The sequence below is a fragment of the Antechinus flavipes genome, chromosome 4 (assembly GCF_016432865.1).
Source record: "Antechinus flavipes isolate AdamAnt ecotype Samford, QLD, Australia chromosome 4, AdamAnt_v2, whole genome shotgun sequence".
Lineage (NCBI taxonomy): Eukaryota > Metazoa > Chordata > Mammalia > Dasyuromorphia > Dasyuridae > Antechinus > Antechinus flavipes.
Window position 1 is genome coordinate 254,544,878 of NC_067401.1, and position 217,654 is coordinate 254,762,531.

Sequence of the window (217,654 nt, forward strand, 5' to 3'; positions counted from 1 at the left end):
AGAGGTAAGAGGTTAGAAGTCTGAGAATACAACTGTCTCTCAGTCTCCTTGTATCATTATTTTCCTCTCACGTGACATGATTTATTCTGCTGGTCAAAATTGGATCCCCAGCAGCCACTAGCAGGTGGCTGCTGTAACACTCCAGTATATTTTCCATTATTGCCCTTTATATAATTTATCAAACCATTGTGCTTTCTTCTGCCTCCTTATATTTTTCTATATCTGAAATGTACTCACTCCTACCTCTGCCTCTCAGAATCTTTCTCTTTCTCTAAGACCTAGCTTAGGTAGGAAGTACCTTCTTCATGAGGTCTTTCTTGATCTTCTTAATTGTTGCTATTTCTTCTTATTGTTCAGTCCTTCCAATTCTTCATGAACCCATTTTTGAGATTTCTTGGCAAAGAGACTGAAGTAGCTTGCCATTTCCTTCTCCATCTCATTTTATAGATGGGAAATTGAAACCAACAGATTAAGTGACCTGACCAGGGTCACACAGCTAATAAATATCTGAGGTCAGATTTAAACTCATCAAGATCAAACTTTCTGATTTCAATCTCAGTGCTCTAATTGTACCACCTTGCTACCTCAAATTTGCTTCCCAAAATTACCTTGTATTTATCAATATATGTGTTGCACATAACCAGTAAAGTAAGTAACTTGAAGGCAGGGAAGTTTTTATTATTATTGTTATATTGAATCCTATAGATATTCAATAAATATATGTTAAATTAAATTATCTTTGTAAGGGTCCACTTGTTTACAAACATCATGAAAATCAGAGTGGAATAGAGAATCAAAGGATTAGAGTACATTGGATCAGACTCTGTCAACCTATTTTAGCAATACCATTTGTGTGTGAGAGTGGCCGTGGATGTAGGGAAACTAAAGCAACTGAATGGCTGATTAAATTTGTTTTTCAGCCAGATGTAGCTTACATCAGCCTCTAAGGAAAAAAATTAGCAGAAGTGATAAAAGAAAGTATAATCCACATGGTAGAGACTATGTGGAAAGACAGGAATACCAATATATCATTGGTAAATCTCATAATTGATACAATTTTGGAAACCAATATATGTGTTAACAGCCCAAGGAGATCATTGACAGAAAGAAAGTTCCTTACTTACTTACTTTCACTTACCTTAAATCTTAATAACAGCATTTTTTGTGTGGTTTCACAAAACTAGAAGCAAACTGGACACCTTTTGCCTAGACAATAACTAGATTGTGATACATAAATGTTATAGGATGTTACTATGCTATAAGAAAGAGTGAATGTGTTGAATATAGAGAAATATGGAAATATTTATATAAACTGATTTAAAATAAAGTAGACAGAGCAAGGAAAACAATAAACAGTGACTGAAGTGATGTAAATGGAAAGAACAAAAATCATAAAACAGTTGAAACAAAATGTTGTAAAATTATAAGGAATATAATTGGTCCCAAATAAGAGATATGAAAAGACACATACTCCTTGCTTCTTTACAGAATATTGAGGTTCCTTGAAAGTAATTGTCAGATGTGTTGGTGGTCTTGCTGAATTTTTTTCTTTTCTTTCTTAAAAAAATTGTCATAAAGGATGGCTCTGAGAGAAAAAGGGTAAAAAGAAGGGATATGGAAAAATCATAAAATGAAAAGATATTAATAAAAATATATAGGTCTTTTAAGAATAAATTATTTTGAATTGTGGATTGATCTTAGGAGACTAGCAAGATAGCATGTCTGTCTGTCAGGCTAATTAAGTACATTGATGTCAGGGCATTTAAAGCTAAGGTTTCTCTAGGAGCTGACTTTAATCATCTACATTACACTTCTATTTTAAGACCCAGGCCAAGAGCAATGGAAGAATACTACATATAGACATGCAGATCAAGTTCTGCATTTAATTAGTTACAACTCCACAGTATATTTAGTTGATTTCTCAGCACATTACTTATATTATCATCTTAGTCTTGTTGTAAAAATATTATTGAGAATGAGTCATTATGCTCACTCTGATAAGCTTTCAAAAATATCCCAGCTCTCCAAGACCCTCAAAAAGCTGATGTCACATAGGTACATATAGGAAATGTGACACAGTCTAACCAATTGGCTAGGAGCTTCCTTGGGAATTCTCATCTAGCCTGCCTTAGGAATGGATTAGTCACAATCCAATAGCAATTATTTTCTATAAAATTTATGTCTATCATTAAATCGTTCCTTTCATCTAGGTAGAATCATTTTATATAAGACAACTAGAAATAGCATGAGTGGTTAAAAGATGAAAACTGAAATACTGTTCTACTGTCCATTCTGTAAATACAAGATCTCCAAATAAGTATAATCACTTGTACTTCCATGAAAATATCTATGACAAATGAATGTAATGTTTACAACATGTGACAATACATACATACATATTGTATATATTATATATGTATATGTTTATTTGTTTGTTGTTGTTGAGTCATGTCTAAATCTTTGTGACCTCATTTGGGGGTTTTCTTGGCAAAGACACTGGAATGGTTTGTCATTTCTTTCACTAGTAAATTAAGGCAAAAAGAGGTTAAGTGATTTGTGTCACACTTATGTCACAAAGCTAGTGAGTGTCTATGAATTCAGGTCTTCCTGATTCCAGGCCCAACACTCTATCCATTCAAACCATCTAATGCCTCATGTTTGTGTGTGTGTGTGTGTGTAATATACATATATATATATTTACACATGTAAGTATGTATGTATACATACACCTATATTTAGTGTGTATGTGTGTGTGTGTGTATATTTACACACCGATATACCTCTATATAAGTATATAGGTATATACATGCATATGAATGACATACCACATGTAATATTGCCCTATGTATATACACACATGTACATGTATACATATGTATTTGTTTTTGTATATACATAAAAGTATATACCACTTAATGTCTTTAAATGATTATGGATACATGATTTTAAGTAAAATAAAGTTACAAAGGGAGTTTTAGTTCTGTAGCAATGATATTACAAAATGAATTTGGGTTCTTAGGTTGCTAAAAGGGGGTTTCCTGTCTCCTTTCTTTTATCTCCCCACCCATCCTTTATATTGCTACTAGATTTGACTTCTTTATTTGTAATGCACTCATTTTAGTTTATTGATTTCAAAAAATTTCATATATAATATCATATCAATCTATATTTATCTTTCTTTTCTACTATTAGGATAAGATTATAAATATAGGGCAGAAAGGATCTCAGAAGTCATCTAGTCTGATCCCTTTATTTTACTGAAGAAGAAACAGATAGAATTAACAATTTTCTCAATGACTAAATTGTTAATTTCCTGGGAACCTATTGTAGTGCTCTGAATACAGTAAGTGCTCTGTTTAACTGTCCTTACCACTATCCTTGAAACTCTATTCTTCTTTACTGCCATGATCCTATATTTCTTGTCTCCATAGAACTAAGTCTCTATATTTCTTTATACTTTTGACTATACTTCTTCCTTTTTCCATACTCCCAATGAATGAAAATTCCTCTAGGCTCAGTCTTCAGTTGTCACCTCTTAATATTTGTTCACTCATTCTATCTGAATGCTTATCAATCAGGTGGTATAGCAATGTACTGGGCCTGGAGTCAGGAAGATCTGAGTTCACTAGTTTATGTATCTTTGTCTGCTTCAGTTTCCTCAATTGCAAAATTGGAATAATAATAGCAATGTCTTCCTGAATTGTTCTGAAGTTAAAATGAATTGTTTGCAAAGCACATGTCACATAATAGGCACTTAAATCCTTGTTACTTGCTTTCAGCAAGTATTTTATTACGTGCTTATTACATGTGGGGCACAGTGGAAACTGAGGGTAAACTGAGGGAAAAACACTCTTTGTTCTAAAGAAACCTATCTTCTATTAGGTAGACAACATGAAAGCAACTAATAGATATAGAATACATGTATATGCATCTTAATTTGCAATATAAATGGAAGATTATCTCTTTTTTTTTCTTTTCTTTTCTTTTTTTTTTTAATAACTTTTTATTGATAGAATGCATGCCAGGGTAATTTTTTACAGCATTATCCCTTGCATTCACTTCTGTTCCGATTTTTCCCCTCCCTCCCTCCACCCCTTCCCCCAGATGGCAAGAGTCCTTTACATGTTGAATGGGTTGCAGTATATCCTAGATACAATATATGTGTGCAGAACCGAACAGTTTTCTTGTTGCACAGGGAAAATTGAATTCAGAAGGTATAAATAACCCGGGAAGAAAAACAAAAATGCAAGCAGTTTATATTCATTTCCCAGTGTTCTTTCTCTGGATGTAGCTGCTTCTGTCCATCTTTGATCAATTAAGGCTCTCTTTATTGAAGAGATCCACTTCCATCAGAATACATCCTCAAACAGTATCGTTGTTGAGGTATATAATGATCTCCTGGTTCTGCTCATTTCACTCAGCATCAATTCATGTAAGTCTTGCCAGTTCTCTCTGTATTCATCCTGCTGGTCATTCCTTACAGAACAATAATATTCCATAACGTTCATATACCACAATTTACTCAACCATTCTCCAATTGATAGACATATTGGAAGATTATCTCAAAAGAAAGGCACTAGCAATAAAAGAAACCAACAAAGACCTCTTTCAGAAGGGGACCTTTGAACTGAGGTCTTAAAGAAGCCAAGGAAGCCAGTAGACAGAGGTGAGGAGAGAAAACATTCCAGAAGGGAGCAACAACCATGGAAAGTACATGGAGTTTCATTTCTAAAATGTATAGAACAACTAAAATTTATAAGACTATAAGCTATTTCCCAAATGACAGATGATCAAAGGATATGAACAATTTTCAGATGAAGAAATTAAAGCCATTTCTAGTCATATGAAAAAAATGTTCTAGATCACTCTTGACTTGAAAAATGCAAATTAAGACAACTCTGAGGTACCACTTCACACTTCTGAGATTGGCTAAGATGGCAGGAAAAGATAATAATAAGTGTTGGAGGGGATGTGGGAAAACTGGGACACTAATACATTGTTGGTGGAGTTGTGAAATGATCAAACCATTTTGGAGAGCAATTTGGAACTATGTCCAAAGGGCATATTAAAATGTGCATATTCTTGATCCAGCAGTTTTTCTACTGGGCTTATATCCCAAAGAGATCAAAAAAGAAGGAAAAGAACCCATATGTGCAAAAATATTTGTTGGTACTACTCTTTGTAGTGGCAAGAAACTGGAAATTGAGTGGATGCCCATCTGTTAGGGAATGGCTGAATAAATTATAGTGGATGAATATTATGAATGTTATTATTCTATAAGAAATTCTGAGCAGGTGTTTGCTCATATGCTAAAATTGGAATGATAAAGAGAAGATTAGCATGGCCCCTGTGCAAGGACAACACGCAAATTCATAAAGAAATAATGAGCAGGCTGATTTCAGAAAAGCCTAAAAAGACTTAACAAACTGATGCTGAGTGAAGTGAGTAGAACCAAGAAAACACTGTACACAGTAACAACAAAATAATGTGATGGTTGACTGTGATGGATTTTTTTCAACAATGTGGTAATTCTAGCAACAACAAAATTATATGAAGATCAATTTTGATGGACATGGCTCTTTTTCAACAATGAGATGAGATGATTCAGGCCACTTCCAATGATCTTGTGATGAAGAGAGCCATCTATATCCAGAGAGAGGACTGTAGGAACTGAGTGTGGAGCACAACATAGCATTTTTATTCTTTTTGTTGCTGTTTGCTTTCATTTTATTTTCTTTCTAATTTTTTCCTTTTTGATTTGATTTTTCTTGTACAGAAAGATAATTGTACAAATATGTACACATATATTGGATTTAACATATATTTTTACCATGTTTAACTTATGTTGGATTACTTGCCATCTAGGGAAAGGTGTGCAGGAAGGGAGGGAAATTGGAACACAAGGTTTTGCAGGGGTTGTTGTTAAAAATTATTCATGCATATGGTTTGAAAATAAAAAGCTTTAATAATAAAAAAAGTAGGTGATTCAAGGCAATTCCAATAGACTTAGGATGGAAAATGCAACCCATATCCAGAGAGAGAATTATGGAGACTGAATGTGGATCAAAACATAGTATTTTCAATTGTTTTTGTTTGCTTGTGTTTTTTTTTCTTTCTCATAGTTTTTTCCCTTTTGGTCTATTTTTTCTTGTACAACATGACAAATATGGAAATATGGAGTGTTATATTCAAGGGGAAAAGAGGGAAGAAAAACGAAAGGAAAGGGAAGGGGAAGGGAAAAGCATGTATATTGTAAAAACGTGTTTATAAAGTAACTAGTACAGTATTTTACAAATATTATTCATTTGGTCATCACTGGGATCAACACTGGAAGAGAGATACTTTGGTTATTTCCATTTTACAGTTGAGAAAAGTGAGGCAGACCAAGGTTAAATAACCTACTCAGGGTCACATAGCTATAAGTGTCTGAGGCCGTATTTGAACTCAATTCTTCCTGACTCCAGGTCTAGCACTCTATTCACTGTCACAACTCCTGAGGAAGAGTAAGAAAGGCAAACATGTTGAATTGTAGATAAATTGGAGGGGAATAATGAATAGGAAGAATGGAAAAGTAAAAAAGGACTAGTTTGTGGAAGGACTTTAAAAGCTGAACAAAAGTTTTATATTTTAATTGGAAGAAATAGGGAGCTAATAGAATTTATTGAGTAGGAGACTGAATGGTCAAACATAAAGTTAAGAAAAATGACTTAGCTGAATAAAAAATAAAATGAAGTGAAGTGAAAGAAGGTCCACTTCTTCAAGTGAGCCATAGGAGAAGGAGAGGATAGTAGAAGGGTATATTAAATCTAGTGCCTTTAGTTACCATTTTTTGAGGATGAATATATAATCTATATATTACCAAATCCTCTTTTTCAATCATTTTTATCAAGTCCAACTCTTCATGATTCCATTTGGGGTTTTCTTGGCAAGAATAGTAGAGTAGCTTGCCAATTCCTTTTCCAGATCATTTTCCAGATGAGAAACTGAAGTAGATTGGGTTTATGTGACTTCCCCAGGTCACACAGCCAGTAAGTATCTGAGACCACATTTGAACTCAAATCTTCCAGATGCCAGGCCTAGGTTTCTATCTACTACCACTTAGAAGTTCATTTATTAAGTTGGGTTTTCATCTCTATTATATATTTCTATGAATTCTCAAAAGACAGACACTCAAAATCCTTAGAATTTCCATCATCTTATTAAGCTATTAGCAGTTGGAAAAAGGCTATAATAATTTATTTAGCCTTTGGTGAGACCAGAGAATCTGACAAAAAGTACCATCCAAGAAATGATAGGGGAAAAAAGCAAGTCAATTGATGACTAACAGAAGAGCCCAAAGCTTGAAAGGCATTGTGTTATCAAATGAGTAATATGGTCTAAAACAATGGTGGAGGAGTTGGGGTGGAGGAGGAGGAGGAGGATAACTGATTGTGATTACCCAGTTAGCCTGTCATTGAAGAACTGCAGGCCTAGCAACATAGCATGCTGAGGGGGAAGAGGAGGAAGATGACTAAATTAACAACTCTCTCCCTTGATTATTAGCCACCTACTGTTACCTTAGGTCAGAGAAGTGTTGATTTGACAGAAGACTGCCTGGTGTGCTTGGTGAATATGCTGGCATTCCATTCCTGGGTTAAATCTAAAAGGAAAATAACAGGATTAGTTTGACTTTTAGTTTACTCACAAAAAGCATCGTTTTACTACTAACACTTGGCAAAATAGACTGTAAAATGTAATTGTCACTTTTTTTAGGGAACACCCCAATCACAGGCAAGTATATAAAGTATGTAATGTATGTCAAGAGAGTGATCTATAACCAGTGTTAGTTCTGGAATGATAAAGGTGATTCTGATTAGACCCCCTACTTTGCTCAAATCAGTATTAATTATTTCAGTGTGATTTCATAGGGGTAGTGATTGTTAATAATTATTAGTGAATAATTATCTAATAGTATACAGTTAGTCAGTTTAGTCAACTGGTATTAATGTAAGAAAACATGTATTAATATATATTATATATATGTATATATATATCATATGGGAATAATTAGATAAGATAGATTCTTTCTTATAATGAGAGTCAAACTTTAAAACCTATGAACTCATTTTTTTTTCACTTATTTACACAGTATAAAGTTCACTTGCCTACTAACCACTGTCTAAGGAGTGGGATACCTTGAAATGATATGGAAAGTCCTTTATCTTATTTTTGTACCTCTGAACAACACAAACACCCTATTATTAATAATTAGTCATATCTTGCCAATCTTATGACCATTACCTTTCCCATCCTATAACCACTCATATAAATATGTCATTTTTGGCCCTCATAAAGATTCAGAAACAAAGTCTATCACTCAGTGAAACCCTATATTTACTTTGCTTCTCGAGTGTTTGAGTATTACTCCCTATAAAATTAAGTCCTTGGGGACCAGGAAGCACCTCAAATCATGAGGAGGATCTGATGTTCACTTTATTAAAGAGGGCCACAAATCCTTTAATAAAATGTTATTGACTTGAAGCTCTGCCTCAGTAGTTTTTTTTTTTTTTTTTCTAGCAGATTAGACCGTTTTGGACTCCACAGGAAGAACTTTTAGATTCACTTTATTAGTTTTGTGGGCACGGGGAAAGGGAGAAGGATGTTCTATTTTAATTATAATAAATTCATATTATCACTTAAGAAAATACATAAACTGTGCCAATAGAATGATGCTATTATTCAGTCTTTTTTCAATTAAGTTTCATTCTTTGTGAGTCCCTTTTGGGATTTTCTTGGCAAAGATATTGGAGTGGAGTGGTTTGCCATTTCCTTGTCTAGCTCATTTTAGAGATGAACTGAGGCAAAGAGGTTTTAAGTGACTTGTCTAGGATCACAGAGCTACTAAATGTCCAAGGCTGGATTTGAACCCAGGAAGTTGAGTCTTTCTGACCTGAGGCCCAGCACTCCATCACTGCCTCACCTAGCTGCCCGTAGTGCCATCTAGCTGCCAATAAAATATCAATACACAAATAAACAAGCATGATTTTTGTGATCTTGAACAAATCTTCTATGAGCCTCATGTTTTTCCACATCTGTAAAAGTGAAAGAGCTAGAGTCAGTGAACCTAAACTCCCTTCTAGTTCTAATTCTGTGATCCTTCGACTAAATCTATAAGTCATAAGAAAAAGCATTCCTCTATGTACCATGCCCTAATAGGGATCTAAATCAATAGCAGTTTGGTGCTTTTAGGAATCAAAAGGAAAGTTCTCAGATTCCTTACCTTACCTAAAAGAGCTAGTGATATTCTACCAAGTAAAGCCTTTCTCTCTGGTCCCTAGAAAAACTAAATTTCTTTTTTTTAAATTATTATAGCTTTTTATTTATAAGATATATGCAGGGGTAATTTTTCAGCATTGACAATTGCAAAACCTTTTGTTCCAATTTTTCCTTTCCTCCCCCCGTCTCAGATGACAGGTAGACCATGTTAAATATGTTAAAAGTTCTATTAAATACATGTATATATGTCCATGTAAGTTATTTTGCTGTACAAGAAGAATAGGACTTTGAAATAGTATACAATTAACCTGTGAAGGAAATAAAAAAATGCAGGTGGACAAATAAGGAATTGGGAATTCTATGTAGTGGTTCATACTCAAAAACTAAATTTCTTTAGGCCCCTTTCTGGGCATGGAAATCAGAGGAATGCCTTCCTTCTGACACCTTGTAAAATTATAATGATAGAATCATAAATTTTGGGCAGAAAAGGATTTTTTGAGATAATTAAACTCAATTTCTTCATTTTAATAATGAAGCAATTGAAACTGAAAGTGGTTAAGTAACTTGCCCAAATTCATAAAGAAATAAAATATCAAAGCCAGAATCTCAATCCATGTTGTCTGCCTCCAAGTCCAGTCACTTTTTTCACAGATTTTTAGAACTATCTAGGACCCTAAAAATGATATAGTTCAAATCTCTCATTTCATAAATTAAGAAACTGAGGCCCAGAGAGATTAAGCTAGTTATGGCAGAGGCAGAATTAGAACATAACATATATTGGATGCAATGTGCATGAAAACTAAAAAAAGTGGTTTTTAGTCACTGTCTAGAGCAAGGTATGAATTTGTATCATGGCCTATTGGCAAGATCCAATTTATGATGTCTGTGTATATACACAACATATGTTTCATTTTAAAATTTGCTTAAGATCATATGCTATTTTGTCACTAGTATCCACTTGACTAATGAATGTGCTTTATGTGTAAAGTCTGCTTTTAGCTCTTCCTATCCCATAGTCCCCTTGCTACCAACTTGTACTTTTGTCTAAATCCTTTCTCACCTTCATGTAGAGGCTACAAAGCTGACTAATTTGCCAGATAGCTGGGTGAATTTGTTTTTCTTTCTTACAAGTTTTAAGGCATATGTTATTAATTTGCTTTTTTTCTGGCTAATCATTTTATTAATAATGTTAGCATATTATTAATAAAAGGAATCAGTGACCTCCTCAAATGCCAAAGAAAGACCCTGGTTATTAATTTGGAAATTAATGAATTCTAGTCTCCTTTTCCTATTTCAGAAAACTTACAGCAAGTGCTTATCTGAGTAGGGAAAATTTCCCAAGTAATCCCCACAACTCTCTCCTACCAAGCTATGTAAACCTGAGTGTCCATTGTTATTATTGTTTCATCATTTCATTTTTGTCTGATTCTGGGACTCCATTTAGGGTGTTCTTGATACTGGACTGTTTTGCCATTTTCTTCTCCAGCTCATTTTATAGACGTGGAAACTGAGGCAAACAGGGTTAAGTGACTTGCTCAGAATCACACTGCCTAAGTGCCTAAAGTTAGATCTGAACTCAGCCCTTCCTAATTATAGACTCAGCACTCTTTTCACTGTGCCACCTAACTGCCTCTTATGTATGTGTGTTTGTGTATGTGTGTATATATGTGTGTGTGTATATGTACACATACAAATACATACACACACACACACACACACACACACACACATATATATATATATAATTACTTGTTCCCTGGGTAGGATGATCACTTTGCAGGATGCTATTTGCAAAAAAAAAAAAGGAAAAAAAGGTTATTTTATTTATATTAGCACTTTAAAATTCGTCTCCAACCTGAAATTAGATCTTTGTTTGTATTCAACTACAAGTGAGAATCACCATCAAGCTTCACATTGCTTTTCAGGCTGCAGATCAGCAGGAAACACTATGATTTTTAAACAGAAAGATAAGAGTAACACTCTTTTGAGTTTCCTGAAAGATAAGGAGATAGTAGGTGAATGAAAAACTTCTTCCCACAACCCTCACCAGTTGTCCATTGAGAGTCTCAAAGGAGCTGAATATGGTGACAGTTTTATTGATTGTGGCAAGAGAATGTAAAAGAATATTATTATATTTAAGTGTTATAAATATAAATATAATTTAACATAATATAAAGAAAATATGTAATAAATGTGTAATATGAGAAATGTAAAGCAAAATAATTTTATATATAATAAAATTGTTTTTCTAATTCATTATATTTTAAATTATTATAACTTAATCATTTTCCTTTATATTATATCCTCAGGTGGTATCTCTGTCTACAAAAGAGAAAAAGACATAGTCATTAAAAACGGGGATAAATTAATGGGTAAGGATATTTTCCTTCTTTATATGTATTTTTCTAGATGGTTTGAACAAAGATAAGTTTTTCAAATCAGCAAATGACCTAAAACTGAGAAAGACTTAGCTAACATGCTGAATGACAGAATCGGGGCTCAAGAAGATCTCTGGAGGCTAGAACACTGCACTTAATCTACTAAGATGACATTTAATATGTGGAAGGATTACACTTAGGTTGGAAAAAAAATATTTCATAAGTATATGATGGTGGAAGCATAACCAGGCAGTAGTTTATGTGAAAAAAAGATCTAGAGGTCTTAATAAGCTCATTATGTATGCTTTAACAGCAAGATATGTCAGCTCAGAAATCTAATACAATTTTTGGATACAACAAGAAGGGGCAAAAGGATTTAGGCAGTTAATCTCTTGTGGCACTTTACATTAGTCAGACTATTATCAGTTCTAGGAAGGATATTGAAGAACTGGAAAGAGAGTAGTAGCATGTAGGCAACCAGGATAAAGAAGGAACTCGAGTGTATGAGGCTCAGTCAGAGAAACTAGGAATGAGGTTAGCTTGGAGGGAAGGCTTGGAAGATGATAATTGTCTTCAGATATTTAAAGAATTGTCATTGAAATATGCTTCTTTCTTTTAGCCCCAGAGGGCAGAACTAGAAGCAGTGGAAGTCAGAGAGGGGCAGGTTTAAGCCTGACATGAGGAAAAATTTCCTAATCCTTTCCAGATATTCAAAAATGAAATGGCATGTCGTAGGAGGCAGTAGTTTTTCCTTCATTAGTGGTCTTTGAGCAAAGACAGGAAACATGACTTCTTGTTGGGGATGTAGTAAAGGAGATTTGAGTGTGAGTTGAATTAAATGACCCACTAAAGTTCCTTCAAATCTGAGATTATGATTTTGTAAATTTTTCCCTATTATCTGTTGGTCTGTTTTAAAAAAATATAAGAAAAAGGAGTATGAGTCAGAAGTTAGGAAAGCATCTAAACTTAGAAATAGTAATAAATAATAATATTAGTAGCAAACATGTATATAGTGCCTTTTATATGCCAGACACTGTTAAGTAGTTTTATAATTATCTTATTTGATCCTCAAAACAACCCTGATAGGTAAGTGCTATTATTATCTTACATACGAGGAAACTGAGGCAGAAAGTAGTTAAATGACTTGTTCACAGTATCAGCTATTAAGTGTCTGAGGCTGGATTTGAACTTAAATCTTTTTAACTCCTGGCTGGGCAATTTGTCTATCAAGTTGCCCCAAATAAAGCAGAAAGAAAAGTGCAAAATATTTGGAAGCAACGGTTTTGAGTTTCAGTAGCCAAAAAATACATTCATGACTGGCCCCCCAAAAACGTGACCACTGCTCCCTTCTTGCCTTGGCAGTCCCATGGTAGAACTCAGGCTTGGCCAAATTATCTTCATTCATGCAGCAAACATTTACTGAGCAGAGACCATCTGCATGTCACTGTGCATTAATTACCGTACATTAATTACAGTCAGGATGTTAGTAATCTGCAAACACTGATTGGGCTTCGGGCTGGCAAGAACTTCCTGCCACATTTAGGGTCTGTTTATTAACTTCCCTTGACTATTTAACAGAAGTTGTTTCAACTATTTTGTTTAATGCTTCTGTCAGTTTATTCCCCATGTGTCAGTTCTGTATGGTCTAGATGTTAGTTATATAACTTCAGGCAGATTTTATTAAGGTAGTCTGCTTATTGGCACATATATTTGTTGTCTTTTGAAAAATCTAGGGTATTTAGGTTTGGCAAGAAGAATGGAAAAAACCTTAATTTCCCTAATACACATGAGAGGTGTTGGGGAACAGTGGAAAAGCCCTAGATTTGATGGCAGAGGACTGAGGCTGGAATTCCAGCTGGGTTATTTACCAGACCTGAGGCAAGCTACTTCTGTTGCCCTCTGTTTCCTCATTGGTAATATGAGGGAATAGAGACTTCAGTGATTCATTCTTGCTGTAAAACATTTCAAAGATTGTTTTTCTGGCTGGAATATTCTACCTCTTCACCTCTGCCTACTGGGCTCCCTTTAAGACAGCTCAGCTTTCTGAGGACACTTGTGCCTATCCTTACCATTGCTAGCTAATATTTCCTTTATGAGATTGCATTATATCTACTCTTCTGTCTTCTTATTTCTCTTAGTTTCTTTTTCTTCTTCTCCTCCTCCTCCTCCTCCTCCTCCTCCTCCTCCTCCTCCTCTCCTCTCCTCCTCCTCCTCCTCCTCCTCTCCTCCTCCTCCTCTCCTCCTCCTCCTCCTCCTCCTCCTCCTTCTCCTCCTCCTCCTCCTCCTCCTCCTCCTCCTCCTCCTCCTTCTTCTTCTTCTTCTTCTTCTTCTTCTTCTTCTTCTTCTTCTTCTTCTTTTCTTCTCTCTCTCGCCCCTTTCTTCCTTTATGAATCCATCTCTGTCTCTAGATAAATAATGTAGCTATATATACACATACACACATATATATACATCAATATGCATATATATTTATATATCTATAAAATGGGGATAATAAATCAGGGACCATAATTTAAACTCCTTCTGTATTTATTTGTAGTGTATATATGTCTGTGCATACATGCATATACATATACACACATATCTATATAGATATACATCTTTGTATAGAGAGAAATTTAAGCTTATAGCTTAAAACCTCACTGAGATTTTGGGGATACTTTATATATCCTGCCTACATTTAGTTGTTTGCATGTTTTCCATTAGAATGTGAGTTCTTTAGAGGTGGGGATTATATTTTTGCTTTCTGTGTATCCTCAGTGCTTCCATAATACCTTGTACAGAGTAGGCACTTAATAAATGCTTAAACATAGCAAATACTTAATAAATATTGATTGGTTGATTATTGTCCCACTGTTTATATTTATGATCCTACTTTTTGTCCTTTTTTTTATCCCAAACTGGAATGCCTGGGCAATTCAGACTTGTAAGTATGAATTAAAGATATAAAATGATAGACAAGCTTTTATGGACCTCATTAATTTCTAGAAGCATCTGAGGTTAGTTTTATTCATCCTTAAGACATTTCCCACAGTGATCCATTGTAGAAGGAGATTTAAATAATGAAGAGCATTAGTGGTGCTGAAGCATTACATTATTCTAGTACTTCAGAGGGCTTCATCAGAGAGCTTTTACTTGAAAAATGCCACAATCTCGTTTGTCTTACATAAGATTATGAACTATATCTCTAGAATTTTATCCTACAATTAATCCTGAGGTAAACATCCAATCATTTAACATTCAGCCATGTTTCCCGAGTACTTTCTATGCTCATGATATGATGTTAGGTATCATTATCTAAGGATACAAAGCAAAAAAAGACAAGGTCCCTATGTTTGAGAAACCTAAAAAATGGTGATGATATACTCACATCCACAAAACAGATAAGGCATGAAGTAGCATAGTGGATAGCACTGGGACTTGGAGTCAGAAAAAACTCATTTTAAATCCTACCTCAGCCATTTACTACTTCTGTTACTTAGGCAAGTCATGTATCCACTCTAAATCTCAACTTCCTCATTTGTAAAATGGGGACGATAATAGTAGCCACCTCATAGAGTTATGAGGATAAAATAAAAAGAGATGACATATAGAAATTTTTGCAAACCTTTAAACACTATATAAATGTCATCATCATTATCATGATAGGTGCCAAATAAATTGTAGAGACTATAAATGCTGTAGGACTTCAGAGGTGGGAAAAATTACTAAAAGCTGGGATGGTTAGGAAAGACCCAAGGATTTAAGCAAGACTTTTAAGATAGGCAGGATGAATCTACTTTCCTTTTTTTTGGGGGGGGGTGTTGTTGTAAGAACTGTTTATCCAGATTTTAGCAAAACATTTGGTAAAGTTTCCTTTTGCTGACCTTTCTGGCAAGATGGAATGGGGGTACTTCAGAGCTCAGTGTGTCTTTTTTTTTTTTTTTTTTTTTTTTTTGCTGAGGCAATTGGGGTTAAGTGACTTGCCCAGGGTCACATAGCTAGGAAGTGTTAAGTGTCTGGGGCCAGATTTGAAGTCAGATCCTCCTGACTTCAGGGCTAGATGTGTCAAACTATATTGTAAGGCTGTAATTATCAAAACTATTTGCTATTGGTTAAGAAATGTAAAGATAGGTCAGTGAAACAATATAGACACAATTTACAGCAGCAAATAAATAAAATAACCTTGTATTAATTTATATTGTATGTATTTGTATATAACCTTGTATTTATGAGTATTTACAAGAGTAAAGACTTAAATTTTGGGGACAAGAATTCATTATTTGGTAAAAAAAATGTTGGGAAAACTAGAAAGCAATCTGGCAGAAATTTGGCATAGAAAAATATTTTACACATTTATCAAGATAAGATCAAAATGGATACATGACCTAGATATAAAAAGAGATATTACAAGAAAATTTGAAGAACATGGAATATATTACTTATCAGACATATGGATAGAGATTGAGAGCTATGTGAATTATAAAATGGATGGTGTTGATTGCATAAAATTTAAAATATTTTTGTGCAAATAAAACAAATGTAGCCAATATAGGAAGAAAATCAGAAAATCAGGGAAACATTTTTATAGATAAGATTCTCATGAGATAAAGGTCTCATATCTCAAACATATAAGGAACTTTGTCAAATCTGTAAGAATGAGTCATTACCCAACTAATAAATGGTCAAAGTATATAAACAAGCAGTTTTCTGAGGAAGAAATCAAAACAATTTATAATCATATGAAAAAATGCTTTAAATCATTACTTATTAGATAAATGAAAATTATTATGAGATATCATTTTACACCTATAAGACTAGCTAAAATGATAGAAGGGGAAAGTGATAAATGTTGGAGGATTTGTAGAAAATTGGGACACTGATTCACTGTTTGTGAAATTGTGAACTGATTCAACCATCTTGAAGAGCAATATGGATTTATATCCAAAGAATTGTTAAAATGCCTTTACTCTTTGACCCAGCAATTTACTACTAGGTCTGTTTCCAATGATGATTAGGAAAAAAAAGCAAAAGAATCTATGTTGTACAATGTTTATAGCAACTCTCTTTTGGCAAAGAACTGGAAATTGGAGGGATGACCATCAATTGGGGAATGACTGAAAAAGTTGTGTTATGTGATTGTTGTGGAATGTACAAAGTGATGAGTTAGTTCAGTGATCTTAGAAAAACTTGGGAAGGCTTGCACAAAATAATGAACAAAATGAGCAGAATCAAAATAATGTTGTTTTGGATAATAATATTGTTTTAAAAACAACTTTTGAGAGACTATTTTTACTATTATAAATATCTAAATTAATTATAAAGGACATGTGAAGGAAGATACTATTTACATCCAGAGAAAGAACTGATAGATAGAAATATATATAGAATTGTTTTACATATATATATATATATATATATAGGTTATATATATGTATATATGCATATGTATATGTATATATATACATAAACATATTTGTATCTAATGGTAATCATCTCGAGGGTAGAGGGTAGAGGAGAGAAAAAAAGGTTAAGTGCCAATTTTATTATATATTTAGAAAGAAGAGCAAATTGTATATAATATATATTTACAATTTCATTGTAACTGATTGCAGTTACAATCATCTTTCCTCCCTATTTTACTAATATTATTTTATTTAAGTTCAGAATTAAGTACATTTTTAAAAAAATCAATGTATGACAAGAATCAAAGAGTAAGTGAAGTGGGATCTCCAGGAAATTCTTTAGAGAATTCTCCAGGATTCTCCTCTTGGCTCTGGGTTTATATTTCTGAGAGAGGGTGGAGAGAATTTCTTGAGGGTGGGGACCATGCCTTAAATCCCTTCTGTATCTCTTTCCATTCCCCAATATATTTTAAAATTCTAAATACATTTGTAAGTGGATCCTAATAATATTCATTGATTGACTGTTGAATCTGTGGCAGATAATGAAGAATATTCCTTATTTCTATTTCATATGTTTTTGACATAGTGGGAAAGAATAGTCTTGGAGGCAGGAGAGACTTGGTTTTGACCTTTGCCTCTAACATTTAATAGCAGTTGTTTGTCTTTCATTCTTTAAGACCAGTATCAGGAAAGTGTTGTCTTGACTTGCAGACGAATTGGATTTTAAATGAGTCAATCAATACTCTGCAATGTTATCAATTTTAAACTCTCCTCCAGAACCATCTGGGTCCAATGGCAAGACATAGGATGCACTACAAAACTTTGAACTTTTAAGCTAAGATCTTTCCCAGGTCTTAGTTTATCTGAGGCAACACCCATTCCATGACTCAGTCTAAGTAAAAAAAAATGAGGCAAAAAATGGCCTTTTTTACCTCCTCAAATAAAAAAATCTATCTAGGTAGGAAAGACTCTCAGGGTTTCTTGGCAGAACAGAAACAATTTCTATTTATACTCTGAGTTGATAAAACCCAAACAATGACTAATTGAGGTTTGGGGTTGGGGTCCATTATTGGCTAATCAGTGAGAGCCAGACTGATTTGAATTTAAGGCATAGTCAAGGAGCTCCGTTTGAGTCCTAGTGGCTTTTTCAAAGCTTGGTTTAATAGAGTTGTATTTCAAGAAATTTATATTCTTTGTCTTTGTTCATCTGAAACAATGCTCAATCAATATTTAAAGTTGGGTAAGAAATTAAGCAAAAGATGCCCTCGTTTGCCTATTAAAAATATTCATGTCAGTATGACGAGGGGAAAATTACTTAACCTCTTTAAACCCCAGTTTCCCTATCTATAAACTAGTTTTAATAATGCTTACTGAGAGGCAACATAATATAATGGTTAAAGAGAGGGACTCAGAGTCAGAAAGATTGGAATTCAAGTTCTCTCCCTTAAACTGTGTGACTCCAGGCAAGTCACAGCTCTCTGAGACTCTTAAGACTCATGTATGTTTTTCCCAACCATGGCAGGTGTTGATTGACATTGTTAAGAGGAGTTTTCTGACCAGAAACATTCAGTACCAAAGTCACAGATTCAGTTCAAAACCAACCTTACTTCACAAAATTGTTGTGATGATGAAATGAGATAATGTATTTACAATAACTTCTAAACCTTAAATCTGGTATTTATATGGAGGTTGAAGGTTTGTAAATCTAATATTATCCAGTCATAGTTGTGTGACTGGCCAAAACACCTAGTCCCTCTCTGTCTCAGTTTTTTCAAAATCTGTAAAGTGAAGATAATGATAGTACCTACCTTCTAGGATTATTGTATGGATCAAGTAAGATAATAGCAGTAAAGTTCTTTGCAAATGCATTATGTAATTAATAGCTCTTGTTTTAATGCTCCTTGACATAGAGGGGCATTATATTGACTTTAATTTTATATTTCTCTAGAGGCTCAGAAAATAAAGGCTTAAGAATTAATTATACACTCTTCAATGCATGCCTAAAGTCGATGTGATAGGCCAAGCTTTGTCTCATTTTTTAAATGCTCTTTTCAGGAAGGTATGTTTGTGCACTTCTTTTTAAAGTACAGGACCTAATGGAAAGTTCTTATGAATAATAGCTGTGATGTTTTAGTCTGTATAGGAATAGATGCCAACTAATAATTTTTCTTTCTGAACATTATAGTAATTGTTAAGTCAAATGGCTAAAAGCAAAATAATTAGCATCTCCAGGAAATAAAATGATTGGTTACTTCAGGCAGTCCTGGGTTCTTCAGACTGCTTATCCATCTGGCAGCCCTGATCTTGCCATTTGCCAACATGTGCTTCTGCGTGTGATGGGGGGAGTCTAGGGGATAGTGAGAGGGAAACCTGTCTAGTGTTTGGAGTAACACGTTGCCACATGTGCCTGATCAGACTCATAATGTGCACACAAGCTCTCCATTCCTTGGCTCAAGTAGCAAAATGATGACTGCTTATAGTTATGTCACTCTCAGGTTAAAGTCCCTTGACCTCAGCAGTTTATTGATATTTGAGACCACTAGGAAGCAGAAGATCTGCTTTGGGAACAAAATGGAAAATCATTAATTGAGTAAGCAGCTATCTCTTTGGTGAGAATTGCCAGCTATTAAAGCAAAAATCTACAATTTTGGAAAGACAATAGAAAATTTACCAATATTAGTGTGAAAGACCATACATGAGTAACAAAATCTCTGAGCAAGTATTCCCAAATTAAATAGAAGTAGCCTAAGAGTATTTCCACATGATGTTAAAATACCTCAATCAATCAATCAATCAGTTGATCAATATGTATATAAGTACTTTTTTCACTTGTAAAAGAGTTAATGATCCCTATATCTCTTTAACTTTGTTATGACCAGATTTACATAGTATAGTGGGTAGCTTTGCAAATTTTAATGAATTTTATAAATTCTGAGAAGGTTCAGCTATTTTTTTCTTGAACATTTCACTGTGATTTATGTATGGATGTTTTTCATCCTTTGGCTCTCAATTAAATGAAGAATTCCAAGCAGTGAACACTTGGAATACAATAATAGTAAAAATGAATATCAGAGATGATCGAGCCAATCATAAATAACACATTTTAGACATCTGTGTCTTATGCTTTATGCTTTACCACATACTTTATGGTTGCTATTTTTTTTAAAGTTCCTTCAATGAGATAATCAACTATGAAAGACTTGGTTCTTCTCAGTGATTCAAATTTTTTCCTTTTTCTTCTGTTTTTTTTTTTCTCTCAGGCTTTTTCTCTTTTGTTTTGATTTTTCTTTCCTAACATGATTCATAAAGAAATGTATATTTAAAAAATTAATGAATAACCAGAAAAAAATTAAAAGTTCCTTCAAAAGAATAATTTCAAGATTGAGGATTAAACAGATTAGTGCTCATTTGACACGGATAAGGAAGCCCTAGTAATTGTAATTAGAATACAATTAGAATACAGTAATATAGTTGTAATAAGGGATATTTTCTTGTTCTAATATCAGACTTTATTTCTTCTAGGTTGTGGAATAAAGAGGGTCAAAGCAATATAGAGTAGTGTTCTCCAAAATAGGGACTGGAGCTCCATTAGAGATCTATGGCCTCCTCTAAGATCGAATATAGCCAGCTTGTACAGACTTTCTCTCCAGATGATTGTTAAATGTTCAATGTGAGCATTTACATGTTGGAAATCAGCAAATGCTAGAAATCAATGCTTGATTTATTGTACTGTTGATTGTCTAGACTTAAGAAAGCTATTAATAAAATATTAATCACGCAGAATAAACTTAAAAGCATGTCATGCTTATGCATTTGTATGTTTTTGTTTGTTTGTTTGTTTGCTTTTTTCCTGGAGAGCAGTTTGTTAAACCAGCTCCTGGCTGAATACCACGATCCCACTGATAGCCATTTGTGAGTCTTGTCTCCAACACAAAGTCATCTCCCTTTTTTCTCCAGTGCTCTTCTGTCCACACTAACCTCTTCCTCAGGGCATTTATAATCTAATCTTCTGAAACAACTATAGTAGCATCTTTAACAGGTGCCATAGGAATAATACCTTACTCTTCCCTACAACATACACTTCTCCTTTCTACCACGGTGTTGTGAGAAACAACTCTTAGAAGTTCAGCTGGGACAGTGACTGGTGACCAAATTGGTATGGCAGCTTACAGAGGTCTCTCTGTTTCCACCCCCTCAAACCCACCTGGTTTTCAAACTTCCCTTTTTTTTTTTTGTCAAGGGCACTACCATCATTTCAAGTACCCAGATTCAAAGTTTTGAAGTTGCCTTCATATCTTTACTCTCCCTTTCCCTATATCAGTTGTCACAAATTTGGATTGCATTCCACATCTTCACATCTGTCAATTAACCAGTCAATAATCTGTCAATCAATAATTATTTATTAAATACCTACTTTATGCCAGGCACTGTGCTAAGTGCTGCCTCCTTTTCCTTCATGTGACCAGCACCCTCATTCAGGCCCTTATCACTTCTGCCAATATAATGGACTTCCAATTGGTCTCCCTGATTCAAGCTCCTCCACTCTCCAATACATATTTTTCTTAATGAGCGTGTCTGATATTCAAGAAACTTCAATGGCTCCCTATTGACTAGGGATCATTATTTTATCTTTAGCTTATCCTTTTAAAAATGTCTAATGTGTGTAACTTTTATTATATTCATAATTATTAGTACATATATACATTATATATGCATACATATATATGTAAATATAAAGACATTATGAAATACATTTGCAAATTTTTTTTTACTGTTGAGAGGAGTGACCAAAAAACTTAGGGAGTTCTGTGTTATCCAATTTGAGCCAATGTATGCAATAGGAAACCATTGTTCCAATTCAGGTCCCCAAAACTGAAACATTAAAAACAAAACAAAACAAAACAAAATGTAATGGAAAGAATATTTTATCTGGAATGACTGACTGTGGGTCACTTTTTCATCTGTAAAATTAGAGGATTTGATTATATAATTTCTGTCTTTTATTTTTCATCTGTAAAATTAGAGGATTTGATTATATAATCTCTGTCTTTTATTTATCCAGATATTTTATCTTTTTTTCCCCCTGAGGCAATTGGGGTTAAATGACTTACTCAGGGTCACACAGCTAGGAAGTGTTAAGTATCTGAGACCAGATTTGAACTTAGGTCCTCCTGACTTCAGGGCTGATGTTCTATTCACTGCACTTACCTAGCTGCCCTGATTTTTCTTTCTTAATGTACTATAGTCCTGTGACTAGATGGTACAGATAGGTGGTACAATGCCTAGAGTGCTAGACTTGAAGTCAGGAATATTCATTTTCCCAAGTTCAAATCTGGACTCATATACTAGCTGTATGACCCTGAGCAAGTCACACCCCTGTTTGCCTCAATTTCCTTATCTGTAAAATGAGCTGGAGAAGGAAATAGTATTCCATACAAGTATCTTTGCCAAAAAAAAAAACCCAAATGGGTCATTAAAAATTGGAAACAATGAATCAACTAAACAACAATAACATGATTAGATGGCTTCTAAGGTTTCTTCCAATTGAATCTTTTGACTTTGTGGAGAAAAAGGAGGAATCTAATACTTAAGCCATAATAATAATCCACAATCATCATAATATATCACAGTAGATTCTTCATTAAAAAATAAAGCATTATTTGAGTTAAAAGAATAGAAATTGCTTTCAGTCACACATTAACACAATAGAAGGAAGATGCCATTTATTTTTATAAATGTCCTTTCACTTGCTCAAATATCGCAATATAGATTTAGTGTGAAAAATGAAGAAGAAACATAACCTAGGAATAACTGAATCTAGATTTCATTGAAATGTGCCTTTGATAGTCAGGAAATTCAAAGTGCTTTGAAATGTGATAAGACACAAAAGTACCTGTCTGACATGGTCTACACGTTCTTCACCTGCTGTTAGATAGTATGTCACAAACCTTCAGATTTAGAAAAAATTTTGAGATGAACTAGTTCAACTCCCTGCTTCTTCTTCCAGCTGTTCTCTAAATCATAACTTATTTTGGAAATTAAGATAAATAGTAATGCTTAGAGTCATACCAAGAGTGTTCATAAAGCACTTTCCACCTAGTAAGTGCTAGGAGGAATATAGCACTCTAGTTAAGAGAGTTTGACATCCAGGCCTTCGACATTTATTAAGCACTTACTGTGTGCCAGTCACTCAGTAGTAAAAAGAAAAAAAAATTAGACATTATCTGCCTTCGAGGAGCTTACATTATCCTATTGGGAGGCATGGAATAATATATTCAGAAAGAAGTAAATTACATATTCTTAAGTACATATACATATTTCATATGTATAGCTATGTGTGTGTGTGTGTGTATTATATATATATATATATATATATATATAATATATATATATATATATATATATATATATATATATGCAGCTAAGTGGGTACAGTGAATAGAACACCAGGCCTGGTCAGGAAGTCAGGAAGATCTGAGTTCAAATCCAGCTTTAGATACTTAGTGGCTATGTGACCTTGAGCAAGTCATTTAATGGCTTTTATATGATGCTTCTCTTATATGAGAGAGAGACAGACACAAAGAGACAGACCAACAGACCAAGAGAGAAAGAGACGGAGACAGAGACAGACAGACAGAGAGACAGAGACAGAGAGACAGAGATAGAGAGACAGAGACAGAGAGAGACAAAGATAGACAAGAGACAGAGAGACAGAGAGAGAGAGGAGAGAGAGAGAGAGAGAGAGAGAGAGAGAGAGAGAGAGAGAGAGAGAGAGACTGAGACTGGAAAGAAAGAAGAGGGAGACAGAGAGACTAAGACAGAGACAGAGAGAGGAGAGAGACAGAGACTGAGGCTGGAAATAGAAAGACAGAGAGATGGGAAGGAGACACAGAGAGAAGAGGTGAAATGAAGACAGAGAAAGAGGTGACTGAGAGGCGATTGAGAGAAAGAGACAGAGACAGAGAGCATAGTAATTTTTTCTGGGTGACAGAAGAGCATAAGATGACAGCCTCTAATGGTGTTGGGATTGAGGCGGACCTGAGAACTCAGGTGTTCTGAGTTCCCCCCTGGTTTTAACTAATTACTAAACAGCACTTCATCCTTTACCAGCTAATATTCCAAAAGATATATTTTCATAAATCAGACCTAAAGAGAATCAGTTCAGTAGAAGACTGTGGCCTATTAACTCAAGTCTTAAGTTTTAAACCTGTCAATTCCCTTAAAACTCTCCCTGTCAATCAAATGGAGAAGCAACCTTGTTTCTCCCTCCCTGGTTATGTGGGAGCCCTGTATTTTCCCAGGTACAATGTGTGAGTCACACTCCCCTGTTACATACCTCAGGGGATCCTGGGGGGTGTTTTCATTAGCACTCAGAGACTGGTCTCCACTGGCCCTCAGGTTTTCTTGTTTACTTTTGAAGAAGTGAGAAGTATCAGTGTTTACCAGCTCTGGACTGGACTGCCTCATCTCTGGGCCTACAGTTTCCACTATTTTTCATGTTATATTTCAAAATGTAGAAAGCTGCTTTTTAAATATGAAATACATAGGCTTATATGGGATGCATTTTGAATTTTGATTTGAAAGGAAATGAGCAGTTATTCAGAATTTCATAGAACAAGGATAATTAAACCACCAAATGACTATTATCAGTATATAGATCATAGTCTGAAGGTCTCTGGGAATGTTTTTCCCATGAATGTCTTTCAAAATAAAAATAGTTCTGAGAATCTGGCCCCTAACTTAAAAAAATCCTGTCAATTGCTAACCTTTATGTAAAGATTAGGCATTGGTTGAAACAACTGGGAAGCATTTGCTGCCAGCATGTCTGATATCTGGAACATTTGCTTCCTGGAGAGCACTGTGAGATAAAGTGAACTCTTTTATCCCCTGGTTCTGAGTTACAAATGCTTCAGAGTGCCCTACTATAGGACTTATCAAAGATATGATATCAAAAACTAAAGAGATTTCAGTTTGGAGCTTTTATGATAAAATATTAATGAATTTCATTGATGATAATTGAGAAGATGTAAGCTTATTAGAACATGTCAAAATTCAAAATGTATGTATAGATTTGAAATGGACAAAATATATCTGTAAATACTTAATTCAGAATTGGCAAAAAATGGCAATTGGTATAAAAGTAAAATTCATATCATGATGAGCTACGGAAAATTCTGATATGAAAAAAATTTGCTTATGAATATTCTCACCCTAAAGTTTTTTTTCATAAACTTCTCAAAGATATATATATATATATATATATATATATATATATATATATATATATATATATATATATATTTGGTTAAAGTATGTGGTGATTGTTATGTGTGTCTGGGTGTGTTTTATGTACAGTGATAGCTGAAGGGTCTATGAGAATTATTAAACTATACAATTTTTTTTTTAAAGAATGCCACTGTGACCTAGAATTTTAACTAGGCTGCAATTGGACTAAGACAAGAATAGATATAGTTACTGCAGAGTGCATGAGGATCCACCAAAGAAAGGCAAAATTCCATTCCCTACCCAGAGTCTATGATGTGGACACTTCTTTCTTTTAAAAGGACAAAAATATTTTTAGCAACACTTTTTTGTTGTGGAAAAGAACTGAGAAGCCCATCAATTGGGAAATGCTGAACAAATTATGGCACTGTGCAGCTAGGTAGCATAATAGATAGGCTTGTGGTCAGGAAGGCCTGAGTTCAAATGTGACCTCAGACATTGGTTGTGTGACTTAGCCCTGTTTGTCTCAGGTTCCTCATCTGTAAAATGAACTGGAGAAGGAAATGGTAAGCCACTCCAGGATCTTTGCAAAGGAAACCCCAAATGGGACCATGAAAAATGACTGAAACAACATACAACAAGAAAATAAGATTGAAAGAAAAGACACTTTTGGAGAAACCTTGGAAGACTTCCATGAACTAATACAGAATAAAATGAGCTGAACCAGGAGAGTAATTAATACTATAAACATCACTATTGTAAAAATGAACAATTCTGAAAGGATTAAGAACTCTAAATAATACAATGATCAACCACAATTTCAGAGTACTAATGATATCAAGAATGCTCTATACCTCATGACAGACAGGTGAATATGCAGGATGACACAGACATTTTTGGTTATGTTGGACTTCTTATATATTACAAACATTGTGTATTTTTTTGGGGGGAAAGAGGGTAAATAGGAGGAAGATAATTAGGGGGAAAAGACCAAGTAAAATAGGGGAAGAAAAAAAGAACCAGTGAAAAAAATTGAGAAGGAATAGTCAAGCAGGAAAATTACCTGGAGACGTGTTACAGAAGCCAGAGGGAGGCTTTCCTTCATAATTACACATCTTTAATAACTTTGGTGGTATATGAATTTTTATGATACCTTAAGAAATGTCATAAGATCATAAGATTAGAGCTAGAAAATGACCATCATCATCATTTTAAATCATCTACTCCATTTAATAAGCACAGCAAATTTGTGAGCTGCTTAAGTTGTCCCCAAATGGGCTAAAAAACTGTACTTGAGTGTTAATTGGTTGGTAATACTGGGGCTATAGTGGTTCATGTAGTTTTCCTGGTGTTCTGGGATGTAAAAGCCCCAGCCCATGAGGAGTTAGTGCTTCTGAGGCTTATGAAATCTCTGCTTTTCTGTTGCTTAATGGCCCTGTTGCCTAGCAAATAAAAAAGCAGAAGGGAATTATATCCATCTAAATCAGTTATACTCTTATTGAATTTACTTTCCATTATTAAGTAATTTTTCTTATTAAAGGTTATATGGTCCATGAACATTTCATTGCATTATGTGCCTGAGCCTGAACTACTAGACTGGCTTGAGTTAGGTCTGGCCTAGAATATTATCTCAATTTACAGATAAGGAAAGTGTATTCCAGAAACAATATAGCTTGTCAATAGTAATATAGGTAGTAAACGCCTAAGATGGGATTTGAACTCTTGGGTCCTCTGATACCAAAACCATTTTGTTTGTTTTTTTCCATTGATCCCAAACTTATGTTCGTATATCAAGATACACTTTACAAATCACTTCTCATTTATTTCTCAAAACCTTCCAATATAGGTAGTACTATTATTGGTAATAGGATAATACTATTATTATATCCATTTTAGATTTGAAGAAATTGAGGTTCAGAGAAGTTAGGCAAATGGGTTAAAATAACACACAATAATTTGCAAACCTCAAGACTGGGGTCTCTTGGTGGACCAATCATATATTTGGCTAGGGTGAGAACGTCGGAGTATATTAAATTTGGGAAATTTTGACTTATTTTCATTGACTCCATGCTTCTCTCTGATCCTTAAACCTATCTTTTTAATAAAGTATTTATAACTTTTATTTTTACTTTTAATTTATGGAATTTAAAAAAAGGCATTTCCATAACATGGAAACATAGTATAACAACATAGTATATAACATAACATAACATAGTATAATAAAAAAGATAATTATACATAAAACTGCAAGTATATTATGTACAACTTCCAGTTTCTTTTAAATATATAATACAGTTGGTATGTAAATTTCTTTTTTCTTCTTCTTCCCAAAAGGTACCATTAGATACAAATATGTCTGTATATATTTTACATACATATATGTGTGTGTGTATTTGTATACCCATATGTAAAATCATTTGATATATATTTATTTTTATCAGGTCTTTCTATCAGTCCAAAAAAAGGATGGAAATCACTATGCTAACAGATGGAGTAGATTGTCTATAGAGAATTTCAGAAAGGTTTGAAGAAAAGTAATAAACAAAAATAATTAAAATTAAAAGGAAAATAATTAACTAGAAAAATACTTTGCAGCAAATTTCTCTGTTTAGACCTGATATCCACAATACCCAAGGTATTAATTTCAATTTATAAGAACAAAAGCCATCTCTCAAATAATGAATGGTAGATATGAAAAGGCAACTTTCAAAGAAAAAAATCCAAGCCACCAATGATCATATTTTTTTAAAAAACTGCTCAAAGTCCCTAATAATTATTGAAGTGGAAATTAAGGCAATCTATCCACCTTCTCAACTGTTAGATTGAGTTAAAAATGATTTTTAAAAAAGGAAAACTCTTCATTCCCTTTGAACCAACTGGAGCACTCTGAGACTTATCAAAGGGATCAAAGAAACAAAAAGGATCCATATATACAAAATTTTTTTTATTAAACCTTTTTATTTTCAAAATATGTATGGATAATTTCCAACAATCACCCTAGCAAAACCTTGTGTTCCAGATTTCCTCCCCTTTCCCCCCTTCTTTAGATGGCAAGCAATCCAATATATGTTAAACATGTGCAGTTCTCCTATACATATTTCCACAATTATGCTGCACAAGAAAAATGAGATCAAAAAGGGGAAAAGTGAGAAATAAAACAAAATCCAAGCGAACAACAACAAAAAGAGTGAAAATACTATCTTGTGATCCATACTCAGTTCCCACAGTCCTCTCAATGGGTGTAGATGGCTCTCTTCATGACTTAACAAGTGGAATTGGTTTGGATAACCTCATTGCTGAAAAGAGCCACGTCCATCAGAATTGACCATTATATATTCTTGTTATTGCCATGTACAATAGTCTCCTGGTTCTGCTCATTAGCATAAGTTCATGTAAGTCTCCCCAAGCCTCTCTGAAATCATTCTGCTGATTGTTTCTTATAGAACAATAATATTCATAACATTTATATGCCATAATTTATTCAGCCATTTTCCAATTGAAGGGCATCCATGTAGTTTCCAATTTCTTGCTACTACAAAAGAGGCTGCCAGAGTTTTGCACACATGGGTCCCTTTCCTTCCTTTGTGATCTCTTTGGGATATAAGCCCAGTAGAAACAATGCTGGATCAAAGGGTATGCACAGTTTGATAACTTTTTGAGCATAGTTCCAAATTGCTCTCCAGAATGGCTGGATGTATTCACAGTTACACCAACAATGTATCAGTATCCCAGTTTTCCCACATCCCCTCCAACATTCTCCATTATCTTTTCCTGTCATCTTAGCCAATGTGACAGGTGTGTAGTGGTATCTCAGAGTTGTCTTAATTTTCATTTCTCTAATCAATAATGGTTTGAAGTATCTTTTCATATGACTAGAAATAGTTTCAATTTCTTCATCTGAAAATTGTCTGTTCATATCCTTTGATCATTTGTCAATTGGAGAATGGCTTGATTTCTTATAAATTAGAGTCAATTCTCTATATATTTTGGAGATGAGGCCTTTATCAGAAACTTTGATTGTAAAAAATGTTTTCCCAGTTTATTGCTTCCCTTCTAATCTTATCTGCATTAATTTTGTTTTCAGAAAACTTTTTAACTTAATATAATCAAATTATCTGTTTTGTATTCAATGATGTACTCTAGTTCTCTGGGCACAAATTCCTTCCTTCTCCACATATCTGAGAGATAATCTATCCTATGTTCTTCTGATTTGCTTATGATATTACTCTTTATGTCTAAACCATGAACCCATTTGACCAATTAGGCATTGACCCACACCTAACACCTTTTTTTTTTTTTTAGATTGATAAAAGAGGTTTATTATTGAATAAGCAAAGTTAAAGTATAGGCGAAGGTAGAGATAAGGAGGGCACTGGACAGAGGGTCCTCACATGGTAGCCATGTTTGGAATCTCTGCAAAGAGGGGTTCCCAGCGTGGCCTTTTTATAATAGGAGACTTAGCTCGAGGGGCTTTCAGGTGTAGCCCCCAAAGTTGGCTCATATCCGGGTGGGGCTGGGAACAGCACACCTAACACCTTAAGGTGTTAGGTGTGGGTCAGTGCCTAATTTCTGCCATACTATATTTCCAATTGTCCCAGCAGTTGGTCAAATAGTGAGTTCTTATCCCAAAAGCTGGGGTCTTTGGATTTATACAAAAATTTTTATAGCAATTCTCTTTATGGTGACAAAGAATAGAAATCAAGGGAATGTCAACCAACTGGAGAATGGCAGAACAAATCATGGCATATAAATATAATAATATATTATTGCCCTATAAGAAAAAGTATAGTATTTGGGAAACCCATGATGACATAATACTGATACAGAGTGAAATGACCAGAGCTTCAACACATTATATATAAAAATAACTTTAAAAGAATTAACTTGGATCCATGTAATTAACAGCCATATCTTCAAAGTACCAAGTATGAAGCAAACTATCTACCACTTAACACAGGGTGACAGACCCAGGATGCAAAAAGAGATATACATTTTTGGCCATGGTTCACTTTGGGAATTTGTGTTGCTTGATTTTATATATATATATGTTACAAAGGCTTGATGTTAGTGTTGTTTTTAATTGTATAAGGAGGGATGTGAGATGAGTAAGGATAGGGCTACCAAAAAAAGAGAAAGAGAAAGAAAAAATGGATCATTGAAGCATTTGAAAGACATAAGAAAAAATACTATTAAAATGCCAGAAGAAATCACAACCAGGAACAGCCTTGAAAATTACATGTTGAATTTATTATAAATTTAAAAAGAAAACCAAGTTACATAATATATGCTCCATTTAAGTATACTTTTCTTCTTCTGTTTTACTATGTATATTAGAAATGCTCATTTTATTTGGTTTTAATTATAAAGTTCAGAATTTTTTAAAAATATAAAAACTACAAAGAATTGTGATTTTTATTTTAGTATGGATAATCCTATAAATAATATACATTGCACTGCTTCTATGACTTGGTACCCAGGCTTTGACATTTATTTCACCCCTCAAAATGTTTTATCTTGCAAACAGCCAGATGCTAAATTTTTTCAATCTTAGTCAAGCTGGTTCTCAGATGATAGACCATTCTTGACTTATAAACAATACTTTTCCAGTTTGGTTGGAACTGCTAAAGCTTAAAATTCACTAACTAGGAGGTCCTAGGAAGCTCAAGGTCATCTCTATATCAGGATGAGAAATTAGAGAGGGACCTTAACATGACCACATGTATCTCTGCACATACACATGGATTATCTACAAACATATGTTATAATGTTTTTTTTAAATGTTATAAAACATGCATTTTCTTAAATTAAAATTTTTCTTTAGTTTGTTTTAATAACTTAACCTCCAAATTGTGGCGCAGTTACTTTATATTATAAATGATTAATAGTTTTTAACAATCTTCGCTCTTGGCTGATGGGGATTAATGAATGCAGAGGTTTCTAAATGTTTATACATATGCATATGGAAAGGGTCAGCATTTACTTCTATAGGGTGTGCTGAGCTGGCTGTAAGCAAACACAGAATGGTTGCTTGATTCTAGCTGAGAGCTGTCCCCCAGAAACATATGCTGAGGAACACATGGATTTTTAAAAAAATTTTGTCTCAGTTAATTTAGATATTTTTTAATGCTTTGCATATGTACAGATTCCCATTCATCCTGGAAACTGCTTGAAAGATACTTCTTATAAAGCACTTAATACATGCTTTTCATTCTCATGCTGCAGGATTTTAAAGGAAATCTGCATTAAAATATAATGGATTTTCTGCAGTGTTGGATCTTGCTTCCAGGCTTTAATATGCAGGCAAGATGCCCAATATGTCATATTTTCTTTTACATTTTTTCCTCAAGAGGTGGCAGCTTGGAAAATCATAATTATTTGCCTCTCTCAAGCTGTGTCTTTAAGCTTTCCTTGCCAGCTCTCATGGTTGGATTTTAAAATCTGAATTATTAAACTGATGCTCTGAGTTGTGTGCCTTCTTACTCTGAGTCCAGATAGCACACAGTCTTAAAATTACACAGAAATTATTTTTATGCTAGATCCCTGACTATGAAATGTAAATAACTAACACTTTGTTGCATGTAAAGCAAAAATGATAAGAATAGAAAAATGGAAGTTGTGAATATAGAAAACACATATATACACAGGATCATAGACTTAAATCTGGAAGGGATTTAAGAAGGGACCTTTCTTTCCATGATGACCTAATGTCTCTACTAATTATGTGAAATGATTTGTTATTAAAATATATCTCTGGTTCTAAGTATCTCTAGATTCATATGAACTAAATTTCCTATCATGGAGACTTCTCTTTTTTATTTTATTTAAAATATTTTAATTTATAGACATATTTCCATAACATAGTACAATAAAAAATTATTCCACATGAAACTGTAAATCTATAATACACAATTTGCTATTTCTCTAAAATATACAACAAAACAATCATGTAAATTTCTTCTTTTTATTCACTCCCTCTTTCCCCAACCTTAGAGATAGCTACCATTAGACACTATGTATGTGTGTGTCTATATGTGTGTGTGTGTATGTAAGGTTGTTCTATATATATACTTCTACTTATTAGTTCTTTCTCTGGATATAGATAGCCTCTTCCTTCATATATTCTTTATAGTTAATTTAGATATTTATAATAGTAAAAATAACTTATTTGGTCAAAGTCTGTATACAGATTTTGTATTATTAATACTATATACAGAGTTCTCTGATTCTGCTCATTTTGCTCTTCATTATTTCATGTTTTTCTAAAATCATCAAGCTCATCATTTCTTATGGTATAGTAGTATTCCATCGTATTCATGTAATACAACTTTATCAGCTATTTTCCAATTGATGGGCATCCCTGAAGTTTCCAGTTCTTTGCCACCACAAAGAGAGCTGCTGTAAACATTTTTAGAATATATAGGTTCTTTTACTTTTTTCCTTAATCACCTTTGGAAATAGATCAAGTAGTGATATTGCTGGGCCAAAGGGTATATAGGTAGCTTAATAACTCTTTGGGCACAATTCCAGATTGTTCTCCAAATTGGTTAGATCAGTTCACCCACAATTAATTAGCATCCCAATTTTTCCATAGCCCCTCCAACATGTGTCATTTTCCCCTTGTACCATTTTAGTCAATCTGATAGGTGTAAAATGATATCTCAAGGTTGTTTTATTTTGCATTTCTCCAATAAATAATGATTCAGAGCATTTTTATATGACTATAAGTTGTTTTGATTTCTTCATGATTAATCATTGTAATCATTCTTTTTGATTTGCGCCCCCAACTCTGGGTTTCTTCTGAGAATATCTGAAGCTGACTTGTTTTTTGGCTCTTCTCTAGTGATCTCTGTAAATAAGTATGGCTACAAAAGCATTTTGAAGCAAGAATGGTGATGTGTCATAGACTAGGCTATTTGGCTCTTCTCTCCTAAAGTTTTAGTTCATGTCCCCACAATGACAATTCTGGGAAGAGCAGGGCTGCACACTAATTGAAAAATGCTGATATGAGTTTGTTAGTATATAAATTATAACTGCTTTCATTATATTGTGTTTGTGTCATGTGTTTTTCATGAATACCAGAATACATGACTGAGGGTCCAAGGAAAGCTGCTTTTTCTTGCCATTGAGTAAAAAATGAAAACAATTATGCTAATGCATTTTTAATATATTTCTATATCATGTCGCGTATATCTATGCAATCTTAGTTTCAGGGACTCCCTCCTGACACAAAGGATGTTGACTGAAAGAAGAAAGAAATGATAATGATTCACCACCAGTCTTCATGGAATTAAGTGTTTAGTTCTGTAGTACTAACTAGCCCCAGGAATTATTCCATATGAAGTTTGAAGATGAAAGAGCAAGATGCAAAAGAAAGCTTAAAAAGAACTCTCTTTGGGGACAGCTAGATGGTATAATGGTTAGAGCATCAGCCCTGGAGGCAGGAGGACCTGAGTTCAATATGACCTCAGACACTTAACAGTAATTAGCATTTAATATTTATTAGCTGGGTCATTTAACCCCAATTGCCTTGCAAAAACAATAAAAATAAAAGTTTTTTCCTATCTGTGTATGTATGTGTTTTAATGATCCTCAAGAGGCAAATGAAAGTTGAAATCAAACTATATGAGGGGTAATACAGCTGGCAAAATGACGATTTCCTTCCTCCCCTTTTATCCTCTTTCCATTCCTCATTTGAAAGGAAAAACTCTGGATTGAGCCAGTGAATAAGTACTTGAATGCATAGTGGATCTGATGAGAAAGACGATAATAGAGAGATGTTAGAAGTAAGTAGCATGGTAGGGATGGGGAAGCTATGGAAGGAAGCACTCATATAGAAAACCAACACTTAATGACCCTAGCTAGAGCACTGCCCAGGCAGTGCTCTCTTGTACAGATGGAAGATCATACAGGTTTATGTGACAACAGTTACTCACTATAGGGAATCAATTATCTGTTGGTTCAGATTCAAGGTCTCCCTGTTTCCATTAATGTGTACATAAAATTGTTTATTATTTGAGTCCTGTGAGTCCATATGCTTTTATGGGGAGCTGATGACTATCCTTAGGGAAAATTTCCAGATGATATGAGTTGTAAAAATAAGGTCGAACGTTGGCTGTCAAAGTGTAATCTATGAACTTTCAAGGGTTCTGTGAGCTCAAAACTATTTCATGAAAAATATTAAGATTTTAATTTCAAATGTAGTAAATACACAAGCAAGAGCTCTTTAAATGAGGTTGCTTGATAATTTTTAAGAACATAATTTTTTAAGGCCAAAAAAACATGAGAATTGTTATGCTGGACAATGAAAAATTTTCAAAATTTATCCCAGTCTTTTGTGTCAACTATGAGCCTCTGACGAAGAGATTACATAGACAGATGTAGTATGATATAGAAACATATAAGAAAGGCATTAGCAGAATTGATTTCATTTAATGCACAATGGCAAGAAGCAGGATTCTTTCCTGGAACTCCAGGTCATCTTACATACTAATATTCATATTTTGGTAAATATAGAATTTTCTTTCTTTTTTCTTTCTAGAGACACTTTCTTAGGAAAGAGGTCACTGGGTTAAAGGGTATGAACAATTAGATGACTTTTCTTACATATTCCAAATTGTTCCCAAATGATTAGACTAGTTCATTTAATATGTATTAATATATCTGTCTTGCCATAATCACTTAAATAATTAGATTTTTTTTCTTTTATCATTGCCAGTTTTTTTGGTAAACAGTGAAGCCTTATATTTAAAAAACATATTTTATTCATTAGTTATTAAGAACATTTTTCAATGTGGCTATGGATAGTTTGAAATTCTTTCAATGTTTACAGTTTTTGGGGAATGGCTCTAAAGTGTGTGTGTGTGTGTGTGTGTGTGTGTGTGTGTGTGTGTATGCGTGTATGCGTGTGCTTATGTGCGCACAGATGTGTTAAGAATGTATGTGTGTATATACTAGAAATCAGATTTTTCAAATTAAATATTCTGGATGCAAGGATTTTCTTCCTTCTTTTATTATACTATCTGTAGTAATTTAATTTACTTAAAAGCTTTAAAATTACATTTACTCAGACCTATCTATTTAGCTCTATGATTTGCTTTATCCCTTGTTTGGTTAAGTTAATTTTTCCACTAGTCATAAGCTTGAAAGATATCTCCTTCAGTCTTCTAATTTTTAATGATACAGCCTTTTATACTTAAATCACATATCTTCTTGGAGTTAGTTTTGCGATATAGTATAAAATGTTTACCTTAATCTAAATTATGACAAACTTCTTTTCAATTTTCCCAACAGTAACTGTTTTCTTCATAAAGAGATTTGAAAAATTCTGCATTTGGTGAGTACCAAACAATATGACAGATTCCAAAAGAAAACAACCCTAATATACAGGAAAGGATTGATTATAGATATAGCTTTCATTTCAAAATGAGTAGTTGGTGTTAAATCATATCACTGACTGGTTAGAACAAAGGTCAAGCAAATAGCAAAATAGAAAAGATAAAGATGAAAAACTGCTACCACATATAGTTACAATAGGTATTTAAATAAGTTGTCAACTTTAGGAAAAGAGAAATAAATAAAAGTAGACATTAAATCTATTATTGTTTCCTAGAGAAATTTAACAGAAGCAGAATAGTAGTTACAAGAAGATGAAAATAAGTGTTGAAAAATTAAGCTTATAGAGAACTTTTCATGAGTTCTTACTGAATGAGGTAAGCAAGTAGGTGGTGAAGTAGATAGAGCACAGGGCTTAGATTCAGGAAGACTCATCTTCATGAGTTCAAACTCAGCTTCATATTCTCTTCTGAGGCTGGGCAAGTCACTTAACTCTGTTTGCTTCAGCTCCTCATCTTTCTAATGAACTGGAGAAGGAAATGGTACACTATTCCAATATCTTTGCCAAGAAAATCCCAAATGAGGTCCCAAAGAACTGGATACACCTGAATAACAACAAAACAAGACAAACCAAACCATTCTAAGAATGTTATGATATGAAATTAGGATAACAAATAGATGTTAGTTTAAACAGATCTGACAGGGTTTTTTTCCTGTTCTTAAGTGAAGAACTGGATTGATAATGGCACTTGAAAGATGAATTCAAGCAGAGGAGCAACACTTAATTTAGAGAAGAGAAAGATGTACTTATCTGACTGTATTTATGGGATAATTCTTAATATGGAAATTCCTTTCACTATTAGAGACTTGTACCTTGCCTCTTACTTAGAGAGTTAGAAACTTAGACTCCTGAATGCATTGAAAATTAAGTAACTTATTCATGGTCATAGAACCAAGCTGTATGAAAGGACTTGAACTCAGATTTTCATGATGCTAACTTGGCTCTGTAGCCATTCATTATATCATGCTACCTCTAACCTTACAGATCCACAAGAAGTCCATGCTGAAGACTAGTCTATTTTGAGAAGGGAAGATTTCTAAAAAGTACAAAAGATCATAAAAGGACTAAAAAAGTATACAACTGAAATATAGCAGCAAATATGTTCCTACTTTCTCATCTCTATAAAATCTTTTTGATCATTTGATCAAAACATTGAAGTTGTCTTTGAATGAAAACATGGAAAAAAAATAGATTATTGTATACCATAGCAGACCACATCCTTAAAGTCACACATGGACTGGGAGAGGTATACATAGAATACAATAGTGAGATATTTGTTTATTGATTTTTTTAAAAAGTCTTTGATTCAGTAGAACAAAATACGACCTTGAAAATTTTCCTTTTTTAAGCTTTTTTACATATATATTAAATTTGTATCCAATTCATGACAGACATAACTTTGGAGATAACTTTGTTCGACACTTCACTAATGTAATGATAGATAAAGGTATAAAATAGGGAGATGAGTTCACTGAAGCATTAGTTCTCAAATTTTTTAGTCTTAGGACCTTTTTATGTTCTTAAAAAAATTAAAGACTTCTTCCTTTCTGCAAAGTGCTTTTGTTTAAGTGGGTTACAATCTATTTATAGTTGCTCTATTATAAATAAAAACATCTTAGTGGAATTATGAAAATAGTTTTGACCTGAGGGACCCCCTGACCATATTTGGAAAAATTGTGCTTACGGTGTTTTTCTGTGTCATAGAAGATGCTTTATATAAAGTTTAAACAAAAATAAGGCTCCCTATTGATGGCATAGGGACTCCAATATTGTGGAGTTCCATGATTCAGTTGCCCACATGAGTTGTAATATTTCACAGTTCTTTGGCAAGTCACATAATCTTTATATCTGCCTTAGTTGCCTCAACTATAAAATGAAGATAATAATATTTCTTCCTTCCCAGAGTTGTTGTAAAGACCAAATGAAATAACATTTGTAAAATGCTTACTTAGCCCAGTGGATGGAACATAATAGACAATTAATATTTCTTTTTTTTTTGTTCCTTCAAATCAATTCTGAGGAAGAATATTGACCTTAAAGAAATGGGCTTTGAGGAAGGAATCAATTTACAATCAATAAAAACAGATATTAAAAATGTGATCTGTCTAATCTACTTTTGCTCACTTCTATGCCCAGTTCATTGTCCATAAATGACACCTGTCACTTATAAATGTGGGTATATGGACATATGTGTGTGTCTAGTCTGATTTCATCAGTGTAAAGGACTCTTGGTATTTAAGCTATATCCATATGTATGGACTGGAATCTGATCTATAGTACATAATCTTAGTGACATTGAGAGGTTGAGTAGCCCTTGGTCATATTACTAAGTGTATGTCAAAAGTAGGACTTGAACTTGTATCTAACTGATTTTACGACCAACACTCTCTGGCCATTCTGGTGTGTGTGTGTGTGTGTGTGTGTGTGTGTGTGTGTTGTGTGGATTTGTATATATTTTATGACTAGCATTCTCTAGCCATTCTGCTCTGTGTGTGTGTGTGTGTGTGTTGTGTCGATCTGTATTGTATAAGATGGTATTTTATATGATTCTGTCATATGTAAATATTTTTATTCACTTGAATATGAACTTTAAAAATCCATTTTGCTTTTCAGATATGAACAAAAAAGAACATGGACTTATTAAGAAGCAAGAACTAAAGGTAATAACTATACAATGTAAGTAGTATTTTGCTAATCTTGAAATAATAGAAGAACCAAAAAAAGAGACTGGTGGATCCCTTTGTAGAATCTATAAAAAGATGAATAAGAATCACACAGGATGAGAAAGCATGGAAGGGGTTGATTTTGTCCATGGAGGGATTAGCCATATTCAGATTGTCAAAAGGGCTATGACAAAGTAAAGGGATGTTATTGATTTGGAAAGAAGTAATTGACTATGAATGTGGAGCTGGGTCATGTTGGCTGCCAATTCTAGACACAGAAATGGACAAAGACTTCTCATAAACATGAAGGAAGGAAGAAAAGAAGAAGCTTTGGTTATGACAATGGTTTAATTATCATCTCTGTGGAAGTGATTTCTAGATCTACATATCTAGTCCTGAGTTCTGTCACAACATGATGAACAGCCTATTGGACATTTCAAATAAGATTCCTGTACTATCTTCAAGTCAACATGTCCAAAATAGAATTAATTATCTTTCACTAAAAATGCACTCTTCTTCCAAACTTCTCTCTTACTATCTGGCAACATCACTCTTCTAGACATTTAAATTTCTAACTTTGGTATCACTACTGACTCCTCAAACTATGAGTTACCAGATCTTATTGTTTTTGCCTCTCCAACCATTCCCATCTTTTCACGCATTCAGCCACTACCCTAGTTCAGCCCCCCATTATCTTTTCTGTGGAGTTTGCAGTAATCTCTTACTTGATCTCTCTACCCTGAAATCTAATCCATTCCAATCTATGCTGCAAAAGTTTCAAAGTGATTTTCTTAATATACAATCTGACCATGTTACTCCTCTACTCAAGAAACTCCAATAGGTTTAAAAGTAAATCTCCTTTTGCTTCTAGGATTAAATATAATATCTTGTGCTTTGCATTTTATGTCTTTTACAACCTTATTCTGACTCTCTTTTCTGTTACACATTTCTTCTTTTTTCATATTATGTGGTCCAGTCAAATTTACTTTAATGTTTCTCTTATATAGAATTACATTTCTATCTTCATATCTTTGTCCTATCTCTCCTATGCTTGGAAGACATTTACTTTCTCACTTTTCTTAGAATCTCTTAATTTTCTTTTAGGTTTAGATCAAATAGCATCTTACACATGGAGATCTTACTAATTCTCTTTCCTCACCCTCACTATTAATGTTTTTCCCTCTTCAAATTATGTTGTTCAGTTGTTTTAGTCACATCCAACTCTTCATGACCCCATATAATTTTTTCTCAGTAGAGATATTGAAGTGGTTTGCTATATCCTTCTGCAGTTCATTTTACAGATGGAGAAAAGGAGTCAAATAGGATGGGGTGACTTGTTTAAATTAACACAGTTAGCATATGAGGCCACATTTGAACTCAGGTCTTCCTGATTCTAGACCATGCATTCTATCCACAGCACATTCTAGATGTACAATCTGTTCTATATATAGCTATATACACATACAGTGTTTCCCTTGAAAGAATCTAAATTCCTTGAAGATAGTTTTCTTTTGCCTTTTTATCCACAACATCTAATAGATTACTCATAGTAGACACTCAATAAATGCTTGTCAATTAATTGATTGATTGATACCCACTCACTCACCCTCTAAGCCTTTGTAAATATTATAATTTACCGTGGGTAAAAAAAAATTCCTTAGCAGCCAACCCTTTTCAAATATAGTTAGGCTAGTCCTCAGAAACTACTCATACAGGCCATATTCAAGGTTCATACTCATAAGCTTTCCAGTTTTGAAAAATCTGTTAGAACCTGTCCTAAACTGATATATCCTTATGTATCTGCTGTACAAACGTGGCTTTGGAGACATTCCATCTGTAGGATCATCAGTGTGTCATTTAATCTTTGTATACCTGAGTTTCTTCAACTGTAAAAGGGGGATAAAAACAGCATCTTGGATTGTTGTTGAAGATTAAATCAGATAATATTTGTAAAGTATTTAGCACAGTACTATTTAAAGCTTCCTTCCTTCTTTAGTCCAGGAAATTATATATATATGTACATATACATATACAAAATCTTAAAATTCTTAATAATAGATACAGCAATCCAAGGTAAGAAATGCTAGTAATGTCTAATATAAAATTATAATTATAATTGAATTACTACAGAGATATGACTAGAATACATAATTATTAATCTAAAGAGTTTTTTATGAATTTATATATAAAACATAATCCAAAATATAACAAAATATTGAATATTCTATGGCTTATATTTGTCAATAAACTCCCACTTATCCTTGTATCCAATTTGTTCCTCTTTCCTTGTTATTTTCATCCTACATGAGAAACAGCCTCCTAAAACTTCAAGGTTATCATCTTAATGCCTAGGACATGAAATCATAGAAAAATATTGTTGACCTATAGCTTCAGGGATTTCCAGATAACCAGGGACAGTGGTTTTCACCTCCTGTAATGCTCCATGTTTATGGCTTCCAGTTCTAAAGTAATGAAGACAGACAGACTTGGAAATAGTGTTTCCACTGGAAACCTTTATTTCCAGTGGAAGTAGAAGAGTATATATGAAACCACAAATCTCTATTATGTAGAGCTTTTTTCTTTTTAAGTACATAAAAAAATTCAACATGTTTAATGATTCCTTCTGATTTCCAGTTCTTTTCTGGGCATTAAAAAAGGTTTCAATAACCTTTTTATTTCCTTTTTATTTACTTAATTTTAACCTTTCCTCTTCTCCTCATTATCTAAATCACTTCAGTTTTAAAGAAAAAAGAAAAACAAAACCTTTATAATGAATATTTATAATCAAGGAAAGCAAATTCCCATATTGATCAGTCTGAAAAATGTATGTCTTCTGTTATAACCTGAGCCCATTACTTCTCTCTTAGGATGGGGTAACACACTTTTCTGGAATCATGGTTGGTCATTATGTTGATAGAATTCTAGAATGAATGTCTTTACACTGTTATTACTGTATAAATTGTTCTCTTGGTTCTTCTCTTTTTAATCTGTCAGTTCATACAAGATTTTTCAAGTTTCTCTAAAGTTGTCTCTTTAATCATTCCTTTACAATACAATTATACTCCACTGGGGACAACTAGGTGGAACAGTGGATAGATCATCCTAACCTGGAGTCAAGAAGATCTAAATTCAAGTTTGACTTCAGACATTTACTAGTTGTGTGACCCTGGGAAAGTCACTTAACCCCAAATTTCCTCATCTATAAAATGATCTAGAAAAGAAAATAGCAAACCATTCCATTCTCTTTGCCAAGAAAACTCCAAATGGGGTCACAAACAACTGAACAGCACTATTTTTAACTATACCTTCACTCTGATCCATTTTCTGGTTGTGAATTGGAATATTTAGAATTTTAACCTTATGAGTTCAGAGGATTCTTTTGAGGTGATGGCAGTAACTCTGCAATGTCCTAACAATATGACTCGATCTTAGAGACCCTACTCCATTTGTCCAGAGGACATCTACCTCTCCCTTTGCTCTAGTTGGGAGCATGGATCACTGTAGGGCATTGGGCAGAAAAAAATGGTGCCATATATATGCCAAGGAAATTGTCTTTGAATATTCCTATAGTCCCGAAAGTAAAGGAAACAGTTGGCTGTGGGGGAAAAGAAAGGTGGGGAGAAATAAATAAGAATTTATTTTGCGCTTACTATATACCAGGTACTGTGCTAAATGCTTTTACAAATATTATTTCATTTATTCTTCACAGCAATATGATAAAGTAGATGTTATTAGTATCCCCATTTTACAGTCAAGGAAATTAAGGCAGATAGATAAGTGTTCAGGGTCACAGAGGGTCATAGACAGATTTGAATTCAGGTTTTCCTGATTCCAGGCCAACTGCTTTATCTACTGCATCATCTATATGCTAACACTTCTATTCAACTATAAAATGGCACTAAATAATGGGAAAGGGACTATTATATCTTGAATCAATCCAATTTATATATGGTATTGACCAGAGTAAATGGAAAGAATGGGCATTATAAGACAAATCAAGTCAGTAAGCATTTATTAAGAGCTTATGATTTGCCAGGAATTTTATTAAGTAAGGAGGATACAGAGAAGGGCAAAAATAATGAAGGAAATAACATGTAAACAACTATGTATATACAAAACATGTACATAGTAAATTATTAGAGACAATCTCAGAAATATTATAACTAATAATAATTTATAACAATATAATAATGAAAACTAATTAGCTATAATGATAAATACAATGAATAATTAACTATAATAGCATAATTCTGGACGAGAAAGGAAAGTTGAGCCCAGATTTATTGACCATGTGAAATCTGGATTATTCTCTTTAAGTACTTTTTTTGGTCCTACAAGTCAAACTTGGAGATTTCTTCAGTGTTTCACTCTTACTCACTGCCTTATATACCCATATACCTTGGAGCCATCTCAAACTCTCAAGAGTAATTATTAGATTTTCAATGTGAACAATTATACATCAGAAATCAGCAAACATTACAAATCATGGATTGATTTATTGTTTTATTGATTGTCTACACTTAAGAAAATGATGAGAAAATGTAAATAATTCATCTGAAATTTTAAATGAGTATGTATACATCCTCCTACTAACACACCACTGCCCATATCCAATCAGTTGTAAAATCTTCTGGAGTTAAACTTCTTTATCATCTCTGAGACTATGCCCACCCTAATCCAGATTTTCCTTTAGCTCTACTCTGGATTATTTTAAAACTTCCTAAATGATCTTGCTAAATTCAATTTCTTCTATTTCCAGTCCACTACACAGTTTTCAAATTGGTATTCTTGAAGCATAAACTTGGACATGTCATTCATTCTGTACTTGAGACTTAGTAGATTGCCCCCCACCCTACCCCTTTTATTTCAGTCAAGCTTCTCCCTATCATGATTAGCTTTTGGATCGTCTATCCATCAATCAACAACTATTTGTTAAGGGCTTATTGTATTCTAGGCACTGTGTTAAGTGCTTGGAATTGAGCATAAAAGATGAAAAAATCCCTACCTACAAGAAGCTTACATTCTAATGGGAGAAACAGCAAGCATCTATAAAAACACATGTAGCATGAAATTAATGATTATAAATGTTTTCAAAGTAGTTAAATATGAGGTAGTTTAGGAGGAACAGTATTAGTAATTTGGGGGGTGGGTAGGGATCAGGAAAGTTTTGATGCAGAAGAATTCCCTTGAGCTTCATCTATTATGATTTTTTTGCCGAACTGCCTCTCATAATCCTCCTGCTTTATGGTCTGCTCCACTTTGGTTCCTATATTTCATCCCCTTGCTTCTTCACAGTATGAATCCCCAATCCACCTTCTTGATATACTGCCACTTGTTCCTGGCCCAACTCTGCTTTCTGTCCCACCTGCCCTTTATGAAAACACTCAGTATTGGATGACTCTCCCTTTTCAACTGACTATGTTCCAGGTGACCTCCATTGAAATGAAAATCTTCAAACCAGTCCCATCTGCTCTTAGTTTTGCCCCTTATCCACCTGACACCTGCTGATTAATGTAAAAAGAATATTATTGCCCCATCTGCTGGCTGAGTTTTACTTTGATTGATAGCCCCTCCCTGGCTAGGCTTTAGTGATCCCTGTCTAGAGAAGGTAAATTGTCATAAAAACTATACATGCCTTTTCATTAAGGATTTTATTCATCATTACAATCAAATGGAGATAATAAAATATTTGTAAAGCATTTAACAAGTGCTTGACATATAGTAGGTACTTAACAAATCCTTCCTCCCCTCCCCTCCTTCCTTCCTTCCTTCCTTTTTTCCTTCCTTCCTTCCTTCCTTTTTTCCTTTTTTCCTTCTTTCCTTCCTTCCTTCTATTCTCCCTCCCTCCCTTCCTTCCTTCCTCTCTCCTTCCCTCCCTTCTTCCCTCCCTCCCTTCCTTCCTTCCTTCCTCCCTCCTTCCTCCTTCCTCCCCTCCCTTCCTTCCTTCCTTCCTTCCTTCCTTCCTTCCTTCCTTCCTTCCTTCCTTCCTTCCTTTCTTCCTTCCTTCTTTCCTTCCTTCTTCCTTCCTTCCTTCTTTCCTTCCTTTCTTCTTTCCTTCCTTCTTTCCTTCCTTTCTTTCTTCCTTCCTTCCTTCCTTCCTCCCTTCCTCTCTCCTTCCCTCCCTTCCTCTCTCCCTCCCTTCCTTCCTTCCTTCCTCTCTCCTTCCCTCCCTTCCTCCCTCCTTCCCTCCCTTCCTCCCTCCTTTCCTTCCTTCCTTTCTTCTTTCCTTCTTTCCTTTCTTCTTCCCCTTCTTCTACACTAAAACATGAAACAACTGATGGAACAAAAAGATGACATTAGTACAATTTAGAGATTACACATCTAAAAACTGTACAAAACATTTTCTACAAACATTCCTTCATTTTTACCTCAGGATTCTGGTGGTTCTGTTTAGGGAAAAAGTTAGACCTGCCTCAGTAGGAAGCTAAATTCATATGGACATTATTAAAGGCCTAAAAGATTTGAAAATTTCAAATAAAAAGCATTTGTCAAAATTAGGTTATGTTGAAAGACAGAACTGTGAGTATTGAGTTTATAAATAACGTAAATTGCTTCTATTCAGTTATTTTCCATTTATGACATTAAGTCTGTTGGGAAAAAATGACTGAGTAATCATTTCAACCAAGACAAAATTACAAAATGATGTAGCTACCAGCTTATACAATAAATAATAGCTTTGAGCTAAAAGGAATCTTAGAGATAATTTTGTCAAATTCTTTTATTTTACAAGTGAAGAAAATGAAGTTTACAGAGGTTAAGTACTTATCACTTAACCTCTGTAAATTTGAACCAAAATTCCATGAGACCAAATTTTTCACCATATCACATTGTACATGATGTAGGAGTAAGAATGAATGAATGTATAAATGAATGAATGAATGAAAGAATGAAAAGGTGTTTATTAAGTACATAGTATACGCCAAACTCTGTGATTAAATTACTTATGCCAAAGAAAGAAATTACTTATATTCTTTCCCCCCTCAATATATTTTATTAAATATTTTTCAATTACATGTAAAAATTTAGAATTTATTTGAAATTTTTGAGTTCCAAATTCCCTCTCTCTTACCTCTTTCCTTTCCTTGAGAAGACAAGTGATTTGATATGAATTATACTTATAAAGTCATGCAAAATATATTTATTAGCTATGATAAAAAAATTAGCTAATGCAAAAAAACAGATCACAAAGGAGAAATATAAATAAAGTTTAAAAAGTACATTTCAATCTGTATTCAGAGTTCACCAGCTCTCTCTCTCTGGAGACAGATAGCATTTTTCATCATGGATCTTTTTTAATTGTCTTAGATCTGTGATCAGAGTAATCAAGTCTTTCACAGTTAATCATCCTTAACATTGTTGTTATAATTGTGTATAATGTTCTCCTGGAAGTGTTCATTTCACTTTACATCAATCTTTCCAGCTTTTCCTAAAACCATCTCACTCATTATTTCTTATAAAACAATAATGTTCCATCACAATCATATACCACTTGTTCAGCCATTATACTATTGATGGGCATTTCCTTGATTTCCAATTCTTTGCCACTACAAAAAGAACGGCTCTAAATATTTTTGTACAAATAGGTCTTTTCCCCTTTTCTTTAATCAAGTACCTTATATTCTAATGGAGAGGTGATGGGAAATAATACATGAGTAAGGGTATGATGAAATCATTTTTAAAAGTAGATTTGCTAAATTTTCCATGTGAGTTTTAACACACCTCAGAAATCAGTAAATGTTACAAAGCTATATTTTGTTTTGTTAATTATGTAGATTTAAGAAAATAATAACAATGAAGAATAACTGAAAAGTGTACCTTGCTTTTCTTGCTTAAGATTAGGCACCTTTTCCCATAGCAGTGGCAGTATTTTCTAAATTTTATTAAGGTCCTAAAACTAGAAAGCTTCTGGAAGGTTGGGGAAAGGAGAGAAGAAAGGGCTGGTAGTGAGGTGACTCATGAGAAAATAGCCAAAGAATAAAGTGAAACATAGTTGAAGCCAGCTTAGATAGAGCGGTTCAAATAAGCCACTTACCAACCAGTACATCTGCATTCTGGAGTGGAAGCTACAGAATTCAGAAAATCAGTCACTTAGGGCTTCATCTTGGTCCCATGAGTAGGTTAGCTTCTGAGACGATGGATGGGGAAATTAAAGGGAGGAGACTCTTAAACATTAGAGTCAGAAAGAAGGAAAGCAAATGATTCTGTATACTTTTATAGTCTCCCCATCTTTATTGATATGGTGTATTTGGGTTATCCTGATTTTTTTTCTCTTGGCTTAGCTTTTTCCCTTGGCTACCAAAAAACAGCATGCTTGACTTGAAGTACAAATCCTTACTCCTGTACTCTCCACTGCCATGTTGATTCTTGTGACTAGTTGGGTTGTAATCCCTTGACAAGTTGACTCCTACTTGCCTCTTTTAAGCATGGCTAACTCTTTCCCTCTGCCTAGGGATGATTGTGGGATTCAAATTGTCCTCTTCCTCCTTATCATCATCATCATCATCATTATCCTGATGATTTCAGAACTATACTGGGATGTGCTGGTGAGTTTTTACAATCTAGTCACAAAAACTATATACAACACATTTTTTGGTTTAATATGCATTATGAACATTTCTTAAGATTAGACAATCAATGTACACTATTTAAAAGTCTGATTCTTCTTGTGGAGTAAATAACTATATGGACATGTATACATATATTGTATTTAACATGTACTTTAACATATTTAACATGTATTGGTCTACCTGCCATCTGGGGGAGAGGGTGGGGAGGAGGGGAAAAATTGGAACAAAAGGTTTTGCAATTGTCAATGCTGAAAAATTACCCATGCATATATCTTGTAAATAAAATGCTATAATTAAAAAAAAATAGACATTCAACAAGATAATAAAACAAGTCCTGATTGGTAGAAATTACCAACTTCTGAGATGTAAATGTTCACATTGAACATTGGATAAAGAGCCCTTCAGATCTGGTCCAAGCTGTCTCCATTCAGCTTTTAACTCTTTCCCCACTACTCTGGCATCCAACTAACTACTGCCTTTTCTTTTTCTGCTGTTTTACTTAGCCAATTCCAGCTGACTAGATGCAAGACTTTTGCCACAAAGAAAAAAAAAACTACATGGCTTATTTCCTAGGTGATGGAAACGAAAGCATTGCATCAGTTTTTAATTTTGTGGAAGGCTATTCAGAGTATGCTATTGAATTAGTGGGTAAAATGTTGTATCTGGAGTCAGATTTGAGTTTAAATCTATTTTCAAACACATTCTATCTATGTGACCCTGGACAAGTCACTCAACTCTATTTTTCTCATTTTCCTTATCTGTAAAAAGAGTAGTAGCAGGAAATGGCAAACCACTCTAGTATCTTCACCAATAAAATCTTATGGACAATATTGGGGTGCTTTATGGTCACAAAGAGTAAGACATAACTGAACAACAATTCAGATAGTTTCCAAGTGGTTCTTATTATATTTGATCCCTAACTTGTTGGATTTCTCTGGTGGTTTAGGGAATGGTCCAGTGTAGTTGTTTATTTTGCTATTACTATAGATGCTTAGGAAACTATGGTAGCTTTTAAAAGCGAACACTTCATCTTAGAATTTGTGAAAAAGAGAAAAGGCAAGCATAGTATGACATGTGGCCTGATTTGGGGAAATCAGCCTTCAAAGAGTATGTAGGATGATAGAACATAAACAAGAGAAGTTAGCCCTGAAGGGATAGGAATCTTGCAAGACTGAAATTTGAAAACAGAAAGAAAAATGATTTATAGGAAGAGGAAAAGGTGGGGGAGGGGAGGAAGAATTGTCACAAGGTATTCACTGATCAGTTTAGATTTTTAAAAGACATACCAAAGACAATAAACCATGGAGGGTTACTACAAAAAGTATGGTTTTTTCCTCTAAGTTTAGTGCCAGATTTACCAAAATGTCAGATAACTTGAGAATAACAAAGAAAATTAAAATGAATAAAAAGAGGGGGTTTTACTTTTTCTTATTATTAACTTAATTAATAAACAAAAACATTCCAGTATATAAAGTGCAAAAAGGAGGATTATATATAAATCCATGAACTTTTGTTACATACATGTAAGGTATGTGCTGCTGATGTGATTTGTATATCTACACAGGGTGTCTAAATAGACAGAAAGGCAGCTTGAGAGAAATCATGGATGGATATTTCTGAAATCTTGCCTACCTCTCTCTAAAATAGACTATAATTCTTATCTTAAGGAAAGTAGGATAATGAGCTATGAAGTGGAATTCTCTGTTCTCTTCTGAAAGGGGGCAGGCAAAGGTACCAAATCACAACTATATCTATTTGCCCGATAAATATTGCTGACCTAGGGTCATGATTTTTAGTTTACAAAACAACAAAGCTTCTAATTTCTCTGATCATTAGCTCTTAAAAAGGAGGGTGTAACCTGAATTTACACCTACAGGCTTTACTCTTTCCCAACAAATGCGAATTACACTAAAGACCATCAGAGATAGTGAATAGAAAGTAAGCCCATTTATCCAAGAAGATAGTAAACAAATCAAAGTTCTGAAGATTAGAATGTGTTAGAAAATATATAAAAATGAATGAGAATATGTAATGAAATATATAAGAATGAAGATGGATGAAGATTCTCACTGAGCTCCTTAGATGGAATGAGATTCTCACTTAACTAGGAGGACCGACCTGATCTCACCCAAGGGAAAATTCCCTAAAGTCTTTAGGGAAGCAAGCTGGAAAGTAAGGACATGTTGAGCAATTGGCTTCCCCTACCTGATTGCTGCTGCTTCCAAAGTTTTCTCTTTCTCCCTCCCCTCCCCCTTTCCCACTTTTCCCCTTTCCCTTTCTACTTTTCTCCTCTCCTTCTCATTGGATTAGATTTTGAAGAAAATAAAGAAGTACACATGTCCTCACCCACCAATCAGTTATGTTCAGCAAGTGACATGAATCACAGGAATGACCCTCCCCTAACCAACTTAGTTGGGAGTCAGGTTACATTTCATTTTTTTTTTTTTTGAGTATATCAAATTTAACAAAGAGTAACAACACTATCTTTTTGGTGTTTTCTGAACTTCTTTCTGCTCTCTGCTGCATGTTTTAAAATGTTTTACTGATGATCTTTTCTTTTTTTTTTTTTTAATCAATATCTCTATCACTCCATATTCAATCTCTACTCTCTCCCCAATAAAAGGTAAGAAAATAATTTTAAAGACTTTTTTTGTAGCTGTTAGGAAAAAGATAAAATAAGGGATGAAATTATTATTTTCCTCTATTTTTCCAAGGAAGACAAGAATTCCTATCTTGGATTGAGTGAAAAAAGGGACCATTGATTGCTTTACATACATTTTCTCAGTGTCCTTGCTATATTCTACCCTTTCTTAGGCCACCTCTGGGATTCCTATGCTCTATTTTGGGTATCATAGCTTAGGAAAGACATTGATGAGAACATAATGACAGATAACTGAAGGAAAAGACAGAGCTATTCAGAGTTTATATTGGTTCTGCTTTCTCTACCTGAAACAATAAACTTTAGGCTAGAAAGGACAGAATAAAAACAGGTAAAAAGGTTTAATACTCAAGATAACCAGGGAGCTAGTAAAGGAGCATCTTTCTGTCTTTGACAAGCTGAATTCACTAGTACCAGATGTAATTTATCCTTTAGTACTGAAAGAACCAGTAGATAAAATTGTTGAGACAATGTCCATGATGTTTGAAAGTTCATAGAGGGAGAGAGATACTATAAGGATACAAAAGGACAAATATCCTAATTTTTTTTTTAAAAGAGCATACTTTGAAATCTGTAGGTGACTTTGGTTAGTAAACATCTAGATGTCTCAATAACAAGCCATGGATGGCTAAATTTATTTCTTTTTCTTACTAAATTAATAGATAATACTATTGATATGCTTTAACTTAGATTTTGTGTAACTATAGGAAGACATGGATTAGATGTAGGTACAATTAGGTGGAATGACCAAAGGTGGAATTGGAATGACCAACATATAGTTATTAGTTATTAGTGTTTCAATATCAGATTTAATGAAGGTTTCTAATACAGTGGTCCAAGGTCCAAGAGAGTGCTTATCAGATTTGCAGGCAACACAAAACTACTGTTTTTGTACATTATGTACTTTACTATAATGTACTTTATACATTAGATGATAGATTAAGGACACAAAAAGATCTTAACAGCTTAAAATAATGAGCCAAATATAATGAGATGGTATTTTATAAAGAGAAACGAAAACTTACATTTGAGTTAAAACAAAAAAGCAACTTCATGAAAGCAATATGGAAGGAGAGAATATGATTAAATAGTAGTTTATCTGGAAAAAGCTGCAAATTATAGTGAATTGCAAGCTTACTATGAACTAATAGGGTGACATCCCAATCAAAAAAAAAGCTAATGGCATCTTAATCTATTAAGGTGGATATTATGAACAAGATTAGAAAGGTAATAGTCCTGTGGTATCCTGTCCTACTCAGACCAGTTTGTGAGTAATGTGTATAGTTTTAAGTGCTACATTTTAAGAAAGATCTTGACAAATTGGAGAAGAAGTTAGCCAGGATGGTGAAGGATCTCAAGATCATTAGTGGAGGCTGAGAGCTACCTTTAAATATTTTAAGGGCTATTCAAAATTAGACTTCTTAGGTTTGGTGCCAGAGAGCAGAGAAATAGGAACAATATGTATGGGTGTGGGGAGAGGGGACATTACAAGAGGCAAATTTAGGTGTGCTGTAAATAAAAATCATAGAAATTAAAAACCTCCCTAATAGAGTATCCAAAAGTGGAATGGGATGCCTCAGGAGGTAGTGGGTATCTCCTCATTGGATATCTTCAGGGAAAGGCCAGATGACTTATCAGGTATATCATAGTATTGATTCTTCTTAAGGTATAAGTTGGGCTTAGATAGTCTTTGAAATTTCTTCCAACTCTGAAATTCTTTGATTTTTGAAGCAATGTGATGGGCTTAAATAGTCTATTAGCTATTCTCAATGATGGCATGCATGCATTGAAGGATCCAAAATATATCATCCAGGATTTGATCAGAAAAAGGGTTGAGATGGAAAAAGTGAGAAAAAGGGCTAGTTAATGGGAAATCTAAAGGCAGATGCTCTACTATCCATTGACCGTTAAAAGAACCCAATTCAGACATCTTAACCTTAATCTTTATTTGAAAATAAAATAATTTTATACCTCTAATTATTAGGGAGGTTTTTTTATTTGTATGGTTTTTACTTAAATTATTCTAAATTTGCTTCCTTGTAATGGCCCACCTCTCCACACATATACACATTGTTCCTATTACTCTGTTCTCTGGGACCAAACCTAACAAGTCTAATTTTTAATAGCCTTTAAAATATTCAAAGGTAGCTCTCAGCCTCCACTAATGATCTTGAGGTCCTTCACCATCCTGGCTAACCTCTTCTTGATTCTCTAATTTATTAAGTTCTTTCTTAAAATGTAGTACTCAAAACTGTACATGCATGGTATGAAATAAGGGGGGAAATTCATAGACTAGAGGATGATCTTATAGCATAAAATAGAGCCGTGTCCTCTATGGAAGATTTATGAAAGGACATAGACAAAGATCACACAGGATGAGAGAATGAGTAAATGGGTTGGTATCTGTACCGATAGAAGAAGTGATCACCCTTATTTAGTAAAATCATAGTTTTAATGAAGTATTAAAGAAGTCATTTATGTTAAAGATTATAACAGACACCCATTTCTCTATAATGTAAAGCCCTTTGGTTTAAGCAAAAAATATCAACACAATCAATCAGATTGTTATAGATTGTTCTAGGACGACATGCACAGATTATTAAAAAAAAATTACTGCACCAAACTCTCACCTATGCTATGGCTACACCCTAGCAAACCCACTGAGCAGACAGGCTAAACCAGGTTGAGAGTAACCAAGGTAATGAATGATGCCTTTTATATAAACACTATACAATTCTCTATCACTTTTTATCCATAGATTTTGAAATTAATTATAGTTTAAACTTAACAATTTCTATTTCTAATTGTGTTTTTGTACATTGTATAGCTGCAAGGTGCCAGGATTTGGTGAGTGCTGATTGCCAGGGTCCCAAAACCTTTGATAGAGATGATGAAGAAGAGAAGAAAGAGATCAGAAAAGGTTATAATGGAGCTGTTGTTCATCTTTTTGAATAATAGCTCATGTAAAACATTCTTCTCATAAATACATACAACCAGAGTGTATTGGGGCTTAAATGAAATAATGGATGTAAAGTTTTTCAAAAATCTTAAAGCTATATCAAGCTATTATCATCATCATCATCACTACTACCCATCACCATCATCATTATCATCAGCAGTAGCTTACAGGTACAGATCTCCAGTCTGGTGATGACTAAAATTCTTGAGCCTTTTGCTGGACTTCTACTGAGCTCAAACAACCTATTACAGTGATGTGCAGGTAAATCTTTTACAATCTGGCTGGGGGTAGGGGAGGTAAAGGGAATGTATGCACAAACACTTTTAAGTTTAATTTGCATTATTAACACTTTCTTAAGTCTAGACAATCAATAAAACAATAAATCAAGCCCTGATTTGTAGCAGTGGCCATTTCTGAAGTTAAATGCTCACACTGAAATAATAATTGGCTTTACTAAGCCAGCATATGACACAGAAAAATACAAATACAGACACACAGGAGAAGCCAGGTAGCCAAGTTCCACAGAGATGCATTTCTTGCTGTCCTCCAAGGAAGTCTTGTCTTGTTGTCCCTCCTTCTGAAACACACCTAGCCCAGATTCCAGTATTCTTGCTTTTATATAGAGTTAGAATGAATTTACAGATTACTGCAAATAATAAATCCTGATAATGGATTCAAATACACATTATTCATAGTTATAATTATGTAAAATATGGTAATTGGTTCCAGCCCAATGATAATTTGCATTTTGAATTTGAATAATGTGACCACTTGATAGGAGTCATTATTTTCACCAAGGACCTAGCTGTATTTGAATATGAATGAAATTAATATGTATGAAATGAATGAATATAAAAGCATTTATTAAGCACTTATCATGTACCACTTTTTGGAATTACACATAAAAATACCAGAGAGAACAAAGTCCCTTGCTGTTTAAAAGCTTTCCTTATAACGGGAGAGAGAGTACATATAGGGAAGTGGTAGCCAGGAAGGGTTATTTTGGTTTAGAAAGTCACAAGGAGTGGACTGAGTGGAGGCAATCAGGAGTTGCTTGCCATATCTTTTCCAGGAGCAATGATTGATTTGTTGATAGTTTCAGAGATGGAGGAGAGGGAAAGGCAGCACAGAACATGCTTATAAGATGTCAAGGTCTCAAGACCTTGTTTGGGGAGTAATGTTCCATGACTCCCTGGCCTATCGATAGAGTGGTACATGTGAAACATTTACCAGTCACTTGGGAATTCAGTTGGGACAGAGGTAAGTTTTTTAGGGCCCAGATTCTTAAACTCTGGTTTGTAACCTCATATGGAGTCTTGTAACTATGTGGGGGTTGTGAAATTATGATTTATTATCTGTAAATGTTGGGTTTGTATACCTATTTTATATATCTATAGATCTGGGGTCATGTAAAAAAAATTATCAGACAAAAATGGATTTTCCTTTTGGAGACCAATAGCAATAAGGAAATGACATTCCTACCCTAGAAATCAGTTTTGGTATCTTTTTAATTATGTGCTATGACTTTTTGACTTTCTAAGAGATCTCAGAAATCATCTAACAAGGCTTCTTAGCTTGGGGGTTTTGAATTTTTTCAAAAGTATTCATAATATTAGAAAATATTGTAATAATTATATTTTAATACAATTAATTTCCATTGTAACTCTATGGATTTTATTTTATACTTACAATATTATGCTAAGGAATCAGTAAGCTTCTGTAGACTGTCAAAGGAATCCATGACATCAAAAAGTTAAAAACACTTTCCATTCTCCTCATTCTGTAGATGAGGAAAAGGAGATCCTATAGAGGTAAAGGCCACAAAGATGTAAGTGGCCAAGCCAAAGCTTATTCCCAATCCATTATACTTCATTAAAGGATAGGGAGTGGTAAATGTAGTGGGGGAAAACATGTGTATGTTTTCTCTAATAAATATAGTTTTAATGCATAGAAAGAGATTGAACTAGGAGTTTTTAGGCTGTATTCAAGACTAAGCATGGGTCTACTTATGCCACAAAAAGAATCAACTCTGTTCTTAGATGTCTTGTTACTATAACCTAATCATATGTCTTGTTCTTCATCTATCAAATGGGGGAAAAACTTTTCTCTTCATATTGAAAGTTTGGTGAATGAATGAGATCCTACCAAATTCTTAAATATTATGCAAGAAAGGCACTGTGTTATTAAAATGAATTGATCTGGTATGTTTAAATGACCCGCATAAATCATTTCCTTTCTCAGGGTTTTTAGGTATTAGACTAGATTTTTTAGATACTCCAAATGCAGTACTTCTTTCCATGACTTCCCATCTTACACTCCTAAATCTGTATCTTTGATGTTCAAATCAAAATAGCCAGTCTACTTCTGCTTGTAGACCAGCAAATTATTGCTTCTAAGTCCTTCCCCTAAAATTCCATCTGTGGAAACTTTGCCCAAAGATCTGGCCTTGTGAGAATTTGCCCTCCCTGCTTGGCAGGATTAGACTGATTGGTTATACAAGTTCAAACATCAAAACAATTACAAATCTAAGAATGGAGAGTCTTCTACTTGGAATCAGAGGATCTGGATTTCAGTCCCAGTTCTGATACTTAGTAACCCTATGATCTTTTGCAAGTCAATTAATTTTTCTTGTTCTCAGTTTCCTTGTTTTCAAAATGAAGGTATTGGATCAGGTGATTTTTGAGGTTCCTTCCAAATCTGAATATATAATCTTCAGCATTATTTGGATTTTATAGAGCATTTTGGATTAGATTAAAAAAATAAAACAACTAAAAATATATGCAATTCCTTTGTTCCGTCTGGTGTCTATTTCCCAACACTTTGATAATTTTCATTTCTCTGTTTAACATATTCTTATTTCTAGTCTGCATCACCCTATGCTACCCAATAGAATATAATAGAATAGTTTCAATCCATCAATTAAATATTTTGAGGGATTAATTTTGCTTAGAGACTTGTCTATACACTCTATAAAATTTATTACCCCAAAATTTAACTGATGAATTACTATCACATTATCATACTCTTCAGGAACCATAAGTAGAATGCTGAATAGAGACTAAATGCTATGTTCCTCCACTGGCACCTCTGTCTCCTTCTTAGAACCCCCTGGGCTCCTGATTGATGTATCTGCTCCAAATTCACTATCACACTGTTCTTCTCTGGCCAGCTTCATGCTATGCCCCTGTATACACACTGTTACCTTGCTCTTCTGGTGACTGTAATCAGATCAAGTACTTTCCTTTTCTAGGAAGGGCATTAGTCAATGGCCCTATGGTTCCACTCTCTATTTTAGTGATTTCTCTGACCAAAACACTTCCCTCTGATCACCCCACTCTGTCTGTTGTGTACTATTATTATACTGTTGTCCTTGAAGGCAGGACCTATCTTGCTTTTTGTATGTGTATGTCCAGTGCTGGCACGTTAGAACCAGCCATTCATTCTCTCATATCAACATACCATACATTGCAAGAAAAAACACTTTTGTATAATACTTTAAGATCAGAATTCATATCTAATGTTATTTAGCTTTCTCAAAAGACTGATGACTCATGCTTAACTGATGCATTTTTATGATTGCATATTTTTGTGTCTAATACATGAATATCCTGTATTTCTTTGCTTTATAGTTAGAGTACTTTTTCCCTAAGTAATTTTTCTTTTCTCACAAATTTTATGGCTTCCCACTCTTTCCTGTCATTTAAAATTTGATTCCTATTCTTCTCCTTTGTGTTCATCAACTCCATCCAAGTGAATGTTATTAGCAAATTTAGGGTAAAGCTTTTCTGAAATTCAAGTCATTAGGAAAATTAAGAAGTGCTGGACTTATGACCAATTCCTTGAGAACAGTACTCAATATGTCCTTTTCTCTAGGGAAGTGACCAACTGTCTAAACCAGCTGTCCAGTCACCAAGTGGTAGCATAATCTAAATAAATCAAGGAAGGGGGTAGACAGCTATTTTTTTCTATTATGGTCAGTGCATTCCTGCCTAGACACCAACATACTGTCTAGGGCAGTTCTTCAGGTTTCCTTCTAGTACTATGATTCTGTAGCATGTATGGAAGGAAAGCTATATTTCTCTTTCCAATCACAAATGTCATGTTACATATAAGTGGATTTTTAAAATTCAATCAAAAGACTTATTAAAGATTAATGAACAGTTCTGTGACTAAGGAATCCCTAGGTAAGGAGGTTCACTAGTCTTAGAGATTTGTCAGAGTACTAAGGGATTAAGTGGTTTGCTTGGAGTCACACAGCCAACATATGTCAGAAGCAAAGATTCCAAGTCAGGTCTTTTTGGCTTTGAAGTCAATTCCTTATCCACTACTTCCTTTCAAAAGCTTTCTAAAATCTAAAATAATTAACTTAAATATAGAAGAATATCATTTTTAAGCTGAGGATAAATATTTCAGACTAAAGTTATCTGTGAATTAGATGCAATGTGTTAGCAACTAAGTCTCCAATACAATTTTATTATTTCCAGATATGATCTTCAAATTCATTTATATATAAATATTCTGTATTTCCTCTGTGAGGTACATGTGCCAATTCCCATCATTTGATAATATAGTTGTCAAATAATACATTGTCAGTGTAAATAGATTATGAATCAGAAGATTTTTTAAAATGTTTAACACCCCACCTCCCCCATCTAATTGAAATAACTTGTAGGCTCAAAAGTAAATCTGCCTGTTTTCAATCCAGATATTCCCATGTATGAGTGTGATTAACACAGACTTGTTAAATCTCTCCCAGGGCCATTTGTGAGCACCCTCTAGTTTAGAACAACACACTCTGGGCCTGGTTTTGTCTAAGGTCTTCAGCCTAAGCTAGAGTCACTGCAATCTTTAAACCTGCTGCATAGGAGAAGGTTCTCACAGATGTTTCCGTTTTGGCGACACCTACAGTTCACTGAAAAAGATCTGTGCAAAATTTCAATTCTATATTCCTGTGTAAGATTTGTTTGAAGAGCAAAAAGAGAAAATCTATTTGCTTAAAGATGATTTTGACTTCTGCAAATGACTTCTGTGACATATCTCAAAACAGTTCTGATTCTTAGACTGAATTTTCATTAAAATCCATTGATTTTAATAGAATAGCTTTGTACACTTTTTTTTCATTTATTTTTAAAACAAGAAGGTGTATGGTATTAGCTTATAGATAAATTGAAGCATTAGTGAATTGGGCACATTTAGACATAACATGTTCAAAATGATAGTATCAGCTTAGAGTTCTCATTCTCAATTTCAATTTAAAAAGAAAAAAAAATCCCAATCCAAAAGAATGAAGATAAAAATGCTACTTCCTGACAGGTAAGGCATTTAAAATTCAGAAAAAAGACATACTTTTTTGGGATATGACAAGTGTGAAGGTTTCTTTTGCTAGACTATATAGGTATGTATAGAAAATGTGTGTGTGTGTGTGTGTGTGTGTGTGTGTGTATGTGTGATACACGTGTTTAATTTGCTCATTGGAGAGGGAAAAGTTGGGAGGAACAGATTAAAAAAAAGAAAAAAATTGGTACTCATGGAAATATGCTTTGTTACTTTTATGCTCTCCTCAGTGTCAGCTACTTGGTTTCTGACAAGATGAAACAATAATGATTTCTACAGCCAAAACCCTAACAAGAGGACATGGGAATTGCATTTGGGAGACTGAAAGCCCTGTAGTTCGAAGTACACAGATGATAGTATGCGCGATGGACCTATTCTCCACTGATTAGTTAACAAGCTTTTTCACTTAGTACCAATGGTACCATCAAAAGATATTATCATCAAAGCAAAGCTCACAATAATTATTCAGGATTCATGATAAATAAAAAATGTTCTGGAGCACTTTTTCAATTCATTCTGTCAACTAACATTAATGTCATTATAAGAGTGATAGAAAGAAAGGCAATAAGGCAAAATGAATAGAGAGCTAACCTTAGACTCATGAAGCCCAAGTCCAGCTGCCTTTTGACACATATTAATTGCATGACCACCGCTAATCTTTAATATCATAAACTCTCAGCAAACCAAATATATACTAAAATTATAAAAGTTATAAAAGCACTAAGCTTGATATCAGGAAGGTTTATCTTCATGAGTTCAAATATGACTTCAGACACTAGCTGGGCAAGTCATTTCACACTGTTTGCCTCAGTTTCCTCATTTGAAAAATGAGCTGGACAAGGAAATGAAAAACTATTCTATTATCTTTGCCAAGAAAACCCCAAATGGGATCATAAAGATTCAAACATGACTGAAAAATGATTGGACAACAACAACCATTCTTCATCATTTTTCAAACTAGGAATTCTCCCTATGAACTTCTAAGTATTCCTATGAGTTGAAAAGAAAAGAAAGAAATCAAGACAAAAAATGACTAAAAACATGTAAAACATATATATAGATATAGATATAAAAATAACTGACTATTAGAACAAGCTATTTGATCTTCTTTTGCTATTAATTTTTAGGATTAGCCTTTGAATGTTACACTTCAAGCATATTTATAATGCTTTCAAAATTGACTCATAATGAATATTTCTTAACTTACATAATTAAAATTAATAGTATTAACTTTTTAATAAAGCCAAATGTTAAAAGTTAAAATTTATCCTTTCATTTGCTGCTTGGGCTTCTCACCTGGACTATTGCAAAAGCTTCTTACCTGAAGCTTACCCTACATCTTATGTCTCAACTCTCCAATTTATCTTTCCATACCCACAAAGTAAAGATCTAACTGTTTCAATCCTCTGCTCAAAACCTGTCAGAGAATCACTAGGTAGAAACTCCTTACCACTGTCCACATTCTACTTCAATTCACTTTTCTAGTCTTTCTCCATTATTGTCCTGCCCTCTTTTCTTTATTCATTTGTTTAGACTATCCACCTCTAAGAGACTCTGACAGTTGCAAAGCTTATCTTCCTTGAAGGCCCAACCCTGGGACAACAACATTTACAACATCTAGCCAGAAATGACATCTCCTCCCACCAAATTTTTCAGGTCTCTGTATTGGACTTGCCCTATGTCCATATTACACTTTAACATGTATTATAGTTATTTATGAACTTAGTTTATCCTTAGATAGTAACGTCTTAGTACAGAAATGCATCATTTTTCATTTCTTTATGACTATATAGTTACTCAATAAATATCTGTTGAATTGAAATTAATTCTTTTGAGGATAGGGTGCAAGTTTTTGTCTTTCTAACATAACGAGCACAGTGCCTGTCACACAGTAAGCACTTAATATATGTTTGATGATGACTGCTTGCAAAGGAATACATTTTCTTCACAAAATCTTTTCTAAGGGAGTACATCATATTAAGTCCTGTAATTTTAAAAATATAATATAAAGTATTGAATAAGAAAAAAGTACACAGGAGCTATGAACTCTCCTGGGACTGCACCAAGTAGAACCCATTATCATGGAGGCCTAAGGTGGCAGTAACAGCTGTGAGTCATTATATTCTCCTCAGTCCTTCACACCTCTGAGTCTCACCTCATTGTGTAAGTGGTGGGTAAGTCACACACTTAATGAGGTCTCATGGAGAAGAGGGGCCAACACCAGGTCACATCTAAAAGAGGAAGCTAAGTTATATTCTTCAATTTTTAAAACTTTTTCTTATTCTGACTTGGATATCTAATTATCACATATAGGACTTTAAAAATGTTTGTTGAATTAAAGAGAAAATAATGATACTGGAGAATTGTAAGCAAGGCTAGCGAATTCACAAAGACTTTTCTATTATTTATCTCAATAGCATTTAAATTTTGTGTGTAAAGATCATTGATCATACTCTCATAGAGACAATGACAGACTTGTGATTTATGGTAATATAATGAACTCCCAAGTGAGGAAATTCCCTCTCCAAGTAATAGTTAGCACTGTCTCTATAATTTATGTAGTCTTAAAGACTTGTCAAGAAAAGTGATATGTTAAGTGACTTGCTCAGGGTCACACAGCTAGTCCCTATCAGAAGTGGGACTAGAACTGAGTTTTGTGGGTCCTAGGGTGGCCTTCTATTCACTATGACACACTGATTCTCTCATGATTTTAAAAATGACAGCAATAAAACTTTGTACAATCTTTGGATTTGTCATCCTAACTGAAATATATAGTGCAGAGGTTGGAAGTATTGGTATACTCTGCTTTCCCATTATAGAAGTGCTCCTGGAAAGTGGAACTATAAACTGAAATTCGTCATTTTGAATATTTTAACTACATTAGAATAAGTCTCTACTGAAAAGAATTCCAAGAAAGTATTTTTTTTTAAAGTTCAACATCCTTTTGAAAAACAAACAATCATACCCAAATTACTGTGTATTTGTAAGTCTGGAATTCTGTATTTTCATAAAATGAGGTATTTTTGAAAATGACTACTAATATATTTTCTTCTTGGCACAATTTGCAATTGTGGTTTCTCTTCTCACAATATAAATTAAGAGAGTCTAATTTTGATGCAAATCCTATTATATATGAAAAGAGTTAGTATGACTGTGGTCAGGTCATTAACTTGTTTCATGCTCAATTTCCTTCTCTGCAAAATGGTTTGATTGGGCTAGAGATCTCCACATTCTCTACGAATTCTAAAATTCGGAATTGTCCTGCACTTAAATTTGATATGATACTTTGAGGAAAGGGTGAGAAAGATACAACTTGTATTATTTTTTATTTTTTCCTTGTTTAGCAAACAATATAATGTCATTCTAGGGCTTTTGTTTCTTTTATTTCTTCCTTTTCCATTACAATAATATCTATATTTCAGATTTTCCCTATGAGTGCTTAGTCTCTGTTACTGAAACATTCAATATAGGGGCATCTGTGTTTGGAAGAGAGAGGAACAAATTGGAAGAGGGAGGAGCAAATTCAGACTAATAATGTAGTCACATAGAAGATGCTAATGGCCTTGGAGTCTGACCTAATAAGTCTCTTAGAGTTTGTAGGTAAACTATGCTACAATCGATCATATTTACTGTATCATAGAATAGTTCCAATCTTTATACTAAGCAAACCATCAAGCCAGGAGATAAGCAGTTCACATTTCCAGAAGCTGTTCCTGCTGTTTTTCCTAGCTCTTTTCCATCCCATCTCTAATCATTAAAAATGTAAAGAGCTGGCTGCTCTACAGTCTGTTGAAAAAACAAACAAACAAACAAACTATGATCCTCTGGGAGAGGTTTAGTCAAGCTTAGTTCAAAGGAAAGGCTAAAGAAGATAAGTAACATGAACACAATGTTAAAAATTTGGGCCAACATTTTAAATTGATTGTGATATTAAATTTTTCTCAGTTACAAATTGCTACTACTGCTTAAAATGTTAGCCGGTTCAACAGAATAAATAATGTCCATAATTGCGTATACATTATGTACAAACTGACAATCTAACATCTGTCTATATTTATTATTCTTAATTCCTCTTTAGTTTCCTTAAACCCATGTGGGTTTAAATATGGCTAAAATGTAATTCTAAGAGAAAGGAACAGGAATGGGTTGCCTGGCCAAGGACATATTTATTCCAGACTGAGTTTTTCCACTCAGAAATGGTTTGACTCACTCAATTGAATAGAAAAAATATTATACATCGAATTAAACATTTTTGTTCAGTCATGTTTAACCTACTGTGCCCCCCATTTGGGATTTTCTTGGCAAAGATACTGGAGTGGTTTCCAGCCTTTTCCTTCTAGAGCTCATTTAACAGATGAGGAAACTGAGGCAAACAGGGTTAAGTGCTTTGCCCAGGACTCACAACCAGTAAGTAGCTAGGCCAAATTTGAACTCAAAAAGACAAGTCTTCCTGACTCCAGGCTTGATACTCTAGCCACTTCACCACCCTGCTGCCCCTTTGAATTCAAATAGTCCATCTACAACTTATAAGAGAAAGTGTACCTCATGGTACTTAAAATTCACAGTTAAAAAATCTTGGTGTAGGGCTTTCTCTGTAGTACCCTTTTCAAGGGACAACTCCTTGGGATTTATCTATTAAGTTATAGCTAAGTATTTAGCAGTTAATCTCACTAGGTATTGTGAGGATCAAGTAATATAATATTTGTAAATACTTAGCTCAGTTCCTCACACAGAACAGGTTTAATAAATGCCCTTGTTTCCCCAAGTCACCCCACCCAAGCCTCGATTTCTAATTTTAATCGGGGGAAGAAATTCCAACAATGACTAAAATCTTTCCTATTGTGCCATGTGGGAAAAAAAATCTTACTTAACAGAATTTTCTCTCCTAAGCAGCATCCACTGAGTGGACAAAACTGGGCTTAGATGCTAAATGGTTCTAGAATGTGGAAGCTCAGGCTTGATTTTTCACAATTAAATAGAAAAGGAAGGGGCAGCCAGAGAAGCAAAATTATAGCAGACAACATAGTTTAAATAATGTACAACTATGCGCTGACATTACAAGACTGATGATTCCTAGATTTCTTCTCTTCATTTCTAGATCACTTCTCGTCTTGTTCCGGCTTTTTCTTGACAGATGATCACTACTATCCAATGATATTAAAGAAGCCACACTTACATAGCTCTGAGAATGGAAGGTACAAATCAGATTAAATGGCACCCTTCCTTCCTTCAAGGAATCCTAATATGCAATTATTACTCTTATTCATATGTTTGACTGGGCCCCGTGAAAGGGGTGTGTGTCAAAAAAAGTCCCTTTTCATTTGCTTTTCCAGTCCCATTTTTGGAGTCCTGGATGCCTAGCTGAATGCAGTTGCTTTAGTCGAAAAACCTGGAGACTGGGACTGTTGGGTGGCCCCCAGACACTACCAGCTTTTTGCAAAAATCCACAAAACGTGTAGATTCGCTTAATCTTTCCTCCTCCCCTCTTCACATGGAAATGGGTTAGTGTGGTCACCATGTGTCTATTTAAGAGCGATTAACACTTGCTTGCCAAAAATCCCAGCTTGGGCCATTTGGAAGCTGCACGCGTTCGCACCCCTCCTTGTTTACCCGAACTGGCCTTCACGCTCAGCCTTTTTGTTTACCCCGCTGGCCCGAGGTCTGGGATGGCGTGGGGAGGGGGGCATTTCTAAATATGCATCAGGCCATCTTGACTATATAAAGAAGACCAGGGCTGTGGGATGTGGGAGAAGGAGCTCCTGCTTTAGTGACCGGGTGTGTACATGGAGAGCTTGGAGAGTTCGGGGTCCCGACCCGACTGGGCCAGCTGCTGCCGCTTGCTTCCTGAAACCCCAGCTTCTCAGACCCTGAAGTCAGGGAACAACAATTCAGGGTATTCAATCTCTCAACTACTCATCCTCCCCTACGTTTGACTGCAAGATCCTACTTTCTCCTACTCCCTTCTCTCTCTCTCTCTCTCTCTCTCTCTCTCTCTCTCTCTCTCTCTCTCTCTCTCTCTCTCTCTCTCTCTCTCTCTCTCTCTCTCTCTCTCTCTCTCTTTCTCCCTTTTCTCTCACCCTTCCTTTCTCTCTCTTCTTTCCTCTCTTTCTCCTTTCTCTCTCTCAGCTCCCTCCCTACGCCACTCCACCCCGCATTCTCTCCAAACCTCCCTCCCGCTTTCTCAGGAAAGCCTAAAATCCTTTGCTTCACGATCACGACAACCGCCCTGCCTCTGACTCACATCTCACTCTGATGTCCTTGCTCTTTTCCCTCATCCCCCCATCCCCGCGGGACGTGTAGGTCGCCGGCTTTTTGGAGACCTTGGCTTAGCACCCCTAGAGAGGAAGCAGAGAAAATGCAGCTCAACTCAAAGCTTACCGTAAGTGGCCCTCGTCCTACAGATGAACAAGAGCCAGAGAGAAATGCAGACACCCAGGATATATATATATGTGTGTGTGTGTGTGTGTGTGTGTGTGTGTGTGTGTGTGTGTGTGTGTGTTGGGGGTTGACATGTGAAGAGTTGGAGGTAGAGAAACGCCAGACTTAAAAAAGAGAGAGTACTTGTCATATAGGCAGGAAGACCGACTGATGCTGGGGAAGTCAATTTCTTGGTTACTCGGATGCCTTTAGACGTCTTAGCTACAGAATTGTAGATAAGTTTAACTTAATTTAGCAAGCAATGATTGAGGGTCTATTATGTGCCTGACACTGGGCACGTGCGCTGGGGTACAAAAATTTAGCAGTCCTACGCCTTCAATGAGATAACATTGTCCTGTGATATTCATCAATACACGGATACAATCAATAAAGCTTTGGATAGGCTGGGGGGAGGGGGGGCGGGTAGGGGATAGGGAAAGAGGAAGGTGCCAAGTGCAGTGAGGAGCGGGGCCCTAAAAGTGGTTGGTCTGGATCGTCTAGGGATTTTGAGTCTGTGGGTGAAAAAAGAAAACATTTCGGGTATGGGGGAGGGCAGAGGCAAAGGCACGGAGGCGGGAGATGGAACTGCAAATTAGCGAGTCGAGACAAGACGTAAAATGCGTGAGGGGGAGGAGGAATGCTGCGATTTGCGTCATTGGAAGGAATTCGAACATTGACGAAATTACAGATCATTGACATAGGAGGGTCAGGACCCAGATGACTATTAAAGTCACGATCCTGTGTGTCCCATTAGCCTTTATCCTGAATATTAGGCATCCCTGAGATTCCTTCTGGTAGAACCTCTGCCAGTGCAACCCGATGGTTGTCGTCCTTGGAATAGATTCAGATTTGGTTCTAGAAAGGAATCCGCAGCAGCTTCCAGAGCTCGGTAGGCGGGGCTGGATATACTGTGGGGATGATCCATTCTACCGGCTTCTCCTTGAAGTGAGTAATTTGGTTCCTTCTCATTTAAATCTTAGGTATGTGATGTGCATGGGACGACAGAAACCTTTGGAAAACTTTCCCAATATAAACATCCAGTCAGGTGAGTGACACGTCTTACCCCTACCCTCTAATTACTTTTTCACCGACCCAAGGAGTGTGGTAGGAAGGAATCGCACGATGTTAGCTGGCTGACTGGGTGTCAGATGGTCCAAGACCTTCTTCCTTGGAAAAACTGAACCTTCTTTAAAGCTATTCTATGTTTCTGTTTGCAGGATCATTTTTTTTTTTTTTTACCTCTACCAAAATATAGGAATATAATAGTTCCTTCTCCCCATCTAAAAATTGTTATACCTACTACGTCATAAATTCTTGGGAATTTTTTTTTTTTTTTATAAAGGAAAGCATTAGGGAGAATTTCCGATGCAGAGAAGTACGACAGTGTCACCTTGCATCTTGCAGATGTTTTAGAAGCCTGCAGGATGTAAATGAAGTTGGCGTCATTCAAGTAGCACCTTTTAAAATTTATTATTGTTGGAGATGAAAAAAAGGAATAAGACTATATGAAAGGAAAATTTCAAAGCTAGTAATTTATTTAGAACAATGAGATGATATTCTTAGGAATTAGAAACTGAGATCTAAGGAAGACCCTAGAGATTATGGACATTTGTCATTTTATAGTCAGAGAGATTGTGTGGTTCAGGGAAGAGCCCTGTAATGGAAACATTTTCCCAATTCTGTGATTTCAGGTTAGTAACTACTGCCAGAGAAATGTAAGAATTTTCTTTCTAACCTTTATATATTTCACTGGAGTATTATATGGAACTCTGAGATAATATGTATAGTAAGCATGGTTTTCCCCCTCATGCACACAGAGTAACATATGTAACACTGGGGGCAGTAAAACTTAAAGTTTTAACAGTTTACTGGAAATTTATACATATGTGTATATAATGCATGATTTTTAAAAAATCAGATTACATGTATATGTGTCCTCATTTAAGATTTCATTGATGGAAGGTTCTCTAGATGAGGAAGTTCCTTCTAGCAAAGTCAGTCCTCTGCAATTGTTTTGCCACTGACTATTTTACAAAGTTTCTTTCTTAGGCGTACTGAGAGATTTAGTGTCTTGTTCAGGGTCCCAACAGCCTTTAGGTTAGATAATTAGAAGAAGCTAGATAATCAGAGTCCAGAAAGTAATTAACCTTTCATTGTCCTTTAATTGAGATGCAATGATGCTTTCACTGTGTGAGATGCTGTGTATGATGAATCTTCTCTCTTAGTAAAAAAATTGCTTTATAGTTGATGATTCAGCTTGTTCAACTGGATCCTCTAATGTTAGCTTACAATTTGTGGTTATTTCCACTTCTGGCAATGCTATTCCCCTATGTGCTTCCAGTTTGCTAAAAATTAGGGGGAAAACCAAGGTTATACACACAACTAACGGCCAGCCCTTCACTCTTATATTTTCTGGCCTAAAAATGCCTTCAGTTTTTCCTTTGAATGAAGTGAATGGGCCTTATAGCCTATTTGAATCTGAGGCTTTTTTCTTTCTTTCTTTTATGTGTGGATGTGTGTTTGAAATGATTAACACTGAACATCAATACAATCAATTAAACTTGGTTATTTATATTTAAATTGCTTAATCTTAATGCATAAAGCAGCATGACCATAATTTAGTCACTCTAAATCCCCAACAGTTCTTCTATCCATTTTAATCACTTTTTCTCTGAAATATTTGTGAATATTGTATACTCTACTTTCCTCATTCTGTGTTTTTCATTTTACACTATCTCCTATAAAATCTTCCAGATTTCTTTGTAAACCTCATATATATTTCCCTTAATTGTATTATAGTATTGCATTGCATTGATGTACTACAACTTATTTAACTGTTCCCTTATTTTTGGATTTTTTTGACAATTATATATGCTTTTGTGGAAATCTTTGTATAAATAGGTTACTTTTTAGTTTTGTTTTTGATAGCCTTTTCCATGATGAAATTATTGGATTAAAGGATATTATTGTTTTTTGACTTTTATTGTGTACTAAAAAAGATTGTTTTTCAAAATGATCCTATAAATTGCAAACTTATGGAATCATTTTGAAAAACAATCTTGGATATATTGTATCTGTTTGTATACAACTTGCCAGCCTAGAATTTCATTGCTTTTGTGTGTGTGTGTGTGTGTGTGTGTGTGTGTGTGTTTGTCCATTTGGTGATATAAAATACTCTTTGAGGCCTTTTTTACTTTTAGATTCAGAGCAATGTTCTCGAACACTAAGGTTGTTGAAATTCTGATATCTGGATATATGTATATAACCAAATATTGGGATTGAGGAGTGCCCTTTTATTTTTACTATGACTTTGATTTGAAAGATGATGATGAATATGGTGTTGCAGTCTTAATCTAGGGGTATAAGATTCAAATTACAATACCATTAAAATAACCTCATTAACTTCTTATTTTGGTTAGAGCAAAACCCTTAAGTGACAGCTCACCATGTTGTTATTTGTGCTTAATTCAGTTCTAACTGAAATATGAAGAATTTTGAAGTTCAAAACAGTATTACTTTAAGGATATGATTCTTTATCCACAGCTTTGTGCTTGGGGTTTGAGTTTGTAGAAGTATTTCTAGAGAAGGTTTCAAGCAGGGTTTGAATCCTTTAAGCTCCATACTTTAGTGATATGGTTGCTGCTAAGCTAATTGTATAAGGAAGGGGGAATAAAGGCAAATATGCAGAGTTTGATATAGGGGTAGTCAAGAGAATTTCATGACAATCTGAATGTTATGCAAACTTTTTCTTCAACTTGGTTATCTGCTTTCAATGTTTTTTTTTTTTCCTGCATCAAAATGGTCATGTTGTTATAATCACAAAAAGGGTTCCAGAAGAACAGAATAAATACCAAAAATATTCTATTGAGGAAAAAAATGCAGGATGAAGATTGTTTTTAGTAGAATGCTCCACCTTTAAATATTCAGGTTTTTTTTTTTTTTTTTGCCAGTCATTCTAATACAGGGGTAATTTTTCACAGTGTTGAATTCTGCTTTATATAATCAATCTATCTTTTAAAACTCTTACCTTTATCTAAAATATTCCCAGTACAATACATTGGTGTTACCTTGGCAAAGAAGAAAAATGTATTAAATATGTAAAATATATAATAAGATAAAAATTAAATAAATTTAGAGATTATAATTAGCTTTCACACAATCTATTTCACCCACAAAATTAAGTTGTTGAGAAAATTTATTATAAACAACAAACCCAATCTAAACCATGAGCAATAGTGATTACTTTAAGGGATGGAAAGTGGTCCTACCTCTATATCTAATTATGAATGCTTTTTAAAAACTGATTTTTTTTTGTTTTTTAGTCTGTCTCTATATTAAAGTTTCCATGATCATATTTGATAATTATGGACATTGCATACAAGGCAATATTTATTAATTTCAAGGCAAGTTTAGGTGTATATTGTCTTTGCAAAATTTGTAATATTGCAACCCTTGCTGTCATCAGAACTCAAAATCTTATTGTCAGGTTAAATTGTTTTTTAAAATGTGTAGAAATTAGGAAATAAAAATGTTTCTGGTAAGTATGAAAATATTCATTGTGGCTGAAGTGACATAAATTCTCAACCATTGATTCAAGTAAAAACTATGATCTTATACTTTTGTGAAAGGAAGGCACTATTGGCCAATTTCTTAACTAGATGAACCTTTTTAACTTAGAACTTTGACATAGGATGGGGTAGCAAAAAAAAAAATCAGCTATTAAGGCACTGTTGAAATTTTGTTATATGAAAGCTTAGGATACTGATATTAACTTTATGGAACCATGCAAAGGGCATCTATCAACTGTTGGATCAATGGAAGTTTGGGGCATCAGTAGGAGAATTTCATGAGTATAAGAATTCTGAAAACAAATGTACATGAAGAATAAAGCATGCTATGTTGTCTGCTTGTTTCAGACTATTTTGGCCCAAATCAAAATGTTATGATTTCTTATATCAAGAAGCAGAATCTCTTCTGAAAAATTTTCCAATTCAAGCTACAATTTCATTTTATGAAGAATCTGATAGTGAAGAGGAGGAGGAGGAGGAGCTGAATCAGGATTCAGGAAATGAATTGGATTGATTCTTTTTAAAGGAACTCAAAATGTATAGCATTAAAATATCAATGTACAAATGTATCATAGTGGTTTAAAATATAATTTATTTGTGTGTAAGTTATTAATAAAATGTTATAATATTTTGCAATTGATAGGGTAGTTTGGCCTTTGTCATGCTTCCCTACTCCCACTTATAATGTTAGCACCTTACCAGAAACAATAACATTTCTCTTCATTGCATTTTTATCAATTTGGATTTTTAAAAGTTAAGTTGTGACAATTTGAAGTTTTACATTGAAAGGTTTGAGAAAGGAAGTATAACATAGTACATAGAAAGCCAGCTTTGAAGTAAAAATAGAAAGAAGTTCATGTTTTCCCAGGAAGGTACACTGGATAAAACTCAGACTTTGAAGTCAGACTTGTGTTCAAATTCTGCTTCTGATACTTACTACTGTTGTGACTATAGACATCACTCCCTTGCCTCAGTTTTTTCATCTGTTAAATACTGGCTTCTAAGGTCCCTTCAAGTTGCAGATCTATGATCCTACTATTATTTATTACATGCTAGCTCTATGATCATGAGCATGTCACTGAACTTCTTTCTGCCCCTGGAAACTAAGACTATAAATGACACAAGAATCCCTGATCTATTTTACTGAAAGGAGTAAGTTACACTGGGAATTCTTTGTGTGGATGAAATCATAGGTCTAGATTCCCCCATTCAATTTTTTATATTCCATAATTCTAGAAAAAAATCCCATTATCCAAATCATTGTTTATATACCCAGAGCTTAGAATATTTTGCACATAGTAGACCCCGAATAAATGTTTCTTGAATAAATGAGTGAATCAATGAATAAATATTTCAGTTTTAAATTTGGATCTTACATCATCTTGTATTATCTTTTAACCTTTATAGAATTTTCTAGATATCAGCTGACATATAATTATGTATTCCATTGCTCCTTTAAAAGTTTCATGATTTAATCAGTATGTGTACTCTGCTCAGCTTGTGCTAACTGAATACATGATTCAGTAATTAATTTTGATTCTTAAATTAATTAGACTATGAAGAAAAATCCCATGTGCTGTCAAACATATTTGCTATTAAGAAAACCATCTTTTCAATTAATGGTATAACTGAGACTTAGGATTCAGTATGAATTTTTAAAAAACAATTGACAAAAAATGATGCAAATTTTACTTCATATTATCATCTGCCTTTCTTTCAAATAACTAAACTGTAATAGTCCAGATATTTTAAAATTAAGCTTCCTTAGTGCAGTGACATAAGAAAACTGTAATTGTTACATTTTCTTATTTCAATATCTAAAGAGTTGAAATGTGTTCTTTCTCTCTCCCTCTCTTTCTCTTCCCTCTCTATATTAATAAATCCAAAATAATTACATTACTATATAGCATATATATAATATATTAAATGGCTAGTCTTAATTATATTTATATACTTCCATATATACATATATGTGTATATATATATATTTATACACACCCAACTCAACCCACACCCACCCATCCCCCAACTCAGAGAGAAAAAGGCAGGGATTGATAAGAGTTCATTATATTTACAGACATTGAAATGAAAAATAATGTAATTGTGAATTTGATACACTTAATTCTAATTTTAAAAAATGTTCACTTGCAGACTGGCACATTGGGTGCTTCAGTTGAACAGAAATGCTACTGTTCTATCTCAGCATAATAACAAGTGAAAAACTGTTCTTGAGATTATGGTGAGCATTCAAAAAAGCATACATGACAGAATTCTATTGAATAAATTCAGTTCCTCACTCAGCAGCTGATTTATGCCATGCACACAGGGAAACAAAGTTGAAAAATTACATGCACGTGTGCATACACAAACACACACACCTATACACACTTTTTTTTTTTTGCCTTTTCTAGGATAATAACTGGCAAGCATTGTATATACCAGAACTTTAACTTCCTACTCCTCCTGATCTTGGTTCCAACTGAAGTGTTGAAGAATAAAGAGAGGCAAAGACAAATATTAAATTCAAGCCATTCTCTAAAGTCCAGAACTTGACAAAGAGTAGAAAGGGAGTCTCAGGGAACCATGAGGCATTAGACACCATTGAGTTCCTTGAGATAAGAAACTGTCTTTTGCCTCTTTTTATATCCCCAGTGCTTAGCACAGTACTTGGCACATAGCACTTAATAAATGTTTATTGACTGATTGACTGACTATTCTAAGGTTTGGAGATGCTTTTCTTCTGCCTTCCCCACTCCCACTTCCACGTTTCTATATTCTTTTCTTAGGGTTGAAGTCTAAATGATGCCTAGAAAAGCAAGCTAGAAAAAGATCACCAATCTGGGCTCTGGGCTGTTAGAAATGGGTATTCTTAGTTATGTTTGTGTTCCATATCTTTAAATTAATCTGTGATATTATAGCTAAATGGGGTTATCAGATCGATGCACTGTTTCTTTCTGGTTGGAAAAAATCCAGAAATTCTTTGGAGTAAGACTATAAAGCTGATTTGGGAGTTAGAAAAGACAAGACTTTAAAATATAAATTCCAGACCCATGATTTTTTCCATGTAGGGAATTCCCAATGTGAGGACACTTTTCCCATAATCCCACCTGTTCCACCAATGGTATATATTGGCAACTATCAGTTGCCCACACAAGGGTGGGTGTCAGATACCAGATAAGAATCTAGATTTTCCAGGTCATGAGACTAGCCTCACTAAGCTCCCTTGTAGTTCCTAGAAATTCAAGTGTCTCATACCTCAAATGAGGGGATTTTTAAAATAATAGATGAAAAAAAGAATATAGGATTAGAGAAATTGAATTTAAGTTTTGGCTTTACCGTTTATGACCTATGTGACCTTCAACAATTCAGTTATTCTTTTTGGGAATCAACTGTAAAATGAGAAAGTTGAACTAGATGGTCTCAGTGATCCCTTCCAACTTTAAAATTCTGTGATCTTGTTTGTAAATGATTGTAAACTTTTAGAAGGTAAGATCCGTGCTGTGTTTTCCTCTGTGAAATGGTATTCCTATAATAATGATAATAACATCTACCTCCCAGGGTTGTTGTGAGGATCAAATGATATAACAATTGTAAAGCCTGGCACATAATAAGTGTAAATATTACTATTATATTTATTTGTAAAATAGTTCTAATAATAGCACCTGCCTCCCAAAATTGTTGGGGAGATCAGATTAGATGACTGTAAATCAGCACAATGGTTGGCACATAATAAGCTCTACATAAATACTAATTTTTATTATTTTTATTATTCTCATCTGCAAAGTGAGTATAATAATAGCACCAAGCTCCAATGAAATAATTATAAAGAGCTTAGCACTGTGTCTGGCACATAGTAGTCGCTGTATAAAAGTGATGCTGATGCTGGTGATGATGATGATGACGATAATTACAAGGACCACCGAAGAGCAAGGACTTCGCAATATTGCTAAAGCAGGAAATAACAGTGGCATTTATTCATTTCATTTTCTGCTTGGGCCTTAATAAATGCTTGTTGATTGATTGGTTGTTTGATAGGGACGAGAATGGATGCTCTTCCGGAAGATGGCTAGTGCTTAGAGCGAAAGGCAAATTTAGTAAGGCAGGGCTGCATCTGGAGGTGAATCAGCACCAGGAATTGGGACAGCTTCCACTGTACTCTTTGGCTTGTTTTTTGCACTAAGTCGCTGTCTCTAGATTCCGGTGCTGAGGTTGGATTGTATTCAGGAGACGTCAACCGGAAGTTTATTTTAAGAGCATGCGCAGTTCGCACCCTGGCTCCACCCTTGCTTAGCAGCTGTCCCAGTTTCCACTCCTTTCTCCCTCCCTCAAGCCCTCCCTTCTGCTCATGCGTCTCAGCCCCGCCTGCGGAGGCTGCGGCGGTGGCGACGTGCTGCGTCATGGTGTGCTCCTCACCTGGAGACGCTCTGACGACCCCGGAAGTGGGCCGGGGGCTTGGCCGCTGCCCGGCCGCTGAGCCGGAGCAGTGACCCAGAAGCAGGGCAAGACCCAGCCGATTGCAGTTTCCCGGGCGAAGCCCGCACCGGGATTCTCAGGATGCTGAACGTTCCTTCCCCGGCTTTCCCCGCCCCCGGCTCGCAGCAGCGTGCTGCCTCTGGGGGGCGCAATAAGGTAAGCCCGAGGAAGGCCCGGCCCTGCCTAGCCCCTAGACCCCGAGATGCTCCTGCGGCCCCTTCTGGGCGCGGCCTGCTGCTGCGCTTCTTTCTCCCGGCTCCTTTTTCTCCGTCACTGGGGCCCCTGCCTGCCCTTGATCGCTCTCTTGCCCCTTCTCCCATTTTTTCCTTTCCGGCCAGCCAGGGTCAACTGACCTTTATGAAGTGGCCACTCTGGGACCGACATTGGGTTACAGACCTACACCGAGGGTTCCTGGAGAGCAAGGGACTGCCTTTTTCCCTTTCTTGATGCCCCATCTATTAGCACAGTCCCCGGCACTTAGGAGGTGCTTAAAAATGTTAATTGCTTACTTGCTTGATAAATCCTTTGCAGGCCCCATTATCAAAATCCCCTTGAGCATAGGGAGATTCTGGGGGGAGTAGGGAGAGGTAGAAAGGACACACATGTAGCGCAGAAGGTGTGAACAGGTGAGGAAGAGGGTTCAGAGAACATTTTCAGGTTAAATGGGCAGCACCTGAGTTGGGAGACAGGTCTTGGAGGAAGAGAAGGGGCACTGACGAGGAGATTGAGGAGGAAGGTAGAATCGCAGTACACTGACTGTTTTCCACTAGTCCCCAGTTCTTCAGATCACAGATCAGGCTTAGTGCTGTATTCTAAAGCTGTTAATAAGAGCCAACATTTATGTAGTGCTTACTGTGTTCCAGGCATCATGTGCTAAACTCATTACAAATATAACTGTGTTTTATATAGTATGTGTGTGTGTGTGTGTGTGTATACATATATATAGTTATATATAGTGTTACATGTAGTTTTACATATATAGTATATAGTGATGTAGTGTGCATATATATGTATACACACACACTTACACTTATAGATATAGGGTTATATATAGTGCTACACTTACTGTGTACTAAGCATTTAACAAATATATCATTTGGCCTTCACAACAGTCATTGGATGTAGTGCTGTTATCATCTGAAGCATCTGAAGCAGGATTTGGACTAGGTCTTACTGACTCCAGGCCAGCACCCTCTCCACTGTGTTGCCCATCATCATCATCATTTTTGTTAAACACATTTATCAAATAACAGCTAAGGGCCAGATTGTGAGGATAAGAGGGAAAAAAAATTAAACCTCTGCCATTATGTTCAGTTACAGGAAAACTGTTGACAGATAAATGGATAAAAATACAAGTTTATTCCAAATATATAATAATAGTTTATTAGTACTTTAAAATATGCAAGGAGCTCTTCATATGCCATCATATTTAATCCATACACAAGGTAATTTGGAGAGGACACTGGCAAAGAATGGGATTAGGATCACAGGAGGAGAATTGAAGGATCTTAGAAGCCCAAAAAACCAAACTACCTCATTCAAAAGAAGAAACTGAGGTCCATCCAAACAAAAAGGATTTATTAAGTATCTGCTATATTTTAGACACTGTGCTAAGTGTTGGAGATACAAAGAAAGGCAAAAGAGACCGTGCTCTCAAGAAGTTTATTGTCCTATAGAAGAGACAACATAAAAAGAGAATGTACAAACAAGCTACATAAATTAAAGCCAAAGCACTAATATTAAGGAGGATCAGGAAGGGTTTCCAGTAGAAGTGATTTTTAGCTGGCACTTAAAGGAAACCAGGAAAACTAGCTGGAAAACTAAATGGAAATAGGAGGGAAAATATTCCAAATTTGAGGAATAGCCAGTAAAAAGGCACTGAATCAGGAGTTGGACTCCCTTTTGTCAGCTACCATCAGGAGACCAGTGTGACTGTATTGCAGCATATAATAATAATCATAATGATAATGATAACATTTATATATAGTGCTTACTACATTCAGAGAAAGACTTCATGGTATGATGGTGCAAGAAAGAGGTTCAGTACCTACTACAGGCACTGTGATAAGTGATTTACAAGTATTATGTCAGTTGATCTTTACCTTGGGAGGTAGCTGCTATTGTTAAACCATTTTACATTTGAAGAAACAGATAAATAGGCTAAATGAATTGCTCAAGGTCATACAACTAATGTCTGAGGTCAGATTTGAATTCAGGTCTTTTTAATATGTGCAGGCTAGTGCTCTATTCATTGTGCCACTTGGTTGCCTACATATGGAAAGAGAAGACTAGAAAGGTAGGAGGGGATCAGGTCTGAAGAGGTTTGAATGCCAGAGGATTGTATTTGGATCCTGCTGGTGATAAGGAGCCATTGGGATTTGTTGAATAGAGAGATGACATGGTCAAATGTACACTTTAGGAAGATAAATTTGACTGCTGAGTGATGGATGGACTGGAATGGACTGAGACCAGCAGACGTGATATTCCAGTAGTCCAGATGTGAGGCCACAAATGTCTGTTTCAGGGGGCAATATGCCAGAGATGTTGTACGGGGAAAACCAACAGACTTGGCAAAAAAAGAGAAGGTGAGAGAGATTGAGGATAACTTAAATTTCCAGTCTGAATGTCTGGGAGGATGATGGTACCTTTGACAATGATAGGGAAATTCAAAAAGAGGGAAAGATAATGAATTCTGTTTTGGACTTAATTGAATGTAAGATATCTATGGGACATCCAGTTTGAGAAGTCTAGCCTTTGCAGGTGTGAGTCTGGAGGTTAGGAGAAGGGTTAAGGCTGCATAAATCTCTTAGAATTATCAGCACACAGATGATAATTGAAACTGTGGAAACTCAAATTGAAATAGTATAGAGGTAGAAGAAAAGAAGAACTAGAACAGAGCCCTTTAGCACACTCACAGTTAGGAGGCAGGATCTGGAAGAAGAGCCAGCAAAGAAACTGAGGACTCAGACAACAGGAAGAGAACCAAGATAAGAGTCCAGTCACGGAAGCCTAGAAAGGATAGTATAAAAGAGAAGAGGACAATTGATAGCGTTAAATTTTGAAGAGAGATGAAGAATTAGTATTGAAAAGATTCCATTAGATTTGGTGATTAAGAAATCATTAGTAACTTTATCGAGAAGTGGTTTTGATTGAATGATGAAATAGGAAAAATTGTAGAGTTAAGAGAGTGAGTGAAAGGAGATGGAGATATCAATTTTAGGTGAATTTCTTATAGAAGTTAGCCATAAAAGAGTAGAAGAGACTTGGGACAATAGCTGCTGGGGATGGACAGATCAAGTGAGGGTTTTTGGTGGATTGGGGAGACATACACATTTTGAAAATTGATTTGTCCAGGGTCCAAGGAAGTGGTTTCACTAGAGCTATATCAGTCTTATTGGGTAGCTTGTAAGTCAAATCAGTAAGCATTTATTGAGTTATTGAGTACCTACTAAGTGTAAGGCACTGTGTTTAACATAATGTTAACAAACCAAAGTGGGGATAAAAAGTAAGACAAAAAACTAATCCTTGCTCTCAAGAAAAATACAGTCTAATAGGGGAGGTAACATGCAAACAACTGTGTATCACTTTAAGTGTTAGTATATGATCATATCTGTCTAGCTGACACTATCACATGTTATTTGCAACACTGAAATAATAGCCAAGTTCACTCTTTACTTTGGATTAATTTTGAATAATTTAACAACTTCATTGTTTCCCTATTAATTGGATAAAAAGATAGGGAAGGATGGTTGGAAGCTTGGCTTAATGAGGAAGATCTGATTTTATCCCAGAATAGAAGAGTTTGTTTTCTGGCTCATTACTTTCTCTACTTAATCAGATGGTGATCAAATTATATTATGAAGGAGATTGATATAGTTAAGTGTTTCACAAACTTTCTGCAGGGAATTTTTCACGTTAGCCATATTTTCTCCTCTAAAATATTAAATATGAGATTGTTCAGATATATATAATATGTATGACAGTTTTCCAAGATGAAAACAGGTTTAATTTGTGTGTGTGTGTGTGTGTGTGTGTGTGTGTGTGTGTGTGCGCGCGTGTGCGCTCAAACTCTCTTTTATCCTAGGGAGCTATTCTATTTCTCCAGCATCTATGAATTCTGTTGATATATGTCAAATACAGATGTTTTGTGTGGCCAGTTGCAAATGATAGATGGAGAGGGGTTATTCCATTGGGAGATAAACCAAAGTATTTATTATTATTATTCAGAAAACTTCTAAATGAAAAAGTATATACATTATTACAAAGGAACTAAATTATATTGAAATATGGTTATCAAAGTACTTTAAAAAAATGTTCTTAGAGCCAAAGTTCAGGACTCCTGTAGAAGATTTTAAAAATGTATTATTTCTATTAAAAAACCTATCAAAACTTTGAACCATGCTAATTTTATTTTATTTTATTTTTTATTATTTCATCCTACATTTTCTTTCTTTACTGGTTGGTTTATGTTTGCAATTTTTGTAAAATTCAGAGTTTTATGTAGACAGTTATTTACAAAACCATTTTATGTTTATTTCACTTTTCTCAAATATTTTCCTGTTAGATACTAATTTGTTGAAAACTGTTTATATGACTATATTTATCAGTCTCATCTGACTGCCCATTATTTTGTTTTTCGATATAATATTCTAGAGAATAAGTTGGACAGCTCTTTAGATTGCATTCTAAAATTTGACATATACCAAGTATCTGAATTCTCATATTTGATTTTTATCATGTTTCCTGGAAGTTAATAAGAGAACAGAAAAGTGGACATAAAGCAGGTAGGGGAAAAGGGAAGTCTTGGGGTTGAGTCATCCACAAATAGGAGAATTTTTAGTTGACTTGAGAGAAGAAATTCTTCTTCTTTTTGAGGTACCTTTAAAGCAAGGTAGAAGTCTTATGGATTGGATTCGACTGACCAAAAGTGGAAAGGATCTCACAGGATTGAAAGGAAGATTAATAGAAGTAACTGAAGAGGAACTTAAAAAACACAACAAAAAAGATGATTGTTGGGTATGCATAAGAGGTAAGTAGTTTTTATTTGCTTATGGACTTAGTTGTCAATTTTATTGTATTTTCTGAAAGACTCTAATGCTAATTAGCAATGGAATTCATAAACAAACTTTTAAACTAAGTTCCTTATGCTTACATAACAGTAGAATTCTATAATAAGAATTATATTGTGCAATCCTCTTTTTGATAGTCCTTGGAATTTCTTTAATAATTTAATACATACACAAACATCTAGAGTGCAGTAAACTTCCCAAATGGAAAACTGTCTTTTATTTCCTTGGAAAATAAATAGAGCACTTTCTAAGCATTTAGTGTTTTAAGTAGAACAGGAAAATTATGTATCAATCCCCTGTTCATCTGGAACAACTAGAAACTCCAGTCTTTAGGTCAAAATCCCACAAACAAGGCCTCTGACCACTTGAAATGGATATGACAAAATCCCTGCATTTAAACTGAAGTTCTTTACTCCTTATGGTCTTATTTTTATTCAACATGGACTTCTTAAAGTTAGTTATTTGTTTTTTCAACCTGAAACATGGAACCAGCAGTGGGGGTGGTATGGGAAGACTGTTAGGGATAGGCTGAAAACCAGATGTTCTAGGAGGAAATTGAAAAGCTTTAAAAAAGTACAAAGCAGAATTACTTTGTAGGACTGCATTGAATGTTTATGATGATCATCTTGTTTTATTAAGAAAAAGTTATATTTTGTTCAGTATCCTCAGTTTAAGATCAGGGAAATGTGTGAAACATTTCTGAAAATTTTTATTCAGAATTGGTTAGGACAAAAAAGTGTTGATGCCTGAAGGGATTTTTAAATAATAACTTAATCTCACAATAGCCTTGAGGGTAGGTGCTATTACTGTCTCCATTTTTTTGATGGAGAAACTGAATAAAAAAATTTAAGTGATGTACCCAGCATCATATAGCTAGAATTTCTGGTTAAATTTGAACGGGGGTCTTCCTGACTCTAGGTCTAGCTCTCTATCCATTGTGTTATCTAGATGCCAGCTTAACCTTTCTAAGCCTCAGTTTTCTCATTTGTAAAATGAAAGGGTAGGATTAAGTGACCTCTTTGGTCCCTTCTACTGATCCAAGGTAAATAACTTTTAATTAAATTGTAAGATTTTCTTTGATCTTTCTTTTATGACAATGTATTTTCTCCCTTATTGTAGCATTTTTCAAGCAGCAAGGTAAATATCCTTTGTTTGCTCTATTAAGAGAAAATGCTTATCATTTTGGTATACTCCACTTTAAGCCAAAATAAAATATATAAATGAGAGCAATTTTTATTTTCAAAATAACAAAACTATATAAAAGTGTCATTAAAGAGATTGTTTGGCAAATGGCTGGTGTACATTTCCTGCTTCATTAGATTTGCAGTTCAGGGTAATATGTAGATTTGATAGTGTCCTCATTCTCTCCTAATTCCTAATCTCGATCTCTTTCCCTATAGCTCTGGGAACAGTGATCATTTCAGTACTGCCTTTTCTGGAAAGAGTTTATCAATCCTTTGCCATTTTGTCTTGCTTCCTAGTTCAAAACACTTCTCAAGTCCATGTGTTGTCTTCTCCAGTAGAATGTTAATTCCTTAAAGTCAAGGATCATCTTTATCTTTGTATTTGTATTTATATTCTCTTTTTTGCTAAATTCTCTTAGAATATATCATCGAGGATAGGGGTTGTATGTTTTCCTTTCTTATCCTCTCTGTTTAGCATAGTACATAATAGGTTCTTGGGAGTTATGCAGGTATCACCTTTATTAGATTATAAGACTTAGGTGAAAGACTATATATTTTTTTTATTTTGTTTTTTTTTTTTGGTATCACAATATCTTGCATAAGGAACTCATTAATTTTGGGGGAAGAATTATATTGAGATTGAATCTGAGTACTTTAAAAAATAATAGAACAAATAGTGATCTGATTTGCATTTTATATATGAGATAAATAGATTACTTTTTATATCATATTCAGGTATGCAAGGTTGAAAAAAGAGTGTTGAGATTGTGTCCCCAAATGACTGCTTCTGAATGGTGCTTCATATTCACTAGGGTATAATGAGAACTTTGGTCTTTTGTAGTCTTGTTTCTGTGTCTTAAGTTATATTGGAGGAAAGGCTAAGGGGACAACTGCTATAACTGTAATTGAATTGAACTGCTTTTATTCTCTTGTTTAGGGCCCTATGCATTCCAATAAAACTGGCAGAAGACTAAGAGTAATTTTCTTTGGAACATTACAAAATATTGTTCTTTAGTTAGTAGAAGAATGTAATGAGTGAATCTAATGACTAATTAATTAGTCAAAGGAGAAATTGTTCTCTGCACAGTCTATATAAAAATTTGATGAGTAATAGTTCCAGAAAAGTTAAGAAACCACGGTAGATATGTAAAATTTATGCTATTATTAAAGATGGAAAAATATGTAGGAATATGAGTTTTGTGTATTTTAAAAATTCAATTAATTTTTTTTTTAAGTATAAATCACTTTTAAAAGTAAAACTTTGGTGTGACATATTGGGAGATTGTAGGAATGGGAGATGATGATTTGTTTAAATTTCTATTTAACTAGTAGTTAACTGTTGTTCCTCATTAAACTCTTACTGTAGAACTCCATGATTTACTCTTGTGAATCGCCATTGGTTATGAAAGCCTAGTGAAATCTAGATTTGACAACGCCTAACTTCTTTAAAAAAAATTCCCCTCCATAAAAGGGCAAATAGTTCTTTCCCATTTTGGCTTAGACAATATAGACTTTACTATAGTGTGATATGATAATTAAGCATCAGTATTTCTTTTTTAATGGGGCAATATTAGTAGTGTTTTATTGAGACAGGAAATATGAACAAAGATTGTATGTAAAAGAACTTTGATTTTAGGGTAAAATACCTTAAATTGTCTCAGAAGCAGTAAATATTTATTTATTTGTTTGTTTGTTTAATATTTTCCCCCACTTACATTTAAATGGCTTTTTACATTTCTTTTTTAAAACTTGAATTTCAGATTCTTTTTCTTAACCCCACTCCATCCCCTACTTAAAAAAAGCACATATGAAGCTATGCAAAACATTTCCATAAAAATCATGTTGTGAAAGAAAATGTCTATCTCCCACCCTAATTTAAAAAAAAAAAAAAAAACACTCGGGAAAATTAAGGGTGGTGGGGTGAGAGAAGAGGGAGGGAGAATATGAATATGTTTCAATCTATATTCAGACACAATCAGTTTCTTCTCTGGATATGGATAAGATTTTTCATCCTAAGACATTCAGAGTAGTCATGGATCATTGTATTGCTGAGATAATAAAGTCATTTGCAACTGGTCATCCCAGAACATTGCTGTTATTTTATATACAGTACATTTTATTTTGCTTAAGTTCATGGAGAACTATGTAGGGTTTTGTTTTTTTTTTTTAATTTTTTCTGAGAGCATCCTGCCTATCACTTCTCATGAACAGTAATATACCATGACAATCACATACCACACTTTATTGAGGTCAATTGATGAGCATCTTCTCAATTTTCGCTTTTATGCCCTGAGAGCTGCTACAAATATTTTTGTACACATAGGTGCTTTTTCCTTTTTAAAAAAAAATCTCTTGGTGTTCATGTCTAGTAATAGTATTCTTAGGTTTAAGGATGTGCATAATATCTTTTGATCATTTACCAATTGGACCATGGCTTTTATTTTTTATAAATTTGGCTGAGTTCCTTAGAAATAATAGGTCTTGATTAAAAATGGTTTCAAAAAAGGTTAACTTTCTTTATAGGTAGGTTGTGCTATATAAAATCCAGTAAGAGAGAGTCCCACAGATGGTATTAATGAGTTTTCGTCAGAACTGAAGTGAAAATTCACTCATTGGTTAATGCAGGTTGTTACACTTTAAAGATTAAGCTTCTATTATTATTATTATTTTTTTACATTTTTTATTATAGATTTTTATATACAAAACATTTGCATGGGTAATTTTTCAACACTGACCCTTGCAAAAACTTCTGTTTCAACTTTTCTCCTCCTTCTCTCCACCCCCTCCCCTAGGTAATTCCATATATGTTAAATATGTTAAAGTATATGTTAAATATAATATATATATACATATTTATACAGTTATCTTGTTGCACAAGAAAAATTGGATTTAAAAAGAAGGTAAAAATAACCTGAGAAGAAAAAACAAAAATGCAAGCAAACAATAACAGAAAGAGGGGAAATGCTCATTTCCCAGTGCTCTTTCTCTGGGTATATAGCTAGTTCTGTTCATTACTGATCAATTGGAACTGATTTGGATCCTCTCATTGTTGAGGATAGCCACTTCCATCAGAATTGATCCTCATATAGTGTTGTTGTTGAAGGATTTAATGATCTCCTGCTTCTGCTCATTTCACTTAGCATCAGTTCATGTAAGTCTCTCCAGGCCTCTCTGTATTCATCCTGCTGGTCATTTCTTTCTTTTTTTTTTTTATAATTTTTTATTGATAGAATGCATGCCAGGGTAATTTTTACAGCATTATCCCTTGCATTCATTTCTGTTCCGATTTTTCCCCTCCCTCCCTCCACTCCTTCCCCGAGATGGCAAGAGTCCTTTACATGTTGAATGGGTTGCAGTATATCCTAGATACAATATATGTGTGCAGAACCAAACAGTTTTCTTGTTGCACAGGGAGAATTGAATTCAGAAGGTATAAATAACCTGGGAGGAAAAACATAAATGCGAGCAGTTTATATTCATTTCCATTGTTCTTTCTCTGGGTGTAGCTGCTTCTGTCCATCTTTGATCAATTAAGGCTCTCTTTATCAAAGAGGTCCACTTCCATCAGAATACATCCTCAAACAGTATCATTGTTGAGGTATATAATGATCTCCTGGTTCTGCTCATTTCACTCAGCATCAGTTCATGTAAGTCTCGCCAGTCCTCTCTGTATTCATCCTGCTGGTCGTTCCTTACAGAACAATAATATTTCATAACGTTCATATACCACAATTTACTCAACCATTCTCCAATTGATGGACATCCTTTCATTTTCCAGCTTCTAGCCACTACAAACAGGGCTGCCACAAACATTTTGGCACATACAGGTCCTTTTCCTTTCTTTAGTATCTCTTTGGGGTATAAGCCCAGTAGAAACACTGCTGGATCAAAGGGTATGCACAGCTTGATAACTTTTTGCTGCTGGTCATTTCTTACAGAACAATAATATTCCATAACATTCATATACCACAATTTACCCAACCATTCTCCAATTGATGGGCATCCATTGAATTTACAGTTTCTAGCCACTACATAAAGGGTTACTACAAACATTTTTTGCACATATGGGCTAAGCTTCTATTATTATAGATGATTATACATATTTTAGTAACAGAACACAATTCTCCACTTTTTAAAAACAGTTGATTTTTTATTGATAGATTTTTGTCTATATTTTTCCCTATATCCCTTTGCCTTCCCTCCTTTTCTAGAGAAACATTCCTTATAACAAAGAATTTTTTTTAAATAAGAAGGGGGAAAAAATGGCCATTGGAAAAGATTGCCTATTCTACTAAGGGAAGTCTTTGGGATGAACATCTCCTAACTCACTGTAGGATTTGAGACCCCTTAATTACCTTCAACTAGGTATGGCTGCTATGTGTGTTACAGCTTCTGGAGCCACAGATAAGAGATAAGTGGATCAAGTAGACACCAAATAGTTTCAATTTTTTCATCTGAAAATTGTCTGTTCATATCCTTTGACCATTTGTCAATTGGAGAATGGCTTGAACTTATTATAAATTTGAGTCAATTCTCTATATATTTTGGAAATGAGGCCTTAGTCAGATTCTTTGGTTGTAAAAATATTTTTCCAGTTTATTGCTTCCCCTCTAATCCTGTCTGCATTAGTTCTGTTTGTACAAAAACTTTTTAACTTAATATCATCAACATTATCTATTTTGTAATCACTAATGATCTCTAGTTCTTCTTTGGTCACAAATTCCTTCCTCCTCCACAGGGCTGAGAGGTAAACTATTCTATTTCCTTCTAATTTGTTTATAATATCATTCTTTATGTCTAGATCATGAACCCATTTCGACATTGTTTTGGTATACGATGTTAGGTATAGGTCTATGCCTACTTTGTGTCATACTAGTTTCCAGTTTTCCCAGCAGTTTTTGTTAAATAGTGAATTCTTATCCCAAAAGAAGAATAAATTTCTTATAAAAAGAATTGAACTTAATAAAGCTATGTCTGTCTTTACCTGAAATCCATTTACCTGAAATCCATTTGAAATGTTTTCTTGATGACTTTGCCAGAATTTGAAAGGTCCCTGGTAAACTGTTAGATTAAACTGTCCAAGACTAAAGCAGTCAAGATTACTTTCTGTGGATATCTAGTTAAAGAGGAAGCCACATTATGATGAGAAAAATAGCATATACTTTGCAAGATATTTCATTGTAGAAATAGTTATTTTAAGTATGTGTGGTTAAGTATTATTGAGGATAAGTGCAGGTTTAAGGGATGGAGAAAGGAAAATGATCTCTTTTATTTTGATCTAAAGTAAGGATCAAGATAAACCAGAAGGTCTGGTTATTAAATAATGTTAGCTTGCTTAGAGATCCAAGCAAACCCTCAAGCTTTTTATTAATTATCTATATTGCTAGCACTAGTACTAGAGGCTGAAAATACAAAAATCATATAGTTTTAGCCTTCAATTGAAATTTTCCAAGGCTCATCCTTTAGATTGTAATTTTGCATTTATAGATTATAAATCACTGTGCCCAGGTGTTTTTCTCTTGGATTTAGGAGAATCAGTCCGTTAGGGAAGCAGGATACCTGATTCAAATTTCCTATAGGGAATGTGTTAGTAGAATTATTGTTCTTCTGGAATTTAAAACTGTGATGTTATCTAATACTTTAGAGAACTTTAAGTTCTCTCTTATGTTTAAGGCTGTCATTGGTTCTGCTCATCTGAGAAATAATTTGTAATAGCAAGATAATTCATTAAACATTTATTAACCACCTACTATATTTCTTGAGATTTTTAATATCAAGAGAGGAAGAGATTATATGAGAAAAGTAGAGAGCTAAAGGTAGAGTCAACTGAATTTGATGTCTTATTGAAGAAGTAAGGGAGAAGAAAGTCAGTAGAATTTTAAAGTAATGTCTGTTCTTAAAGAAACTGGAAATAATTAAGTTTGGGATGGGAAAAAGATTTATGGAACTCTGAATACAGTACAGAGCACTGACTGTATGAAGGACTTGGTGTACATATAGTAAATTGAGGAAGTCATTGCCGTCCAGAAACTTACATTCTATTTGGAAAAGATCACAATTAAGTCAATCCAGTTACAATGCAGCTGTTAAGGCTTGATGGTCCTCAGGGGCTAGGGCCAGGACAAATGTCATTGTACTTTGTTGTACTATGTTGTTATCTCTTGATCACTGACAATGTTCTATTTTCTTGTTCCTAAACTCTGAAATTCTTTTTTCTCTTATCATAATATTATAATCTTTCATTTCGTCCTGTTTTTCCCTCTGTCCCCCAGCTTTTCCTCAGTCATCTCCCATGCATTGGTTGCACTTTTCTCTTTTCCTTATGTCAGCCCATTGGGGAGCAGACTCAGCTCTACCCTATTCCCCTCACTTGACTTTTTTGCCTCCTTGATCAGTCATAACTCGTCAGACCCTGAGCCTGCATTACTTCTGCCATCAGCCTCCTTCACTTCTGCCCCCATAAAGAAAAATCACAAAACTTCTAATTGGGTCCATTATTAATTGTTATCTAAATTCAACTGAACCCTAAATGCACCAAATGCAAAATTCCATCTTCTCATAGTTAATTCAGTTCTCCATTCTTCAGAGTAGCTTCTGTGAACCTTTTGTCTCTACTTAGGCCTCCTGTGGCACCCCTTTCTCTCACCTTCTTAGGCAAGACCTCATGCCATGTCTCACTGAAGGAATTGAGGCCATCTGCTGGGTATTTACTTTCCTCCTTTCTTCTTTAAATCATATCATTCAGACACCTTCCCTACTATCTCCTTCTTTATTCTGTCTCGGATAAATTGGTGGCCCTTTTCTGTAGCAAAGCCAGTCCCTTCTCTGGATGCAATTTGCTTCTCTAAATTTGTTCTCTCTCTCTCTCTCTCTTTCTCTCTCTCTCTCTCTCATTGCTGTTTTACTAATTCATCTAGACTGAAGTGAAACAAAGCATTATAGTTCTCCATAATAGGGGAATTCATTTATGAGCTTCCATTCTGGATCAATTTAGCTCAGTTGAGGAGGGGAAGGTCAATTTTGTCAGTCATGTGCAAAGAATAATTATTTTCTTTTAAGTGATAAATTTGAATTTAGATGTAAGTTTGAGTCAGCCTTGGGTCCAAGTCATTGGCAGAGACATTCAGAGGAAAATTACATCAAACAATTGTTGGTATAATCAGCCAATATGAATATCAGTGGATAAGGTTTCTGGGCAGGTGTTTGAGTATTCAGTAGAGAATTGGACAAAGGGGCAAACAGGGAAATTAAATTTACAATCAGGAAAAAGCTTCTACTGAGGCAAAGAAGCTGATCTTTCTGTTCAGAATTGTCCAACTAACCAGCACCACATGCCTGTTAACAGCTTTTAGCTGTCAGTGCTCTTTACCTCAAAAGTGCACTTTGATGGATTCCTCTTCACCTTGTTGAAATATTTGAGAGTTTGAAAATATTCTGTTAGCTGCTGGTGTTCAAAAAAGCTTTTTGAAACTTCTTATGTTCATTCAGTATTCATTAGACGCTTACTCTTTGTGGTTTTCCTGTTTCCTTCATGTTCATAGGATCATAGATTTAGAGCTGGAAAGAGATTGTAAAGATCATCTTGTCCAATAAACTAATCCTACAGATAAAGAAATTGAAGCCCCCCTAAAGGGCTAATTGGCTTGCCTGAGATCATCTGAAAGCAGCAAAGCCAAGATTGGAACTAGGGTCTTGAGTTCATCTGAAGCTTTTTTCATTACTGCACAAATAGGTCAATTTGAGAGCAAGGAATAAAAAATAATATTCCAAATGCTGTATTGGTACTCACAACTTGTGAAATAGGCTTTTGTTTGTAAGGGGTACTAACAAAAATTACACAAGAGGAAGAATGGTTTTGTTGTGATATTGCTGCTTCCCGTTCCTCTTTTAAAATAATTTTTAAAAGAAAAAATCAAATAAGTGAGTTTGTAACAATAACTTATAACAATGAAGATTAGTTAAAAATTGGTCAGTAAAAGTTACAGTTCAACATCACTAAGAGTCAAGTAAGACCTTTAGCTAAAAGCTGTTATCAGGCATGTTGGTGCTGGTAAAGTGCGGAGATGAAACTTTTTTTTAGGATGGGGTATTGCAAACTGTTCCCCTTTGGATTTATATCTCAGGCATTATACAATCATCCATCTGTGGAGAAGAGGAACCTGTGATTAATTCTCTTTTTAGAGGGTGGTATAATACCTTCTCTTACCATATGTTAAACTAGGTGAGAGCAATGATAACTCACTTTTTAAGAGGGGGTTCCAAAGGTCTTAATTCATTTTAGAACTTTAATAGCTTAAAGCTGAACTAAGACTTATGAGACACTCTTTAAGATTTACAAAGTGCTTTACTCACTGAAATCCTGAGCCAAGTAGTACATGATAGCTAGGTGGCATATGTAGACAGAATGATGATTTTGAAGTCAGGAAGACCCAAGTTTAGATCCTGACTTTTATACTTTTTAGTGTGTGACCTCTGGCAAGTCACTTACCTATGTCATTGTACAGGAGGAAATAATAGCACCTGTTGTTTCACAGAGTTGTTAAGGATCAAATAATGTGATATGTATAAAGTTCTTTGAAAACCTCAGAAGTATTTGTATGTTTACTATTATATTATTATAATATATTATACTATTATATTACTATTATTTATACTATATATGTAATATCATTTTAGAGAAGAGGAAACAGACAGACTCATTTTCACATAGTAAGTCTTAGTATTGAAGTTCAAACCTGTGTCTTCTGATTCAGTCTAGAAATTTCTACTGTATCTTTTCCTTATTTACAAAATTTACACAAGCAGAATGATAATGGATTTTATAAATAGCCTCAATAGTTGTTTGTAGAATACTTGGAATGTAGTAAACACTAAAATGAATATATGAGATTGAATTAAAATTAAGCATGTCTTCCATAGATCTCTACTAGACAGTGTTTTATTACTTTACTTACTGTTAATTTATACTTTAAAATACTAGTAAAGCTGCATTTATTTTTAAAACATTTTGTAATTCAGACATTATGATAATTTAATTTGATTCCCTTATTCCCTCTTTCCTAGTTAATTCAGAGTTAGTGTATTTTATTTGAGTTTAGAGATTAAAATTCTTTAAAATATTATGTAATTCTTTTGCTGAACACAAGATGGCAAAATGGTCACATTACTTGCAATGTGGACAGTGTGAATTAACTATAATATATCATTTAAAAAACTTTAAGCCATTTTGCTCTTATCTTTATCTCAGATAAAAGACACATATAATCCTTTGAAATGTATCTCACATAGACATATGGTTCTGTTTTAATGGTGCTGATCAATTCATTAGGATTATTTAATTTTTGATAAAATTTACTTAGCCTTGGGTTGAGCATTCCAATAAGGGAAGACAACACCCAAAAGGTAGTTGAAAAGGAATGAGGGAATCAAAGTAGGTGCAATAGGGGAAGATAGAAAAGTAATTTAGGGGGTCAGAAGCCTAGCCATGTTAAAGCATGACTGACCTATGTACTCTCATGTTTCTCTTACTACTAGTCATTTCAGTTGCATTTTCTGACAGTGAGGTGGCACAGTGGATTGAAAACTGAGCCTGGAATCAGGAAGAACTGAGTTCAGATCCAGCCTTAGACACTTATTAGTTCTGTGACCCTAGATAAGTTCTTAACCTCTGTTCATCTCAATTTCCTTAATTGTAAAATGGGAATAATGATAGCATGTTCCTCCCAAAGTTGTGGTAATGAGATTACATTTGTAAAGCACCTAGCACAGTGCTTGGTATGTAGTATATACCCTTTAAATGTTTATTTCTTTCCATTCTCCTTTCTCATTTTATATAACATCATGTTTCTTAATGGGACAATTGGAATGATTGTTTATATTTAGTCTCTTAACAGGGTAGCACTGAACAAGTAAATAATAATAAGCAGCAAAGCTATGCACATACTATGTACCAACTTCTACTTTAAAATCTGGGGATATGAGAAAATAAAACAATCCTTCCCTTCATGGAGTTTACTTTCTAATAAGGGAAATAGCATATACAGTAATAAGGAAATTCATAATTATAAAACAAATACAGGGCAATAATTGGGGAAAGAATTAGCAGCTGGGATGGGAATTGGGAAAGACTTAGATGGAAAGTAGTATTTGAGTTGAACTTTTGAGGGATACTAAGAATTGGATCTGAGAAGAAAGTATACTTTAGATCTGGAGAGCAACTTAACATGTTCAAAGACGTAAGAATCAGAGGTGGAATAGCATGTTTGAGGAATGGAGATCAGTTTGGCTGGACCAATTCAAGAACATGAAAGACAGTAATATATAATATGCCTAGAGAAATAACTTGTGAAGAGTTAGGAGCAATAAAGAAAACTAAAACAGGAAGAACAATTGGACTAAACCCAGTACTCTGAGTCAAACCCACTTTATCCTGAATCTCTGAGCTGCAGTGTTGGAGCTCCAGTGTGTGTGAAATTGCACTAATTGAATAAAGTACCTAAAATGCTATCTTCTAAACTAGAGAAGGAAAACCAAGAAGGTAAAGAATCATCCAGACTGTGGCAGTTACATAGGTGGGCCATTGACTTTCTCTTTCAAGGCATTAGTCTTTGATAGACACTGCCATTTGACAAGGAGGCAGCCTTATCATTGAGCAGGAAATATAACATAGGCTAGATTGCATTTCAAGCAACTCTGTTCGTGTGTGTGTGTGTGTGTGTGTGTGTGTGTGTGTATACTTAAGTTTTTCCTTGAAACAAAACCCCATATTTTTCAATATTGCTATATACATATTTTTTTGATGGAATGGTAGGCCCTACCTATGATACATGCTAGATATATTACCACAGATACCAAAACCTCATAGTAATTGCTGATGAATCCCTAAGACCGCAAGTTACAGATAAGTAGCTCATCCTCATTGGTAGAATAGTCCAAACTAGGAATATCCTACATATTGGAGTCACAGATTTGGATTAACAGAAACAAAATTTTATTGGTGATATGACTATGAATCATGGAACAATCAAAGGATCAAAATTGTGACTAACCCAAAAGACTGTGGGAAGATTCATTACATATTTTGAGGGACAAATCATGTATAAATTGTATAAAAAAAGGATTAGTATTCAATATATGTCAAAATTATGAAACTCTGTACATTGTGTAAAGGTATTAATGTTTATCTGCTTTTGTCAAGTCCAGAATAACAAAACAGTTTTTTAAAAATGTAGTCCAAGAGAAATATTACTAAAAAAGGAATAGGATTAGACTTTTGAAAGTAAGAGCTAACAGATGAATAGCTATTGTATTTATTGGAATAGTCTTTTTGTAAACTAATTTTTTTTTCTTGATTTTTGACATGGGCTTTTAGGTTCCTATGAAATTGAGTATAGTATTTTATTAACAATTTTATTTATTTTTCTCTTTGTTGTGAATTCACTTTAAAAAATTTTAAAGAAACATTAAATTAGCTAATATATTAGGCTTGGTTTTGTTTTCATTTAAGATGCATCGCCTCATGAGCTTGCTTGGGATTATTAATTTGCTTCTCTACTTTTAAAAATTGGCTGCTTAGTTTATTAATAATCTGTTTTGTTCTCTGTTAATATTAATTCTATGTAACAGAAATCTGCCTTTAAAGACTGCTGTAGTTTCAATTATGAATTTTTCATGTTTTCTCATTGTTGTTTGTCTTCAGTATAATTTTTATTGCTTTAAGCTCATCTTCAGGCTGATCTTATTAAGGATATAATATCTGATCTCTAGATAGTTTTCTTTAGTTCATCTTTATTGAGTTTCTTTAAAAACAAACAAATTTTATTCTATGATGAATGCACATAGGACTTCTGCTGTTTTAGTGTTATGCTAATGACCTGTCATTGTAAATGTTCCACAGATGTCCCAAATAAGTATAGTCTGTAAGGTGTCCATTCACTATTCTCCACAATCCTATCACATCCTTTTTTTCACCATTTTTTCATGTCTGCAATTTCCTTTTTGTTTATCTTCATGATATATTTGTGAAGTTAGAGTCAGGGTTTTTAAATTAAATTAAATTATTTTGAATTCCAGGTAGTGTTCCTAAGATAGATATACACACATACACTCATACACACACACACACACACATATTTACATATAATTAATATCATTTCCATATCTAGTAACTTTAAAAATATTGTTGGTTATCATTTTGTATATTTTGAAGGTATCTTTTTTTTTTTTAAAACTATGTGGAAATCATGACCACATATTTTACTTTGGAAACATCTTCCATTTTAAGTTGAGTTAATCTTTAGCTCTATTGCCCCATATATGGCTTATTGGTGTACTTCTGTTTTCTAATCCATTTTACAGCTCTTTTCTTTTTTATGGAGGATTTTAATCTATTTATATTTAAAAACTTTAATGTCAATTTTTGCTTTCTCTCCATCATACCCTATTATTAACAGGGTACAATATAACTTGTTTGATGTTTCTTTCATGGAGAAGACATAATTCGTGACTTAGATGACAATTTTAAAGGATTGCTATGCTTGAAAAATTCATTTACCTTTAACCAAACTGCTGATAATTCTTCTCAACTTTGGTAGGCAAAAGACGTGTGGACTAGCACCAAGCTTGTATTTGTTTTTTGAAGTCTTTCCAATTTGTTACCATTTGCTAAGAATATATATGTTTCATCATAGCTTTTGATTAGTTATGATCACCTCCATTCTGCCATGAGGCATTGGAGTTGGAGTTTTATTAAGGAACTAGTTTAGAAATGATTAATTAATTGAACAAAGTAGAGAGTCATATCAAACATAATATATATTTTTAAAAGTGTCCATAATGCCTACCTTCAAGCGTTCCCTTATAATTAAGTAAAACAGTTTTAACAAAATTAACCATATAACAATCATCACATTTGACAGTGTATACACTGCGGTACATCAACATGGGTTAGGTTTAGTTAGGAGACTCAGAGTTCTCCCGTCTCATCCTAAAGAGGAGAGAGATGCCTTTTTTTTTTTTTTTAAACTTTGTCTTAGAGCCAAGTTTCTTTGTTATGATTACATGGCAGTGAGTTAGTTTATTTCTCTTTAAAGAGAAAGAAATAGTTTGAATATAGATAATCAAATTCAGTGAAATTTTCCTGGAAAGGAAGAGGTAGTGGTATGAGGTAAATCTCTTGCTTAATGCTGCCGATGTGCTGAAGGATTCCTCTATGAGAACTAGGGTTCGTGTTTGTTTTGGTCAATAACTCGTTTTTCCCATTGCACTGTTAGTATGCCTTGTAATATCAATGAAATCAATAATTTAATTATATTTGTTAATGAATAAAAATTAAGCATATATTTTGTGCCTAAGGCATCTTGTTAGTCTCAGAATACAAGTACAAAGAATCAAAAATCATTTCTCACAAGGAGCTTGCTTCTGATGGGGAAGAAAAAGAATGCATAAATACTTGTATACAACATAAAAAGAATTGATATAAAGACCTGAGACAGGAAAACCAATTAGGAAGATAGTGCAGTAATCTAGGCAAGAGATTTTGAGGACTTGAAGTAAAGTGTGTGAGTAGAAAAAAGTGGTTGGATTTAAGAATGATGAAAAAACTGAAGTTTCGCTGCTGATTGAATATATACAGTAAAGGAGAGTAAGAAATCAAAGATAATGTCAAGATTACATAGGGAAAGAGAAATTTGGGAGAAGATAGGATTTGGAGAGAAAGCTAATGAGATAAGTTTTGGCCATATTGAGTTAATATCCAATTTGAAATATCCAGTAGAAATTGGTGATATGATACTACATTTCAGAGGAGACATTAGGACTGGATCTATAGGTAAGAGTCATCAGTAACTTCACAGCTTCCACAATTTAAGCTGTCAAGTTAGTGAAAGTATAGAGAGAGACAGAACCTTGTAGATGGCAGTGCTGTCATACACTTAAGGGAAAGAGTTTAGTTCTTGTTACTAGCCTTAGCAAGATGGCAAAAGGTGAAGAGTGAGTAGTAATATATTATATTGCTCTTTGTTCCTTTCTCTTTCAAATGTCTTTCAAATATTGGAATTAATACACTTATTAGAAAACTAGAAGTAGATATTTTTCATCAAATACCCTATTAAAGTTATTAAGATGATAAATTCTGTATTTTCAAAATACTTTATTTTATTAGCTTTTAAAATAGTTTATTTATGATATTTCTTTTTGTTAATGCAGGACTTGTTTATAATGTTAGTCCATATATGGAATATCACCCAGGTGGAGAGGATGAACTGATGAGAGCAGCAGGCTCAGATGGCACAGACCTTTTTGATCAGGTAAGATACTAAAAGTAATGGAATATTGTGATTGAAGAAGACTCTTAAATTTAGAGTCAGTGAGGCTGGATACCTAGTAGAAAATTTAAAAGTATTTTTGAGAGAATTAGAATTCTGTCTGAATACCTCAAAAAATAATTAAAATACTTTTTCGCAAAGTATTTTGACTAGTTCACATAGAGAGCAAAGAATAACCCTGGGAGAGATATATGCATTGAAAAATAAATCAGTCTATTTTAAGGTTTTGAGGTCAGTTAATATCAGTATGATGAAATGGCTTTTTGAAACTTAATGATTCCCTATCATCCTTTTTACTATTAAATCCTGTGGTCCAGTTCTTGGAAGAAAATACATTTTTTATGGAAAATTGCTTTTCTTATATTTTGTGGTAGTAGTGATTAATCTTTGTTATAGTGCTTTTTTGATAGCTGAAAAGAGATAGCTGAGTTAATTTTTAAAGTCTTTGCAGATTTTTCTTTTTTTTTTGGTTTTAGTTTATCTGCTTTTTCTCCATTTCTTTTGCTATTATAATTAGGATTTATATTTTAATTGTTTCTTTGGAGCCAGTCAACCAAATATATCCTAGCTTTATGGAATTAATCTAATTACTGTTTTGGTAGTGGTTGATCTTTAGTGACATCTTGCTGACTTTGACCCTTTTTTAGAAAAACATTTAAATTTAAAGAGAAATCTTTATAATTACTTGTGGGTATAGAATTTTCTGGTTTTACCCTTTTTTGTTTTTTAGTATGTTATATATTTGGATAACTAAGACTATTTTTCATTTAGAAATTTCATTACAGCTAAAGGATGTTGTTTATTGACTGACTGGCAAGACCCCTTTTGATCTCCGACAAATTCTGGGTCTGGGAATTATTAATATCCTTCTTGGACTGAAGAGAAACCACAGCTGCACATTAATCTTGATACCATTCTCTTGAGAAAAACTCTTATGGGCTTATTAGGAATGTTTCCAGGTGACATTTGACTTGTTGATAGCTAGGGAGGCAACCAAGTAAGAGGTTTGGGGAAACATTGCTGAGAACTTGAAGGATTTGTATGGATAGCTTACTTTGTTTCTGTGTTCATCTTTGAACCTCTTACTATACACATTTAAGACATGGCTCCTGAAGTCAGAAGGACCTGAGTTCAAATTTGGCCTCAGACATTTAATACTTCCTAGTTGTATGACCCTAGGTAAGTCACTTAACCCCAATTCCCTCAGCAAAAAAAAAAAAAATGAAAAGAAAAAAAAAAGAAGACATATTGCTCATACTTTCTACAGACAGAATGCTGTAGAATAATCCAGAAATGCTAACGCACAACAAAATAGTCTTATACCCTAATACTGTAAGATGTTTGTATCTTTGAACCCTACTATATTGAGGAAGCTCAATCTAGTTGTTTTGCAGGAACAACTGCTACTATAATAATGTAATCACTACGATTCAAATCACGTCTTCATTTGCCAGACTACTGCTTCTACTTGACTAAAAGGCTATTAAAATTTAAATTATTCATCAATTTCATTCATTATCAGAGTAAATACTTTTCTATGTTTTTATATTTGTGTGAAGCACTTTGCTTCTTTAAAGCACTTCAGAACTTTAGGGTAATTCTATAAGTAACTCTTTGGATTTAACAGTTTAATAGTACTCAGTTTATACAATTAGTAACCATCTTTAAGAGAACTAGAGGCCAGTCCTTAGGATGAAAACAAACAAAGATAAAAGCAAAATTCATCATAGAGATCACCTTAATTGCTGATTATATGGTCCAGAACAGACAATTTTGAGAGTATGGTAAACTAATTGTTGTAATATTGGGTCATTTATTTAAGTGTTACTTAAAGTAACTACTTTGTGTTATCTATGTCATAGATCTCAAGGGGTCTACAAATCTGCTTGTTAGTTTTTTAATTCTTCTAATTTTAACACTACCTTAGTAGTATTCTTAGCTCTTAAACCTCTAATTTTTCATCTTTATGAACTCTTAATTTTATCTTATCAAAGATTATGCCCAGTTTTATCATCATGAAGGTTAAAGTAGATAATTGCATGTCACACATACATGTACTCATTAGAATTTTCTTGGAGGATAGTCCTTTAGAAAACTAGAGAAAAGGTATTTTGTTGTTTTATAGATCTTCATTTCATCTTGAAAGGAAGCCTTTAATTGATTAATCAATTCTATTAAAAAGCTTTACTTTAATCTAGGAAATAATTTTCTTACATTTTCTGTTTTGTTGATGAAATCTATATCCACATCAAATTTGTTTTCCATTTTGGAATGTAAGGATTCATTTATGGAAAATTGTAAAGTGGTTGGACTTGATCTTTAAAAAAAAAAATCCAACTATAATTCAGAAGGCTAAATTGATAAATATAGATATAGATTGATATATAAATTGGCTGTTATAAAATTATAAGTATGCATAAAAATATCATTTCAAAGACAGTGCTATTCTAGAAAAATATTATTCTCAAATAAAAATCTTTTTTCTTTTTCCTCATCTTTCCCTCCCCTTCATTCATTCTCTTTAATAGAATTAGTGTTTAAATTATTTGGTGGAAATTCTTAGTTGCTTGGCTATATTAGACAGTACTCTCACTCAAAATGCATTCTTACGTTTTATTTGTATTGATTCTCTCCCTCTTCAGGTACATCGTTGGGTCAATTATGAATCTATGCTGAAGGAATGTCTTGTTGGCAGAATGGCTGTCAAGCCTGTTGTTATTGCTAAAGGTATGTAGTGTTAAACATATTTTGAAGTTTTGGAATTGAAGTGCCCCACAGAAAAATCTTTATTTTACTTTCACTTTTGCTACCAAAGTAACAGATAGGGTGAAACTTAAGGTGAAAAAATACTTGAATGTTTCTCTTAAGCTCTTTCTATTTTTATATTTTGACCACTTCTAGATGGAAAGCTCATTGTTGAGATTTTTGATGTTAGTCTAGATAGAAAGAAGACTTATTTTACTTTTGTAGTAGTTACATTATTTTTAGTGTTTGCTTGTCATATTCACATCCAACAAATGCCTTCTGTTTGCAGAGCATTGTGCTAGCTGCAGGTAGAGATGGAGTTTAAATGAGACAAAAATTCTAAAATTCACCATTCTATTAGCAAAACAATATTGTGTTGTTATAATTGCCTTTATGTTTCTTAAAGGAGAAATAATTTATTTTTCTTAATATTATTTCCTAATATAATATTATGAGGTGATGATGTCTTTCTTAAGTATCCATTTGGAAGTTATATCAAAAAATTTCCTTCTTTCTTTCCTATTTGGTACAGAGACAGAAAACTCTTGAACATTTCCTCTCCAGCAATTCCATATTTCACAAAACCATTTGATTCTCTTTCTTACCATGTGTCAGGGATGGACAAGGGTAGGAAAAACTGATATGAAAATGGTGGCATGGCTCCCCTACCTTCCTTAAACCTTAATTCCATTTAGTTGAATGCATAGAGAAAGGAATGTTTATTTCTATAGTACTTTTTTCTTTTTGAAATAAGACTAGATAAAATAATTTTTAATGAATTATAAAGAGCCCTTGACCTCGTTTCTTTTATGGAATGGAGGTAGGAGGCTCATTTGTTTTTCTTATATATTATTCCTCTTAATGGCTTCATTAAATTCTTTACTTGAATACAAGTCTTGATTCTAAGTATTTGTATAAAATATGTTCTATAGGAAATTTGTCTTGATGAATAAAACAAGAAAAGCTTGTTTCTGTTCATTGACTGCCCCAATTTCCAACTCTTAAAGAGGAGGCATGTCAGACTAAACAGCCATTCTTGTTTAAGATCTTCACCCTGGTTAGCACTCATTCTTGGAATAATCACTTGGGCTTTCATTTCCTAGAATCCAGTGCTGCTTCTAGAACTTGGCTCAAGCACTGCCTTCTTTAGGGGGTCTTTGAAGGGCTGTCCATTCTAAAGTTACTTTGTTACCTAGTTTGTATATATTTATTTATGTACATGAGGGTAGGAAATGTCTTTTGCTTCTTTTTTGTACCTGCAGCATTTAGGAAAGTGCCTAATACATAGTAGATGCTTAATTAATTTTGATTGATTGATTAGTCTCCTTTATTAGAATATAAACTCTTTGGAGGAAAGGACTATTTTCACTTTTTATTTGTATCCCCATTGTTTAGCATTATGGCATGATGATTAACTGAAACCTCTAGAATGCACCAGGTATATAAGTAATCCAGAAAAATTTTAGAAAACTAATGGAAGATTCATTACCAGGAATACTTTTCTTTGAAAAAAATGTTTTGTCATTTGGATATTCAGCAACTTTTGCTAGTCACATAAATACATAAATATGCAGTTAAAAACAAGAAATCATGATTTTTTTTCTCCAAAAGCAAATTGCATTAAAATGGCTTTTTAGTTCATATGACCTTTTTAGATAGAAACAGAATGCTTTACATGAGAAATATGCTCTACAGATATATTGGCTATATTCTATATTGAAAGTAGATTTCTCTTAGTTGCTGTTAAATAACCATGAATGATCATGATGCTTTTCCTGAAATAATTTTTATTAACTTTTTGTGTCTGAACTTGTAAGAGCTTTTGTTTTGTTAATGTTAAATATATATATATTTATATATCTACATATACATATGTAGATATAGATGTATTTGTGTGTGTGTGTGTATAAACTAGTTGTTTAGTTGTTCTACAATAAATTATCTCTGCCTTTCTGTGCTGAGTTCCTTAGTTAAGATCATGGGAACCTTAAATTCATAAATGACCAAGACATGTTTGTTACTCTCCTACTCATCAGGATTTTTTTTTTTTTTTTGATCCTCCTGATTTCACTGCTCCCTTTAGTTTCCCATGATTGAACATCTTGCTGCCCTTTTTAATTTTCTTCTTCCTTGTCTCAAATATACATTTAGTTTTGAAGAACTGTTGGCTCTTGCTAAATAAGATTTCTTGTAATTGTCATTTTTTTTTTTTATCCTAGTGTATCCTAGTATAAACACCCTCCTCCCAATGATGATCTAGTAAAATCTTTCTTGAGTTAAGTCTCATACTCTTAAGTTACATGGAAGGTACCAATCTTTTTTTGTTATACTCATCCAGTAGTTTCTTTTCTAATGAAATCACATATCCAGTTCCCATTCCTAACTTACCTATATAGCAGTTGCCCCCTCTCTCAAATAGAAGATAGGGAAGTCTTTGGTTTTTGTAGTGCCCAATGGTGAATTGGTGGAATTTGGTTGAGAATTGTACTAGATGTACAGTGACAGACAGGTTGTAATCTGCCTCAATGAGGAAACATTGACAATGTGAAGGTTGCAAATCCATTAATTGATGAAGAATCCTTGAACAAATCCCTCACTTTCCCTGGCTTTCCATTTCTCATCTGTAAAATGACTGAGTTGGTTAAGATTATCAGTGTCTTCCATCCATAAATTATAAGCCTATGACCTCACCGTCAATGGAGTCTATAGAGCACAGTGCCTCATATCCTATACTAAGTAAAGGCCCAGCTCTTTTGCCTGACATTCAAGCTCTTTTACACTTTGAACTCTTATTGCTTTTCATCCTGACCTCATGTTATTCCTTCTGTTTACTTCCTATTCCAGCAAATCTGGGTCATATGCCCTTCATTCTTTGGCTCATTACCTGTTCTTTCTTTCTAGAAATCCTTTTGCTGTAGCAGTCTTCCCTCCTTTTATTATTTTCTGTCCCTCTTAGTAATGTCCTTTTCATTTTTTTTAATACCCAATATAGCATTTTACTTGTTTCTTATGTACTTATATTATTAAATACACTTGTTATTTGTATGTGTGCCAACCACTTCTTCCCTTCCCTTCCCCCTCCCCAACTAGATTGTAAAGAGCAGGGAACATGGCTTATTTAAACTTTCTATTTCACTAAGCATTTTGCACAGTACTTTGTGCAAAAGAGTTATTTAATAAATATTTATTGAATTAAGATAATGCATTTGATCAGTCTGTTCTTTTGAACTTGAATCAATAATAATAGTTCACATTTATATAATGCTTGAAACTAATTATGATTTATAGTCAGTGGCATGATTTATATTCAGTATTAGCAGTGTCAAATCACTAATTTATACTTTGCTAACTTAAAAGATGATAATTATGGATAGACTCACAGTAAAGTTTTATCTGTAATTAGGGTTATATTTTACCTAGAATTAGAACTATTGTCAATAGGTGACACAGTGGAAAGAGTGCTGATCTTGGAATAAGGAGGAACTGATTTGGAATCCTGCCTCATATCTTTAAATAGCTGAATCTGAGCAAGGCAAACTCCTTCTACCTTAGTTTTCCCATCTTTAAAATGTGGATAGTAGCATCTACACAACTGGGCTCTTTTGACGATCAAATGAGATAGCAGATGTAAAGAGCTTTGTAAGCCTTAAATGCCATGTAAATATTATCTATTATTCTTATAGTTGCTATTTTAGCTGGAAGTGCTTTAAGACCCCTTGATTTTATTAGTTAAAAAAAATAGACCTATATAATTGTCATTACATGATATATAGAAGCAGTTCTCAATTATGGAATATTATAATGGGGCACAATTTGCTTTTATAAAATTTTATTTAATAGCTCTTCATTTAGGATTATGTTTCTAACATTTATCAATATAATTTTATTATTAATCTTGAGTTGAAGTTAAGGAGTGTCTTGAATTCAGAGAATGAATCAAACTAGCCCTTCATTAATACCTTTGAACTACTTTAGATTGATCAAGTTGATCATCCTGTTAACATTTCATTTTTTTGGTTTGTTTTATTTGATGAATTTTTTTTTTTACATTATACACCTTTATAGATTACTCTTACTTCATGAGAAATCTCTTTTAACAAAGTAAAAAATTGAGAACTAAAAATATGATAACTTCATCTGGAAGTATAGGAAATATTCCATATCAGTAGTAAACCTACCTCTCTTTAAAAAAAAAAAAAAAACAACTAAAAACCACCAAACTAAGAGAAATATATTTTATCTTCTTTCTAGCCACCTAATGAAATTTTTTTTCTTCTAATAAATATAATCAAGCAAAAGCAATTTCCCATGTATATATTCATATATATGTGTGTATATGAATATGTCCTGTTCTGCATTTGAAATTCATTCTCTCTCTGCTGTAGGAAATATGTTTCACCAGTTCTCTCTCTATATATATGAAGAGAGTTTTAGTATTGATCATACTTCTTACAGCTTTAAAAGTTCAGGGATGGTTTTTTCTTTTTTACTGTGTTAATATTTTTAAATTGTTCCCCTGGTTCTGCTCATTTCATTCTTCATCAATTTATAAAGGTCCTCAAAATTAATTCAGTTTTTATACTTATGTTATAATAGAAATTCTTCTAGTTTTGCTTATTTCATTCTGTATCAGTTCATATAAATCCTATGATCTTTTCAAAATGATGTATTTCTCATTTCTTATAACATAGTAGGATTTTATCACATTCAAACTCTATAGCTTATTCAGCTCTTCCCTAATTATTCCAGTTAATTATTAGTTAGAATGAATTTCTTTTGCTACCTGACAATTTAATTCTTATAAATTTGCTTTGATTCAGATTTGGTTTTAAAGCATTTTTGGTTTAAAGCAATTTGTTCGACACGTTCTCTTAATTTCCGATTTTTTTCCTTGTCATAAAGAGAACTTTTATAAATATTTTTAGAATTTTTTTCCTATTTTTATATATGCTGTCAAAGTAAGCACATCTTTTCCTATTTTTTTGATCTCTTTGGTATGGCTATACATTCTTTAATAACTTTTTACATATAGTGATGAATTTCATTTTAGAATAGTTGTACACATTCACAGGTCCACTAGCAGTAATTGTTTTCTCATAACCTCCCCAGATTATATTATTGTCCTTTTTTGTCTTCTTTGCTACTGATGGGTATGAGGTGGAATTTCAGAATTGTTTTAATTTGCCCTACCTCATTAGCAATTTGGAGCATTTTCTAATATGGATATATTAGATTTTAATGGACAGTTGGATATTGGAGAAACAGAATGTGTGGTGTCTTAGACAATGTGCTGAATTTGAAGTCAGTGTATATAGATACAAAATTTAGCTTTGCTCCTTAGTATCATTGTGACTTTGGACTAGTCCCTTGAAGTTTCCCACATGTAAATGAGAGGATTAGACTAGATGACCTTTCTACTCCTTTTTAAAAAATCTTTGATCCTCTAACCCTACTTTGAAAGAACAACTGAGTTCTTTGATCTTTGTTTAATGCTAATTATTAGATACAGTGAATTTCTTTTGTGAGCTGACTTACTTGATTCTTATAAATTTGTTTTGATTCAGATTTGCTTTTAAAGCACGTCAATTCCTTTTCTGTTCTCCAATTTATTATTATTATTATTATTTTTTTTTTTTTTTTTGCTGAGGCAATGGGGTTAAATGACTTGCCTTAGTCACTTAAGGTCACACACAATACTACCAAGGATGTGTTAAGTGTCTGAATTCAAATTTAAACTCAGGTCCTGCTGACTTCAGGGCTGGTGGTTTATCCACTGCGCTGCCACCTAACTGCCCCTTGTTCTCCTGTATTTTGATATTTGCTCACTTTCTGCATGATATGGGTTCCATTAAAAATGTATTTTTCTTTTGCATTTTCTTGTAGAGAATCATGAGAAGAAACTTTTAAATGGTAAGTCTTCACAAAGAAGATTATGCAAGATGTTATTTCTGTGGATTCTTTTTGAACCAAGTTTGTCTTGATATTTTAGTCATTTAAAAAAAATACCATTTGTATGCATTTTTCAAAAATAGGAATAGAATTTTAGGGTTGACCGGACAAATGATAAAAACTGTGATCCGTATAAAAAAGCCCTTTTATAATAAATACCACCAGCAGCTCGTTCTTATTTGAATTAATACCATTAACTCACTTTTATTTCACTTACTTTTTCCTCACTTATGCTGAACTATATAATATTTTAATAGTATGTTTTATAATGATGTGTTGTTTTTTTTTTTAAATTTGAAGATAAGCTTCCTTTCTCAGAGCAGAATAGAAGCTAAGTAATATCACCTTCTCTTTCTTATCCTTCAACTTTGAACCATCTTCCCTGTACTAGGCCTATCTTTTCTATATTCACTTTGTTTATTTTTCTTGCTCAGACCTTATTGCCTTTGACAAAACTAGAGGTTTTAGGATCCATTAAAATAGAAACAGCCCTAAGATACATTGAAGGTTGTTGAAATTCTGACATAGTGGACCTTTTTTTTTTTTTTTTTTGGCTTGTCATTTTAGAAATAATTGGTTTTAATTTTTGTGGTTCCCACACAAATAAATACTTAAAGGTTGTATTAATGGGGTTACTCCCTTCACCAATTCAGATCATACAGGCCTTCTATACTTTTGAGAAATTGTCTTCATAAGTTTCTATACCAGAAGAAAAAAAATCATCATTTTGCCAGTATCTGGTGTTCAGCCTTTCCAGATTGAGCTAGCCTGAACTGAAGTCACATAAAATGTTCTTCTCTGGCCTGTGCTGAAAATTTGATAGAAAATGCCAGAGATTATGTATCATTGACCTAACTTTCAGAAACTCAAGAGTTATTGTGCTACATTATGTACATTTAAATTATACATTCTTTACTAGGATGTATCTTCATCTAGGATCTTCAGCTTTGAAAATTTATCCTGTATAATTTCACATATTTTAATTTTGCTTTTATAGAATAATAATAACATATTGGTGAAATGTCCATTTCTTTAAAAAGTTTCTTTTTACAGGCATACTTTTTAAAAGCCAAGTACCAGATTTACCTGCCAAAGAAATTTCTCCAAGGTATGTATTGCTATTTTACTTTGAGTGAAATAAATATGAGTTTATTTAGTACAAAATACATATGATGAGTTGAAAATTTTTTCATATTTTCAATATAAAAATTTTACAATTTATCAAATATAGTAATACATTAAAGTGTATCTTACCTACTCTTATTTCATACAGTAAATATATACAGTAATTCTTCATTTATTTTGTGTTGTGGGAGAATGGAGGTATTCCTTAATACTTGATCAATTAAAATTTTCCTTTTAAGTGATGAAACTTTCTTTTTATTCTTTGATGGAAATCTTTCTAAGGTGTGTTGCATATTTCTGTCTTTTATAATTATTAAATAGTATGTTAAGCAAATTTTAGTTTTTTCCACAATTTTGAATCCACTCTCTGTGTAATTTGTCTTTCACTGTTCTCAAGTCTATGCATTTATTATTCAGAACTTAGCTTCCTTTTAGTGATGTTTTCATTTTCATTGTATAGTTGTGTTTATTTTGCTTTTTGGGTTTTTATTTTACTCTGCGTCAGTTCTTACAAACCTTCCCACATTTTTTTCAATTCCTCATATTTTTTCTTACTATGCAGCTATTTTTCAGTCATTTCCAAATCAGCAGATACCTATGGTTTTTTTTTTTTTTAGCTCTTTATTACTATATATACTGCGTGTTGCTATGAATATTTTGTTACATGTTGGCCTTTTTTTTTTTTTTTTTTTTAATATTTTTTGATCTCCATAGGGATTATATGACCAGAGTTTATATCACTAAATTTTTATGATCCAATGCTGTCTCAGTGATTATATTGTTTAGTTTTCTAAGTGCTCACAAAACATTTTATTTATAAAATATTACAGATTTTATTCAGGAATTGAAAGAAAGCTTTATGTTTTTTTTTTTTTAAAAACATGTCTTCCCTCCTTGAAAATTGGGATGTCATTTCCCTCTTCTAGGCTATTTAACACCTTTGCTTTTCTATGATTCTTTAAAAACTACATCTATAAGTTCTTTTAACTTCCCAGAATATAATTTTTCTAAGCCTAATTACTGAAAGTTATTGAAAGTTCTTAGATGTTCTCTTAATATTTTCTAATAAACCCTTAGTTTTAATTTCTTCTTAACTTGTGTCCCATTTTGACAAAGAAATGCTAGAGAAAACAGAAAGAAAATAGGAGTTTGAAAAGGTCTATTTTGTCTCCCTAATTATTTGTCATTTCATTCATCCAAAGTGGTCTGCTTTCTTGATCTTCCTTTTATCCTAGATTAGCAATAAAGCATGTTTTTGTGCCCTTAGCATTAAGCACAAACCCAAGATTTTTTAGATTTTAACAGCCTAGATATATTACAGATCTGTATCACTCTTTTACATTCATTCTCTGTTTTATTATCCCTGGTTCAGTTTCTTGTATGATCATTTGATTAGTTTTTTACTCAACCACTTTGTATTTAATGCTTTCTTTTCTTCCTTATCATATTAATTTATTTTTTGGTCATCAGAGCTGATTTCCCTTGTAAAAAAGGATAAGCTATTAAAGCCTACTATCCTTACTTTTCAGCTCTTTAAATTCAACTTTGCCAAAGTCTAGGACACATGCCAAAATATACATCATGTTCTCCTCTTAATCTGTTAAGAACTCTGAGGTATCTGGCACAAAATCATCACATAATATATAATTAACACATTTTTTTCTTGAATGCATATTGAAGTTTTGAAGGTGGTGCCATCATTTCCTCCCAAACTTCTCTATATTTCTGTTTCTAATCTGTTTTAAAGCTATTGTCTACTCTAGGAAGGCTATATAATGAGTCTTTTCAGCTAATAACTTTAATTTAGATGCAATTTTAAAACATTTGGCTCAAGTGTAGGACTGGAAAATCTTAGAGGACTCCATACCTCCATTGTGGCATAAAGAGCATTTGCTTTGTAGAAAGGTTTTCTTGATAGGAAAATGTCTTTTTGCTTATTACTAGTCATGTGGTATTTTGGACAAATTGAGAATGATGGAAAACCGGGCTATCAGATAAGTGATTTTTCTTTTTTAGTACTCTTGAATTTTTGATTAAATGATAGTATTAAAGATAATAAATGGTTTCATCATTAATTTAAATACCCTTCCAGGTTTTATTTTGCTTTGAAGCTTGAGGGTTTTCTTTGTTTCTGGTCTCCCTTCTCTCCCCCCTCCATCCTCCCCAATAGTAGAACTAGTTTTATGTTGAAAATGTGGGAAATGATTTTTATCTTTTATGAGTTGAAGTGTTTCCTTACAACTTTGGGAGCATGGACAGATTTTTATCTTCATGGGAAGTGTGACAGGTATCTAAAAGCAAGCACTGCAGTAATAGTGGTAAGAGCTCTAGATTTAAATCTGGAGTGACTTGAGTTCAAATCCTACCTATGATAAGTATTTCCTGAGGGATTATGGACAAATTACATAGCTCCTCTGAAACTATTAATAATAATATCTATATTACCAGATCAAATATACATAACATACTTTGCAAATCTTAAAGATACTTTATAAATGTCAACCAATATTGGGAAAGGAGTCAAACTGAAACATTTCTGATATTGTTAAGGATTCTTTGTTAATTTTTCCATTTATGACAGATAAGTTTCTCTTAGATCCAAGAATAATCAAAAAATTAATACTTCATTTGTCTATTGAGTGTTATGAACCAATGACTATAGCTAAACACTTGGGAAATAGATTCCCAGGCTCTCTAGGCAAGAATACATTTGTGAAATTGGATTACAAAGTAACAGAAATATTCAGGGTAACATATGTACTGGAATTTTAAAATCCAAATTAGTATTATTCTTCAGTGTAATCACTTTAGATTACATTGTTGCTGCCATTACTCTAGACTTTTTGAACTCTTTTAGAATTGTCTACTGAGTCAATTTATAAATCACAGAAAAAATATCAGTCTGATCATATCTTGTTTGTGCTTTTATCAAAAATGGTATTACTTAATCTGATTACCTACTCTTCTGCTTATATTTGGCACTGAATGTCTTTTGGCTATATGTTTTCAGAGAATGATGATATTGAAGATGCTAATTCCTTTTTTTTTGTAGTATTTTAAAGTTTACAAAGAACTTAAAAAATTTTTTAATGAAGATATTCAAAAGATTATACCTGTTTTTCAGACAATTCCAGAAGAGTTCTTCTAAAAAATGTTTATTCCTTCCCAAAGTCTGGCAACAAATCATTTAAACCTTGAAGAAAAACTATAATTCATATATAAAAATACTGCCAGAAATATTGAAGATTTAACGTAGTTGTTTCCTAGCTTGACCACTAGTGAATAATGCACAGTATCTATTCTGATCCTTCTTTACCTTCTTCTGTTTCCTCTCTTTCTCTCGACCTCTGTCTCTCTGTCTTTGTCTCACGCACACACATTCTATATACATTATATATAATACATGCAGGTACATGCTAACATGCCCCTCCCCCTCTCTTGCTCTATATTATAGCAATTCCCTTTCTTTCTTTCTTTTTTTTTTTTTTTTTTTGGTCTGTATTACTTAGAGTACCATAAACATACAGGTGTTAAGTAGAATAGGGGTCCATTTCAAATGGTAAGTAGTTGTAAAGATCAGAAAAATAAATTTCACTATTTTAACATTCATTGATGTTTAAGTCAGTCATTTTCTCTGGGACTCAGGCATTCATTTGTTACGGGTTGATTATGAGTTGATAATCCCTTATCAGATTTTTTGTTTATGGGTATTTGTTAATTATCACTTTTGGGATGGAATAGATCTTAATGAGTCCCACTTTTTATGAGAGTGTCAAAAATTTCTAATAGAGCTTAATTCAGATTGCTCAGACAGAAGTATATTATTCAAATTTCTAACATTTGTTCATTGTGAAAAGATGTGGTTATCCAGTTAAGTCTAAGATCTTATTTAAAAAAATATAATTTAAATATATCATGTAATAAAGTGAAGAGACAGTTTTTGTGTGGAATATAAGGTTTAAAAGATGTATGTTTTCCTGAAAACTAAAAATATGAAAACATTTAATGATTTTAATTTATACTTGTGGACAGGATTGTTTAAATCACGAGAGCTAAACATTTTTTTCTTCACAATTTTTTACAGCTATGATTGGTTCCAAACAGAATCCTTAGTCACCATTGTCATATATACCAAACAGAAGGTAAATGTTTCTTTGAAATCAGAGAAAAATCTAAAAAACTAGAGTAGGAAATGTTTTGTATTTTTCCTCTGTTTAGATTTTATTTGTACATAAAAAAAAATCCCATAAAATCTAAAAACTATTAGCATAGTTTGCAGGACAAATGAGAATGTCTGTTAATTAAAGCTATCTTTAGCTATCTTTGAAGTAGCATACTTCCAAATCATAAATTGGGCTTATGAGAAGTGAAAACCAGGATATCAGAGGATTACTATTTCCTTACTCCTCAACAATCCTGCTTCCATTGAAGGCTTGGATAACTTTGTAGACTATAGATTGAGCATCGGTACATTTCCATGTCCTCTATTCTCCAGCCATCAAACTTCTGGGGAGCTGTATATCTTAAAACATATATACTGGTAGCTGAAGTAATAAAGATCTGGTGCTCCTATATCACAGAAGTGAGTCAACCATTCTGGTCATTCATGACTATATAGTATGACATGCTGTCTTATAACAAAATTGATCCTTTTACAGAAAGAATTCTGTCTTGTCTTACCTAAGACCTGCCTGCCATCATCTACAATTCTGCCCTTTACTAGTAGCTATGCAGTGTGGGTGGCAGGGACCTATATATTTGCTTCTATCACCTCTTCTTAATAGCCTTTAGGTCTATTAATTGTGTGTGTGTGTAAATATGTGTATATATTATAATCTATACATATATATTAGATAAAAAATCTTTGATTTTGTTAATTGGGAATTTTATTAATTGATAGAGATTGTAACTCATTTTTACTTAGTTGGTATTCTTAGTTGCCTAAGGCTCTGAAAATTTAATTGATTTACCTAAAAACATGGGGTTGAGTCTTGAATAATATCTTTTTTGTCTCCCAAATCCAGCATTGTCCACAATGCCATATTGTCTTTCTAGATTAATTGGACACTAGTTACAATATAAATTTTCTAGGGTAAGGTGGGAAGAAAACAAAGGAGTAGAGTATGGTTCAAATGATACATATTAAATTTACTTCTATACAGTGCATAAAAACTGGTATATAAAAACTAGGAAATTCTAAAGACATTTTGTTTTTAGAGCTTTTAAAACTGTATAAGCCTAGATTAAATGATATATGATTATTTTGTGTTTATGGGAAATAAAATGTGCATAATACTTTTGCTGGTTTTTAATAAATCAATAGTCATCAGTTTAATGAAAAGATAACAGTACCCGCCAAAGTGAGCACTGTATTTCTTAATGGTATTTTGTAAATAGTTTATGTTTATGTTCTTTTGACTAAGCAAAACCCTTTGCAGATTAAATTGTCTCTTGTTTTTCTTATTTTTTGCTTTTTGTAATTAATGGTCCTAAAATACCAATAAAAGAAAAATTTCATTAAATTCGTCAAGGAAATTCTAAACTCTGGCTTCAGTATTCTTGAAACTTGGTTTTTGGGAGGGCTTTTATGTTTTTTTCTGTGTTTGCTTAATTAGGTATTTAATTTATTTCTGTATAGTTAACTAGGCCTACCCTTGATTTTCAAATTTAGATGCCTTATTGATCCTCCCTCCACATGGGGTGAAACTACATGGATCTTGTTGTGCAACAAATTCAGGTTGAGAATCTTGTTGCAGTCACTGGGGAAATGATTGCCTCACTAAAACATATTTACATACTTATAGCACATAAAAAATTTAATAACTTTTCTTGTTGAAATGTTAAGGATTTTATTAGATCTTCCCAACCAAGTCTTCCATTGATCATTAGATTTGACTTTACTTCTGTGACCTCTTTGGAACAGAAACTATTGACCCTTTGTACATCGTCTAGCTCACACTCCATATTTAATGAGTTTTCACTATTTCATATTTGGATCAAGTTCTAAAAATACTTTTGAATTCTCTAGGGAATGTATTTTTTTTTTCTTGTTCTCTGCTTTTAGTGGTGGATTTGTTTATTTCTTCTGGTAATGTAGCTAACATTATACTTTGGGTTTGAACAACTAAGAAAATCAAGGGAAATAACCTCCATTATTTTAGATTTTGTAAAAAGTTTATATACAAAAAACCAAGTGTTAATTTTAGGGTAAAAATAGCAGTCTATTAAAAAATACTGTCAAGAAGCCTTAAACAACAAAACATTAAATGTAAACAATCACTTTCAAATTAGTCTATTCAATTTTTCCTTCCCCATCCCTACCTCTTGGCTGAAATCTGGTTTCATTATTCAGTGCTTCTGCAAAACAGTAGGCAGCAATTACCTTAACTTTATTGACCTATTTTAAAAATATAGACAATGCCAAAGTAATAAGAGGAAGGAAAAAAATTACATATGCAGGCTACATTACTTCTGCTTTGCCCCCACTTTATACCAGTTTCTCACCTCAATTCAGATTTTGCTAGCTCCTTCAACAGTTTATTACAATCTGTTTCTGCAGCAGTCAGAGGCAAAAAAATCCTCTGCCCTTCCCTTACTTTTATTGCCTCTCCTCACTGCCATTCTTTGTTTCATCTCTCTCTCTCTCTTTTTTTAATCCTTGTTCATCATACTTAGGGAAGAGAAGAGCATTTCTTCTTCCTCTTGTCTCTGGAAAATTATAACTTGCATTACAATTTTCTTAGTAAATGCTCAGTGTTAACAGGTGAAAAGTTCAGGTTTAGAAGAATAGAATGCAATTTGGAAAAGACTGATCTAGCAAATAATGTTTGTGATAGATCAGACTGCATCCTGGTGAACTTGAAGAGATTTTAAGTCCAAAAGTTGATTTCCCTTTATGTTTTCTTTATTTTTGAACTTTTATAAGTTAGTATGCTGTCACTCTTCCTTAGCATTTAATCTAAATAGTTTGAATAAATTGTTTACATTAAGTCAATAATCTTAAATTCTTGAGTTCTAGCAAATTTTGAATTTCATTAGTTGCGGGTTCTTCCACTAACTCAGATCACAAATTATTCCTTATCAGATTTTCACAAGATACTGCCCTTTCCTGCTATCACCTCCCCTCTCCCAATCCCCTTTCTCACTTGACTTGTGGTCAATCTCTTTGAATTTGGCAAGGTTGATCCTTGTCCTCTACTTGAAGCCTTTCCAGCTTGTTAACAACTGTCAGAGCTTGAGCTCTGAGCCTTCTCATTGAGAACTTAAAGATGCCTTCAGATGATGTGGACATGGGAATTTTATAGATAGACTTTAATGGATGATTGTTCTATCAAATGAATTTTATTTAAGAAAAAAAATTACTAGAATTAGAACTGAGTTGGAAGGACTTTAGAGATAATCTAGTTCTAACTTTTCTTAATTTGCAGATAGGGGAACTGACACCTAGAGAGATCCAGTATCTAACCTGGTTTGTCAGTGCCAGGACTAGAATACAGGGTTCTTGCCTTTCAGTACTTTTTGTTTTTGTCCTGTACTTATTGGAGAAGTTCATGCATTGAAGATTTTTTAAAGTTCAAATTGTATCATCTTTTAACATTTTTTTTTCTGTCTAAGGATATGGATTCAGAGTCTGTAATAGTTGACTGTCAAGATGGTTGCTTTAGAGCAGAAATTGTTATCAAGGATTATTCTTATCTTCTGCATACTGGTAAGTGTATTTTTTTTGTATGAAACAGTATTGTTATTTCAATTCTTGCACAATTTTGTAAAAATATGTCTTGCAAGTATGGTTATCCCCATTTCATAAATGGGGAAACCGAAGTTCAGTAAAATGAGCTCCAGGATTCTACAGCTAGTATATAGCAGAATTTGGGTCCAAATTAGGCCCTAGATTCAAATCTTAAGGCCTGGTTTGTTTGTTTGTTTTTCTTACCACAATATACTGACTTTGCTGTTTGTTTTAAATATTACAATTAAGTTGATTTTAAAATTAAATTTATAAATAGAAATTTAGCATGGTAGTAGTGTTAAAATAATTCTTATAAGGAAATGAAATGGAATTTGATTATGAAGTCATAAAAATCAACTATAGTAAAAATTAATTATGACTTCTGGTTGTTTATCATTCTAGATATTTCTAAAATTTTAGTATCTTAATTTTTTCTCTTTTCTACTTTCCCCTTATACCTGTAGGGCTTATAAAGTTAGAATTTTAGCTTTCTATATTGAAGAAATTAAGTATAATCCAGATCAGTAATATTTATTGGTTCAACATTAATAAAGTCAGTTGTTTTTTTTTTTTAATCTTAAAATCCTCAGAAAATTGGTGTCTGTCATGTGTTCCAACTGAACTCACTTCCTCCAAATCCTGACATTTCATTGTTCTATCTCTTCTGCTCCATTACAAAATATGAGTGAGACAGAAATAAGCTAATCTACTAAATGGGATTTTTCCTTTATCCCACAGTTTTCTTATCTGAGAACTGTTTTGCTTCTGGCTTTAATTTATCACCATTTTCTCAAATGAAAATGAAAGTATAGTTATTTGTGAGAGTAACAAGTAGCATACAATTAAATTAGAAGCCAACAATAGGACACACACACACACACACACACACACACACACACACACACACACACACCCCTTGTAGAAAAATGCCCTTATTATTTCAGTTTCTTAGAGAAGTCTTAGAAATGGTACATTTAGCATCTATTCATAGTTACAGAATATTGCATTTTACTTTTGCAGAACATGGCCGAAGCTCTAAGATGTCTCTGCTGACTTAGCATCATGCTGACTACACCTTACTCTGTTAAAGAAGTGTCTTCAGCCTGGCACTTGGTCTGAGTTAATCTTTTTTTTTTTTTTTTAAGTACCCATAGGGTTAAAAGGAACAGTTCAGGCAGCCTTGAACTTAAACTTCTCATCCAGAAAATGCATCTGATCTAGTTTTCTTTTTTTCTCTCTGTTTTTCTATGTTAATGTAAAGCCAGATGGGCTGTGTCTTTCAGAAGAAAGTTTGCTTATCTCTTGTGCCCAGTTGTAGTATCAGAATATGTTAGTCATTAGCATTGAACTTGTTTTCATTATGGAATTATTTTTTTCCTATATCTTTTATGCATGAGATATGTTCTAGCTAATTTATAGAGCTGAAAATTCACTTACCATAACTACAAAAAAGGGCATAAAAATTGTTGTTATTAAATCAGAAGTTCTAAAATTCTGAAAAAATAAAGTCTCACTTCTTCATGCTAGTGAAGTAGGCTTGATTTTAGATTATTGAAAAGAAATTGAAATTATTCAATACATATATTTGGACAGCAAATTTATACATGCTTAAAAGCATTTAGTCCTCTGTTTTTGGTCCTGACTCATTCTTCATTTATTCCATGGTCTACAATTACCCTGGACAATGGTGAGGAAGCAGCTTTGGATTATAATTCACTTGTAGAAAATTCAGAGTTTGCTCTTTAATTTGTGGAAAATGGTAAATGAAAATATTATCTTTTTTGACATACTAAAAAAATATTGGTTTTGCTTTTCATTTTGATTGAACAGAATTCTTATTTTTTTGCCTCTCCGAGTCATTTGTCACTTAAGATAATTGGAGCATATTATATTACTAAAATGTAAAATGAAAATCACCTCTTTTAGTACTTATAAATTCAGTGTCTTAAAAGAAAGTTTGGTTTATGGAAGTGAAAACTAAATTAGATATTTCTGTTGTAGAGTTGAGCCATGAAATTCAAGAGGACATTACTGGTAAGTTTATAAAATAAAATGTTTTCCCTAATTATATTCAATAATTTTATCACTTAAATTTTTTATATATAAGTACTAAAATATATTATTATTCTAAACTGTTTAAATCATCAGATCTTGAGACATTCAGATTTGAGTTACATTATTCTCTTCCTCATCTACTTCTGTTTTTGTTTCTCTAGTTTTTCCCTCTTTTTTTCCTTTTCTTCTTCTTTCTTATATCAATCTTTCTTTTTTGTTTCATGTCTTCCCTCCCTCCCCATCCTTTTACTTTTCTTTATCCTTTTCTTTTCACTTCCTTCTTTCTATTATTTTTTTCCTTATCTTTCTTGGGGTTGCTATCATTTTTACTAGAGCAAATACATGTTTAAGTTTGTACATTTACATATTTAATGCTAATAATGATTAATTTAAACCATGTTAAATCAAGAATATTCAGATTTATATACATGTCTGTATATCCATACCTGGTGTGGACTTTTTAGTTTTAGGTTATAAGATAACAAATTGACATCATATTATAGGTATGAAACCTATAATAATTCTGTAACTATGGAAAATACTTTGTTGTAATGAATAGAATATATATGCCCCAAAATGCTTGACATTTAAAAAAAATATTTTCAAGGAAATTTTAGCTACCTTTCAGACTCATTTAATCCACTTATAATTACCAACAAAACCACTTCTTTCTTTTTCTTCACATAATTAGATTCTGTATCTGCCTACCCCGTTTATCTTCAATTTTTCCATATGTACCCATGTAAACACAAGCGATATTAAAAAGGAGATAATTAAATTTATTGTAGAACCATCAAATGCTCACTGCTACATTATGTTTAGGCCTGATTGTTTAGCTTTGTTAATTATTTGACATTTTATTTTATACTGTTTATTTTTGTACTGATTGTTTAGGGAATGGATTGGGTATAAAAAGGAAAATGAACTAGGCCTTGAGAATCAAACCACATCTCAGTTTTCTGAGAAGTCACAAAGTTATGGATAATAATGAACCCCTGAGATCATTAGAGATAAGGATAAAACTGCAGATTGTAACCTTATATCCACAGTCCCTTCCACCTCTAGATCTTTGATCCATTGATCAACTAAAACTTACCTACTTTCAGCAAAAGAGTCTTTTTTCTTTTGAAGCCAGAAAAATGGAGATGTTTCTTCTGAGCATCAAAAAATTGAGGATGTTCCTGGGACAGAATTTGTTTTGGACATGCTTGAAACTTAGACAGAATTGTTAGGGCCTCAAAGTAAAGATTGACCCTGCTAGAATGCAGATCTGGAAATCTAGCTGATAAATTTGATCCCTTTCAAACAATTTGGGGTACGGTCTTTTAGAAGCAATGAGCCAGAAGCAATTTTGTTAAAAACATAATTAGTTTACATTTGTTCTTATTTTTACCATGAACTATGTCATGTTTGTGACATGAATAAATTTGGAATTTACTGGTTTATTTTTTTTAAAGAGCTGACTTTTGCTAGGCTAATATAAAGTATAATTCCAGTTTTGAATACTAATGGAATTTATTTTTAGTGCGTGTTGCAGAAAAAACGGGTAAAGTAGAAATTGTTCTGAAGAAAAAAGATAATGTTTCTTGGAAGTATCTTGGACATCCTCTGGAGAATCATAATTCATTTACTACACACAGAGAAACAGGTATAATGTTGTATTTTGAATTCTGTCCTGATACAACTTATATTTATGTCAGTAACAAAATTTATAAAAAACATAGCACTGCTGGGTTAGTGCTGGAATTGCTGAAGTTTTGTATGAATATTCAGAATATCCTTGTATCTATATTTAGTGAGTCAAGAAGGGGAAAACTGTCTTATTAAACTTTGTTTCTTATAATGGTTTTGTCTATTTCTGAGCTTCCAATAGTAAGCAGGTGAAAACAATTGGTCTTGTCTCTATAGTACCTAGCTACTACTTTATACTATCTGTACAGAAACAAAATTTTTATTTATTGCATATAGGCAACATTCCATTTTTTGCTTTCATGTTTTACACAGATTTTTTTTTTTCTATTTCTGGAATTTCTCTCCTCCACCTCCATTTCCTGGAATCTCTAATTTGGTTTTCAAGGTTTAGCTCAAATGATATCTCCTCCATGTGTTCATTTTTTGTTTTCCTTCAATTAGTAGCATTCCTCCCCAAATTATTTCATATTTATTTTCTTATCTGTGTACATGCTTCACCAAGTAGATTGAAAGCTACTTGAAGGTAGTTGAAATTGTTTTCATCTTTGTCTCTATACCTATAGCACTTAGCAATTAGTAGTTAGTTAATTATGCTTATTGAACAAATTTGAATTAAATTGAAAGGGAGCAATCTGCTATACATGACCTAAACTCTTGTTTTGCACATAATTTGATAGGAATGAATCTTTTGGTTCATCTGACTTAGTAGACTTTTGTTACTTACTGAATTTTGTAAAAATAGTTTAATCCAGGCTTTGCTAATAAAAGTTTTTAGTTAACAGAATGTTCTTGTCAAAAAAAAGCATGCAAAAAATGTGAATTTAATTGGAAAATGAGATTACTCATTGTTACTAGCAACTTGTTCAACTATGGTTAAATTGTGTAGCAAATAATTAAAGATTTATTGTGTTTTTATAAAAGAGCTAAATAACAATTTTAAAAGCAGTGTTTTATTTTTTCCTCCCAAATTAAAGGGGAAAAGGTCAGACAGTAATGTTGATTAAGTATTTGTTAAGTATGTTTGGTATAATATGCCCAGTAGGAGCTTATTCTAGTGCCAGGTAAACCACATATGCATAAATTGATTAATATTTATATCTTAATATGATTCAAATGGAATACATAAATACTTTTGGTTGAGCACTAAATGAACGTATAGTTAAATTATTCACTGGAGACTTCTTGCTAAGTGAATTTTTAGTGATGATTTAAAAAGTTGAGGGATGAGGTTCAGCAGAGAGAGAAATAAGGACATTCTAACTAGAAAGAGTAATAAAAATAAAGGTATGAAGAAAAGAGCAGATGAGTTAGGAATAAAGAGTCATAGTAGTTTGAGATTTGGGAAAGTTCAGGGAAGAATAATAAAAGATTTAGACAGTTTTTCTTTTAGCAGAAGCGAAAGGAAAAGAGACATGAAGAAATATAATAGTTTTTTTTTTTTAAGGTTAGTCTTAAGTCATCTTACACTATATTCTATGATAAATTCCCACATTCCTTTCCCTTCTTTAAGATCTCTTTGGGATATAAGCTCAATAGTAACACTGCTGGATCAAAGGGTATGCACAGTTTGATAACTTTTTGGACACAGTTCCAAATTACTTTCCAGAGTGGTTGGATGCATTCACAATTCCACCAACAATGTATCAGTGTCCCAGTTTTCCCACATCCCCTCCAACATTCAGCATTATCTTTTCCTGTCATCTTAGCCAATCTGAGAGGTGTGTAGTGGTATCTCAGAGTTGTCTTAATTTGCATTTCTCTGATTAATAATGATTTGGAGCATCTTTTCATATGGCTTGAAATAGTTTCAATTTCTTCATCTGAAAATTATCTATTCATATCCTTTGACCATTTATCAATTGGAGAACAAATGTTTCTTAAAAGAAAAATTACATGGGGCAGCTAGATGGCACAGTAGATAGATTACCAGCCCAGGAGTCAGGTGGACCTGATTTCAAATCCAGCCTCAGATACTTAACATGTATAATTGTGTGATCTTGGGAAAGTCACTTAACCCCAGTTGCCTTGCAAATCCCCCGCCCCCCCCAAAAAAAAGAAAAGAAAAATTGCAAACTCTTAAAAAGAATAATAAAATAAAAGATTGATGCAAATCATCAATAAGAAAAGGAATCTGAGATTTTAATACCCAGCATATTGACAAGATGACAAGAGATGAGAGTTGTATGGGAGGGAGTATGGAAAAAAAACACATTAGTGCATTATTGATGGAACTACAAATTACTACAACCATTTTTGAAGATAGTTTAGAATTATTGAAATAAAAGTGACTAAAATATCTATACTTTTTGATCTACTTATTATTTTTCTAGATATAGACTGTTGAAGTTATTCATAAACCAAAAAGCTCCATATACACCAAAAATACTTATAACATTGATTTTTGTGATACCAAATAAACAAACATAGATATCCATCAGTTGGGGAGTGATTAAACAAATTATGGTACATGCATGTAATCATAGATATTCTATTTTAAGAAATAATGAGCATGTTGAATATAGATAGGTATAAAAAAAAACCTTACAAATGCAAAATAACGTATCAGAGCCAGTAACAGTTTATACAGTGACTAGAACAATGATAATTAAAAGAATATCAATCACAAAGTAATAAAAAGTGAGTTATAAAATTATAAATAACAAGTTTGGACCCAATGAAAATAATTTTAAATAAGGAACTTTAAGACATTTAAGAATCCCCTCTCCCACCGCCACCCTCACCCAACTGTTCAACCTCTGTTGAATAAAATACCTAATAGTTATAATAATGATGCTAGTAATGGTAACTAATTTATTGTTTTTAGGCTTATAAAAATCCTTTACTTCTGTTATCTTATTTGATCCTCAAAACAACCTTCACAGGTGTCAATCACTCTTAAATAAACTTACTAAGATCCTGTCCTTAAACTCTTACTCCCTATGATGACTTTTTTCTGGAGTCCTAAGTTAGTTGTATGACTTTCATTTGAACTAATTACTTTATTTTTAGGTTAACAAGGAGGGGTATCCCAAAACTGAATATGTTCATTTGTTATAGTTATTATTTACTTTTTTTTTTATAAATGCAGTCATTCATGCATATTTTACTGGCCTTGACTGAACTTTCTTTTGATAACATCTGAAGAATTTTTTCCTCCAGAAAGTCTGCTAGAGATTTATAATATTTTTGTGGCACTTCTTTTAATTAGGGCCTTCCTGTGACTAAGAATCTTCATTTCTTCCATTGTCATATCCTCTGTGCTTTACTCAGTTAAAAAACTCATTTAAAAATTTTTTGTGTTATCAGCCTACTGACTGCTTCTTACTCCTATTTTTTTAATTTAAGTGTTCCGAGACTTAAATGCACTCCTGAGCAGACTTGTTTGTTTTTTAATACAATTACTTCTTAAGGCATGTGCAGAAATTGTTTCTCTCAAGATAATCTTACATGAATGACAGTAATTTGGCTTCCTCTGTCATAAAGCTTATAGGGAGGGAATAGAATCTGAAATGGCCAAACTAAAAACCTACTGTAATTTTTTCCCTTTTCTCTCCCTCCCCATACTTTCTCCCTCTCTCCCTGGCCCTCCTTTTCTTCCTTTCCCTCCTCCCTTCTCTTTCCTTGTCCCTCTCCCCTACCTTCCTACTTTTCCTCCCTTTTTGTCTCTCCCTCTTTCCTTTTCTCCCTTTCCTTTCCTCTACCTCTTACCTTGTCTTCCCCTCTCCCTCGCCTCTTTTTGTCTCTCTGCATCTCTCTCTGTCTCTCCCTCTTCCCCACCCCGTTCCCCCTTTCTTCTTTTCCCTCCCTCTTTCCATCTCTCTCTCTCTTCTACAATTCTCTCTCTCTCTCTCTCTCTCTCTCTCTCTCTCTCTCTCTCTCTCCCCCCCTCTCTTTCCCCCTCCTCCTTTCCCTCCCTCCCTCTCTCCCCTTTTTTCCTCCCTCTCTCCCCTTTGTAGCACGTATAAGTAAAAACATAATTACCAATGCACTATTCACAATTGCTCATAGACTTTGCAATAGACTTGCATACCCAATCTGGCCTGAACAACCTTGACTACAAACAGATGAACAGATCTACTGGTTTTAGTTTCATTGCACTTGTTTGTGATTATTTCATTTTTGCCCTTCTTATTCATTATAATTTTTGCCTATAATAGTATAATAATGTTTGAGATCTAAAGTATTTCTTTTGTGTTACAAAGATAAAGAAAACAATATTGTCCATCACTGGGTCTCATAAAGTTTTTGTTTTCATCCAGCACATAGATATGTACCTTTCATCTTCTGCAGAAGGAACTGTAAGGTCTTTTAGCAATCTGCTTTCTTCCATTTTTATCTCCGTGAGGAGAGCCAGGATAAGGCACACAAGCTGATAGATGGTGTAAGATGCAGTGTTCCAATTAACTCTTTTTATTTACTTATTTACTTATTGCTGAGGCATTTGGGGCTTAGTGATTTGCCCAGGATCACATAGTTAGGAAGTATTAAGTGTCTGAGGTTCAGATTTGAACTCAGGTCCTCTTGAATTCAGGACTGGTGCTCTATCCACTGCACCACCTATCTGCTCCACCAATTAACTCTTAATTGCATCTAAGAAGTCAAATGGGACAAAAAAAAAAAAAAAAAGCTTGAACAAAAAAGTCAGATTCCAGAAGCCTGTCAGTACTTAGCAGCTCCTAAGCACCTGCTGCTATGTATACAATGACTGCAGTGGACATTGGTAAATCTCTTTAATAATTGGAAAAATCTGATCTTAACAGTTTTGTGGCAACTTTGTATTCTCTATATTTGACAGTTACCTATTGAGTCTTTTTTGTTGTTTTGTCATTTCATTCTTGTCCAACTCTATAATCCTATTTTGGTATTTTCTTGGCAAACATACCAGAGTGACTTGCTAATTCTAGCACTGCATAAATTTAAATGTCCCTCTTAAAGGATTGGTATTGTTGCTCATTTGTAAAGTCAATCAATATTAAGTGCTTACTTTCCTTGCAAAACACTGTGCTTAGTACTGGGGATTTAAGCTTGCACTCTGAATGGTCAAGATAATAAGCAAACCAATAGTATCAAACAAGCTATATGTAGGGAAAATATAAAATAATTAAAAGAGAAAAGATGTTACAATTAGGAAGGGTTGGGAAAGGCTTCTTATAGAAGATGGCATTTTAATTAGAACTTGAAGGATACCAAGGAAACTAGTAAGAGGAGATGAAAAGGGAAAGCATTCTAGACATGGAGTTTAGCCAGAGAAAATGCCCAGAGCTGAGAGATGAAGAGTCTTGTTGAGGAAGTGGGACAATGTCATTGTATTGAAGATTATATAAATATATTGAGGAGTAATGTGTAAGAAGACTGGAAAGATAGTGGAATGGGGCAGGAACCTGATTTATGAAGGGCTTTGGTAGACAAGAGTTATTTTTGTTTTTGGTCCTAAAGGGAATAGGGAGCCATTGGATTTTATCGAAGGGAGGAAGGGGTTGTGACCTGTTGGTTTGCTTGTTTCTGTGGTGGAAAGTTGGACTGAATCCAAAATTTCATTTTGGAGCCAGTAACTGATAAAATGTCTCATTTTATATACAACATATAAATTAAACACATTTTGGAAGCTATTTTAAAATAGAAAAGGAAGATATATATGGTGTTTTTTTAATGTTTTCATTTCTGTCATCTTAGTTTATATAATAAAGACCATAAGAAGGCAAGGCAAGATAGTGAAGAGATAGTGTTTGAAAATGTAGTAGAATCAGTGCCCATTTTGTAGACAAATATGAATTTATGGACCTAATAACTTTTAGAAGCTGTTTGCCAGACTACATTAATGGGAACCTTTGGTTTTCTTCTTTTCATTATCTTGGTTTTTAAGATTTGCCTGGATAAGTTTCTGGAGACAGATGAAAGGAAAGATACAAAAACAAAATGTGAGTCTGGATCTCTCTCACTATTTAACTATTTTCAAGTTCTTAGGAAAAGCAATGTTTTTCTCTGGTTAATTAACATTTGTCAAATATATGGAGAGTACTCTAGTCTAATACCCTCTCCTTTTACAAATAAGGCCTAATGTCATCCATTTGGTAAGGGTCTGAATTGGGAATTGATCTGTGATTTTCTACCCCCAAATTCAGCATGCTTCCTTCTACTCCATGCTGTTGTTGTTGTTGCCTTTTATTATATCTTAGAGATAATATTCTGAGATGAGCTGCTTTTCCCTGCTGCCCTTTTCATTCCCACTGACCCCTTCCTTTGTAAAAAATAATAATAATAAATAAAATTTAAATAAAACCATATACACTGACTATATCTTGACAATATTGTCTCATGCATATAAATATACATATATATGTATGTTATATAGATATGACTGTTGGGCTTAATTACCCTCTACTTCTGATGAAGGAAGGTACATTTTGTTATCTATTTTTCTGAACCATCCATAGTTTTTCCTTTCTCCTAAACTTTGTCTTCCATTTATTAATCGTTTAATTTTCATTGTTATAGTTATTCCCTGATGTTCTTTGTACATTAGGTTATATAGACCTTTCCAATTTTGTTTCTCATGTCTGATATTTATTACTGCATAAAAATATTTTTTGATAATTTTTTCAACAGCTCCCCAATTGAGAGCCCCTAGTTTATTTCTAGTTCTTTCATACTACTAATAGTATTATTATTAATATTTTCATGTGTTATGTACTTTTGTTTCTGTTTTGATCTCCTTGAGTCATATACCTAGTAGTGGGATGAATTCCAAGGCCATAGTTTGAAAAGACCAATTTACAGTTCTACCAAAAGAGTATTTGTTTTCTTGATGCCCATCCATTATGGACCATATCTATCTTTTGTCATTTTTGTGTCTTTGCAGTGTGAAGTGAAACCTCAGAATTGTTTTAATTTGTATTTTTCTTTATTATTAGGGACATGTTTTCTTATAGTCATTTGTAGTTTGTACTTCTTCATGTCTTGTATTTCTTATTTGTGAACTTGTAATATCTTTTCACTTTTGTGCTTCTATCTTCAGTGCACCAATATCTGGCAAATAAGCAATTTATAAATGTTTGCTGATTAATTGAAAACTTGTTTGTTTATATTCTTAAATTTCTTATCTATTGGAAATGGTTCTCTATATTACATATTTGTATTAGTTTATTTTATATTTTGGATACCAGACTTTGAGCTGTGATACTTGTTGCAATGTCTTTTCTACATTCAACAGTTTATCTTCTTATTCTCTATCTTCATTGTTATGTACAAAATTTAAATTATCTGTTTTGTCTTTTATAATTTTCTTTGTCCCTAGTGTGAGTAAGGTTTCTCCTTCAAACTATCATTTTGAAAGGTACTTCTATTTGTTTATGATGTCATCTTTTTTTATTAAAGTTGCTAATCCATTTTGAGCATATTTTGATATATTATGTAAAATATTAGCTTTTTAAGAAACTTGATTTCTGCCAAATTTATTTCCACTTTCTCCAGAAGTTTTTTGTCAAAAAGAGAGTTATTTCAGTAATCTATCACTGAATTTATTAGAGACTGAACTACTGTTTTCTATTTCTTTCTTCCTTAGATGCTTCCATTAATACGTTTCTGTTTGTTAGCTTTATAATAAATTGTTCTGATGACTACTGTTTTATGATATTATTTTGGGTTTAGTAATGCTACAGTTGCATTTATCTCTCTGTTTCATGTTTCCTTTGAGGTTCTATACCTTTTGTTCTAAATTAATCTAGTATGCCATGTCAATTTGCAGTAGCTAAAGTTGTCTTGAGAATTTTTGATTATGGTTTTATAATTATTGAGAATGATTAAGATGGTTAAAAATGTTTATAGTAATAGTTATGTACTAGTTCTTAAAAAAATTTTTAGTCAAAAGATTGAATAAGGCACCTTTGATCTATTCTATAGTTTTGTCATCAGAAGTACTTTTTCCTTGATTTAAAAATTTATAAATTTGATTATAGGACAGATAAATGTAGATTATAGATACTAATATAATGCCATGTATCAGAAAGTGCAAGCTCTATAATTTCTTTATCATTGTAATACCACAATAATATTAATTACAAATTTTATATTGACTATTAAAGTCCCAGTTAAATAGAATCTTTAAAGCTGGAATTAAATTTTCTGTTTCTTTAGATTCATGTCAATTCTGCTTTCACAAAATCTCATATATCTTTCTTTGTTTCACTACTCACATGACTCCCACCTTCCCTAATTTTAAGGCCTTCATTGCCTTTCATTTAGACCATTGTAACATCAAGACAATTATTGGCCCCTCCTGTTTTCTTTTCATGTATGACTGCCAAATAAATCTTCCCAAAGTTTGGCTTGCCATGTCATTTCCCTATTTAGAAGTCTCTACTATTGTCTCTAGCATAAAACACAAAGTCCTTCATCACAATACGACTTCAATATATTTTTCTAATTTTACTTCCCAGTACTGTCCTTCAGACCTTCTTATTACCAAATCGGACCTAGCCTAGCTGTTCTGTGAACTCAGTATATTCATCTCTTGTCTCCATGACTTCATGTACCCTCTCCCTAGAATGCAAATCATTGTTATTTCCGCCCTTAAAATCCTCATTTTCCTTTAGGATTCAACTGAAATGTTATCTTCTTTGGAACTTTCCCTGTTCTTAATGTCCTCTTAATAGATTGTATTCCCCAATAGATTGTAGGCTTCTTGAGGAACTTTTGTTTGTTTGTTTGTTTGTATCTTCAGGTTCTAACCCAGGGTCTTGCACATAGGAGTTGCTTAATAAATGTTGGTTATATTCTATGCAGAAATTTGGGGAAGTCTCCTCAGTTTCTGTGATTTTGTCAGTGTAGAAAACTGGTATTTCTCTACATTCTTAGTATTCTTTGAATGTTTTTTCCATGTTGATTGTATTGGGTTCTATTCCATAAGAGCTGATTACATAAGAATAGTAAAACCTTATTGATTTTGACTAATTGGGGGAAAGGTAGACAGAATTTGTGAAAAATCTATATTTTAAAGTGTTTTAAAAGAAAGGTTTTTTTATACCTATTCATTGACTTTTTACTGCTGGATTTATAAGGATGGTCCCATATGATATTTTCTTGACCATTGTACTTTTCTACTAATAGCATTCCTTCAACAAACATTTTTTAAGTGCTTGTTAACATACCAGGCACTATATTAGACACTGGGGATATACAAAGACAAAAATAAAGTCTCTGCCTTCAAGGAACTTAATTCTATTGAGAGGAAATGCCATGAGCACAAATAAGTAAACATTAATTATATAAGAAATAATTTCTGATGAGGAGAGTACTAGCAATTAGAAGGATAAGGATAAGGTCTTATGTAGGAAATGGTGTTAAGAGATGAACTCACATAAGAAAGTGGTCATTTTAAGAGGCATCATTGAGGAATGAATACATCTGTGACATGAGGAGGGATAGTCTGTACAGAGAACATGGATGAGGAGATGGAGTATTATATACATGGAGTAGCCATTAGACCAGCTTGGCTGAAATGTAGAGGACTTAGAAATGAGTAATATTGAGTTTGCTTACAATGAGAGGTTGGAACCAGATTGGAAGAAGTTGTAAATGCCAAGGAGAGGAGTTTATATCTTATCCTAGAAACTGGTAGGAGCAACTGGAGCTTCTTGAGCAGAGGAATGGTGTGATTAGGCCTGTGCTTTAGAAATATTACTTTTGCAGTTGTGTGGAGAATAAAATGGAGAGAGGAGAGTATGAATCATAAAGGTCAGTTAGTATCTCACTGTTTTCTACTACTGCAATAATCCAGGTGATGACCTGAAATGGTGTGATGATCAGATGGGTGTAGATATATGTTGTTTCTGTGGAGTGAACTTCTCTTTGTTGTCATGAAACTATTTAATGAAATGAGGAAGGTATGCCTAATAGATATTAAATTTCTAGACTGAAGTGTAGGCATTCTTTAAATCTATAATGGGAACATACTTCTTTCTACTATTTTCCCCACTTAGACCAGTCCCTTCAAATAATCTTCCCAACCTTTCCTACTAGCTTTCTACATAGATAGAAATAGAAACTACTGGTTCTCTGTTGATTTAGGTACAGATCCTTCACCCTCTGAATTTACTGCCTGATATCCTTTAGTTGGCTGGCTTGTCCTTACCAGGGAATACCACCAGTGGCTAAAAGTAGAGATTTAGGATAGATCACTCTAAGGGTTTTTCAGGTCCCATATATATATGTATGAATCTAAAATATTCCCACCAAGACTTTACTTTAAATAGGCATCATAAACTTCTAGCAAAGATCCAACAATATATTTTTAAACTCATACATATTTTTCCAAATTCATATATAAGTGGTAGATCATTAAGCTGATTTATTAGTAAATACAGGATTAACCAACAACACTCTTGAGTGTTACTCTGGTTTCTAAGTCATATTAAAAGACTTAGAAGAAGATATCAAATATATTAGGTAGATGTTCTGGAGGTTTGTTTTGTTTTGTTTTGTTTTTTGAACGATAAAGATAAGAACTAGAATGAGAAAACAAGGATGAGTTGTGATCCTCACCATTGTAATTGGCATTAATTTTTTATTATGTAATTGCATGCTTTTAAAGTACTTGAAAACAGTTTGTTCTCAAGTGTTTTAAACATCTCTGAAGCGGAGCCGAGGGCAGCAGAGAGCACGGAGCCGCGAGCCCAGACAGCAGCGCATGCCCCGAACTCTCTGCCACCCCCTGCCCGCAGCAGCAACAGAGCCAGACAGCCCAGCACTGTGGTCCACTGGAATGCCTACATCGACAACCTCATGGTGGACGGAACCTATCAGGATGCAACCATAGACTCACTCTTTCTTCTGCTCCACCTGGGAAAACCTTCATCAATATTATGTTGTGAGAGGTAGGCATATTGGTTGGAAAGAACCAGTCAAGTTTCTTCATAAATGGACTGAAACTGCAAAAACACAGTAATGTTGATTACTGAGGTATTCGCTGCTACAAGGTTGGGAGTTTACCATGGATCTTCATGCCTAGAGTACTATCTACCTTCAGTCTCACTGTTACTCTGACTGTCAAGAAATCAATCCCATTGTGGGGAAAGGAAGGTGTTCAAGGTGAAGGTTGATCAATAAATGTTATGAAATGGCTTCCCACCTTTGATATTCCCAGAATTCTCTCCCTCCTCTTTTGATCCTTTCTTCCCCAATATCCTCTTCCCTACTTCTGTTCTTACCCTGTACACTCATTGTTTTGGATCCTTTCCCCAAATCCCTTACATCTTCTTTCTTGCCAAAAAACCATACTTGGGGTACCCTTGATTTGCTTTATTTCCCTAAAACACAAGATTCCCCTGGTGTGTTGATGGGAAAATTTGGGGGAGTAGAATAGTAAGTTTTATTGTCAAATAATTTTTAAAAAACAACTTTTCCTACAGCATAGTTTTAGAATAGGAAATTGGGGAAAATTTTTGTAAACTTTCTGAATTTTTTTTTTTTTGGTATTAAATAACTCACACTCTGTCTCAGCTGTTAGAGATTCTAAATGTATATAACTATCTTATCTAGTTGTTCCTGTTTATATTTTTGATACATTAGTGAATCTGTTTTTGTTTTTGAGAAAAATCCTTTTCAACTCTGCAAATTACAACCCATTCATAATATATCTTTTCATCTCATATCATTCTTGATCATACCTTACATAAATTCTTCACAGTGGGCCCAATAAGCATTCTAAGGATTTTCCTTTAGCCCTCTTGATAGTTTGTGGATCTCAATGAAGCACAGGAGTTGTACATATCATTTCACACATGTATGGTATTTATTTTTCATATTGCTTAGTTTTTTGTGTCCTGGCCATATTATTTTAGGCTCCGTACATATTTAGTTTCAATGGTTGCTTGGACTTGATTGGTTGGACTAAGATGTTTTGGGAGAGACTTCCAAGAAGACATAAAAAAAAGATATTAGGTAAAGGAAGAAGTTTATAAATAGGTCAAAAGTTAGCTGTGGTGAAGATTGAGTACCTAAGAATAGTGGTTAGAAAAGGTTATCTTAGAGCAAGTTGATAAGAGAGATGGGTAGTAATATATTTTTAATGAATATAGATGTAATGATTCCCTTAGCTTACATTTATCATTGAAAATATTAAGGAATCAGCGGAGAGTTACAAAGAATAGTTATTAATATTTGTTGTTTGAGATAATAAAATTACATTTGAAAGAACTCTGGGGCCACTCTTTTGTTTTATTGGATGTTTCTTGAAGGTGTACTTCCCTAATTAGGACACAGAACAACAAGAACTTTTTCTTTAGGAATGAAAAAAAGATATTAATTTAGACAAATGGAAGGATTTAGAAAATTATATAGAAAGGAAATGTGCGGAATCCCTGACTCCTGAAATGGCTAGACAATTGCAGTGGAATTATACCTATGAGTGTATTTTTCTTTTTCCTGAATTTATTTTTATCAGCTTAGTATTCATATAAGTAAATTTTCTACATCAAAAGTCAATGAGTATCATTATTGCACTGTTCGGAATTATAGGGGGATGGCTTAGATTTTTTTTTTTCATTATTTATTGAAATTTTGCTTCTTTAGTGACATTAACATTCACAAGTTTTAATCAGTAATATCAATTAGTTGGCTCTTATGTAAGAAAACCCCAAATGTTTCCCAAATAATGTTTCCTTTATATGAGTGATTTCTTAAAATAAATAAGAAAGAAATTAAGGAAGTAAATAGAATTCTAGAAAAGTTAGAAGAATTGAATGGAGACAAAAAGGAATATACTTTTTTTTCAGTAATACATGGAACCTATACAAAAATTGACCATGTATTAGGACATAAAAAGCCTTAAAATCAAGAACAGAAGGGCAGAAATAGTAAATGCAATTTTTTCAGATAATGAAACAATAAAAATTACATGCAATAAAAAGCCAGGGGAAAGTAGACCAAAAATTAATTGGAAACTAAATAATCTAATCCTAAAGAATGAATGGGTGAAACAGCAAATCATAGATAGGCACAATTAATAATTTCATCCAAAAGAATGACAAAATGAGACCACATACCAAATCTATGGGATGTAGCTAAAGCAGTTCTTAGGGGAAGTTTTATATCTCTTTAGATGCTTCCTTGCCTAAAATAGCGAAAGAGAAGATCAATAAATTGGGCTTGCAATTAAAAAACCTAGAAAAAGAACAAATTAAAAACCCCAGTTACATACCAAATTTGAAATTCTGAAAATAAAAAGGGAGATTAATAAAATTGAAAGTAAGAAAACTATTGAATTAATAAACAAGAGTAAGGGTTGGTTTTATTTAAAAACCCAACAAAATAGATAATTCTTTAATTAATTAGATTTGTAAAAGGAAAAAAGAAAAACAAATTGTTCATATCAAAAATGAAAAGGGAGAACTTTCTATCAATGAAAAAGAAATTAGAGCAATAATTAGGAATTATTTTGCCCAACTATGTCAACAAATTTGATAATCTAAGAGAAATGGAGGAATACTTACAAAAATATAGATTTCCCAGATTAGCAGAAGAGGAAATATATAACTTAAATAGTCCTTTTATAGAAAAAGAAATAGAACAAGCTATTAATCAACTGCTGAATTTATCTGCACTTTCAGAGTTCTTTTAAGTGGATCCAGACTTGGATCAGGATCTTTGTTTTTAAAGATGGGCACAAATGGATATTTACAACCATAATTAGTTCAGAGTTTTACCTTGGGATTTATAAATATCACTACACATTAGAATTATGTTTATACCATCTGTGCTAAATTATTGCACATATAGTAGGTGCTTAATACCTGTTGAATTGATCATGTAATTATAGATACATTGGCATTAGGTGGGAAGTCTGTTTTAAAACAAAACTATTTAAAGTTAGTAAAAATATTTAGCATTTCTACAGGCCTTACTATGTGTCCAGTACTGTACTAAGAACTTTACAATTATTATCTCATTTGACTCTCACAACAACCCTAAGAGATAGGTGCTGTTTTTGTCCCTTTTTTACAATTGAGGAAACTGAGACAAACAGATTTAAGTGACTTGCCCAGACCAAATATGAACTCATGTCTTTTTGATTCTAGACTCAGTGCTTTATCCATTGTGACTCCTAACTGGTGGATAGATTTGGATAGGGAAAGATTTGATTGAATTTCCTGGCTTAAGTTTAGTTCTTTGGATTTTAAGTAAATTTCAGTGATCTAATGCTATTTTAACTCATAAATAAAGAGATGTCAAGTGGCAAAGTATGGATATTTTAACTTAGGGCTAGAATATCACTTTAATATCTTTTTAAATATCCTGCAATTTTAAATATTAAAGGCAGAACTAGAATATAATATACTATAGTTTGAATTTGTTCTTTTGACATCCTTTTAATTAGTTTTATGTGAGATGCTCTATTGGAATAGAGAAGTATTATTAATCTGATATAACTGTTTTTGCCAAATAGATGGCTTATGAATGAAAATAGTTATGTTCTTTTAATTTTCATAATGAACTCTGCATTTCATATCTTTCAGCCTCTATTTTTCATATGTTTACTTAGTTGGAGGTAATAGTTATCTTTTTCCCTCCAGTGATTCAAGCATGTGATTTGAAATCTTAGGATAGAAACTTTTTTCACTAATGTAGGTTGTCATTTTCTCTGAAATTTAAGAATTGTCTAAAGTAGTGATGTTAAACTCAAATAGAAAGAAGTCCTTGCCTGTGATATGCTGACTTGGAAAACATCAAATTAACAGTATTTGTGTACTATATTTTTATTTATTTTATTAAACATTTCCTAGTTTCTGTTTGAGCCCCAGTTCAGAGTTTTGTGACCTGCAGCCCCCCGTTTGATACCTCAGCTCATACCTAAAGGCATCCCTATGAAAATTACTGATAAATGGTCATTCTATTTCTTACTGGAGAAGGAATCAAATAATACCCCTTAAAAAAAAAGGCATTCTGTTTCTGAAACAGTTCTAATTGTTAAAAACAAATTTGCCCTGATATCAAATAAATTGGCCTTTTTATGACATCCATTTCATTGCACCTAGTTTTGTCCTCTGAGGTCAAACTGAACAAATCTACCCCTTCATCTCTATGATAACCTTTCAAATACTTTAACATAGATGTCATTCCCCCCTACTCCAACACTCTCCACCTTCATCCCACCCCAATCAAGTCATCTTTTTCCTGGGCTAAAAATGCCCTGTGTTTTCCATCTGTCCTCGTATGTCATGAAATCCTTTGGCATTCTCTAGCTTAACAATGTCCTCTTAAACCCTGATTTCCAGAATTAAAAATAATATTCCAGAGAGACCTGATAAATACAGAAGACAGTGAGATTAATACTTCGCTATTTCTAAAAGCTATATGCTATCCTCCCCTTGCAGGACAAGATTGCTTTAACTTTTTAGCTGTCTTATGCTGACTCTGAGCTTACAGTCCACTAAAACCTCAGACCCTTTTTGAGCAACTGCTGTATATATATCTCTCCATCTTATATTTATGGAATTGATTTTTTTTTAATATCCAAGACTAACACTTTATATTTATCTCCAATTAAAGTATATCTTAGTAGATACTCTTAGTAGGGATTCAGCTCAATGTTCTAGCCTTTCTCAATCTTTTAGGAACCTGCCTCTGATATCCTGTATTCCCAACTGTTATTCCCAGGTTTTTCAGTTGCAGATTTGATGAGTATATACTTTCTATGCTTTTATCAGTCATTGATTAACATGTTAAATATCACAGAATCAAATAGAGACCATTAACAAATATTCTTTGGCCATCCAATCTGTTCTGAATCTATCTGTTTATATTATATAACCCATATCTCTCTATTTTATCCAACCCATATCTCTCTATTTTATCCACAAGAATAATATGGGATACTTATTCAAAACCTTTGGTTAAATCTATCTACAGTATTCCCTTTATCTGTTAGTCTTATCAAAAAAGGAAAGATTGTTAGTCTGATACAACTTAGTCCTGATAAAGCTATGCCAGTTCTTTGAAATCACTGTTTTCCTTTCTAGATATGCACCAGCCATCTTTTTAATGATCCTTTCAAGAATTTCCCCAGAAATCAAAGCAAAACTGACTTTCCTTTACTTTGTAGACTTTCTACTCTTCCCTGTTGTACAAATTGAAGCATTTGCCTTTCTCCAATCTCATGGTACCATTCTTGTTTTCCATAGCCTTTCAAATATCACTCATAGTGGTTGTGTTCTCATCTCTGTTATATCTTTTAGTAGCAAAGGATATAATTCATCTTGGCCAGGTAACATGAATTCATCAATAGCAGTGAAGTGCTATTTTACTATCAACTTTCTTACCTGAAGCATTTGTTCCCTTTTAGTCGTTTTTGTTCTGTCCTTTCCAGAGTGAAGGTCCTTTCTCTGTAGAAGAAACAGAAACAAAAGAAAGCAGTTCTACCATCTTCCTGCTGTCTGTTACCATTATTGCATCCACTTCAAGCAAAGGGTCTGGCCCTTCTTTGATTTTTCTTTTTCTCTCATTGCTATTTTAAGCTTCTCTTCTTGTCTTTAGTTTTTCTTGTCAATTTCATTTAAATAATCTGAATTTTAGTATTTCTCACACTAGTTTTATAGAACCTTGTCATCCATATTGATCTTCTTTCATTTTCTTTCTTTTTTTTTTTTTTTTTTTTTACTGCTGAAGCAATTGGGGTTAAGTGAGTTTCCCATGGGGTTTAAGTCACACAGCCAGGATGTGTTAAGTGCCTGAGACCCGATTTGAATTCAGGTCCTTTTGACTTCAAGGCTGGTGCTCTGTCTACTACATCAAATAGCTGCCCTTTCATATTTATTTTTAAAAACTAATTTAGTTAATTAATTCTCTATAAATTCACATCAGTCTCTTCAGACAGTTGCATTTTGACTTCTTATTGAATCTTTTTTCTTTCTGTCTCCAGAATTTCATTCTTGAGTACCTCATATCATTCCTGGGCTGACTTGCCCTGAAGCATGGGATACTCTCTTTATTCTTGCAAGTCCATGGCAGTCCACCTATATTGCCTCTGAACCCATTGAAATCTAGAGTGTATGTCATATTTATACTTAATTTTACTCTTCTGTCATTAATTTTAAGGATGAGTGGCCTCTTTATCCTAGGGTTTCCATCATTTACACCCTAGCAACTGATTCTTTGTTAGCAAGAATTGTGTCATAGAGAAAGAGAGAGAGAGAGAGACATAGAGAGATAGAAAGAGAGAGAAGGGGGGGGGACGACAAAGAAGTGAGGGAGAGGAAGAGGAAGAGGAGAGAAAGTTCCAGCAAATGTCTAGCAAAAGTTCTTTATCACAACTATATAATGCCTCTATGCCAAGTATGTGATTTGTTTAGATTGTCATCTAAATATTTCTTCTTTCTGTTCAAGTGATTAAAGGCAAATTATACTCCAGTGACTAAAACAAAAAAATCATTTCCAGCTTTCCAACTCCCTTTGACTGTCACCCAAATACTCTTCACCATGTTTCCCTCACGTGGTTCTTGGATTTTTCTCTTGTAAGTTAGCCATCCTACCCTCTTTTACTTGTTTTGTTTCTTCAGAATAAGGCATTATCCATCCAAATCCATGTTCCAATTGGGCTCTCAGTCCAACAAGTTTTATTGATAGCTGTGAAGTCAAATTTGCCTTTGTTTGTGAACTGTTTCTGATCAAGGACTAGGAGAGGCCATTGAAGTTCTTGCTAAAATTTTTTTCTCCTGCTGAGACAATTGGGTTAAACGACTTGCTCAGGGTCACACAGGTAGGAAGTGTTAAGTGTCTGTGAGGCCAGATTTGAACTAAGATCCCTTCTGACTTCAGGGTTGGTGCTCTATCCACTTTACCACCTAGCTGCCTCTGTGTGTGTGTGTGTGTGTGTGTGAATGAATCAATTCTCTCCTCAAATAATTACAATTCAAATGGCCGTATGCCACATCTTAGTTCTACTACTTTATTGCTTTTATGACAGTGGGAAAGCCCCTTAAAACAACTTGGACTTCAATTCCTGGAACTAGAATTATGTTTCACTGGAAGTAGAAGGTAATTGCTTCAATTTGAGGAGTAACTGTTTCAGAATGATATTTTTGAGTCATTAACATTTTATCTTCTGACATTATACAACATATCTTCCATGCCTGCTCTATTATTTATACTGTTGATAATGAAGTTTCTGTCAAGAAATGTCATAGGAATACTTATTCAACTTTGATTGAAGTTAATCTCTCTATTTAAGTACTTTGGGTATAAATTAATGTTAAGCCATTAAGTGTCATTTGGCATATCTTAGCGGTAATTTGTTAAATGGTACTCCTGAGGATGGAGAATGTAATTCAGATATCCTACTTTTAGCAAAAACTAACACAGAGGCCATTTAGAACTTATGAGTTTAGGTTTTGCATGTTTTCTCCTTGTCCTTTCTGCTGACCTATAGTCATGTTTTGTGAGCATTTAGCCAAACATTTTGTTACTTCAAATTGTCTCATTATTATTAGCTTTCTGATATTGATCCTCTTCACACTTAACTAAGCCAGTATACCATTGGAACCTTTTGATTTGGTATAGGAGCTACCAGAACTTGCTTTCTGCTGGTTTGATAACCAGGAACTAAGAGACAGCTACATTCCAGAGGAAGACATCAGAATGGTTGGAATTTGTCTTATGGGAGAAATGTTAAAATGACTAAAAAGTGCTTCAGATTTCTATCCCCAAAATAATTTGTTTTTCAAAACCTTGAATTTCTTTTTAAAACATACTTTATTACTTGTAATTGTTTAAAGCAAGGTTGGAGTAAAGAATGTCAAAAGAAAGCAGGTTCTGTGACCAGAAAGAGTCAATAATAGCTTAGGGCAAAATTTTACTAGTTCAGGAGAAAATCATAGTTTTTTAAAAAACAGATCCCAGCCATATATTTAGAGCCAAGAAGGGAGTTGTCATCTAGACCTACACCCTTATTTCACAAGTAAGGGATCTAAGGCCAGAGAAATACTAATAAAGTCAAATGGGTGAGACAGGTGACTAGGCTGGAATTTTAACATATCTTTGTAACAAAATTCCACTGAATCAGTCATAAATTAGAGGAATTCTTAGAATAGTCATATTTCATGGATAATTTTTAAATTTTGCATATATTTTGTGAATTTTTTTTTTTTAATTTGGAATTAGGTTGTTCAGGTTTGACTTAGATTTGTAAGATCAAATATGCTGAAATATTCTTATGAGTGTCTGAATCTTTTGATAATGGTATTCCCTCCAGTGCTGCAGGTTTCAACCTATCCATGCCTCCCCATCCTGTGCAACTTTTGTCCATGACCTCCTGTAAGTTGATCCAGGGGATCTGTTGAGGGCTTTCTTTGCTCTTGACAGAGAATACTAGTGTATGTAACAGGATTTTTATTTTTTTCAGTTTATATTTAATTTCATATCCCCCAAGAAACAGATATTCATGAGTTTTAGAAAGATTTTATATAAGTTATTTAGGATTTTCGAATGCATATAGTATATTCATGGTTATTTCAATTGTATGTATTAATTATAGTTCTACTAAAAAACGTTTAAAAGAGTACTGCTTGTATTATAAAACCAAACTTAGTTTTTGTTAGAATTGTGTTATTTACTGATCCATTTTTAGTTTATTTTCTAAAATTCAAAAAATACTTGGAAATAGACTTTAGTAAACAACAATCAAAGGGGAAAATGTTGAGAAAAATATTTACTATACAGAATTTAAAAAATATTTTGATAAATGAAAAACTCAAATTAGCCAATGTAGTTATTGACTTCTTGGTTCATGGAAACAAGTGAAGTTGTATTTGCTTTTTATCTTTTTTTTTTTTTATGGGTGGAGGGAAAGATGAAGATAGGATATAGATTGGAAATTTCATTGATGATGGAACTACCTTTTTTATAAAATTCAACAACTTTTTTATAAGTTAGTCTTAGAGAGTAATAACTTGTTAAATATATTCAAGAATAAGAAAAGCTGAATCATTTTTCTAGGGCTGTACTATAGAAAGTGCCAGCTGATCTCCAAAGTGGATGTTACTCATGATACCAAACTTTACTGCTTAATGCTGCCACCAGGTACTCATCTTCAGGTGCCTATTGGGCACCATGTTTACCTCAAGCAAACTGTTACAGGTAAGTTGTATGGAAACTGAGGGATAATTTTAAAAATCATTTCATATCGTAAAATTACATACTTTTAAGAGTTTAATTTTATGGAATGAGTTCAGTGTGTTTTGTCTTGTGTTTTTTGAGACAGCACATTTTCCTGACTTGCTAAATTTAGATTGTGATTGCTAGATGCTAAATATTAAAAATAGATGAAGGCTTTACTAAATATATGCTTCAGCATTCTTTTATATACATATTAGAAATGTTATAGCTTTAATAATAGAATTAAAGAAATTGCCATCTTGTGTTCTAGACAATGTAATTAGTTAGTAAAAATTTATTAAGTGCCTCTGGTGTGCCAAGCACTAGGCTATGTTCTGGGGACATAAAGAAAAACCAAAGATAGTCTCTCACAAAGTTCTTGTGATTCTGAATCTTCCTTGATTTTAGTATTAAAGGTGAAATATATTCCAGCTTCTCTTAAATAGCCATTTGTAGTTTTGACATTTACCAAATTTTAAAAAATCCTTTCTGAGTCATTTGTTTCCTGCCAGCATGTGTTGCTTGTATATTAACTAATAACTTTTAAAGATCTTTGTGATCCATCTCAGATTTTGTTTTTTGGCAAGGAAGAAGCCTGATTTTTATTAGTCTGCATCTTCTTTACTCTTCTTGCCCCTTAATTTTATGTATCTGGGCCTTCATTTTATCATTTTAGCCCGTTTTCTCATCTTTAAATTAGGATACTATGTACTTGTTGTGCTTACCTTACATGGTGCAAGGGGAAAAAAATGTTTTAAAGCACCATATCAATGAGTTGGTATGGTTGGCATTAGATTTAGTTGACTTTTGGACAACACTGTGTTTGAATGCATATCCAAAGCGTTGTTTTCCTAATTGTAAACTACATGTGGCAAGGACTTTGTCCTTAAAAAAATTTTTTTTTGTTTTCAGCATTTATTTTTGTAAGATTTTGAGTTGTAATTTTTTCTTCCTTCCTTCTTTCTATATCCCCTCCCCAAGACAACAGTCTGATAGCTCATATATATAAAATCATGTTATTTCCACATTAGTCATGTCATAAAAGAATAAGAACAAAAGGAAAAAATCATAAGAAAGAAAAAAAAACCCAAAAAAGTGAAAATAGTATGCTTTAATATGCAGTCAGACTCCACAATTCTTTCCCTGATTATGTTTAACATTTCCATCATGAATCTTTTTGAATTGTCTTGAATCATTGTATTGCTGAGAAGAGCTAAGTCTATGATAGTTGATCATTGCCCAATGTTGCTGTTGGTATATACAGTTTTTCTGGTGGTTCTTACTTCACTTAGAATCAGTTCATCTAAGTCTTTCCATGTTTTTATGCTCATCATTTCTAATGGCATAATAATATTTCATTACATATATATACCACAACTTATTCAGCCATTCCCCAGTTGATGAACATCCCCTCAATTTCCAATACTTTGCCACCATGAAAAAGAGCTGCTATAAATATTTTTATAATTGTGATTCCTTTTCAGGGACCTTATTTATCTTCTGGAATTCAGTGTATTTGTTAATTACCAACTGTATGCATAGCTCTGGACTAGAAAAGATTATGTTTATGTAAGATTTTGTCCTGGTGCTTATATCTTCACTATGGCCTAGTATAGTAGTCTGTACATAGGAGGAACTTATTAAGTATGACTGTATTGAATAATGAAAATTAGAGAAATAATACCATGCTTTGCTCAATAGATTTTTTAGTTTTTCTCTAAATAGTTTTTAATGTTGAGAATACTGCTTAAAAAAATGTCATTTTCTTTGTAGTATCTTTACTAAAATATAACTTATAGAGAGATGGCATTTTGTTGAACCAGAAAAACTTGAGAAGCCCTTTGAAGACTTTTGACAACTTAGATACTATATACATGTTAACTTTTACTCTTTTAGACTGATTAGACCAAATATTATAAAAAAAATTATACATTTATTTTTTCCTTATTTTGTTCTTATGGATGACATGGTTAAGATAATTTTGTAATTTTCATTGTTACAACTGGATCATGAAAGTTGATTCTATTCTGGATGGTATGATTATGTAACAATTTTGGTACAGGCTGCTGCTCCAGTGGCCCCATTCCTCAGAGGCAGATTTTGGCCTATCCGTGCTATAGTATACTATATTAGGAAAGAAATTGACCAAACTTATTTACATAAATCTTTTGCTACTATTCAATTATGACATCTTATCCTAAAAAAATCAAATATATAATAAGTAATTTCTAGCAGTGACCCATTTGAAAATAATAATAATAAAGCAGCATGTTTATATCAAACATTTAAATATACTATATAGTTGTGTCATCATATTTTTTACACTTGCATATCTTTGGTTTTGGCTTCTTCCAGGTACAGAAATAGTGAAACCGTATACACCTATATTAGAGACCTTACATTCAAATTTAAAGGAATCACTTCATCCTAATAACAAATATATCTATATTATGGTTAAAATCTATCACACTGGACTTTTCACGCCACATTTTGATTGTCTTCAAATTGGTAAGCATTTGTGCATTTTATTTTCTTACTGCTTTTGGGGGGGCTTTAATTCATTCTTCAACAATTATAAAGAAGTTTGTATCTTTCAGCTTTGATTCTATTCTGTCCAATCCCTCTTCTCTCAGTCCTTGTTCTTTTATCTCTCTTTAAGCTTTTTTATTTATGATTAATGTGACACTCCCTTTTCCTAAGTACATACCTAAAACTTGATTCCAAATTGCCATTGCTGTGGAAGGAGTGAAAATATTTCATTCATATTGCTCAGTTTGAGCAATTTTAAATCATATGACTTGCTTTTTCCTAGGTACTCATTCTGGGGGTCATTTTCTTATTAAAGTAATACTTTATGATTTGCAGAAAGGACGTTTGAACTCAGTCATCCAGACTCCTTAGATTGCAGAATGGCCCCTCCAGATTATAGATTCATATATGATAGTTTTGTTTTCATTTTTGGAATTTAGCTTTAGGAAAAATAAAAGGAAATGAAGTAGTAACCTGTTAGATTTTTCTTGTTAGTGATATTAAAATATTTGCTGAAAGAAAGATTGAAACCATTAACCTGATTAGCCTGCGGTTTTATGATATTTCTGTATTCTTTCCTCCTATGAATCAGCAAGCTTTTAATGAGTATCTAGTAATGTATCTTGCACTTGGCCTGCAGCATAGTAAATTATAGCACTGTAAAGTTTATAATCATATTGAACTGCCATTCAGTGCTATATTATTGCTAGTTACTTGTTGCCAGTTTTTTACAATTTGAAAACCATGGGTTTTACAAAATGAATAATATGGGAGAGGATATTTAGTAAAATTACAGTCTTGTGCACTTCCTCATTAGTAACATAACTATATTATACAAATTTTGATAGTATATAGTTGGCAGTCAGGAATCCTGTTATGTTATGAAAAACCTTTATTATCTTTGACTTTGTAGTATTTTCTTTCATTTTCTCATAATTTTTTTTTTAGGAGATTGTGTTTCTTTGAGTAATCCTGAGGGCACCTTTAAAAAATCTCAGCTCCAAGATTTAGAAGAACTCTTCTTAGTGGCAGCTGGAACAGGCTTCACACCAATGATTAAAATATTGAATTATGCTTTGACAAATATAACCAATCTCAGGTATGTAAATTTTATATGTAAATTTTAAAAAATACAAGATTAACAATTTGATTTAATACACTTTCTGAAGCTCAATTATACCACTTCTCTCTGATTTTAATATTGGAATAAAATTTCCAAAATGTTTTTATTATCCTGCCAATCATTTCTCATTCTTCCTTTGGCTTCAACTTGATCATTAAGCAAGTTGGTACTTTCATTTCACTTTACTTTGTTCCATGTGATCACCTTGAAGCATAACAGATTTTCATCATCACTTCTCTTTTATTAAACATAGTTTTACTTCATTTAAATACTCAATTGAAAGAGTTTGAGTTGATGTATAATATAACATTTACTTTTAGGAAAGTGAAGCTGATGTTCTTCAATAAGACAGAAAGAGATATCCTTTGGAGGAACCAATTGGAGCAGCTAGCAGACGAGGAGAGAAGGTACTAAAGCAATGCCCATATATTACCTGAAAAAATAGGTAGTGAATTCTGAATTCAGCTATATTGAATAGGAGCTCTGAGTCTGAAACAAACATTAAAAAAAACCTATAAACTCATATATTTTTCTGGAAAAAAAACAATCTGTTGATTTTATCAAGGTGATATTGACTTATTGTTATTAAAGTATTGTTGTTGCCAATTATTGGTAACATTATCTCCTCTGACCTCATTTTCAGCATTAATAATATTGTATGTTAAATTAGCTGCATTTATAAAGTTATAAATAAGAAGAAAAATTATTACCATGTGATACTTGTTTTTATCATATTATAGATTTTGCACAGACAGTATTGTTATAGTTATCTGTGATTTCATAAAAGAATAAAATAAGACTTTTGAGAAAGTTTGTGGGAGATTTGGGTAGGCTGCTTTTTTTTTTCTCTCTTCATTTTACTTTTTTCTTCTTAGAGAAAGTGTGTTGGGAAAAGTTAACTTGCAGTTGATTTTGAGGGGAGATAGTTGCTTTGTCAGATGGGAAGTAGAATGGTATTCCCAATGAAATGGTTAGTGTAAAAGAAGTCCAGTGGCAGGAGTAGAATCAGATGGCAAAATTTAGAGTTTTATTTTTAAGAAAGTTACCAAAATAACCTCCTTACCTTTTGACCCAGTGATTCCACTAGCATGTACAAATAAGAAAGGTCTTATGTACACCAAAATATATATAATAGCAGTTTCCATAGTAGGGAAAAAGCTTGAAAAAAGTTAGATTTTCAGTGATTGAGGAATGGCTAAATAAATTGTGGTACGTGAATATGATGGTATGTTATAGTGCAAAGTTAAATTGAATTAGGAAAGCAATAAACACAATATACAAAAATGGAAATGGGGAAAAAAAAGCCAGTAACAATGGATGAAACCAAACACCATCTAACCAAGCTTTACCTTAAAGAAGAAATGAACTACTCTTCCAATCTTCCCTCCAGAAGCAGAGAACTGTGGATGTGTAACATTATCAGACTCAATATATTGATTAGTTTTGATTAAACTTTTTAAAAAGCATAATTCTGAATTACTTTCTTGTTCTATTAACAATGTATACCTGTCTTCATAGTCCTTCTAATTGTTTCTGTAAAAAATTATTTCTGCTAACTTGCTTTTTGTTAGGTGTTACACTAAGTAATAGTATATTACATTTGGTAGCTATTCTTTGTTAATGAGTTGTTTCGTCTGATCTCAGGCTCCAGGACTTAGAGCAGTTAAGGGGCCAAAAGCTTATAAAATGTCCATTCTCCTTTAATCTTTGCTTTTAGTCACCTTCTTTCTCTAGTTGTAATCAGTACATGCTATCCAGTTTTACTCTGTTTCTTTACATGAAGAGAAAAAGCCATTTTACATGCTTGCCCTCCTACACCATATGGTTTGACTGGCTCAAGCCAGAAGAAAAAGAAATTAAACCATCTTGTGTTTATATACTTCCTAATGTGCCTCCTGTGGTTTTCCTTCAACCGACTCACTTTTCCCTTAGTTCCTTGTACTTGGAAAACTAGAATTGATTACTTACATCTGTATACTTTTGGTTTCTTGCCTAACCTCTAAAAGCCTTCAGCTTATTTTCAAACCTACTTTCCCCCTAGAATGTACATTTTCAAACACATTTAAATGGAACATAGCTAGATTTGTAAAGCAGTAGTACTTCTATGAAAATCTTTTCGTGGGTTTTCTCTGTAAATTGAAATTCTATTAAGAACCTGTTATGTGCAGAATAATGTATTTGGCGTTGGGGAAAAGACTGCTTAAATAAAGTGGAAGACTTCATCAAGCTAATAATCTAGTGTGGAGGGTAAGACATAAACACAAATTACATTTATAACATAGTATTGCATGGTTAGGATATTAAAGAAGTAGAAAACAAAATGCTATATGAATTCCAAAGTGGTGTAAGATATCCTTAACAAAATATGAGGAATGGTGAGGAATAAGAAAGGCTTTATGGAGAAGGAACCACTTAAGTTCAATTTTAAAAGTTGAGTAAAGGCATTAGAAGATGGAGATAATGAGAGGTGGGAAAAGTACAGAATTTATTTGAAAGATAGAGTAGGTTAGACAAGAGTTTTTTGGAGGGAGAATAACATGCAATGAGAAAGCTAGGTGGTGTCAGATCATAAAAGGTCTTAAAGGCCAGACAAAGGTGTTTGACCATTAACTCTGGGAATAGACTCAAGGGAGATTTTTTGCTAGTTGAGTGATGCCCTTGCATCTCATAGTTGGACTGGAAGTGAGGCATTCTTGTCTAAGCTGTGTCTTGGCAAGAATCTCGTCTACAATATCCAGCCTTTACTTGAAGTGCTCAAATGAAAGGAAACTCAGTTTCTCTCAGAGTGACCTGTTTGACTTTGAAATAACTATATCTGTTAGGAAATGTTTTTAGTATGTGGAAGTATAAAGTAATATTTATTAGCTGCTTCTAGTTTTTTTTGGGGGGGCTAAATTAAAATAGAACAACAAAATAATTCTGATCTTTCTTCTACATAATATTATAGACACTTGGGGACAGATCTCAATGATAATTTCTTCTCTTCTCATCGATATCCCTTTTCCAGATAAACATCATTAATCCTGATGAGTTTTGAGGCAGGGCAGAGAGTTGTGGGAATCCCCTTCTGGTTGGTGCAGGTTCTTTGAAAATGAATTTATGCACCCGAAAAGTTAAACTGGCAAAATGAAGTTTATTGGCACTTGGCATTGGTAAGTTAGCCTTTGCTAGGAAGACTGACTTCCAAGTGGCAAGGTCCCAGCAGAGAGATAAAGATCTGCAGAGAAGTCCCAACAGAGAGGTAAAGAGGATATAGTGCTGTAAGGGAAAAGTGAGAGAGATAAAGAGAGGTTAATGCTGAAAAGAGAATGTCTTTCAGCTGGCAAAGAGTCCCTCACAGGCAGCTATTCCTAGGGAGGTCCTTTGGCCTGGCATGATTCCTGCTTTTAAGTCCTCTGCAAGGAATTGAGCTGAAGGAAACTTGTTATATGGGTAGCTCTTGGTGGGGTCTGGGAGCAGTTTGAGTTGGAATCAGAATAGAGAGTCTTCGATTTGAATGCGTGCCCATGGACTAATCTCCAACTCAATAGGGTGGGATAGAAATCTCGATCTCCAACTTGAGCTAAGTAAGAGTGGTCCTGGACTCAACTAGTCTCACCCAGATAACAGAATGAAAGCACTTTATCTTGATTCTCTAGGACAGATCTCTCAGGGGAGAGCTTCTCTGAGGGAGTTTCTCAAGCTTTCCCCCCAAGTCAGAGAAAGAGAGAGTGAGAGTTTCGGGGCTCCCCATATCAGTTCCATTGACATTTTTTAAAAAGATATGAAGTTCATCACTATCGTCTTTTATGTGCTGTTCAGTTTCTCAGTATCTCTACCTTTACTAAGATGTGACCGATATCTCTACTAAGAACCGAACATGTGTTCAATACGTGGACAGATTAGAGCCAGGGATAGGCTTGCTACATCTCTTCCTTTTAAGTTATGTGATTGCATTGGCTGTTGTAGTGACCATGTCACACAGTTCACTTATGGAACTTGCAGGCTACTGAAACTTCCAAGGTTTTTTTTTGTTTGTTTGTTTTGTTTTGTTTTTAGATATAGTTATGAGGTTGTATTCCCTCTCATAGAATAGTAGATTATTAGATCACTAAGGTATCTTAGAAATCATATAGTCCATCTCCTCTAATTTCCCCTTTTATAGAACCAGTGAAGTGGGAAAACTTGTTTGTCTCTTTACTATATGTATAACAACATCTTTTATGTGTATGAACTGCATAGTCACTTCAGCAAATTTCCCTAAACTTTTTGTTTGAAATTCTATGACTTTATATGTTATGGTTATATACATTATATACATATCATGAGGTAAAACATTTAATCTCTTTGGGCTCCAGTTTCTTTTGCAAAAGACCCTTCCAGGTCAAAATCTGTCTTTAAAACCTGTGATTTCATTGAAGCTTAAAATTCCTAGTGGGGAAATTCTATCTACTGAAGCAGATCATCAACTTTAGAAGCTTAGAGAATTGTCTGGAATACTGAGAGATTAAGTGATTTATCCATAATCACATAGATAAAATGTGTCAGAGAAAGGTTTGAATGCAGGCTTTCTGAACTACAAGGCCTTCTGTCAAAAATCCAGACATCTTGGAGAGTAAAATAGATTGGAATTGAGTAGAGAACAGTAAAAAAGTAGTCTTGGACCTCATTCCATTATTGATTTCCAGAAGTTTTGCCTTGAATTATTTGCTAAATTTTCCTTAGCAACTATGTGATGTATTTATATCTCAAAGTTGTCTTTTTTTCCCCAGACAAAGCTGATAGATTACATTTTAATGTACTGTGTTACTTTTGAAGGCTTATTTTTAGGGTATGTACATCCTGATAATTATATAGTATTTGTTGACATTTTTTATATTACTTTACATCTTGTGAATTAACAATATTTTTATATAAATGGGAGTCACCTATGTTTAAAATCTAGTTCTGTCATTATCTGTGGACTAGTCATAACATCTTCCTGAGCCTCAGTTTTTTCAATTGCATAACAAGAATGAAGTATTTAATAAATAAATAAATAAATTTAATAAATAAATACTTTATTCTTGTTATGCAATTGAAAAAACTGAGGCCCAGGAAGATGTTGTTGTAAAAAAGTATTTTGTGACTCTTCAAGTGTTATAGAAATGGAAGGTTCATTATTATTACTCTAATCATTTTAGGCAGTACATTACCTCTTTCAGAAGTCTTCAGGAAAGGACTTTGCTCAGTAGTCCGTGGTAGTTTGTTCCAGAGTTAAAAATCTCTTATTAAGTATCTAATTTTTACACTTGCCACCATTAAAATCTTTTCCTCCTTTCCTCTGTGAAGTTGGAAAGTTTCTTGTTAGCACCCTTCTATTGAATAAACCTTTTTATCATATAACACAGTGGCCTATTGTTTTTTCTGCTATCTGTATAGCAGTTGTGGCCTGGGACTCAAAAACTGACATTAAAATTTTAGATATTATGTGAGTAAATCTACTGGTTATCAAGTGTAAGAAAAACATTTCTTTAGGGTATTTGATTATCTTTTATTTGTTGGGTGCTCTTGAGAATATGCCAGTCATTGGCTAAATGCTTTTATTAGTACCCTGAAATTAGAATGTTACAGAAAGAAATATAATAAATAAATATAATAGATAAGTACCTTTGGATACTTATCACCAATGCAAAGAATACTGACGATTATGCATTTTCTCTTGTAGTTTTGTAGCTTATTCAGGTTTCATAGCCACATGGAAAATAGAACAGAGTATTCACAGACATTATTTTGTAAATATATCAAAAGTCTTTTAATTGTTCTTCTTATCTTATGTCTCTTCCCTTTCCAATTCATTTTGTACTCTGTTGTCTAATTGATACTCTTGAAACATGAGTGTAACTATGGAAATTTTTCTGCTCAGTAAATTCCAGTGGCTTCATATTACTTCCCCATTCAAATTCAAACTTCTCAGGTATTTAAGCCCTTAACCTAGTTCTTGCCAACCATTCTAGCCTTATTATATGTTATTCCTCTTTACCTACTCTTTGGTCTGTCCAAGTTAGCCTTCTTGCTTTTCTTTATACATTACATCCATTTCCCTTCTCCATTCCTTTGTCTAGGTTTAGCCTAGTAATACAACTTGGTAATAGAATGGTGTTACAGTTTTTTTTGATTGTACCTAGTACCTGGAATATACTCCCATATTACTACTGTCTCTTAAAAGGGAGCAGTTAGAATCCCTAGTTTCCTTTAGAGTTCAGGTTAAACACTGTAAGGTCTCTCCTGATCTCCTTATATGCTTGTGCTTTCCCACCTTCCCAAAAATCATAAAGTTATCCCTTACACATCACAGGGGTTAGGGGCTCAGCACCTCTACAATCTGAAAAATCCAAGTAAAATTTTGTGACCTCTCTTGATATCAGAGAAGAAGGCTAAATTTTTTCTGTTTTTTTTTTTAATGGGATATTGATATTGTATAATACACAAATATTTTATACATTTCCGAGTTTCTAAACTTTTTCTGTATTGTTTGCTGGCATTCACAAAAGTCCCCCAAAATTTCTATTTGATTTCTTATCTTGACCCATGATTTATTGACACCCCATTGGGGAAACTCAAAATGTGGAAGAGATAACTATGTATGTGATATAGATTTAGTTATATTTACATGTATCCATATCCTTATATGTTGATGGATGTACATGTGTTTTATACACATGTATTTTATGTATGTGCACTTTACATATGTGTATGTATAATGCACACACACACACACACATATATATATGTATATAAAAATTTGTGTGTGTTGCTGCCTATAACATATAAACTCTTTGGGAGGAGAAGCTATTTGTTTTGTCTTTGAAACCCACTATGCCTAGCTCAATTCCTGGCACTTGATAAATGTGTGGGTTTAATACTTATCTTTTGCTTCATGTAACAAACCATATATCTTTCTACTTCATGGACGGTTTTTAAGATGTATTTGTTTTTCGAGGCAACTAGGATGTGTAGTAACTAGAGCACCAGCCCTGAAATCAGGAGAACCCGAGTTCAAATCTGATCTTAGACACTTAATACTTCCTAGTTGTGTGATCTTGGACAAGTCACTTAACCCCAGTTGCCTCAGCCAAAAAAAAAAAAAAAAAAGTATTGTTTTTGCTCTTCCAGTTGACTATCTTTAATTGATTGTGCATCCTGGTCTTTGTGAATGAGTTCCTATAGCAAAAAAGATAAGGTGAATTACTTTTGTTAAAATTTCTAAAAGTTAATTATGAAGTATCAATTTGAAATTGGATAATCTTTCTGGAAGCATTCTTTTCAGGAACATGTGTTTACTATTCACTAAAGTTTGACCATTCTTCTAGGCATTGGAACATTATGAAAGAAAACTAGTTGAAAACTAATGACATTTGGTAAAATGAACAAGGGCATATTAATATGGTAATACAATCATGGTGTCAATACCCTTGTTTTGCAACAATGAAAACCATTGACTTTGTTTTTTCTTGTGCTTTAGAATCAAGAAGTCACTTGGTGCTGTTCTTCAGCAATCATTTTGAATGTTCATTGAGACATTTAGAAGCAGATTTGATTCATTACTGTTGAAATAAATATTGTGGATAAAACATTGGTTTTTGTTTCTGAAATGGATCAAAAGAAGGAAGGCATAACTAGATGTATTAAATTCATTATATTGTTGACTAGCAATTCAAGTGACAGGTCACTATGCTTCTGAGAAAATTAGCTTTCTTTTAGTCGAGTATTTGGTACCTTTATTGTGAATGTCTCCATTTATTGTTTCCATTTTAAGTGTCACTCTTTATGTTAACATTTGTAGTTTGTATTTGCTATAGTTGGTAAAATATTATTAATAGAAATATGAGTTCTGAATTCCTAGTTTTTGAATCAGTTTTCTGCTGTATTTGGAGAAAAAGATAAAATATTTCTACTTAGTGTTCATAAAATCAAAAGCTTGGATTTAGAATTTTGAGTTCAGCAACTTAAAATATTCCTTGGAAAACACCTTAAATTTCCTACTCTTCAGAAAAATTAAAAGAAATCTGAGAAAAGAAAAATGATACCCTAGAAGTCAATTAAAGAAAGCACTGATTGACTAATTGTAAGACTTTGAACTCAGAAGCCTGGGGTTTGAGCCCTGACTTTTTCACTCATTAGTTTTGTGGCCTTTAACAAGTTTTTCCACCTCTCTAAGTCCTAAGTATAGTACAACATAGTTGTGCATACTTATCTTGTGAGACAATATGTGGTGAGAATTACATAAATGTAAGGGCTATTATTTCATATGTTTTATTTAATGTTGTATATACCTATCTTCATTCAACCTTTATCCTGTAAACAGGGGTCCTCAAACTATGGCCCGCGGCCAGATGCAGCAGCTGAGGACGTTTATTCCCCTCACCCAAGGTTATGAAGTTTCTTTATTTAAAGGCCCACAAAACAAAGTTTCTGTTTTTACTATAGTCCGGCCCTCCAACAGTCTGAGGGACAGTGAACTGGCCCCCTTTTTAAAAAGTTTGGGGACTCCTGTTATAGAATAATTGTTTTGTTTCAACTGCAACACCTGGTTCAGTGCCTCTCTAATTCTGTCATTTAGAACTCATAATAAATATTTGTTTTTTAAAATTGTGTCCTTTTTGTAGATTTGAAGTTGAATTTATTCTCTCAGAGCCCACCTGTGAATGGACAGGCAAACAGGGAAGAATTTCATTACCTCTTCTTTCGGAATTTGTAAAAAGAAGCTTGGAAGACTCTAGAGTCCTTATCTGCATTTGTGGGCCAGCATCATTCACTGAACAAGGAACAAGGTAAATGTTAATACTAAAAAATATTGCTAACCATAAAAAAAAAAAAAACAGATAATCTTGGTATACTACAGCTGCAGTTAAGAGGTAGTTACATTGCTTAATGCTATGTTGTCAACTCAGATAGAAATATGGGGGATAGGGTAGAGTGAGGTAATGAGAGTACTAAATCAGTATAAGGTTCCCTGTGGATGTATATTTACTTCAAAACCACATATTAATATTTAATTCTATTGTCTTTTTATTTATCTTGTGAAATGTTTCCCATTTACACTTTAAGCTTGATTGGTCTACATTTGGGGTGTTGGGGCGCCATGTGCTTGATACTTCTGGCAAGGAGAATAAGAGGGCTAGGCCCAGAGTCAGGAAGACCTGCTTTGGAATTCTTTTCTGGCAAGACACTTAACCTTTTTGAGTCACAAATTATTCATATGTAAAAAGAGGATAATAATAAAACATTAGCCTCACAAAATTGGGAGAATTAAATGAGATAACATAAAAGAATCTTGTGCACCTTTATAAGTTATAGTTGGGAGTATAAAACATATGTTATTCTGTTTGAAAAGAAGAGATGGACAACTCCAAATTATTCAAGCTGCTGAAAGAAAGGAATGGTAGGTAAATTCACAAACTCCATTTAATTTCAGTCTCTTACTATTTAACTGAAATGTCAACAAGGAACATAATGACTTGTGCTTTAGTTCTTTCCTCTTCTCTTCACTGTCAAGTGGTGCAAGTACCAATAAACAGTAAAATGGTTGAAAGCTAGACATGAGGAGGGAAAGGAGCAAGAGCATGAATTTTCCCCCCACACACAGAATAATCAATATGTGAGTAATCAGGAGTTGATAGTAGCAGACAGCATAAAAGAGCATTTGAAAATGCCTCTTGTCTGAAGCAGCTAGATGGTGCAGTAGATAGATAGAGCACCAACCCTGAACTCAAATCTGTCCTCAGACACTTTAATACATACTAGCTGTGTGACCCTGGGCAAATGACTTAACTTCAGCTGCCCCCACCCCCCCAAAAAAAAAAAAAAAAAAAAAAAGAACAAAGTAGGAGAGGGAAGAAACTTTTTAAAAAATGCCTCTTGTCTGATTGCATTTTATAATATTTGAAAATATTCAGAGAAACAGATCCATCATTTGAAATTTATGAAAATTATGAAACTATGAAATTAGTTTAAAAGAGAAATGTTCCAAAACTAAGTATAACTTTGTTTGGGGTGTGTGTGTGTGTGTGTGTGTGTGTGTGTGTGTGTGTGTATGGGTATGTGTAGATATATATATATGTATATGTGTATATATATATATTATATGTATATATAATATATATATTTTATATATATATAGTGTGTGTGTGTTGTGTGTATGTGTGTATATATATATAGTGTGTGTGTGTGTGTTGTGTGTATATATAAGTTTGCATGGTAATTTGTTACCATATGCCACACAGGTTTTTTTTCTTATGTGACCAAAATAAAATTTTTTGAGTAGTATTTCATAATTGTAAGTAAATCTCTGCATATAGAGATTTGCAGAAAAGTTTTCATTTCACATTTGGTTTGACTAAGTTTTGGATATTGAAGTGATGTTATTGAGAATAGGTAAAGTTATTCCTTCAAATGGTTGTTTATATTCTATGCTTTTTCTAATCCAAGTAGTGAAGAGCATGATTGATGAGGCTCTTAAAATAAAGCTATTGTGGAGAATGCATTTTAGCAGGCATTATGTTTTTTGCATTACTAACAATATGGTACACTTCTTAAACTATAGGGCCTGGACTCTTTTGCATAGATTTCTAAGGGTCTCTGATCTTAGAGAAAAATCATTCCATTTTCATTTGCACAAACTTCTACCTGGCATTTGGTATTTCCTCTAATTATGAATCAAAAACAAATATTGTGAGAAGTCCATAGTCTTCATGAGACTGTCATATGGGCCCGTGACAAAAAATTGTGAAAAATCTCCTAGCATGATAATTAGGCTTAGGTTCAACATTAGGAAAGACTCACATTCAACCCTCCTTCTGACACTTACTAGACCTTTGAGTCACTTAACCTCTGTATACCTCAGGAAACCTAGAGCATTACCTTTTATGTCATGTGGATTTTAATCTGCGCTAATGGAAGGAGAAGTAAATCATATGGTTGTTTATACACACGTGTGTATATTACATATGTTTAGAACTGACTATACTATATACAATATATAGGAATATGCAAACATGCATTTATAGTATAATTAATTTAAAACATTACATAACATTACATACATTATCATATGTAACTTCTCTTATATTTTAGAATGATTGTCTAGAAGGAGATTTGTATTTTTGATCTTAGTTTGTTTAGGTTTATATTAAAATGAATTGGCATTTCCTTAGCTGAACAATGAGGACTTAAGTTGTCTACAAGTGCAATGGATGGGAGTAAGAAATCAGGCCAAGGTTTTAAATTTGTTGCAGATAATTAATTCTCACAGTTACAGGAGTTATTTGTCTGTATTTAAATTACATTTATTTGGTTATTTAATTCTCTCTGTGCTACATCATACATATAAACATATATACATATAAAAGTAAAAGGACAAAGGAATAAATTGTGGAAGAAATAACCAAGAAAGGAGGAGAGGCAACTTATTATCTCTCATTACTATGACTTGTGAGAAGAAAAGTATATAAATCTAGAGGAGGAATTAGGATGAAGGAAGATCTTGTGAATCTCATTTGTAATCATATTTGTAAAGATAATAGTTATAAAATACTTAGCACAGTGCCTGGCACATAATAGGCAATTAATGCTTCGTTTTCTTCCTTTATTTTCACTGGAACCAAGCAAAGGAGCATGCGTACATGCACACGCACATGCGCACACACATACACGTTTAGAAATATAATCCAACAGGAAATCAGGTAGGGCTAAGGAGAGAAGGCTGTAAGAGAGCAGTTAATATCCAGGAGGGAATAGTCACAAATAAACTTTATAGAAGAAACATTACTTTTGTAGATGATACTTAGACAACCCTAGAGATTCAACTAAAAGAATTACTTGATATAGTTAATAACTTCAAATAGTAAATCCACAAAAAATTATCATTTTGTATATTGCCAATATAACCCAGTAGGAGGAACTAGGAAAAAGAATTCCATTCAAATTGACTGTATACTTTTTTAGACCCAACTCCATCTGTGCTATAGCAGCTGCTAAGGTATTGATATAAAAATTCCATTTATGAATTCCTTTTTAAGGAGGAAAAAATAACTAAAAAAGGTGTCCAAGTTCTAATATACTTTGACCTGATAGACAAGAAAGCACCCAACTTCCTTGTCTTGAAGCCTATGGAATTTTCATGGAGACATTTCAACTGCAAGTTTACCAATGAGGGCATTCAACACCTGGAGGAACCTTTATCCATTTGTTGAGATTGTACCTTCATGCATGTGCTGTGCATGCAGAAATCACTCAGGATAAACCAATTCCCAAAGGTCTTGAGGGTGAGTGGTTTGCATAACTTGGTTGGGGTGAAACCAACAGATTAAAGTGTGACTCCCCTTTGTAAAAAGACTGAGGCTGGTGTTGGACCAGCAATCGAATTCCATTGTAGCTGTGGATTTGGTAGTGAATATAGTTAGCCTCCCTAATAAAAGAGATTTGTTCCATATTGAATAAAATTTAGGGGGAAAAACAATCACTAAACTATATAAGATATCTGGGTGTAGCTACTGTGGTATACACAGGAATTACATAAATATAACTATGAAGCACTTTTTAAAAAATAAAATAAGCATTTAAAGAATTGATTAAGAGATTAATTTCTTATAATAAAGATGATGACAATACTGAAATTTATTTATAGATTCATTGCCATTGCAATCAAATTTCCAAAGAATTAATTTATGCAACTAGATAAAATAAAACAAAATTCTTCTAGATGAACAGAAGGTCAAGATAAAAGGAGATAAAAAGTAGGAAGGAAAGGGCCTTGAAGACTAGATTTTTTTTTAATGTAATGGAATATTTTTATTGTCCAGAAGAAAAAAGTGAGGGAAAGCCTCTTGGCTGAGGTTAAGCAAATAGGAGTTTGGGAAACCAATCACAAGCATGACATGGGAAAAAAAAATGTATTATAGTCATGGAAGACTTACCTAGACATCAGCTAAAGATGATCCTCCAAAATGTGGGATATTTAGTCTTGTCTTGGGTCTCACCAAGAATAAGGAATTGTTTGATAAAGTAAAATCTTTTCATTTTCTTTTGACCTATTTGGAATATTGCTAGGTCAAAGGTTATGTATGTTCAGTTTAGTAACTAATTGGATATAATTCCAAATTGCTTTCCAGAATGGTTGGAGCAATTCCAAATTAAATTAACAGTGAATTTTTATGACTGTAGGTGCTCCAAAATTTGTCACTGCTTTAATTTGCACTCTTACTGTTACTGAGATGGAGCATTTTTTTTGTGTGTGTAACTGTTAATACTTTTACTTTCTTCTTTTGAAAATTGCCAGCTCATATCCTATGACATTTATCTATTGGGTAGTAATACTTGTTTTCATATAGTTCTACAAATTTTGTAAATATCTTAAGATACCAGACCTTTCTCAAAGAAGTTTGCAATAAACACTTGTTTCCCTTTTAATTACAAATGCTTTAATACTATCTGAACAAAAAGTTCAAATTCATATCATCAGAATTGTCTTTTACATAGGATCATAGGAAAGAGACCTAGAAGGGACCTGAAAGACCATCTAGCAAAAGCCCCTCATTTACAGAAAAATAAATTTCTTTTAAGGAGATTCTATGACTTGACCAAGGTCATATGGTACACTTTAGAGGCAGAATTTAAATCTGTATCCCTAACTCCAGAGTCAATATTCTTTTCCATCATTAAGTCCTGATGGAAGAGTGGGGAGTAGTTAGTTGCAGTTAAAAAAAACTTTTTTTTTTCCTCTGTATTTGCTATGGGGATAGGGATAAGCCAGGTGGTGCAATGCATAGATCATCAGGCCTGAAGTTTCTGACCTCAGATATTAATTAGCTCTGTGACCTGGGCAAATCACTCCCCGTGTTTGCCTCAGTTTCCTTATTTGTAACATGACCTAGATAAAGAAATAGCAAATTACTCTAGTATCATTGCCAAGAAAGCCCCAAATGGGGTTACAAAGAGTTGGACACCACTGAAATGAATGAACAATAATAAGTGACGGATATTTTTAAGAGTAATCATCTGAAATGTATTGAGACATCCTTTTTTTCTATTTGTCTTTACCATGTTACACATGTTGAATATCTGTTTTATAGAATGGATATCATTTCTGAAATCTGTTATTTTCTCTTAAAGCAATTTAAAGATAGTTTTAAAAATGATTTTGTCCAGAATCAGTGCTTAGCCAGACTAAATCTATTAATGGCATGATGTTTTAGTGTTATTGGCAAACTATTAACTTTGCTTTTTCCTTTCTCCTTCCTGATGACCCTAAAAAAAACATACATTTTGATTTTCTCTTTCAGGTTATTGAAGGATCTTAACTTTTCTCAAGAAGAGGTCTATAGTTTTACTGCATATTGAAGAACTCCTGCAGGATCTTGCCAAATTTATGTAGCTGTTTCTGAGTGCTTGGATTTTTTTTTTTTTTAAAGAAAACCTTTTTTTATACACATGATAAGATGGTGACTACAAGGCCAGTCTTAGGGCTTCTTCAGTGATATGCAATCATTTTTGCAGTAACATCATTGGTCAGGCTTTATCTTGGCATCTCAACTGATTTTACTAGTATTGTTGGCTTTTCATCTGGATAAAGTTCATCATGGAGACAGTATTTATGGCTCTAGATGAAAAATGTTACAGAATCACTTTTAAACGATTCACTGTTCTACTGTAAGCCCCTCTTATAAGTATTTTATGATTCATGATGTGATAAATGGTCACTTTGATCACATTTCTATGCTGTAAAATGTCTTCTTAGCAATACAGTCTAAATTTTACATTGCACTGTTAACTCAGGAAATGATCACTTAGGTTCTTGTTATTAGTTTTAAACCATGGAATGTCATGACTTATTAAATGATACAAACAAGATTTTTTTAATGTATGTGACATTGATACAAAGTAGAATAAAATTATATGTAGATATTTTTAAAATTCTTGTTGGAAATGTGATGAATGTAGCAAGGCTGGACCACCAGCTCTAAAATCCAATGTCCCTCTCTGTATAACTTTAGATCTAGAAGGAAATAGAAATCATCAGATCCAAACTTTATTTTATAGATGAGGAAACACAGATCCAGAGAAAGTAAAAGTAAATAATTTTCCCAAGGTCATAAAGCTAGTTAGTATACGGTGGCTGGGACTTAGAAAACAGGTGTCACAAACTCCAGATGAATGCTGTAGCATTAAGAAGAATTCAGGGAGAGAAAGAACTATTTTGAATTTTGGGTAAACCTTTGTGAAAATGCTTGGTTGTATGATAGGAAAAATAACTCAAGATAAATGATAGTATAAGAAAAGGTGTCACTTTAACCAAAATCAAATGAAAAACTCTATTAAATCAGCACAGAGAATATAAGGGATCAGCCAGGAAAAAAAAGGAAAACATTTGAAAGGTTGTTCATTGGGAGAATAGACAAGACTGAAAGGAGATGGAGGGAGAGAAAAAGAAATGTGGATTAGAAGTGAGTTAAATTCTAATACTTTATTTTGAGACTGTTTGGCTGTCTGGTTTTATAAACAACATTGTGTAACTACTTTGTTCTTTGCTAGTCATTCTTCTCTCTACCTCATAGTGGGGAAATTCCTGAGTGGGTATGTTGATAGTTTATTCTTCCTCTTAACCAGATCTTTATCTGCTTCCATGGGAGGCATGTAGAAAAGTGCTGGCAAGGTAGCTAAAATGAAGTTCACATGGATGCATGGTTTTATTTAATGCTGAGTAAAGAGGTCAAATAGCCAAAGTGATTTGGAATTTTTTCAGGTTAACTTGTTATAATAGCATCATGCTGGATATTGTTTTCATATATCTAAGATAAAATAAAGTCCAAATTTATTTTACAAAATTTTGTAACCAGATAAGTGATCCTGTGGCCTAGGATTATACCTTATCCTCCAAATCCTCATTGATATACCCTAAATTGAGGAGGAATGGAAATGAATGAAATCCTGAATTTTATTACTGTATCTCCCTCTAAACTAACTGTATGATGTGTGACTCAAACTTCCTCAAACATTGTTTTTCCTCATCTATAAAATCAGTTTATTTTAAGGCCTCTTCTAGCTCTAAACTTTTAAGTTCAAATCTTCTAAAGCCCTTAGAAGTATTTTGCAGTTCAGAATGTGCAGAAAGCTTTTCCTCTACCTCTTTGTGCCGCTCTAACTAAAGTGATTTCCCCTATTTAAGCACTTAAATTAACACCAGCAGTAAAATAAAGAGTTTCTTTTTTTTTTGTATTTTCTCTGTATTAGGACTGGAATAATAGAACGTTTTTCCAGTTTTCATCCCACATGTTTTTTTTTTTACTTGTATATTGGATTATGTGGGCTAGCTTTGGAACCTAATCACTTCATTTGTGACTTTTGTGCAACTTGTAACATTGACATCCCATCCAATATATCTTTTGACTTCCATGATACGAATCTCTCTTTGTTCTCCTCCTATCTGCCTCTTCTTAGACTCCTTTGAGGCTTTTCTTCCCAGGCCCTAAGTATGGGTGTCCCTGATGGCTTTATCCTTCTAACTTTTCTCTTTTTATTCCCTCCTTTGCTTGTCTCATATACTACTATAGCTCCAGTCACAGATGACTCATAAGTCCCAATCCCTCCCTTGCTGGACATCATCTGGCTTTCTCACAGATAGTGTAAAATTTCCATGAATTGGGAAGCAGACAGGTCAGTGGATTGTTCAGTGGGCCTGGAATCAGGAGATCTGAGTTCATATCCAGCCTTCAGAAATTTTTGTAGCTAAGGGGACATTGGCAAATCCCTTTGTTTGCCTCATTTTCCTTAATAGTTAAATGGGGATAATAATAATACCTGTCCACCTACCTCCCAACGTTATTACTCCCTCCTCCATCCTAAACCCAGCTACATCTAACATCAATATTTCTGTTGATGGTACCATCCTCTCAGTCACCAAATCTGAGAGCCTTCTTTCATTCACCTTTTCTGTCATCTCCCATATTGTCAGTTATTAAATCCTATTAATTGCACCATATTAATAGCTGTTTTCTAGGTTTCTTATCAGCCTCACACTGCCACTGCTTTAGCTCAGGTTTTCATCATTTTTTGTATACTGTTAAGAGCTCTAAGTGGGTGGGTGCCCAAATATCTTTAATATATAGTTCTCTGAGTATGTCACATCACAAACATGATAAGGATGTAGATTTCATTGATGGAGGGAGTTTTTCCACAGCCTATTTATAACTTAGTTTTAAGGAGCTCAAAGAGATTGAGTTGCCCTTGGCTAGTCAGTGCTCGAGGCAAGATTTGAACCAGAAGATCTTGGTGCCTCTAAGTCCTAGCTTCCCTTCTATGCCATATCTCAGTCATGTCATTCCCCTTCTCAGAAACCTTAAGTGTCTCCCTCTTTCCTTCTCAGTAAAGTACAAATTCTCAAGCCTGGCTTTTAAGGGCCTTGTACTATCTTCAGAGTGCTTTTCTAGCCTTCACTTTTTTTCCTCTTATATAATCTCTCTTCCAGGTAAACTAGATATTCCATGATATAATCCTAGATACTCCTTGACTTTTAAATGCACATTCTCTCATCCCTGCATTCATACTGATTATGCCTCATTCCTAAGACACATTACCTCTTCAATTCTGACTCTTGAAATTATGCTTTTCCAGGTATGGTCCCAGGTGCCAGCTCTTCCATGAAACCATGAAACAAAACTTTCCAGTTAGAAGGAATTTCTCCCTTCTCAGATTTTTTTCATAAAGTTTTCTTCTTCCCCTTTCCCTCATCATTTTCTGACTGTTTATACACTTATTTATATACAGATCACATTCCCTCATTAGATTGTAAACCCCTTGAGGGCAGGACAGTTTTAAAAATTTTCTGTAGCACAGTGCCTAGTATATAGTAGGTGCTTAATAAATGTTGGTTAATATAAATTTGAATTTCAGCATTATTTCCACACATATACACATACCCCTATCCCCTGCACAAACTTTGACACACTTTGTGGAACTTTACAACATTTGAAAAAGTAAAAAGAAATAATATTTCCACAGTGTAATGGAAATGTTTTATATGAAAACAAATAACTCTTGAAGTTCCTTATGTTTACTGAAATATATTTCTTTGGTAATTTTCGTCAGATTTAGTCAGAAAGGAAAATGCCTAATTTTGAGGAGGATTTGTTTCCATAAACTAAAATATTGCAGTGGTCACAGATGAGATCACCAAGAATAATAGAGCTAAAGAAACAACACAGAATATTGTGTGCATAGAGCTGGCCTTTAATTCTGGAAGAGTTGGATTTATGGAAGAAGTTTTTAACCTGGGGAACACATACTCCAAAGGGATCCATTTATAGACTTAAAGGGATTCATAAATTTGGATAAGAAACAAAAATTTTTTTTAAACTTACAATGGAAACTTCATTGGTTTCTTTTGTAATCCTATGTATTTTATGCATGGAAAATCATTTTGAGAATGGGTTTTTAGTTTTCACCCAACTGCCAAAAGAATTCATGACCAAAAAAAGTTAAGAATTTTTTGTTTAAGAGGTTCTTAATTTTAACTTATTTAATAAGGTTCTTGTATTTAATGATTCAGGCTGTGTAGTCATGGACAAGTCATTTATCTTTGAGTGCTCCAGCATCTTTAGGAATCTGATTTTTTAAGTTACCAGTGGAGGGAGATTCTGCTCAGGAATTCCCTCCACTAATGAAGTCCGAAATCTGGGAACAAAAAAAGTGGTGGAGATGGTTATTGAAAGGTCAGTGTGTATTGTATGGATGCTTCCGGATCATTCTGCGTTGGAGAAGGGCTGGAGAGATACCACACAGTAAGGAGATATCCAACCTCTGCAACCTATCAAGTACAATTATAAAATGACAAACATGTCCCTATAGAGGGCCTAAAGAGCAATTTATTTGCCCAGCAAAGCCCTCCAGAGAAATCGAGTAGTTCAATTCTGCTTTGAATCTTCAAAATATTTATTTCACATGATAGTTCTAAATATGACAGCTTACCCAAATGTCATATGGTTATGTTCAATATCCTTGCTTTTCTTTAGAAATCAAAGAATTGTCCCTATTATTAAATTGCTCCTTTGAATTCTAATCTTTATACATCTTTCTGGCAATTGGATGTGAATTTCCCCAACTTACTGAAGCGAATTTTACACAATAGAACTAGTAAGGAGTCTTCCCTGCCTTCTTAATCAAGTTGTTGATCACAGTACTGTGAAATACACAGTATTTCCTGATCCATATTGTTTTAATAGACTGATTGTAAAGCAGTCATAGAGCAAGGAAATGAACCCTTGGGAAGATTCATTTCCCTCTGGAGACCAATGTTCAAATCTCAATTGGGTTGCCAATGCAAATGAGAGTTTTAAAAATTTATTCTTGGTGGTGGATTTCTGCTCCCACTTTCTTCCTGTTCCTCCATCGTTTACCTGTGCTTCAATTATTGTTTGATTTCTTGGCGTTAGAAAACGTTAGAAGAGGCTGCCAGATAACAGAAATTAACTTAAAATGGTTTACCAGTCACAGGTCTGCACTACAAATTCAATTTGAGTTTTTTTTTTTTTTTTAAGACTATTGTTGACTCTACATTGTTTTCTAATAGACTTTTGCCAGTATTGCTTTAAAGTGTTCTGTTTATCTGTCTGAGCAAATAAAACTCAGATAGGCTGGGCTTATTTTCTTTGGATATATGTAATTCTTTAAACCCTTGGCTGTACTTTCCAGTTGACAAATGAAAATATTCTGCCAGCAAACTTTTATGAGAGAGAAGAGAGACTGAAGATTGGGGATGGGAAAGGGGAAGGGAGAGAGAAACAAACAGGTACAGAGAATGAGGTAGTGTTTTTATTACAAAATGCCAGGGTAATTCAAAAAGAAATTTTATGAAGTATTTTAACCACCTGATCTTAAAAATGATTTGTACAGATAAAATAAATTTGTAAATAAAAATTATATAATTCACATAAATACCATAAACATGTAAATTAAAATTACATGATGTAGTATTTTTCATTTTGTAGCTTTTCAAACAAAACAAAGGGCTAAACATTTTTCTTTAAAAATTTTTTTCTTGTAACATTTTTTTAAAAAATGAGTTCTAAATTCTTTCTTTTCTTCCTGTTCCTCACTCACCTACTGAGAAGGCAAGTAATATGATATCCAGGAGACTTGAAAGCATGCAAAATGTATTTCCAATTTAGCCATGCCACACAAAAAATAAATAAAAAGCAATAAGCAAAGTGAGGGGGGGAAAAAGTATGTTTCAATCTGAACTTTGAATTCATTAGTTTTCTCTCTGGAGGTTGATAGCATTTTTCATCAAGGGTCCTTTGGAATTATCTTGGATCATTTTATTGATCAGAGTAATTAAGTCTTTCACAGTTGATCATTACAGTACTGCTAGTATCAAGTACAATGTTCTGGTTGTTCTTATTTCACTTTGCATCGCTTCATAGAAGTCTTTCAGAGTTTTCATCCTGCTCATTATTTCTAATGGCACAATAGTGGTTTGTCCCAATCATATATCACATCATGTTCAGCCATTTTCTTACTAATAAGCATTCCTTCAATTTCCAATTTTTTGCTACCACAAAAAACTGCACACAGTTTTATAGCTCTTTGGTCATAGTTCCAAATTGTTCTTCAGAATGGTTCACAACTCAACCATCAGTTTGTACCTATTTTCCCACATCCCCTCCAGCATTTGTCATCTTGCTTTTCTGTCGTGTGAGCCAATATGATGGTGTGAGGTTATATTGTACTTCAAAATTGCTTTCTAAATATATATTTCATTTAGCATATAATTATTACAAATTATTACAAATATTTAAGCAACTACTTTTTTATATAAACAAATTTATTGTCTCAAACCTTTTGCTGTTAGTCAAGGAAGAGAAAGTCAGATGCCCTGTTTTTATATGTGCTGCTCTCCTCATCAGTTTCAGCAAGGTTAGCCTTTTTTTTTTTTAATGAAAACATTTCCCCTATTTAAAAGTCTTATCAAAGTCAAATTGCCTTAGAGAGTGCCAATGTTAGGAGGGCAGCCATTTGAAAAGGAAACCTGCTGCCCACCTCTCCCCACCTCCAAGTCTCTTCAATACCACTCTGCAGGGTTGTCATGCAGGCCTAATCAAAGAGCACACCATTAATAAGATAAATGTGCTCTAAGTGATGCACAGTGCAAGGTAACACCCCTGGTATGGTGGAATAAACTCCAATCATTCATACTATCCAGCAGAGAAAAATGGCATGATGAATAGCATCTAATGCATGTGAGAATAGAAATGGCAGGTTATAGGTGAAGAGGAAAATAAAAAAGGTAATTGCCGAGATAATTTTCCTGTCTGTGACTTGTAAATTTGAACTATACTATGCAACTTATCTTAAATGGAAAACCAAAAATATTTTTTTTATATAGAATATTTTTGAAAGTAGTTCTTAAAAGTTATTTTTAGCATCATGTTCAGTCATTCAAATAACTTCTCTTTGCTGGTGACTTTTTTCCTCCTTTCCTGTCTCTTCCATCACATTATTGAAAAAGATTGTTAGCTTTTACCATCAGGGAGTACTATTGCATTTGCTATCTGTGATCCAAATAATATTTGTGAAGGAGTTAATTTTCTGAAAATGTTTAAGAAAAAAGCACCATTTCCAAAAAGTGATGGACTTAAGGTATAAATAATAATGGGGGGAAAAATTGATCTACTCTGAATATTTTTAGAAAAAAAAATAGAAAACCCACCCCCCCATAGTGGTAACCCCATTTTGAAAGGTTACTTAAGTTGATGTTTTGGGCAGAAATCCTTTTTTTAAGGCCTAAAGGAAGAATCCCAGCATCTTGAATAGATGCTTTGTGGAAGAACATGGACAAAAACCACAAAGAATAGTTTGCAGTCTGCATCAGTTGAGGGAATATCTACACTCATATTCTAGATCCATTGAAGTAAATTCAACATTTATATGAACAATAACAAATTCTATAATCCCTTAAATCCATTTACGAATTTTTAAAGTACTATTGATATTGCTTGTTTATGTTATAGTAATTTCAAGATGGCACAGTGGATAGAATATTGGGCTGGGAGTCAAGAAGATCTTAATTCAGATTTGACCTCAGATACTTACTAGTGTCTGATCTTTTTTTTTGCCTCAATTTCCTCATGTAAAATGGGAATAATAATAGCACCTACCTTCCAGGGATGTTGTGAAGATGAAATGTGATAATTATAAACCTCCTAGCTCAATGCTACTTAGTGCTATATAAGTACAGTTATTATTAATAGATACCTTCCTCTCTTCATCCATCTATTCAGTGAGTGTTCTAAGGGTAACAAAAATAGTTAAATAAAACCAACTTACCATCAGGTCAATTTAGCTATGTAGTGTACATATATCCTTATAGTGCACTGGAGTTCCAACCTCCCCTAACTCTAGGCATTCTATAGGCATCAAACAGATTCAGAAGGGAACATGTCAGATGTTCCACATTTACAAAAGGACGTTAATTCTCCTATGCCTGTTTTCTAAAACCTGGATCCCTCTTTAATCATCAGTACAGAATATTAGCAGTCATCATAGACTTCCAACACAAATTGCCAGTATTTGCCGCCTCTCAGAAGGTTCCATTGAAAGATCTGATATTAGATATGACCTTTTACAATCTCAGAATATTGAGAGGCATGTTGCAAGTTTGGGAGGGGTAACAATTCATATCAAAAGATGAATTGGCAGTTTTCAAATGAAATTAGAACCATCTATAGTCATATGAAAAAATGCTCTAAATCACTATTAATTAGAGAAATGCAAATAAAAATAATTCTGAAGTACTACCTCACATCCATCAGATTAGCTAATATGATAGAAAAGGAAAATAATAAATGTTGGAGAAGATGTGGGGAACACTAAAGCATTGGTAGAGTTGTGAACTGATACCACCATTCTGGAAATAAATTTGAAACTCTGCCCAAAGGGCTATAAAACTGTGTATATACTTTTACCAGGAATGCCTTACTAGGTCTGTATCCCAAAGAGATCATTAAAATAGAACAGGATCCACATGTACAAAAACGTTTATAGTAATTATTTTTGTGGTGGCAAAGAATTGAACATCGAGATGCTTGCTATCCATTAGTTGGGGAATGGGTGAACCAATTGTGGTGTATGAATGTAATGGAATCCTATTGTTCTATAAGAAATAATGAGCAAGTTGATTTCAGAAAAACTGGGCTTACATAAGCTCATGAACTGATGCTGAGTAAAGTCAGCAGGACCAGGAGAACATTGTACACAGAAACAACAACATCGTGTAGGTGATCGACTATGATGGACTAATGAGCTAAGATAATTCTAAAAGATTTATAATGGAAAATGCTATTTACATCCACAGAAAAAGAACTATGAAATCTGATTGCAGATTGACACATACTCTTCACTTTGGGTGTTTTTCTTTTTCTTGATTTTTTCTTTTTATTCTGACTCTTCTTTCACAACATGACTAATGTGGAAATATGCTTAATATGATTGTATATGTATCAGATTGATTGTCATCTTGGGAAGGGTTAAGGGGAAGAAGAAAAATGGAAATCAAAATCTTATAAAAGTAAATGTCAAAAATTAATAAATTTTTTAAAAGATGTTTTTCTCAGTCTTGCTTAAAAAAAAAAAAGATTCCACTTTTTCATGTCATTTTATGTTTCATGAGTTTTCCTCAATTTCTAAGGACTCTAGGATAATGACTGCCCCAGAGCAATAAAAGCAAGTTGTCACTTCTGCTCCCACTTCTATCCTTTGGGTCTTTTGAGTATTGTAGAGTGATTGGGGAAAATAAGAAGAGAAGATGAGGGAATGGAGAAGACAGTAATTGACTTCATAGGTAACTATAAATTTATCAGATCTCTTCTCACAGAGTATGGGGCCTGTTTGGGGGCTTGGTTGGATTCTTGAAGCAGTTGTCTATAAGTTTCCTAGAACCCAGGGTCCCAGGCATCCAGACATCCAGGTAGGTGGTCATGAATCTTCATGGCAAAAGAAGGAAGTCTGTGATGGCCTGAATTTCTGACATCTTAATTAACCCTCCTAAGCCAATCTTGAAGCTCTAAAGCATGTTACAGGTACAAAAAACAGCTTAACCTCAAGGTTTTTTGTTCAGTACTTCATATATTGAAGTGTCTTACACAGATAATCACCACTAAATCCAAATAGTCATTTTCTATCCAACAAGCAATTAATTACTACTGTATACAAATATTCATTTTCTATCAAATTATGTTTGTTTACATTCACAAAAGAAGGATTCTAATAATAACAGATAAGATTTACAAAATTTTTAGGTTTGTAAAATACTTATAAACTATTTCACCTGATCTTCATAAAAATCTATATAGAGGTACTATAATTGTTTCTACTTTACAGATGAGCAAACTGAGTCTGAGAGATTAACTTGTCAAGGGTTTCATAGCTAGTAAATGTCAGCTTCAAGCTTGGAACTCAAGTTTTCCTGACACCATGTCTAGTACTTTATCCACTAAGTCATTTAGCACAGGACTTGCAATTACAAATATCCTAAATAGCAAATATATTTTTATATACATTAAAGAAAGAGTCATAGCAGCCATAAATCAGACACTATGAAATAGACCTGACCTACTATAATCCTAAATTAATTTCCCTTTTTTTATATTAAATAACCAAGAAATCCTACTCTAAATCCCTTCATATGCTTATATGTAATACATATACTGAGGACTCAGCAGTCATATTTGTGACATTTTAAAAAGTTCAAAAGACAGTTTCTGGGTAATTAATAATTTTATTAACAAGATTAGCATATTACCAATAAAATGGATTAATGACACTCTTGAATGTCAAAGACCAGTCATGGAGGTGGTTTCACAGTTTATGTGCCCTTGGAATGATGGATGTTCCTGAGGGTGGCCGTCAATTCTTATTGGTTAACAATAAGAGAGAATGAGGAGCATAATGACAAGTGGATCTTAATAAGGGGTTAGGGGACTAACTTGTAATTTTTGATTATGTCATTACTTTGAAATTACCCCCAACCTTGGATAATTTAATCAAAGTATTTACCTTCACTCAGACCTAGTAGAGTACATTGGGCTTCCCCACCTGAGTGGTGTCTGAACAAGATTGTTAAAAAAGAAGTTAATTCAAAGTCATTATTAGCAATGCTCTTTAGAGACTGAACCACCTACAGGCTTCTGAAAAAATCCAGGTTCCTAATTCAATAACTGATTCATAATGAGAGAGAAATAATCATTTCTCTCCTATCTAATTGGGTCCAAGAAACTACACACACACACAGAAAGTTGTATTTATTTCAGTAAACTGCCTAAAATCCTTTTTGAAAGTAAGTTCATAAACCCTGAATGAAATAAAGCAAAGGGTGACAGCATATACAGAATACCTATCAAACAGAAGACTCAAGACATGTCAGTGCATAACCAGAGGCCTTAGACTGCAGCAAAATTGATCTTTTTTCCAAATGACCGTATTTGTCCTCTGTGCCACTGACTGCATATCACTGAATTGATACTTTGCAACAATCAGTTTGCCAAAACCAAAAAAAGAAGCCATAACCATATTTAAAATTTTTAAAAAGCTTTTTGTTTTCAAAACATGTACACGGATAATTTGTCAACATTGACCCTTGCATAGCCTTGTGCTTCAGATTTTCCTCTCCTTCCCCCCACCCCCCTCCCCAGATGGCAAGCAATTCAATATATATATATATATAACCATATTTTGTATATATGTAGATGCTGTCTCAATTTAGATACAATAATATAATAGCTGTTTTCACCATGAAAAAGTGTGGATTTTAGTGTGCTTTCTAGTTGGAGGTAATGCACAGATTATGATTGTTATTGTAGGAAAAAGGATGGCAAAAAAACAGATTAGATTGTAATCCCCACCTCCATGATGTAATGATGGTTCCAACCTTAGTTATAGCAAGTAAAATAATCATTAGTAATTCAGGAATCAAACCTCTTCTGCTTTTTGACAATGAAGAATGAAAATCCAACATAATTTAGGAGATATATTCATGATTTCTTGTGCCCCAAAATGTTCACCAAATGGTGACCAACTTTTTGATATCATTACTTTCCCTTACTTGGTAGTCTGGCCCATAGACAGCAGACACAAATCTAATACCAGGGCCTTATGCCAAGTCTTTCCAGATTAGTTAAAATCTGCCCAAGCTTTGAATTCTACTGAGAATCCAAGGGCAACTCTATACTATGATAATGCATTATTGTAGGACTTTTGTGGAACATCTTATTAGTAAAGAGAGAACAAGTGATACGCAGATGAGAAATTAAGGTAAAAGAAATTTCAATATTTAAAGTGATTTTCATCTTAAAAACCCTATCACAAAACAAAAACAATAGAAAGTAAAGGTCTCTTTAAGTGCACTATCCCTAAGTCAGTGCCATGTTAACATTAAGCCACAAAAGGTATAATTAGCAGCCACCAAGAATGATAAAAGGGATGTACATTTTAGAGAAATTTGACCCAGCTAAAGATGCTTAGCAAGTAGTAATAATAATAGCTGACATATAGTATTTATATGTTAATGTTAACTTGGCACTAACACTTAAAAAACCCTTTGCTTTCTAGCAAAACATAGCTAGATCCCATTCTTGTGTGACCATAAGTAAGCAACTGTATTTGTCTGATCACCAGGTCCTCATGTTTTAAATGAAGGGATTGGATTAGATCTCTAATGTCTTTTCCGGTTCTAATTAATAGGTCTCTATTTTGCCCACTATGCTTATAACAAGCAAATGATAATTCTGAAAAAGGGATTTGGAAACTTTCTTCCCAGCATTCAAGAAATTCATGTTCTGAGTAAGAATTTTTTGATTAGCTTTATTGGCCAGAGGGAAATTCAAGAACCAAGAGGAAGTTATTTATTACATTGTTTGCAGACTTATTCTGGACAGACCAGTATGATGCTTCTGTTCTGAAAAAAAAAATGCTCATTTGATGTTAATGGTGATTGTTAGCCAGTTCTGAGGGAATAGGCTCTGGAAATTTTCAGGAAAAAAAATTCAGATAGTTATTGCACTGAGAACTTCCCATTTTCCAAATAGGTTAACATTCATCTGTATTGTGACATGACAATTCTCTGTATTTCATAAAAGAATAGCTATATTTTTATAAAGGGATCTGTGGGACTCTCCTCTCACTTGCCCCAGCCTACTTCCTCACCTGCCTCTGACCCATCCCAACAGACAGCTAGAAAGCCCAAACTCAGTATCTTTGTCCAGAAAACCCCAAATGGGGTCATGAAGAGTAGGATACGAGTGAAACATCTCCAATCTGAATGCTCTAATCCACTTCATCACTTAATTGCATACAGAACCCAATGAATCATTCCCCTACCAGAGATCCTCAAACTACGGCCTGTGGGCCAGCAGCTGAGTGCATTTATCCCCCTCACCCAGAGTTATGAAGTTTATTTAAAGGCTCACAAAACAAAGTTTTTGTTTTCACTATAGTCCGGCCCTCCAACAGTCTGAGGGACAGTGAACTGGCCCCCTATTAAAAAGTTTGAGGACCCCTGCATGCCATGCCAGCCCTTTTTGCCAAATTCTAAACATCTATCACATGCTCCTTTCTGCCTGGATGTTCATTCCCAACCTTCCTCTCCAACTTCACAGAAGGTCACTCAGAGTCATTTTCACCTACCCACTTCCCAACAGTCATGGGTTATGAAAATGGCTGCTCACACTGCTTGTATGAGAGGAAGTTTACCATCTGGTAAACTGGTACATCGCCAGGCTTGTCATTTACCCTGCTATTGTTCTCTGTGGTCCACTGCGCCTTACCATTTGCCTTGTGCTATCTGTATGCAATTAGGTGATGAAGTGGATTTGGAGATGTTTCACTCGTATCCTACTCTCCATGACCCCATTTGGGGTTTTCTGGACAAAGATATTGAATTGGTTTGCTATTTCCTTTTCTAGCCCATTTTGTGGATGAGGAACTGATGCAAACAGGGTTAAGTAGCGACTTGCCCAGAGTCCCACAGCTAGTGTCTGTGGCCAGATTTGAACTTAGGTCTTCCTGATTCAATCCTGGAACTCTATTTACTGCACCACCTAGCTGCCCTTGTCAGGGATATCTGAATTCAAATGCAGCCTTTGTGTGATCTTGTGCAAGTTGCTTAAGCAATATTTGCCTCAGTTTCCTCTGTAAAAATGGAAATGAAAATAGAACTACTGTCCAGAGTTGTTGCAAGGATAAAATGCGATACCACTTATAAAGCCCTTAACACAGTTCCTGGTACATAGTAAGCATTACATAAGTGCCAGCATTCATCATCATCATTATTATTATATATACTGTTCCACCTACTTGCCCTAGCTGGCTCATAGTAAATGCTTTAATAATTGTTTTATTCATTCATTCATATGGGCATTTATTAACTTATGATGCTAAAACAACTGCAAATATCACTGTTTCCTCAAAGGAACTTCTGAATAGGACCAATTCTCTTTGAAAACTAGGCTAAAGGCAGCTTGCAGCAGAGTAGATTGAATGCCCCATCAGGAATCAGAAAGGCTTGAGTTCAAATCCTGTCTGAGATACTTATTATCTATCTGACTCTGAGCAAGGCAATTGAATTAACCTCTTTCAGTTTCCTCATCTATAAAATGAGGGTAATAATGATACTTCTTTTGTGAGGATTAAATGAGATATCATATGTAAAGTATTTTGTAAGCCTCAAAAACTCCATATAAATACTAGCTTTAAAAAAAGATGAAAAAACTGGGGCTAAAAACTATTAGACTTGGTAAATAAAACTGGTTGAACTCATTAGCCAACTGTCAAACAATATAAAAGATTCCTGCAGCGAACAGTGTTTTCAGCCAAAAGTCAAAAGTATTCATTAAAGTAACTTATAAATAATAAAAGCTGAGCCAAAACTGGATCAGATAAATTGGACCAGATCCAATCAACTTCAGATGAAGTCAGATGGTTCTCCCTGATTCACAAAATTCAATATCATTGTTCTGTCGTCTGGATGCTGACCCTCATTGTTCTGTCGTCTGGATGCTGACCCTACTCTCTCTCTCTCTCTCTCTCTCTCTCTCTCTCTCTCTCTCTCTCTCTCTCTCTATATATATATATATATATATATATATATATATACACACACATATATATATATAAACATATATATAAAAAAAATATATATATATAAACATGAGAAGACAGGGTCCCTCTTGGCAAGGGACTTCTAGACAAATTCGTCGATGTTTTCAGTGTGGAAAAATTGGACATCTAAGAGCCCAATGTAGAAATGGAGATAGAGTGAGAAGACAAGGTGGGAGAACAAGACCCCAAACCCCATATCCAAAATGCAACAGAGGCTTCCATTGGGCCTCAGAATGCAGACAGATTCAGGGAAATGGGATGAGGGGCCCAGCCCCAGGGCCCAAGGCAAAAAACACTTGGGGCATGATGGCAGCCAATGGTGCACCCAAAGAGTGTCTAGAAGTCCAGTACCCAGACATGACCAATCAGCCAGAAAGCCATATGATGGGAGAAGGGGATTACACAGTCATATATATATATATATATATATATATATATATATATATATATATATATAATATATATATATATATATATATATATATATATATATACTGTTTAGAACTACAAAGGAACCTTGTCAAACCTCATTTGAAGAATTGTTTTCAATTCTGGCTACTATATTTTAGGTGTCTCTGGGTCTCTGAGTAGTACAGTGAATATAGTGCTTAACCTAGAATCAAAATAAATCTGAATTCAAATTTGAACTTAGATACTTGCTAGCTGTGTGATTCTGTGAAAGTCACTTAACCTGTTTAATCTCAGTTTGTTTGTATGTCAAATGAGGAAAATAATAGCACCAATATTTCCCAGGATTATTGTAAGGATCAACTAAGGTATTTTTAAAGCACTTAGCACAGTACCTAGAACATGGTAGATACTAAAAAAACCCAAAATGCTAGCTATTATTATTATTATTACTCTCTCAATCTCCATTTGTCCCAGAGGTCCCCAGTGAATGCCTGCTTTGTCCCCTTGGGTCTCTGGTTAACCTTGAGTGTTTAGAGTAGTGTTTTAATACTTCTTGAGCCCCTAATAGTGTGCTTCTTTCCATGATTACCAGTAGATCCTCATTAGCAGGATACACTCAATTTGATTTTAGAAATATATTTATTATAGTGGTATGTTTGATTCAAATTATCCTTGAAAAGTCACTAACACATTTTCTTTTCTTTTTTTCTTTTTTTTTCTTTTTTGCTGAGGCAGTTGGGGTTAAGTGACTTGCCCAGGGTCACACAGCTAGGACGTGTTAAATGTCTGAGTTCATATTTGAACTCCCGTCCTCCTGACTTCAGGGCTGGTGCTCTATCCACTCATATTTTCTCACAAATACAAGTTCCAAGGAAAAGCAGAGAGAAAATATGTCAAAGGGTCAGGATGTTAGGAGATTCAAATAATAATGTATGTAAAGCATTTTGCAAACCTTGAAGCACTTGAAGCACTGTGCAAATATCAATTGTTGTTGTCATTGTCCTTCATCTAGGCACCAGACATTCAATCTGGTGATGATTCACTTTTTGAATCTTATATTGCATCCCTACTGAGCTGTAGCAATGTTTATAGAGCCATACAGGTGTATGCTGATAAATATTTAACAACCATGCTCTCCAGAGGAAAGAAATGAAAGCATACTCTTTAAGGTCAATCTTCATTAACATTTTTTAAGATTTGGAACTCAAAAAAAGCAATAGATCAAGAACTAATTCATAATTATTATTGACTTCTGAGATATAAATACTTATAATAAAAATTTAAAAATTGACTCTTGCAAAGCAGTTAAACCGAACTCAAGCACAACTGGGGGAAACTCTTGGAAGACCATTTGTTGGCATTCTTAATATATTCTATTTAGATATGGGAGACTTTTGCTTAGTCTCTTTGTTGGCCCTTAAATCCATTTTCTTTTTCTTGGTCAGTCTGTGCTTGGTTCTCAAAGCAGACACTGCCATTAGTAGATACTACTAGGATCAAGGGGAAGATAGGACATCCAAAATCCTCCTGATTCTAAAGAGCTCACAGAGTCCTACTCCCCTAAAATATTCTTCTCCCTATCTTCCAAGTGATTTCTCCTCAGAGGATTAACTGTAATATTCTCTCTTCTTTATTTCTAAGCACTCAAATCTCTTAGATCCAAACTGGCTCAATATTTTATTGACAACTTACAGGGAGTGATCAGATTTCCTCAGCCAGTGTTTCTTTTATCACCTCTTGTCCCCCAAAAGGAGAGAACAAAGGATGAAAAACTTTTATTAAGTACCTTATGTGTGCCAGGCACTGTGCTAAGCACTGTACAAATAAATTTCATTTAATCCTTACAACAACCCTGGATGGTAGGTATTACTATTATTCCCATTTTATAGTTGAGGAAACTGAGGAAGACAGTAAATGACTTGCCTGGGATCAAACAACTAGTCCCTGAGGCTGGATTTGAACCAGGTCTTCTTTACTTCAGACCCAATGCTCTGTCCCCAAAAACACCTAGTTAATTATTAATCATCAGCTGTTCTAGGGAATAGACTGCTAAGCTCTGCACATAGGACTTCTTCATAGCCCAGGTTTTCTGTCACAGACCATTGAGTCAGAATAATTCAAAGTCAGCTCTTCCTGCAAAAATGGTGAAAGTCAGAATCTGTAATAAAATTAATGTTTCCCCTGGGGCCAATAACCAGAAGTTAAGAGTCTGAACATAGATCTGAGGTCTAAAAATCCTGAATTGTACTGCAAAAATACTCAAAGAGAGCTAATGTAGCTTACAACTCATCATTAAGGGGACAATTAATTAAGCTTGGAGTTTCTTGATAATATGGAAAAGAGGAAAATTTGAAGAAGAGAATTATTGCATCCCTGAAAAATCAATTAAGGTCTTTCAATTTTTAACTTTTCTTTTCTTTTGTAGAAAGTCTCAGAATAAGAGTTACTATGGCCACAAAAAAATGCATAACCTTATCACCTTAAGCATGAATTTCTCCAAACTTCTCCAAATGAGATCATGAAGAATCAGACACGACTCTTTAACAACAACATCAAGTCCTACTTCTGGTCTTAACCACAAGCAATCTCAAGTCCCTTAACTATTGATGAGTTGTTAATCTATATCAAGGTGGGGATATACTGGTAAATGTTTAACAATTAATTCTCTGGGAAAATATCCCCATGACATACATTTTAAGTTTAATCTGCATTTTTAAAAAAATATTTTCTTCATCACTTTTAAGTCTAGACAATGAGCAAAACAATGAAAAAGTTACATTATTTTTTTTGGAAATGCAGTAAACATAAATATTTTGAGTAAATGTATAAATATGTTTACATATTTTGGTGTCCATATGAGCATATACACTATCTGTATATTTATGTATGTATTGTATATGTATGTATCTGTATCAAAAAAATGGAAAGATAGGGAACATTTCTAGGAATATTTCTATGTTGTAAGAAGTGATTAATATACATAGAGAACAATAAAGCAATCCACTCTAAATCATAGAAAAATAGAAATCAGAGAAGGTATATGTAGGAGAATATATACTGGACAATATAGAGTGAAGGCACTCTCTCATTGGGAGTGAGATAGATCAGCTCAATCAAAAGAGAATATTTTAGATCTTAATCAAGGGTCTCTAGAGTAGCTAGCTGGGAAAGGGGAAGCCAGAAATCCAAAGCAACTTGAAGCTTGATGGATTCTGAAGAAGACTGGTGCCCCAAGAATCCCAAAGCAGGACTGGCTTTAGAACTCTTACCTCTCACTTCTCCTCCTCACTTGTTTTCATCTCCTCCACACCAAAATGAAGAACTTTCATCTCCACCAATAGAAGAGGGTCCCATAACAATGGGCGCTGAGACTAGGGGTAACACAGAGAAGTACAGGAAGATTCTATGATCTGATGTCAAGTGAATTAAGTAGAACCAGAAAAGTATACACATATTTATATAGCATAAATGGACTGAACAACCATAAAAAAAACCTACATGAATACTGTGAAATGATCAAAAATCATTTTTATTATTCACAAAGAAATGTGAAATTTTTGTAGAGATGGTAATAATGAATGCCATAGTTTTCAATGTGTTGGTTAGTTTTGTTGAATTTTTCTTTCTATTTTATTCTTGTTTTAAGATATGACTCTCTGGGAGAAGGAGAAAAGATATATATTGAGAAATAAGTGATATAAAAACAAAAGACATCCGTAAGCACTGATTTTTATTTGTTTATTTTAGAAACATCAGAAAAGAAGCCTTTTTCAGTTTGCTTTGTTAGCTGTTTCTACAATTCTCACATGAGATGTTATTCTTAGAATCACCTGTAACTCAATCACTTCTCTTGGAGTGCTATGGTTAGTCAAAATCTAAGAACAGAGAGGAAGATAACTTGGCATTTTCAGGCAGTCACTGAGGCTTTTTAATCATCTTTTTAGCCTGGATTCTTTTGGGCAAATTGCTATGAAATTCTATTTTCCCCAGGATGCACTAGGAACAATCAAAGCCAATGCTAGATTAGATCTGCCTTTTTAACCTCTTCTTAGAATTCCTCTTTTAACATTTCTCTTTTTCTGAACTCCTCTGATTCATCTTGTCTGAATCCATTTTCTGGCACCTAATTTATGATCAGAAACCCATTTTAGCATTCTGGCCTGGCATAGAGTAGGTGCTTTTTAAGCTCTTATTGGTTAATTTTAAGATTTATCATGCTCCTTGGATGAGATAAATCCTTTTAGGGATCTATTTCCTCCAACATCAAAGGGATTAAGAGAGGTTATGGTCAACACCTTTTAATCTCACTTTAGAAACCCCTATAATCAATTTAAAATAGCAGTGACTATATTCTAAAAGACTGTCTGTCTAGGCAAATAGCAACTGGCTATTGAATTGTGTGACAGGCTTTTAACCTTTTTCCAATTTCACATTCAATATATAAATAAAGACTATGATTAGACCTTCAGCTCTGCAAGATAAATGAGAAAAATTTGAAATGCAAATCAGATATTTAATTTAATGGCATGATAAACAGCAATAGAGATATAACTAGGAATATTTTCACTTGGGGCAAATATTTGGACGGTGGGAGTTGGTGACTAGAATATAAAGAACAGTCAGAGCAGGGTTTATTCATACCAGGAGAAAGTGTCCTATTCCAGCCCTTGTCCTTAAGAAGCTGAAAGATGGACCTAATGATGACAGTCTTCCCCTGAGGTCTTGCCTTCTCGTGAATTCTTTAAGAACAATGTTTTATGTAATGGACCTATTAGTCTAAAGAAGCCTTATAGACTCCCATTGTCAGAATAATGTATTTTAATACCTATTTTTTATTAAGTTAAATTTTTTACAAAGGAAGCCAAATATATTTAAGTATAATTATAAAAATATTTTTCCTTAACTTGGTCACACAATCATGTATATGACTTAATTTTCAAAATGTATTTTGTTTTAAATTTATGGAATAAAACAAGCATTTCCATAACATCCTATATGTAAAAAACCATAAAACTCAGATTAAGAGCCCTTTCCTAGAGGATGAAAATAGACTGTCTCTCTCCAGATGCTACTTCAGCTATAATTGATCTGCAACAATAGATCCCAAGCCAAGCCCGACTTGGTCATTATTTGGATCTTGATTGGCCTAGAGTGAATGTAAGTAACAATTGTTTCTGTTTTGGCCAGAAACCCTTAGGGTCTTCCCTTCCCAGGTAGGATTTTTTTTTTTTTTTGGACTAAGTGAAAGAGGCAATTCTTTTCCTCATTTCTTACCTAGCCTTAATCACTGAATGGGCAGTTGCCCACGTCAGTCAAACTGAGACCTGTTAAAGATTTTAGCTTAAAAAAAGGCCAGGCTGCTACTCAGCCCTCCTGCATCCCTCAGCTTCCACTGCTCCCCAGGATATATCGCAGCAACAGCCATAAGAAGCAATGAATGTTCTCAAGCAAGGAGCAGCTGAGGCACATCAGGGCTGATTCCAACTGTAAATTCAAGTGCAAAGTGGTAGCAAATGGAAAAGGATCCAATCTTTCTTGAACCTCATAAAGCTGTGATACTCTGCAAATATTATAAGAAGACTGCTAGACTTCTGTTCCATATTTGAGCCTACAATGCCAAGATCTGTTGTGGATACAACATGTATATACTGCAAGTATTTTTATCTCAATAATTCAGTGATGGAATATACCTTCAGATAATAATGCTTATTTATACCTTTTTGTCAGGCAAAGTAGATGGATATCATGTGTTCTAGGGTATAGTTTGTTAGAAATCTTTGAGAAAACCCTTTTGGATAGAAAAAGGCACTTGAAAAAAATTTGGAACTCATTTATTCAGCACTTAATTTCCACCTTATTTTCTCCTATCTTTACCAGCCATTTGAAGGTTTTCTAGTTGATCTGAAGACCTGCTTTCCAGGACCAAATAAGCCAATAAGTGATTTTAAGAAAAACAACTGATGACTTTCTTAATAGAATTGGTTTGACAGATGCTTGGCTTTTATATACACTTTCATAGATTGTTCTGACTATCATTTTATCCAATACCTCCAAAACTGAAATTAATATGGAAAGTTATTTATCAGAAAGTCTAATGCTAAAAGCGAATGGAATTTATTTGTCACAGTTATCGGATACAATAACATGCATGAAAACCTTAGTAAAGAAGCATGAACTACCAAGGCCTGAGAAAGTTGCTTCCCTAAAATAGAAACTAGAGAAATGTCACAGTGCTGAACTTGCATTTAATATAAATGTAAAGAAGAGGAAAGGTTATGAAGATGATGAGTATTTCTCAAAGAAATCTAAGTTGGAAGAGGAAAAATGGACTGATGATCTAGATTCCCTATAACTTGATGGGTATTACCAAAAATGTTATGTTTGGATATTTAAAGTTAACTCTTGAGTTCTGAATTACAAAAATTGACCACTTCTACTGTAAGATAGAGTTTGTTTAACTTGGTTCAAAAACATGCAATGGAAATTAATTACTTTTTTTTTTACCCCCCCTTACTAAGGCAATTTGGGTGCCCAGGGTCACACAGCTAGGCAGTGTTAAGTGTCTGAGGTCAGATTTGAACTCAGGTCCTCCTGACTTCAGGCCTGGTGCTCTATCCACTGCACCAACTAGCTGCCCTGGAAATTAATTCCTTTAATTAAACTTCATTTTATTAAAAATGTAAGTTCTCTGAGTACAGAAACTGTCTTTATACCTAATAGAGTTTGACACATAGTTAAGTACTTAATAAATGGTAGTTGACTTACTAAGCAATGGTCTCTTGGTTAATGATAAGAATAGTTTTCTTCCCAAGACCATGGAATGTTTCAGCCCTTGACTATAATTCAAAAAAGCTGGATCCAAATATTGCCTTCACTATTTGTGAGCTGCATGATCTTGAGATCACTTTAATTTCTCTAAGCCTCAGTTTCCTTCTTTGTAAAATGAGGATGGATCAGATAACCTATTTCTAAAATCCATTCTAGCTCTAAAATGCAGATTCTATATTTTTCATGTGTTTATATGTATATATAATTCATCCATGTTGTTCCCTCCTATAAAATGTAAGCTTTTTGCGGTCAAGAAGTGTTTCATTTTTGTCTTCGTATTCCCAGTACCAAGTGTGACCCATTTTCGTCATTTCAGTCATGTCTCATCTTCATGACAGCATTTTGGGGTTTTCCTAGCAAAAGCACTAGAGTGTTTGCTATTTCCTTCGCTAGCTTATTTTTATGGATGAAGAAACAAACAAACAGTGGTAAGTGATTTGCAGTTAATAAGTGTCTGAGGTTAGATTTGAACTCTTGAAGATGAGTATTCTTGATTCCAGGACCAGTGCTCCATTCACTTTGCCATTTGCAGCTGCCCACTGATTCTTAAAAAATGCCTTTTGATTGAATGATTTGTCTGTAGAAAATTCACTGTAAAATCATTGCCTTAAAGTTGCTTGGCTTCTTGGCATTCTTCTTGAGAAATACCAGATCCCATTCATAATTCCTAGGGATGACAAGCCTTTGCTTTACTATAATAAAATAATATGGTTCAGTAGTAAATACTGTCAATATTGCTAGGTGAAATTTTCAGTTATAACCCTTGTTATCGTAATAGAAATTGACAGGCAGTTACCTAACCAAGGATATGAAGCACTAGATTGAATCTGACCCTTTCTGAAAGAGCACTGCAGCCCCACTGGTCAAGTCAGTTAATGATTATTTATTGAATAATCATGGAGAGCTGAGGTTATGAAGGGAAAAAGCAGATAAGATCATTTCAGTAACGAAGGATGAAAGAAGTTCATGATTTATTGATTCAAGGAGAATGTTCAGTTCATTTAATAATAAACTCCCCTTAGCTCTGTTATGCTGGATTGGACTAGGAAACAAAAATTATTCTTGTACAATTTCTAGATATATCAACCTCTACCACAGCTCTCAACTAAGGCACTGAGGTTGTTGCTCCTGCCGGGGCCACACAGCATAATATTCTCAAAAAGATATAAGACTATATTCTTTGTGGAAGGGTTTCCTATCAAATAACTAGCTTCAAGGCCTACAATTGTCTTTTCTTTCAATATGGGACCTTAGATAAAGTAAACCTGAGCTTCATGGATTTTTGATGATTAATTCCTTACCTTTTAATCAAGATCACAGGAAGTCTTAACTAGCACAGTGTCTAACGTATCAGTTCAGTTTACTCATTTTCACTTGTGTTCAATGCTCCATGACCTCATTTGGGGTTTCCTGGGCAAAGATGCTGAAGGGGTTTACCATTTCCTTTTTCAACTCATTATGCAAATGAGAAAACTGAGGCAAACACGGTTAAGTGACTTGTCCAGGATTACACAGTTGGTAAGGAGATGAATCTTCCAAACTCCAAATACAACCTCAGATTAATTTTTTCAGAGAAATTCAATTGTTGGGGAAGAGATTCTAGAATAAATGTCTCATACAGTATAGAAATTCTAGGATGCTTCCAGATGGTGGAGAGAGAAAGAGATACTTTAGGATACTAGCCAGTACTAGAACTCCTAGGTACCGCAAGGGCACTTCTACTGAGATTATAATCAAAGGAAGAAATAAATCTGGATTGGAGAGGAGTTTACTGGGATGCATAAGCCCAAAACATTCATTGGTACCTTTCTATTTTAACTAACAATTCTCATTAATTAGGTCCAAAGCTCAATTATTTCTGCTCTACTGTAATAGCAAATATAATGTCAATGCTCTCTAAGCGTTGGTCCCCTGGGAAAACTTCCAATCATCCCACCCTAGTTGTAGCTCTGCATCACATCTCTTCACTATTACATTTTGTACCATTGTCATTTTTTTCTTCTTTTTCTGCTTTCCCCCTTTGCCTCTTCTTTATGTATTATAGATCCACAAAGACTCAATAATCTGTATCTTAGTAGGATAATAGATTAGTGTTGGCTCCCAAACTTAGATAAGAATTGAGCTAGCAGCTATATGCTCTTTTCATCTAAAGAGCTCTTTTTTTTGGTATCAAAAAGTTGTCAAGGAAAGAATGTGTTATTTGGGGAAGAAAGGAAACTGAGTTGAGAAAAATCTAGCCTCATATATTCTAAATCAAAGTATGAGACCCAAGTTACTCTTTAATGAGAAAAGTTTGTAGCCTGTCATTAGAGTCATATAAAACCCACTTGCACAAAAAATCCCAGAAGGCTTGCTTGGGAGAACCATTTTTGACAATGTCATGTTTTTGTTATTACATAACAAAGTCCTGTTATATAGTGGAGACAGGTGGAATCAATATTCTTCTAGGTTTGATCTGTCTTATAATTGCCATGAATAATAATGAGAAGCTTTAATTTCAATGTTTCCATCAGTGGGGATGAATGAGAGGAGAACAAAGCATTAAAGCTCAAAGACTGCTATCTCAGTGGTATTCTCCTGAATCCCTTCTCTCATCATTTATTTATCCCTGTGTGAAGAACAACCACCCCTTTGTATCCCATGTAGAAGACTCTTCGTCTGAGTAGGATTTCCTCCTCAAGTAGCTGAGGAGCCACCTGGTGGTGCTTGTGTTCAGAACATTAAAAACACAATTTTGTTTTACCTGTGATTCAAAGATCATGAGATTTGTTTGTATTGTGAGCATCCCATGTAAGAATGTTTTTCAGAAACAGAAATCCAGAAGCACAAGTTGTTTGTTCCAAAGATGAATCTAATGTTTAAGCAGTGTTATGATGCCTCGTTTCCTCTGGTTACTGACCTGCCATGATGTAACTAGAGGACCTGGTATTTTTTGAATACTCTAAATACTTTAGTGTTTGACAGTTCTGTGATCTCAAAGATGACAAAATGTTTTCTCCAGTCATCTATTCTTCAATCAGCATTTATTAAGCATCTACTTTGTGCAGTAAATACCAGGGATACAAAGACAGAAATGAAAGTCTTTGGTCTCAAGGACATTAGTCTTCTCCATTTCTTCCTCCATAGGTGGGCAGAGGGGAGAGGGGAAGAGCACTCAGCATGTTAGAGAGAATGCCTTATATTATGTTAACATTGCATAGATAGCAATGGAGCACTTGGACTATTCCTTGATTATTAATCAATTAACTATCAAATATTTAATTAAAAAACCTTCAGTGGCAGCCACTGTGGTAAGCACTGGGGAGAAAGAAGAAAGGAAGGAAGGGAAGAAGGAAAGAGTCCCAACCCTGCCCTCAAGGAACTTAGATTCTAACCAGAAAACAATATGTATCTCTATGTATCTTGTCTGTCTGTCTGTCTATCTATCTGTCCTGCACAAAATAAAAACAAATCTGATATAAGATAATTTTTGAGGGGAAGATGTCAGCAAGTGGGAAAATTAGGAAAAGCTCCATGCAAAAGATGATGCTTGAGCTGGGGCTTAAAGCAAATCAGAATTTAGAAAGATCAGGGTTCCCCAATGTATCCTGGGATATTGCTCATCATCTTGACCTTTATCTTCACCTGAACCCCAGTGACTGTGGAGGAGTGTGAGTTAATGACTTTTCACAGCTCTGTTTCACTCAAATCCAATTCACACACAAATCAAGACATCACCCTTTTGCTATCATTGGTTCCCTTCAAGAACAAAGGATGAGGGGGAAGAGCTAAGATGGCAGAGAGGACACACGCTTCTTTCTGAGCTCTCCTGCTCCCCTCAAACTAACTAAGAAATTCAGCCTCTGAAATAGTGCTAGACTCAGAACCCATGAATATCGGGAGTGCAGTAAATTACCAGCAGAAGATAATTTCAAAGATTGCCAGAAAAGGTCCGTTTTGATTGGGTACATGGGCATGGGAGGAGACCAGGCACAGGGAGGCAGAGCATGGAGACCAGCTCACACTGAGCAGACCAGAGTGGGATGCAGTCTCTGTGCTGCAGAGAATCCACAGGGAGGACTCACCACAGTGTCAGCTACTCTGCTCTAGTTGCGAGCCAGTAGTTCAGAAGAGAAGTTATAAAACATCCAACATAAACACAAAAGGTAAAGAGTGAACCCCAAAGAGCCAGAGTCTCACAAGAACTGGCCATACCCACTCACACTGAGAGAGATCAGCGCAATCCCAGGGCAGCCACTACCACTTCCTGGTCGGTAGAGAAAACTCAGAACCTCCTTGCCCCCAAATCAGATCCCAACTTTTTTTTAAAACACAAGTAAAAAGGCAAAACGGGATCTAACTATAGATAGCTTCTATAGTAAAAGAGAACAGATTTCTTATACCTTCCTCCCACTATTTCTGTATTCCCTTCTATTTATTCTACCCCTTCCCTTTTCACTTTTCTCATCCTCACCAACGAGGTGAGAAAAGTTTTTACTTCTCCTTTAGGAATTTAGATGCTACACCACTTGGTGCATGTATATTTATGCATTGATATTGCTTCATTATCTATGCTACTGTTTAGCAAGATATAATTTCCTTCCTTATCTCTTTTAATTAGAGGGAAAGAAGGGAAGGGGATGAATATTGTGTGAATCTTACTCTCATCAGATTTGGCTCAAAGAGAAAATATTAGACATATTTGGTTTAACTGAGAAACTTTTCTCACCTCATTGAAAAGTGGGAGAGGAAAAGTGAAAAGGGAAGGCTTAGATTAAATAGAAGGGGGAAGGCTGCTGAGGCAAGTGGTGCCTATAAATTAAATACTGGGCAGTGGGGTAAAGGGAAAAGGAAAGAGAAAAGTATAATCTGAGGATAATAAGAAATACAGAATTAGTAGTTTTAACTGTAAATGTGAATGGGGTGAACTCCCCCATAAAGCAGAGGCAGATAATAGACTGCATCAAAAGCCAGAATTCTGAAATATGTTATTTATATGAAACGCATTTAAAGCAGAATGATACATAGAATAAAGAGAAAAGGCTGGAGCAGAATCTATTATGCTTCAGGTAAAGTCAAAAAAGCAGGGTTAGCGATCCTGATCTCAAATCAAGCAAAAGCAAAAATTGATCTAATTAAAAGAGATAAGGAAGGAAACTATATCTTGCTAAAGGGTACCATAGATAATGAAACAATATCAATATTAAACATATATGCACAAGTGGTATAGCATCTAAATTCTTAAAGGAGAAATTAAGAGAGCTACAAGAAGAAATATCAAAACTATAATAGTGGGAGATCTCAACCTTGCACTCTCAGAACTAGATAAATCAAATCACAAAATAAATAAGAAAGAAGTTAAAGAGGTAAATAGAACACTAGAAAAGTTAGATATGATAGATATTTGGAGAAAACTGAATGGAGACAAAATGGAGTATATTCTCTTCTCGGTAGTTCATGGAACCTATACAAAAGTTGCCCATATATTAGGACATAAACATTTGAAAATCAAATGCAGAAAGGCAGAAATAGTAAATATATCCTTCTCAGATCACGATGCAATAAAAACTCCATTCAATAAAAAGCCAGGGGAAAATAGGCCAAAAAGTAATTGGAAACTAAATAATCTCATCCTAAAGAATGAATGGGTGAAACAGCAAATCATAGACACAATCAATAATTGCATCCAAGAGAATGACAATAATGAGACAACATAGCAAAATTTGTGGGATGCAGCCAAAGTGGTAATAAGGGGAAATTTCATATCTCTAGAGATTTACTTGCATAAAATAGAGAAAGAGAAGGTCAATGAATTGGGCTTGTAACTAAAAAAGCTAGAAGAGCAAATTTAAAACCCCCAATAAAATACTAAACTTGAAATTCTAAAAATAAAAGGAGAGATTAATAAAATTGAAAGTAAAAACACTATTGAATTAATAAATAAAACTAAAAGTTGGTTTTATGAAAAAACCAACAAAATAGATAAGCCTTTGGTAAATTTGATTAGAAAAAGTAAAGAGGAAAATCAAATTGTTAGTCTTAAAAATGAAAAAGGAGAACTTTCCACCAATAAAGAGGAAATTAGAGCAATAATTAGGAATAACTTTGCTCAACTTTATGTCAATAAATTTGACAATCTAAGTGAAATGGATGAATACCTACAAAAATATAGTTTGCACAGATTAACAGAGGAGGAAGTAAACTGCATAAATAGTCCCATTTTAGAAAAAGAAATAGAACCAGCTATTAGTTAACTCCCTAAGAAAAAATCTCCAGGACCAGATGGATTTATATGTGTTCTACCAAATACTTAACAAACAACTAACTCCAATACTATATAAACTATTAAAAAAAAAAAAGGAATGAAGGAATCCTACCAAATTCTTTTTATGACACAGACATGGTATTGCTATCCTATACCAGGTAGTATGAAAACAGAAAAAGAAAATTATAGGCCAATCCTTCTAATGAATATTGATGCAAAAATCTTAAATAAAATATTAGCAAAGAGATTACAGAAAATCATTCCCAGGATAATACACCAGGACCAAGTAGGATTTATACCAGGAAGGCAGGGCTGGTTCAATATTAGGAAAACTATTAGCATAATTGACTATATCAATAACCAAATTAACAAAAATCATATGATCATCTCAATAGATGCAGAAAAGCATTTGATAAAATCCAACACCCATTCCTATTAAAAACACTAGAGAGTATAGGGATAAATGGACTTTTCCTTAAAATAGTCAGTAGCATCTATTTAAAACCATCAGTAAGCATCATCTGTAATGGGGATAAACTAGAATTAAATCTTCCCAATAAGATCAGGAGTGAAATAAGGTTGCCCACTTCACCATTACTATTTAATATTGTATAAGAAATGCTAGCTTTAGCAATAAGAAATGAAAAAGTGATGAAAAGAATTAGAGTAGGTAATGGGAAATCAAATTATCACTCTTTGCAGATGATATGATGGTATACTTAGAGAACCCCAAAGAATCTACTAAAAAGCTCTTAGAAAAAAATCTACAATTTTAGCAAAGTTGCAGGATACAAAATAAATCCACATAAATCATCAGCATTTTTATACATCACAAACAAAATCCAATAGAAGATATACAAAGAGAAATTCCATTTAAAGTAACTGCTGATAATATAAAATATTTGGAAATCTATCTGCCAAGGAAAAGTCAGGAACTATATATAGAGCAAAACAGCAAAACACTTTCCACACAAATAAAGTCATTTCTAAACAATTGGAAAAATATTAAGTGCTCTTGGATAGGCCAAGTGAATATAATAAAGATGACAATACTACCTAAACTAATGTAATATTTAGTGTTATACCAACCAAACTCCCAAGAAACTATTTTACTGACCTAAAAAAAAAATAACAAAATTCATCTAGAAGAACAAAAGGTCAAGAATTTCAAGGGAACTAATGAAAAAAAAATCAAATGAAGGTGACTTAGCTGTACCAGATCTAAAACTATATTATCAAGCAATAGTCATCAAAAACATTTGATACTGGCTAAGAAAAAGAGTAGTTCATCAGTGGAATAGGTTAGGTTCCCAAGACAAAATAGTCAATGACTATAGCAATCTAGTATTCATCAAACCCAAAGACCCCAGCTTTTGGGATAAGAATTCACTATTTGACAAAAACTGCTGGAAAAATTGGAAACTAGTATGGCAGAAACTAGGTTAGACTCACACTTAATATTGTATAGTAAGATAAGATCAAAATGGGTTCGTGATCTAGACATAAAGATTATAAATAAATTAGAAGAACATAGCATTGTTTACCTCTCAGACCTGTGGAAGAGGAAGGAATTTGTAACCAAAGAATAACTAGAGACCATTATTGATCATAAAATAGAAAGCTTTGATTATATTAAGTTAAAAAGTTTTTGTGCAAACAAAACTAATGCAGACAAGATTAGAAAGGAAGCAATAAACTGGGAAAACATTTTTACAGTCAAAGGTTCTGACAAACGCCTCATTTCCAAAGTATATAGAGAATTGACTCAAATTTATAATAGTTCAAGCCATTCTCCAATTGATAAATGGTCAAAGGATATGAACAGACAATTTTCAGATGAAGAAATTAAAACTATTTTGAGTCATGTGAAAAAGTGTTCCAAGTCATTATTAATCAGAGAAATGCAAATTTAAACAATTCTGAGATACCACTACACACCTGTCAGATTGGCTAGGGTGACAGGAAAAGATAATGAAGAAGGTTGGAGGGGATATGGGAAAACTGGTTCACTGACAGATACATTGTTGGTGGAATTGTGAACAAATCCAACCATTCTGGAGAGAAATTTGGAACTATGCTGAAAAAGTTATCAAACTGTGCATACGCTTTGATCCAGCAGTGCTTCTACTGGGCTTATATTCCAAAGAGATCTTAAAGGAGGGAAAGGGACTCCCATGTGCAAAAATGTTTGTAGCAGCCCTTTTTTGTAGTGGCAAGCAACTGGAAACTGAGTGGATGCCCATCAATTGGAGAATGGCTGGGTAAATTGTGGCATATGAATGTTATGGAATATTATTGTTCTGTAAGAAATGACTAGCAGGACGATTTCAGAGAGGCTTGTAGAGCTTTACATGAATTGATGCTGAGTGAAATGAGAGAACCAGGAGATCCTTATATACAGCAACAAGACTATACGATGATCAATTCTGATGGACTTGGCTCTCTTCAACAATGAGATGATTCAAACCTGTTTCAATTGTTCCATAATGAAGAAAATCAGTTACACCCACAGAGAGGACTGTGGGAAATGAGTGTGGACTACAACATAGCATTTCCACTCTTTCTGTTCTTGTATGCTTACATTTTTGTTTTTCTTCCCAGGTTATTTTTATCTTCTTTCTAAATCCGATTTTTCTTGTGTAGCAAAATAACTGTATAAATATGTATATATATTTGATTTAATATATATTTTAACAGAAGGTTTTGCAAGGGTCAATGTTGAAAAATTACCCATGCATATGTTTTGTAAATAGAAAGCTACAATAAAAATAATAATAAATATTTTTCCTGTCTGTTCTAGCCACCAACAAACAATGAATAGCTTGTAAAAATTGGAGGAAAAAAAGAACAAAGGATGAACAACAATAAATCAAACCGGAGATAGAGAGGTGAGAAGAGCTCACATTTCAAGGAGTGAAGCAATTAGTGCAAAGATACAGAGGCTCAAAATGGAGTATTGTGTGGGAGAAATAGAATGGGAATTTGGCTGAACAGTATAAAATGTGATGGTGGTTGGGGTGGGGTAATATGTAATAAGACTAGAAAGGTAAGATGGGAGCCAGGTTCCAAAAATGTCAAATAGAGGATTTTATATTTGATTCTACAGGTAATAGGGAGTCATTGAGATTTGTTGAATAGGAAAGTGACATGATCAGATGTAACTTTAGGAAGATTACTTTGAGGATTGTGTTGGTAGATGGATTGTAGCAAGGAGATAACTTGAGGCAGGAAAATTATTAAGAGACCATTGTAAAAGTCTAAAGTTTATGAAAATCCAAATTGGATAAAAAGTAAATTATTTTACTCACACACCAAATTGGATGTGTCAACAGAAGATAAATATAAGAGATGTTGTGGAGGCAGAAACCTCAAGATTTAGCATTGGATAAATTTGATGGAGTAATCAATGAAGATATCCCCACACTTCTTCAGGTAGTGGAAGAATTCTGATTGATGTAGAAAGAAATAGTTGAAAGAGAAGCAGATTTGGAGAAAAGAAAAATGAGTTCTCTTCCAAGTATATTGAGTTTGAAATGCTCACAGAACATGTAGTTTGAAATGATTTTAAGAAGTTACTGATTCTAGATTGGAATTCATTATTGCAATAAGATTATTGCAGTGTTGTTGTTCAGTCAGTTTTCTATTATGTCTGATTCTTCATGACCCCTTTGGGGATTTTCTTGGCAAAAATATTGGAGAGTTTGCCCTTTCCTTCACCAGCTCATTTTACAGATGAGAAAACTGAGGCAAGCAGAGGCACACAGTTAGTAAGTATTTGAGGTCAGATTTAAACTCAAGATAATCTTCCTGACTCCAGGTCCAATGCTCTGTGTACTTTGGCACTACCTAGCTGCTCTGACTATTGCCATGGAAGATTTTTTTTAATTAAATTTTTTTTTAACTGGAACATGATTTCATTGGTATAGGAAGCTTCCTGTAATTAACTTCTTCCATCAATGCATATTGGTACCTTGTCTGTAACTTTTAGTTTTGGTGACAGTGAGAGATTTAGACTTGCTCAGGTATCTGGCAGTCTGTGGAAGCAGCAGGTCAGTGGTTGGAGAGCTGAACACAAAGTCAGGAAAACCTGAGTTCAACACTTATGGGTTGAGTGATTCACAGGCAAATCCCTTAAGCTCTGTTTGCCTCAGTTTTCTCATTTGTTAAATGGAGATAACAATAGCATCTACCTCTCAGAATTGTTGTGAGGTGATATATAATAAAGTGCTCTGAAAATGTTAAAGCACTATATAAATGCTTGTCATTATATTATTCAGTATCAGAGATGGGATTTGAATCTAAGTCTTTACCAGAGGAATATCGGTTATAGAGATGAGCCTTTGTTTTAGGAAGAATATTGGGAGTCATAAAAAGAATGAGGCAATTCCTCAAAGCCAGTCTCATATATTTTTAATTTATGGAATAAAATAAGTATTTCTATAACAGTGAAATAAAAAGATAATTGCACATGAAACTGCAAATCTACAATGTACAATTTGATATTCTCTCCAAATGTACAACAAAGTTATTACATAAATTTCTTTTTTTTCTTCCCTTCCCAATCCATCTTAGAGATTGCTACCATTAAACAAAAATAGCTTTACATATGTAAAATTATTCTACATATATTTCTATTTATCGGTTTTTTTCCCTCTGGATACAAATAGCATTTTTTTCATATGTCCTTTACAGCTAATTTGAGTACTTATGATAGACAATATAATTTCTCAGGTTGCTTTTATCTGGTATTAGCTAATGATCCATTTATCGTTTCTGTGTGAGACATATTTCCTATTCATCTAATAGAATTCTTAGTGCTGTGGTCTTTCTGAAAATGTACGGATTGTCTAGGAGAGGTCAACGTCTTTCAAAAAAGATGGAAGACGACACAGTGAAACTTATAAAAGTGGAAAAAACAAGGGCCAAAAAGAAACCAGGAGGCAGATTTTCTTGGCTACCACAAAGATCACTTCTGGAACTAATGACAAATGAGATCAGGTGGGGATAGGGAATGAGTGAAGCATGGTTTTCTTAATTGAAACTGTGGGAAAGATTTCAGCAGGGGAGGGACTTGTTTGCACCTGGTTCACATTACTGCTCTTAGGAATCCTATAAAGGCAGCAGCATCCTTCGGCTATTTCTACATTTTTATTTGAAGGCAACTCAGAAGTAAGATGCCGCCTGCTGAGGCATCCTATCATCCTATCTACCCCCTACATGTGTTCTTACATGGCTGGGCTGGAGACAATACTTTTCACCCATTTGGCCCATCTGGGGTATCAGTTCATCCCTTGGGCTATGTCCTACATGGAAATTTTTTTTCCTGTAGGTGTCAGAACTGAGTAAAGCCAGAATGAAATGGCCTGGGTCAGAGCTTGCTTCTGGGTAGCCCTATAAGCCAGTGGCCCACACATGGGAATAAGACCAACAATGGATTATTTGGGAGTTGTATACAACCACAATGTATCTGAAATGAAATTGGAATCCAGGAAAACGGCGGTCTGCAAAATGGAACAAATAAAAAGTTCTGAGAGATGTAGTTTCAGGGTAATTTAGTCATTTTATTAATAATATTGGCATTATAATAAAAAGATGGTCTTAGAACAAAGATACTTAATGGTGGTAAACTCACATGCCCTTCAAAGACTGGATGTTCCTGAGGGATGCCATTAAACTCTTACTGATCATCAAGAGAATGAATATTATAATGGAAGGTGGGATATATTAAAATTAGGATCTTTGAAATACATGACTTGGATCACCCCAATCTTGAACTTGCCCTAAGTAAATCTCTGCCTATGATTTCCCATACTGGTTGGTTTCTGGATGAGAAAGTAGAAAAGAGGAAATAGCTTGATCCTGATTTAATAATAATTTAATAATTAATTTAAAAATTAATAATTTAATAATTCATTAAATATAAAAGAAAAATAGTTAATTTTTACAAAGGTAAAGAATGGACATGAAATAAATAGCAGGACAACCTCTGGTTATACATGGATATAACCTTTGACTTCTTTTTGCTAGCATTGTGACTTTAGATGAGTTACTTTCCCATGTAGACCTCCTGTTATTATCTATAAAAATGAAATTTGGACTAAAATGACTTAAAAGGTACTTTCTTGCTTTGATCTTTTGTGATGCTCTTAGCCAAAGGTCCAAACTCAGGCCAAGATCTCATGTCCATCCATGCAGAAGTGATCAATGAAGATCCAGGTAATCCAGAACCTAATCCAGGAAAGGCTGAGGCTCAAGAATTGGAAGAAAAATTAGTCTCTAAAGACTAGGGCATCAGTAAAGGATGTGATCAAATAATAACGTAGGGATTATAATAATAGATCACTGTTTTCAGACAAGGTCCCTTTTTACGTTTGGGCTTCCCAGAAAAGCTATTCCTGATAATCGATCAACAATTTATTAAGTATCAAAAACTGTGTTGGGCATTAAGGATAGAAATATGAAGAATGAAAATATATCCTACTTTCAAGGAGCTTACATTCTAAGCCCAGATTTATATTTTGTGAGTAGGTATCAATTTTAAAAAAATACAGCTTTTGCAATTTCTTTTTATTAATTAATTTGGATTTCTTTTTATTAATCAACTAGAAAATACTAGTTCAAAGTAAAGGCATTCATTATTGAAATAAATTACTAAGAAATGTAGCAAAGGAATATTTTTTAACTTAAACTTGCTCCATGCTCTCACAAATATGCATACCCATAATGAAGAGAGAAAAGAGAAACTATGATTAGAAAACATGAATAGAGAATACATATGTACAGATCACATATGACCAAAGAATGTATTTGAAGGGACACTCATGTAACCAATTGTGCAGGATTGCTAATATCTTCTCATGATGTTATCATACTGCTCTCTGTGGGTCTTAAATAGTGGATAGTCTCTAGCAGGCATATATGTTCTTCCCTCAATGATGTTCACTTAATGGCACTTTACACAGCCATTTTTTGAGCTGTTATTGTACTGAACACATGCTTGTTCAACTTCTCTCCATTGCCAGCTCCTGGGTTTTGCTTGGAATCTGCAACTATTACCAAGTATCCTCAGTTCCTCCAATACTTAGTAACATGATGGGCATGATGGTGGGAATCATGAATCCGTCAGTGGGAAGGGGGTATCTATGGCTCTTTTGTTTCCTTAGTGATGGCATAGTTACTGATACATTATGGATGTACCTGAACGCCGCTCTACCTTGAAATTCCATTGTAAATAGTTGATAGGTTCTGGACATTTACATATGGAGGAATGATGTTGAAGAACCTACTCCTCCCAAGTAAGTTCTATCACCTACCTCCACCACCTAGGTCCAGTCAGTGGAGATGATTTCCAAATAAGTTACAGATGACTTCCTGACTTGGGCATAGGGCAGCAACTTCTTGATTTTTATTACTATGAGCACTGAAGAGATAACAGTAATAATAGTAATAACAATAATAGCTAACATTTATATATTTAGCACTTTCAGGTTGACAAAGTGCTTTACAAATATTACATCATTTTATCTTCACGACAATGAAGAGAGAGGTGCTATTATCATTCCCACTTTATAGATGCAACTGACACAAATAGAAAGTTAAATGACTTGCCTAGGATTCTATAGCTAGTAAATGTCTACCTAAGACTGGATTTGAATTCGGCTAATTTTGGCTCTGGGTATAACCTCTGTAATATCTAATTGCCTCTCCATTTGTGAATTTCCCTATTTATTTAATGGGATTCAAAGTCCCTTACTTCTAAAATGATGATTTATTTCTAGCAAAGTTTCTAGTATAGCTAGATATTGACATCCTTATAAGTAGAGTTGAGAAGTCAGTAAGATTGAATCTATAACCTAGTCTGATTACAAGTAGTTGACTCTGGACCTTGCTCTTGCTCCCTATCAATCTCTCATGTGTGTGGTTCTGAGGGAGAGAAAATGGGCATCTCTACTCTGAATTTTCTTTCCTTTCCTTCTGATTACCCAGGAAAGCTTTAGACCTCTATCACTGTCCTTGACCTGCTGTGACTTTGAGATGAGCTGAGTAACAGGGGGTCTAACTCTGTCCCATCTTTCTCACTCTGATTCTCTCACTCTCTTTCCTTGTAGTTGAGAAATCTATGTTCTGTATTCAGGCAGGCCCTTTGGGGCTTAGGGAAGGTATAAATGATGGAAACAGCATAGTGTCCTCAAATGGAATTGAATTTAAGCAGACTTGGTTAATCTCTTTCCTCTCTTACTGCCCTCCTCCCCATTTACTAACTATATGATTGGGCAAGTCACTTATTTCTCTATGTCTCTGTTTCCTCACCTGAAAAAATGAAGGGACTGGACTCAGTGGTTTCTTAGTTTCCCTTCTTCTCTAAGTCTGTGATCCTAAGATTGTAATATAATTTATGTTTAGAATCAATCAACAGAAATAAACTGAATGAAAGATCTGGAAAAGCATATATTAACCACTTGATACAAAGCATAGTGTCAAGCACTAGAAATTCAAATAAAAAAATAAAGACAATCTCTACTTTCAAGGAGTTCATATTCTAAGGGGGAAGATTTCACATATAAAAGATTCCAACTACTAGGCAAAAGATGCAAAGGCATCTTAGGGTTCTCAGGGTGCAGTGGTAATAGATTTTTTAAATGTTATTTTAAAAGTATATCGATCTGTGCTTTTGAACCATTTGATAGTGATAAGAACTAATGTGTTGAGAATTTCAGTAGCTGTATCTTTTGAGATAGGAGTATGATATTTAAAAATTTGAGAGTCAATTTCTGGGCAAGTTAATTTTTATTAATTAGGCTAGCATGTTTATTAATAAAGAGTTCAGTGGTCTTCTCAAATTCAAAGACCTCTCATGATGGGTGAGCTCACAGTTTATATGATCTTGGAAAAATGGGTGTTTTTTAAAATGGCAATCAATTGTGATTGGTTAACAATTGATAAGAAAATGAGTATTATAAGGAGAAGCTAGGTTATAATTCAGTGAGGATCTTAGGGTTACATGACTTGGATTGCTTAAGTCTTAGTCAAAGGGAATACATATGTTATATATACATATATATATATATGCATATATCACCTGTCTGACAAAAGGAAGAATGCTTTTTCTCCCCCTAGACTTGTCTGAGTAAACACAATAAGCAGGAATTCTTCCATTAGTCCAAATTTAGAATTCTTTTAAGTCTGATAATATCTTGGCCTGGATAGTTCTTTTAAGAAAAATTTCTCATATTGGTTGATTTCTGAATGAGGAAGTAGAAAAGTCTTGGTTCTGATTCAATAAATTAGCTATTAATACAAGAAAGAAATAATCATTTTTCTCAGGAGTGAAAGAGAAGGGACTGTAGGAATTGGAAGGTCCATTGTCAGAAAGACTGTTGCTCTTGCTAATAGCTGTGGGAACCAAAATGGAAGCAAGCAGATTTGAGGGTTACTATAACTCCTGAGGTTTTTGGTTTCTGGGTCCTGGCCTATTTCCACTGAAATATGTAGAGAGTTTGAGATAGTTAGCGTTGTGGTACATAGCTATCTTTTGTCTCCCTCAGGATATTTTACTTATCCCTGAGACTGGAGAGAGTTGAGCCATCTGAAGTTTGTAAAGGAGTGTTGGCTGTGGAGATGTGGTCACTCTGAGGGCAGCAAGCAATCAAGATTGCTATACAGCCAGACAGAGTTAGATCATTGGACTTTCCTTTTGGTAGTAGAGTCTGCTCTCTTTGTTCCATGAGATCTTCAGGGAAATTAATTCTTTAATTTTCTCATCTCTAAAATAAGATCAACAATTTTCTCACAATGGTGTTTTATATATATATATATATATATATATATATATATATATATATATATATATATATATTATCATTTTGAGTAAGGGAAGCAAATATTTATTGTAATTTGTCATTACATAATTCTTTTCCTGGTCATTATCTGTGATTTTACTCATAGAGAATTGTCAGATTCTTGAGGGTAGGAACTGTCTTTTGCCTTTTTCTTTCCTCAGCACTTGGCATTGGTGCTTAGTAAATTTATTAATATTGGTTAATATTAATATTGACCAATAGGGAACTGTTAGGTGAAGGAATTTTCTTTCCCAATCCACATATGCCCCTTTTCTGCAATTTATAGTCTTGGGGATTTGCCTAGAGTCAATAAGGGTTAAATCAAGCTAGGTCAATGAGCATTTATTAAGTTCTTTTATGTGTCTGGACATGTGTTAGGTGCTAGGATTACAAATAAAAGCCAAAGACAGTTCCTAGCTTTGAGGACCTCACAGTCTAATGCAGGAGAAACTTGCAAATAATTATCAACAAAAGTGATATTTATATTTACCTCTAACGAATTGGAAATAATAGAGCTCCTAAGGCTTATGAACATTTGGAAAAGCTTTTCTTTTGAATAATATTTTTCCCAATTGCTTGGAAAAACAATTTTAATATTCATTTTAAAAACTGAGTTGGGAAAAGCTTATTTCAAAAAGTGAGATGTTAGCTGAAACTTGAAGGAGCTCAGGGAATCCAGGAAGTGGAGATGATGAGGGAGAATATTCCAGACATTGGGTATAGCCAGTAAAATTGCTTAAAGTGAGGAGATGTGTCACCAATGAGCAAAATCAGTGAGGCTAGTGTTACTGGATTGTTAATTACAAGAAGAGGAGTCAGATGTGAGAAGACTGGAAAGTTAGGAAAAGGCCGGGATGTGAAGGACATTTAAAGCCAAATAGATTCTACATTTGACTTGGGTTAAGGGATTTGGCCAGCATCTCAGTCAATTATGTCTGAGGTGGAACTTCTGGCTTGGGAGGCAGACTTTCTATCCAGTAAGGCTTCTTTATATACATACTGTAGTTTTTAATAATTCCCACATAAGAACACTGAGATCATCAATGGATAAAGCTACATAAGGTTACTCCATTTTATGCTTTTTCTATTGCTTACTGCTGTCATTCAGCTGACTTTCTGGGTTAATATTCCTAGAATAAATGACCACATCCCAAGGGATAAGGAGGACAAAGAATTTAGGCACGAGGTCAGGAAGTGTCCTTATCTGAAACTAAGGCTAACAAGACTCAACACAGTGTGTAACATGTAGCTCCTCTGATGTGACAATTTAGACATGTAACTGAGGCATTTTATTCTATGTAATCAGGAAGCAAAATCACTAGAAGCTAAGGGTGGGAGAATCATCCTAACACCATCAATTTATTTACTGATTTCCTCTTATAATTATCTTTGTCTAATGTCTTATCTTTCCTATTAGATGATCAGAGATTATATACCAAGAGGCAACTGAAGAAACAATGTTTGACTTGGAGTGGTCAGGACAGAAAGTCTGTGAGTGATGGAGAGAGAGAGGAAGAGGAAGAGAAAAAAACAGGAAAAGGAAAAGAAAGGGAAAGGGCAGAACATTCTGCCTTTGGCTCTTACTACCTTACTAACTGTGTGATCAATCCTAGCCAGCTGACTTAATCTAAAACAAGGCTACCCCCAGAACATAGCTGGCAGAATTATTGGGAAGATCAAGGAAGCTCGTGTAAGCCAAATTCATTGAAAACTATAGTACTCCACCAAATCAACTCCTCTTATTATAAGCTACTTCACAGTGGGGGTTTTGGCTTGTTCACTTTTGTGTGCCTTATAATTCCTGGTATTGTGCCTTGCACATAGTAGAAACAAAAATAAATACAGTGGAGTGAACCTATTGATACTCTTCCAGCCCCGCTCCATACATTTCTAGTATCTCCGCCAAATTGTTTTCTCTTCCCCCCATCTTTGTTTTCACTTTACCATCCCACTCTTGGAGATGTCCGTGTATGTGTGAGCACCTTGTATACACTCTGCCCACGCCCCCACTTATACAAGCCATGATTTCCTCCCAATGGAGCAATTTCCAGGTTCTGATGGCCTCGTGATTCAGTCGGAGCCTAGTCATTCTGTTTCCATGGATACAGTTTTCTAAGTCATCCCACTTATGAGGGGCCCGCTGGGTTACTCTGGCAACGGGGGTCACAATCACAGCGTGGAATACAGGAACTGACATGGTCGGGCTGGCGAGTGGTACAGAGAGTCTGACAGCCAGTGTCTGTTCCAAGAGTGATCAGTCCTGCTGCTTTTGCAGAGAATGTGTGTAAAAAGCCCAAAGCAAACAGACCCGTCAGTATCATTAACTGTTCCCTTTCTTAATCCCCTTATATAAACAACCCGCATGGAAGAGCCTGGGACTTCGGGAGGCAGCTCTTTAATCAGCAGCCCAATCTTCATGTATATTCATGGCAGCAGGGTCACACGGGACTGCAGCACGACTTGCTGTGGTTTTAATCATGCTATTCCACGACTTGTGTTTTTGGAGGCAGAGAAGCTGGGTTGTAATCAGGGGAACATTCTGACCAAAGCTGATGGCTAAACTTTCAATGGGAGCCTTTACAACTCCAAAATGAAGTCACATGAACCAGACTCTGATTTCTCGTTTTGTTGATTGTCTAGACTCAGGAAAGTACAATAATGCCAACTAAACTTGAAAGAGAAGAGGTCCACATGCCCTCTCTGTTCCCCCCTTCTCCTTCCCCTTACCCCCAGATCCTAGTGGTTAAAGATTTTCTGGAGAGCCTGGTTGTTAAACACTTGCCAGCTACACCCTTGTAGTGCTCTAGAAGGAAGAACTAGCACCTGAAGTCCTGGGTTCACATCCTGGTTCTTCTACCTTCAAACTGGGTCATTTTAATTAAGTCACTTAGTTCCTCAGAGCCTCAATTTACTTATTTGTAAAATGAAGAGATGGATTAGATTCTTAATGTTAAGGTTTATGGATAGAATTCAAGGAGTCTTTGATTCTGGATGGGAAAAAATACATCTTTATAGGAACATAATTGATTTCCTTTATGATCCTATGTATTTAAAAACATGGTTTTGAGAAGAGGTCCACAGGCTTTGACACACTGCCAAGGGTGTCTGTGTAACAGCAAAGGTTAAAGATTGTAGATCTTTTATTAATTTTTTTTCTTAGTGAGGAATGGGACAAGTATTTATTTCTTACACACAAAAGAAATGATAAAAAAGATGTAAAACATTGCCAGCATGCACTGACAAGGCTTAAGCAAAAAGCAAATTAGAACTAGCTGTAATCTTCCAGGGGGTTGAGTCATGACATAGCAAGGTGAGGTTGTTTATTAGAGTATTGTGTCTAGCTTAGGTCTTTGCAAAAGAGAAAAAGTATGAACAGCCCTTGCCCTGGTAAGCCAAAATATTTCACTTGAAACCCTAGGTATTTCCATTTGTTATCAAGAAAATTGTTTGTTGTCATTCAGCCATGCCTGATGCTTTATGACACTATTTGGGGTTTTCTTGCAAAATATTGGAGTGGGTTTGCCATTGCCTTCTCCAGCAGATTTTATAGTTGTGGAAACTGAGGCAGAGTTAACCCTTGCCTAGGGTCACACAGCTAGTAACTGTCTGAGACTAGATTTGAACTCAGCTCTCCCTGGCTCCAGATATAACACTCTATCCCCCCAAACAACTAGTTACCATGACCTAAACTATCCCCTAATATTTCTTAGTAACTCATCTTCCTTCAAGATAACATCAGTTTGGAACTTGTACCTTTTTATCTCCCTGAAGCCCTTATTTCTCTCTAATAGGAGAGGATGGAGGGAAGACATGGATAACTTCTCCTAGATTCTCTTTATAAGGAGGGTGCCCAAGTAGTCACCCATAATTTCCCACCAATATATAGAATTAAATCATGACCCTCCCCATGCAAGTAGATACCTCTTTCCTCCCCACTTCCCAATTTCTCTTTATACATTGTTTTCCTCCATTAGATTGGAAGCTCCTTGAGTCAGGCAAGTATTTTTTTGCTCTTTTTCGTATCTCCAATAACTAACACCGTGTCTGGCACATAGTAGATGCTTAATAAATGTTTATTGACTGACTGTCAGTAATAGATCAGCAATTCTCACAGGTTATTAGGGGGAAATGTGGGTAGAATGCTAGACTAAAGTCAGGAAGACTAGAGGTTGAATGCAGTAAGCTAAAAAAATTTTTTTCCCTCTATATATATACATATATTTATATGTATACATATAATTATATAATATATTTTATATAATTATGCAATAATATATTTATATTATATATAATTTAGATATAATATTGTTATATAATATGAAATTTATGTATTATACATAATTTATACATATATGTATTCATACATACACATGAATACATACAATGTGCACAGCCACACATAAATTATCTTAACCATCACAAAATGCAATATAAGTGCTAGTTACTATTATTCTCACATCTTGTAGCTAGGCATCTACTGGGACCCTTAAGAGAATTTTACTATGACTGCTGTGTGGTTGCTCTGAAAGGGAAAGGAACAAATCAGTGTGAATAAGAAGTCTTGGTAGGAATAGAATGAAGCAAGATCATATGCACAAATATCCAGGAGAAGAAATGGAAAATTTCATGAATTTCTAGGTATATCCAGCCATATCCCTTGACCTCATACTTCTCTCTTTTTTGCTTCCCTTTTTTAGAAACACTTATGTAATCTGATTTTTTAACTCTGTAATGTGTATGTATATGTGTATATATGATGTTATAATAATCATTCTCTCAAGGATATAATAATCATTCTCTCCATGAGAGGATCTATAGTGGGCATAATTCTCACATTAAAATCTTAGAAAACTGCATAATTGATTGATTAGTTTCACTGAAGTTGAAACTCTCATTAAGTTATTCTTAAATTGCCTTTGAGCTTAATACTATTGTTCACTCATTCCAGTCATATCCAACTCTTCATGACCTCATTTGAGGTTTTCTTGGCAAAGATTCGGGGTTTGCTATTTCCTTCTCCAGCTCATTTTTACTGTTGGGTCATTTTTCAGTGATGTAGGATTCTTTGTGACATCTTTTGGGGTTTTCTCAGCAAATGTATTGAAATGATTTGCCATATGTCTCTCCTGAGGTAACAGGGTTAAGTGACTTACCTAGGGTCACACAGCTAATAAATGTCAGAAGATAGATTTGAACTCAGGAAGATGAGTCTCACTGACTCCAGGCTTGGCACTCTACTCTCTGCACCACTTAGCTGCCTTTTGAGCTTGATATCAGAAATTAATTTTTGGTTGAACGACTATGGAAAAGCATTTAATTTTAATTTTCTTTAAAATTTTTAAATTTTAAAAAGAAATTTCTGTCTAGTCATGGATTAAAGGCTACAAGGGGCCTTAGTGATCATCTATTCTAAGCTCCTGATTTTACAGATGATAGAACTGAGGCTCACAGAATTGACATGAATTGCATTGGATTTCAGAAATAGTTTTGAGAGGAACAAATTCTCTGACTCTAAAGTCAGTGTTTTCCTCACTGCACCACACTTTGTGTCTGAGTGTCTTGTTAAGTGTGTATGTTTGTGTGTGTGTGTGTGTGTGTGTGTGTGTGTGTGTGTGTGTGTGTGTGTATTAGCAGATTCATTAAGTTGATGTCTGGGTTTACTTGATTATTTAATATTTTCTTTTTTGGTCATTAAAAACCCTTATAATTAACCTGAATTTCTCCCTTAATGGCATAATGAATAGAAGAAAAAGCATTATTAAGTACTTACTCTATGCAAAACCCTATGGTAAGCATAGTAGCCTAAAGCTTGGTAGATCCTCTGAAAGGAGAACTTAGTCTTCTTGTTGCTTATGAGTTAATTCCAATATCACATATTCTTACCTTCTAAATTTGGAGTCATCTTTAACTACAAATCATTTTAAATAATGTGAAACTTGTCAAATCGTTCTTAAAACAAGTTTTAAAATTCTAAGGTCTGTCCTTTATTTTTGAATGTTAGATAATGGATGATGGGAATATTTCTTTCTGTAGAGTATGGTTTCATGGTATTTTAAGCCATATTTTAAGCCTCAACATTCTTTGCATAGAGTGTAAATATTGGATTATATTCTCAGAATAAGAAATGCTATCATTTGAGTAGAAAGTAGATAGTATCTCTTCAAATCTCTGAATGTTTTTATGGAAAATGAAAAAGAATTATGTTCAGAAATCTAGATTATTCTCAACAAATGAGAAACAATGGCAGTTGTCATGTGGATTTTTGCAGTATCTTTCTTCTTTAGGATTTGAGGATTTCAGAATCTAGGACTAAAGACAGGCTGCCTTTCCAAAACAACAAAAATTGAACAAAATAAGCTGCCTGTTTGCATGCCTATATTTGAGCAGTCGCTAGAAGTCAGAGTGATCTAATAGATAGTATGATGAAGTAAGATCATGATGACCTGGATTGAAATATTAACTTGGACATTTGCTGTTTGACTCTGGGCAAATTATTTAACCTATTTCAGTTTCTTAATCTGTGAAGCAGGGATAAAAATAAACCATAATGCTTAGCTCACATGCTAATTAGGAGGAGCAAGGAATGAGATAATGTGCAATATAGCATTTTGTAAACCTTAAAAGTACTATATGAATGCCTATTGTTATTGGAATTTGGTACAGTTCTTTAAGGAGCACAAATTCATCCATGGGGCCAGAGACTACAAAGCACTTTAAATAGAATAAATTAAATGTCCTTGGCTATGGTTTTTCCATCTTTATTTAATAGTATTTTATTTTTCCAAATTTCATGGAAAGATAGTTTTCAACATTTGGTTTTATAAGACTTTGAGTTCCAAATTTTTTTCCTTCCTTTCCTTCTTTCCTCCCAACCCGTTCCTCAAGATAGCAAGCAATCTAAGTTATACATGTACAGTCATATTAATCATATTTCCACATTAATCTTATTGTGAAAGAACAATTAGAACATAAGGGAAAAACTGAGAAAGAAAAAAAAATAAAAGCAAAACCCCCAGCAAAAGTAAAAATAGTATACTTCAACCCATTCAGACTCCATATTTTCTTATCTTAGCATTTTCTACCATGCATCTTTTGGAATATTGCTGAGAAGAGGTAAGTCTATCATACTTGATCATTCTCCACTGTTGCTATTATACAATGTTATCCTGGTTCTAAGCATCAATCCATATAAGTATTCTAGATTTTTTTAGAAATCTGACTGCTCATCATTTCTTATAGCACAATAGTATATTTGTATATCGCAATTTGTTTAGCCATTCCCCAGTTAATGGGCAACCTTTCAATTTCCAATTCTTTGCCATCACGAAAAGATCTGTTATAAATATTTTTGTACCTGGGTACTTTTTTCCTTTTTTATGATCTTTTTGGGATACAGACCTAGTAATGGTATTGTTGGATCAAAGGATATGTATAGTTTTATAGCCCTTTGGGCATAGTTTCAAATTGTTCTCCAGAGTTGGTGGATCAATTTATAAGTCCACCAACAATGCATTAGTGTTCCAATTTTCCCATATCTTCTCCAACATTTATCATTTTTCTTTTCGGTCATATTAGCCAAACAACCTGATAGGTGTAAGGTACTGTTTTAATTTGAACTTCTCTAATAATAGTGATTTAGGACATTTTTCATATGACTATAGATTGCTTTAATTTCTTCATCTGAAAGCTGCCTGTTCATACCCTTTGATCCATAGGCTATACTTTTAATATGATGACTTAGTTTTTAAAAAGAAAAGGGGTGACAATAAGAGAGCAATAAAATCTCCCAGTATCACAAGCTATTGTGAGGATAATAATTTTCCTCTATAGAAAATCTATAATCTTTGACTACATTCTGTGATAGAAACAGATAGTGATTATACACAACATTCAAAGCATCATCTGGTTTAGCTCCCTCCCTTCCCCCAATCGTCCCAAATTGGATCAGTTCCAAACTTTGCTTTGAGCATAATATGCAAACTGAGTTTCAGCTTTTCTTTTCTGTGAAGGCCTATGAGATCTAATAGGCTGATATGTTCTTCTTCATAGTAATAATTAAGTGAGTTATTTGTTGAAATTATTGATGGCTTTTGTTATTGCAACACTTTCATTTCTGAATATATCTGTTTTCTTTCCCCTACCCAGGGAAACATCTCTTATAACCCAGAGAAATCAAAGCAATTCAGTGAGTCAAAACACCCACACAGTCTGACAGCATGACCAAGATGTTCTGTAGCCTTCATCTCTGAATAAAAGAGAGGGAAATATTTTTTTGCAATTCTTCTCAAGAATTAATCAAACCTTTTGGCCATTTGTTCTTTACATTTTCATTGTCATTATTGTGTGTATTATTTCTGGTTTTGCCTACTTTACTCTTTATCTGTTAATTTAAATCTTCCCATGCTTCACTTAATTGTCATATTTATCTTTTCTTATAGCTCTATAATATTGTCTTACTTTCACATACCATAATTTGTTTAGTCATTTCCTAATTGATGAATAACCATTTTGTTTTCAGTTTTTTAGTATCACAAAAGTGCTGGTATGAACATTTTTGGTATATGGGACTTTTCTGTTTTTATCCTCTACTATGGTAAACACCCAATGGGACATATGAATCAAAGGGCTTGGGCATTTCAGTAACTTTTTTACAACATAATTCCAAATTGCTTTCCAAAATAAAATTGGACCAATTCATAGCTCCATAAGTTGCTGTACTTATCTTTCCACAGTTTATGGGGAATCGTTTTAAATAAATACCTGTAGATAATATGCTTAAAGTTGATAGGGATCTTGGAAGCCATCTGGTCCAAGTACCTTATTATAGAAATTACAGAATTATAAATCCAGATTTGAAAGGAGCCTCCAAGGTCATCTAAACCAAAGCTTCTTAAATTGTGAGTCATGAAAAATTTGGCAACAGTAAAAGATATCTAATATTCTGCCAAGATTTAATTCTTTATGTGAAAACAAAACAAGCACATCCTTCTCGTTAGTATGCAAATTTTCTTTCATCTTTAATAAATGGTAAAATTATACATATTCCAAAGAATTTTTTGGAAATAAATTTCTTTATGATTTATTATCAGTATATGTTTTGTTTTTTTTACCTTTTTTATATACCTATATACTTGGAATTGCATAAAAGTTTCTTAGGTAAAAAGAGGTCACCAATGGAAAAAATTTAAGAAGCCCTGATCTAGACCAACAGAAACACAAGGAAATTTATCAATTTGTTCAAAGTAACACAGATAACAATCTTCAAAGGTGAGAATTGATAATAGGCTTCTATCTACCAAAGCTGCTATTCTTTCTGCTATATCAAAAGGAAACTTAGATTCAGAGTAATAAAACAATTTCGCCAAGCTCACCCAAGGAATAAGAGCCAATATTTAAACCTAGATCCATTAACTTCAAATCTAGCCACCTTTCATTGTATGAGAACTTATGCCAAGGCTCATTACATTTGCTTTAACACATTAAGAACCTGTCGTTGTAATAATCCATAACCTTGGCATTTCAAAGTTGGAAGGGACTTCAGAGATTTCCTAGTCCAACCACATGCCAAAGAGAACCACATCTAATGACAGGAAAAGATAATGATGAATGTTGGAGGGGATGCGGGAAAACTGGGACACTGATGCATTGTTGGTGGAGTTGTGAACGAATCCAACCATTCTGGAGAGCAATCTGGAATTATGCCCAAAAAGTTATCAAACTGTGCATACCCTTTGATCCTGCAGTGCTTCTACTGGTCTTATTTTCCAAAGAGATACTAAAAAAGGGAAAGGGACCTGTATGTGCCAAAATGTTTGTGGCAGCCCTGTTTGTAGTGGCCAGAAATTGGAAACTGAGTGGATGCCCATCAATTGGAGAATGTCTGAATAAATTGTGGTATATGAATGTTATGGAATATTATTGTTCTGTAAGAAATGACCAGGATGAATACAGAGAGTCTTGGAGAGACTTACATGAACTGATGCTAAGTGAAATGAGCAAGACTAGGAGATCATTATATACTTCAACAACAATACTATACAATGATCAATTCTGATGGACTTGGGTGTCTTCAACAATGAAATGATTCCAATTGTTTAGTAATGAAGAGAGCCATCTACACCTAGAGAGAGGACTATGGGAACTAAGTGTGGTTCATAACATAGCAATCTCACTCTCTCTGTTGTTTGCTTGCATTTTGTTTTGCTTCTCTCTTCTCTTTGTCTGTCTGTCTGTCTCTCTCTCTCTCTCTCTCCTAGTTTGATTTGATTTTTCTTATGTAGCACGATACTTATATAAATATGTATGCATAGATTGGATTTAACATATATTTCTACCATGTTTAACATATATTGGACTACTTGCCATCTAGGGGAGGGGGTGAGGGAAAGGGGAGAAAATTGAAACACAAGGTTTTACAAAGGCTAATGTTGAAGAATTGTCCACTCATATGCTTTGAAAAATAAAAAAGCTTTAATAAAGAAAAAAGGGAGCCCATTTGTTATTATTGTTACATATATGATTAGAATTGAACACAATACTCCAAAAGTGGCCTGAGCAGGGCAAATTATCTTGATACTATTCCTCTATATTCTAGAAAATTAGACCTCTCTCAATATAGTCCAAGATTAAAGTAGCATTTTTATGGTTGCTTTTTTGCACTATAAATTCATTTTGAGTTTGAAGTACACTAAAACTCCCAGATCTCTTAAACACTGATGATTTTGCTTCTTATATTTTGTATTTATGAAGTTGATTTTTTTAACCTAATTCTAAAAAGAAAGGGAGAGCTAACTTATATGCAACATCTTCATTTTTTTTCCATATTTTACTACTGTTCTAATTACTGTTCTCTTAGGTTGGGCAAATCCATTTTCAAGTCTCTATTCTTTAACCTATGATTAAATTGCTGTCGATGAACAAACACATCTCTCATGGGCATTTTCAAGGACTCCTTGCTTATATTTGGTGAGGGGAAGAGGCTGTGTGTGTGCAAAAGTTTTCTTCTAGTTCTCTCCTCGCACCAAGTTTGATCTTTGTTTTTTGAACTGTCAAAAAAGAACAAACAAAAAAAAAAGGCAAAAAACCAATCAACCCAATCCCCTACAATCTGAGAGCGGACTATAGTCTCTTTTTTTATAGGCTGACACAAAGAGGGACTTCTTCCAAGACAGTCCATTCTCTCAAGAGTTTGAGTTAATGTGGAGCAATGCTCATAATATGCCTCTATTAAGAACAGTCTTGTAACTTAACAAGATGTCAAAGGAGACAGATGCATTGTGAGTAACAGAGTGTTTCATTTCTAATATCCTGTGATCTCAAACTGTCATAAGAAATAGTTAAAGAGGTTCTGACAGTCATCTTAGAGAAGGGTTGGATACTTCCCTGGTCTTTCAATAGCCCCTTGTCTACTTGGGAGAACTTTGGAAAGAAAGTGTTAAACCCTTTCCAAGGGGGGTCAAAGCTGATGGTAGCAATTAGGGGGATTCTAAACATATCCCTCTTGGCTGTTGAGAGAAATTAGTTTTCTGTTATATCAACAACCAATTATTAAATCCAGGATCCAGGATTTTCTCCTTATTTCCTCATTTAGTGCCCAGATCATGTAAAAGGTCAGTGTCTATAAAAGACATAACTAATTAATGAGATTGCTCTATCCCTTGGAGAACATGCTCCTTGATAATCTTGGGCTGGATCCTATTCAAACAGGAGACCTTCTGGTTGGAGTGTAAATTGAATCTAGTCTAAGTGAATTCTTATGTCAAGGAAATGAATTAAGCATTGGGACTCACTGTTATAGTTCTGGGTGAGCTACCCCATGAAGGGGAAAGCTAACTAGAGTGATCAGGATGGGGGAGGATTCACCTGTCCAGATTGCTGGAGGTGGCTGAATCTCATGATCAAGCCATGTTTTTTGGTAGTTTAATTGGTATGGCATTGAACAAGTAAACCAATTTAGGTAGAACTAGTATTTTTATTATTTTAGCTGTGTCTACCCATAAGCAAAAGATCAGGCTTTATCTGTGTGAAAAGTGTTTTGTAATTGTGTTCATATACTTCCTGGGTTTGTCTTGGCAAGTAGACACCCAAATGTTTTGTTTTGTCTACATTTATTTTAAATATAATTTCTCTTTACAGAGGAAAATCAAATTGTTAGTCTTAAAAATGAAAAGGGGAACTTTCCACCAATGAAGAGGAAATTAGAGCAATAATTAGGAGTTATTTTGCCCAACTTTATGCCAGTAAATTTGATAACCTAAATGAAATGGAGAAATACCTACAAAAATATAGATTCCCCCAAATTAGCAGAAGAGGAAATAAATTATTTAAATAGCTCCATTTTAGAAAAAAGAAATAGAACAAGTTATTAATCATCTCCCTAAGAAAAAATCCCCAGGAGCAGAAGGATTTACATGTGAGTTCTACCAAACATTTACAAAACAATTAACTCCAATACTATATAAATTCATTGAAAAAATAGGGAATGAAGGACTCCTTACCAAATTCCTTTTATGACACCGACATGGTACTAATACCTAAACCAGGTAGGATGAAAACAGAGCAAGAAAATTATAGACCAATCTCCCTAATGAATATTAATGCAAAAATCTTAAATAAAATATTAGCAAAGAGAATATAGAAACTCATCCCCAGGATAATACACCATGCCCAAGTAGGATTTATATCAGGAATGCAGGGCTGGTTAAATATTAGGAAAACTATTAACATAATTGACTATATCAATAACCAAATTAACAAAAAACATTATCTCAACAGATGCAGAAAAAGCATTTGATAAAATCCAACATCCATTGCTATTAAAAGCACTAGAGAGTATAGGAATAAATGAACTTTTCCTTAAAATAATCAGTAGCATATTTAAAACTATTAGCAAACATCATATGTAATGGTGATAAACCATTTATCCCAATAAGGTCATTCCCAATAAGGTCAGGGGTGAAACAAGGTCACCCACTATCACCATTACTATTCAATATTTTATTAGAAATGCTAGTTTGGGTTATAAGAAAAGAAAAAAATTAAAGGAATTAGAGTAGGTAATGAGGAAACCAAATTATCATTCTTTGCAGATGATATGATGGTGTACTTAGAGAATCCCAGAGAATCAACTAAAAAGCTTTTAGAAATAATCCACAACATTAGCAAAGTTGCAGGATACAAAATAAATCCACATAAATTATCAGCATTTTTATATGTAGTTATTTCACTAACAAAACCCAACAGCAAGAGATACAAAGAGAAATTCCATTAAAAATCAAAAATCAAATGAAGGTGGCCTAGCTGTACTAGATCTAAAACTATATTATACAGCAGCAATCATTAAAACCATTTGGTAATGGCTAAGAAATAAAATAGTTGATCAGTAGAATAGGTTAGGTTCTCAGAACAAAACAGTCAATGACTATAACAATCTAGTATTTGACAAACTCAAGGATCCCAGCTTTTGGGATAAGAATTCACTATTTGATAAAAACCGCTGGGAAAATTGGAAACTAGTATGGCAGAAACTAGGCATGGACCCACACCTAACATCGTATACCAAGATAAGGTCAAAATGGATTCATGACCTAGACATAAAGAATGAGATTATAAATAAATTGGAAGAGCATAGGATAGTTTACCTCTCAGACTTGTGGAGGAGGAAGAAATTTGTGATCAAAGAATTAGAGATCATCATTGATCACAAAATAGATAATTTTGATTATATCAAGTTAAAAAGCTTTTGCACAAACAAAACTAATGAAGACAAGATTAGAAGGAAAGCAATAAGTTGGGAAAACAGTTTTTACATTCAAAGGTTCTAATAAAAACCTAATTTATAAAATATATAGAGAATTGACTCAAATTTATAATAGTTCAAGCCATTCTTCAATTGATAAATGGTCAAAGGATATGAACAGATAATTTTCAGATGATGAAATTAAATCTATTTCTAATTATATTAAAAGGTGCTCTAAATCACTATTGATCAGAAAAATGCAAATTAAAACAACTCTGAGATACCACTACACACCTCTCAGATCAGCTAAGATGACAGGAAATGATAATGACCAATATTGGAGGGGATGTGGGAAAACTGGAACTCTGATGCATTGTTGCTGGAATTGTAAACGGATCCAACCATGCCTATCAATTGGAGAATGGTTGAATCAATTATGGTATATAAATGTTATGAAATATTATTTTTCTGTAAGAAATGACCAACAGGATGATTTCAGAGAGGCTTGGAGAGACTTACATGAACTGATGCTAAGTGAAATGAGAAGAACCAGGAGATCATTATACATAACAACAACAAGACTATATGACAATCAATTCTGATGGATGTGGCTCTCTTTAACATTGAGATGATTCAAACCAGTTCCTTGTTCAGTGATGAAGAGAGCCATCTACACCCAGAGAGAGGACTAGGGGTAACTGAATGTGGACCACAACATAGCGTTTTCACTTTTTCTGTTGTTGTGTGCTTGCATTTTTGTTTTCTTTCTCAGGTTTTCTTTTTTCCTTCTTTATCTGATTTATCTTGTGTAGCAAGATAACTATATATATATATATATATATATATATATATATATATATATATATATATGCATATATTGGATTTAACATGTATTTCAACATATTTAACTTGTATTAGACCGCCTATCACCTGGGGAAGGGGTGGGACAAGAGGGGAAATTTTGGAACAGAAGGCCTTGCAAGAGTCATTGCTGAAAAATTACCCATACATATGTTTTGTAAATAAAAAGCTATAATAAAATACAGTTAAAAATAAGAAATTTAAATTAAAAAACCCCAAAAGAACAACAACAAAATTTCTCTTTCCATCTCTTGCTGTTGGATTTTGTCAGTAATATATAAAAATGTTGATGATTTGTGTAGGTTTATTTTATATCCTACAGTTTTGTTAAAACTATTAATTATTTCAAATAGGTTTTTGGATAATTCTCTAGGATTCTCTAAGAATATTATCATATCATCTGCAAAAACTGATAGCTTCATCTCTTCATTGCTTATTCTAATTCTTTTAATTTCTTTTATTGCTAAAGCTAATATTTCTAGAACAATATTGAATAATAATGGTGATTTTCACCCTTTTTTTTTCACTCTTGAGCTTATTGGGAATGTGTTCAGTCTTTCTCTATTACAAATAAGTTTACTAATGGTTTTAAATAGATGCTGCTTATCATTTTAAGGAAAACTCCCTATATTTTTATGTTCACTATGATTTTTAATAGGACTTGGTACTGTATTTTGTCAAAAGTTTTTTTTTGCATCTATTGAAATTATCATATGATTTCTGTTAGTTTTGTTATTGATATGGTCAATTATGTTAATAGTTGTGCTGATATTGAACCAGCTCTGCATTCCTCATTTAAATCCTACTTGATCACAACGTATTATCCTGTTGATAAGTTACTGTGATCTCTTTGCTAATATTTTATTTTAAAATTTTGCATCAATATTCATTAGGGAGATTAGTCTATAATTTTCTTTCTCTGTTTTGGCTCTTCCTGATTAAGGTATTAGTACCATATTTGTGTTGTAGAAGGAATTTGGCAGAACTCCTTTACCTATTTTTCCAAAAGTTTACATAGTATTAGAATTAATGATTTAGTAGAATTCACTTGTAAATCTGTCTGGCCCTGGAGATTTTTTTTCCTGAGGTAGTTCTTTGATGGTCAAGGACAGTGGTTCTCAAAGTCTGGTCCAGAGTATCCTGGGAATCTCTGAAATCCTTTCAGAGAGTCTACAAATTCATAATTAGTTTTATTTTTAATGTGATCAATATCTATAGCTATAAACCACATAAACAAAAACTCTTTGGAGAGATTCTCAATCATTTTTAATAAGATAAAGATATTGAGAACAAAAGTTTGAGGACCACTGGGAGAAGTTAAAGTCTAGCCTATTCCCATTAAATGTCCAACAAACTTCCATTTGTCAGGGACATTCCCTTTCAAAAATACATATAAGGCTGTCTTGCCTTTGGTTATTGAAAGAAACCCCCAACCATCAGTCTACTGATTATTAGCTAGTCTAATTAATAAATTATTATTTACCCAGAAACTCTGGTTCTCAGGGTTTTTTTTTTTTTTTTTTTTTGGCCACTTTCATTGTCATTTGTCATATATTAGTTAAGGCCAGTATAATGTGAGCACATTGGGAGAAGGGATTTTTTAGTTTTGTATCTTAGTATAATAAAGGGGATTTTATAAATGTTTATTAAATTGAAAACATATTAGGAGAATAACTTGCAATTGTGTAGTGGCTTCTTCTGCCTTCTGATAGGTAATAGGAAAGGATCAAAATGACTTTTATTAATGACCCCTAAGAGTATAAACATAGGGAAATATAGTGGACAGAAAACTGGCCTCAGAATAGGAATAACTTGGGTTCAAATTTCACCGTGAAGTTAAACTGGCTGTGTGACTGTGGGCAAATTATTTAATGTCAGTGCCCCAGACTTTGTCTAAAACTAGAAAGTGCTGATATGCTTTGGCATACGAAACTTTCCATCAGGAACTCCTTATACTAATGAAAACAGGCATTCAAATTAAGAAAATAACAACAAACAATGAAGATAAAGTAAGCCCTGACTAAATGAAATATAGGCAAAAATTTTACTATAAATTCCAACTGCAATAGTGAATATATGAAGTCCAGACAAGTAGCAGGCAGGCTATTTATGCAAATTAGACTTTTCAAAATATTCTAATATAGTATAGCATCACTTGTATCTTGATCATTGCTGGGGCATTTTTTCTTCAACTAGGCAGAGCAGCTGACTTCATCTTTTTAAGCTACATACTGCCTACTTTTGGTTTGGGTTTTTTAATTCTAATCTCTAGACTTACCTGACTTCCTTTTAGAATTTATTAGAACCAAATCAATCTTCAGAAAGAGCGCTATTTTTCTTTGCTTACTCAGATGGGTCTAGTTAGAGATGTCTAGTTAGTACTCTCTGGGATTACTTGTCCAAACTTTTATTTTTATTTTTTTAGCTCTCTGTTTTTGTATTTAAATTAAAAAAAGACTGAGCACACTGTCACTCATTGGGGATCTGACAAACATCTTCAAACCCATCTGACTTCTCAGTGACATCACATAAGTGATTCATCTCTGTTGGTCTCAGTCCCTTTGGTGTAATACATCTACTTGTATAATACATAATACAGAACCATTGATATAATACATGTAATTGAGAAAAAAGAGTTTTTCCCCCTTTTCCTGTAGCAAATCCATAATTGGAATACTTTCATAAAATCATTCCATGAGCCCACAAGATCAGCATGGCATAGGATTCATACCAAGTGAATGACAAGGGAGCAAAGAAAGTGCATCCATATCAGAGACACCGAAGACCAGATTTCTTTTGTCTCAGCTGTGATAATGCAGATGAATATGATCAAAAGGAGGGCTAGAGAGACTCTTGGGGACAATTTAGGGGTCATAACTCTGTACCATGTGTTCTACCATACACATTGAATCCCTAAGACTTCTGAAAGAGAGGCTTATAGAGAATAGATTGCCAACATATGTTATCTATAAATTGGTTTGAAATGGTTCGCATTTTTTTTAATAATAGGGAAAAATTTCTTAGGAAAGCTGCTTTGAAAATCAAAGAACTTTTTTTGTTGTTGTTTAAAAAAACAATAGGAGGATTCTGGGAAGATATTGGAGTAGATCTATACGTTCCAACTCTCCAGATTTTCTCCACAAATGGAAAAAATTTGTACCTCCGGGTGAACATAAGCTGATGAAAAACAAAGAAGGCTTGGAATAGTACAGGGGTCCTTCTGAGACAATCCAAGAAGGCCGGAAGAAAGATACCAGGACAGGATTTAGCCAGTGGAAAACCCCTTCAGGCTAGCTCTGCAGAAACAGCCAATGGGGAACCTTAAGGCTAGTTGGGTTTGGTTGGTGCCTTAGCTGGAAGTACAGAAACTGTCATCTCCCAGATAGGACAGAGAGGGAAATAGGAGTTCTGAATTAGGGAAGACAGAGTGAAGCTCGATTTATTAGAAATGCCAAGCCCAACAGTACTGCAGAGACCTGGCCCTGGGTGAGAAGGAATCACCATACCTAGTGAATGCAAGAGCTATATAGCAAGGACACTGCTAGCTGCCAGACTTTCAGGAGGGAGGAACTCTTGGTTTGGGGTTCCAGGTTAGAGGGAAGAGCTGAAGTGAAACTAGAGGCACTATTCCCCCACCCCAGTATGAGAGGTGCTTACCTAATTATATCTTAAAAAAAAAAAAAAAAAAAAAAAAGATGAACCAGCAAAGAAGTAAAAACCCAATGACAGAAACTAACTATGCAAATGGGGAAGAGCAGAGTTCATTGTCAGAGGGAGACACTGAAGTAAAAAAACAAAAACAAAACACTTCTTATACCCCAAATAGTAATGTGAAATTGGCTCCCTGCCCAGAAAGAATTTATAAAAGAACTCAAAAAAGAATTTAAAAATCAAATGGGAGACACAGAGGAAAAATAAAAATAAAAAATAAAAACCATCCAAGGAAAACAAGGTTATGAAAAAAAAAAGTTAATCAGCTAGAAAAGGACATACAGAGTCCTAAAGATGAAAATAACCCTTTGAAAATTAGAATTGGGCAAGGGGAAACCAATGAAGTTATAAGAAATTAAGAAGTAACAAAACAAAACATAAAAAATGAAAAAAATAGAACAAAATGTGAAAAAAGTCTTTTTTTTTACTTTTAAAAAACTTTTTTTATTTTCAAAACATGCAATTTTCAACATTCACCCTTTCAAATCCTTGTGTTCCAATTTTTTTTTCTCTTTCACTTCTCTCATCCCCTTTCATAGATAGTAAGCAATCCAATATATATTAAACACATATAATTATTCTATACATATTTCCACAATTATCATGCTACACAAGAAAAATCAGACCAAAAAAGAAAAAAGATGAGAAAGAAAACAAAGTGCAAGCAAAGCACAACAAAATTCTATATTGTGATTTACACTTAGTCCCCATAGTCCTCTCTCTGGGTGCAGATGGTGCTCTCTATCACAAGATCATTGGAACTGGTCTGAATCACTTTGTGTTGAAAAGAGCCATGTTTACCAGAATTGGTCATTGTATAATCTTGTTACTGCTGTGTACAATGTTCATCAGTTCATGTAAGTCTCTCCAGGCCTTTCTGAAATTATCTTGCTGATCATTTCTTATAGAACAATAATATTCTATAACATTTATATACCATAACTTATTTAACCATTCTCCAAATGAAGGGCATTCATAGATATGGAGATATGGAGATATAGATATGGAGAATAGAGCAAGAAAAAATATATAAGAATAATTAAATTACCTGAAATCTGTGACCAAAAAATGACTTTATAATGCAAGAAATAATTAAAGAAAATTGTCCTAGAGTGATAGAACACGAGGGGCAAGTAGAAACAGAACAAATTCTACTGATCACCATCTTAAAGAGATTCTTTGTGGAAAATACATAAGAATATTATTGTCAAATTTGCAGGACCTCCCCCCCCAGATTAAAGAGAAAATTTACAAGGACCAACAAAACACAATTCAAATATGCTATACAATTAGAATTGTACAAGATTTATTACCAACCACAATAAAAGACTGGTCCTGGAATAATATATACTAGTAATCAAAAGAACTAGGCCCACAACCAAAAATATCCTACCCAGCAAAATTATTCATGATATTAAAGATAAAAAGGATATTCAACGAACCTGCAGATTTTTAGGACTTTGTCTCAATAAAACCCAAACTTAATAGAAAATTTAATCTATAACAGCCAATATCAAAGATTAATTTTAAGGAACTCATCATAGACAAATTATTTTTCACATGGAAGTATACACCATATATTTAAGATTGACATCAGTAATTGGGTAGCTCATAAAAAGAAAAATTGTTCAGGAAAAGCTAAAAATAGTATTATGTCATAAAAATGAAGTGCAGAGGAAGAACTGACACAGAGGTATTAGAGGGGGAGAGGAGGGCTTGTAGTTCCGAAATTCTACTCACATCTGAAATAGACTAAATAGGGAACACTGCATATATATTATATATATATATATATATATATACCATGAAGGGTAAATTACCCTCCAAAATCTATAAAGAAATAAGGGGGGAGGAAATGGGATAAGGTGAGATCTAGAAGGATGTTTAGATAAATCAAAGTGAGATAAGGTGGGTAGATTAATGAGAATGGGATAAAGAAGGAAAGAGAGGATGAGGGGAGATGATAAGGGAGGGATCCATAGTTGGGAAGAGGTTAGATAATAGCAAAGCTTAAAGTAAAAGAGTTAGTAGGGATAAGAAATAAAAGATATACACCAATACTACAAACAAAGATCAGAACTAGAATTTATTAGGGGAAAAAAGTAGGGCTAGTAATCATTAATCTTAAACAAGGTCAAAGTTAAAATTTTAAAAATCAATCAATAGAGAAATATACATTATATGTATATAATGCTATATGCTATTTTATTCATTTGTTAATAGCTTCCTAGGTCGGGAGAGAGGGAACATGTAGGGAAATGAAGATGATAAAAAATAAAAGATATCAAAATTTTTGAAATATAAATTTTAAATAGGACTTCAAGGAAATTTCAGATTCCAGAGTATAAAATCTGGAACTTAATGTTCTGCACCCATAATTTTTGCCTCAAAATTCACTAAGTAAATGGGTTGAAGGAAATCCTTTCACCTCTCCCTGCTCAGGTTTTTGTTTTTTTAAATTAAGAATAATGATTTGATAATTCCCTCTTGTGTTTTGCTTTAATTAAATTGATTAAACACAACATTAAGGCCTACTGTGTGCAAAGCATGATACTATGTATCATAAGTAGCTATGTAGCAGGAGTGCTAAAAATTATAAAAATAGAAAACGACACTGCCTTCTAAGGTTTATAATCTGAATTGTGCTGGAGCCAGCTCAAATGAATCAATTGTTAAATTTTCAGTGTGAACATTTACATATGAAAATAATACATGTTGCAAATCATTGCTTGATTTGTGGTTGATTGTCTAGACAGAAAAGTAATGAGAAAAATGTTAATAATGCAGATTAAATTTAAAAGTGTATCATAAGCACTTTAAAAAAAAGAAAATTGATTGTTAAACATACTCCTGCTAATAATTTGACAGTCATCCAATTATCATATATAAACTTTAGAGAAACATTGTTGTTCAGTTGTAGCCAACTCTTTCAGACATCATTTGGGTTTATTATTTTTATTTATTTATTATTTTGGGGCAAGGATACTAGAACATTTTACCATTTCTTTCTTCATTTTACAGACAAGGAAAATAAGGCAAACAGGGTTAAGTGGCTTGCCTAATGCCCACAGCAATGAATCTTTTTGACTCTAGCACTAGCCACTGTCTCTGAGCTACTCTTTAGTGAAACACAGGAAGACTTATATGAACTAATACTGAGTTAAATAAGCAGAATCAAGTTATCAATATGCAAAATGACAACAATCTAAATGGAAAGTACAACAAAAAAGGAACTGCATGATGTAAAATGTTATTGTCCAAGTTCAATCCTCTTTTCCCATTAGAGATTGGGACTAGAAATATATAACATTGCATATACTGACTCTCAAGGTAGCTCATTTCACTTTGAATAGCTAGGAATGTTTACTTGATATCCAGCTTAAATTGGTCTCTTTGCCACTTCCACTCATCGCTGCTCTGGAGCCAATCAAAGCAAGTCTAGTCCTTCTTCCACATGACAGAGCTGTAGGTCTTCCATCCTTCTCTCTCGTACCAGAGCTTCCTTCTGGGATGCTTCTGGTCTCACAGCTGCCCAGCCTTCTTCTATTCCAGCCCGTGGTTCCTGACTCTACTGCCCTTTCTGGGCTAACTCAGAGTAGCAGCCTTGAGTTGTGATTAATTCTTTGAGTGGAGAAGGCTGGGCGTCTGGGGGAACAGGAACATCTCAGAACCTGACCCACTGAAGAGAATGTTAGAGTAACTTCTTGGAATTACAGTTGAACTTTATAAGAGAGGTCTGTTCCCCGAATCCCTTTTCCTTAGCCATATGTCCTGAAATTATAAAACTTCAAAGAAAATCATCAAAATAGACCTTTAGAGTACATGATGACTCACTTTTGTTATACAGTAGGATCAAAGTTACGGAAGAGGAATGAATAAATCTCTGAGCAAGTGTGTGAGCTGTGATGGCCTACATGTGGCCCAAGCACCAACAGCAAGTGTACAAGCAGACTTAGACCAAATGTAGGAAGATACTAAGTGGTGCCCTGGATAAAGTGCTGGCTTAAAGTCAAGAAGACTCAAGCTTGTGAGTCCAAATCTCTGTGACTTCAGACACCCATTAGCTATGTCACCCAAGTCATTTTACTCTGTTTGCTTCAGTTTCCTCGTCTGTAAAATGAGCTGGAGACGGAAATGGCAAGCCATTCTAGTATTTGTCAAGAAAACCTGGAATGGATCATGAAAAATTAGACATGACTAAACAACAACAATAACACCAAAAGGAAGACACTAAAGGCAGAGGTACAAACACTGATAAGATCGTAAGATCATGGGTTTAATGCTAAAAGAGACTTCAATGAGCAGAACCAAGAGAACATTTTACACAGCAACAAGAAGATTATATGATGACTAACTGTGATGGACTGCATGATGGTGATTCAAGGCAATTCCAATAGACTTGAGATGAAAAATACCATTCACATTCAGAGATATATTTATGGAGACTGAATATGAATCAAAGCATAGTATTTTCACCCTTTTTATTGTTGTTTATTTGCTTGTTTTATTTTCTCTTATTTTTTTTTCCTTTTTGATCTAATTTTTCTTGCATAGCATGACTAATATGGAAATATGTTTAGAAGAACTGAACATGTTTAACCTATATAAACTTACTTGTTGTTTGGGGGAAGGGTAGGTAAGGGAAGTAAGGAGAAAAATTTGGAACACAAGATTTTGCAAAGATGAATGTTGAAAACTATCTTGCATATATTTGAAAAAATAAATGCTATTTTAAAATGACATTTCAAAAAGTCATCTAATCCAACTCTTTCATTTTACAGATAAGGAAAGTGAGGCATAATTTTTCCAATATCATATAGATAATAGAATTTTAAAAGTATGATTTGAATCACATCCTCTTAATCAAGAATCAGTAATTTTTCTACCATACTACACTGACTACTCTACTGTGTTATGTTGTTGTTATTTGTCTTTTGTTCTCAATGAGGACCATGATATCAAAGGGGCAATAACATGACATGCAAATGATTTGGATTCAAATGAAGGAGCTCTGTGCCAAGTTGTAGGCCTCACTTTCTCCTCCAGAGCCAACTGGGTCCAGTGGCAAGATATATGGTGATAATGGCAGAATTGAGAAACTCAGTTGTACCAGCCTCCCAAGATAATCCAAACATCCTAAAACAAAGCAAAGATTGACTCTGTGAACACATTCAGGAAGATTGAATTGCAGGAGCATGAGGAAAAATAGAAATAAAAGAGAGAGAAACACAGAGAGAGGTAAATAGAGAGAAGGTGAGATCAGGTGAGACAGTGAGCCATTACTCAGATTTTTTCATACTAGAGATGGTGAGGTAATGGTAGTTTGCATTTCTGGAAATGCCAGGGAGAATGTTCTGTTGCATTTTTAGACTTTGACGACAAGAGTGTAATGGAGTACTGGCTATCAAGGCCATAGTATATGCACAGTACATACTGTCTGCTGACTCATTTTTTGGGAATAGGGGCTTTCACAGAAGGAAGAGGTCCTGCCCCCAAATGAGAGCATGTACAGATATTCTATGACTGTTTCCTATCAATTGACTGTGTGGTAAAGAAAACCCTTTGAATTTGGCTGTGCTATCTGGAATCAAAGTTGTACACAAAAGGCTTAGATGGAGGACATTGACCTCCAGATAGACAAAGGTTCCACAGACATCTATATATGCTTTATCTAGACAACTAAGTGGTTCAGTAAATAGAGTGCTCTGGAGACAGGAAAACTTGACAAGGATTTCATCCTCTGTAAAATGGCACCGAGGGATTTGTGCAGCTCTTTGCCTTCTAATTCTTTTTTTTCAAATTCCTCCTGGTACATCTTGTGCCTCTTGGTACAATGCTGCGACATCAAGTCGCACAATTCTAGGAGCTTAGCTGAAATGCTAACCTTGCCACTCTTCTCCCATCCCTGGTTTTTCCTCAGGTTGCTTTCTTATGTGCAAGAGACAGGCGAGTTAGCCATCCAGAATCTCTCTTAGAGCCAAGGCTTATGGGTGTAGGGGGTTTGGGAGCAATGAAGTCTGCTGCGGATTCACTGTTAGTTTGCTGATGACTCTATCTAGGCAAGGGATTTCATCACTCAGGATCCTAATTACCTTTTTTGTACTATGGAGCAAGCCACAGTATAAAACTGACTCACAGGGGACTTTCAAATTGGATTATTGATTTTATTCAGCAATGATTCTCACCTATAACTTTTGTAGATGCTTGTGGCCTGTAAGTTCTAGTCCATTGACTTGATTTTACAAATGACAAACTGATACCCAGAAAGGTCAAGTGGTCATACAGGTGTAGCAGAATCAAAATTCACACTCAGCAACTGTGACTCCCAATCCACTGCTCTTTCCATTATGTCATGAATGAATATACACTGAGACAGGACGTCTAAATGTACCATTACAGAAACTCTCACTTGCAAACTGTTCCCCTTTCACAAGGCCAGGGGATCATTTGAAAAGGAAGTTATGTATTCCCACAGCTCACTCTTATTAAATGGATTAATACAGAAAAGGATAGAATAAACATTGACTCTAGAATCTAAAGATCTGGATTAACTTCCCCTAGGCCTGTTTCCTCATATGTAGAATGAGAGGGTTAAACTAGATAACTTTAGAGGACTCTTCCAGGTCATGAATTCATCTTTGCCAAGGAGTGAGTCTGAATTTTCTTCCCTTCTATTTAGATTTTCTGATATCAGGGCTTTGTGAGGTGGTCTTATTTCAAAGGCATTAGAGAGAACTGGGGAGCAAATGCAGAATAGAAGGATGCTATAGAATGTAAGTAGGTCCATTATTATTGTTGTTTAGTCATTTTTAATTATCTAGTTCTTCATGATCCTTTTTTAGAGTTTTCTTGGCAGACACTGGAATGGTTTGTCATTTATTTCTATCATTTCCAGCTCATTTTACAGATGAGGAAATTGAGGCAAACAGAGTGAAGTGACTGGTCCAGGGTTACATAGCTACAAATGTCCTGAGCTCAGGAAGGAGTCTCTTTATTCTAGGCTCAGCATTCTATCCCCTGTGCCACCCAGCTGCCTGGGTTCATTATAAGGTTTGCTTTTGAGGGGTGTATTTTGGTAGTGTTTGGGTGGGAGTGGTGGTGAGGGAGTTCCCTTGGAGAATTCTCTAGTTGGGTAGCAGGCCCTTTTAGATACCTCAGATGCTCTGAGCAATAGCATCATTTTTTAATGAGAGTAGAAGGAATCATGGTGCAGTTAAAAAGGCAATTTTTTGCTAGATGCTTCTTGAAACCCAGTTCCTATAGCAACTGATATCATAAGCTAGGAAAGACTGAATCACCCTCTACTGAATGAACTGTTGTGATCTAAAAAGGAAATATTTGCAATATAGTCAGCTGCAATGTTTAGGATGAGATTATGGCAAGTATATTGGATTATTTAGAGAGTTTCTCCATCTTGATCATCATCCTCTCCACTGAGAAAGGGATTATTTATAAACAGATATATAACAAGGCTTCTCTACATTCTTGGTTTCAATATAAGTTGCCTTTGGTAGTATTTGAAAGGGAATCTGTTCTAGAAATCCCTATGAAATGGGAAATAGAGGAATATTTTAATATGTATAACTGCAAGAAAGAAAAAGACAGTTCCAGGGAGAGTAGAAACTGACTTATACTAATGATGAAGAGTTGGCTTATATACCTTCTTCTTTCTCATCTGTTTGCTTCTTTGTTTTTCTTTTAAAATAATTCTCCCTCCATGGTTTTGCAAGGATGTGCTTGTAAAAATGTTTAATAATCACCCTCCAGAAGTGAAACACAGATGAGAATACAATCCAAAAAAACTTTTATTAATGGAGAACAATTATTTATTTCCTTTGCACACAAAAAAAATATTTAGAAGCAAGGACGAAAGTCTGTTATTTATTAAACACCTATTTTGTGCCAAGTATAGGAGCAAGG

General features: G+C 33.9%; 2 protein-coding genes, 1 long non-coding RNA gene, 1 other non-coding gene and 2 pseudogenes across 5 annotated transcripts; all 6 read left to right on the top strand.

The window, feature by feature from the left end:
* Window positions 1–5,288: 5,288 nt before the first annotated feature.
* On the top strand, window positions 5,289–5,400 carry LOC127563555 (U6 spliceosomal RNA). The gene has a single exon (XR_007954009.1). It is a non-coding gene; the product is annotated as a U6 spliceosomal RNA (small nuclear RNA).
* Window positions 5,401–11,562: 6,162 nt separating this feature from the next.
* Window positions 11,563–46,862, top strand: LOC127561958 (uncharacterized). The gene is made up of 4 exons (XR_007953577.1): window positions 11,563–11,627; window positions 35,531–35,573; window positions 38,247–38,293; window positions 46,746–46,862. It is a non-coding gene; the product is annotated as an uncharacterized LOC127561958 (long non-coding RNA).
* Window positions 46,863–60,411: 13,549 nt separating this feature from the next.
* RIPPLY2 (ripply transcriptional repressor 2) lies at window positions 60,412–69,440 on the top strand. Of its 2 annotated transcripts, none has more exons than XM_051997338.1 (4): window positions 60,412–63,010; window positions 64,116–64,194; window positions 65,213–65,277; window positions 69,149–69,440. In XM_051997338.1, exons 1-4 carry the CDS (start codon window positions 62,967–62,969, stop codon window positions 69,312–69,314), a joined length of 354 nt encoding a protein of 117 aa, XP_051853298.1. In that variant the 5' UTR covers window positions 60,412–62,966; the 3' UTR covers window positions 69,315–69,440. The 2 variants fall into 2 exon arrangements, with proteins under 2 accessions (XP_051853298.1, XP_051853297.1); XM_051997337.1 differs by lacking the exon at window positions 60,412–63,010 and adding an exon at window positions 63,323–63,708.
* Window positions 69,441–73,250: 3,810 nt separating this feature from the next.
* On the top strand, window positions 73,251–162,551 carry LOC127561959 (cytochrome b5 reductase 4). The gene is made up of 16 exons (XM_051997336.1): window positions 73,251–73,429; window positions 78,149–78,302; window positions 93,732–93,832; window positions 96,493–96,577; window positions 102,479–102,505; window positions 103,598–103,652; window positions 107,754–107,811; window positions 111,284–111,377; window positions 113,400–113,432; window positions 114,979–115,101; window positions 135,129–135,269; window positions 137,643–137,795; window positions 138,765–138,915; window positions 139,260–139,346; window positions 147,567–147,731; window positions 153,240–162,551. The coding sequence occupies exons 1-16, from the start codon at window positions 73,355–73,357 to the stop codon at window positions 153,295–153,297; spliced, it is 1,560 nt and encodes a 519-aa protein (XP_051853296.1). The 5' UTR covers window positions 73,251–73,354; the 3' UTR covers window positions 153,298–162,551.
* On the top strand, window positions 119,847–129,370 carry LOC127559238 (profilin-1-like; annotated as a pseudogene).
* Window positions 162,552–171,718: 9,167 nt separating the features above from the next.
* On the top strand, window positions 171,719–175,022 carry LOC127561494 (cyclin-H-like; annotated as a pseudogene).
* The last annotated feature ends 42,632 nt before the right edge of the window (window positions 175,023–217,654 follow it).

What these genes read in the sequence shown, in the direction of transcription:
- LOC127561959 (XM_051997336.1), top strand. Translation starts at nt 73,355, where the DNA reads ATGCTGAACGTTCCTTCCCCGGCTTTCCCCGCCCCCGGCTCGCAGCAG. An exon ending in CCTCTGGGGGGCGCAATAAG is followed by an intron (nt 73,430 to 78,148) that starts GTAAGCCCGAGG and finishes CTTCTTTTTGAG; the next exon opens with GTACCTTTAAAGCAAGGTAG. An exon ending in TTGTTGGGTATGCATAAGAG is followed by an intron (nt 78,303 to 93,731) that starts GTAAGTAGTTTT and finishes TTGTTAATGCAG; the next exon opens with GACTTGTTTATAATGTTAGT.
- RIPPLY2 (XM_051997337.1), top strand. Translation starts at nt 63,599, where the DNA reads ATGGAGAGCTTGGAGAGTTCGGGGTCCCGACCCGACTGGGCCAGCTGC. An exon ending in TCAGGGAACAACAATTCAGG is followed by an intron (nt 63,709 to 64,115) that starts GTATTCAATCTC and finishes CGGGACGTGTAG; the next exon opens with GTCGCCGGCTTTTTGGAGAC. An exon ending in CAATATAAACATCCAGTCAG is followed by an intron (nt 65,278 to 69,148) that starts GTGAGTGACACG and finishes TGCTTGTTTCAG; the next exon opens with ACTATTTTGGCCCAAATCAA.